General features: G+C 36.1%; 2 protein-coding genes across 3 annotated transcripts; one reads left to right on the top strand and one right to left on the bottom strand.

Annotated features, from left to right (window-relative positions):
• Window positions 1–32698: 32698 nt before the first annotated feature.
• Window positions 32699–183368, top strand: LOC145679088 (glycine receptor subunit alpha-2-like). Its single transcript, XM_081749683.1, has 9 exons — window positions 32699–32783; window positions 43923–43990; window positions 110670–110795; window positions 111922–112022; window positions 140903–140985; window positions 143361–143501; window positions 154127–154386; window positions 163399–163548; window positions 182966–183368. The coding sequence occupies exons 1-9, from the start codon at window positions 32699–32701 to the stop codon at window positions 183173–183175; spliced, it is 1224 nt and encodes a 407-aa protein (XP_081605809.1). The 3' UTR covers window positions 183176–183368.
• A 13298-nt stretch (window positions 183369–196666) lies between these two features.
• Window positions 196667–264898, bottom strand: grsm (probable aminopeptidase NPEPL1 granny smith protein). Of its 2 annotated transcripts, none has more exons than XM_081742998.1 (10): window positions 264746–264898; window positions 237804–237972; window positions 236034–236216; window positions 234675–234929; window positions 232613–232837; window positions 227993–228171; window positions 212981–213104; window positions 206639–206815; window positions 203464–203574; window positions 196667–197945 (listed from the first exon to the last, which is right to left on the bottom strand). In XM_081742998.1, the coding sequence occupies exons 2-10, from the start codon at window positions 237951–237953 to the stop codon at window positions 197796–197798; spliced, it is 1554 nt and encodes a 517-aa protein (XP_081599124.1). In that variant the 5' UTR covers window positions 237954–237972; window positions 264746–264898; the 3' UTR covers window positions 196667–197795. The 2 variants fall into 2 exon arrangements, with proteins under 2 accessions (XP_081599124.1, XP_081599122.1); XM_081742996.1 differs by lacking the exon at window positions 264746–264898 and adding an exon at window positions 248633–248779.
• Window positions 264899–274317: the final 9419 nt, after the last annotated feature.

The following is a 274317-nucleotide window of genomic DNA, read 5'->3' as shown; positions in this document are numbered from 1 at the left end:
GCCCACTCAATCCACATAAAAGATTCCGAAAACGAAAAATACTGTTAGGAACGATAAGGCTATTTGTGGTAAGTCCTGTAAGTGGGCTATTTGTGGTAAATCAGAGTTTTCTACTGGAATGCAAAATAGATTCAGAAAGTAATCTACTAACTTTGTCGTTGGTATAACAGAGTTTCTGATTAGCAATAAACCTGGCCGGAAAGGAAGCAGTTACTTCCTGGTACACACAGTGTTTTTCATGTAGCTTTACCTGACCAAACATAAAACTGGATGTACTGAAATGTATTATAGAAACCTTAAACCAAAATTCTTCTGCGCTTTGTTGGAGATGTGAAACTAATGGAAGATGGCGAGCTAGAATAGATGGGAAGAAATCATTTTTGGAAAGAAATTAGCCAGGAATAATAAATTAAATGTACAATCCCGACATTTACATCTGACCTTAAAGTACAATCGTATAAAATATTCACCAGGACGGTTCGTAGTATATTTTGAACCCGGAACTTCCATTATTACTAGGAAGCAGGGTAACCACACATCTTTGTCATTTCTGTAAAGATCCCGATTCAAACGAAACGATCCAACTGATGAGATTTTTTCTTTAACACTAACAAAAATAACAAATGACATGTTAAAAGTAGAACCTATTTTAATTGTCTTTATTAGATGAACGTCAGTGCCACTGACATAATTACAAAAAAAAAATAAAATAAAATAAAATAAAATAAAAAAATAACGGTAACAGCAATTTCCTTAACATTCAAGAAGAATAAAAATGAAAAAGCGAACTCCATTTTACTTTTAAGTTTCTAATTACTGGATTGCCCATGAATCGTTAGTAATCGTAGATATTTTTTTCTACAAACGGAACAAAGGGACTTACCCTATTGTAAAATGTAGTAAAAAATGAAATGAAATCTTTGAGTTTTACGTCCCACGGATATGCTAAAGGAGGCGGTGATGATGAGTAATGAATGAAATGGTGGAAGGAAGAAAGTGGAAGGAAACGGGAAGACCCCGAAAAAAACCCATGCACACGGTGTTTGTCCACCACAAAGTTCACTTGGCGGGGGCTGGGATCGAACCCGGGACCCCTAGCACCAGAGGTGAACGCTCTACCACTGAGCCACCACGGCCTCTTGTAAAATGTAGTAATGCGTACTTCCGTACCGAAAGGCCGGTTTCTTCTTAGTATCAATGAAGAAAGCATCTTCGTTTAAAGGCAAAGGCAATTAACGCGTTTTGTCTGTTTATCCGTGAATAAAAAGCATTTCCTTTGTGTACATACAAGTTATCTTTAATTCCATGTTATGTTATTTGATGTCCTTAGTAGTGAACTTGATGGATAAATATCTCAATCTGTAATTTTCCACAAGACATGTTTTTCTGATACATAATATTTAACCGGAAATTGTATTTAACCGACTGAAATTAAATAAAGAGTAAGGTACATACTTGATTCATATTTAAGACGTTCGTGAGTACGATGACTTAAATTATGTTTTCTGGCTGATATCAGTGATTGAGCGGATGTGGATTGAACGCACAAGATTGTGGAAGAAAGTTGGCTGAATAGACACAAGAAATGTGGAAAATTTAAACCTGGTTTATGAACGAGGGAAAACATATGTTGCAATTTTAAAACATTCAAGTCATATTTACAAATTATTCCTAATAATGTAGATTTTAAAAATCCAACGTTGGACCAAATACTTTTAAAATGTAGTTTCGTAACAAAATACTTTGCATTCACAAAGATATTTTCGTCATAAAATATAAAATAGTCTAAAGAAATACAAGATAATATTTGAAAATACATTTTATACAGTACAATCCACGTTTCTGAATATCACTGAGTTTCATTCCCTGCGAACAATTGTTCTATTATAGTTAAGATTTAGTTGATGCTTTTCGGAAAATAATAGTTAGATACTTGAAGTGGATATGATGAATATATTTTTGCACATTTGTTATTCGAAGTTGGTACGAGTACAACGGATATGTCCATTCACATTCTATTGTCTGAACTGTATGATCATGATCATGAAGCTTGCAACTTCCACCGTCATGTTAATTAGATTATTTTTTGAGTAAGATGGACATATTCAGATTAAATCATGGGCAGGTTAAATTACAGAAATGGTCTTCATTTTAGATTTTGTATTTTTTGCATCTCCGTACTGCTTTTACTAGTGTGCACCGAAGTCTGTAAAGCAAGATTTAGTGTCTCACCATATTTCAAAATGATTATTGATTGAACGTTAGAATATAATTTTCTTCATATTTAACACCTTATACTATTATTTCTCCTCCACTCAGTTTTTGATTTGTAGCCTACAATACACCATGAAGCACTTCTGCATATTCGTGCGTTGTGTACCCGAGAAAAGTACCCATTTACGCAAGCAGAGTCGATTAGACGATGATGCTGATACTTAGATACATTTTGATATTGTTTAAATATATATCCAACTATTTTATTTTTATAGTAAATTTAATTAAAATTGTAGATATTATATTAATGTGAATTTTTATCAGTGACAATTCTACTTTGTAGAGGCAGAGCAAGAGAAGTCAGCGCCTCCAAAATGACATCGTCCGCTTCCCAGACTGCTCCCTCCACCCTCCCCCTCTAGACCAGCTCCGTACCGAGGATTATTTCATTGGGAACACACATTGTTGTTGGGGGCCTACTAAAAATTATCATGATATAATTTCAGATTTTGCTTCTTGGGTTGCAATTAGTGAATCCAATTTAAAGCATCGCAAATTACAATTTTTGTATCCGTTTTCGGAAGAGAAGGATACCATTATTTATGAATTTTGCTGTTTTACGTGAACTAAAGTAACAAATATATACAATTTTTGTATGTAAAAACGTATATATTGTCATTCTACAGATTACCTAAGATGGTAGCTTGTTTAGAATGTGCTCATATGGAGTTTTATTATTATTTAATCAGTAATATCGTCAAGACACGGAGAGTTCGAAATACGTAGCCCACGACGTGAACCTTCATTTTTATGGCAACATACATACATACAAATACTACCTGGATCAATTCATTCTTCCGTTTATTAAGCGAATATTATTCTTCTTTCATCATTTCAATGAAAAACAAGACGATGTAACAATATTTCTGGGTTATGAAATAATTATGTAGATGTACAGTATCATTCATGATTTACTTACCAGAGCTTCAAACGACAGAGGAAAGACACGGACAATACTGATAAAGTTAGGCTATCTAATTTCGCTACTTATCTAATTTCCAAAACGTAAGCTGAAGTCTTGCAATTCGAAAGACCATTGAGGGGCTTTATTTTCACCATGTTATAAAATGTCGAACTGCTCATTGTTTCTTAGTTGTCAATTTTACAGCCAGTCTCAAGTAATATAGTCGTTAACCCATAATGCATTGGTATGTGTTAGTGAGAACCAAGGAGAAACCTAAAGAAAAACGTCGTATTTTCGAGAGAAGAATTACCACAATATACGTGATATAAAAAAATAAACCCCTTTACTCATGGACAAAAGGTTATGATGTGCTGTCTTAGTTGTAAAAAATTCTCACTTCGTTAGTAAAATTATGATCATAAATGCTGCGAAGCAATGCTAAGCAAGCAATGTGATTTTGCGTAGCAAACTACGAAGCGATATCACTTAGAAAATGCTGATATCTACACAGAGAAAAACCCGTTCTCCGGACAGCGGTATATTGTACATACAAATATACGGTATCCTCTTGCTTACTATAGAAATCAGTACGGAGCATACGTTATCCGTGTACTACATAGGCACTGCCCTTAGGTGTTACATCATGCCATTGCAGGATGTCTGATATCTAACAGTTTTCCGTATATCACATGCATATACTTATGTTACCTTCGTCAGCTATATGTTATATACGTCCATTTGTATGTGAGATCCTGACCGCCTACATTGTTTCATAGAAAGTACGTATAGATGGAACACTTATACAGAAAGTATTATAAAACATGCGTTTTCAGTTATACGTCTGCTGTACGTTAAGTCCAAAAACTACTGGAATTGCGCATGTAACCTATCTCTTTAAGTATGCCACCTACAATTTTTTTTCTCAGTGTAATTTGCACTACTGTTTCATTTAATCCTGCATTATTTGAATCCCTGTTTTTATATATTTTTTATTGCGCAGTTTCTCCAGAAGAGACGAGACCGATGCATCATCGACGTTTGACACTAGATACTTGGAGGAAGTGGTTCCATCATCGTATAATAAGTTGCAGTATCCTTCACAGAATGGTAAGTCATATAAAATGTAGTTACTAATTATTTTCTTCATCCGCTTCAGAAGGAAAACGAAAAACGAAAAATTTTTCGAAAAACGAAAACGAAAAAACGAAAAACGAAAAATTTTTCGAAAAAATGAAAAACGAAATTTTTTCGAAATTTCCGAAAATCGTAAAACAAATTTTTCGAAAAAGGCTCCACTCACTGTACCAATGAGATCAGATCAAGAATTGCCATAGCGAAAGAAGCATTTAGCAAGAAAAGATCACTCTTAACTAGCAGGCTCAATATTGGACTAAGAAAGAAGTTGGACAAGTAATATATATGGAACATTGGACTGTGTGGATCAGAGACCTGGACATTAAGGAAGTTACAGGAGAAATATTTGGAGAACTTCGAAATGTGGTGTTGGACTGAGATGGAGGAGACAAAATGGGCAGAGAGAGTAACAAACGAAAATGTTTTAAAATGGATATTAGAGAAAAGAACGCTTTTAACCAGCATCCCTTGTAGGAAGACCAGTTGGATAGGACACATCTTGAAAAGAAATTGTCTTCGTACCGCCATAGAAGTAGAGACGGAAGGAAAGCAAGGAATATGAAGAAAAAGAGCACAACTGATCGATGATTTAAAAAAAAAAAGAACAAAATATTGAGAGTTAAAAGAGGAAGCTGAAGATCAAAAAACATTTTAAGGCCTAAACTTAAAATTAAAAAAGAAAATAATTAGTCCCAGAACTTGCCAAAAGGCAGAATACTTGATAATGTATAGGATAGGAATCTTTATGATGGAAACTGTTTCTCCTTCACATCTTGGACACAAAAACTACTTTTTTTTTAACATTATAAACGTTATTTACATATCTGGAGGTGAATCTTTTAAGCCCTGAAAACAGCTCCAGATAGAGATCTCAAAGATGAAATATCCAAAATGACAAAACAAAATTATTCTATTATGCATTAAAACCACCAAATCTCACATTAACTTCATTAAATGACTATTTATTTACACTAGAAAAGAAAAATAATGAAAAAAGGAAAACAAACTTTCCGAAATAATCTTACAACATAATTTTTTAACATTTACAAGTAATGATATTCGCCCACCTGTCTCTAATTTGCCTCATAATTTTTGAAATTAGAGGCAATGTTTTCCAGTGCTTATGAACGCGTTTCAGGCAGAGAAGAGAAAAGGGCGGTAAGATGTATAATACCAATATTTCAAATATGTTAAGAACATGTTATTATATCATTTCGGGAAGTAAAAGAAATGAAAAAAAAATGAAATCTTTTGGTTTTGCGAGCCGTGCTTATGCCCTGTAGGCTAAAGCAAATGGATGATCAGTGAGAGTGAACTATTATGAAAGAATTGGTGGATTTTGGTTTGATTTAGTTTAACGTCCCACGTATATATCTGCTAGGCTAATGGAGGCGTGAACCTACTGATTATAGTGGAATCCGAACCATTTTGGTCGTTTAATTGTACCCCCACCTGGAATCGAACCTGGGACCACGCGAACCGAAGTCAAGCATGGTTTATGTTAAGGATGAGCAAAACGTTTTTTGTGCCCACCACTAGTTTATCTATGGTGGACGCCAAAAGATTCGTATGCTACAGATTCTTACTTCTTGCCACTAAACATTGCTACGGCTCTGTCCTGGTGTGAGTAAGAATTTCATAGTATGCTATTGGTCCTATTATTTCTCTGACAGAACGAACTTTTGCCAGGATTAGGTGGACAAGTTTCATAACCAAGTAAAACCTTTGATATAATATCCGATCTATCTAACTATAATTCACTTCTAGTTAAATGAAAATTCCATGATTTAATGCTTCGTACAGCTTATTATGTTTCCATCTTTGAGTTTTCCTCACTCCACACTTACAGAAGTCAATATGGAGTTGTGTTATTTAAAGAAAATGATCATATTGCAAATCGAGTTCGGAAGATTTTACTTGACAGAAAGTTCTATGGAACTTCGTTCCCAATGGTTAAGCACGTTTGGCATCTTGAATAGTTCATTGAACACGACAAATGAACATATCCCATGTACGCTCGCCCTATTGACTTTTTCTTTTTTCTATTGTTCAATTTTCAATGATTCCCTTATTTTTCCTGATACAAGAGTTTTGACATAGTCTACCATAGTGCCATTAAATATTTATAGGTGGAAGCACAATCTATCTTTGCATAGCTCCCAATACCGTCTACTTCGCCATTAAAAACAAGGATCATTGAAAAACTAATAATTAAAAGTGCAACACATACTATCCAAAGAAAGGGAAGATGATAGCTGGCAGCTCAATGGTAGAGGGCTCACCTTTGGTGCGAGAAGTTCTTGTTACAATCTTAGGTCATTTGAGTTAGAGGTCTGCACGGGCTCGGGCCGGACTTGGGCCTACAAAGCATAGATTACTTCGGGTTCGGACCGCGCTCTGGCCATAAATTTTTAAACATGGAAGTATATTTCTCAGGCCTTTTTCGGGAAATATATTTTTCGTTAATTATTAAGTTTCTGTAATTCGGGCTTATTTCGGGCTCATGTGATTATCACACTGGCTTGGGTCGAGCTCGGGCCAAGAGGCTAAAACATATTTCGGACTCCGGTCGGGCCTCACATTATAAATTAATGGGCTGAGCCGGGCTCGGGCTAAAAATTATGACCCGTAAAGACCTCTAATGTGAGTTTGTGGCTAGGTTTTCTCGAGGTTCCTCTGTTTCCTCCCACATTCTTATTCCACCAATCCTTTCAGAACCCATGCTTGGTCTAGTGATAGAGTTTTGCAGTCAGCTGTGCCGCATTTATTTTTCACAATCCTCTTCAATGTTCGGCAATCAAATTCACCTTGGCATGGCTTTCGTCCAATATTCCTCTTCTCTGATAATGTGTTGCCACGAGTTCTGTATGCTGTCTCTGTCATCATCCTTGTCATTTTTCTTCCCGGTAGACGTAACACGATCGTAGTCTTACTTAGATACACTTATTCCAACTAACCTCCTACGCATAATTTGCTAATGTTAACCACTACTAGCCAGTGGCGGCTAGTGTTAGTGTTGCAGCGTTGCGCAACAACCAAAGCATTTCAAGAAAAAAAATATTATTAGCATAGCAGCAAAGGACAGTAAAAATTACTTTCTAATACTCCCATATGTACTTTCAATAACATATTTTTTTTTACTTCTATAACTGTAAAATTCATTAATCCGTTTTAAAAAGTAAAAAACAATCCGTCACCGAGTCTCTAATTTATATTGCGTTGCAGCGAGCATACAACGACCAGATTTCTGCAGCGCGAGAATTGGAGCGAATGTTAAGTCTCTTCTACCCTGTCTCAAAAGTTAAAGACCCTTGTCGTTGCAATGCTTCTGCAACAACGCGGCACGGTTTGCAGTGAACGAGAAGGTTTTTCGCGCTAAATAAGATTTCTGACTTTTATTTCATTACCAAATTAACAAATGGAATTTATTTTTATGCATTCATATTTTTAAATTAGGACTATACTGAAGCAAACCACTGTAATGACAATTAAAAAAAAGTAATTGCAGAATTTCAAAATATGAAAGAAAATATGCAGTAGAGTAGCAAACAAACGAAAGTAAACACACATTTACAAGTTAATTCTTAGTTTAGTGAAGGCTTCTTGTTCAGTAATTTGTGAACCAGATATTAATAAGTCAATATATAGAATCCCTTCTCTGAGGATAGTAGCCTACTTTATTTTATAATATACACATATTTGTTTTATAAAATAAATGTATTTTATACTCTTCATAATTTTCCACATAAAACTGTATGATGGAAAATGCCACATTGAATTTGGGACTACTTAGCAATGCTCGGGGGAGCAGCCACGAGGGTGGTCCACTGGGCCCAGATCGCCCTAAAAAATTCGTAACTTGACTAACATTTGTAGGCGTTTTTAAAAGAACTCTCGTACTTATATAACAGAGAAATTATTGATCTAGTTTAAATGTTTTAATTTACGCGTCATCATACACTCTTTCTATTCTTATAAAAATAATCTATCATTTTTTCAAAAAACATAGGTGATAGTAATTAAGAATTACTAATCTTCTTTTCTGGTGTAGAATAAGACGAGGTTCGAAATTACATAGACGTATTGGACCCTTCCAGCAAACATTTCTTGGTGTAGAACTGGCAATGCTGTTTGTTTTGACGATCTTTGACTTTTGGCTTCTGTTACTGTGTTCCTCGTGCATTGCTTACAACCATCGGCGCAAATCTGTCTTCAACATTGGGGGGGGGCGGGTAAGACCGTTCCCATATTATATATATCTATATCTATATCTATATCTATATCTATATCTATATCTATATCTATATCTATATCTATATATCTATATCTATATCTATATATATATATATATATATATATATATATATATATATATATATATATATATATATATATATATATATATATATATAAGCGATGTTCAAAATATTTATGACGTTCAAAAACAATGCTGTGTGAAGGATCGGGGGAGCAAAATTGTCTTCAGTGGCGTATTTAGGAGGCTATCGGGCTCAAGCTCCCCCCGAAATAAATATGTTAGTTTTTCGCATTCCACGTACGACAATAATCCTTCTTGCTATTTCTAAGAATGTCATTGACTTTCCATTTTCTTATGCTCTTTGTTCAGAAATAATACTGTATTTGTCAAATTTCATTTCATGTAAGAACCGTGTTCTTTTGTTCTTTCTTGCGTACTTTCTACTTTTCTGTTTCTTTTTCTTGACGTTACTTTCTTTCACTTCGCCTATCATACTTTATCCACCGTTGTCAGTTGTCATTCAAGTCGGCCGTCATCAGTAACACCAAAACTAAAAGGAGTTGATAAGCGAAACTGGTGTTCCACACCAACTTGATCGGATATCAACATGACAGCACTTTACTTATTATAACAAAGGAAACATTATATCGTTTAGTTGTTTTTAAAAGAAGTAAATGTTTAAATTAAAGAAAATCAAAACGTGGGAATAATTAGCCCGTGAAATTAGGAAGGCCAAGAGGATGCTTCCTTTTTCTTGTATGAATAAAATAAAGGGTTAGATTCACTTCTAAATTTTTGTATCATATCATATAGGATTTATCGGTCTGCAGTTTTTGCCATTATAAATTCAATTTATGCATAAATTAAAATATATTTAATTCTCAAACTCAGGTGGGCAATTGCCCACTTCCTTCCTTGTGTTGAGCATAGCCCCTCGAAACAAAATCCTAAATACGCCATTGGTTGTCTTCAACATTGGGAGGTGGGTAGATTTGAGGCTTTATCTAGAGAAGGGAGATGAAACTCATAATACGGTAGATAAATCTGATTAACTGTTGTAGGGTATATTATATATTAGGCGATGTAGATGGAGTAGTAGTACATATCAGTATTACAAATCACTGCCGTGAACACACTCTGAAATCTGAATACGTGCATATTTATAATTGGTATGTTTCTAAATAGGCATCCACAAAGATTCACGTTAAAATTGTTTTATAATAATATAATAATATAAATAATAACTTCCCCAAAACTATGAAGAAAAAATATCAATTATGAATGACGCAACAATACTCTTTGAGCAAAATGATGATAATCTCAATAACATTACAGGAATCGTTACAGAAATCTGACACATGTCATATACTCTTTAGTTAACAGATGTAACCTTAAGATTATGGAGAAAAATATTCCAGTAATTGAATTCTTTTCTTTGCTTACGAAGCATCCTCTCTCAAATAAAAATTGGGACACGCGGAAATACGTAGGAACAAAACATGGTTCGAACTAGCAGAGAAGAAAAAACGCAAAATTACGTTGGCTACAAAATCCGAATAACTACACAAAATTTCGTAGACATCAGGCGGGAAACTTCCAAAACTTTTAGAACAAAGAAACGCGTTTTTTGAAAGCTAAAATTTAGGAACTTGAAGATAATAGTAAAAATAAAAACATTCGGGACATGTATAAAGGGGTCAACGAATTTAAGAAATGCCGTCAACCTCGTGGTTATATTAAAGAAAGCTGATGGAACAGCTCTCACTGATACAGATAGCATTTTAAATAGATGGAAAGATTTATTTGACGATTTGCTTAACACGCAGCAAAAACTAATGTGCGTCGGGAAAGGGAGATACACACCGCAGCACCATATATTCCAGAACACAACCGAATAGAAGTAGAAACCACTATAAAGAAATTAAAGAAACACAAATCTCCGGGTGTAAACGAAATTCCGGCTGAGTTAATTTTAGCTGGAGGCGAAAAATTGTGGAACAAGATACACAAACTCATTCTCCCTATCTACAAGGAAGAATTGCCACAAGAGTGGAAAGAATCAATCATTGTTCCTGTCCACAAGAAAGGTGACAAAACTGACTGTAATAATTATCGAGACATCTCTCTTCTGTCAACATGCTATAAAATCCTTTCAAACATTCTATTAGCAAGATTGGTTCCATACACAGCTCAAATTATTGGGGATTATCAGTGGGGATTTAGACGAAATCGATCAACTATCGACCAAATATTTACCATTTGCCAAATACTCGAAAAGAAGTGGAAATACAGTAGCTCGGCACATTAACTATTTATTGATTTTAGAAAGGCTTACGACTCGGTTAAAATATTAAAATTACGCAAATTATGAATGCCTTAAAATATTAAATAATACTTTTGTTAAAGTGTATATTTTGAAATATCTAGGATCAATATTAACAGACGAAAATCATAGTCACGAAGAAATTAAATGTCGACTAAAAACAGGGAATTCGTGTTATCAGTCAGTTCAAAATCTCTTTTCGTCGCGAATTCTGTCGAGGAATTTGAAGCTTAAAATATATAAAACGATAATCATACCTGTTGGTCTGTGTGGTTTCGAAACGTGGTCGTTTACTCTAAGGGAAGAACATAGACTGAAAATATCTGAATGTTCGGGTCCAAGAGGAACGGGAATGGGGAATGGGGAATGGCGGAAACTTCACAACGAGGAACTACGTAAATTATACAGCTTACCAAATATTGTTAGGGTCATCAAGTCTAGGAGGTTTAGGTGGGCAGGACATATAGCCAGCATGGAAGAAAGTAGGAACGTTTTCAAAGTGTTAGCGGTAAGACCAATCGGAAAACGACCATTAGGAAGACCTAGGCGCAGATGGGGAGACAATATTAAGATGGATCTCGAAAAAATAGGATCTTGGTGAGCTTTCGTGGAGAGCTTGAACCTCCGGGTTCCATAAGCTGTAGAGTTAGTTAGCTTACGAAGCATAAGTAGATGCCTAGGCTGATACTACAAATGCGCATTCACTGAAAAGATGGGTTCTACTGACATTGGATAGTCTGTATACTCTTCTTGTGCTAGGGCCTAGGGGAGAGGAGGAGTTAAGATTCTATATCAGGTTACGTCACGCACAGTCGCACGCCTTCATTTTCATTATAAAATTTAAAAACCAAGAGGAACAAATTTCATATCACTTTCCTTTGTGGCACTCGGACACAAATCATCACACTTTTCAAATCGGATTATTGGGAGAGCCTCCAGTTCCAATTTTTTTGGGGGGCATGTCTCTCCATTTCCCCGGAATTTGTGCCCGTACTTACAGCTGAGACAATTTTCCAGCATAAGGAAAGGGGAATATCCTCTTCTGGCATTTATTGCAATTTGTGCCCAAGTAGCGGAATTGGAATTAATACATATTGATGAGGATACCAAACGCACTACAGCACGAAGTTCAGTTTGAAATACTACAGAATACGATTCTTTTTAAAAAATGGAAAAGCCAAGAGAAATCAATTTCATCTCACATTCCTTTGTGGTTGTCGGACACAAATCATCACACTTATCCCAAAAAGCACTTTTTAAGTCAGATTATTGGGGGGGACAGTCCCCCCAGGTCCAAGATTGGGGGACATGTCCCCCTCGTCCCCCCGGGATTTGCGCCAGTGCTTACAACCAAGACAGATGATTTGGAATGTAGTCTTTCTTTTATGTGTGTGTGTTGGTGCCAGGCCCGTACCCACGGGGGGCCGGGCTCCCCTAAATTTTCATTGGCCCCCTTAAAATGTTTACGGCAGGCTTGCAAATGAACTATAATATGGTGATAAACTATAATATGGTTGGGGCGGGCCCCCCAAACTTCTACCGCCCCCCCCTACATTTTTGGGCTGGTTACCGGCCTAGTTGGTGTATATGTGACATTCGCGATTCATATATCTCTTTTGTATCAACTGTTTTGGGTTTTGTATCAGCTGTATCAGCCGAAACTCTGAGAGTACTCCCGCGGAGGAGACCAAAATAATATGACTATAATATAATAGTAAATAGAATAGTACCTGCAGTGCTCCCCTGGAGTATTAAGTGTGCCCCCGCGGAACATTGTTTCTGATAGAAACACTGCTCCGATCGTTCGTACTGCAACACCCGAAACCACAATCCACCGGCCGCCACTGTTACTAGTGCAGCATATGCTGCAGTACATGGGTATTTGCATTATTTCAATAACTATCTGTATATATGTATCATGCGTGGGTAGTGCGTGTGAGGATATTATAAGGTAAGAATGAAACTTCAGAACTTGTTTATGTTTATGGTTATAATTCAAAGCTTACTGAAACTTCTCCAACAAGTTTTGAGTAAAATATAAATTTATTGTTTATTTTATAAATGTTAGAATTGTTTGATTGGTTAAGACTATCGGCTGTTTGTGCTAACCTTTTGGGCAACTCAACTTCACTGCAGGCAAATAACGTGTTTGTTTGTTGTGAAGGTTTGTTAACGAGTCATAAAGAAAGAATTTGCTCTAGTAGAAAAAAGGTTTCCATAGTAACTGAACCAGCAGTGGCTGCAGAGATCTTCACAACTACGCATAGTGTAAGTGCGTGGGATAAAGCATGTTTCTCTCTTATGTTTAGAAATTGCACTGGCTAACGCTAAGTACACAATGTAAAAAAAAAAAAAAAAAAAAGGTAATTGTTTATTAACAGCTGAAGATTTAAATGTTTTCCAACTTAAGATATAAACAATGTTGAACAAAATTACTGTCTTATATCAACTCAAAAAACTTTTTCTTTTTACTATAGTGACGCAGTAAGTTCGTCCTCTAGTACAGCATAATAGTGCATTATTGTCTTCTTTGATTGGGGTTTTAACGTCTTTTCAGAGTGAAAGTGGTGGGACGGGAATTTATGTTTGAAGTTGAATTCGAGTCACTACTCGGGATTGTACACAAGGAAAGTACTCACACCGGGAGTCAAACCCGTAACCACGCGCTGAAAGCATGGCAATTTGCCACGAATGTTTACTTACAGTGCACGTTTTTAGTTACATAGTTCCGTGTTAGACTCTCACTGAGCGCAGTATTTGGAGACGGGAATTTCAAAATCACGAAGCAATCGGGAAGCTACTTGAATTAAAGAGCTCGCGAGCTCAGCTGTCGAAAACCAAGAATAATCATGTTGGAAGGCTATCAGGGAACTGTCCATGCAAACCATCATAACTTAGGGTACTAATGCCTTAATTTTCAATGGATATACCAATGAAGCAATACGTAGCCAACGAGATTTTCTCTTTTTAAGCAATTTTCCATTTACGTACCAGTTTTCAAAAAAAGTATATATATATATATATATATATATATATATATATATATATATATATATATATATATATATATATATATATATATATATATATATATATATATATATATATATATCAATTTTCTTCATGCAGACTGGTCAATTTAAGCCCTTCGTACCAGCTGGTAAAGTTTAGTTTACAAACAACAAATGGGGCCTTGTTTCCCAACCCGTTTGCAATGTGACCTCTGTTGCCTAGCCGTGCTTATAATGGGGCCCTCATTTCTCAGCTCCGCTTGTAATGGGGACCGTATTTCAGAGTCCCGCTTGTAATGAGGACCCCGTTTCACAGCCATTACACTTAGCTACTTTAATAAGACTTCAGAGTATAAGTGATACGGTATCTTGTACAGCGGGGGACACTTCTGGATGGTACAGCCATATGGAGATTTACGGCAAGAGTGCTCCACCAGTTGAGTCCAAAGTATTTGCCGGGAAGTATTGCAACCGAATTAACTTAAAAAGAAGGCGGGTGGCATAATCGCCAGGCACTGAAAATTCCCGTACACTTGGGTGAAATTCCCACTACCGTCTACAGCATCATTTTTCCAAAATGAGATGAATCTTAGACGTTTAGTTCTTATGCCAAACATACTACTTGATATTTGTCCTATTCGTGAAGATAAAGTGCAACAACAAATGAAAGCCCAATCCTGTTGCTGTTGGAATGAACTCTCTTTAAGTCGTTTGATCTGAAATTACTTTGCAGAACCTAAATAAATATTCTGTCACTTCTGTCACTTCTTACCATGCCACGCCTTTGCTCACTCATCCACGGAGCCACACAGAGTGAGAGACGGTCATACGTCAGGAAAAGCGTTCGTTACGACAAGTGATTTATTTGTAGGGGGAAGCTAGGGAAATTCTCCGTCTCTAGTTTTTCTTTCCTTGGCACTAACTTAATTATTGTTGTCCCAGCCTGAGAAGAATATTTTCCGCCTCTCTAGAAAATTTCCTAACAATTTGCATACATTTTAAGCAACACAAAACATTTATTCATCGCTGTTCTGCATAATTATACTTACACAAAGGAATTATTTCCAATTCTATGAATTCCCGTACCAAGTAAACAGAAGTACTGAGTATGAAATTCTATATCTCGCGAATAGTTTTGCAGAAAATACCTAAACTAAATTTTCTATTGGGAACAGGGAGAAGCACACACGCGGGGCTTAGGAAGCAGATTGCGCCCATAAGATTTGTTTTGGTCAGTAAGGGACATAAATTTACATTCAAATGGCAAAATCACACGTTTAATTATGCTATAATTTTACTTTTAAGAACTCCAAACGCGTAGAACGAAGGCATTCTTTTTTGTTTGGAAGAATAAAATTATGGCTGAAGGTGGAAGTGATTATGATCATGATCACTGATCATCAGACTGATTATGATCAGGAACAATGGACGCTACCAAGCAATGGCGTAGCCAGGAGGTCTCGAACGCCCGACATTTGTAGAAGTTGTTAATATAAGGCCTAGGATTGGGGTTTTATTTAAACTTTTTCCCGGGGTGAACCCCCGGACACATCCCAAATGAACATTTAGCCAGCGGTCCTCCTGAATTCAAATCCTGGCTACGCCCCTGCTACCAAGTGATATATTCTCTGTCACATAAGAAAATGCATGTTTTCCGTGGGATACTATCTTTTTCCCATTACTATTAGAATGAAATCGCTACACATTCCTTGCTACCGTATCGCGATTTAATTAAATGTTTTAAAAGTTTTTAATGCTCAATCCCTAACCAAATTGATAACTGCATGATCTATCTGTTTGCAGTTCACTTAAAACACTATAGAAATATCGTAAAACTTAATTAAAGGAAAAACAGTTCTTTCACAGCGTGAAGCTTACGATTATTGCCATATACTTATAGCGTAGATGTTTCGTGTAGCTTCTTCTGTAGCTCATTGGATCCGAGCAGAATTTCCATTCTCGCGACCCGGGTTCGGATCTTCGGCTAGTTACTTTTAATTTTTATTTTATTATTGATCAGATAGGACTCCATTATAAAGAAACATATGGTTACAGTTCAAGGTGTGATTCGATATTCTGCAAGTATTTATTTATTTTTTTTTCTTTTCAAGCGAAAAAATGAAGTAGAATTTTAGATGCGTAAAACTTCTAGATTTGATTGTTAATAAGAACTATGAATAAGATTACAGCTCAAAATAAATTGAATTCTCTTCAATTGTAGTCCATAATTAGCTATGGTCAAAGAAATGGATTTAAGCTGTTTTGTGTGTGATCAGAACATTGACTTCGATCATCCCTATTTCTGGAACTAAATATCACTAATTTTGTTTTTTTTTTTTCGTTTATATATAAAATTCTCATCCTTTAGTCCTTAACAAAACAGAGATTATTGTTCAAACTGTCACTATGGGATTACATTTCATTATATAAAGAAATGAAATTAACTATATATATATATATACTTAAAAATATCGAAAATAATATGACAAATATTATGAACAATTTTATAATAGAACTAAGCAATGTTTTATAATACACTAAATTGAATGAAATACAGGGTATTTGAAGTTAGCAAATAATATTGCCAGTAGATTCTGAAATACAAGTTTCTTGAACAGATAGGGACACTTCACCTTGAAATATACACCTTGAATTTGATTCTCGATAGAATCTGAAATATGTTAAGAACTTTAAACCTTGAATAACGGAACACAAGTTTGAATCCCGTGTTGTAATTGTGTCGTTACAAACACACTCTTTTTATATAAATCAACCAATCTAAAGCCGGATCTTTGTTCAAAAAGTATTTTCTCCTTTGCGTATATTTCAGGGAGAACATTTAACGTCAACTTTTTATTAGCAAATGTAGCAACTGATCAAATTGAATAATGCTAAAAATAGCCTACTTCGCTTGCTAGAACTTATGTTAGGTAGAAGTTCATACATCAAATCTTTTTTTTTTTTTTTTTTTTGGTGTCTTAGGTTTCTGAATACTTCGGAAGATTTTAACAGAATCCTTGTAATTATACATTTATGTTTGCTCTGTTTGATATGAAAAAAAAATATTTCTTATGAAGAAAATGGTCTGCAGAGCTCTTTGTAGAATGTCTGTTATTAGTTGTAGCAGTTGCTTTTACTTTAGCGTCCCATTCAGCAGTGAGGCTATATGAGACATGGACTTATAGCTTAACGTGGGATTCGAAACCATAGGCTTCTACTGAGAATCGAGCTCCGTTTTTAGAAAAAAAAAATCTAACCACAGTCAGTTCCTACCCGTTGGGGTTAGAACATACCCTATTATTATACTGGTATTTGGAAGCAGTGATAATTGGTTACGGATTTCGCAATCACACTCGTATCCCGGCATGACCGGAACAGACCTGAAGACGACGACACGTCGTCATACGCACGATGAATGTGTATGATACTGTTAAATATTAAAATTAATACATCATTTTTATATCAATAAATAAATAAAAAAGACAGTAACAATACTATTAACGTATATCTACATAGTATATAAATCAAAAATACGTTGTCTATCATATTAGTTGTCAATTAAAAGTGTAGCAAGTGATAGTTCTAAACTCAAGTAGAATATTCACTCTGCTTCATTTAAATAATAGACATTTTACAAAAATAATGATCTTTTGGCTGTATCGTAAATATTTTAGTAAATAAATCAATAAAACACATATTTATAATTTAATCATCGCAACTGGATAGCTGATTCTGTGGGTGAAGATAATGAATATTACTACAAACTGTTACAAAGCTGGGGGCCGCAGTGGCCCAGTGGAAGCCGGTGGGTGTAGCTAAGCAGCCTGTAGTGTTGTCAACGGCTCGAGCGGCTCGGCTCACGACTCAGTCACTTCAACATACCGAGCCGGTTCGAAATCCATAAAAGTGAGTAGATGCTAATACAATATGAAGTATATGTTCTATAAGCCTTTCCCACAATTCTACTGCTTGGGGCTGAAATCAGTCAATACTGAGGAAGTTCCGCGAAGACATCTTTAACAAATCCCATTTTTATTGAACATAGTGAAATTGATCAAAGACAAGCGCTACAATTCGACTCAACTTACAATTGTGTGTATGTGCGGCCGTTTGCCTGTTCCACAACTATCTTTTATTGTTTTGGATTCATTTTAATGAAAATTGGCTTATGGTTTCAACTAATGATCCTATTGTTTGGGATTTAACTCTATCAAGAATAAGGGGTGAAAGCTAAAACACTCACCCTTTGCACATACACATATAAAACAATTTTGTGTTATAGGCAAAACAACTTGAAGATCATTTGATTAGACAAAACATAGGCTATTTTTACTTTAGGCCATCCGCATCATTCGAATTGGTTGCGGGTGAAATTGGCAATGGATAAGCGCGTAAAAGGGACCAAGTTCCTCTGAACTTCGAAACTTGGTTATTTAAATATTATAATAAAATATGTTTAAAAATAACTTCCACCATATTGAGTCAATTTGATTCAATATGGCGTATATTTTCTTTGGGGCTTCTCGATCATCCCTATTAAACGAAGTCAATTGGGGTCAAGAGAAAAATGAAATTAACTTTTTCAGTTTTACGTCCAAAGATTATGCCCTGTAGACAAAGGGGGGCGATGATTGAGGGATGTGAATTATGATGGTAGACTTGGTAGAATGATAATGTGGGAGGAGATGGAAGTACGCCGGCTATCAAGAATTAGAGGTTGAATTACTTTACCCTGCCGTTTTAAAAAGATCCAGTATAACTTCTGTAAAAAGTATTTAATTTTTAAAGAATATGGTGCGAGTGTAATTTGGAGTTTATGAACAAGCCACACTTTTAGGGGTAAAATCAGTCAAGAATGACCAATCGCCCCCTCCCAATCATGTTCCTTTAGAAAATTCCAAATATTTTGTAGGTTTTCAATTAACTCCGCTGTTTGGAATTATAATTGGCCAATAATAAAGGAGTAAATTTCATTCCTCTTGTCATGTAAGAAGAAATATTTCGTGCAAATTAGAGTTTTGTGAAACATAATGTGTTTTGTTTGAAATTAGAGGCATAAAGTTATTGTTTTGAGTTGAAGTTGGAGGAAAAAAATGTGAATTAATTTCATTTTGTGAAACTGTTAACAACATTTTTTCTCCAAAGTTCCCAATTTTCATGAAATAGTAGGTATTTTTTCTTTCAGGCTGTAGTTGGGTCTATTGTTTATGCTGTTATGCATGAGAGTTGGGGAAATTAAGCCAATTTCAAGATTACATTTTACGATAACTTCTGTGCTTTTGTTAAACCTGATTTCATGAAGCAACATTTTTTTTTGAAAGTGTAAGAACTACTATTGTTGGTAGGGACTGAAACTGATGAAGAGAAATATAATGTAAATGTAAAAGTTGAAAAGAAATCCGCTCGCTTCTTTAACACACAGCACAAGTAGTGGTGATAAAACGTTATTTTGTAAAGAAGAAATAAAATATGTAATTCTAGCCCCAAATGTCTTTTCGGCATTAATTAGGAAAAAATAAAATTAAAACTAATTTTTCTAAAAACGAAATAAAATATTTAACTTTAGCTCCAAAGGTCTCTTGAACATTAATTGGGATGAAAATAAAATCAAAGTTGAATTTGATGAAGAAAACGTAAGACATTTAATCCAGCTTCAAATGTCTTTTAGGTTAATTGAGAACAAAAATGAAATGTATAAGTTCTTTATCATTGAACAAAAGAAGAAGAAAGAATTCTAGTATTTTATGTAGTCACCTTCTGCTTCTATAACGTCACCCAAACTATTAGGTATACTAGCTACAAGATTCGAGAATATAGTTGGATGTTGTTGGATATTATTCCAGAGTTCTATTCATGTGCCTCAAGAATTCCTTTGTTACGGTCTTGTCGACGTTCTTCCCATTCTTGAACCTTTAACGCCCAAAGATGTTCTATGGGGTTAAGGTTTGGCGATCGAGAAGGCCATTCTATACATATTAGCTCTGGATGATCTTCCAACCATGCTTGAGTTTGCCTCGAGGTATGAACACCGCTGTTGTCTTCCATAAACACGAAATCCTCTTGTTCTGGAAATTTTTCGTGTAGAGAAGGAAGCAGTGTATCCTCCAGTACTTGGATATAAGTCGCACTAGTCATTCGTCCAGGAACAGGAACGATCTCGCCCGGATCTTCAGCTGTCATATAGCCCCAAAAATGAGCTGAAACTCGTCTCGAATGTTCGGTGCGAATGACATGTTGTGGAAGTATCGTGTCCCGCGTGGCCTGTATAATATCATTCTCCCTTGCAGATCAGAGAGGAACACCTTCTCGTCAGACCAGATGACGAGATACCATTAGGCTTGTGGAAGACTCACGTTCTTCTTAGCCCATTCTGAACGCCTTTCCTTGTGGTAATCTGTCAAAATAGTTCTCATAGCTGGTTGTGCGTGATGGAGTCCAGCCGCAGTAAACCGTTGCCTTACTGTCTTGTGTGAACATCCTAGTTCAACAGCTTTGTCTCTCAACACAGACCGATGACGCAAAGGATGGTTCTGTACTTCTTCAACGAGAGCTTCATCTTGGGTCTTTGATATTGCCCGCGGTCTTCCACTTCTGGGTCTTGACTTAGTCCATTCTCTGTTTCCCTGCTCCCCATGACGATCCAGCCACTTCCTCACGGTTCTAGGATCACACCCAAAATCTTTAGCAATGAGAGACAATTTCTCACCATTAGCAGCACGGCCAATAATTTCGCCTTTTTGAGCGGCAGTTAACTCCAAAGCGTCTTTAGTTCTAGGCACTTTTGCTGACACTAGAATCACAAACGAAATACTCCACAGGATGTATGAATGTGAAGGCGTGTGTTAAGGATCAGAGTAATATTATGTGTTGATTTATTTATTGATGCATGTTCATTGTGAGTATTATTAATTTTATTTTTGTAAAGAAGCAAGTTACTACCCGCAAATATAAATATAACTCTAACTAAACTCTTTTTCTATTTTTGACAAAATAATATGAAGAGTGTGGATCTTTTTATTTGTTTTTGGGTGTGAGACTGTTGACCAGGGTGAAAAAATCATGTTTTTTTAAATATCATTTTTGTTGATGTTTGAAATTTAAATCGATTGTTTTATTTGAATCAAAACTTTCTCCTCGTATAATACAAGTCGCGAACTACAGAAAAGACATTAGAAATTAGTATTAAATGTTAATTATGTCATTTAGGTGGAAGTATTGGGATTTAATTTTGAATTAATCCCCAATCGTTTACCTATTTCAATCCCAAACAATGTGTCTCAAGCATTAAGGAAAAAACTTACAGCAACGTTTATCAATATGACACTTTTCTTTTTGCGAAAGTTACTGATGTTTGGCAGGACCATATTTTTTTAAAAAAAAAATCGAAACTAGTTAGTCGCACGAAATACATATAAAGTCCATAAATTTCGCCTAAAATTAACTAACTCTATGGCGTATGGAACCCATAGGATCAATTCCGCGTTCACAACAGCTTTCCCTGACTTCTATCCTTAGGCAACTGGATCCAGTTTCTAATTTGTATTCCTATATCTGCGAAATCCATCTAAAAGTTGTCCTCCCATCAGCGTGTAGGTCTTCCTAATGGTCGTTTTCCGATTGGTCTTCCAGTTAAGACTTTGAAAGCGTTCCTACTTTTTTCCATCCTGGCTACATGACCTGCCCACCTGAGTCTCCTAGACTTGATGACCCTAACAATGTTTGGTAAACCGTACAAATTATGTAGTTCCTCGTTATGAAGTTTCCGCCATTCCCCATTCCCGTTCCTTTTAGGTCCGAATATTCGTCTGAGGATCTTGTTCTCAAATACTTTCAGTCTATGCTCTTCCCTCATAGATAGCGACCATGTTTCGCAACCATATAGAGCAACAGGCATGATTATCGTTTTATATATTTTAAGCTTCAAATTTCTCGACAGAATTTGCGACGACAAGAGATTTTGAACTAAATAATAACACGAATTCCCTGCTTTTAGTCGACATTTAATTTCTTCGTGAATATCGTTTTCGTCTGTTAATATTGATCTTAGATATTTGAAAGTATTCACTTTATCAAAAGAATTATTATTTTTTTAACGCATCCAAAATTTGCCGTATTACGATCCCGAATAACTTAACTTCTATGTATTTAGTACATAAATTTCGCCTGAAGTTTTAAAATCTATTATTTTTTTTCGCAGAGGGGATCGAGCTTACCTAAATACGACCCTATTACCTGAAAACAAACAAATAGACGTGGGCACAAAAGAACTTTCGTCTTAAATTCTCATGATAATTTCTCCGTTGGAATAGTTTTAACGATTTAAAAACCTTATGTTACAAAGAGAAGAAAGCAGGATTCACCCGTTACCCGTTCAAAACGGGATTTTCTGTAATCATCCTCTGCATGATACTCGTTTTCATATTGTGCTTACATAATTTGAGTCTCATTGTATTTTCTTATTATCTTCCATAATCGAAATAACAGAACAGAAACGAGATTTTACTTATTTTCACTTTAAGTTAATTTATTTCGGATTTTGATTTAAACCAACGACTTTTATTCAAAAAATCAAGTGATTTAAATCTTGGTTAAATTCGTGATTTAAATCACATTGATTTAAATCAATCCACCCTGCTGTTCACCCAATGAAATTTCCTTCAGTAGTAAGCAACTACTTATTCAATGAGTCATCACTAAACGCTAGAGGCAAAGAAAGGCAAAGCAATATCGCCTGAAGGTCGTTTGAAATGCGTGTCTTGTCTTTGGTTTACCTGTGAAGTGAAGCATTTTGCTTCTTCTACTAAGTTCTGACACATTATGTCAATGAAATATTGGTCTGTTTGTGAAAACAAAGAGAGGAAAGAAAAAAAATATGAGCTATCCGCGTCAGTTTATTAGATCTTTAAGCATGTTGGAAAAATAAACCATGTCCTGTATTTAACCAAAATATGGTTAATAAACTAGTGTTATTATCATTAAAGGCCGTATGTGTCCTGGAACCTTGTATTATACCTGGAAAAGTTCGTGTCAGATTCAGAGGAAATGTAACATTTTATGATTATGCAACGATAAATGAAAAAATGGAAGTACACTCTATCTTAGTGTTCGGTGCGGAAGACCTGGGTTCGATTTCCAGTGTGAGTTTATCTGGTTTGGGATAACACGTTAGGCTGTAGGCCCATGTCTCATATAGTCTTGGTGCTGCAAGTTAAGTTAAAATTCTAACCATTCAATCCATCAGTCTTAGAGCTCATAGGATTATGAGAAAGTGATTGGTGTGATCCGTGATGCGTTGCAATTAAAAAAGCCACAATGAGAATCACAATGCTGGATATAAAAGTTCATTTCTCGCTGAAGCATCGTGACATATGATTAAATTTCAGATTTTTAGCTTCTACAAATTGGGCCTATGGGTCCCTAATATAAGCTTGGCAAAGTAGTTAATAGGGATGCGCACGAGTCGAGTCGAGACAGAATTTTCCTCAGAAAATTCGAGTCGAGACACAGCTCTTCCAATAGAAAAATATACGTTTTTCGAGTCGAGACATCACTTTTACAGCACATTTTCGAGACGAGATAGCCTCAAATCTTGTCTCGTGCGCATCTCTAGTAGTTAAATATATTCTAAAACTCATGAAATAGAATCAACAATTAATTTAAAATTATTGACTGTGTATAACTGTAAACCCAGGGTTTAAAAAGAAATATGTAAAAATAATTAGACACATAGTTGCATTCGTCTGGATTTTCAAAGCAATAGAATCAACAATTAATTTAAAATTATTGACTGAGTATAACTGTAAACCCAGGGTTTAAAAAGAAATATGTAAAAATAATTAGACACATAGTTGCATTCGTCTGGATTTTCAACTGTTCACATCAGTTTAAAAATTATCAACCAACTAATTACAATTTCCATTCTCCACACGAGAAGAATAAGTGTACGAAAATGTTATTTGGGAAATATTTAAGCCCCTTTCCTCTCCCAAAAAAACAGCGAATGATAAAAGCTGTCCCAGTCAATTCACGTGTTAACTACGTATGTTCAAAATTCATTGTAAACAGTTAAATTACTTCCTTGCTTTGACCATTTCAATAGGATCGTGTAGCAATAACCCCCGTTCCCCATCCTGTACATTCTACAAGACAAATTTTACTGGCTCGCTTGATTGAATTTTGACAATCGCTTAACATCAAATAACTTATCTTTTCTATTATTCTCAAGCGCTTATACTTTTACAGACCTTGCAGTTATCTTTCAATGCAATGGTAAGACACACACAGACGCACTCATCAAACAAGAATGGCAAATATAAATTTAGTAAGAAGAGAAAGCAGAATCGTGTTGTTATAATTCCACTTAAAACTTAAATGAACATTAATGAAAAATTAGTTTAACGTTCCACGATAAAGTCCTTTAGGCTAAAGGAGACGGATCATCAACGAAACTAATGTTTCTTGAAGTAAAGTTTTAATGATCTCCTAACGAAAATCGAATCCCAGACTAAACGAACCACAGGCGCACACGCTACCCACTTGATCAACAGAAACGGTTAGGGCTTCTTTAACTCTGTCGTAGGCACTTTCATTTCCATCGTCTCCAGGTTTGTTAGGTCATACCGGATCCAGGTAATGAAATTCTTATCTAGTTTCATTACTGTTTCCCAATAACAAATTAATTTCATTTTTCTCTTGACCCCAATTGACTTCGTTTAATAGCGATGATCGAGAAGCCCCAAAGAAAATATACGCCATATTGAATCAAATTGACTCAATATGGTGGAAGTTATTTTTAAACATATTTTATTATAATATTTAAATAACCAAGTTTCGAAGTTCAGAGGAACTTGGTCCCTTTTACGCGCTTATCCATTGCCAATTTCACCCGCAACCAATTCGAATGATGCGGATGGCCTAAAGTAGAAATAGCCTATGTTTTGTCTAATCAAATGATCTTCAATTTGTTTTGTCTATAACACAAAATTGTTTTATATGTGTATGTGCAAAGGGTGAGTGTTTTAGCTTTCACCCCTTATTCTTGATAGAGTTAAATCCCAAACAATAGGATTATTAGTTGAAACCATAAGCCAATTTTCATTAAAATGAATCCAAAACAATAAAAGATAGTTGTGGAACAGGCAAACGGCCGCACATACACACAATTGTAAGTTGAGTCGAATTGTAGCGCTTGTCTTTGATGAATTTCACTATGTTCCATAAAAATGGGATTTGTTTAAAGATGTCTTCGCGGAATAGTTTTCAGCCAGGGACGACCTCAGTATTTCTCTTCTGTCAACATCCTATAAAATCCTTTCAAATATTCTGTTAGCAAGATTGACCCCATACGCAGATGAAATTATTGGAGATTATCAGTGCGGATTTAGACGAAATCGATCAACTATCGACCAAATATTTACCATTCGCCAAATACTCGAAAAGAAGTGGGAATACAATACCCCAGTACATCAACTATTTATTGATTTTAGAAAGGCGTACGACTCGGTTAGGAGAGAAACATTATACAACGTTCTTACAGAACTTGGAATACCGAGAAAGCTAATTAGATTAATTAAGCTATGTTTAAGTGAATCCCAAAGTAAAGTCCGGGTAGAAAAATTTTTGTCCACGAGCTTCCACGTCGAAAATGGCCTGAAACAAGGAGATGCGTTGTCGCCATTATTATTTAACTTTGTGCTGGAATACGCCATAAGGAAAATCAAAGATAGCAACCAGGGCCTAGAGTTGAACGGCATTCACCAGGTTATGGCATATGCTGATGATGTAAATTTAATAGGGGATGATAGGAGAACAGTAGAAATAAATGCAGAGATCTTATTAAACGCTTGCAGGGACATGGGTTTAGAAGTAAATGCAGAGAAAACTAAATACATGGAAGTGCGTCGGGACCGTAATACGGCAAATTGTGGAGGCGTTAAAATATTAAATAATGCTTTTGATAAAGTGGATACTTTCAAATATTTAGGAACAATATTAACAGACGAAAATCATATTCACGAAGAAATTAAATGTCGACTAAAAGCAGGGAATTCGTGTTACTATTCGGTTCAAAATCTCTTGTCGTCGCGAATTCTGTCGAGGAATTTGAAGCTTAAAATATATAAAACAATAATCATGCCTGTTGTTCTGTATGGTTGCGAAACATGGTCGCTTACTCTGAGAGAAGAACATAGACTGAAAGTATTTGAGAACAGGATCCTGAGAAGAATATTCGGACCCAAGAGGAACGAGAATGGGAAATGGCGGAAGCTTCATAACGAGGAACTACATAGTTTATACGGTTTACCCAACATTGTTAGGGTTGTCAAGTCTAGGAGGCTTAGGTGGGCAGGTCATGTAGCTAGAATGGAAGAAAGTAGAAACGCTTTCAAAGTCTTGACTGGTAGACCCATAGGAAAACGACCATTAGGAAGACCTAGGCGCAGATGGAGGATAATATTAAGATGGATCTCGCAGAGATAGGAATACAAAGTAGAAACTGGATGCAATTAGCTAAGGATAGAAGTCAGTGGAGAGCTTTTGTGAACGCGGCACTGAACCTCCGGGTTCCATAGGCCATAGAGTTAGTTAGTTAGTTCAGTGTTGACTGATTTCAGCCCCAAGCAGTAGAATTGTGGGAAAGGCTTATAGAACATATACTTCATATTGTATTAGCATCTAATCACTTTTATGGATTTCGAACCGGCTCGGTATGTTGAGGTGACTGAGTCGTGAGCCGAGCCACTCTAGCCGTTGACAACACTACAGGCTGCTTAGCTACACCCACCGGCTTCCACTGGGCCACTGCGGCCCCCAGCTTTGTAACAGTTTGTAGTAATATTCATTATCTTCACCCACAGAATCAGCTATCCAGTTGCGATGATTAAATTATAAATATGTATTTTATTTATTTATTTACTAAAATATTTACGATACAGCCAAAAGATCATTATTTTTGTAAAATGTCTGTTATTTAAATGAAGCAGAGTGAATATTCTACTTGAGTTTAGAACTATCACTTGCTACACTTTTAATTGACAACTAATATAGTTTATGTTCAGTATTTCTGACAATTTTCTACAAATTACTTGCAGAGACTATTCAGAGTAAACGTTTTACTTAGTTTAGTCATATTTTATTTTAATATATTTTAAATATATTTTATTTTATTCTTTTTGTTTAATAAATATAAATATATTTTTCTTTCTTCTTCTATGGGAATTAACAATTCTCATTTTTTCTTTTTATTATGGGAATAAGGAAAAATATTCTGAACAATTTTAAAGCACTTAATGCCAAGGCATAGATAAATATGCTATTTTATTTCGTTATCTGTGTGATATATGAGAAACTATATTTTTCTTTCATATATAGGAGAATTAACGTTTCTCTTTAGTCTCCTAAGGAAATTAGAAAAATGGATGTTCATAACAGTATTGGTTTCAAACATTTAATGTCAAGGAGCAGATGGACTATTATATTTTGTTCTCCCCATGAAATAAGCATACCTTTTTCTTTCTTTCTTTCTGCATGGTGGCCCTTAAGACTTACCTAGTCGATAGCCAGAAGTTTGCCTGAAGGCACAACGTCGCGTAGCAAACAACTCGGTTCGACACGTGCCAACATACCTACCTTCTGAATAGAGTTGGAAGTCATTCTTTTTATTTTCATGATTTCATGGAAAGTTATATATATATCTTCGCTTCTGTACTACTACTACCACTACTACTTATCTCCCCAAAAGTAAGCAAATCTCCTTTTTGAGCACTTTTTTCATCATATTTTATTGAAAAAAGTGTTATGAACGATTTAAAAAAATAGAAAAATTTCCTTCGGCCGGATTTGAACTCACGCCAAAAGCAATTCTTGTTACTAGCCTACAATGCTAGCGCACACGACCACGAGGACCGAGAGCAACAAGCATATGATTTCTGTTATATACATAGATACAGGCTACGTAGCAAGATACGGATAACGCCAAACAATCAGAATCGTGTATTTAGTTACTACTACCGGGAGTACTCTCCCGAGCAAGATCTCAACAACCTAGTCCAACCTAGAGGTTAACTACGGTTCAGCCATTTTTCGCTATGATAGACAACGTATTTTTAATTTATATACTATGTAGATATACGTTAATAGCATTGTTACTGTCTTTTTTATTTAAGTTATTTATTTATATAAAAATGATGTATTAACTTTAATATTTAACAGTATCATACAAATTCATCGTGCGTATGACGACGTGTCGTCGTCTTCAGGTCTGTTCCGGTCATGCCGGGACACGAGTGTGATTGCGAAATCCGTAATCAATTATCACTGCTTCCAAATACCAGTATAATAATAGGGTATGTTCTAACCCCAACGGGTAGGAACTGACTGTGGTTAGATTTTTTTTCTAAAAACGGAGCTCGATTCTCAGTAGAAGCCTATGGTTTCGGATCCCACGTTAAACTATAAGTCCATGTCTCATATAGCCTCGCTGCTGAATGGGACGCTAAAGTAAAAGCAACTACTACAACTAATAACAGACATTCTACAAAGAGCTCTGCAGACCATTTTCTTCATAAGAAGTATTTTTTTTTTCATATCAAACAGAGCAAACATAAATGTATAATTACAAGGATTCTGTTAAAATCTTCCGAAGTATTCAGAAACCTAAGACACCAAAAAAAAAAAAAAAAAAAAAAGAAAAAAAAAGAAACAAAAAAAAGAAGATTTGATGTATGAACTTCTACCTAACATAAGTTCTAGCAAGCGAAGTAGGCTATTTTTAGCATTATTCAATTTGATCAGTTACTACATTTGCTAATAAAAAGTTGACGTTAAATGTTCTCCCTGAAATATACGCAAAGCAGAAAATACTTTTTGAACAAAGATCCGGCTTTAGATTGGTTGATTTATATAAAAAGATTGTGTTTGTAACGACACAATTACAACACGGGATTCAAACTTGTGTTCCGTTATTCAAGGTTTAAAGTTCTTAACATATTTCAGATTCTATCGAGAATCAAATTCAAGGTGTATATTTCAAGGTGAAGTGTCCCTATCTGTTCAAGAAACTTGTATTTCAGAATCTACTGGCAATATTATTTGCTAACTTCAAATACCCTGTATTTCATTCAATTTAGTGTATTATAAAACATTGCTTAGTTCTATTATAAAATTGTTCATAATATTTGTCATATTATTTTCGATATTTTTAAGTATATATATATATATTTAATTTCATTTCTTTATATAATGAAATGTAATCCCATAGTGACAGTTTGAACAATAATCTCTGTTTTGTTAAGGACTAAAGGATGAGAATTTTATATATAAACGAAAAAAAAAAAACAAAATTAGTGATATTTAGTTCCAGAAATAGGGATGATCGAAGTCAATGTTCTGATCACACACAAAACAGCTTAAATCCATTTCTTTGACCATAGCTAATTATGGACTACAATTGAAGAGAATTCAATTTATTTTGAGCTGTAATCTTATTCATAGTTCTTATTAACAATCAAATCTAGAAGTTTTACGCATCTAAAATTCTACTTCATTTTTTCGCTTGAAAAGAAAAAAAAATAAATAAATACTTGCAGAATATCGAATCACACCTTGAACTGTAACCATATGTTTCTTTATAATGGAGTCCTATCTGATCAATAATAAAATAAAAATTAAAAGTAACTAGCCGAAGATCCGAACCCGGGTCGCGAGAATGGAAATTCTGCTCGGATCCAATGAGCTACAGAAGAAGCTACACGAAACATCTACGCTATAAGTATATGGCAATAATCGTAAGCTTCACGCTGTGAAAGAACTGTTTTTCCTTTAATTAAGTTTTACGATATTTCTATAGTGTTTTAAGTGAACTGCAAACAGATAGATCATGCAGTTATCAATTTGGTTAGGGATTGAGCATTAAAAACTTTTAAAACATTTAATTAAATCGCGATACGGTAGCAAGGAATGTGTAGCGATTTCATTCTAATAGTAATGGGAAAAAGATAGTATCCCACGGAAAACATGCATTTTCTTATGTGACAGAGAATATATCACTTGGTAGCAGGGGCGTAGCCAGGATTTGAATTCAGGAGGACCGCTGGCTAAATGTTCATTTGGGATGTGTCCGGGGGTTCACCCCGGGAAAAAGTTTAAATAAAACCCCAATCCTAGGCCTTATATTAACAACTTCTACAAATGTCGGGCGTTCGAGACCTCCTGGCTACGCCATTGCTTGGTAGCGTCCATTGTTCCTGATCATAATCAGTCTGATGATCAGTGATCATGATCATAATCACTTCCACCTTCAGCCATAATTTTATTCTTCCAAACAAAAAAGAATGCCTTCGTTCTACGCGTTTGGAGTTCTTAAAAGTAAAATTATAGCATAATTAAACGTGTGATTTTGCCATTTGAATGTAAATTTATGTCCCTTACTGACCAAAACAAATCTTATGGGCGCAATCTGCTTCCTAAGCCCCGCGTGTGTGCTTCTCCCTGTTCCCAATAGAAAATTTAGTTTAGGTATTTTCTGCAAAACTATTCGCGAGATATAGAATTTCATACTCAGTACTTCTGTTTACTTGGTACGGGAATTCATAGAATTGGAAATAATTCCTTTGTGTAAGTATAATTATGCAGAACAGCGATGAATAAATGTTTTGTGTTGCTTAAAATGTATGCAAATTGTTAGGAAATTTTCTAGAGAGGCGGAAAATATTCTTCTCAGGCTGGGACAACAATAATTAAGTTAGTGCCAAGGAAAGAAAAACTAGAGACGGAGAATTTCCCTAGCTTCCCCCTACAAATAAATCACTTGTCGTAACGAACGCTTTTCCTGACGTATGACCGTCTCTCACTCTGTGTGGCTCCGTGGATGAGTGAGCAAAGGCGTGGCATGGTAATCATGTGGTTTAGGGTTCGAGTCCGGTTGAGGCCAGTTGGTATTTTTTTCCATTGTTCGTTCCCCATATCTTAAGATGTTTCTCTCCCTCCCTAATCATCTGATGCTCTCAACTGAGTTCTCCACTTGAATTCAACAACTGGTAATGGGATGCTCTCAAGTTCGGGTGAGCTTTTACATGTCTACTTACAAAATCAAAATTTTCGACAAAATATGGATGCTATCCGAACATTTTGTCTCCAATTCTGAATTTGCACATGTGAGTGTATTTCTCCTTCATCATGTTTGCATCTCCCGTTCTCCTATGTTGTCAGTTATGAGAAAAGATGGCTTGGGAGCAAGATTTCAAATCATAAAAGCGCTATACCAATGGGCTCATTCTGGCTAAGCATTTGATTAAAAGTATATGTTTTTATACTGTAGGAGGGGAGCATTCGCTCTTCCGACTCCCCCCCTCCTGAAGTGACAGAATATTTATTTAGGTTCTGCAAAGTAATTTCAGATCAAACGACTTAAAGAGAGTTCATTCCAACAGCAACAGGATTGGGCTTTCATTTGTTGTTGCACTTTATCTTCACGAATAGGACAAATATCAAGTAGTATGTTTGGCATAAGAACTAAACGTCTAAGATTCATCTCATTTTGGAAAAATGATGCTGTAGACGGTAGTGGGAATTTCACCCAAGTGTACGGGAATTTTCAGTGCCTGGCGATTATGCCACCCGCCTTCTTTTTAAGTTAATTCGGTTGCAATACTTCCCGGCAAATACTTTGGACTCAACTGGTGTAGCACTCTTGCCGTAAATCTCCATATGGCTGTACCATCCAGAAGTGTCCCCCGCTGTACTTGTATACGGATAAAACTCTAGTGCTACCCTTTCGCATACTCTTTTGAATTTGATAAGAAATTGAGTCTGGTAACAGTGTATGCTTAAGAAGAAGACATGAAACGACAAGCTGGCGAAATAATAATAAAAATATAAAGAAATTACAGCCCCATGCGGCAATACTTTTTATATCGAGAAGTTATAGATATTACTTTGTACTTAAGTATAAGAAGTAATATGCAGAAGTATTTTCATAACATTCAGAATTGCTAGTCTTGGCACTGATTTTCATAGTAATCTATAGAGTGCCAATAACGGATCACTAGGAAAGAATAGGAGCACGAATCATAATGATTTGATCCATTCGTTCTAGTCATGTTAGTCGTTCGTTTGTATATATTAACAGTATTATGTATTGTTACGTTCAGAACTGTCCAAGTGAATTTACCTTGTGTGAGTATGCAGCAGTCTGAATGCATTAGGCTATCGACACTAGTTACTACATAGCAACGAAAGGTACCAACATCTTTTCACGTTGCAATAAAAGGAAGCTATGTACATTTATAGGTCTTATAATAATTTTATTACAAACAGTTACGTTTTTCAAGGATATTTTGATGATTTCCAGCCAGAGCCGGATCTAGCCCGGGGCCGGAGGGGCCTAAGCCCCCAGTTTTTTTTTGAGTGAAAAATTATTGAAGCTATTACTTATATATTTTTGAAAGTTTATAGTAAACTCACGATATACTTATTATAGTCTGGATTCTGGTTGCACTCAACCCTCACACACAGTTTTTACCTTCTAGATTCACCACTGTTTCCTAGTGTCGTATTACACTTTGTGTAATCTTGCGTCGTATTACTATTTGTGTAATCTTCGAGGTTTGCACTCGATTTTGCGTTACTCTAGTACTCTGACTTGGAGAAAGCTCACACGATTGGTTGAGAGCGGAGTTGAGCTTCAGGTAGCATTTACCAACCCTGGATGATGTTCAGATTGTATTTATCTACATTGGATCCCTGGAAACGGTTCAAACTTTACCAAACTGAAAAGAAACAACTTGAAATTAGAAATGATGCGGCCTCCAGATATAGAAGCATGGAGTGGAGCGTTGATCATAGTTAGCGCAAAAGGAAACAGAGAAGATCTGCAAGGAGGTTTATTGGGACGAAATTAAACTACTGCTAATTTTACAGGTTTTTTTTTTTTTTTTTTTTTTTTGTAATATCTTCAAAACGGTAAGTTAAATTAACAAAATATATATTTTATGTGTAAACGTACTTAGATATTTATTAGGTCCATAGATTACCATATAGCATATATTCAACCTTCCCCTCCCCCCCAAAAAAAATATAACCGCGATATTTTGACGCTGAAAATGAAAGCTAGAAACATAAGGGGCCGCATTACCTTGAGTAGCCTAGGGCCCCATCAAACCTAAATCCGGCACTGTATTTGATTGTTGGGCAATCTGACTAGGACTCCCACGATACCTTCTGTTGATGTAGTGATGGTTTTGGTTGTTAGAGATTGTATTAACCAGGAGTCAACTAACGATGACGCCGCAGCTCTATCGAAAACAACTTGTGCTGTTGACGAGTAGTTTCTGTACTTGAATAGAATTTCTATACTTGAGTAGTTCCCAATGCTTCACATGTTCAACTTTGAGTACTTCCTTCTCTATGGATTGTTGTTGTTCCGTATATGGTGCCTTTTCAAGAATTCACCATCGTTTCTATAAACTTGTTAAACGACTGCTGCACTATTTGATTATTTAACACATCTCTACCGAACGTATGGCGTCTCTAGTTTCATTAGCAATTGCTCATAGTTTGTCCTGCTTTCACTGAGGTAAGCTAACTGTAGCAATTACAACTGGCAGCCTATAAGGAGAAATACTCACTAACACGTTATGTCTTTTTAGTATCTTGAAACGAAGATGTAGGGAGTGATGCGGTACCATCACATGGAGATCCGATATATCAAGAACAGTCTTCTCGACAACATTTCCGCTAATTTAATCTGATGCCAATAACAAGAAATATATACCGAATAATATGTATTTTTTTTTTCAAATATATACTGCTAGCTGAATCCCCACATCTTTGCAGCGGGAGAGTAGGTTGGTGGTGGTAAATGTGTGAACCCCTTCCCTTCTTACGATAAATTTTAACACAAATTAACTATAATAATTCCTAATATAGTCCCTTCCCACACCCATCTCTCGCCCTTCATGAGTTCGGCATTGCCGCCTCACGCATTCGTTGAATGTAAAGGGATGAGTGAGATGAATGACGAAGAATAGCGTGTTGGGCCTTGCCGCTAATGTCAGTTCCCATGCCAACTATTGTCGGTTCCCAACGGAAAGAGTAAGGTTTGTCAAAGTGTAACATGTTGATAATACACACATGTGGGTGACGCCACTTATGTATTATTATTATTATTATTATTATTATTATTATTATTATTATTATTATTATTATTATTATTATTATTATTATTATTGCAATTTACTAGACACCTCTCACCTATATTGAGTGGCATATCTCCAGACTTGGCGCTTAGACTCTATCTGAGTACTAACTTCTAACTCGATCGACTGAGTACTTTTTGATACAAAGAGTGCAATTATTACATTTATCATTCACTGGGAAGATTCTCTCTACAATCGAGTCAAAAATTTCATCTACATCGGCTCAGTTCCTTTTGCTGGAGCGAAGTACATAAGTTACATTCGTCATTCCTTGAAAAGATTCTCCCTGCAATGTAATCAATAATCAAACCTTTAGCATTTCTATTCTCCTTCCTGGACCAATTGGCATGCCCATACTTGCTTAAACATTATCTGGAAGGACATTTTTCATCCCTTCTCTCCTCATGCCGAAGAAAGATGAACTTCGGCTTAAACAACATGAGTGTTACTACTTGTAGTGATCCCGAAAATAACAGATTTGACAGTAATATTGTTCCTTTTCAACTATTTTTTACATGTCACCCCGTCCCAACTCTACGAATACAGATGGTGATCAGAAAAATGGAAACACCTGTAGTTGGCAATACGTCAGTTGTATGGGTTTGCAGTGGTGTCGTGGCGACCGCAGCGCCGGACCGCTGGTGGTGGTGTTTTAGGTCGGTCTCCATACTACGTCAGGCACAGTGGAACAGCAGTGTCCAGTGGCTGCAGCAGACGGAGGTAGTGTAAAATGGGACACCTCTCAGATTTTCAAAGAGGGCAAATTGTTGGTGCGCGGTTATGTGGAGTGAATGTGACGGCAGTGGCTACTGTGTTAGGTGTGTCGCGTGGGACAGTGTCGAAGGTGATGACGGCTTACACAACACACGGGAAAACCACATCGGGGAAGCGGAACAGTGGGCGGAAGAAAATCATGAGTGACAGGTCAGGCCGGGTATTAAAGCGCATTGTCACGCAGAACCGTCGTGCCACTGTGGAGCAAGTGACGGAGGAACTCAATCACCACTTCCCCCACCCTATTTAGACAATCACAGTCCGCCGCGAATTACATGACATGAACTTACGGGGTCGTGTTGCACGGGCCAAACCGCTCATTAGAGACCATAACGCTTTTCCACGCCGCAAATGGTGCCGCGACCATGGAACTTGGACCGTTGAGGGCTAGAAACGTGTGATATGGTCGGATGAGTCATCCTTCACCCTATTCTCAACCACGGGCCGTGTTTATGTGTGGAGAACGCCCAAAGAAGCTTATGATCTGCAGTGTCTCCGCCCAACTGTGAAACATGGCGGCGGTTCGGTGATGCTGTGGGCCGCCATATCATGGTTTTCATTGGGTCCTGTGGTCACACTTAGCGGACGAATCACTGCCAACGATTATGTCGCAATTTTAGGAGACCACTTGCATCCTATGGTCCGGATGTTGTTCCCGGACAATGACACCACCTTCCAGGATGATAATGAACACATTCACACAGCTGGCGTTGTTGCAGCGTAGTTTGAGGAACATTGGGATAAAGTTCAACACCTCCCCTGGCCCGCCCAATCCCCAGATGTCAACATAATTGAACATCTGTGGTCCGTCTTGGAAACACGACTCCGGGGACGATTTCCACCTCCATCCTCTCTCACAGAACTGGCCGATGCCCTGCACGAGGAATGGTGTAAATTTCCACTTGCTACCATTCACGACCTCTATGCCTCCATCCCACGTCGCATCAAGGCTGTTCTGAAGGCAAAAGGTGGCCCGACACCATATTAATCTGGTAAGTTGCAATTTCGTTCAGGTGTTTCCATTATTCTGATCACCATCTGTATCTTGTCCCCACAGTAAGACATCCGAAGTGTCGCTATTCATCTCAGTCATCCGAAAATTATGTATTCGACATTAATATCGGTTCTTTTTATTACTTTTACGTCACTCCTTCCCACTCCTCTAGGTAATTTTACTCCTAATGTATTTGTTTAAAGACTGGAAGTCAGTAGGGGAGAGGTGGGCAATGGCGATCACCCAAGAAAAATAGGTTATTAAGTAGTTTCATTTGCAAAATATATTGAAACAAATTTGTAAATACGTACTCCAATCCTTCTACAATTTATTTACAATCTATAATTTATACAAATGCAACACTTCTCCATTGTCCTGTATTAACAATAGATTCCTGACTTTGTAAAGATGGTAGAGCGAATGGTAATTTGATGTTCTTCTAAAGATGATAGAACGAATGATATTCTGATATTGTTCTATCATCCCCAGAAGCAATACTACATGAAAGTGTGCATATAGTATGAATCCTTGCAGATGATATCCCCCCGTTTCACACAACTTTCACGCAAACGAGGTTGAACTGCTGTAAACACAAGCCTTGTAAAAGATACCTCCATTAAACTGCTTTGTACAGATTATCAAAATATTAAAATAAGTCATTACCCTCCAAAAAAATTTTATATCATCAGTGACATTAAAAAGTAATTACTTCGTTGCAACCTCTGCTGACCAACATCTCGTGCCTACAATTTTTTGCAGGCGTAACTTTGCTGGACATTTGCTATCCAGTTTCAAGGCTCCTTTCCACACATGCATCCTTGAATACGAATCCAACAAGAATACAGCCGTTGTGTGGAGTAATTCAAAACAACTTCTTGACCTGCAGTATTTTGCTGGAAATACCAGTTACACAATGGTTTAGAATATGGGCATAACACCTGACATACACCAAATTATCGTTGTGCTTTCAAAGTATTCTGCATTCAATACAATCAAAACAAAAGTTGCACAACATAATGAGAACAAAATGCCCTATCGAAAACCATAAACAGTGTTGCCGTAGGTGAAGCAGTGTTGCCAACTCAGCATAAAACTATTTTGTTTGAAATAGCACCATATACAAGTGTGCACAGATTTAAAATGCACTATTACCACTAAACATAACAGTGAAGTGTAGTGGTGCAGTGTTACACACGATTGGAGCTACGTGTGCTGAAAATATACAATGGAGAAATCTGATATGTGGCAACCAGGGGCGGATCCAGGACCGACTTCTGGGGTGGTGGTGGATTGTCATACTGCCACTTTTAAGGGCTCCAAACTTTGGGATGGGTTATATATATATATATATATATACATATATATATATATATATATATATATATATATATATATATAGGGTGTTTCAGATAAAACGTCCTGTGCTTATAAATCCGAAACGGCTGAGGATAAAAAGATGAAACAAAAACTGAGATAGGAAAATGTCATAGGGCGCATCACATGGTGTTGTTGTGGTGACCCCCAGGGCTCTCCTTCAAGGGAGCCCAGGGGCCAACTTCAAATTTTCAAACAGGAACATGTATTGAATCAGACCTCATTCAATAGTACTTGAAAAACGAAACAACTTTTGTAGGAAACAATTTTCGATTTGGGCCACCGTTTTTAAATGGCCGCAAAAAGTGGGTCCTATATCAGATAAAACGTCCAGTGCTTATAAATCCGAAATGGCTGAAAATAAAAAGATGAAACAAAAACTGAGATAGGAAAATGTCATAGGGCGCATCACATGGTGTTGTCGTGGTGACCCACAGGGCCCTCCTTCAAGGGGGCCCAGGGGCCAACTTCAAATTTTCAAATGGGAACATGTATTGAATCATACCTCATTCAATAGTACTTGAAATACGAAACAACTTTTGTATGAAACAATTTTCGATTTGGGGCACCGTTTTCAAAATTTAAAAAACTAACTAACTCTATGGCCTATGGAACCCGGAGGTTCAGTGCCGCGTTCACAAAAGCTCTCCACTGACTTCTATCCTTAGCTAATTGGATCCAGTTTCTACTTTGTATTCCTATCTCTGCGAGATCCATCTTAAACCGTTTTCAAAATGGCCGCAAAAAGTCCTGTATCAGTTTGAAGTTGGCACCTGGGCCCCCTTCAAGGAGTTTCCTGAGGGTCACCACAACAACACCACTTGATATGCTTTATCATCGTTTCTATCTCAGTTTTTGTTTCATCTTTCTATTCTCAGCCGTTTTTGATATAGGCCTATAAGCACTGGACGTTTTATCTGATACAGTACCCCCTTTTTGCGGCCATTTTGAAAATGGTGGCCCAAATCGAAAATTGTTTCCTACAAAAGTTGTTTCGTTTTTCAAGTACTATTGAATGAGGTATGATTCAATACGTGTTCCCATTTGAAAATTTGGAGTTGGCCCCTGGGCCCCCTTGAAAGAGGGCCCTGGGGGTCTCCACAACAACACCATGTGATGTGCCCTATAACATTTTCCTATCTCAGTTTTTGTTTTATCTTTTTATTCTCAGTCATTTCGGATTTATAATCACTGAACGTTTTATCTGATATAGGACCCACTTTTTGCGACCATTTAAAAACGGCGGCCCAAATCGAAAATTGTTTCCTACAAAAGTTGTTTCGTTTTTCAAGTACTATTGAATGAGGTATGATTCAACACATGTTCCTATTTGAAAATTTGAAGTTGGCCCCTGGGCCCCCTTGAAGGAGGGCCCTGGGGGTCACCACAACAACACCATGTGATGCGCCCTATGACATTTTCCTATCTCAGTTTTTGTTTCATCTTTTTATTCTCAGCCGTTTCGGATTTATAAGCACTGGACGTTTTATCTGAAACACCCGGGATCTGGGTCTTATACTATGATTTAGTTCAAATGCATAACACAGATAGTATAACATAGCAAAATGTCAGCAATATCACAAAATATTGATGCATTTGAAAAACGAAATTGAATGATGCCATTTTTACGTCCTATGTCATCTCCGAATCTAAATAGGAGTGTAAAGCGGGATCCGAATCACTATGAAAGAGAAAGATTACCATGAAATGTAAGTTGACAAGGACAACAAAAACATGTCCGAGTCGGGATTGGAACCGGCGATGCCTAATATGTCGGTTGTCAAGCCTTCTAGACTACACGGCTATCGTGGCCGACTAAAAACAAAATGAGGTAGTACTTGTAAAAAAAAAAAAAAAAGAAAAAAAAAGAAAATAATTGAGGTGTCTAGTATAAACTCTGCCGTGTCGTGACAAAACGCTGTAACTTTGGCGAAGAAGTTTTGCAAAAATGAGCCTTAAAGTTTTCATCCGAAAATGTGATCTGTATCGTGTAGAACCAGTGTAACTAAGCAATAATGGTCAACCAATCAATTTTCACCAAATTTAATCACACAACATGCATTTACGTAACATTACATGTAACCACGTGTTTCCAAAGTCAAGATACACTATTTCTACACGATACAGATCACATTTTCGGATGAAAACTTTAAGGCTCATTTTCGCAAAACTTCTTCGCCAAAGTTACAGCGTTTCGTCACGACACGGCAGAACTCCGCCACATACATTTCGCTTAATTTCGATTAATCTCGCAAAACGTGCAGTAAAGCTCCATATACACGCGTACAAAGTCCCATATTTGAACTAGTTTTTTAGTATAAAATATTAAGCTTTTAATCAAAATTCTGTTTGCATGGAATTCCTTTAGATCAAACATATAACAAGCGATATATAACCCAATTTCGGTAAAAAAAAAAAAAAAAAAAATGGATTTGGCGGCTTTTGATACTAGGCGCCTCAATTATATTTCCAATGTGAATATGGTAATATTACAGTGTGCAAACATAATCATATGGTATGTAGGAGAGGAAGTAAAAGAATATATCACTTAACGTGAAAGACAAAAACCAAGAAAGTACTCTTCCAAATACTGATAAGATAATCGAGAACCAGTTTACAGAATTAGAAAACACGTCTTCCTTTCCTCGCGTGTACCATTTTGTTTTCGCGAATTGTCTGCTTATTCATCGGGGCTACAGAAGTATAATGCAAAATCCTCACTTGTTTCTAGTACATTCCCTTATTACCCTTTGTTGCCACATATCGGACTTCTTCATTGTACATTTTCAGCACATGTAGCTCCAATCGTGTGCAACACTTTACCACTACACTTCACTGTTATGTTTAGTGATAATAGTGCATTTTAAATCAGTGCACACTTGTATATGGTGCTATTTCAAACAAAATATTTTATGCTGAGTTGGCAACACTGCTTCACCTATGGCAACATTGTTTATGGCTTTCCATGGGGCATTTTGTTCTCATATTGTGCAACTTTTGTTTTGATCGCTTTAACGGTTTTCAAGATATTTACTTTAAACGTACATAATTCCATGATATAACTTTTTGGGTATTCAAATTTTGAAGCCCCCCCTAGCTCCTACCCTTCTGGTCCATAGCACCTTAAATTTTGCTCGTTTTCATTTCTCATGATGCTCTATCAGATGTGCTAGGTGGTAATCAGATTTTAGCGACAACTTGTGGGACCCTCCCGTATGAGAACAGCTCATAAATATGCATACAAACACATGTATTTTTAGGTGCAGCACTACACAAGGAACACTTCGAGAACTTTGATAAGTCTTATGAAGTTGTTATTTGATTCATACACTAACAGAATAAACTGAGATAAGGAATGTTAAGTGGAATAGCTCTTCCAGTGTTGCCACGTTAGTCTGACACTTTGCCCCTAACGTATTAATCTCAGAATATTCTATATTTATCACTATTACGAGTTCCTACAATTTTATGAGCACTTTTTTTTAAAGTAAAATGAAGTTTTGTGAAATACACGACAGTCATATATATATATTGTAATACATAACTCGCATAAATATTGTAAAGCTGCAATGATTACAAGTAATTCCTTTCTCATAAATTCTCTGGCTAACTTATCAGTGATGGATATTTCAAATCAAATAGTTATTGGCCAAGATTACTTCAGTGAAAGCTCTTACAAATTCTCTGGTACGCAATAAAATTTCTTATTGGATTTTGTTTCATTTATCAAGTCATGATATTATAGTTCGTACGTTCTCATATTTTCAGCAAATATTCGTAGTTCGGCAGAACGAATTGTAAATATTATTGTGCAGAGAAAATATTGAAAAGATTCCAGAATCATCATCTAAGAAGCTATAATAAAATCTCTGTCTTTATCTCTTTCTCTCTCTTTCCCTTAGTCGACTCTACGGGGAAAAAAGGGTACATCAGTTCAATGGGGAACCAATATATATATATTGGTTCCCCATTGAACTGATGTACCCTTGATGTATATATATATATATATATCGGTATCTTTCCTCCCACATTCTGTAGAGAATTTTACAAAAGAAATGTTCAGCAAGAAACTCTCATATCCGGAATTCAAGAAGAATACTCAGAGTTTCTGACGTAGGAAATAACGTTTCTTGTATCCTATGCAATACATGCTGTCACTGACGTACACAAAAAGATACATAACACTGGGAATACTATATAGATTGTCATGAAGTATTATATCAACATTCAGTAGTGGCTGTCAAACATACCCAAATTATATACTATATGTATATGTTCTCTTTGAAGCAATGTTACAAAGACTGTGATCCAAGATGCAGGAAATATGAAAGAAAGAGTCAACTCTATCAATTCTTCCTAACCAAAAAAATCAAACTGAATCTGCAGCTGAATACAACCGAAAGTTAAAGCTAGGGATAATTTCATGCACAGCGAGAAATAGTTGAAGTACATACATGTATAATGGGCAAAGAATGTCAAATTTGTATATGTAAGATTTTTTCTCTTATTGAATATTGATTTTTTTAAGACCTAGGGATCTTCTTAGAGACGAAAAAGTTTATGATAAAAATATATTTTGGAAAAAATGTGAGAAAAGTATTTATATAGCGTTGAATGAGCTGAATAAGCTTAAGAAATAATACGTAGAAGAAAAATAGGTTTTTTTTTTTTTAGAAAAAACGAAAGTCAATATGCTGGAAAACACCTTTGGGATATTTTTTTTGTTAATTTGTTCATGTTATGAAAAGTATGTCAAATTAGATTTCGAGGTAGAGCATCGAGAAAGTATAGATAGAAGAACTATAGTGGTTCTGTACATTAAATGTTTTCGCTCTTTAAGTATAGTTTCTTTGTGTTAATTGGTTTAAACTAGCGATTCTCAAAATCTGGTTCGCGGATAATAAGTTGTCCTCGAATTCTATCCTTGTGATCCTCTTATGGATTGAATATTAGTTACAAGAAATACAGAAAAATGAAGTTGAATTAATTTCGTATCACTCCCAATAGTTAATAATTACAAACAGAGGTTTGAAAATTATATGTACGGCAGTAAGAGTCTTTCACTTTCTCTCCCAGAACAACATTTTATTAAATTTATTAGCCTATCTATTTTATAAAATATTCTTGGCAGTCTTCACGTATCAAAAGAAACAAATTGTATTAGATTCAATATAAAATTTAGAGAATGCTACTTGTAAAATATACGTACACTGGTATTAAGATAGCCTCAAAATATCTGCAAAGAAAATTATAAATTGCTTTCAAAATAGACAAGAGTATTGCACTTCGTAGAACATTCTAACTAACTAAAGTGGTCCTCATTTGAAAAAGATTGAGAAACGCTTATTTACATGGTTTTCTTAGTCGAGAAAACAGTATATTTTCAAATAATATTCTTGAGTTTCTCCATCTCATTATGCTGATTGCAAATGATGACAGAAAGTATTCTATTTTATTGAGCAATCTTTAATTTTAGCAGTAGCCAGAAATCACAGTGGAATTTCTAAAAGCTCCGTCACGAGAAATGCCGTATGGCTGGCTTACTGTCAAGGCACATAACATTTTACATAGTCAAATTTTTCTTAGTTAAAACCGCAACTGCTTTTTTCGGTTCAGTTGCAATTAATCAGTCATTAATTGCACACTTGATCTGTCACATCAAACAAACTCTTGTGATCTGTTCACAATTGCTTTTACCATCTTTAATTTTGTATCCGACTGCCTAGTTTAGGGTTGTTGTGTACGTCTTATCGTTATCCTTGAATAGCTTCTGCCAGCCAAGAAAATTAATCTTGTTCAAGGTATCCACAATTAGCTACTACCAATAGCTTTGATGTTTCAGTAGTGGTTTTTCCGATTTCGACAAAATGAAAATGTGTTAACAATCTACTCTTTCTATGTCTATCTGTGTGGCTCTCTAATAAGTAACTAATAAATAGCTTTGAGTTCTATACACTATTAATTAAAATATTACTAATAAGATTTCTCACGTGGTAGGTACAATTGGACAGAGCAAATTTAAATTGTACGAATGAAGCCAATCCATTCTCAATAGAGAATGAAATGACCGATCAAGAACGCTGAAACAGACGATTAGCCAATCACCATGTCCGAAACAATTCTCAGATATGCTGAAAATTGCTGGTTTGTCATCATCATGTATATACCAGTAATTTCCAATAACTCTGCAACTTAATCATTGTTGGCAAAATTATGCGGGCGTTTCAGATACTAATTTGCATCACTTCACATATTAAGAAAATGTTTTTATGATGAAGCATAAGAATTGTATTGCCAAAACAAAACAAAATGGTGTGGATGGTCTCGTAGATGATAGCTGTAGAATAATTCGATTCTCAAAATATTAACGTTTAGGAATCTAGATGCAATATTTCAAAATCTGGCCATTCCGATCAATAAAATAGAAGTCTAGATAATTTTGTTCTGCTTTACACGTCTCGATCTGCAATTGTTACAAAGTTCAAATTGAGCTATCATTTCTGCTGAGTTCGATCTCTTTTACATTAATAATGTAACTTATGAGTACTTTGTGTTCATTTTAATTCTTAGTTGATACGACGAGTGTTTATTTGGCCCTCAGTTTGTCTTTTATACCTTTAAATCAAACTAAAGTGGAATCTGCATCATTTCTCAATATTCTTTTTCTCTTTTCGTTTGCAGGTGAACCAGTACACGTAAAATTGAGTCTGTCTATTGCTGCTATTACAGCCCTCAGAGAAAGCAAAATGGTAAGTGAATGCTGTTACGTACATAGATGCGTACGCAAGGAGGGTTTCGTGTTTTTACCACCCCTTGAGCAGCATATTATGAAAAAATAAGCATTATGTATACGAGGGTGTGTATATAAGTCACGCACTATGAAAGTAAATTGAGTGTTTGAACCTCTTTTGATAAAATTCTGCATGCACATTGCACAACTGTATCGTACTGTCATCTGAGCCTCGACGTCCTCTTTGAACATCTGTTCCCGAAAGATCCTAATCGAAAAATATTATATTTATTCTAGATCATTATTTCGGTCAAAGGTGCAGAACGAGGTGCTGAGAATAATGGTTCCTGTGTGGTGAGCAATCGATCATTCGTACCAATCGTATCAGAAATAACATAATTCCAAAGTAATGAAAGAAAATTCATGCATTTACCATGCCAAATCTATATTATAAAATTCAAAATGACTATGTTTGTGACTCTTAATCTCCCGAACTGCCCGACCAATCTCGATCAAATTTGTAACATGGATGAGGTTCAAGGCTGTAAGTGTTTTTATCATTTCACTTTGCCTTTAGAACATAGGGAAGGGGAGGAGGAGGGGTAAGTGTACTAAAATCTATATATGGGTGACCAAGGCAAGAGTGAACGCTGGGGCACGAGTGAAAATGCTATTGACGAAGAAGTAGGCAACGTCGGTAAACAAGCGAATGTTGAAAATTAATTTGGCATGACACATGTCAGAACGGAAAAGGAGGGGAGCCGTGTGCGTGCAGTGTGAAGAGCAGCAGAATAGAAAGTTTGTTGCAAAAGGAAAGAAGTAAAAGATTCGTAGGCAAGTGTCACAGTTTATAATGTAGTTTCAGCTGACGGTGCAGAGTTGGAAATATTTCCTGGAAAAGCTGTATAAGTTCGTATTTCTTATCAGTAGTAAGCAAAAGAAAAAAGTGCTCTGGCGGGAGATGGCAGGCAATTATTTATTATTGGCAGGCAATATGGCAGGCAGGAAATTTAAAGAATACTTCTCTCGATATACCTAAGTCTTAGAATTAATCATATCATTATATGTGCAATAAGGTCAATAATGTCCGTCAATTGTTTACCTTAGTAGAACCAACTGTTTTCTAGAAGTGTGTACTCAAACTTAAGAAGTACCACAACAAAGGAAATGAATCCCTGTACACTACATCATCAAGGTCAATCACGTGGTACATGGTATTGCTTACGTTTATCTTTGGCGAGAATAATCAAAACCAATGACGTAATTTCATTTTGACATTTTTCAAATTATCCTACAAAGTTTCAATGTACCAATGTCCTGGACTCCTAATCAGTAGGTTCCGGGCATCTTTTCGACATTCATAAATATTCATGAGTGTCGATAATTTTGACATGGTAGCAGTTCCTAATGCACGTTTGAAAAATGGATACACCTTTTTTCCGCATATTAATGATACATAATGTATGCAAGTGCGGCCGGAGGTTGTATAGAGAACATGACATATAATAAATGGTTTCCGGTGAAAAGAAATGTTAATTGGACAAACAGAATACAGAAAAGACCTTTCGGAAATAAAATATGCAGATCACACACGTAGAACAATTTAATATATTGTTGGATTCATTAATATGCAGCACATGTAACGCGACAGCTGCTGGAGAATATTCTAGAAATTTGGATCGTTGGAATGGGATATCACGTGATGGACGAAGCATATTAAATAGCCAGTGTTTTTTTTTTTTTTAGTGAAAAGGAGTTATAGATTGGTTTTAAAGCATGGATTTACCGAAACCTTTGAATTTTAGTACAAGAGGTGAAAGTGATCTCGCAGAATCATCATCTTTGACGGGGACAGAGGTTTTATCCCAACCGGTGGTGAGCCCGCACTTTCCGCCATTGGAAACAGAAGTTACCTCGGTCAACTTGGATGTATTACCGAAAACAATTTTTTTATTCCAACCGGTGGTGAGCCCGCAACCTCCGCCACTGGAAACAGAAGTTACCCCGGCCAACTTGGATGTATTACCGGGAACAGAATTTTTATCCCAACCGGTGGTGAGCCCGCAACCTCCGCCACTGGAAACAGAAGTTACCCCGGCCAACTCGGATGTATTGACGTCTTTATCGGGGACATCCCAACCGGTGGTGAGCCCGCAACCTCCGCCACTGGAAACAGAAGTTTTCCCATTACTTGATGTGGATCATGAAATAGAAGAATATCCCCCTACACCTTCACCAACTGTGAGTAATTCCCCGGTGGAGAATTGGGAGTTGGAAGAATTTTTGAATTTACCATGTGAGTGTACTGTGGAACGTACTCCCATGCGCAAAAAATATTGCGCGTATACTGTAACTCACGATTTTTCGCAATTATTCCATTTTCCTTATGTTTATGGGTAAAATTCAGTTATTAGTATGTGGAGATAATAGAAAGCAATCCATCTAAGGAGATATTTCCAAAAAATATAATAAAATAATAAAAATATAAGCAAAAAACAAAATTATGTTCGGTTTTGTGTATACTGGCAATAATGTTTTCGAGGGATTTTTTGCAGTAGCACAGCACGATTGCAGAGGGAATAACTGTAGTTGAATCAAGAAACTGGAAAGTGGACTAATATATTGCATTTATTGGCTTAAATCTAGGGTGTAAATTGTCTACCAAATATAAATTAGCTTCTGTAACCAAGATGTTATACGGAAGTATAGAAACAAAGAGAAAAACTGTTGTCTTAAGTTTGGAAGTGACATGCTCTATAGCCATGAGCATTTATTTGTTAAGAAAAAGACAGGCAACAAAAGGTAGTCTGTGGTCAAGTGGGTAGAGTGGCGGACTAGTAATTCTTATATTGTTTTGACACCAGATCGAATCCCATGCGATCCCATCCAATTTTTTTCTTTAAAAAACATTGTAGAAAGTGTATAATTTTTATGTTAATAAGAACCGAAACAATATAATAATGAAATAACTTTTTGTTTTTTTCTGATGACGTATTTATTTAGAATTAGTGTATTATTACTAATAGCGATTGTTTTCAGTTTATGCTGTTGTATAGCTTCTTTTATCATCCTCTTTTCTTGAAAAAAAATTGTCTCCAATAAAGTATGAAAAATATATATAGACAGAAACAGACATCTTAGTATCAAACGTGAGTAATCGTGATGAATTAAACAAGTTTCCCGTTGTTAAAAAAGAAAACTATAGAAAATTATTGAATTTGGTCTTTAGGTTTTTAGCATGCTATATATATTCTTTATAAGACTATACTTTATAAGGGGAGATGTGCGATCATACCCACAAATTTAGCTAGTGAGTGAAAGATGTTTTCGGCACAAATATTTTACAGGTTTAGGTGCATGAAACACCAATACGCCATGGTCTCGACCTTCGTTTATTCCACATTATTATCCGACATATGGACATTATTATCCGACACATGCTGCAGGTAAAAAGCAGCATCAATTGGCAAGAAGAACTGCAAGTTGTGGTCTGTTTTCGATGCTCCGGACTCGATCGCCTAGCACGCCCGTCTATACCATGACTCATACGTCTATCATTCAGTGCAGGCACGTACCCAGCTTTTCTTTTCGGAGGGGGCCCAACACGAATTCTCGTAAGCATGTAATTCTAATGTTTCAAAAATATCAATAATAATAATAATAATAATAATAATAATAATAATAATAATAATAATAATAATAATAATAATAATAATAATAATAATAATAATAATAATAATAATAATGCAACAGTTCTGTATTTCTCTTAAACGTTTCTTACTTTTCATTTATGAACCGGTCAAACTGCATTGTAACACAAACGAAATCAAAAAATATTTTCTAGAGACATGTAAGGAAAACTGTCTGCTACGTATATCACATAAAAAAATAGCAAATGGCTATGAGTGTATCGTTCTAATACAGTAATGTTATAAACAAAACGGAAACGAAATTATAATCCCATTTAAAAGTGTGCTTTAATTTCACCTGGTTTCAATGGCATTACGGTATATTCTTACAAGTAACACTCCGATTTTGATAAAATTTGGCAGGTAGATACTACACATAAAATAAACGAATACATGTTTCTTTTTTCTGCGGAAAAACGATTTTAGGGGGCAAAAGCCCCCACCCAAAATTTTGAAAATTGACGCCCGAAAGGCAAAAACAAGTGGACCAAAGTGAACGAAATTGTGCACAGATATGGCAGACGTAAAATGAAGGAATACGTGTTTTGTATTTTCCTGGAAAAAACGGTTAGGTGGGGCACAGACTCCTCCAAACCTTTGATCATGAAATATCAAAAGTGCTAGTAACAATATGTCAGATGTGTGTAAAGGACGAAGAATTCCAACGACACTTTGTGTATATACGATACGCAAAAACTAAACGAATACCTGTTTTTTTTTTATTTTCTGGCGAAAAAATGGCTTTTGGGGGCAAAAGTTCCCATCCAAAATTTTGAATGTTGATGCCCGAAAGGCAAGAAGAAGTGAATCTAAATGAAAGAAATTGTGCCCAAATATTGTAGACGTAAAATGAGGGAATACGGGTTTTGTATTTTCCTGGAAAAAAGAAAAGAAAAACGTTTGGGTGGGACACAGACCCCTCCAAAACTTTGATCGTGAAATATCAAAAGTGCTAATAACAGTATGTCAGAAGTGCTTAAAGGACATGAAGAATTGGAACGACACATTGTGTAGGGACAATACACCAAAAACAAACGAATACGGTTTTTTTTCTGCGAAAAAATGGTTTTAGGGGGAAGAATTCCCCACCCAAAATTTTGAAATTTGAGGCCAAAAAGGCAACAAGAAGTGCACCGAATTGGATGAAATCGTGCACACATATTCTAGACGTAAATTGAGGTAATTGTGTTTCGTATTTTCCTGAAAAAAAAACGGTTGAGTGGGGGCACGGATCTTCTTAGCTGGTTATTACGAAATATCAAAAGTGCAAATAAGTATACGTCAGAAGTTCCTAAAGAGTATGGAGAATTGCAACGAAACTTCGTATAGGGACAATTTGCAAAACAATAAATGAAATGTGTTTTAATTTGTACGGAAAAACAGTGTTGGAGCCTAGAGCCACTCCGAAAAAAAAATATTACCGTAAAAGTGCAGGAAGGAGTGGACCGAAGCAAATGAAATTGTGTGTAGATATTGTATAGACTGTATGTAAAATAAGGACTTTCGTGTTTTTAAGATGTCCCTATCAATTTTGGCACATCAACAGCAAACAGGAAATTAATCGGCACGTGTTTTTGTTTGTGCGGAAAATCATTGTAAGGGTTAAAGTCGCCTCGTGAAATACTATAAAATACGCTATACTGTTTGTGATTGTTGTTGATCTGCCAAATTTGAATAAATCTGATGGAGACACTTGTGAAACAGGAGAGGCTTTATTTATCATATCCAATATCTATAGACAATTTCATTGGCTTCGGTCCACTCCTTCCGACACTCAACACCACGGTCCACTCAACAGTATTTTTCTTTTCAGGAAAAAACGAAACACGTATTCCCTCATCTTACCTCTACAACATTTGTGAACAATTTCATTCAGTTCGGTCGATTTCTTCTTCCCTTTCGGGCGTCAAATTTCAAAATTCTGGGTAGGACCTTTTGCCCCCTAAGACCGTTTCTTTCACAGGAAATAAAAAAATCCGTATTTGTTTATTTTTTGCTTATTGTCCTAACACAAAGTTTTGTTCCAATTCTTCATGTAAATTTGGGCCCTTCTGACATACTGTTATTAGCACTTTTGTTATTTCATGATCAAAGGTTTGGAGGAGTCTGTGCCCCACCTAACCGTTTTTTCCAGGAAAATACGAAACCCATATTCCCTCATTTTTCGTCTAAAATATCTATGCACAATTTCATTCACTTCGGTTCACTTTTTCTTGCCTTTCAGGTGTCAACTTTCAAAATTTTGGGTGGGGACTTTTTCCCCTAGAACCGTTTTTCCGCAGAAAATAAACAAAAACCGTATTCATTTATTTTTGCGTATTGTTCATACACAAAATGTCGTTGCAATTCTTCATGTCCTTTACACACATCTTACATGTTACTAGCACTTTTGATATTTCATGATCAAAGGTTTGGAGGTGTCTGTGCCCCACCTAACCGTTTTTTCCAGGAAAATACAAAATACGTATTCCCTAATTTTACGTCTGCAATATCTGTGCACAATTTCGTTCACTTTGGTCCACTTGTTTTTGCCTTTCGGGCGTCAACTTTCAAAATTTTGAGTGAGGGCTTTTGCCCCCTAAAACCGTTTTTCCGCAAAAAATAAAAAACACTTATTTGTTTACTTTATGTGTAGTACCGGTATCTACCTGCCAAATTTTATCAAAATCGGAGTGTTACAGTGGGGAAGTGTTACTTGTTAGAATTATAACAACAACGCATTGTCCACAGTTTGAACACTGACTCAAAGTAATCTGATATAAAAGAACCTCAAAAGGAAAAAAAGTAGGTTTATTAAAAAGTGTTTGAGGTTTGGAAAGGGACAGCTTCCAGGACCTCACGCTGGATACGTCCCTGAGTCAATGCATTATATTTGTTTCTTGCAAAACATGATTATTAGATGAGTAATATGTAAAATTATATCATAGTTTGACTTTTAATAGGTCTTTCCTTAACACACCCATATTATCCGGCATTCTGCCTGTCTGTTTTATGTCGGATAAACGAAACTCTACTGTATTTCCAAAGATAGCATATACACAGGGGCTAGCGGTCGGCACGGGCCGGAATTTTTAGAACGGACCCTGCCCGTCCCCTTTAATTTATAATCTATAGGCATTAGCGGATTAAGGGCGGAGCCAATGGAGCCCAGGCTTCGGGACCCCAAGCTCAGGGGGCACTTTAAAATCCCTCTGTTTAACAGTAAAATATAGGAATCAAATTATATTATAGGCTCCAGACCGATGCTAATTTTTTTCCGCTCGTTACGCTCGCGGTATCGCTAGATTTAAGTCTTTCCATCAGCAGCATTTAACTGTTAATAATGAATGCAGTTATTTAATTGTTAATAATGGATTTAACTAAACTAATTATTGTAAACTTGGAGCACATTCAAATATTACAGCATAGTTCTCGGTAGTTCCATAAACCCATGAGGCTGTGGAAGGCAGCAAAGAAAATTTATGCACTGGAACTATTCTTAACATAGGGCCCCCTTCAAATAGTCGGCTCTAGGTCCCCAAAAGCCTTAATCCGCCCATGTCTATAAGCAATATTTCACGAAAAGCATGTATTTTTTAACAAATGTGTTTGTAATCAAGTTTTCATAAAGTAGTCCCTTTCTCCTTTAAGCAATTTCAGAGGCCACGGTGTTTCAGTGGTAGAGCGTTCTCCTCTTGTGCATGGAGTCCTTGGTTAGATCTATGCTCGCGCCAAGTGAACCTTGTGCTGGACACTATGTGCGTGAGTTTTCTCGGGGTTCTCCCGTTTTATCCCACTTTCTTCATTCGACCATTTTATTCATTTCTTATCATCACTGTCTCCTTTAGCCTAGCCGGCATAACGTGGGACGTAAAACTTAAAGGTTTCATTTCAAATCATTTCAATCAAAAAACAGTTGTAGGAAGTATGTAATTTCGAATAAAACAAACTACTATATACAATTCTGAGTATATTATTCTTTTATGAAATTCTCGCGAACCTTATTTCTAAATCGAAGGGTAAGAAGACTAAATTCACTCTCTTATTGTTATAGATCCATTTCAATTGAAGCAGTTGGAATAGTTGGAAAAAATTAAAAAGCCATACCCTATATTCCAGTGTGGCACAATTGGTATAACGCGGCACACTGGTGTGTCTAGCAAAGTGAACAGTGTGACGCAAACTGTTTCCTATTATTTGCAAGAATATTTGTCGAGTTTCTGTTATTTATTATTATTATTATTATTATTATTATTATTATTATTATTATTATTATTATTATTATTATTGTTATTATTATTATCAACGATTCTTCCATGGACAGCTGTCTGTATACGGTTAAGCAACCACAAGTATCACATTGAGGGATAATGCAAAAGTCTATTTGCTTGTATATTCTATCGGGAATAACTGCATCCGTCTAGAAAGCTAGGACTAACAACAAAGGGATCCGATGTTCTCACCGCACACCGCCCCAAATCGTGAGTGCTACAAGTTCTCTTCTACGCCTTAGCACAATAAGGGCTGTTGCGTTAAGGGAGAGAGAGAAACAACTTACTTCCATTGCAGTTATATGCTTATTAAATGTTAACTTATGTTTATAAATTATGTAAATGATCGTATCGTTTTCTGTTTATTATTATTATTATTATTATTATTATTATTATTATTATTATTATTATTATTATTATTATACATTTCTTAATAGGTTGATTGCCACGTGTATGGAATTCCATACACACGGCTCTCCTGTGCAGCAGAACGTGATGATTTTCCATACGCAAACAATGTAGATATTCCAAGTTTGTTGTGTTCGTTTTATAGGTGTGTATGTAATTAGATACATATGGCGTAGAAATCAAAATTTAATATCCATGCCACGTATATGCAAAACCATACACAAAGAAATTTATGAACAAAGACATTGAGTTTCAGTTTAACGTCTCGTTCAGCAACGAAGCTATATGAGACTTCGGCCTACTGATTAACGTGGACTCTAAACCACGTGAGCTCTCGCCGGGAATCGAAGCCGTGTCTTCCACGCCAAAGGCGCATACGCTAACCGCATATCCACTAAGGAGCTCATGAACAGAGACATTTATGGGCTAAAACAAAGGCGAAAACAAAGATGTGTGATGTGATTTTGAGTTTATCGTCCCTTTCAGCAGCGAGGCTATATGAGACGTGGACCTACTGATTAAAGTGGAATCTGAACCACCTGAGCTCCCGCCGGCCGAAAACAAAGAATGTTCATTTCAATGCAAACCTATGTAGGCCTACGGACTTCAATATTCGCCCTCAAACGAAAGTGAAGACTATCCATGATTCGCAGTATTAAACTCTCTCTCACCTCTGTATTCTCCTAACATGTCTCCCAGCGATTACAACATTTTTTGGCATCTCAATCACTTCTTATGTTAGTAGGATAGCTTTACCTAGAGGCCACTGATTAACCTGGCATTGTATTTTTCACTTTTTTACCTTTGGAATTGACAATCATCGTTTGGACATTTCAGTCGCACCTACCTAATATTAACAATGTTTCTACGATAATTTCGTAACATTGTATTATTTCTTTGTTGATTAGCTTGGTTAGGCTTATTTAAACACTTTTTTTCTTTGCACCGACGTGTAACATCTCTTGGACGAAAATACACTAGCTCTCACTGGAAATCAAATCCAGAACCAATGCACTTGAACCATTTGACCACAACAAGGCACATTTAACAAGAGGTTTCGATTTTGTTCGGAAAATTGTGATTAGGTGTAACATTAAAAATACATTTAAGAAAGGGTACGGAGTAAACGCACTGTACTTTCTCGCTTGAATTTCTTACACTGACTCGTGTTAGGCTGTAACTATTATTGAAACATTTATTTGGGAAATTGCGAATAAAATAATATTTTGGAAAACTTTGCTAGAAGAAACTTCAGGCCCAAAAGTAAAGTACCCATTGGTCATATTTTGGTTAGAAATAACTTGATCCATATGTTAGAATTATTAAGGATATAATTGTATGCGAACTATAAGCAAAAGCGTCTGAGTAATTTCTGAGAAAATCATGAAAAAAGTCACCCCAAGAATAAATTATCCTTTGTGGATCTTTTCAGGACAAACAAGCTATGCTATATTGTTAGTGTTTTCATAAAACATTTATTTATGAAATACGAACACAATCGCCTGAGTCGTTCTTGAGAAAATCGCAGGGTAAAACTTACTGTCAAAAGTAATATACCACTTCTAGATTTTCCGGATGAGGGAATTATACCATATAGCTAGGTTATTTATGTAACATGTATTTATAAAATATGAACAACAAACATCTCCTGAGTTGTTTTTAGGAAGGTCATCGGGAAAAGCTTACCCCCAAAAGTAAACTCTTCTATCTGTAATTTTGACAGTATATCGAATAATTTTTAAGCAAATCGTCGGGAAAAATTTCACTGTCAAAGTAAACTCTCTCTTTTGGATTTTTCTTTTCGGAACAAGCGAGTTATGCATATTGTAAGAGTGTTACGGACAATATTTTTACTGAAATTAGAACAAATTTGTCTCAGTTATTACTGAGAAAATTGTCAAAAAAAAATTCAACCCTTGAGAAAACCACTTCTTCTGTATGTTAACGAAATAAACGATTTATGCTGTATCTTAGTTTATTAATGAAACATTTCTTTACGAAATATGAACAAAATTGCCTGAGACATTAATGGGAAAACCATCGGGGGAAAGCTCACCCTAAGAGTAAACTACTCCTTCGAACGAGTTGTCATATTGTTAGGTTATTAATAATACGTTTATTTATGAAATGTGGTTGAGAAAATTGTGGAAAAAGAACGCATACCATACAGTAAATTACACCATATATATTTTCTCAGAAAAAATATTCATATACGGTGGATATTTGTTAATAAAATATATATTTATAAAAAGTAAATAAAATCGTCACAGCTTTTTTTTCTTGAGAAAATTGAATTATTTTAAATTTTAATCCTTCAGTAAATTACCCTTACTTTTAGGTGTCGAAGGATATAAAATTCGAAAGATAGTATGTTATTAAAACGTTATGTCTAGAATTCGGTCCAGATACGTTGAACAGTATGGCCTCTATTTGAGTGCATGTAAAAGCGTGACGAACCGAGAGACGAATAGATGGACAGACATCGAAAAATAATTTTTTCGATATGTAGGAGCATTGTAGCTTGAATTCATTGAAATCTGGTATTCGGTTTTTATAACTATCACCACACTTTCTTCTTTCGTCGCTCGACTGTGAAAACGAATAGGCCTATACCGACACGTAAGGTGATAATTTGTAATCCCAAAAATTTAATTTGTTATGTTTAATGTGTTGTCACGCTAGAAAAAAAAGCTTATGCATGTTACATCATTTTATTATCAGTTTTTCACGCTACTGTATAATTCGGTATGATTATAGTTAATATCAATGGCATCTTTTGGAAGCATTCGTGTTCCTCACAAATAGAGCTGTTAATTTAGTTTTGTTTAAAGAAAGCATCCTTTATTTCCTTACACAGACTTATGATTGCATTTGTTGCACTTGTGGATATGAAACAAAAGGAGAGAGAGAGAGAGTCAATACTCTAAAAAGAAACACATACACTGAAACACTAGAACAGTAATTTAACATCAGCTTTTTTTTTCTTCATGACAACGAGCTATCGCTGTGACTGTGTGTAGGCAGCAGGTCGCGCATGTTTTGTTTTCTTTACTGTTCCTGACTCACAGACACTCGCAGTGAGTTGAAGTTACTTCTGCTGACGGAGAGGGAATGATTAAGCATATCATACCATAAACTGAAAACAATCGCTATTAGTAATAATACACTAATTCTAAATAAATACGTCATCAGAAAAAACAAAAAGTTATTTCATTATTATATTGTTTCGGTTCTTATTAACATAAAAATTATACACTTTCTACAATGTTTTTTAAAGAAAAAATTGGATGGGATCGCATGGGATTCGATCTGGTGTCAAAACAATATAAGAATTACTAGTCCGCCACTCTACCCACTTGACCACACAGACTACCTTTTGTTGCCTGTCTTTTTCTTAACAAATAAATGCTCATGGCTATAGAGCATGTCACTTCCAAACTTAAGACAACAGTTTTTCTCTTTGTTTCTATACTTCCGTATAACATCTTGGTTACAGAAGCTAATTTATATTTGGTAGACAATTTACACCCTAGATTTAAGCCAATAAATGCAATATATTAGTCCACTTTCCAGTTCCTTGATTCAACTACAGTTATTCCCTCTGCAATCGTGCTGTGCTACTGCAAAAAATCCCTCGAAAACATTATTGCCAGTATACACAAAACCGAACATAATTTTGTTTTTTGCTTATATTTTTATTATTTTATTATATTTTTTGGAAATATCTCCTTAGATGGATTGCTTTCTATTATCTCCACATACTAATAACTGAATTTTACCCATAAACATAAGGAAAATGGAATAATTGCGAAAAATCGTGAGTTACAGTATACGCGCAATATTTTTTGCGCATGGGAGTACATCATTGGATTGTATAAAAGACTGTATAATATACTGGAAACCAGACGATATATGTATTTGTTTTGCTTGTGGGTTCGGAGACGGCAGTCAATGGACACATGATTGTTTGGTGTTGGATACGGAATCTCTTGAACGGAAAGCTATCGATGCTGTAACGAAATTTGAAGTTCGTGAAGAATTATTATCAATTTACAGAAAAAATCATGGACAGCCTTTTGCGATGATATGGATTTTCATTGAACGTTTCCGAGATCTTGTGTGGGATTTTGAATATAGACCCATTCTATTAAAAATTTTACTAGAAAAAGATTATGGGAAATACGTGGACATATGGTAAATTGTGTAATGTTTGATTTCCTTTATTAGTAATTATGTATTGTGATAGTGAGAATTGTGGACAAAACATTAGTGAAAGTTGTGTGTTAGAAACGATAACTGTATACTTACGCTTAAATGGAATAAGTGGTATGCAGCATAATCCTGGAACTTTTCTTGAAAAGCACTTGTTGAATGATAAGACTTTAGTAGAACTCTTTGAAATTTTTCATGAACGGCATCGTGAAATTTCAATCACAAACTTTATGTTAAAAACTGGTGAATGTTTAAAAAATACTGAATTTATTGGACAACTTATTCCACTTGTCATGGAACGTTCGTGTGAAATTTCAGTTTGCCATAAAATGTAAATATATTGTAGACATACAGGGATTTAAGATTTCCCCGAATGAATTTGTGATACGTGAATTTTGTCTTACTTCGTGTGATGATAATTAAATTTTCATTGTTTAGTAAAAGTACCATGTGAATTTAACGATTTACCAATAGGTTGCCAAAAACAAATCGATTGGCTTACAAACCACTTGCATGGCTTGTCGTGGTCTAGTAAGACTGGCTATCTCGTATCACATATTCGGAATATTATGTATGATTTGTGTGCATCAGATGCAACTTTCCTTTGTAAAGGTGGGGAAAAATCCATTTGCATAAAGAAAATCTTTGCGTTAGCAAACGTTGTGGATCTGGAAAGAAAAGGTTGTCCACCATTAGTAGAATTACAAGGTACCGTTTGTAATGAAATTTGTTCATTTCATAAGCAAGTAGGTCCTCCAGCTTGGGGGTTTGGGTAGGGCTAACAACCTCATCCTGTAAAAAAAGCACTTGTTCAGAAATATTCACAAAAGCCTCGGACAAGGACTGATAACTTGGCACGACCTCAGCAAAAGAAAATGAACATGAGATTTGGAACATGGAATATTAGGAGTCTTTATAGGGCAGGCGCGTTAAAATCCGTAACGAGTGAGTTAGAGAAATACAGGATGGACATAGTAGGAGTTCAGGAAGTTAGGTGGGAAGGAAATGGATCTGAGAATTCCGGAAATTTTACGTCCTTTTACGGAGAAGGAAATAAAAATCACCAGTTAGGAACAGGGTTTTTCGTTCATAAACGTATATTACCAGCAATTAAACGGGTTGAATTTGTTACTGACAGACTTTCTTTTATTACTCTTAATGGACGGTGGTGTGATATTATTGTTTTAAATGTACATGCCCCAACGGAAGATAAGGATGACGATATAAAAGACAGTTTTTACGAAGAAGTGGAACGGATATTTGACCAACTCCCGCGATACCATATGAAAATTCTATTAGGGGATTTCAATGCGAAGGTAGGACGAGAGGATATTTTCAAACCGGTTATAGGGAACGAAAGTCTGCATAAGGAAAGTAATGACAACGGTGTTAGACTCGTGAACTTTGCAACATCCAAAAACCTAATCGTGAAGAGTACAAAATTCCCACATCGCGACGTTCATAAATACACTTGGACATCACCAGACGGGAAAACACATAATCAAATTGATCACGTTTTAGTAGATAGAAGAAGGCAATCTAGCATAATTGATGTCCGATCGTTTAGAGGGGCTGACTGTGACACTGACCACTACCTGGAAGCAGCGATAATACGAGAGAGGTTATCGTTGAATAAAGGTAATATTCATTGTCCGAAAACAGAGAGATTCAATTTAAAGAAATTAGAAGAGAGCCAGGTGAGAGAGGAATACCAGATTGAAGTTTCGAATAGATTTTCGGCTTTAGAGGATTCGGAGTGCACTAGTGTTGAGGATACCTGGATTGAAATTAGAGATAGCATTAAAATTTCAGCAAAAGAAAATTGGAACACGCGGAAATACATAGGAACAAACCATGGTTCGACCAGAAATGCATAAAACTAGCAGAGAAGAGAAAACAGGCAAAATTACGCTGGCTACAAAATCCGAATGAAATGACTACACAAAATTTCGCAGATATCAGGCGGGAAACTTCCAAAACTTTTAGAATAAAGAAACGCGATTTTCTGAAAGCTAAAATTAAGGAACTTGAAGATAATAGTAAAAATAAAAACATCCGGGATATGTATAAGGGAATCAACGAATTTAAGAAAGGCTATCAACCTCGTGCTTATATATTAAAGAAATCTGACGGTACAGTTCTCACTGACACGGATAGCATCTTAAATAGATGGAAAGATTTCTTTGACGATTTGCTTAACACGCAACCAAAAACTAGTGTTCGTGGAGAAAAGGAGATACACACCGCAGAACCGTATATTCCAGAGCCCAACGGAATAGAAGTAGAAACCGCTATAAAGAAATTAAAGAAACACAAATCTCCGGGTGTAGATGAAATTCCGGCTGAGTTAATTTTAGCTGGAGGCGAAAAATTGTGGAACAAGATACACAAACTCATTCTCCTTATCTGGAACAAGGAAGAATTGCCACAAGAGTGGAAAGAATCAATCATTGTTCCAATCCACAAGAAAGGCGACAAAACTGACTGTAATAATTATCGAGGCATTTCTCTTCTGTCAACATCCTATAAAATCCTTTCAAATATTCTGTTAGCAAGACTGACCCCATACGCAGATGAAATTATTGGAGATTATCAGTGCGGGTTTAGATGAAATCGATCAACTATCGACCAAATATTTACCATTCGCCAAATACTCGAAAAAAAGTGGGAATACAATACCCTGGTACATCAACTATTTATTGATTTTAGAAAGGCGTACGACTCGGTTAGGAGAGAAACATTATACAACGTTCTTGCAGAACTTGGAATACCGAGAAAGCTAATTAGATTAATTAAGATATGTTTAAATGAATCCCAAAGTAAAGTCCGGGTAGGAAAATTTTTGTCCACGAGCTTTCACGTCGAAAATGGCCTGAAACAAGGAGATGCGTTGTCGCCATTATTATTTAACTTCGTTTTGAAATACGCTATAAGGAAAATCAAAGATAGCAACCAGGGCTTACAGTTGAACGGTATTCACCAGGTTATGGCATATGCTGATGATGTAAATTTAATAGGAGATGATAGGAGAACAATAGAAAGAAATGCAGAGATCTTATTAAACGCTTGCAGGGACATGGGTTTAGAAGTAAACGCAGAGAAAACTAAATACATGGAAGTACGTTGGGACCGGAATACAGCAAATTATGGATGCGTTAAAATACTAAATAATACTTTTGATAAAGTGGATACTTTCAAATATCTAGGATCAATATTAACAGAGGAAAATCATATTCACGGAGAAATTAAATGTCGACTAAAAGCAGGGAATTCGTGTTACTATTCAGTCCAAAATCTCTTGTCGTCGCGAATTCTGTCGAGGAATTTAAAACTTAAAATATACAAAACGATAATCATGCCTGTAGTTCTGTATGGCTGCGAAACATGGTCACTTACTCTGAGGGAAGAACATAGACTGAAAGTATTTGAGAACAAGATCCTGAGAAGAATATTCGGACCTAAGAGGAACGGGAATGGGGAATGGCGGAAACTTCATAACGAGGAACTACATAATTTATATGGTTTACCCAACATTGTTAAGGTCGTCAAGTCTAGGAGGCTTAGATGGGCGGGTCATGTAGCTAGAATGGAAGAAAGTAGAGACGCTCTCAAAGTCTTGACTGGAAGACCAACCGGAAAACGACCATTAGGAAGACCTAGGCGCAGATGGGAGGACAATATTAAGATGGATCTCGCAGAGATTGGAATACAGAGTAGAAACTGGATGCAGTTAGCTAAAGATAGAAGTCAGTGGAGAGCTTTTGTGAACGCGGCATTGAACCTCCGGGTTTCATAGGCCATAGAGTTAGTTAGTTAGTTAGTTCATAAGCAAGTAGAATCAAAATCGGCATGTGCATATCGAAATGCACAACAATTGAATTATTGGTGGAAAAATGAGCGATCCACAACCCTTACTAAGGGCATAGCAAGTTTAATGTTTTCATTGTAATCTTAAAATTATTGTAAGAAAGAGATATTTTATGGAGAATTAAAAATATAAAACTTTTAAAAAAATTGGTATTTATTTATTTCTAAAAATCTACAAACATCTACTTTTTTTCTTTTTCATTATTTTTTTAATTTTTTATGATTAAACATTGCAATACATTTGTCAAATGAAACACCACGTATCATATAATACAGAAAATATAATACAAAATATCCACACATGATAGAATGATTATCTTGAACTTGTACAGTATTTACAAAATAGAGTTTACAATTCCTTTGTAGATACTGTTGAATTAGTTTAGGCACACCCTGTGCCAGAGAATCAAAATAGTACCTATGTTTATTGTTATTGATATAGATCGCTACCCAATTAATAATCAGCCCTACAGGGTGTTGAACAAGTATAGGTAAACGATCAATGGGATAAATTCCAGTCACATTTACACCGGTAATACAGTCCTTTAGTAACACTTGTAATAATTGATCACTATACATGTTTATTAGTCTGTTTCATCCTTACTTCCCTCCTCTTGTTTTATTTTTGATGGAACATACGTTGCACTATTTGGATTTACGTATAAAACATAACCATAGACTTTTAAGTATTCGGCATATAATAAAGCTTCACGCACACAACACTTAAATTGTCCAAATCTATGTTTTAAATAAGCACAAGAGTAAAAATGAAATCCCAAGGAAGACGCTTTTGGGCACTGTAAATCTTCTAAATTCACAACAGTCCGTTCCAATAGTTGCTGCAGATAGTTCTGACGTGTTTTACCATAAGTATACAAGGTACATGTATTAGCACAATATTGTTTCAATATAGTAGGTAACAATGAGTAATCTACATCGCCATTGTACCAATCAATACCATAATCATGTTGTACTAGATGTTTATTCGAAAGTATGAGCGGCACACGTAATTCATGTAATGGATATGGTGGTTTAAAAATCCAGCTTTGTACAAAGGGGATATCAGGATTTACAATTGCAAGTTCCTTAATAATAATATGATCATCATTATCGTTGAACGCGGAGAAGTGAACAATAACCCTCATGGCACTCAAATAACGAAATTTTACATTGTATGATCAGTATATACATTTCTGTCTTTATCGATTTGAATGAGAGAGTTAAATTGAGCGTACACAATACATGTAATGGAATTTTGTAGAGGTTGAGAAAATGATAATTTTAAATTGACAGGGGAATCACGTATGACATCCCACGTAGAATCATCTAATGTTCCTGTTGGAGATAGAATGAACGGGTACAAAGTGTATCCATGTCGAAATTCTTCACGGGAAATTGTATGTGAATGATCTTGATAATATATACCGGTACCGGAAAACAGAGTGGAATATGTTTGAACATATAATCCATTTTCAAAATTAGGAGTGAGGGGTGTCGGTGGAAATGATTTTGAACCAACTTGTAATTGCAGTTTGTTAACGTTAAAATGTTGAAATTCAAAAGGATTTACATGTGGTTGACCATTAAATGTAGCGTTTGATACAAAACCTATAACAACACCTTTTGGTACTTTACCCAAAAATAAATTATCGAGATTATATGAACTTACTTCTGCGGGAATGGTATAGGTACGAGTTTCAACACGAGTAAGAGGTATGCTGGCCGGAATGTGTTCCATGCCAGCATTGATTTGCATAGCTAAGTCGGCAGCAATATCTAGACGCCGCACGTGAAGTGTTACGTCTTCAAGTTTGACTTTATACGCTGTATTTTCAGCAGACATTAAACAAAACGTATCTTTTGTACGATGTAATTTTACACGTAAGCTTACTTTATTAGGAAGCATATATCCCACACCGGCAATATCAGCATGGATACGGCCATACATATCGAATGATGCACTATTTCTAACATACTGGGCACGATTTGTAAATCCAGTACCTAATACATTAAATTGGTTTGCAGTATCTTTATACCATAATCCCCCAGTTAAATGGGTTTGAGCGGCATCACCACCATAATTTAATAATGTTTCGATATAAGCACGGTACGGATATGAACCAGATGATGAACTAATTAATTTATCGTTTAATAAAGCATCAACTTGACTAAATAACGAATGAAGAAAATTATTTACAGGTGCAACAATATCTGCCGCAACTAGATTTGTATTATCGTTTTTTGTAATTTTACATTTTACATAGAGATACAAGTATGCAGTGTGAATAAAATCACCAGTTTCACCAGGTACAACAAATTCAATTGGTCCTTCTGACGATAAAGTAGAAACCGGACGATATTCAACAGTGGAAGATGACTCAATAGCAGTTTGAGTCATTGGAATAGTAAACAAATCAAATTCACTTGTACAACATTCAGGACTACTTCCACTGAGTAAAGCCATGATTAACTAAATATATCACCGGAATATTTTCGATTACGTTTGACCGGAGGACCGAATTGTACAATACGAAGCAAAAAACCTGCAACATGAAATTTTAAGTTCATTGTGAAACTACGCCTAACAACATAGGCAACCAACCTAACGTCTTTGTGGCACTGATCACGCCAGGATAACCTTCGGCTTTGTCCCCCTGCACACTTCGTTTGGAGCAAGAAATGCATAGACCACGTGACTACAAACCACAAATTTCTCACAAGATGGTGTAATAGATTGAGGTTCTTCTCATTTCTTTTCTCATTTTACATCCTCAGTTTTAAAGAGAGAGAAAGAGAAAAAGGTCAACGGGATGAAAACTAAATAAAGAGGAAAATGCGAAATATAAAGGAAAAGAAAACGTGCGCATATATTGACAAATGGCACATGTACTTCAAAGGAGACCACTACAAATTTTGTTATGAACTATATATAATAACTGTGAGAATCAGCAAACCACATATACATAATTACACACAGTAAGTGTTATATAACACATATTTATTTAGACAAATAAAAATGCTAGCAGAAAGCTGAAAATTTCTTTAAAATCTCAACCATAACTGAAAGAAGAGATTACTTCTCTATTGTTTTCCTTCGTAGCATCCATCTACATGGAGAAATGAGAAAGAGAGAACATCTTAAGAGATTCGCACGTATACAACATCGGAAACTGCTAAATGGAAAAAATTACAGTCTTTGGATGGGATTCGAACGCGGAACCATAGCATTAGAAATCCCACACTCTACCGATGTAGCTAGTCTGACACTAATTCCCTATTCCTCCATCATTACCTATGAAAGATGGAATGGAGTCTGCAGAAAACTACGTCTAACATGTCCATGACAGACCACCTATAACCTATGTCTAATTGGTACTTTAACAAGCTAGCTATACACGTGCATAGAAAAGTAAAAGCAAATGAGTAGTTAGTACAGATCACTTTGTCTGTCTCACACTATCTCTGACTATAGAAATCGAGGAAGAAGAAAAAAGTATAGAGGTGAGAACACAGGAAGAACAAGCAAAAATAAAAGTTGCAGGAAACTGAATATCAAGGAGAGAGAGAGAGATAGATAGATAGACATAGAGACAGAGAGAAAAATAGAGGGAACGGAGCAAATGATTTAATATACATCCGAAAAGAAGGTTCATAACTGTGCTATACATTTAATGTATTGAATACTCTGTTTCTTCTAAATTGCTTGCTAGTTGACAAATATTAATTTGTAAAAACGTAGCAAATGCCCGCGTTGTCTTGTTTTCTTACTGTTTCACTAATAGTGAAAAATGTGGTTTATGCAAAATAATAAATTACTACTTTTCCCACAACAACCATGTAGTTGTTGTTGATGATTTTGAGTTTAACGTCCGTTCAGCAGCGAGGCTATATGAGACGTGGACCTACTTATTAACGTGGAATCCGAACCATATGAGCTGTTGCCGGGAATCGAAGCAACCATGTAGTGTTGGTAAGAAATTTCGAAGCAAAAGAAAAAACTGATCAGCAAAATACATAAAACGATAGTCGTGCAAACTATTACTTGAAGAGAATTTATTGTAAAATCAATACATCCATGTGGCGGTATATAGTCGTAAAGTGATTAGAAAACTTAATATTAAACTGTCGATCACATCGTTTTACTTATTTGAATTCAATGTCGAATAGGTTAGGTTTTAGCTCTAAATTTCAGCGTTCTCATTTCGATTCTTAACTTGTTGGAAATATGCACTAATCGAAATTATAAACGTATACGAAATTTAACTAGCTAAAAAAAAGAGAATAACATAAAAATCCGGGTTAGAGTACAGTATTACAATAAACATGTGTATTTTGTTTAGGGTTTGCCAGTCATAGCTTATAGGAATTATAGAAAAAACGTTCGTTGTGAAAACACAAGAAAAAAACAAACAGAGAATAGAAACAAACCTCCGGAGGGTTTGAACACGAGAAGGCGTAGGTAGTAGACTACTCTACTAAACCGCTCGGCTATATCTTAATTCTCTAGTACGTTTTGATAAATATTGTCTAGAGTATTTGCACTTTACTTGTTTCTGTTTTGTCATATAATGTATACGAGTGGCGAATAATAGAATAGAACTGTTTTAGAAGAGTATGAACAAATTCCCCGGATAAGCTGTAATCTTATATGTATCTAAATTGCACAAATAAATAAGATTAAATCTGTAAAGTGCTTCGGGGGTTTTGATGGAAATAAACTGTTGCTTAGTTACGAGTTTGTGTTTATGCTCACCACTCGATGGAAGTTATGTTCTTGAAAGATAGTAACTGCTACTATATTCTAATGTATTGGATTTTAAAACATTGGAAAATATTTTGTTACTAACAGTAAGTGAGTATTTTTGCGTGCAACAACAGTTGATTACATGCACATCTGCTTTTTCTACGCATGCCTTTCATAATACGACGTCATGTATAGCAATATTGTGCATTATCTTATATTCAAAGATGTTCTAGCACTTTTACTTTGGTGTGTAAGAATGGCGCAATATGATCATTCTGTACGTGAGAGTGTTATCGCTCTTATTGAACATGCGGGATTGAGTGTTCCTGAAGCAGGCGCTCGATTAGGCGTGCATCGTGCAACAGCGTTCAGGTGGTGGAAAAAATATGAGGAAACTGGAAGTCTAACTCGAAAATCTGGAACAAACACCGTGCTCGTGGGTTTTCTCGGGGTTCTCCCGTTTCCTCCCACTTTCTTCATTCCACCATTTCACTCATCTCTCATCATCACTGTCTCCTTTAGCCTAACCGGCATAACCGTGGGACGTAAAACTCAAAGATTTCATTTCATTTTTTTCGAAAATCTGGAAGTGGTCGGCCACGAGTGTCCTCAACGACACAAGACCAACGATTAGTTGATCAATGCTGTCGACAGCCTTTCATGTGCTCGACAACTGCAGCAGTCTACTGCCTTTCCAGGTGATGTAACTACAGTCCGATGGCGACTTCGGGCCGCAGACTTAACACTTCCGGGCTGATGTTAAGGAGAGATTGACAGAAGATCACAAAGTCGATAGACTGGCGTTTGCACGCAAAAATACTCACTCACTGTTAGTAACAAAATATTTTCCAATGTTTTAAAATCCAGTACATTAGAATATAGTAGCAGTTATTAATACTATCTTTCAAGAACATAACTTCCATCGAGTGGTGAGCATAAACACAAACTCGTAACTATGCAACAGTTTATTTCCATCAAAACCCCCGAAGCACTTTACAGATTTAATCTTATTTATTTGTGCAATTTAGATACATATAAGATTACGGCTTATCCGGGGAATTTGTTCATACTCTTCTAAAACAGTTCTATTCTATTATTCGCCACTCGTATACATTATATGACAAAACAGAAACAAGTAAAGTGCAAATACTCTAGACAATATTTATCAAAACGTACTAGAGAATTAAAATATAGCCGAGCGGTTTAGTAGAGTAGTCTACTACCTACGCCTTCTCGTGTTCAAACCCTCCGGAGGTTTGTTTCTATTCTCTGTTTGTTTTTTTCTTGTGTTTTCACAACGAACGTTTTTTCTATAATTCCTATAAGCTATGACTGGCAAACCCTAAACAAAATACACATGTTTATTGTAATACTGTACTCTAACCCGGATTTTTATGTTATTCTCTTTTTTTAGCTAGTTAAATTTCGTATACGTTTATAATTTCGATTAGTGCATATTTCCAACAAGTTAAGAATCGAAGTGAGAACGCTGAAATTTAGAGCTAAAACCTAACCTATTCGACATTGAATTCAAATAAGTAAAACGATGTGATCGACAGTTTAATATTAAGTTTTCTAATCACTTTACGACTATATACCGCCACATGGATGTATTGATTTTACAATAAATTCTCTTCAAGTAATAGTTTGCACGACTATCGTTTTATGTATTTTGCTGATCAGTTTTTTCTTTTGCTTCGAAATTTCTTACCAACACTACATGGTTGCTTCGATTCCCGGCAACAGCTCATATGGTTCGGATTCCACGTTAATAAGTAGGTCCACGTCTCATATAGCCTCGCTGCTGAACGGACGTTAAACTCAAAATCATCAACAACAACTACATGGTTGTTGTGGGAAAAGTAGTAATTTATTATTTTGCATAAACCACATTTTTCACTATTAGTGAAACAGTAAGAAAACAAGACAACGCGGGCATTTGCTACGTTTTTACAAATTAATATTTGTCAACTAGCAAGCAATTTAGAAGAAACAGAGTATTCAATACATTAAATGTATAGCACAGTTATGAACCTTCTTTTCGGATGTATATTAAATCATTTGCTCCGTTCCCTCTATTTTTCTCTCTGTCTCTATGTCTATCTATCTATCTCTCTCTCTCTCCTTGATATTCAGTTTCCTGCAACTTTTATTTTTGCTTGTTCTTCCTGTGTTCTCACCTCTATACTTTTTTCTTCTTCCTCGATTTCTATAGTCAGAGATAGTGTGAGACAGACAAAGTGATCTGTACTAACTACTCATTTGCTTTTACTTTTCTATGCACGTGTATAGCTAGCTTGTTAAAGTACCAATTAGACATAGGTTATAGGTGGTCTGTCATGGACATGTTAGACGTAGTTTTCTGCAGACTCCATTCCATCTTTCATAGGTAATGATGGAGGAATAGGGAATTAGTGTCAGACTAGCTACATCGGTAGAGTGTGGGATTTCTAATGCTATGGTTCCGCGTTCGAATCCCATCCAAAGACTGTAATTTTTTCCATTTAGCAGTTTCCGATGTTGTATACGTGCGAATCTCTTAAGATGTTCTCTCTTTCTCATTTCTCCATGTAGATGGATGCTACGAAGGAAAACAATAGAGAAGTAATCTCTTCTTTCAGTTATGGTTGAGATTTTAAAGAAATTTTCAGCTTTCTGCTAGCATTTTTATTTGTCTAAATAAATATGTGTTATATAACACTTACTGTGTGTAATTATGTATATGTGGTTTGCTGATTCTCACAGTTATTATATATAGTTCATAACAAAATTTGTAGTGGTCTCCTTTGAAGTACATGTGCCATTTGTCAATATATGCGCACGTTTTCTTTTCCTTTATATTTCGCATTTTCCTCTTTATTTAGTTTTCATCCCGTTGACCTTTTTCTCTTTCTCTCTCTTTAAAACTGAGGATGTAAAATGAGAAAAGAAATGAGAAGAACCTCAATCTATTACACCATCTTGTGAGAAATTTGTGGTTTGTAGTCACGTGGTCTATGCATTTCTTGCTCCAAACGAAGTGTGCAGGGGGACAAAGCCGAAGGTTATCCTGGCGTGATCAGTGCCACAAAGACGTTAGGTTGGTTGCCTATGTTGTTAGGCGTAGTTTCACAATTAACTTAAACTTTCATGTTGCAGGTTTTTTGCTTCGTATTGTACAATAGCAGGAGCCTTACGTTTTCGTGGACGTCTCTTACCACTACCGGTTAACAACTGACTAAGTTTATTTGCAGCTTTAGTTTTTAATGTTTCTCCAGCTTCTTCTACGCGAGCACGAACAGATTCTTTAAATGGACGGTCTTCTAGTACATCACCTGCAACTTGTATAAGGGTTTGTAACGCTTGCCGGCCTACAGCTTTGGCACCTTGCTTTAATAAAGGCAATGCAAAACGAAATAAACCTTTAAAGAAACTACCAATCCCATGACCCCGTTGATAAGCTGGACCTGAAAAGAAGGGAAGGCCACGTCCCCGCTGATAATACGTATGTTGCTTTTTCATTTTCCAGGAGAACGTTTAAAATGAAGTGTCACTGTCAATGTCCCGGAACGAAATGGTAAATTTCGTCCTGCGTGGTCCTTTAGTAGTATTTCAACACTGTTAAAGCAAAATTTAGAGAGTGGTATATAGTGAATATCTTGATATCGTAACGTTTGAACTTTTCCATAAGTCATATTGCCAACAGTTGCAATACGTAGTAAGGGAGCTTGCGTATCTCCCACCAATTGATATTCAATAAGATCAGCATACACAAAAATTTGAAAAGGATATCCAATATCTAAGTATGGTTGTTTAAATCCCTGTTTTTGAATAATGAGGTCATTTTTTCATGAAAACCTAGTTGTATAGCCAAAGTAGGTGAAAGTGTTATAAATTCAACATTTGGTTCAGAAGTAACATGAATAATATTGGAAGCGTTAAATCGTATAAATTCTGAAACTTTATTTAATTCTTCCAGTATGTGTTCAATGTTTGCATAATATCCAGGAGTAATTTTACTTTTCATAATTTCATGACCTTCTAATTTGTACCAAACGATATTTTCATCTTCGGTGACATTATGACACGTTAAAGGAATATGTATTTCACTTAATCCGACACACCAATCCGTATCTGTTAAACGTACAGTATTTTTCAAATTATTAATGAAATGAGTTGGACTATTTCTAGGATAAACGTCTGTACTTGCATTTAAAACCAGTGTAATGTAGAAGCTGTCTTCTATGCTTTCAGAAATCATTTTCGTTTAAAGTGAAGTGTCAAGTTCGAAGTTCCAAAACGAAATGATAAGTTTATACCGAGTTCATCTTTTAAGTTTACTTCTATCGTATCAAAATATTTCTTTTCAACTTTCACGTACTGCGGGTTATGAAATAAAATATTTTTGATTCGCCCATACCGCTCGTAAAATATACTAATTTTACGAAGTAAAGGTCCAATTTCTTCTTGTTGTTTTACAATATCCACACATACGTTAACTTCTGTTGGAATATTATAATCAAGGTTACAGGGATATTTTCCGTGAGGAGCCAGAAATTGTTCCCTATGTTGATCTTTTATATACACCACTGAATTATAAAAATTTGAATTTTCATTCATAAAACCGAGTATATGTTGTAAACCTTCTCTTATGTCTAAAATACACCGATCACGTGACCGGAAGGAATGTTGAATATACACTTGATTCTTAAAGTAATTATATTTTATTATACGTACTTTCTCGGGAATTAGATTTAAGATGGCTTTAATGGATGCATAATATCCCTCCGTTACTTTAACAGGATATCGAATATATTCACCATCAATAAATGTATCGATAGTAATTTGTTCACCCGGACCAACATTATAAAAACTCCACGGCATATTAATTTGTGTTAAGCCCACAACCCACTCTCCGTTCGTTAAATCTATGGCCCTTGCAAGTTTTACTCGAAATGAGGATGTTGTATTATCAAAAAGTGTATTACTTGAGTTGGAAGGTAACGTCACGTAAAAACCGTGTTTCAATGACGAATTCATTATGCAGACTGAATACTAGATACTCGAATCCACGAATTCATACTTTCTGGGTAGCCTAACCATTTTACAAAAACCCACCCCTTCTTACGTTGAAGAACTTTTTCATTTAAATAGGTCTTGTTTGAGCTTAGAAATATTTTTTGTAATTCTTCAGCATAAAATAGTCCTTTAATTTCATCACCATTCCAGTCTTTTAATTTATAAGTTACAGGATTTGATTTTATACATTTATCAACGAGAAATATTTCTCGAGACCAATTTGGCAAATATCCTTTTTCAAGCTTATATTTATATTTAGTAATATGAACATAATCTCCTGCTTGAAATTTACAAGTTACTTTCTTCTTATGTACAGTCTTTCCGTACAGCGTATTCCACACTTGATTGATATTTGAATCATTTACTTCTGCGGGTGCCATTTTAATAGTTGAATGATAACTATGATTATAATTGTGTACAATTTGATCCAACACATCAATGTACCGATACGTATTTTCTGCAGTAAAATAACGATATATTTTACTTTTAATGGTACGAATTACTCTTTCTACTAACGCACATTTCATTTCCGAATGTACACTATAATGATTAATCCCAAAATCTTTAAACACTTTCTTTACATGGCGATTATAAAATTCTGTCCCTAAGTCAGTTTGAACATGAACCAGTAAGGGCACTTGGTTTAAAATTGAAGTTATTGCATTAGCCATTTCAGGCCCTTTCTTTGTTTTCACAGGAATGCAATACAACTACCGTGAAAAAATGTCAATTGCACATAAAATATAGCGATATCCGTCATTATACTTTGCAATATTTTGCATGTCCGCCAAATCGCATTGTAATGTTTCATTAGGACCACTAACATAATATTGTTTCCGTGGAAATGTTTTTCGTATTGGAGCGTGCATTGTATATGCATCTTGTGACGCTAACCATTCTTTAATTTTCTTTCGGGATAATTTTGTTTTACGTTCTAATGTACTAACACTGGATAAACATGCAGGATCTGAATACTTGTAATTCATTTTTGATAATTTTGTCATTTCTTATTTTACATTTTATATTCTTTCCAATAACGAAATACGTTAGCTGCAATTGCGGGAGATACTGCAGTCGAAGAAGAATGCCGTTTTCGAATTTTACTGCCAGTCATTTTTGGGGTTGTAAAAGCAGGTGAAGACGGTCCTGGTGTACGTGAACTAATAAACTCCCGAGGAACATTAATATCATCCAATAACGTTTTAAACGACTGTAATCCTACTGGTTGTGTTGAATATTTCCGTGTACGAACGACATCATTTACTAAATCGATAATATTGGAACCGGGAATGATATTTCCATCGATAGCCACTGTACCTGTTTGATCCCACGAGATTTTCTGTGAATTAATGAGTTGTTTAAGTAATAAATCCGTTTTCCTTCGAAATGTTTTTGGTACTGATTGTAATATGTCGGGTACAAGAGTTAAAATACCACTATCTGTACGACTACTTGCATTTTCTGAGTCAACAATGGGTAAGGCAATAGGATTTTCCGGTGTGGGACCCGATTTATAATGTAAATATTGATGTAATACTTGCTGATCAAATTTCCATTTTTGTTCTCTACTCAAATCTGTACGATGTAAGATTTCGCTCATATCTTTATCTAGTCTTGATTGATGTGCTTCATGCGTCTTTAAATTATATTGTATTCTATAAAGTGCATTTTCTGGAACTAATAGCATTTTACGTAATTCCGACATGTTATCTTCCAAAAATTGTTGAGGCTAAGGCACCAATGAGTGGCCCGAGAATTAATGGAAGTAATGCACCACCTTTCTGTAGTAATAATTTATTTTTCTTTTTAAGAGAAAGTTTTGGGGAGAGAGAACGTAAGATCTTCTTATGTCTACGGAGCCTTTGCTTCTGAATTAATGATATGGGGATATTTCCTTTTATAGTATTTTTTGCTAACTTTCCGATCGGATGGCTTGCATTTCGCAAGCGTGCAGAGCGTATTATAATGATGTTTTACCTTCAACATCTTGATGCCAACTAAACATAAAACGGTGTGGCCGCGTTTTTAACAGTACTGTTCACATCCATTATTTCTCCGGGAAATATATTTATTCTCAGTCGTAGGGCATCATGTGTTTGTTGTGTAAGATCAAACAATAAATACGTGTGTGGTTTTTGTGTAATTTCCTCAAAGACATTCACGAGTTGTTTGCTTTCACGAGGCATAATTTGTCTTGCTAAATATTCAATTTGTAACTTATCACATGGATTCTTAAATACCATTATATAATGTGCATTTAAACTAATATCTCGAGCATGCCGGCTTTTTGGAAATAAATTTTGAACAATAAATATTACGGTTAATTTCTTGTGGTGAGCGTACTTGGTAAATAATTTGGCCACATCGTCATTTGTTTCTGACATTAAATCGTCTAATATGAGTAATGAATTTTCACTTATATCAAAAGTATTTATATCGATTCACAAAGTGAGTTTTACCAGCACGGGAAGGACCAGCTATGAGAATAGTGCACGGATGTTCAAAACGTAACATCTTCGTTGCAAATGACACAATGTGATAGAAACTCTGCTTTTTATTTCCCCCCCCAAAAAAAAACGAGTCTCTGGCCAATCATTTATGAGATCTATAGCCATACGGAACAGTAACACTTTTTGGAACGTCAGTCACAATGTCAGCGTCTATTAGTCTGCGTTTACTGGTTACCATTCGATGTGTCTTTAGTTCTCTTCGAAAAAAGATGCGCAAATCTGGTTTCCGAACAATTTTGGATGGCATTTCGATTACAGTTGCCTCCCGATTCCCCGTCACTAAATCATAAAAACTATCAAAATTAATTTTATCACTTGTTCTGTGATTTAATGTTATTCCACGTATTTTATATACATATTTCATTCCCCCACTAGCATTGCGTAAAGCGTAGGCGTAATTCTTTACACCTAATGCTATTACTTTACGTATTTCCCAACCTTCGGGAACTTCATTTGTTAACCCACCCAAATACGAACTTAATTTTAATGGGAGTTGCTCATCTTTTCTTTGTATAAACATGATACTGTCCGTATCGCAATAGATTACATTCTGTTCTCCAACACTTGTTAGTAGATCATAAAGCCACAGTCGTGCCCATGAGGTTATAAATGCTGCCAGCACAACATTTGAAAATGCTAATGGGATATTTTCACTCTCACAATTAAATGAGTTTCACCAACTGGTGTTACAGCTTGAATTTCATATTTAGGATCTGTTAAATTTTTTAAAAAATCCTCTGCTGTATCAACCATTGTGCACTGTGAAAGGTATGTTCTTTGTCCCCATTTCCCGTACAGCGAATTCAAAAACAGTTTCGCCGTACTGCGCAGGCCTGGATTATATTCTATGTTCTCATAATTTAACTGTATTCCCTCATGCCTGAAATATTCTTGAATGTACTTTTCCTGCTCTTCTTTTGTACTGCATTCTGCAGGAAAGCCTGAAGCTTCTTGTTTCATTAGTAAAAAGGATTTCACATATGACCCAAATAATCCTTCACAAACATTTTTTTCCGGGACTAATAAATCAAACTCCCATATTTCATGAATTACAATTAGCTCATACCCATTGTCTAATGCTTTGTGCAGTTCGGGGGTACAAAACGTACCGGTAATGATACGTTCAAGATCTATGTGCGTACATTCATTATCATTTTGTTCATCCATGCACGATTTACACAATCCAAAGATTAATCTTCCTCCCGTAACATAAGGGAGGATTGGAAAATATAAATCAGAGGGTGGAAGAACACTGCATTTTACAAGTCCATGAATGTTTCGCACATTGGGGAAATTGGGGCCATTGTGTACTTTAGGTACATTCACAGGCATGCCTCGTTTACATATTTTTGCGGGGTAAAGCGAAGTGACATCTACGTAAACTACGTATTCGTCCTCTGCACAGTCTACATATAACTTAAAATTTTCTGTTCTACCTCCTTGATAGGCAGATTTCGGAATGAGAGGATCACGAATATGTTTGCACCGTTGTTCGAGGATCTTCTGTATACGTTTATCACGTTTTACCATTGCATCCCATTCACATTCCCAAATTTCTATTAAATTATAACCTATTTTTTTCAAGTAGTTGCGACAGTGCACTGTTTGTTCGTATCTCTTTTCAAAAGTGTTGTACGCACCATTTTCTTTGCATAAAATGCTATTTCTATTATCTTTGTAGCAGCTTCTACAGGAATGCCAGTAACATCCCATGAACTGGTATATAGTGTTTGTTTTAGCGTCAAAACCATCGACTTTATATCTGCCAAACCGTTCCTCCAACGCATTATTCGAAGTAACAATAGATCTCTTTGTTACGTGTGCCATATACTTCAACCATTTTAATGCTTTAATACTCTGTTGTTGAGTAAGTTGGAACCCGTTTGGAGGAATAACTGGAATTGTGTTTTCAATCAGGTGATGACACCGGTACGTGAACATTGCTAGACTAGCGATTGTTGTGCTGGAAATAAAACATTGAATACCATTTGTTTTCTCTTCAATCATGGAGGTAAATTTAATTACTGCCTCCGCCAATATACGCACATCGTTCCGGCAGTACTCCAACAATTCTTTCTGAAAATCAAAAACATCACCATTCCGTACTCGCTCTTCATGCCACAGCATAAGTTCTGCCCGGTCTGCCGTACTACGTGAGTCTGGGTCATAATAATGCAATGCCGGCCATTCTCCAACATAATTTTGATGTTCCTCTGTATTAAAGAGGTATGGAAAATCTCCTTTTTTCAATTCAACATTCAATCCTAAGGTTTTCGGTAATTTGGATAATTTTACACCAAGATAAAGAAAAGTGTCCCGAAAATAAAAACGATTACTAATACTAATTTGAAATATCTTTTGACCATGCATAAGAACATGTGGAGTTATTTTTTGTTTCTCAATAAGTGTCCGCACACAAAATAGACCATCATATCGCGAATTATTGTGAGCAAGTGCCACAATGATCTGATACTCTGGCCTTTCCATAAGCACATGTTCAATAAACGCCTCCATGGTTGTGAAAGAAAACATATGGTTCCCGGATATTTTATCTCCGCACTTGAAACACAAACTATCTACTCCAGTATTTATGCAGTGGAAACATACATTCAAACAACAACATAAATTTACGGCATGCTCCCGTTCACCTTTCTCATTTGGTGCTAATAGCATGGTTTCCACATCGAATATAATGTACAAAAACCGTTCAGTGCGTTTTAGTTTACACTTTTGAACGAAACATCGATGGCCAACAGTTCCGTGCACTTTACAGAGACTACAATAGTAGTCGCCGCATACATAAGCTGATTTTCTTTTTCTCACATCGTAAATTACACCACATGCGTTACACAATTTCACGTAATCACATGTGGATTTCTTTACTTTATTTAGTGTTAAATGGTTATTAAAGCAAGTGCCTTCAGCAAAGTTTCTATTACATTGTGTACAATGTACCAATTTCGCGTTAGTTTCTTTACTATGAAAATGTTCACAGTACGAACATCTCATCTGACATTGGTGAGCCCTACTGTCTGATCTAAATCCTTCCAAGCACGAAAAGCTAAAATTCCTCTTACCCATAAACGAATTAATATTCTTAATGGGCTGAAAATGGCCCACAGTATCCCCTCTCTGATACAGAATAAATATCTTTTTCTCCGCATTTATTCCTGGGTAGCATACGACAGGTGTTCTGGAACCTTCCGGTAATTCATATACTGCAATTTGATAATTCTTTTTCACTAAATAATTTTGAAAAGCAACTACATCTTCCAAATCAAATCCCTGTTTCCGTTCAACGTACATTTTTGCATCATAACACAATTTTTGTGCTTTATTTTGCCAAGTTTTGCGTGTAGGCAAGGTCATAACATATAGTGCATCCTTACTTTCTTCATGTTTTGTAATCCAATATGCTATGGATTTTGGCAGACAAAGAAAATCACTAGCCTTTGTGACCACCACATGATTCTTGAAAAACATACTCATTTCTGCATACTTTCTTTCCGCTGCTCGTTTAGGTATACCCTGTCCGTGTAATCCATCAACGATGTCAACCGGAATTCTAATTGATTCCCTAAAAGAAATGATTCATTGCTATTTAGTACGTTCTCCACCGTTCTAAGAACCACATCGGTATTCAAATTTTGACGTTTTCGCCATGGAACAACCACTTCTTTATTTAGGAGATCTCGGTCGGAATTTATTCTTAACCGACAAAATCGTGGGGACGTGTATCCTTCAGAACGGTAGAGAGCGCATAATCCATCATGGACGTAATATAATCCATGGGATTTGTAATTACATGTTGTACACTTGGTTTTTCAATAATTTCCACCCCTTTCATATTAAAACGCGGGTACTCTCTCACATGTCTCCCCACAATTTCAAACATATTACACTCTCTTTCATTCCCTCCATACCCTCGCAATGGAGGATATTGAGAAGTTGTGGGTCGCATATCTTCTGAATAATGTGCATTATTCAGACGATCCACACGCGCATTTTCTTCCTCAATTTCTTGTAATTTTTGCCACAACATCTCTGTAAAGTCAGTTTCGGAATTTTGAATTTCTAATGGTTCATCCAAATTAATTTCATTTAATAGTGCCCAATCAATATGTAATGAGTCATCATCATCATTATTATGTTCTGATTGAACATTTTCACAATTTCACGTAAATGAAAAGAACGCGAATACACTTTTGTCACTCACTCGCTCTAACTGCCCCTTCTCAGTGGCCATATAATTTAAATATGACATAAATGCCGCATCATACAGTCGATCTTCACGGAAAAATCCGTGGTCAAAAAGCTCTATAATGTCCGCTGCTGAGCGAACATTATTTAATATGATATATTGATTATTTTTATAATATAGGTACAAAAGCGATAGTAGATCACTTACAATTTCAGACGATCCAATATACCCTGCTGCTTGCAGGTCCACTACCTGCTGCCACGTATGTAAAACACGTTCAGCAGTATCCAAGCCTCTCAATCTTCCCTGGAAAATGGTTTCATCAATAGCGTTAAATTCCTCGAAGTAAAACTCCATTTTTTCTGTAAAATACAAGACAAAAAAGTGCAATCAGTATATGTATACAATGACTAAAAACCTGAAAACAAACAAAATTTTGAAAATAATAATAATAATAATAATAATAATAATAATAATAATAATAATAATAATAATAATAATAATAATACTTACCGAATATTAGTTTATCCGTGTTTAAGTGATGATCCAATTGAAATCCACGTCCCTCTCTGCTTTTTCTCGTTTCTATCACTTATTTGCTTCAGCCTAAAACAGAAAAGAAAAAAATGCAATTAGTTACCGTATTACGACTTTTCAAATTACAAAATATGATATTCAACGTAGCACTAACGTTCTCAACCATATTGGCTTTGCATGTAAGAGAGCCATGGTTCGATTCGCGGTGCAGATTTTGTTAACTACCTATCCAATATAAGTTTGTTCATACACAGTAAAATATACCATTTATAACTGACAAAAGTCTACAATGCAAGCAAGCGTGCGGTTTTCCACGTAGAATAGCCCTGGTTCGATTCCCGGGGCGCATTCTGCTAACTTTCTATACAATATAATTTATATATACCTGTTATATCTTACACAATTCATAGCTACATATAAGTAACAACATCTGCTAAGCAAAATGTTTGCGTGGAAGAGCTCTGGTTCGATTTCCGGGAGCGCATTCTGCTAACTTTCTGTACAATATAATTTATATATACCTGTTATGTCATACACAATTCATAGCTACATATAAGTAATAAGTTCACACTGCAAGCATAAAATTTAGCGTACGGTTCTCCACCTGGGAGAATACTCATTCGATTCCCGGTGCAATGAAAAATGTTAATTCCCTCTACCCTCCATATTACATTATACTATATCTTAGTCACGTTATAATTCCATAAAAGTACACCGAGTCATATCATTTTCAATGCCTGAAATTCCGCAATCAATTTCCGATTAAAACAAACAGTTCCGTTCCCCTTATACTCCAAACAATTACAATATGTCCCTTTCCCATATAAAAATGAACAAGTATAATACAAGAAAACTACAACGTTAGTACTTACCAATCTTCCAATCTCTCCTAGTAGTAAAATATCTTCTTCGCAAACTTAATACTTGTTCTTGGTGGACTCTTCTTTGTAAATGTACACATCATGCAAATGCATCAGTATTTATATGCCCTTCAATCTTTCCAGAAGTTTCGAGTGTGTTCTTTCCCCTATTCCAACAATAATAAATTTAAAAAAGATCTCGAAGTTTCTAGTACTTTCTTTCACTCATTCCAACGATTCAAATTTCCAGAATATTCTCCAGCAGCTGTCGCGTTACATGTGCTGCATATTAATGAATCCAACAATATATTAAATTGTTCTACGTGTGTGATCTGCATATTTTATTTCCGAAAGGTCTTTTCTGTATTCTGCTTGTCCAATTAACATTTCTTTTAACCGGAAACCATTTATTATATGTCATGTTCTCTATACAACCTCCGGCTTGCATACATTATGTATCATTAATATGCGGAAAAAAGGTGTATCCATTTTTCAAACGTGCATTAGGAACTGCTACCATGTCAAAATTATCGACACTCATGAATATTTATGAATGTCGAAAAGATGCCCGGAACCTACTCTAATCCCATCATAGGTCAATAACTGATCACGTGTTTATACTAATATTTGACAATGATTTACCCAATGAATGAGATACCACCCAATTCTAAGAACAATTACCAATTATTGATATGACAATAAGAAATGTATCCCTCCCAAAATTTAAGATTAATATACAAATACATCTGTGTCTTATGAAAAAGTAATAAATCCTGTACTCATTCAATGATAAAGCCGGTCAATAACCTTTAAAATTTGAATATTTGGCCACAAAAGGGACACCAACTTGTTATTTGATAATTCCCAAATTTAAGGAATGGTTCTATGTACCCCAACAAAATTTAAAAAGGGAACATAAAAATATAAAGGTAATAAACCTATGTACATATTCATCCTTATCAAAGGATTCATTTACATTTTTGACAATTTTTACCCATGAAAGGAAACGAAATTTATAATAACCTATCCAACCTATATTATTACACGAAATTGGTCAATTTCCTAACTTTAGGGGTGTGCCAATGTACCTCTGCCAAATTTCAAGATGGAAACATCAATGTACCTATATCTTAAAAATAAAATAGACCCCTGAACACATTCATATATTCATATAAGATATTAAAACCGCATTCAAGGGGGATCAATAACCTCCGAAATTTGAATTTTTAACATTTTTATCCATAAAAGTGAACAAAAATGGACCACCCAAATTTATACTAATACATATTAGGGTCCTATAGTACTATGTTAAATGTTTACATTTGGCAATTTCCAAAATTTAAGGGGGCGGGCCAATGTACTCCTTCAAATTTTTCAACGGATGCACTAATGTATCTATATCTTAAGAAATAGAATAGACTCCTATACATGCCCATATAATCATATAAGGTAATAAGGCCTCATCAAAGGGGGAGGAGTCAATAACCTCCGAAATTTGATTTTTGGTAGTTCTTTACCAACGAAAGGGAACGTGATGGAACGTGATACTATAATACCAAATGCTTATATTAAACAATTTCCAAAATTTAAGGGGTGGGCCAAGGTACCCTTCCCAAATTTTAAAAAGGATGCACTAAGATACCTATGTCTTATGTAAGATAATTGACCCCTATATAATCATATAAGATAATAGGATCTCATCAAAGGGGATAACTTAGGTCAAAACCAAACACGTGGTCATACTAATTTTCAACAATCTTTTACCCATGAAAGGGAACGATGTGGACCATCCAAATTTATCATGATACATATTGAGATCCTGTATTATGATACCAAATGATTAAATTGGAAAATTTCCAAAATTTAAGGGGTGGGCCTAGGTACTCCTCCCAAAAATTTAAAGGGATGCACCAATGTACCCATGTCTTATAATAGGGAATGGAGTCCTATATATGACCATATAGCCATATAAGGTAATAGGACCTCATCAAAGGGGATAAAATGGACCAAAAACCAAACACGTGATTGTACTAAAATTTGGCAATTTTGTACCCCTAAAAGGGAACGAGGTGGACCATCCAAATTTATCATGATACATATTAGGGACCTATACTATGATACCTAATGTTTAAATTGAGCAATTTCCAAAATTTAGGGGCTGGGCCAATGTACTCTTCCCAAAAATTTAAAGGGGTGCATCAATATACCCATGTCCTATGATAGGTAATGGACCCCTATACACGACCATATAACCATATAAGGTAATAGGACGTCATCAAAGGGGATAAATTAGGTCAAAAACCAAACACGTGGTATAACGTATTGCTTACGTTTATATTTTTGGCAATTTTGTACCCCTAAAAGGAAATGAGGTGGACCACTCAAATTTATAGTGATCTATATTAGGGTCCTATACTATAATACCGAATGTTTAAATTGAGCAATTTCCAAAATTTAGAGGGTGGGCCAATGTACCCAAGGCCAATGTACCCCTCCCAAAAATTTAAAGGGGTGCACCAATATACCCATATCGTATGAAAGGTAATGGACCCCTGTATACGCCCATATAACCATATAAGGTAATAACACCTCATCAAAGGGGATAAATTAGGTCAAAAACCCCGAAATTTAACTTTTTGGCAATTTTTACCCATGAAAGGGAACGACATAGACCCCCAGTACTACTAGAGGTACATACCCTGGTCCTAGGCTACAATACCCAATTTTTAGATTTGGCAATTTCCAAAATTTAAGGGGGTGGTCCTATCTACCCCTGCCAAAATTTAGAGGGTGGGCCAAGGCACGCCTGCCAAATCTAGAGGGGGTGGTCCTATGTACCCCTCGGTCATTGACCCCGGGCCAGGGGCATTGACCTTTGACCTATGACGTCATAAAGGTCGGGGTCAAAATCCAAAGTTAGAACAGGTCACGCCCTTACTACTCATATTTAGCGTCTATTCACTTTTGTCATAAATGGACTCCGAGGAATCACCAGAAAAAGCTATAAAATTATCTTAAGATCTACAAACACAACTAAATTACAAAATGCTAATCATAAGGTGCTTAAAAATTCTACAGTACTGAATGGCTACATCATCTGGTATATTCCCATTTGATCCGCAAAAAGTTCGAGAACATGAATTTCTTTTGTCGAATAAACATGATTCGCCAGTAGCTGTAAACAATTCCTTTTCTGTGTCATCAGACTCGTCCTCAAACACATCTCAATCGAATTCAGAGTCATCAGTTAAACAGTTCATATCTTTTCCTGCTGTTGCTTCTTCCAAACCCACATCCCAAAGGTCAGGTGTTGCTAAAAGATTAAATGTCACGAATTGCAGTTTGTTTCAAACACAATCGAAGGTATGGATGGAAACAACTGTGGATTTTGTGGGAAGAATTATTATGCACCATCATCAAGCAAATACGATTCCTGGGTGTCCTGTACTGTGTGTAAGACCTTCTTTCATGAAAGATGTGTGGCGGGTGATGAGGAACTGTATTTTGTCTGTGGATGATGAGTCTGAATTATGACTAGTGCTTCACGAAACTGGCAGACGTCATTAACGCCAAAAAAAAAAAAAGTAAATGCTAGTCTCAGTGCACACATATTGTACATTTTACTAATAATCTAGTTGTTGCTAGCAAAAAATAGTAGTACAATATAGTTCTAATGGAAATAAATGTGATTCTATGTTTAATGATTAAACACTATAGTGGTAGTTACACTACTGTGTATTTAGCTTACAATTTCAACAGTAAAGAAATTAGTATTGAAATTGCTATGTTCGTAATTTGTAAGTATTTATCATGTATTTGTATTTATATTCTGTACTTATCATGTTAGAATGTTAGTGTAGCAAGGTAGTAAGCTAAAATAAACCTATCATGTATATATCTTCCTTCAAAGTTCAGTGTCCGGAATCGCCAACCTACGTCCGGATTTATCCTTCCAAATTTGTAAATCAAAGATTTTGTCAATTTTCAGAAAAATATTTTTTTTTTTATTTCTTAGCATGCCATTCCAGGAAAACTATTTCAGTTGTACATGCATAACAACATATCATTAAATAATATGACGAAGTATTGGATATTTTCGTTTAGCGGGGTAGTAATAAAATAAAGAAACTCAGAACTGTCCGAATTCACCCAAACTTACCCTACATACGTATATGTATGTTACATATGTTACATATGTCATACGTCCATTTGTGTGTGAGATCCTGACCGCCTATATACAGTTTTTTTTTATTATTTCTACGGAAAGTACGTTTATTCGGAACACTTGTACGGAAAGTACGTGTAAAATATACTTTTTTTCAGTTATATATACGTTTGCTGTATGTTAAGTTAAAAAACTACAGGATTTGCACATGTAATCGACGTTTTTACGTACACCACATCGATTTTTTCTCAGTGTATTATTGTTATTATTATTATTGATTGATAATTCTATGCTGCATCTGAAATCGGAGAAGAAATAAGACGGAAAATACGAATTGCCAAGATGGGTTGCAATGCTGGATTTTGAAGGTAAAAACTGGGGCGGGCAGCCAGAGCCCAGACTATGACAGATATATTGTGAGTTTACTATAAGCTTTCAAAAATGTATAAATAATGCCTTAAATTATTTTTGTCTCTAAAAAACTGGGAGGGCCTAGTCCCCCGGCCCCGTGCTAGATCCACCACTGATTGGATGGTTGGATTAGAGTTTAGCGTTCCTTCCAGCAGTGAGGCTATAAAAGACGTGAGTCTACAGCTTAACGTGGAATCCGAACCATCTGAGCTCCAACTTGGAATCAAAACTGGGTCTCCCACGCAGAAGACCCGTACACTGACCGTATAGCGACGGGGTAGCTTAAGTGGGATAAAGGGGTGTGAAGTATGGAGGTTTTGCGAAGGGGGCGCCAGGTAAAAAGATTGGGAACCACTGCTGTAGTATGTTCCTTCCTGTCTTGGTATAAACTGCAGGAGATTAATCTAAACAAGTTCTCTTCATCTGCTAACAGTTCTTTTGTAGGTTTAACTTTCGAAGCTCCCTGGGGTCGATAGACTCCGATCGAAAGAGAATTGGCCTCCAGTGTCTCTCACGGAGTCTGTTAATAGCCTGTGTTGTTTTCTCGCAAGATCATTTATTGTCTCGAAAGACTCTCATTAAAGGAAAGGCTATTCGTAAATTAACTGAAAATAAGAAATAAAAGACACTTTGAGCTGCGTTGTTAATCGATTGTTAGTGGCTAAAGCTGTCAATTATACCTTACAGTCAGTAATCAAAATTTCTTTTGTGATGGTTGTGTCAAAGTTGACAACCGGTGTTCGTTTATTATACATATTTTCTTACATTAAAAAAAATCCACTAACAAGGGGTCCTTCTCAATTGTAAAGTGGATTTAGAAAGTCTGAAAAGTGGATTTTATACATCCTTTGAAGGTGTAACTTGCTGTAAAGTTATGGCTACTAATACGCATAAACAACAAAATTATGACACAATATTTTTTTAAAGTGCTTTAATTCGGATAATGTTGAAATTTGTAGGTAAATTAAAGTATCTTCAAATTTATGTTATTGAGATACATTATCACACATGTCATAACTAAGACAGTATTGCCTTCTCGGTAGAAACTAAATTGTTTTCAAATGACATCACGTCAAGTTATTAGATATTCAGAGTATCTTCATAATGATGAGTAAAAGGCTTGTATATACTTAGTTGTTTACACAAAAGTATTGCAAACTTGAGTTAAACATGCGAAGTGAGATCGCTAGTTAGTTGAACATGATTGAAAAATATATTAGAAAAAATCTTAATTGAAATAAAGTAGAGTCTCAATTATCTGGCTCGTGACTATGCGTCCCCCGTCCTATCCGGAATACTCAAAAAATATATATTTTTAAAAATCTGAAATTAAATTAGAAATAATGTCCTCAACGATACTACTCGACTTGAAACGCCTTCATAAAAATGCGACGTTATCAAAAGAAAGCAGTCATCTATGAAGGACTTTTTCAAAACCTAAAAATTATAAGTTTTAAGTCTTTTAAGCTACCTTTTCATATTTGGGAAATCATTCATCAATGAGCAGTAAAACAAGTTTAAATCATTTATTTAAGAATTAGAGAAGCTTTACGTTGTTTTGTTTATTTTAAAATTGTATGAATACAGAGCACATCATTTTATGTTTCTTGCAATTAAGTTAGTCATTATAAAAATTTATCTGAAAACGTGTACAATATTTTTATTATTGGACTTCCTCTTCCTATGATATTAAAAAAAAAAAAAGTACAGTACAGTATATAACAAGTATTTATAAAGTACTGGTTTATACTACGAGGTCAGAAAATACGAATAACAGCGGGTCTTAGTATAAAAAGTGTTTTTAATGGTATGTATTGACCGAATAGTCGGAGGCTTCAAAAGTTCTGAAGTGAACTATCCTAACTTTACTTACAAAAATACATCATATGACCTGATTAAACAGTGTTAACAAATATAAATGTCTTCCAATAATTTTGCTAATAATTACTCTAAACTTATACTATTTTGGAATATTTTGCTATGATATATTTTGATATCATGAATGTGTAATATTAGCTTGAAATATTCTGTTTAGGATTCTCTTATATAAAATTATTGGGAGTTAATTTTGTATTTAGTAATACTGTTTAGTCTCACTATATATGTATTTTTGTAGATCTGGGCGTAAATTAGGAAGACCCTCTTCGATACTATTATCACCAAGATCAATAAGAAGTCAGTCATTTGGAACTGAATGCTCAGTGGTGTCACAGTTTGCTGCTTTCCTTCTCAGTAAACCACACGGAGAGCGAAAAGAGCAAGCAAGTAACCTGACGTTGACGAAAGTCATGGTGACAGTTATTGTTAGCGTAGTCGATGGTTTTGCAGGCATACTACTCATGGGTTCATAACTATACCTACGCTACCAACACTTGCATCTTACATTCTCCTACCCAATCCCTTCCCTTCCTTTCTTTCTCTCTGTGTTTCTCAGATTGTAAAAGTGCGCTCCTACGTCATACATCGACCAGTTGGAAATGAGTGTCACAAATAATGCACATTGGCAACATTGCATTAGTTATAAAATTGGTGATAATGTCTCTGATAGCCTGTGTATTATGCAGAGTGTTACCCACATTTCCTAACAATTCTTTCCCATGAATTTGAATGTATTTTATCTACAAATGTCATCGCCTGGTTTCACCAGCATAAAATCTCTATTACGACATAATTTTGTTATTTGTTGCCGTTGGGAGTTACAATTTTGGAGAAAGCTCTATAATAAAGGATATCCTGAGCCAACTTTTCATCTCGTCGAAATTCACTTTCTAGTTGGAAAGCAAACTTTCTTTGTAGGTAAACCAAAATTTTGCGAAATTTACGACCCTAAAGCTGGAAAAGGAGCTTGATTTTTATCTCTTGGTCTCCGATACTATTAGGCACTGAAGCTAGAAATGTTGATCTCTATGTATTCTGGTTGATTATAAGACTGAGGCTTACATAATCTGATCACTGGGCAGGGAAAGAAGAATGTAAATGTTTCTAGCCGTTCCCAATCTCCGAAACTATTAGATGTAGAACCCTGAAATTTTATAAGAATGTTCTTCGTGTACCACAGACTGATAGTTTTACAAAATGTGACTTAAGGGGAGAACGGAGATTTAAATTATTTTCCCTTCATCACATTTCTGAAACAAATGGAATAGAAAATTGAAATTTTATACATTTTTTTTTTCATTAAACATAGCATTTTATAAAATGCGACCCAAGAAGGGGAGAATTGCAGCAAAAATAGATTTCGTCGTTCTTCAGATCTCCGAAACTTTTAAAATAAGGAAGTTGGGAGTTTTGTAGAAATGTTCTCCTTGTTCCTCAGGCTGATAACAACGCGAAGTTTCACGAAATGCGATACCAATCGCGAAGAAAGGAGGAGCTGGAAAAGATTTTCGCCGTTTAAGGAATCTCTGAAACTGTTAACTGCAGGAACTTAAATGTTTTTAATGACTATTCTCCTTAAACCCTAAGTTAAGATTAAGATAAAATTTGAGAAATACAACATTTAAATGAGGAAGAGGAAAAGGATTGGAACACTTTTCACTGTTCACCAAATCTCCGAAACTACTACCCTAGAAACTTGAAATTTTGCTTGTAAAGAAATTGTCAATGAACTCCACGATAATGATGAGTCTCAGCTTTACAAAATGCGTCTCCTACTAGGAGACAGGAGGCGTTGAACTTTTTCTGCGATCTTTACCAGAACTCTTGAAGTCTTAAGTGTAGGAACTTGAAATGTTATATAAAGTTATCCTTCTACTCTAGGCCAAGGATAACACAGTATTATAAGGGAAGTTAGCCCTAAGAAGGGTAAGGAGTTTTGAAGGATTTACCGTCATTTAATATATATCTCCGAAACAGTTAGGATAGGAGTTTGAAATTTTGCACAAATTTTCTCATTAAACCCTAGGCTGAGGATAAAACGAAGTTTAACAAAATGCGATCTCTAAGGGAAAAAGCGGCTTGACTTTTCCCGCTGTTCACCAGACATTCGAAACAGAGGTAAATTAAATTTTGTACTAAAGATCTTCTCATACTCTTGACCATAAATAACACGAGATTTTCTGAAATTCAGTATCTAAGAGTATGGAAATACAAGTTAAATGTTTTCTTGTTCTGCAAAGTTAAAATTTTGTACGAATATCCGACTAAGAGCAAATATGTTTACGTTTGTGCAAAGTCTCTTGAATATTATCAAAATTAAAAGAATATTTAAAAAATAATGAAAAAGTACCGAAGCTTACAAAAAATTACGAAACTCAAGAAAAATGACCTACAATCGAATACTAAGTATTTTATTTACACCTCGAGGGATACGTAGATTGATCAAAAGATTTTCCCATTATTATTACCAATTTCTGTGAAGCATTCAGCATATAGCCACAAGTATGTATATCATACATTTGGCGTCAGAATATGAATATCTCATGCGAGAAATCGATTAGGATAAGTTTCAAAACTGAGAAAAGGAAATGAAGGAAAAGTTTCACAAGCGATTGTGTGAGTGTTTACGTGCCTCCTCTGAAATCAAACTTCCATAAACATATAACAGTTTTGAAACCGAAACATTTGTATATATATATTGGGTGTTCTAAAAATGGCAATCAACTTGTCAATAACTCTTCTGAAGTTTTTTTTTTTTTTTCACTTTTTTCTCTGTTGATACTATAGCTAATGCACTGAGACTATTTTGAGCTACGGTACTCCTTTAAATGCTTTCATATTCTTTAATATAGTAACACAACTTTCAGTTTCTGAAGTCAACTTCGGATTATTTGTTATGATTTTCACGAATTTTGTTGTATGCCATTCTCTTTCTTCAGACCCACCATCAATTACACAATATACTAAATGTAATCTCCATTAGTATCAAGAATGCAAACATCTGCTATCTCATATATTTGAAGAGCTCCTTCGTGGCTAAGCGGTAAGCGTAAGTGCCTTTGGCATCTGAGACCCAGATTCGATTCCCGGAGGGAGCTCGTGGTTTGGATTTCGCATTAATCAGTAGGTCCCGTCTCATATAGCCTCGCTGCTGAAAGGGACGTTGAACTCAAAATCAACTCAACTCGTATATTTGAATTGCCATGTATGCTCTTTAGTGAACTGTTAACAGTGTACAGACGAAACATGCAATGTATCAAATTATTGTGATATTGCAGAGGCACCTTTAATTAGAAACGCTTTGTCCATGTACTTTTGCATTGTTAACTCAAGACACTTCATTACTGTTCCGCCCCCTCCAAAGAAAAAACCTTTCCGGTTATAGCTGAACGTACGTTACTGCAAATCTCAATACTCGTCTTTTCTATTTACGGGCGGATCCAGGGAGCGATCGGGGCGATCACTCCCCCCCCCCCAGAAGAGGAAACTCTCTAATTTCATATATAAATAAAACCCATCCCAGAGTTTGGAGCTCTTAAAAGTAACTCTAAGTAGCTGTATTCCAACCCCCGCCGCCGCCCCCCAGAAGTCAGTCCTGGACCCGCCCATTTTTCTATTATGCATGTGTTAAAGGTGAATGTTGAAAAAAATGAATTCCAAAATTTCCTTCAGGTTCCCACAATACAGAAGGTAAGATTTTACCATTGTAGCAATATTACCAAGTAGAGCATGTTTTGATAAGCTATTCGCTTTTCTTACGAACATTTAGTTTATTTAGATAGAAAAAAACGTAGCCTAAAGGAAAATAAGAGATTATATGTATTTAAAAAAGTCTTGAAAATAAATTAAAGTTTAATTTTATTCTGCATTAAGTTAAAAATCTCTTAGGAAGGGTTTTTAAACCTTTCATTCCCCTTGGTATGACCTCGGAAAGCCGTAATTTTGTTCGTTCCATTAGTGTATTTTCATTACAAGAAATTGAGATAAAAAGAAATGTAGATAACTGGTTGAAAGAATGAGTTATATACTACTACTACTTTCTTCTATATATTTTAAGTTGCTGTCATTGTTTGATTCTGTTTAAAGCGCCACGTTACTGGAAATTAGTCAACAACAGCTGTCAAGGCAGAAGTTCATTCTTTGATTCTGTTTAAAGCGACACATTACTGGAAATAAGTCAACAATAGTGCTGTCAACACTGCTCGTGCAAATCTTGATTCGAACGTCAGGAGACAGCAGTTCCTCCCCTAAGCTGCCCGCGTTTCCCATGCGTACTACATACAGAGCAGCCTATCACGATCGCTGCTCTGTTGTAAACGTGGTGTGATGATGGAATGCATATACGCAAGGAGTAAAGCCAGCGAAGAATAGAAACGAAACGACAATATAATAATATTCTAAATATTATTAAATACTAGCAGCGTTCACCCCGCTTCGCTGCGGTCACCCCGGAACGCAATAAACTTTGTTACTTAGATAATTTTTACTTTTTCGCTTTCAAATTGCAGTAAATGTTAACATTATAGCGCCTGTCATTTATGTTAACCCGCCGAGTCACATGGTCATGCGGGTTGCATATAAATACGTTTATTTTTACCTATGATGAACTAATAACAAAGGATTTGTACGTATGGACACTTGAATGGTCAATTATCTCAAGACACTGGTAATTAAAAATTAAAGTGATATGATAAAAACCATCTAGGGTCCAAATCCTAACAACCCCCCAAAAATGAAAGAAATTGGTTCAGCCGTATTAGCGTGATGAGTTCACAAAGGATTTGTGCGTTCTCTTTTATATATATAGATCTTAAGGATCAACAAACAGCCCACGATACTTAGTGGTTCACGTGCTCTTGCGAACTGCACAAGGCGACGCCACAGTTCGTTAGGAAATTAAATTAGCACTCTTCTTGTTATCATCATTATAACTAGAGCAACCCACATTATGCTTTACTTTTCCAAATTGTATTTTATTATGCTTTATTGTTAATGTCAATTATTGTTTTACATTAATCGTGTATGATGTAAAATACTTACTATATATTAAATATTATAAATATCTTGATCTATTTATTAATATTTTACGCAACCAGTTTCTTTCATATTTAATGAACTTTCTACTTGATGCACTGTAAAGAGATGTGCTTTATTCGAGTCAGTTTTTTTTTTTTGTTTTTGTTTTTTTCACGTCTGTGCATATTGGAGTGAGGTCTTCACTTCAAAGGATTACACAGAAAAGTTTACAGAAAAAAATAAGCTTTTCAGTGTTGCATTGTTATGTTCTCAAAGATTTTGCATTCCAAATATTGGTTTTAAAAAATATTAATACAGTATGTTAATCTTGTACTTAAACCGAATTTTCCAGGAATTGTTCTAATAGAATTTTCCAAGAATTGTGCTATATATATTTCAAATTATGCTTTATGCTTTATTTTCTAAAATTATGCTTTTAAAATTAGTTTCTTCTGGACCCTTAGACAACCATAACCATGTTCAAGGTACCAACCATATGTATAAATTGCTGCTATGCTTTCTATGCTTTTGGGTTGACCTAATTATAACCTTACCAAACTTAAATAAAGCTTGATATACATGCAACACGCTTTTATTGGCATCATTAACAATACCTCAAGATAAGATACATTCAAAAGACAGGCCATGTTATATTATTTGTGCTAATGTAAGTATGATAAATGGAAGAAAACAATAGCTAAGACACTAAACAATAGTTAGTTATCAATGATACGTTAGTTAGCAATGAGTGTAATGCTTATGCCGTCAATATTTTTTTCCTGAAAAAAATAATATTCATAGAAATAAAACAAAACTACCATTTTCTGCAATACCAGCTTACTGTGAAACAAGCAAGTTACAAATGTCCCAAAGTATTCCTGAGACTTAAGAATGTAGTATCTGTTTCTCATTCAAGTGGTTAAATATCTTTAAAAAAATAATTTTATACATAAATGTCTTGTATACACTGCTAAATATTTTGGAATTTGTATCTCAAAAACGGCTATATTTATAAATATTTTTAAATGTTTGAAATTAGAAACTCTTCTTCCGTCTAATGTAGAAAGCAGACAAGATAGGAAGTTTATAGAGCACTTGTTACTTGTCACGGAGCATTTGCTGCACGAGTAGAGGAAAGATTTATTTATACCAAAACAAAGAGCAGGTGCTCGATACTCAGCTTGCTCATGAGCAAATACTCAGAAGCAAGTACTCGTTTTTATTTATACGACTATTGTCCCAATTCTCAGTAATTCTTTTGGCAGGTCATAATCCTTACAAACACTTCTTATTTCTCCATACACCCACATGAATCATCATGATTGCATTGAGAGTTTTCAAGGTAATTAGATATCCTATTTGTTTCCTTTAATAAACAAAACAATCTTTGTGGCTTGAAGAACCGAACAGTTTACTAAATTTGTGTTAGAAAACTTTAATTATTGCAATGAAATGCGAAAATTAAAATAATTAAAAACTAGCAAGCGGGCCCGTTACGGGATTGACATTAAAATTCTTTCTGAGTTGATAAATATTGTTAAGTAGTTGTAAGTCTGTGGGTGGGGAGAGAGAAGAATGAAAAACGAAACGTTATAAAGCATCCTCTGTCTAGAAAAATCAATTAATACGATAATATATAATGAGAAATACGTTATTTAAAAAAAACTTTATTTTCAAAGAAAAAGTATTTTTAGAATTAATTTAACGGCTAATAAAAAATCAAAAATGGCAAAATAGTTTCATAAAATAAGCTATATTTAAGACTATAAGCATTTCGTAGATTTGTATGGCTAAATGCCTCTCCAAATAGATAAGATTTAGCCAAAAATAGGCTAAATTGGCATCACTGTATACCATGTAGTTGCATTGAGATACCAAACTCATGTGTTACGAAGTATTGTGTTCAATGTGTATTGTGTGTGTGTTTGTGTACAGTAGGACAAGTTGCAACCTTGTGTGAGATATAAACCTAGGAGATATTGATTTCTTTTGTATTTAGAACTCGGAAACTAGAAAACGAGTTAATGGTCCTATTACTGGTAGTCCGAAAGAGCTCAGCGGTATTGTTCTGCCAACAAGAGAAGGCGTACTTCGATATTACAACTGGATTAGACGAGAAAAAGAGAATACAGGACAATATTGTAACAGCCAAGGTGGGTAATGTTGCCATTACCGTCCCTTCTCAGAAAAACTAAATCTTTGAAAATCAGGAAAGAAAGTTTTACGTTCCCTTCCATCTACTCAAACAAGTAGCCCCTCCGAGAAGAGTTTCCCGGGCCAGGTATGTGGTTTACAACGCCGCTTAACGCACGTAAAAATGTAAGCTACTGAAAGAGAATGGTATGCTAAAGTTCAACAAATAATAATAAGTCTTCAAAGGTTGCAGGAACATAACTCTACTTGATAAACAACACAAAAAGAATTCCGATAGCATTAACAAATTTTATTATTATTGTTAAAAAAAACGTAATGTTGAATCTAACAACGAATTTGTAAAGTTCGTAAAAGTTTGTCCGATTTTGAAAAATATTTTCAACTACTAGTAGATTTAAACAATTTCGATTCATGCAAAAACTACAAGAAATTTATAATTACTGAAAAATTTATCAGGCACATGTTGCATGAAGTAAAAAGTCCAAGATGGCTCCTGCCTTATCACAAGACATATTCAGCATAAACCATATTTGAAATACACATATTTATATTATAGAAATTCAATACCAATATTTGAACTGATGGTTCAATTAGAATATTTATCAATTTTCTATCTACATTTTTTATATATATATATACTCACGGAAAAACCCAGAATAACTTTAAATTCACAAAATAAAATATACTACACACAATATTACATATGGTGTAACACATACCTAGCGAAGAGAACAAGTGTCGGGCCCAATCACTTAATTTCAAAGCTCCTTCATCGGAAGGATAAACAACCAATCAAATTTAAGTATAGCAATCACATGACATTGACAAAAGACTAACCATAATACCAGATCATTTAAATTAAGAAAACACCAACTCTCTATCGCAAAAATATACTGTAGTGGAATACAGGGAGGAAAAGGAAGGTGAATAGGTTACCAAAATAATAATAATAAATAATAATAATAATAATAATAATAATAAATATAGAAGGAAACAGTATAGAAGGAAACAGCGCTGTTTCTAATCTTAAATTAAATCCCTATTGTATTAATTTTACTCTATAATACCAATGTAAAGATCACTACGGCACAACATCCCCCTCCAAAAAAAAAATTCTTCAGAATATTTTTCATTTCATACCAAAAACACATATGTATAATACAATATAGTAATGAGCATGAGATGAAATGATGATGAAAAGGGTTAGTAGCGAATGAATGATGATGAACATGAACAATAAATATACAATTCAAGAAACAACAATTTTCCTTACATGGTTCCACCACACACATTTCTGGGCTCTCTGTAGAGCTTAGCTAAGGTAGTATGTGTCACGACTATTTTATTATCGTTTGTTTTGCATTTTAATGTATTTGCCGTAGGTTTAGCAATCACAGTAACAGGACCCCACCAATTAAAGGCTAATGATTTTGTAAGCTTATCCTGTAGGGATGACTTTTGCTGAGATTTGATCAAAACACGATCACCGACAGCAAAGGTGACAGGAACAGTACGCTTATTATATATCCTTCGTCTCTCTTCCCAAGCTTTGTGCATGTTTTCTAAAGCTTGCTCCCATATAGTGGCATTATTAGGGCCATCAATATCTTCAGAGGAAATTTTCCACTTAACCATCAAGGTATCAATAGGATCTCTCCCAAGAAACAATCTAAATGGAGAAAATTTCAACTCTGAATGTTCAGCAGTATTTAGAGAAAACTGCAGTTGGTTTATAAAATATGCCCATTTCTCCTGTTTTCCATTCAAATAGGATTTCAGGCTAGTTTTTACTAATCTCACGTATTTCTCAACTGCATTTCCACCAGGAAAGTAAGGAGAGCTCCTAATATGTTTTATTCCATTTCCAAAAAGGAAATTCTTGAATTCTACGGAAGAAAAACACGGACCCCTATCGCTCGTAAGAGAACGACAAAATCCGAAACGACAAAAAATATCATTCAGGGCTTTGATAACAAGCTTGCTCGTTGCATTACGTAAAGGAACTAAATGAAGGAATCGAGACGCATTATCGAGACAAAGTAGAATGTACCGATATCCATAACTACACGGGAGAGGCCCAGCCAAATCTACGTAGTTATGGCTATTCACCTCAGAACAATATTCTGAGATCAACTGCCCTTGAGGTAGATAATTTCGAGCCTTCGAGAGTTGGCACTCATGGCACCCTCTCACATACTCTCGAACTTCGTCGTACATGTTCTTCCAAGTGAAATACTTGGAAATTTTCTTGTAACTCTTCAAAATCCCAAGGTGAGCCCCATTAGGTAACATTGAATGATAATAACTTAATAACATAGGGACAAGTAAACGGGGAACCAAAACCTTATAAGGTGAATACTTCGCCTTAGTCTTTTCATACAAGATATCCTTCACAATCTTATAATCTTGGTATTCCCCACCATGTCCAACCACCTCCCGATAGATATCTTTAGTATCAGCTTCTGTTCGTTGATGTTGTACAATATCTGTATGTGACAATAGTAAACTCCATAGACTAAACATGCAATTCTCCGCGGAATTAATGGAACAAGGATCAACATCTACATCCGTGGGATTGATTTCATAAATCCGCGTCAAAAAGTCCACTTGAAAATTCTTCGCACTTGAAATGTGCACAATTTTGAATTTAAATTCAAATAAATTCTGTACTATATTACCATAACGACCTAAATTCTTCGGATTACGTAACATGTGTACGAGAGCATTATTATCTGTAAATATAGTAAATTCGTTACTCAAGAATGAACGAAAGCGCATCACCGCATTATATATGGCAAGTAATTCCAATTGATATATTGTTCTATTAAAATCAGCGGGTTTTAAAGTCTTACTGAAAAACCAAACTGGTTTCAACAAGCCCTCGTCCGTTTTCTGAGACAAAATTGCCGCTTGAGATTTCAACGTAAAATCTACATGCAAATAAAATCTTTTATTTAAATTGGGGATGGACAAAATAATCTGTTCTTCAAAAGCTCGCTTTATTTGCTCCAAACAAGAGTCCTCTCTGGGACCCCAAACAAATTTCTCGCGTGGAGAACGCATTCTCGATAAGGGTTCGATAAGGCCCGCGAAATCATTACAGAAACGAGAATAGAAATTTAAAAAGCTCAAAATCTTCACAAGGCCAGGTCGGTTTTGAGGGGGTTTAATATCCCTAATTGCCTGTAGCCTTTCGGGTAACATCTTAATCTCACCGTCCTCGATCAAGAAGCCCAAAAATTCAGTTTTTGTCCTCAATATCTTACATTTGTCGGGAGACAGAGTGAGGCCTCTGTTCGAAAAACGAGAGAGAACTTGTTCCAACATGGAATTGTGTTCCTCAATAGAACGTCCATATACGACAATGTCGTCAGCGTAGAATTCAACTCCCTTTCCCCTCAAGTCTCCCAATATATCATTAAGAGCCCTCATTAAAGCCTGTGTCCCAATGCAGATTCCCATCGGTACACGCCCGTATTCATATAATTTGTCTTGTACAGCGAAGGCGGTGAGCTGTCTACTCTCAGGGGACAGCTGGACCTGGAAGAAAGCTCGACGGGCATCAAATATTGACATGATTTTTGCATCAGAAAGCGAACTAATACACTCGTCGAGGTTCGGACACGGGACCCCATCTCCACAAATGATATTGTTCACCCGAGCGAAATTTACTACTAGCCTGGAAGATGAATCCCTATTCTTAACAAGAAAACAAGGAGATCTAAACTCAGAGAGTGAAGGACGAATAACATTATTTTCCAATAATTGTTCAATAATATGGGATAATTCCTTCTGCTGAGTTCTCGAAAAAGGGTACTGTCTCTCACGTATCACTTCATCTGATTTTCTTTGGATATGGTATACAAAATCACTAATGCAGCCTATACGATGAGTGATCACATTATCATATTTACTCAATAACCTATCTACATAAGGCCCTAAACTCTTATCTTGTTCCAATAACTTTTTATCTATACCATCTATAATTTTCTTTCTCTCTTCTACAGTAATATCCCACTTACTCTCATCACCTGACTGTAACATACATAACAATGGATCGCCCTCTATTTCATTATTATAATTGACATTATTGACATCAAAATTCACATGTTTCTCACCGAAGTTTTCGTCATTTACTACACTACAAGTATCAGGTCGCGAAGAAGGCCCAGGCACGGGCTCATTTTCTAACATTGAAATATTATTTTTCTCAAAATTAGAGTCCGAAGTAACATTTGTTTTTCTTTTTAAATTTGATGAAGGCAAATGAAATGTCCTGGAAGAAAAATTTTCGCTGCAAGAGTACCTGTAACCATGTAGTCCCACTGTGTCGCTCCTGGTCGGCTTAGAAAGTTTACGGCTCCTTATTTGCGGTTCCCTGGTCGCATCCAAATCTTTTCTACTAGGATGTTTACTTCCGTTGTCAAAATTTCTCTTACAAGTCCAGGGCCTACGGGAATGAGGCGAAGAATCTCCTAAGAAAAGTTTGGCGGCAGCTTCGCTCACACTCCCCTCCCTGGAAGGATAAAAACCAGCAACAGACTTCTTTTTGTTATAAGTAAGAGGGGAGGGGGGAGAAGGTTTTACTAAGGGAACTTCTATTTTTGACTTGGTCCAATATAACGTGTTTTTATCAAAGTCAATACATAATCCCTCTCGACGAAAACAATCGAGTCCCAAAAGAATTGGATATTCAAGATTTTTCATCACATAAAACTTGCACTGAAACTTATATCCATCTATAACCAAGGGTAGCAACACAGAAGGACGTAACACTAATGCTTCTCTGTTAATAGTTTTCCACGAAAACAGTCTTTATAATTAACACGGACTTCATCTAAGTTCTTAACTTTATTAAAAAGGTCCAAACTAATTAAATTAGCCGTGCACCCACAATCTAAGGCAGAGACGACTGAAAAATCCCCAACTTTAAGGTTCACCAAGGCAACGCCCCCACTATCTTCTACAGAGCACACTTTCTTCTCATTATTTCCAACAAACGACATAGATGAAGACTAATTTTTATTTAAACTACAGTTCCGTTTTAAATGCGGACCGCCACAAAGAAAGCACGCAACAGTTTTTTGTTTTTGTTTATTTGTAAAGTTTTTATTCACAACTGGCAACCCTACTTGAGAGCGCACCTTAAAATCAAATTGTTTAGAATAGAGTTCATGAAAGGTGTAATCGTTAACCAGTCGGTGTAATTCACTCATAGTTTTAGGTTTCTGATTATAAAATAACCTCCCCTTAATTCGAGGCAGAACGCCACTGGTAATGAAACTTATTAATCTCTCATCACCACAATTTAATTTAAGCAAGCGATCGACTGTGACTAAACGTTTAACAAAGTTTTTCAAGTTCTCTGCCTGGCCTTGGGGCTTATACATATATTCAACAACTATGGATTGTATAGCACATTCCGATAATAAATTATGGAAAAACATAATCTCGCGTGAGCTCCCAGGTACGAAGCTGACTAGGCAATTCCAGTAATACATTTTTTAAAGGACCTGATACTTTTCCTCTTAAAGAATACAATAATGCCGGGAAAGGAAAACGGTCTACATTATAAAACTCGTCTATTTGTTTAACAAATTCATATAATACTATAGGGTTAGATCCGTCACAACTTGGTAAATTATCAAAGAAAGATCGAAGTACCAAAGCTGCGGAATTCTGTTCTAGTTTTGAAAAACAAGCATTCGAAGAAGAAGTTACATTGCTGACCTTGCACATTCTTATCAACTAGCGAGCCAGCAAAAGGTGAATGAACACTTGCTACAACAGGCACCGTGTTTGTATTACTCACAGGTGCTATAACTACCTCCTGCTTATCAAGGTCAACAGACGACTGTGGGTCAGCTGTTTTATTAGCAAGGAATCTATAGAGCAGTAATTTTGCTTCTTCTGATAACGTTTCTACGACCTGTCTTTGGTCAATTGGATTCATTGTAGCAATTTCTTTCAAAAATATTGATTCGACCTTTCTTTGCTCTACGTGTTCTACATTTTCATTTTCCTTAAAAAGTGGTATCTCATCCATAAAAAAGGAACTATCACCACCAAAAGCCATGATGAATATAAACAAGTAAGCAAGGATATTGACTAACATGTGCCAAGAATTGGGTTCAATCCCGCCTGCTTTATATTACCAATGAAGACTATAGCTGACTTTAAACTTTTAAAGCATACCATAAAAAATAAAAGACTTGTTCTCTTCTTTTGTAACAGCCAAGGTGGGTAATGTTGCCATTACCGTCCCTTCTCAGAAAAACTAAATCTTTGAAAATCAGGAAAGAAAGTTTTACGTTCCCTTCCCTCTACTCAAACAAGTAGCCCCTCCGAGAAGAGTTTCCCGGGCCAGGTATGTGGTTTACAACGCCGCTTAACGCACGTAAAAATGTAAGCTACTGAAAGAGAATGGTATGCTAAAGTTCAACAAATAATAATAAGTCTTTAAAGGTTGCAGGAACATAACTCTACTTGATAAACAACACAAAAAGAATTCCGATAGCATTAACAAATTTTATTATTGTTAAAAAAAACGTAATGTTGAATCTAACAACGAATTTGTAAAGTTCGTAAAAGTTTGTCCGATTTTGAAAAATATTTTCAACTACTAGTAGATTTAAACAATTTCGATTCATGCAAAAACTACAAGAAATTTATAATTACTGAAAAATTTATCAGGCACATGTTGCATGAAGTAAAAAGTCCAAGATGGCTCCTGCCTTATCACAAGACATATTCAGCATAAACCATATTTGAAATACACATATTTATATTATAGAAATTCAATACCAATATTTGAACTGATGGTTCAATTAGAATATTTATCAATTTTCTATCTACATTTTTTATATATATATATACTCACGGAAAAACCCAGAATAACTTTAAATTCACAAAATAAAATATACTACACACAATATTACATATGGTGTAACACATACCTAGCGAAGAGAACAAGTGTCGGGCCCAATCACTTAATTTCAAAGCTCCTTCATCGGAAGGATAAACAACCAATCAAATTTAAGTATAGCAATCACATGACATTGACAAAAGACTAACCATAATACCAGATCATTTAAATTAAGAAAACACCAACTCTCTATCGCAAAAATATACTGTAGTGGAATACAGGGAGGAAAAAGGAAGGTGAATAGGTTACCAAAATAATAATAATAAATAATAATAATAATAATAATAATAATAATAATAATAATAATAAATATAGAAGGAAACAGTATAGAAGGAAACAGCGCTGTTTCTAATCTTAAATTAAATCCCTATTGTATTAATTTTACTCTATAATACCAATGTAAAGATCACTACGGCACAATATGAGGCCGAAGTTGGGGCTATTAACGAAGAAATTGCTGCTCAGCTCGAAAGCATTTGGACTAAAGCTTAATTCATGTTCAATTACTTTGATAAAGAGAGAGCACGAGAAACTCCTGAGCCTTTTAAAGTCTTACGCCCGACGCAAGGAGACAGACAGCTTTAAAAATAAAGTTCAAGCCTTTAAAGATGAAGTGAAGTCGCTCTTTGACATTGCTGCGTGCAAGTGCAATGATTATGAACTTTGTCGTTATGAGAAATCGCGGAAAATTTCTATAAAAGAACGTCCTTTCATAACAGGCCAGAGATCAGCAAAGCTAATGGCCATTGGTTCTGTTGATCTTTGAACTACCCAACAACTCCAGATAAGATATACAAGAAAGACAAGTGATCTCGGTTTGTTAGAAGCACGAGCTGTGAAACTTCAACAATGTAAAGTCGAAACCAGTACTGAATTGTTAGAAACTTCTGGAGAAAATGTTTCATTAGAAGATGATGCAGTTGTGGAGGAACGCCCTGGCGAAGACATTCCTTCAGCAAAAATAATTGGTGCCCACTGCCGTCGACATCATTGACGTCCCAGACAAGAGTCAATCTTGCAACATTTGCTAGAACATGTGACAGATATAGAGTATCCGACAGACCTGCTGCAGCCCTTGCGTCTGCATTACTGCATGATTTAAGCAACAAAAACAAGACTTCAGACGATTAACCCATTATCGTAGATTGAAGTAAAGTTAGAAGGGAACGGACAAAATTGAGACAAAATATTCAGAAGCAAGTACTCAAAGAACAAATTACAATTCAAGGTCTTTATTTCGATGGCCGAAAAGATAAAACATTGGTTATGGAGAAGACGGAAGGAGGTAATTTTCATCGCAGATGTAAAGTAGAAGAGCACGTGTTGATTCAGGAACCTGGTGGCATGTACCTGGGACATGTTTCACTAATATCTGGTACAGCACAGAGTATCAAGAATGCTATCTGCGACTTTTTGACTGACAAAAACATTGACACGTCAAAACTTCTTGCAATTGGGTGTGACGGTACCGCTGTGAATACTGGAAACGTTGGGAGTGTTATTTCTTTACTGGAGAAGGAACTTGGAAGATCTCTGCAGTGGGTATTATGTCAGCTGCATTCTAATGAACTGCCCCTAAGGCATATTCTAGAGCATTTAGATGGCGCAACAGTGAATCCTCAAAAATTCTCAGGAACTATAGGGAAAAAATTAAGCAATTCTGAGGATTCACTAATCGTTAATTTTCAAGCGATTGAAGGAAATTTCCCGGTCATGGAAGAAAAAGACATCAGAAACCTTAGTACAGACCAAAGATATATGCGGGATATTTGCAAAGCAATCTCTGCTGCTGAGATGCTCACCTAGTCTTGCACCAAGTCCTGGAAAATTATCCCATGCAAGATGGATCACTACTGCCAACAGAGGGCTTAGAGTGTGTATTAGCACTACTGACCCATCTTCGAACTTGAAGAAACTGGTTACATTCATCATGAAAGTGTATGCTTCGATGTGCTTTTACATTAAATGTAACCCTACTATCAAGGATGCTTCTGTGAACTTACATCGTACTTAGCCTTTTCACGGTACTTAAGCAATGAGCTCAAGCTCATTGTAAATAGGACAATTCAGCGCAATGGTTTCTTCGCGCATGCGGAAAATTTACTGGTATCTATGCTCACCGATGATCGAAAGCATATTCGAGAACTAGCTATGTGTAAAACCCTTAAGCAAGGTCAAGACTCCCAAACCAAAGACCTCCTGTACGCAAGTTCAGTATTCAAGCAATACACTTTAGTGCTCAGAATTACATTGGCCTAATCAACTGGCAGGAACTGGAAGTAACCGAGCCACCCCTGACGAGACATTTGTCGGAGGAGTATCTACAGAAATGTGTAACAGAAGATTCATATGTCCTTCCAGCTGTTTTCCACTTGCTATGTCATACACAAGCAGTCGAGAGGTGCGTTAAAACTATTACCGAAGGATCGTCTGAAGTGTGTGATGTCTTCGCACGAGATGGATTTATCAGAGCAAGACTTTTGGATATGTCAATTATGCCATATTCGAAACAAAATCTGAATACAAACCAACGAGTTAAAGAGAGAATTTCCGAAAAAAAAAAAGGTGGATGTGATGGGAAGGTGGGCGGAACTCTACATGCAGCCACCTCCTTGAGGTGAGTTCTGGGTTATTCTAGGAACCAGCAAAGAGCTGCATATCAAAAAATAATTTCAATTCAAAATTGTTAAATTTTCATAATGTATCTTAATATTATTCTTATGTATTTTTATACTGTGAAACTGCATTGTAAAACTTGTTTGACGTAATGAAGATGAAGGAAAAATAGTTTTAAAAATCATCGAAATTATACTAGTTACGCAGTAGGTTTGACATCTAGTAGGATATTGTTTGACAGTTCTTGAAAATTGTAAGTGTCATGGCAGTTCTTGAAAATTTTGAGATTTGCCGTATAAATTTCAGAATTTTAAGGCCTCTGCAAGTAATAAGATAAAGCTCGAAAATTAATTTAAAACCGTAGGTGTTATGGTAGTAAACATAACTCTTTCTTAAGCTAGTGTGAAGTGATTTGGTGGATTTTAAAACTTTTATAAATTTTAAGTGAAATTACGAGATTTAACATAAAAACTGCAAAATTTCAGACCCTTGCGAGAAATGAAGATGCAAATTATTTTAAAAATCATGAATGGTGTAGTCAATCTAATCATTACGCATCTCTAGTCACCTTGTTCGATTTCATTGGGCAGATTTAAAAATATTTTAATATTTTCAAAAAATTCAAATTTTCATAAAAAAATTGCAAACATTTATGGCTCTTGCGGGGAATGAACATGAAGTACCAAAATTATGAAAAAAACACAAATGTTATACTACAGCCATTCCATTCTTACGGACGGGACATTCTGGTCTATAATTCTGCGAGACATTTAATAAAAATTGTTGATAGTTGTTAAAATGTACAGTCACAATAACTCGGAGTAATCACCAAAGACATTTTGCAGCTACAGCCATATTATTATTAATAACGAGAATATTTTACCACATTTATAATGATCAGTAATTAATCTTACGGACGGGACATTTTTATGACATACGTTTTGTTACGCAGTGATTTTAGCTTAATTTTCTGCGAGTTGTAAAATCGTAGTAGGCTAGTTTTTTTTTTTTTTTTTTTAATGATTTGTGGAGCATGTTTTCCTACATACTGGCCTACGTTTAACTGAAGAAACTACTTTTACTAAATTGTAAAAAAAGATAAACTAATCTTACGGACTGGAAAAAAAATATCTTACGGACGGGACTAAAGAATTGAATGCATAAAAAGTCTCCTTTAACGTGCTCTTTATTGCATTTATCTTAACTGTTACCCTAAAAGTAAGTAAAACTACACTTAATAATTCCAAAATTAAACTACAGAATGATATTATACAGTCGAAACGTCTTACAAAATTGCGTCACATCATTTACATGTGACATTGCATTTGCAGTAACTCTGCAACTTTTAATGTTCTAATGTCACCCTGCTTAACATGTTGTACAATTTCACCTTCTTCAGAGTCCAAATAAGCATCACTAACCCTCATCCGCTCTGTTTAAAGGTGGTCGTCAATAGAGTCTGAATCTGATTATTCTTCCTTGCTGTGCTTCCACACAGTGCACTGATGTTTTTTACAGTGAACAGTTCTCCCGGTGTCAATGTGGCCTTCAGCAGGGCGAAAGTAATGTCGAGACTGAAGTTGCGGAGTAGAATAAACATTAACCCACCTTTGTTCTAATATTTTCCGGTGTTCACCCACTGTTTCGTCACCAACAAAAAAAGAGTTGAATTCCTTGAGGTTTACAAAGTCCACTGCAACATTTGTAAAAATTTCTTGCTGTGGAAACATCCATTTCCCAGTCCTTACTACTTCCGAGACCATTCTCCTCAATGTGACATTTATCCTGCGGCCGTTCCTTTCCCGTGTGAGGTTGCAAAAACTCCATTCACCAGTTACATGTTTTGACTTTGTACTTGTTTCATTCTTGAAATAGGTTACTTGTTTCACTGAACAAGTAAACCTTCAACAATGACAATATATAAAATTAACAAATCTGTACGATCGGCTTTGAAGGTTCTTCTGTGGGAAAGTTTGAACTCTCTTGGTCAAATTTTGTAAGGGCAATTTTGATCTTTCGTAGACACAATAAAGTACATGAGAAAGATAGAGAGATTCTTCTGTCATCTATTAGTAAAAGCAACTGGTTTCAAGTCATTGTATTGCATTTGGTTTCTGAAGTTTGGAAGTGAAGGCACTAAAAGTAAAAGCCAAACCTCTTGCGGCAAATATAAATGCAATTAAACAACAATTCTATTAGTGCCGGGTAGCCGGGAAGGGACACATCAAATCTTACGGACGGGACACAATTTCAAAAGCCTTTTATTTGTTAAGAACGACCAACTAGTTGATTAAACTTCGTGTATAAATTGATATTAGGTTATTTGCTTTGTTTACGTGTTTTCAGAATGATATTATTATTTTATAATATGTAAAATGAAGTTTCTTGCTTCTTTTCTAACGAACGAGACATTAAATGCAGAGACAAGTTCGAAGTTATTTCCAAGAGAATTACAAGCCTTTATCTTGCAAACAACATTGTTTGGCAATAGAACACAGAATGACTGTTTCCCTCCAAAATTGGCCGTTTCAAGTTCAGTTACATGACTGAATAACAGTGTCGCAAACTAACGTCCCCTACATGTCTCAGAAGAAGCTCGTCTGGCTCAGTGTTGGGTAAGTTACTTGTAAAAATGTAACGCGTTAGTAACACGTTACTTGCTCCCAAAAAGTAACTGTTACTTTACTTCGAAAGTAACGCATTACTAACGCGTTACTTTTAGGTCCGAAACTTTAAAAATGTGAAAAAATTATGACTTCAAATTTCCGTACTACTATTACTACCGCTATTATTATTATTATTATTATTATTATTATTATTATTATTATTATTATTATTATTATTATTATTATTATTATTATTATTATTATTATTATTATTGCACGTTCTGAATCGCTTTACGTAAATGCAACAACAAATTCTAACTTGATATATGAACATTTCCATATAATGTAACATTGATAAAATGCCAGACTGCGTTACTCGTAAGGATGGACACGAGCGAGTTCGAGCGAGTTTTCTTTGACCCTCGATTCGACTAGAAACAGACATCTTTGAGCTCGACTCGAAAAATTTCCTCCAACTCGACTCGAATTGGGGTCGAGTTTCGAGTCGACTCGAGCCAAATCCGCTGTGTAGTTTCGGGTACATTCTTCAAGTATATTACATAGACAGTATAATTATTATCAATGACACTACTACTACTACAACTTATATTATTATTATTATTATTATTATTATTATTATTATTATTATTATTATTATTATTATTATTATTATTATTATTATTATAACAACACTGTATATAAAAAGAAAGATAGGCGGTTTGTGTTTGAATACTAAAAAAACTAGTTGATTGCCAACCTCGGTAGTGGTGAAGTCTAGGAGTCAAGAAAATTGTTCAAGAGCTTCTGAATTTGGGTTTAGAGTCTAGGTTGAGTATTCGGGCTCGAGCCAAACACTGTTAAAAGTTAGAGGGCACTGGCCAAATATCTTCAAAACTGCTTGGCCCGGGTTTAGAATTGTCAACGACTCGAGCAGCTCGGCTCACCGCTCATTCACTATCGACCCGAACTGTGAAGTGAGCCAAGCCAACAGCTCACCCAACCGACTCGGCTAGAGCCCTCAGTTCAGTTGAGCCGAACCGAGCAAATGGTTCATCCCTACCAAGCCAGCTCGAGCCGGTGGTTCACCCCAAGTGAGCCGGCTCGAGCCATCTTCTCAGTTGAACCGAGCCGAGCTGAGCTTGTTATAAAAAAATCTCTTGTGGTCTCGCTATCAAGACGAGACGAGATGCGAGCCGTGCCCCCTCTCGTGAGCAACAATAAAAGTATTCCATATTACTGTTTAGCTTACATTTCTCATGGCTTTCGTTTTCCAGTGTAATCAGGCCATGATTTCAAGACGACTTAAAACGAACGAGCCATTTACCAAACTCGACTGGACTCGAAACTTGACGCGAAAAACTGAAACGGCTCGGAACTCGACTCGAGGATATTACCCTTGACTTGACTCGAAACCCGAGTCGAGTTTTAGCTTGACTCGTGCTCATTCCTATACGTTAGAAAAAATGGTTGCTTATCATTATTCTGTTAAACTAGTTATATAATAATAACAATGTTATGTAAAATTAAAAATAAAGAATATAGAGAAACATTACACTACTCTACGAGGTATAATCAACGGGACTCTAGGATAAGCAAACTGATCTGAAAGAACTCCAATATTACATACCATCAGCAAACTATTTTCTAGTAATAAAGTAGGCCTGCTCATCAGAACACAGTTTATTCATATTAACACCTTACTGTAAATTGTTAATTATGGTCCTAGTTGTTGATAAATATTTTCCGCCGGGGCACTTCAGACACTTTACTTTTAAATTCTGTCCACCATTATTCTCAGCTCTTAAGAAAATTGTATTCTTTCAAATATTCGAACGGTAAAATATTTTCGTTCTCCATCTTTATAAAAACAACACCAATCAAAGTAAAATAGACTACCGGTATCATTGCACTCCTAGTTCACTCACTGAATGTATTGATTTGCAGCTGTCAAATTCTACGACAAAATCTTCCAGGTGTTTGCAATCAGTACACATGATTTCCCTAAGGCTGTCCTCATCTTCAAAAAACAGCAAGTGGTACTACCAACTTATCTGTTTCTCTGTGTGTCTGTGACTGTCGGTCACTGACATGCGTAGTTCATGCTCGATTGTGTTATTCTGACAAATTCACTTACAGGAAAGAAATATTTGTTTTCGAAAAAATATATACATATATTGTAGTTACTCATCCGAAATGTAACTCGAAAAAAGTAACGCAAACTAGGTACGTTACTTAAAAATTTGTAACGCGTTACCGTTACAGTTACTTTGGAAAAAACGTAACGCGTTACTAGGAAACGTTACTTAAAAAGTAACGCGTTACTTGCGTTACGTTACTTCCCAACACTGGTCAGGCTTCATGTTAAGTTAGACGGTGTAATATTCAGAAAACAAATAAAATAAGCTGATTTTTGTTCTATTTCAATAATTAGAATATTTATCGCTCTTATCAGGTACTTTTCAAATTAATACAAACAAAATTAAAATTTCACTCAAATGTTTACTTTGGCGCGGAATGGCTGACTATTCAATACACAACTTTTGATACCTAGTGTTATTTAATTGGGCAACTTTGATTTTTTCGCTCCACCCTAATATATATACGTGGTGTGATTGGAAAGTTATAAGACAGTTGGCAACACTGCTCAAGAGTAGATATAATCGCCCGTTAGCATGGAAGCGGTGGCTTGGTGTGTCCTTGAGACATGTTGAAACATGCTCCGAGATATCTTTATTCATGTGGTGTAGCAACCAGTTGAGTGCGGGCGTGTGTCTTGGCGGATTTTAAAATGCGCAAAATGGATGAAAAATTGGAACAACGCGTTTGTGTGAAATTTTATTTTAAAACTGGGAAATCTACTTCGGAGACTCACGAACTCTTAAAAACAGCTTTTGGAGACAAATGTCTGAGCCAGTCAAATGTGTTTATCTGGTTTCACAGATTCAAAGATGGCCATGAGTCAGAGACCCCCGGTCTGGCCGGCCTTAAACATCAAAAACTAACGAAAACATTGCGAAAGTTTGCGACTTAGTGCGCTCGAACCGTAGACTTACAATTAGGGAGATGGCTGAAGACCTGAATTTAAATTTATATGTGGTTCAGTCAATTTTAACTGATGATTTGAACACGCGTTGAGTGTCCGCGTAATTCATCCCAAAAGTGTTGCCACACGAGCAGAAACAACACAGACTTGAAGTGTCCCAAGAACTGTTTAATCGAGCCGAAATGGACTCGGATTTTTTGAATAGGGTAATAACAGGTGATGAATCATGGGTTTATGGGTATGACCCAGAAACAAAGGCCCAATCTTCTCAGTGGGAGAGCCCAGATTCACCAAGACCAAAGAAAGCGCGACAAAGTCGCTCGAATGTGAAGACAATGTTGGTGGGTTTTGCGATTCTAAGGGTATTGTGCATCATGAATTTGTCCCTAGGGGGCAGACAGTGAACCAGGAATACTACAAAACTGTCCTTCGGCGTCTGCGCGAAAATGTGCGGCTGAAATGGCCTGCCCTCTGGAAAGAAAACAATTGGATTTTCCATCACGACAATGCCCCAGCGCATTGTGCGTTCTCGATCCAGGAATTTTTGGGCAAATTCAACATTCCTGTGCTTCCACAATCCCCGCATTCACCAGATTTGACCCCGGCCGACTTCTACCTCTTTCCTAAATTAAAATTGTCATTGAAAGGGAAGAGATTTAACTCAATTGAGGACATTCATGCAAATACGAAGAGAGTGCTTCACGCCATCATGGAAAATAATTTTCAGGATTGCTGCCAGAAGTGAAAACACCGTTGTAATCGGTGTGTTCATTCAGTAGGGGACTACTTTGAAGGAGATCCATCACAATAGCCTGTAAGTATTGCCATTTTTAAATTACAAGCCCAGTCTTAAAACTTTCCAATCATACCTCGTATATATATATCCCAATATACGATATTCTATATCAATATAGAGATAGATATTTATTAAATTATGTTCCGTTACATTCAGCTGTTCGAAAATATTTCGGGTATGTCTAGCGAAGCGTTAATCTTCCGGATTTTGTGTCAATCAAGTCTTTAACTTTTTATCACCAACTGTCATGTCTCTAACTGTCATGTCAGGGGTTCTGAGATATGGTTATCTTATTATAATAATTGCAACTCTACAGTTTTTCTTTCTCATCTCTTTTCTTCCTTTCTAGAAAAATATAAACGATACGTTGAAGCGCCGATTTAATTATTTTAAATAAAAAAAGTCTAAATACCAAATTTCAATTCTCTAACCTTAAGGAATTTCAAGACAGCTTCCATATTATAATAATATTTCAACTCGCATTTCCTCCTTTCAACGTCGAATTTCCAAAACTTCTTCGTAAGTGGTACTTTGGGTCACAAATTCTATGTACTGTCGTAATTAAAAGTTTAAAGTTTCTAAGTTAAAGCAATTTGATCTATACGTTGATCAGTCAGTCGATATATGTACTGTACCACTGGCGCCCAGGCAGAATTGAATACGGCACAACGTATCTGGAAATTTTCTGAACAGCACGTTCTCAGGAATTAGGTCAACTTTTAAATTACGCTCGACATCAATGCGCCTCTGGATTGTGATTTATTTTGTAAAATCGACCTTTTACATAGCTTTGTAAAACATAATTGAGTGGCGGAAAATCTGGTTATTGTCGAGGCCATAGCCATTTCCAAACGATTGTGTTTCGAAAATAACTGAATTTCAGTCGTGTTGGCGCGAGAAATGAAACAAGATCTTCCCCATCCGCGTCACATAAATTCATCATTTCCAATTTCATTGACAGTGGCAAAATTGACGGAGATCTTAATGGAGTGTTTAAACTACAAATTTCTAAACAAATTGTTGTTGCTATGACTTCATCAATGATTCCCTCTTCTAGTATGCACTGACAATAAACACTTGGTGCTGTATAGAATGTTGGTTCATTTCCAACGTTTGCTATTCACATGCAACACGCATAACCGCAACGAAATAGCTTGATTAGATTGAGTGAAGTTAGACAAAATGAGAATATCAAATGCATATGTATATATGTTTAAAGATACAGGTCTAATAATAATAATAATAATAATAATAATAATAATAATAATAATAATAATAATAATAATAATAATAATAATAATAATAATAGACAAATTGTAATGTTAACAATGGTGTTCGTGCCAGTGGTGATGTTCGCGTTTTCTAAGCATGAGATTCCGAATTGGAACTACATAACTTGTCCTGTAGTACGTATTTGATTTCTTTTATGCGAGTACATTATGTTGTTAATGTCGTAATGGTACTGTAATTCCTTATCCAAAAGATAGAAAAACAACATATGGGAAAGTTTCTCAAAAATATATATTAACACTGAAAACAATTGACAGTAGATACTTATTAAAACTGAATGAGTTTAATTTGTATTTAGAAATACAAGAAATAAACTAAATATTTAACGTAAAAATGTTCATGACTTCTTTGAATTAGACTGGGATATACAATTTGGTCACTTATATCTGCTGATCTAGGGAAGGAAAAGGAAGAGAGTAAAACGATAAATATGGTAACGAAATAGATAGAATCTTCGAAATTGTATTCTAGTTTCAAGAATTAAATTTTTAAGCCGTCAAATTACCACCTTTAATTATTATTATTATTATTATTATTATTATTATTATTATTATTATTATTATTATTATTATTATTATTATTATTATTATACCCTATTATTATAGCTATTGATTTGGAAGAATTAAAAAAATACCTCAAATTATCAAGATTAAAATTTCTACAAGTCTGTTTTGTAATAGCAAACGATTTTAGACTGTCAGCAACTCTAATTCCTAACACAAGCAAGTTAATGTGTGCCACAACTTGTACTGCCTGCCTAATGTCAAGAGATGTCGCTAGTGTAGCAGAAATTTGCAGATTTAAAATTATGAAAACTCAATTGGAAATTTTAAACTCATTTGGTCTTATGCAGAGTTGTTTTGACATCTGATTAACACCATACTACGGGGTTGACTAACGGATAGTTATCAAAATTGTATTCAGAGTCTCTGATTAGGACGTAGTATTTGACGAAGTTAATCATATGTGACTAATTAATCTAGAACAGATGCTAATCTTATCCCACGATTTAGCGTGCGACACAACATTTCGTATTTCGTATTTCATGTATTTTCATTTTTATAGACTACGCATGCGCTCATCTACTTTTCCGTAGTTGCCACATTTATTTTTCTCATCTGATGTATTGGGGTTATAAAGTTAATCATACCCAAATCAACTTTTTACTTGTACTCAAAGTAGACTCTGAATACCAAAAAGTACACCTTCCTTACTGAAGTGCTAGTATGACATTAACTAGACGGTGACTAACTATTGATTAACGAATTTTCTCTGAATACCACCCATTATCTCGAGTTAATAACTTTTTCAAAATAGGATAAACTAAAGTATACAGCGGGGCGACTGCTTGTTGGCATCAACGAATAGTTTTAATAGCTCTTTACAGCACAGAAAACTACCATACTTTCTAAATACCACAAAATCTATTTTTATGTATTTTTTTTTTTTTTTTCATTCGTAGGATATGGAATTTGTAATATATCTAATCACTTCATGGAAGGATTCCCGTTTATCATTTCCAGAAACATTACAGAAGCCCTGGATTGTCCTCACCCAAAAGGAATTCTCTTCTTTATGGATACCTGATGTATGTTATTAGGATAAATGTTTTGTTATTATTATAAGGACACTGACTCAGAAATGTCATTAACTAAAACTTTCTCTTTTTTTTCTTATTTTTTAATAGCTACTTTTTGTAATGAAGGTAAGGCTGATCAACAAGTCATAATTTTGCCAGATTGAAAATATCGACAGATTTGGTAGTAGTTACATGCCTGTCCTTCAACCAAGAATGTAATAAAGTAGTTAACTACTTTAACAGACTTATAACAGAGGGCGCTCCTAATGTTACTACTGAAGATGGTTATGATTATCTTATAATTCTGAAACTAAATCAAATGCAGAAGCCAATGACACGGTCTAATTGAAAATTATTTTACAATAATAGTAAATAAAGTATCATAGAGGCAAAATTTACGGAATCGTTAAAGCCAGTAGCAATCTTAATAGTCCCAAAGTTATAAGGGAAATAAGCATTGTAGCTTATACTGTAGCATATTTAATATTGTTACTATATTCACGTACTCAATATTTATTTTTGGACTAAATTAACTTAAAGATGTTCCAACTGTTTGATTTTAATAAAATAATTGCATTTACATTCTGTAAAGAAGTTAAACCATAAGATAAGGTACTTTTCCGATCTATTTCTTTCTTACAGTGTATTCAAATATACATTGTATGAGTGTAAAAATCATGACTCATCAAAAACTCTAGCTTGTTAGATTTCTTAATAGTAAACAAAACAATAATTACTTTAGAGCTGGGTGGAACTGATTGACAATGACATCACAGAGATTAATATTAATGTGAAATGCGTAAGAGATAAACCGTCCTGAAAGCTTATTAGAAGCGGCAGTCCTGTGTGAAAACAGATCAAACTGATAGTTAGAGAAAATTTTGAAAAAAATCTTGACATTCGAGAGTTTTTCGAATGTTTCTGACTCCACACTAAACTTAACTAAAGAACTCAGAGAATATCTTGAGAAAAAATTGAGAAAAAGAAAATCGATTAAAAATACTTATTTTGAAAAACAACAACTGTAAGATAGGCTTATTATCTTTGTTACTAAGTGGAAGTTTGGCAACACTGTTTCACTATACAGTGTACACAATCTAAACGTAGAAATAACTTTCGATTTTCTCTCTTACAGCTCCATATTTGCAACTCAAAGGAAGTGGAAATCGTGAAGCATCTGAATCATGATGGCTCTGGAAGGCTTTTCAAGGATGGAACCATTCAACTTGATAACAGGTACACCAACAAGATTATGCCCCGTTCGTATTTTAACCCAAGGTAGTGAGATTCATTCCTCACTTCAGTAACCCCATTCGAATTACAAAGTACTTTCAAATAAGAATGAAATGTTGTTTGCTTCTCCCTTCTACACCTCAGATGTTGGTAGAACAATAACTCTGTCAGTCACACATTCCTCTGCAAAAGAGTATTATAAAAAGCGTCAGAAGGTATTTTTAATAGAGTTCTCAGGGAAATACGAAACGATAAGGTTTATATTACTTTTGGAGAATGAAAAAAAATGCTCTCTTATATTTCATAATTAATTTAATTTAGCAAAATTAAGTTAATTTAATTTTGATGACGGGGCAGTTTGTGGTGATTTTCACCAAATAAAGTGAATCTGTGGTACCAGGAGTAAAAGTGAGAGGAAATGCGGGAGGTTCCTCTACTTCAAGAAACTATCTATGGCATTCCTCTACTTCCTAAAAATATTACAATAGGCAAAGGTAGGTACGGGAGACGGCGTGAGGTCATGCGTTCCCCTTCCTTTTCAGATTTACATTTACTGTTGTGTGGAACAATAACCCTATCTGTCAAGGTGCAGAGCATATTTACTTATGATAGTTTTTTGAGGGGATAGGGAAAGCAAGTAAAAGAATTGATACTTCTTTGTCATCATATATAGTTATTAGGATCACACACAGTCCAGGATTTAAGACTGATAAGGCCCTAAGCTATTAAAGGCAATGGGGACCTTTGTAAGTCCTGCGGTGCAACCAGTCCATGCAGATGAGCAAACAAGTGATATTTTAGGGAGCCCACTACCAGAAGGAAGGCAACATTATTTACATCATAGGAATCCACACAACACAAATTACTGTTGCTATATGTAGGTTTTCTTTTCTTTTCTTTATCTTATATTTTGGAAGCGTACACCCAGTCTTTTTTTTTTTTTATATAAACTTTACTTTTCGGGAGCCCCCAAGAAAGCGGGGCTCTAAGCTATAGCTTGTTTAGCTTATACGTCAATGCGGCACTGATCACGTAGGTATTAGGATTATGTTGTTATACATCCGTCCATTCGTCCGTTGTTCTATACCAGCGTTTCCCAACCTTTCTTAACTTGTGGCACACTACGGGTGTAACTTGAATTCTCGCGGCACACATAGATATTGCAAGGATCCCCACATCACAACAGACGCACGTGTCAACTCAACACGTGCTATTATTTATAAACAACATAGCAGACAGCAAGCCAACACGGAAGACCGAGGAACACCGAAAGCAGACGGACCTCACGGAAGGACCCGAGGAGGACAAATAAAAGGAGGACCACCGAGGGACCCAGTATCAGTCGACCAACTGATCGCCTAACCTTTACCTTCCTATGTCGCTGTGGACTAGGAGCACCTCTTCCTTACCCTATGCTGCACTGAGCTAGGGATCCATCTTAAACTTATAATCCAAGCCTAACCAACAACCTGCCAAAGTGTTCTGGAAACTGCCTTGAGTGGAAGGGACACCCGGCAAAACATTTAGTATTCCTTCACTTGGTCATTGAGGAAGAGACATTGAAATTAGAGACACTTGAGGGGATCCTTGCAATATTATTATTTGCAAATATAAAATACCATGGTTTTTTTTTCTGTGATCACTGATCTCCTCACAGAGATGAAAGCTCGATCACTACCCACCCAACACAAGTACATACTGATCATGTGTAAAGAATGTTCCTCGAGGTACATTGGAATGTACATGATAGGTACGTGAATAGAGCAATCATGTGAAATACACATGTAAGGAATAAGGTTACTTCCGCCCAAAAGTACGTGCATGACACATACCGAGGAATGTATCTATTATGTGTATATCACGTACCGTGTATGTACTTGACACATTTACTTGGCATTGGCATGTGCCAGGAATGTACTAGGCATGTCAGTAATGTTCCTTAGGGCAGTGCTATGCAACTGGGGGTGCGAGTACTTAAATACTAAAACCTTAACGCTTCATTTTTATGTTCGAATTTAGAAGCTTGTACCTTTAAAAAAAGCCAAGCAACTAACTCTGAAAATATATGCCCTCCTCCGGCATCTGTGTGGCAATTTAACTATCTATTAAATTACTACAGTAACATTTACGAGCGTTTTTTTTTTTTTTTTTTTTTTGTTAGGGAGGAAGAGACAATATGGGTTCACTAGGAGAGTTAAATTCTATGATAATCGATTTTCATCCTCCTGCCTCTCAGAGGGTTACGCCCTCTCTTTGGCATGCGATTCTTATACACAAAATAGGCGCCAGGAAAGGTAGGTGATGGGCTAGGAGATATTCTTTATTAACTGCTGAGGTGGAACATCTATTAAAGGGGTTGTGAACTCATCATCATTTAATTTTATGTTATCGCTTTACATTTATTTTAATTTATGCTGAAATATATAATACATGGTGCAACAATAACTGTAAGATTAAATAATTATATAGTGCAAAAGGAGAAATATGAAATAAATGCAAACGAAGAAAAGAAAACAAACATGTTTAATCATCAGTGCAACAAAATCAAAAATATAGAGTAGGTGCAACATGTGGCCAATGAAATTATGAGAAGTGAAGATGATAAATGAGATGAAGTGCTAGCACGTCACAAACACAAATGTGTTAATCAGACAGATGAAGGGTTATATCTTCTGTCCCGGGGCGACTCGGGACTAATGAACACAGTGGGAAGCCCTTGTTAATGGTGAGGATCTTCGTGCAATAATGGAAAAAGATGAGGAATGTGATCGGCAATGAAATAAATGTTGTAGATTTCTCGTTCGTCCGGAGTCAAGTGTGTGCTGTTGATATATAGAGATATAAATATGTTTAATGGTGAAAGTATGAACCGGTAGGTGGAGTCTGTGAGAGCATCGCAGTGAAGAACGTCTAAAAAGAGTGGATGACCTGTGTTTATCCGAGAGGTGATATATCTAATACGGAGGTCTGCAAGATGTTCTGTAATTTTCGGAAACGATATATATTCATAGGTGAGCCATGTGGGATATGGTAGCTTAAGGCGATAAGCTAGACGAATAACATGTCTCTCCAGTATGCAGAGCTTTTCGTAATAAGAAGCAGAAGCATTACACCAGGCAGTATGCCCATAAGTTAGGATAGGGCGGAGGAACGCCTTATAGGTGTGAAGCAAGACATCCGCTTTTAAGCCCCAAGTTGTTCCAGTGAGTCGGCGTAAGAGATTCAATCGATTTTTAGCCTTAGCTGTTAGCCTCTTCAGGTGGGCGTTCCAGGTGAGCTTAGAATCGAAGACCACGCCTAAGTAGGTGACAGTGGGTGTAGGATGGATAAGATATCCATCAATAGTGACTCGGAGAAGAGTTGGGTTCCTGTGAACTCTGGAACGTCTTTTAGGTGGTAAGAACACTACTGCTTGTGTTTTTTCTTCGTTGATAGTCAGATGCCACTTCTTACACCAGGTGATGAAATTATTGAGTGTAGTTTGAAGAGCAGTATTAAGTTGATGTACAGTTTTGCCAAGAGCGAGGAATGCCGTATCATCTGCATATTGAAAAGTGAATACATTGTGCGGAGTTGAAGGTATGTCGGAAGCATAAAGTATATACAGTAAGGGGCTAAGTGCTGATCCCTGAGGAACTCCAGTAAACGGAAATACAGGCCAAGAGAGCACATTACCAACAGTGACATAAGCAATACGATTTGTAAGAAAAGAGTGAATGAGCCTCAAATAGCACATGGGAAGGTTGAACGACTGAAGTTTTTGAATTAATCCATAATGCCAAACCTTATCAAAAGCCTTTTCTAAATCCATGAGTATAAGACATGAGGGGAATGCTTTGTTATACTGGTTTGTGATGATAGTGCTAAGGCGAAGCAATTGATCATTTATTGAGAAACGTGGTCTGAAGCCTGCTTGATGAATAGGTAGTTTGTTACGTGCTTCCAGGTATGAATGAAGCCGGCACACGAGAATTTTCTCTAGTAGCTTACTGAACACTGATGTAAGTTGGATTGGTCTATAAGAGCTGACAGAATGTATAGGCTTATTTGGTTTATGAAACATGCAGACTTTTGATACTTTCCATTCCAATGGATAGAGACCAGTTTTAAGAATGAAATTGTATATTGCGACAAGGAGGACCAGCAGCGATTGTGGAGCTTCTTGAATATGACGGTAAGATACGTTATCAATTCCTGGTGCTGTATTCTTTTTCCTCTTTAGTGCCGTTTGAAGTTCAGCAGTGGTGATAGGTGCTGTAAGAGGATGCTCCGGATCAAGGACATGCTCTATGGAAGGCTGCAAAGCAGGGATGCTAGATAGGTTTATCCGTTCCGAACGTGCGGAAGCGGCAGAAGGAGTAAATACAGTCTGTAACTGATTAGCAAAGGCGTTCGCTTTATCTTGATCCGAAAAGAGAGGTGTGCCATGGTCAATGAGAGGGTAGGTAGTTTTGGTGCTCTTTCCAGCAAGTTGATTGAAACGCTTCCAATATCTAGAAGGATGTGCATCCTCAGATAAGTTATTACATGTTTTAATCCAATTCCTACGTTTATATGCATCTAGATAGTTTTTAACCGTGCGTTGCCACTGACGGTGGCGCTGAAGAGACTCACGGTTTCCTGTTCGATAATAGTCGCGAAGATGATGTCGCGCTTTCTGTGCAAGTGCAAGGTAGGTAGGAGGCAATTTCGGTTTATAAGGATGTACTTGATCTTCCGGAATGTGATGCTGAGAGCTGTGTTGTATTGCAGTAGTGATAGTATTGATACAAGAAGCGAGGTCAGTGTCATTGGTAGGTGGTGTTACACTATGAAGTGTATCCTCAATTTCTCTGCGGAATTCAGGCCAATGAGCCTTATCATATCTCAGGACAGAGCGAGGCGCAAGTACAGGACGAGTTGGAAGCCCATGTGTTAATGTTAGTTTTACTGGATGATGGTCACTACCAATAGAGTCGAGCACTTCAAGCTGGCATTTATTGATGAGATTCAGAGATGTAATAACAACATCTGGTGTAGTTTGGCTTATAGGTCTACTGTGCTTAGGAAGAACATGAATATAAAGCTGAAGATGGTCAGTTATATACTCTTGAAATTCATCTTTTTCTCTAGCACTCCTACTATGGATGTTAATATCTGCCATGATAACTATATTGGAAAAGGTAGTCGCTATATATCGGAAATATTCTAACGGTAAAGGTTGGCGTGGTCTAATATAGATTGTGCTGAAATTTATAGTTATTGATGGGAAGTATATGGAACAAAGTAGGTACTCCGGAATATTATCGAAAGCTTGTGGGGTATATGTCCTAATTGGATATTTTGGAGAATGTCCTATTGCGACTCCACCTTGGCCACGAGCCATGTGGTCGTGATAATCGTGACGTAGTAATAGATATCCAGGAATGCGAGCTAATATATTTGGTTTTAATGCGGTTTCGTTGAGAGCAAATACGGTGATATGTTCCTCGAGTAACAGAGCTTCTAACAAACGTCTGTGTTGTAAAAATGATCGTATATTAACAAAGAGGAAATTAATCTCCATAATGAAAAATATATATATCAGTTTATACTGCAGTTTCCAGTGACCCAACATGGAAATGAACATAATTATTGGAATAGGTGGCATGAAGATTTATGTGAAAAATTGATTTTGCGGCAGAAATGATATGTTGGGTAATATGGGCTCTCTGGAATGGAAAGATGTTTTGAAGTACTAAACTGGTAAAGCGGAGAAAATCTTCTACTGTGAGTGGAGGTAATATGGATTGATTAGGTTGAACTGTAGCGTCTGTCGTTTTTAATGGTACAGTTAATTCCGGACGTTCAGGTGTTGGTGCTGGTTTAGCTTTGCAACGGTAGCTGTACGTAGGATGAAGCCCACTACCACATGTGTTGCATTTAGGTGGTCCTTGTAGATTAGGACAAGTTTTGGTGTCATGGAGCCCGGAGCAATAGCCACATTTCGGTTGATTTGGACAGTTTGCTGTAGTGTGGTCATTGTATATCTGACACTTTTCGCAGCGAATCGGTAATGGTCCATTAGTTTTAGACTGTTCAACACGATGTATTCGCTTATATATAGGTGCGCCAAATCGAAGGAGGTAATCAATAGTGTCCTGTCGCTGAGATAGAACGCGTACTAGATATGTCGGACCATTATTATTTCTAATGCGAATGCATTTATCAACTGAAATTCCTTCTTGTTTAAGCTCCTCCTGAATTTCCGCATCTGTTAGATCGGGTGAAACACCTTTAATTACAACAGATAGAAAAGGTGGCTTTCTAGGTGGCGGAGATTGTTTCGGTCTTTTATCCGTTAGCTTAGTAAGTTTAGCGTTCTTACCAAAGATTTCGTAAGAAGCTTTATTGCGTATAGTTATTCCAAAGTTCGGATCTTTCGATTTTAGTATGTAGCCATTTTTGGTTTTAACTATTTGAGCTAGAGTATCTCGGACCCGAGGAACATACTTCATTATTTGAAGAAAGATCATTTTTGGATTCGTGTATTTAGCGTCGTAATCAGTGAGAAGGAAGTGATAAAGTTCGATATTAGCTTGTGATGAAACATTTGGAGACACCGTAGTAGAATTTTGTGGTGGATCGACCTCGATATCCATGGAAGAAAGTGGTGAACGGGACCGTATACGTTTCGCAGACTGAGTGGATTCGTTAGATGGATGCCGATCTTTAGATGCATTAGACAAAGGCTCGTTTCCCCATGAGAAATGGCGGGTGCGAGTGGATGGCCCGCGGTGTGCCGGTTGTGTTAGAGAAGTACTTGGATTAGAATGAATAGTTTGTGGTAAGCCAGTATGTCGTCCGAGTCTCGATTGTCCAAGTGAGTTGCCAGAGTCCGCCATAGTGATGAAATATCCTAGGGCCGAAGCCCAAATGAAGATGAAGATGAAAGAAAGTATGATAAGATGAGGTTCAAAAAGCAAGCTGCCCTCCGAAAGTGAAAACTTTCGTCAATCCTCTGAGTGCAGTACGTGTGCTTTGCTCACAAATGCGTATTGCAACACTTGATCCTCGCTCGCACATTAACTCACACAAGAGAGGTTAGGCCTCTTGATTCAGTATGATGATTTACGAGCGACCGAGCTCTAACCTATAATCTTAGCATTCAACCCTTTGATTTACGGTTATTTGTGATTTCACGTTTATAACAAAGACAAATATTTTTAAGAGAGTGTAGTTTAAATAAATTACTGAAATAAATATTTTTCACAAAGTTTATCCTTTTAAATTATTGTTCAAAGGCCTTTGCCTTTAGTAAGCCTTCTCCGAAATACATGCAAATGAATTGTGCTGCCATCTTTGGAGCTCTTTTAAAATACACATATATGTTTCTCGACAATGAGATCTCAGAAACTACAGGCTCTAGAAAGATGACGTTTTCACTGATCGATTGCAAATTTCATGTAGATTGTCCAGTTCTAATTGAATATTTAAAAAACATGGGCACTATTTCTTTAGTACATTTTTACGGGTACATTGGAAGTGTTGAACTTTCAAAAAAATAAAATAAAACATCACATCCTAATCATTACACATTCCAACACCACACTGTTGTATATAGCGGTTGTATATGTCTCCGGCATTTGTTTCATAGCCAAATAATAATGGAAAAGGAAGGATAACCATTTCTCCAGTCTAAGATGAACTTTTTTGGGGAATGTTTTTCCCAATAAGCACCATATATAACTGACAATAGATTAATTTTGTATGTAATGTATTTGCTTATTACATACTGCATGCAAGAAGAAAGAAAACACTGGTCGTACATGAATTAGAAACTCCAACCGGAAGTAGGCTCATATCTTGCAAACGGTGCGAGATATTCAGAAAAATAATCGAAAAATCCCCCTTTATGATACCCCTTGGCTATTTTTAAATCAATACGTCTTTAACTTGTGTCTGTAAAGAGACATGTACAGATGTTGTAAGGAATGATAAGGCGATATATGCTCATATGCGAATAATGCGCTGTGTAGAGAGCGCAGGTTCAGCTAGTTTCTTGCAAAAATTCTTCAATCGAAGATTTATAATCGCCACTGATTTTCAATTTTGTCGATATTATCTTCAAATTCCACAGAAGGTGAAAGAAGAAGCTAAATCAGTAAAAGATGTTTCACCGGTTTCAAGCTTATTGCCACTGAAAAGCGACATTTCCTGAAGGATGTCTATATTATCAGGCTGAATTTCTTTAAGGAGTTAGTTTATACTTAAACTTACGTCTTCCCGAAAATTTTATTTAACGTCTAGTTTTAACGTACAGGTTTTGAACTAATTCTCTGCTGTGTAACGTCACAATATAACCATCAATGCTAATTTTATGAGGACAATTCTGACAGTGGGGTTTAGAATGTTACAACCTAGAGAACGCATCAAACGTCAGAAAATTGCAAAATGACACACACAATATATTACAATGTGGCTAAACTCAGAAAGTGGCTATAGAAGTGAAAAGCATATGGCTAAAAAGCCACTATTGGCTCTTTGGAAATTATGTGACTAACGACATTCTCAAAATGGCCAGATCTCGTCACAAAGTGGCTAAATTGGCAACCCTAGTCGCAATACGAAGCAACTTACGCACAACCATGCCATGGTACATGGGGTATGTGCCATTCACATTCCTCACATTCCAGTGAAGCATGTAAAAGTACCTTTCAAGTGTCAGAAATTCCTCGAAAGGCACGTACCTAGCGACACGTGCTATGCATATGAAATATACATTTTTCAAGTACCAGGTACGTAAACGGTACATATGGAACTTAAATGGCACGTTCCTAGAATGTACCTGGTTGGGTGGGTAGTTTTCCCCATGCTAATTCATAATGCTTATTTTTTTATTCTAATTTTAAAATAGAAAAAAAAATTGCAATGAAATATAAGACTCAGATTTTTAAAAATACGCTTTCTTTTTCCAAAACATTATCTAACCTTTCACTAAGAACGAAGATCACTAAATAACGAACGAACAAACAAACAAATGTCTTGTACTTTTAACATTACTGTTTTAACCAAAACCGGTGCATATTATTGCAATCACACAGCTTGCGATGCGTCGAAGTCAAAACACGGCTGTTGAACAGTGTTGTTCTGTCATTCACGTGCGAATGAGTGTTCTACGGATGTTCGCTTGACGCGTACCGTACAAGTGCTTCCATTTCTCGGTGTTAGTATGACTCAATTGAAACGTAATATAGCAGCTAACCGTGGAAATGTGTAAGAGCCGAAATGCTGTCTGCTACACAGTAATAGATGTAGAATAATATATTACAATTACAGTAATTTTTTCCATGGTAGAAATTCATAGTACGACAAAAATATACATTTTTCCCCTGTGTCTTGCAATTTGGTTGCTATAGAATTAATAATTTTGTTTCGATATCCTCGCGGCACACCAGCGGTCCATTCGCGGCACACCGGTTGGGAAACACTGTTCTATACGATAACTCTTAAACAGAAGCGAAGGTTTTAATTGCACTTTATGCAATAGATACCTACAACAATTATCTAGGTCGAGGTCGTTAACGGAGTCAAAGGGATACCAGCAACTTTAACGGTGGCCACCTATAGCTCATATTCCATACATATAGCCTAAGCGAATTTTTGAGTTCTGTTATTCCCAATAAGTTGCTAGAACAATTATTTCAATTCAATTATTCTTGAATGGAGTTAATACTTTAACATTTCAACGATAAATGTTGACCTTAACAGTGGTTATCTATGTCATATATTCCATTCTTGTAAGCAAAATTTTGAATTTGTCTTTTTCCAATGGATAGCTAGAGGGATTATTCTGGCTCGTTAATGGAGTCAGTTCGTCAACGTCTTAACGGATATCATTGGCTATCTATACCCCATAAATGTAAGTTTTGCTTGATTTTCTTTACTGTTATGACCAGTTTATTTCAAATACATAGATTATACAAATATGTCTCTTACAATAGTGTTATTACTTAACAGTATAAAGTAGAATAATACAATGGTTAGCCTAAAGTTATCCAATATTCTGGCGCACAACATACCTGCATTTGTTATAGTAGTATTAATGAATGCAGATTATCGTTCAATGTATAAACCTTCGTAATGGACCATCTGCAACCATTTTTGTGTCAATTCATAGATTTCACGTCGATTCCACGTCTTGTCCCTACTGTTTGCACCTCCTACTAGTTGGTGAAGCATTGCGATTTCAGGAAATGCCCCATGGGGTAGTAATCCAAAGAGACAAGCTCAGAACTATATGCCGGGTGTGGGTATAGTTTCCTATCCTCAAAAACTTTTTCTTAAAAAAATTGAAAGATATAAATTAAAATCACTTAATGTTCATTTCAGAGAAATAAAATTTTCCATTGTTTTGAACCCCCTTTGTGTATAAAACTGTTTAATTTTGTGTCCGAGAGCTTATATTCTTTATCTCTTCTCAAAAGTTTCCATGTTTAGTGACATAGTCGTTCTAAATTCTCTTCCCTCATTTGAAATAAATGTTTCACTAATCATTTCGGTATTCTTTTGAATATATCGTAGTACTCTGTTCAAGATCTCACTTTCATCCTTCCATTTGCTTTACCTTCAAACAAACATTCTGAATGCCATACTACAAGTATTTTGTAGATCACTGACTTTCTTCTCTGTTCTATGTTTGTCGGAATCAATCTTCTTTTTTTATTTTATTTTTTTAAAAGGGTAAACACGCAACTTTTTCCGTCATCTCCATATCCCTAAAACTTTGAACTTTTCCTTTCCCATCTTCCAACGATCAAGCCTCTGACCCGTATATTGCAATCATCCAAATCAAGGTCTTAATAAAGCTTTCTTTTTTAACTTTTATCGAAATGCTTTTGAAAGTTAGTCGTCTTCCCTCTCATAAAATGTTTTCTTCGCTTCAGTCTCTTTGCTAAGTTCACCCTCGCTTTTTCCAAAATTTATGGCATAACAAGAGATATCTAAAAAGAAAAAAGAAAAGAAAAGAAAAAAAGAAAAAGAAAAAAGAAAGTGAGACAGATGGTATCTGTTAAATGTTATTATATGAAATAACAATTGTTTTCAACGCTTTTAATATAGTAACTACATAAATTTTGGTCACTCAGTAATTATGATAATATAAAGCGCGCACCCAAATTTCCGATCTACAGAAAATGTTTTGGCAATATTGTAAGGTTCGGTAGCCGCACACACAGTAATCATATGTCTACTACAAGCACACGGTCATAAATAAACAATAGTAAATGTCGTTAAAAGAACACGCCTCCACCCACCCAACGCAAGTACATACTGATCATGTGTAAAGAATGTTCCTCGAGGTACATTGGAATGTACATGATAGGTACGTGAATAGAGCAATCATGTGAAATACACATGTAAGGAATAAGGTTACTTCCGCCCAAAAGTACGTGCATGACACATACCGAGGAATGTATCTATTATGTGTATATCACGTACCGTGTATGTACTTGACACATTTACTTGGCATTGGCATGTGCCAGGAATGTACTAGGCATGTCAGTAATGTTCCTTAGGGCAGTGCTATGCAACTGGGGGTGCGAGTACTTAAATACTAAAACCTTAACGCTTCATTTTTACGTTCGAATTTAGAAGCTTGTACTTTTAAAAAAAGCCAAGCAACTAACTCTGAAAATATATGCCCTTCTCCAGCATCTGTGTAGCAATTTAACTATCTATTAAAATACTACAGTAACATTTACGAACGACCGAGCTCTAACCTATAATCTTAGCATTCAAACCTTTGATTTACGGTTATTTGTAATTTCACGTTTATAACAAAGACAAATATTTTTAAAAGAGTGTAGTTTAAATAAATTACTGAAATAAATATTTTTCACAAAGTTTATCCTTTTAAATTATTGTTCAAAGGCCTTTGCCTTTAGTAAGCCTTCTCCGAAATACATGCAAATGAATTGTGCTGCCATCTTTGGAGCTCTTTTAAAATACACATATATGTTTCTCGACAATGAGATCTCAGAAACTACAGGCTCTAGAAAGATGACGTTTTCACTGATCGATTGCAAATTTCATGTAGATTGTCCAGTTCTAATTGAATATTTAACAAACATGGGCACTATTTCTTTAGTACATTTTTACGGGTACATTGGAAGTGTTGAAATTTCAAAAAAATAAAATAAAACATCACATCCTAATCATTACACATTCCAACACCACACTGTTGTATATAGCGGTTGTATATGTCTCCGGCATTAGTTTCATAGCCAAATAATAATGGAAAAGGAAGGATAACCATTTCTCCAGTCTAAGATGAACTTTTTTGGGGAGTGTTTTTCCCAATAAGCACCATATATAACTGACATTATATTAATTTTGTATGTAATGTATTTGCTTATTACATACTGCATGCAAGAAGAAAGAAAACACTGGTCATACATGAATTAGAAACTCCAACCGGAAGTAGGCTCAAATCTTGCAAACGGTGCGAGATATTCAGAAAAATAATCGAAAAATCTCCCCTTTCTGATACCCCTTGGCTATTTTTTAATCAATACGTCTTTAACTTGTGTCTGTAAAGAGACGTGTACAGATGTTGTAAGGAATGATAAGGCGATTTATGCTCATATGCGAATAATGCGCTGTGTAGAAAGAACAGGTTCAGCTAGTTTCTAAAAATTCTTGAATCGAAGATTTATAATCGCCACTGATTTTCAATTTTGTCGATATTATCTTCAAATTCCACAGAAGGTGAAAGAAGAAGCTAAATCAGTAAAAGATGTTTCACCGGTTTCAGGCTTATTGCCACTGAAAAGCGACATTTCCTGAAGGATGTCTATATTATCAGGCTGAATTTCTTTAAGGAGTTAGTTTATACTTAAACTTACGTCTTCCAGAAAATTTACGAAGCAATACGAAGCAACTTACGCACAACCATGCCATGGTACATGGGGTATGTGCCATTCACATTCCTCACATTCCAGTGAAGCATGTAAAAATACCTTTCAAGTGTCAGAAATTCCTCGAAAGGCACATACCTAGCGACACATGCTATGCATATGAAATGTACATTTCTGAAGTACCAGGTACGTAAACGATACATATGGTACTTAAATGGCACGTTCCTAGAATGTACCTGGTTGGGTGGGCAGGAAGTCACGAAGAAGGATTCGGACGAATCACGAAGGCCGACTGCCCCTACGTGGACTCCCCAACAACAAGAGGCCTATAAAAAGAGATTTCAAGAGGAACAATCTATCAGTTGACAGCCGACTGACCTATCAACATCATGATCCTGGGATCGCCATGGGCTGTGGAGAAATCCTTTGAAACAATCTCCCGAGGCTGCACTGAGCAAAGGAGTTACCCTCATTGCCTCTCTAAGACCATTTCGAGCCAAAGACAATCGAACCCTTTCCGAGGCTACTTTTGTGTACCGAGGACTTTATTAAACACTGAAAAACATTTAGAGAATTACAAAAATGTTGTAAAGACTGTTATAAAACTTTATTTTTGTAATAAAAGGCGAGGATTTAAATACCGGACTTTGTTATTTACTCTACCGAACAAAACATTGCAATATTTATTAGTTTATTTAATAGTAGTTTGTAGTCACTATCTTTTTTTTATATTCTTCATTTTCTTAAAAGCTATTCACTAGAATAAAAAGTGAAGTGAGCTTGCAGTAGAGTCTCAAGTTATTTATGTTGCCAAATTCATTGCACTCCTTCCGTCTCCGTGGCAACGTCATTTTACAAGAAGAGAAGAGCTTTCTCAGCTTCTATTTTCTCCTCTTTTGAGTACACACTTCATTCTTTTATTCTTACCCTAAACATTCACTACTTTTTTTAAAAGTTTTTGTTTATTCTGATTTATCCTCTCCCCTTCAGTAGGTGTTCAAGAGGTTGAAGAAGTCCTTCACTCTTTTCTGCTAATAGAGTCATATTATTATCAAATCTTACTCTGCAGAACAATTTGCTATTCAGTTCATACCCTTCTAGTTACGTAGAAAAATAATAACTAACTGAAAGTGTTGATGAGCCGCATTTGATATTTGAACTTTTCCTTCTATTGTAAAATGACCTTGATAAAGCAGTAGGTAGCGTACAGTAATTTAGAACAAAGGATTCGGTTCTCTCCCAGAACCTTTTTATTATAAAATTCCTGTTATAAACAAATATAACACACAAGGTCACAGTAAGTGTAGTAAGAAGTCCTATATAGAAGTTATCTGTGTAGTTTGGGTAAATAGGTCTCCAAGGCCCAGATAGCAACGGAAGGATACCACAGAGCTTCAGGCAAGCTAAGTGGTAGTGGTTCACGAATTTGTAGTGAGCCAGGCAATTGAGTTCCCGCAGAACTTCGGGCAAGCAACGTGAGGAGGAAATCTCATAGCTCCAGGCAATCTAAAAGATTTAGGTTTAGATCTCTCAGATCTCCAGACAAGCTAAGAGAGAAGTTGAGTTCCCACAGAGCTCCAGCCAAGCTAAGAGAGCGGAGATGACCAGCCGAAACCGATGTCAATGGGAACCATACATAGTGTTTTATACCCCCTCTGGACAGCGGTAGTTCTAGTGTTCCTCTTCTGTCACATTACCTTGATAAAGACGTATGCTTGTCGCCTGCTTACTTGTGGTAGTCGTAGTAAGAGAATCCGTGGTTTTGTTGACAAATAAGAAGCATGCATTGGTGTTTACAAATATAGACCACGTGTAGGATATTTCACTACTGTAAAAGTATATCCGTTCGATAGGGTTGATCTAAATACGGTACACGGGAGATTGGACTTTCCCATCACATTTTTATTACAAAAGTTCCGCTTGAATACAAGTATATTACAATAAATAAAGTTTCCTCTAATATGTAGGTAAATAAATGACAGGAACCCAATGACCAGGCGTCTTAGGGTTTTGTTGTTTAGGTTACACTCAATGACCGTACGTCTTAGAGAAGGAATGAATTTGTTGATTAGGTGCCTCCCAATGACTTTAGAGGAAAAGGGAGCTCAATGACCAGGCGTCTTAGAGCGTGCAGGAAAGGTACTCTCAATTGACCAGGCGTCGCTGAGAGGGGTAAAGGTGTTTCCAATGACCAGGCGCCTTAGAGCTTTGGTAGTGAGATCAACCGGGTGAGATTGATACTTCTTGGTGTGCTCTCCTCTTTTATACCATAATGTTCCTCACTGTTGGCCCCTTTGGCGATGATGGACGATGTCGTTGCTGTCGTCTGTTACTTCATGTCTGTTTACTTCAAGCACGTGTAGTAGACACATGGTTACAGCATGGTGTGGAGACATGTGGAAACCTTACACTATTGTCTTTGGGATTCAATTGATAAAGGTCTTCTTGAAGTCTTCAGCTATTCTGCCTGCTCTAAACATTTCGTTGATAATTTGACGCTGTTGTTTCCACTTCTTCTGCCAGTGGAAGCAGCGTTATTAGTTGAAATATGTCTCCCGAACGTTAAAAAAAAGAAAGAAATAGTAGGATGCTAATATATATACGAGGAAGATTCTTAAAATCAATAATATTAAATTTATGATTGTAACCTTTGCTGGATACTAGATAAAAATAAAATTAAATCTTCAGTTTAGCTTCCTGTAGGATAAAAGAGAATGGAGAGTAAATGCAAGTGACTGAAAATGGAGGAATTTGTAAAAGAAATAAGAGCGGAGGGGAGAGGAGAATTCTGCAAAAAATGAAGAAATAACGAGTGTTGTCAATCACAAACTCACAGGACTGCAATCAAATCAAATATTATTCATACCAGCAATGAGCGTTTTACCACTGAACCACTGTGATCCCTATCTTCCACTCAGTTCCTTTCTGTTTTGTCGAATGACTTTAAGTTACAAAATTAATATCACATATCTATACGTCGATCATGTTCGTCGAAACATGAATTATTGTTTTACCGAATCCTGTTCTGCTGAAAACTACTCCCTTTTTAGCGTAAGCTCTAAACTCCGGTAAAACAATATTTGTATCCTTCCGCTTGTAACAAATACTATTGGCTAGTGATGTATCACCCCCCACTTCCCACGGGGAGGAGCAAATTATACACGTGCATTTTCACAATACTGTCTCGTGTTGTCCAGATACTTAGGGCAACAGCAGAAAAGAAAGAAAAAACTCGAAAATTTTAGAAAAATGATATAAATTTAGCTGGTAAGCAATTGTTGCTTACTATGTAAAAATTTCCTTTATTGGTGTTTCACCACAACACTCACGGAACCGGGATTCATGTGATCCATCTTCCAGACTTACAAGCAGAACACGCCTCCATAGTTGAATTGGCGCCATAATTACTGCGCATGCTTAGTGTTTATTTTTATTGTTTCATTAACGACACTCGATTGCAGTATTGTTAGATAATCCGTATTATATTTTAGTCATTTATAATAATGTAGTAGTTTTGTGTAAAGCTTCATAGTGAAAGTAATAATCAAATCATATGAACTATTTTGCGGATGAGTACAAGCGTCGGTAGGCCAACAGCAAATCAGCAAGATTTATTTTCACGTGGCTTTGTTTTTCGCAGTTTAGAGCTTAGGCCGAACAGGGTTTAGTTAAATGAGAATTTACATTCAGAAAAGTATTTCTTACATCTAAGCGTCCACTTTCTGATACTTGGTTTGTGTGTTGTTGCCAATCTACATGAAAAACCATGATTATCGTAGAAACACTCCATTTAGACGTTAATAGGAATATTTTTTAAAAAGAAATTTCTAAATTAAAGTGCTGCCCCTTGCATTGATTGTCGCCTCTCGTTAACTTTCAAACTTAAGCATATCGCTCAGTTCTTAACGTTTTCTTTTCTTTTTACCCACAAACAAATGAAGCAGAGATGTAAAGGTGGACTCGTGGAAGCAATGCTCCTATACATTATTCGGCGTAAGCTCTAAACTCCGATAAACAAAATATTTGTATCCTTCCGCTTGTCACAAATATGATTGGCTAGTGATGTATCACTCCCACTCCCCACGGGGAGGAGCAAATTATACACGTGCATTTTGACAATACTGTCTCATGTTGTCCAGATACTTACAGCAGCAGCAGAAAAAAAAAGAAACTCGAAAGATTAAAAAAAAAAAAGTATTTGAATTTCGCTCGTAAACAATTGTTGCTTAGTGAGTAAAGGCTTGCCTTGTTGGTGTTTCACCACAACACTCGCGGAACTGGGATTCATGCCAGTCATCTTTCAGACTTTAAAAGCAGAACACCCGTCCACAGTTGAGTTGGCGCCATAATTACTGCGCATGCGTAGTGTTTATTTCTATTGTTTCATTAGCCACACTCGATTGCAGTATTATTAGATAATCCGTATTATATTTTTGTCATTTATAATAATATAGCAGTTTTATATGAAGCTTCATAGTAAAAGTAATAATGCAATCACATCAACTATTTTGCGCAGGAGTACAAGCGTCGGTAGGACAACAGCAAATCAGCGAGATTTAGTTTCACGTGGCTTTGTTTATCGCAGTTTAGAGCTTACGCCGAATAATGTATAGTTCTCTTCACATTGTTTAATTATGAGTTTGGATTTAATTACAGGATTTATCTGTAAATCCAGATAACAATTAAATATAATCCTGTTCGTATAAATTTGTCATTTTGATCAAGAAGAGCTTAAGACTATCAATAAGATTTTAATAACATATTTGAAAATGTGCGGTTTCGCTGATAATTTCAACCTCTTTCAACATTTAAATGCTATACATCAAATTTCTATATTGTTTACTCAAGCTACACGTATTATATCCGTGGGTAACTGATATTCTGGCTGAAGATTTCTGCCAAAATTACAGTATTAATAGTGTTTGCTGAACATTTTATTTGTTAGAATAGTTGAAACAAACCTAAATTTATTCTATAAATGTATATGTCCACTGCGGTCATTTCATTTTGTTTTTTGGAAATATGGTAACATCTGATTTTGTCTCTCATCAGAAGAGTGATAGAATACTTTATGTAGCAAGCAAAGTGCTTATCCGTTTTATTTCAAAATATGAAGCGTGCTATACGCTTTGTTTCCGTGTAATAAACTAAAAAGCTAGCAAAATCTAAAAACTGCGAAATTACTTTCCAGTAATTTCATGAAATGTTCACTTTAATTGAGGATTCTTTCCTTTCTTTTATTTCTCTGTTCTTAAATTGTGAATTGGTGAAACATGAATATACCTTTCCACTCTCTACTATAGGAATAATAATAATAATAATAATAAAAAGTCAGTAAACTAAATTTTCTCTAAGCGTTTTAAAAATAAATTTGAGAAAAGAATAAAGTTGATAAATAGAAAACACAGGAATATGCTGTTAAAAACATTTACTAATGATGAACAAAAATTTAGTTCTTCGAACAATTTACCTGAAGTAAAAGCTTTAAATGCTGCAAATAATGTAAATTTAAGAAAGTGTGTTCATTTTGCGGCTTGTATTTGATCTGGAATTTTATGCAGTAAAAGCTATAGTTAATAAAGTAGCTGTGCTAAAGACAGGATAAAGTATCATGCCTAGAAGTTTTAATTTAGTCCGGGGTAGACATCAACCGCTGGTTAATGCTTGCTGCCATAACGATGCAGTGTATAACATCAAGCATTCTGCTATTACACATTTTTATTTCAGTAGTAGAAAGTAGGATATGGGTAGTCACCGTTACCTGTGAAGGTTTTAACGGATTAACTCCATTAGCGAACTCAGCCCAGACAATTGTGCTGGCTATTTATTGCAAAAAACAAAATTCAAAAATTCGCTTTAGTTCAAGAGTTATAGTGCAGAAGAACGGAAGACGTACTAACATTACAATCTTACAAGACTCACTAGCATCTTCCTAACAACTTACACGTAATTTCAATTTCAAATAGTACACCTGTTTATTTCACTTTTCTTATGAGAAAACGCGTGTAGAATGAATATAAAGGATAGGTTCCTTGGCTCAAATAACATTGTAAAATTATGTAATAATTATGAACAGCACACGGAGAAAAATGCATAATCCAGTCGGCATGTAAATGCTGTTTTTACCAAGTTACGCGCGTCACCACATTAAGTAATGTTGTTTCATCAGTAGTACGATCTACACCACCGCCCAGCGAAAATTTTGTATTGTGGGACCACCATTTCAAATGTAGAATTAACGCCATACCCATTCCAACGGTGGTAACTTAGGTATATAATGTTGTTACTACCTTCCTACGAGTGCCCCCTCTTGGTTCTTTCTAAATCTGTGACTCCCTACCTTACGAGAGTAATAGTATTTAACACGAAATCAATCCTGTGAATAAAATTATTGAATCACAGCGAGACTAGTTTGAGGCCGAACTCCAGACTTGGCATGGTGTTCCCACCTGCTGTACTTTTATACATGAAATTACATTAGTTAAGGAGCCCACCCGCGTAAATACGATGTATCCACACGGAAATCCTAGTTCTTTTTTTCTCAGTGCATATTTGGCATATGGCAGTTTTTGCTTGAAATTTATTTAATAGCTACCAAATACAGCCTGTATGATATTCACATTGGAACCTGCAACAATCAACAACAACAGCAACAAAGAAAGTCTCAAGATCTTATTTTTAGAAAGAGCCATCCCGGCTTTCGCCTAGTAGAAGTGAGAAAAATTTCTATAGAAATCTCAGTTAGAATGACTAGCTTTGCGATGCCAACACACAAAATACTATTGTACTTCCGTTAGGTATGAAACCCAAACAGTTGTCTTTCTTTTAGTTTGTTCGAGGATTTTTTTCTGTTTAACGTCCCACTAGGGTTGCCATTTGTCCCGGAAAATCCGGGACCGTCACGGAACCGAGATCTGCATTCCTTGCGTCCCGAAAATATTTCTCGGGACATTTAATGTCCCGGATTTCAGTGAAGAAGAAAGGAATGGAATATTAAAATTTGCCTTTTTCACAGGATTAGGTATAATTATTCTCTTACCAGAAATAAAGTACAAATTCAACGAAAGAAGTTCTTTGAAGATAAAATTCAGTAGTGATGAGCGCAAGAGTCTTGGTCTTGCAGTTTTTGCAAGAGTCTTGCATGCAAGACCAAAACCAAGACCAGGGATCCCGATACAAGACCAAGACCAAGACTCAGTGCTAGAGCGTTCACCTCTGGTGCTGGGGTCCCTAGTTCGATCCCACCTTGCACCCTGTGAGCTTTTTGGTGAATAGAGACCGTGTGCGTGGGTTTTCTCGGGGTTTTCCCGTTTCCCCCTACTTTCTTCATTCCACCATTTCATTCACTTCTCATTATCACCATCTCCCTTAGCCTCGGTGCATAATCGTGGCACGTAAAACTAGATATTATATCATTTCAAAACATATTAGTGGTGTCCATCTTCCAAAACTAAAGATAAATGTAGTATTGAACATCGGTAATTCCGTACACCATAGGTGCTGACTACATGAGTATGGCCTTGGCTCCAAGGATCAAGTATCCGTTAGAAACTTCTAATGTGTGCTCAAAAAATTAATATTGAAATAACATTTTCATGACATTGACAAAAACTTAGTGTATGTGACCGCAAGTTTGATTTCATGGACGGGTGCTTATACGTTGAATAATTGTTTATCAATATAACTTTTAGCCTCCAGGTATATGGCCAACGAGGATTGAGCGATAAAACATTATACAACAATAAATAATCCATATTCACAAGTGAGAGTGATTTTGTACAGTTATTTCAAATAACTTGGGGTTTGATACTGTATTTTTGTATTTCTAACATAGGTTAAAAGTATTTGTATAAATTGGGTTTACGCAAAAGACGTGGACAGTTGAGTCGTTTTCAGTTTTTACTCAAATTATACTAAAATATCAAGAGTTTTGATTATAATCGTTATTATTTTAACTTTACTCTCTCTGTTTTGGCCAATATTGCTAACATATCATCATAGCTATTCTGCCATTATTGGCAGGTCACTTGTTGCAACTGAGAAGCTTCGATATACGGTGGTCCTCAGCTAGTCTCTTCGTCTTGACGTAGCAATTTTCTGTTTTAATACCTTCCTCCAACTACAGGCTCTTTGTCCCCTCTCTCTCCTTCCTTCCACCATATTCTCTAGCATGACCCTCATAATAAAGTTCCCCCTCAGCCAATGTCTCAACAAGTTCCTTTTCCTCCTCTTAATTACATATAAAATTCTTCTTTTCTCCCCTACTGCTTCTATTTCTAACACCTTCTCATTCGTTTTCTGTTCAACCCAGCTAATTCTCTCCTTTTTTCGAAAGCCTCCAACATTTCTTTCTTCATCGCTTTTGTGTAATGTCCATGTTTCTGTTCCATAGAGTACATATTGGAATCAGTAAAATAAAATCTCAATATTTAATTGGAAGTTTGTTCAATACAAAGATTAGTTAATCTTGGTTGAAAATTAAAAAAAATACCTGACGCCTTTGGAGTGTAAAAAAAATATAGCAATTCATGATATTTCAGTAATCTATGCCGTCTTGATTTTCATTCATGCGTCTCCCCAATTTGTGAACCAGTGGATTATTGAATTTGTTAAAAATTATAAAAAGATTACGAAACGTTGTAATTTATCTTATAAGTAGTGAAGTGTGGGGACCCATTTAAAAAAAAAAATAAAGATTATCGCCTATGTTGTACACTATCATCATACTTACACGAAGGTAAACTATATTACATTTAGGAACATACATTGTATATACCTAGGTATTTCCCTTACTAATGGGGCATTGTAGAATTTATCCAGAGTAAAATTTACCTATGAAAGGCATAAGATTTCAAAAGCAAGACTTGCAAGACTCTTGCAGCAAGACCAAGATCAAGACCAAAGGTTCCAGTGCAAGACCAAGACCAAGACTAGTTGTGCAAGACCAAGACCACTCGGGTCTTGGTCTTGGTCTTACATTTGCTCATCACTAAAATTCAGCCAGAACATATTGCCAATGAATTAACTCTTCTTTAAAAAATGGACACAAAACGAACAGACAAAACGTGTCAAAGGAAACATCATACCTTGAATGAACTAAGACAGACTCTGAAAGCCGCAAAACGTAATAGATTCTTATAAATTAAAAAAAAATGCTTACCAGGTGAAAGGGGGTTATTCATCTGCTTACGTTTGCTTAACTAGGGAGGAGAAGGTCTACTAAAATGACTAAAAATGTGATTACGTAATACTTAAACAACTCTATCTAATGGAAGAAAGTAAATTACTATATAACACTTGTTTTCATTTTAAGCATTTCAAAGATACTCGTAATTTAGTAGCGATTTTCATTTTTGAAATATGGCAACCCTACGTCCCATGATTATGCTTCGAATTAAGGGAGTATAACCGTCGGACGAAATGCACGCATAACTATGATACTCGACGAAAGTGTGAAATGAAGAGTGTGGTGGCAAACGGGATAACTCCGAGAAAATCCACGTAAACGATGTTTGTCCACCACAAAGCTCACTTGGCGCGAACTGGGAACTAACCAGGAACTTCACGCATCAGCGGTGGGCGCTCTACCATTGAGCCACCACGACTCATTCGTTAGAGCAGTTCGCATTTTGTTTCATTGGAAACAGAAGACCATTATGAACATTAAAGTTCCTACTATACAAATACGGTGTCTGTCCTCTAATTATTTATGTAAAGTATACAATTGAAGATGAATCTGCCATCTACAGAGCAAAGAACTAGTGTTAAATCAACACAAGCTTCCTTTAGATAGTAGATGGATCTTGTGTTATCCATTTGGCTGTAATTATCAAGATATTGAATGACTGTGCAACTAAATTATGTAAGAAGAAAAGATTTTGTTGGTAGATGAACGTTGACATATGATGGCCAACCAAACAGATATAGACATTTCCACTTGAACCAATAAACGGAAACAACCAAGAAATTAATAATCAAATAGACGTAAAAGGGTTCTCGTCTCTCTTGAACTGAAATTCAAGCTTTTGGTTTCTTTAAACTACTTCTGTTACTGGAGATAAGATAATGACTATTAACAAAGCATCACAGACGTTTTGTGTTTATACGAGGACCGTCCAAAAAGTTAGTGTCTGGATGTTCTACTACCTGTTGACCACCAAACTTTAAAATTAGGGCCTATTGTACATTTAGGGTAAGGTTTCTAACGTATTGTTTCCACGGCCTTTCCTTCTCGATTTTTTGTGGCGGAGAAAAATTAGTAAAATTAAGAAAACTGGAACTTTGAATATGAAGAGCACAAGAAACCCTATTTGCAGTTGAGAGCCCGGGACTTACTCATCCGTTCGCAATGACTAACACGAAGAAGAAAAGAGATTTTATTACTCACGCGAACGTTCAACTCAAGGGAGAAGAAGCAACTCAAATTTGTGAGCTGAAGGATTCAATGAGGAAACATGATACAGGAGCGTCCCCAGCTAGGAAAGCTTTGATTCGCTTCCAGGTTAATTATGTTTTAGTTCATTTAGCCGGTATTCAGTTGAAATCAAAAGTGCAATGACAAGGGGTCAAAGCCACTATCTTCAACAACAAATACCTTATTCGCTTTTCTCCCCCCTCAATTCTTCGTAAAGTAATAAACAGAAAAACAAACATACAGAGGCGTATGTTTTCTTGGTTTGCTTTTCTTTCCTTCATATATGCATTTATAATGCAAGATGATATTACACAGCTAAATGATAAAAATGAACCACGAGAGGTGATAACGTAATTCTGTTAACGCTACAGCACATTCATGGTGATAAGGTACAGTTATTAAATGATAATGACCCTGTGGACATTCTTCCCCCAGAAATGGTGGAGCATTCTTCATGCCGTGCAGCATTCAGTTCCTTCAGTGATTAGCGAGAAGGAAATCTACATCAGACTCGCTGTTCTAAAACTGACCATAGATGATGACCCAGCACCAAGAGAAAATTGGGGGCTACTTCAATAAAAGGGTATCGAACTTCAGTGTAGAAAGTTAGAAATAATGGCGATGGGAGTTGATATGCTGGCAATACATCGTTCAGCTGAAAGCCTTATGGATGGCCCTGAACTGTAACATCAAATAATTTGCATTTAGTTTAATCGAAAGTTTCAAATCTTTCCATGCTGCGGAGAAAAATGTAAAGCGTAGTATTCACGACATTGCATTAAACTAGCCCTAATATTTCTGTAGTATGTGAAAGTATTACATTAACACAAGAGAATATATCACCGGTGTTTTTTTTTCTTTTTTCTTTCCCCTCTTTTTTCTTTTTTCTACAAATGGTACATAAATAAGCAATAAGTTCGTCAGAATAAAAAAAAATCAGTTACTAGGAAGGAATGCAATATTTTTTATTGTCATAGAATTTCGGTATTTGAGTTTTTTTTTTTTCGAAAGCTACGCGTGGGTATTTAGCCTAAACTAGCGAGTCTCAAAGAGTGCTCCGCGGAGCCCTTTGGCTCCTTGAAGTCTATGAGGGGGTACGTGAAGAATTCCTAATGATATCGTTAAATTCGACATAAAAACTACAAAAAAAAAAAAAAAAAAGAGCCTGGATTTCTTCAATTTGATTATTGAAATTATTTACACAATTTATGTGCCTTCTTTAAAGAACCTGCCAATTATGTCAAAATTTACGGATATGAAAAGAGTACAAATTAAAATAATTCGTATTCTCTTCTCTATTTTCCATTCCATCCATTATGGTCTTTGAAAAATAGAAAGAAGATGAATCTTAAATATATCTACGGAAAGTGAAAGAGAGCACAGGCCACTAGCCATTTTAAAATACAAGAATGAACCTTTGAATCAATAGAAACATTTTCAAACTTATTTTTCGATTCAGGAGGATACATAGATGCGGTATACCATTCTTTATTTAAAGATATGATCTAAACAGGGGAGAGAGGTGTTCAGATAAATGTCGCCTAACGATCGTAGCTTTTTGTTATCTATTGTTTCAGGAGGAACGCCTCTGTATGTTTGTTTGTCTGTTTATTATTTTACGAAGAATTGAGGGGGAGAAGAGTGCAATATGGTATTTGTTGTTGAAGATAGTGGTTTTAACCCCGTGCCATTGCCCTTTTTATTTCAATTGAATGCCGACTCCAACAGCTAAAACATAACTAGCCAGGAAATGAATCAAAGCTTTCCACACAACGAAGGAGAAAAACGCCTAGTTGGGGACGCTACTCCTCAATGAAACCTTCAACTCACAAATTTGAGTTGCTTCTTATCCTTTGAACTGAACGTTCGCGTAGGTAATAAAATCTCTTTCCTGCTTCGTGTTGGCCATTGCGAACGGATGAGTAGGGCCCAGGCTCTCAACTGCAAATAGGGTTTCTTGTGCTCTTCATATTCAAAGTTTCAGTTTTCTCAATTTTACTAATATTTTCTCCGCCATAAAAAAGAGAGAAGGAAACGCCGTGTGGATAAGCAATATATGCGTTGATTCAATCCTGGAGAGATTTCGCTCAGTGAGTCGCCGGGTATTGGGTTACTTGGTGGTTGGGTTTTTGTGACAAGTAAAAAATTCTAGTTTTATTACTATTATTATTTTACCAACATTTATTAACATCTTCATTACTTGTTATGCGAACATTTCGTAAATACACAAGTAAAATAACAAAATATGTTTCGGCTCCGCACGCTTTTATGGAAAAAGTTCTCCGTGGCTAAAACAGATTGAGACCCACTAACCTAAAGCATCTCCTTTTATTCAGCCCAATATCATTTATAGAGTCATACGTGACTTATCGCTCAAAAATATTATAGTTACCATATCATAGTTAAATAAATATTAAAGTTTAAAAGTTAACCATAATTTTGAGATATACTTCACTATTTTATGTACTGTTGTCTTGCTAGTATTCGAATGAGAAACTTCATAATGCTTTCATAAATGTTTCATAAAAAGCTCCAGTATCACTTTCGTCTTGATATGTTGGGTAATCATCGTATAGCAACAATTTTTACGTTTACAAACGAAAGTTTGTTCTCGACTTTCTCGAAAACTGCTCATGAGGATTTACACTCACCACATCATTTTACCCAACACATTTGATTAGTACAGGCTTCATCTTTGCACATTTTTTATTAACAGTTTAAATGCCACATGTATCGCAATAGAAACATTCCCTATGGCCAAAATGTGTTTTCTTCATTTTTGGTTTTGAGTGTCGCTCTAAGTAATAATTTGCTTATTTTAGGTAATTCTGTAGTATTGGTTCTATGTAGTACTTATACTTTCTTGTTGTAACACGTTGGTCTCATGAGGCCCCAGATAAAGTAGATAGGCGTAGTGGCCGCGTCAGATCAACATATCACCACGTAAATTTGAGCCGATTTTGTACGGATTTTCCCGGGAAAATGTGAATGAACAAGTTAGCAACGAGTTTAGTATAGAAGCAGTTTCTCCAAACTTTGTTATACTTTTACTCCAAATCATTGTTGTTTTGCCTCAGTTTTGAGTGACTTGAATAAATATTAGACCTTTGGGCACTATGATTTGTAAAATAATAGTGCAAATAAGCTACTGTGATACAATTTTTACTTTTCTTCGAAATGACGGATGCTTTTGAAGAAGAAAATCAGATATGTAAACTCTGACAGGAATTGTTATTCGATGAAGATGACAGGCAATCATTGTTCTGTGATGTATATACTTCCGACGAATATTGCCCTTCAAGTAAGGATAATGATGAAGACATACCACCAGGTAGGAAGAAATCCAAACGCACTAGTTGTACTAAGAAAATAATAATAAAAAAGAACAACCATAATACTGCTTTGACACTATCTATTCCAGTATTTCATGTAGCACAACTTCAGTGTCACTTTGGCTAGAGTCATGCGAGACCATACTGGACTCAAAATTCCACAGACTAAGGCTGTTTCTCGTACTACCAGGCCAACTACTATACACTAAAATAGATTTCAACATAAAAAGTGAGATCAGTGAGTCACCAAAGACCATGAGATAACAAGAGCTTATGTGAGACCAATCTGGCATCACGTGTCCAGAAGGAAATATTTTATGGTTTCACGCGGCACAACCTGTTAAACGTTAACAACACTAGAATTTTGCTTAAAAGCATTTCGAAAATAAAAGCGTTCACTAAACATTTGCTTGAAAGAAAATTGATCTCGAAATACCATATTGTTTATTTATTTATTGCGTTCTTAGGGGGAAAATCTAGGGGGGGGGAAGGAGACAAGAGTGGCAATGATACATTGCATGTAAAGTTCAACTGTAGGACTTTAAAAGGGAAAAAGAAGAAGAGAAAACATTTTAGTCTTCCGAATATTTATTTGATGCATTTCCGATGTTAGGAATCTCTTTCTCAAACTTAGGAATTTGCAGTTCAGAGAAAACTGTATGACCGAGTCACTCGATGTATATATTTAAAAATCTGAGTCTACTGATTGAAAGGTATGGGGGAAAAAATGAAAGGTGTGGTTATAATACTAAGGATAAAACTAGCAAGGAACGGACATGAACATGTCATCCGGACATCCGAATCCGAATCAAACCTAGTATATTCGATAAACATAACAAAGATATGTTCATACGCGAAAAATTAGGTACCATGGACAATGGAGCAAGTCTCTGGGACCCATTAACTCTGTTAGTTTAAAGAAAACCGTAGACTCACAGTGAAATAGCTATTGCATCAACACTGTTCATGGGAAAGTCATAGTTTATAGTTCATTATCTACAGCATGAAACAAGCTTTCCAGAGGTGCTATGTACTGAGGTCCATAATGTACTTGAAAGGGGAAAATTGGGAGAATGTGGGGAAAATTCCCTTTAGAAATCCCTTCCATCAACTTTGGAACTCTCTGGAGCGGCTCTGGGTAAAAACACAAATCCAAATGTATCTATAAAAATTCTACAGAGGATAAGAAACAGAGAGTATAAAAGATAAAAACATTTTAGAGAGGATAAAAAAATTCTACAGAAAGATGGTAAACAAAATGTGTTTACCAAATTTTGATACTTTTATAAAAAGGCCTTGTGTCCATCTTAAACACAAATTAAACATAAGTTTCTTACAAGGCTGTTTATATTCTTTATTATAAATTAACGAGAATTGTTACAGTTTCGGAAGTATATCACTTCCTTCTTCAGACTACTACTCCAACTGTTATTTCTGTTAAGAGTTTAAAATTGTCACAACAATGGGCATATATTTTGAATTTTAATGAAAAATGAAAAAAATGATTCTTGATTGGTAGAGATAACAAATTATGTTATGTTATCTATGATTTCAGTTGGAGTAGTAGTCTGAAGAAGGAAGTGATATACTTCCGAAACTGTAACAATTCTCGTTAATTTATAATAAAGAATATAAATAGCCTTGTAAGAAACTTATGTTTAATTTGTGGTTACCAAATTTTGTATTGATGGATAGAATAGATAAAGCGTGCATTGGTGTACAAGCTTTTGCCTCATATTTATTCCGTCTATCAATACAAAACTTGGTACACACACATTTCTTATCCCTTATAGTATTTTTCGATATACATTTGGATTGTGTGCTTTTACCCGGGGCCACTCGAGAGGGTTCCACAGTTGATGGGAGGGATTTCTGGAGGGAATTTTCCCCACATTCTCCCAATTTTCCCTGTTCAAGTGAGTTATAGGCCCCAATACATAGCACCTCTGGAAAGCTTGTTTCATGCTGAAGATAATGAACTATAAACCATGACTTTCCAATGAACAGTGTTGATGCAATAGCTATTTCACTGCGAGTCTACGATTTTCTTTATACTAACAGGGTTAATGGGCCCCAGGGACTTACTCCGTTGTCCATGGCACCTAATTTTTTGTGCATGAACATATCTTCGTTATGTCTATCGAATGAACTAGGTTTGATTCGGATATCCGGATGACACGTTCATGTTCGTTCCCTGTAAGGAAGATTCACATTTCTTTTTCTATTTTTTCACACTTAATGTCTTTACTTTCTTTGTTTCAGATATATGGTCACAGTCATATGTAATTTTTACTTCAAGAATTATCCATTTGATACTCAAACATGTAGCTTAGAGATTGAAAGCTGTAAGTATGAAATTGGCACAATTGTAGTATGTATTGAGAACATCCTACATAAATAATACTGATTTTAACTCATCTTTTGTACAGTATGTTCATGCTCAGAACAATTGTAAATAACACAAAGTGCTAATGAACTCTGTACCATAAATTGAGAAGGTAGTATTTTGTATCAAATGAAAGAAAAATTTCTAATAAACATAGATCGGAAAACGCTTCCTTTCAAAGTTATAAACACACGAAAATCTGAAATATCACATTTTAAAACGCCCTAACTTGAAAATTACCAGACCTCCCGCAAGTGTTCAAAACAGTACACAGAAACTAGTATGATCTGTATCTAAATATACATGTTCACAATCCCCCACTACTGGCTTAATCAATTGTATGAAGTAAGTTGTGGTACGGGGATACACTATTAACTACTAATTAAATAATTGTTGCATGGGTACCAGATTATGAAACAGTTATTTAGATAGAATGGATACTAGTTCCTGTGTAATTCCTTGAACAGCTTGCAAGAGGTCCGATTATTTTGAAGCCAGTGCTTTTCAAAATGTGAGGTTCTGCATTTTCGGCAGTTCATAACTCTGAAAGGAAACGTTTTTGATCTGTTTATTAGCATTTTTTTCTTTCATTTCATATAAGAAATCCTTCCTAAACTTATGACACAGAGTTCATTAACACCTTGTACATAAAAAATATCCATTAAAGGTATTCATAGTAGTACTTGTGTCTCTGCGTTTCTTCAATAACTATTTTTCCCTTATCGGTGCACATAATATAACAACATAAAATCAACTTAATACAAATCACTTAGAATTTCAGTGAAATACATATATTAGTAAGCTACCGTATTTTATTTTGGAGATCTTGGAGATACTCGTAGTTAGAAAGAAAAAAGAGCAAGAGATGAATAAATAGGTAGAAAGTGATATTTTACAGGGTCAAATGCAAGAAGTTCAATATAGTACAAATTGGTGGGTTAAAGAAAACCTAGAAGATATGAAACTTCTATGAAGTATCCAGACAGGGACAGACTAAGGGAAGTTAGGGACAGCAATCAAGAGTGATGTCTGCTAGAGAACCGTAACAAATGAAGTGCTATCCAACTATATTCTACACGTGTTCGGTAGTTTTATGTCAGACGACTGTACAGGAGGGGAACTCGTCGTTCCTGGAAGAAGGTATGCATATTTCGGAGTACACGTGGCATGGTATAGTTTTGCTTAAATATTGGGCCCGGAGTTGTCTGAGGAAGGATGTAGATCAGTGGAAGCCAAAGTAAAGGCATGCATATCGTCTGTCTAGTGAACAAGAGACATAATTCAACCGTGGGCATAGATCAGTCCCAACCATCAGTACGAGCAAGCGTTAAGCTAATACTGTGGATGGTACTGTACGGTCTATCATAGCAATGCGAACAATATCTATCATCTCATGGAGTAATCATTTTTCGTAGTCCATTGCCCGATCCTTGTTGTCATGGTGCTCTTTCTGTCTATTGCTTCTACACTCGTATCACTGCGACATACTTTCTACGCACATCAATTCGGTGGTACGAGAAGCTATCTTCGACGAAGCTCATCATACGTTCCCGTTAGGAATTATTCAATCGTCACCCTTACAACCTTGACCCTGCCCCAGGCAATTTCTTTATTTTTCTTCACCCGAAAAAGTGTCTTCCGTCGAAGCGTTTCAACGACAATAAAGTACTCAAAACATCACTTCTGGATTAGCTGCACTCTCAGACGGCAGATTTTTACACAGAAAGTATACGGAAACGTGTGTCACACTACCAGAAATGTCTGGAGGTTCATGGTGACTAAGTCGAAAAATTGCCAAGGTATATACTTGTATATCAATCACAATGAATTTCTTCATTTTCTATATGTTCTTCGTATTAACCCTAATTTAATATAACTATAGAAGGTATTAAGATGATTAACAACTTGGTCGCAATTGTCAAAATTCATCTTTTTAAAAATTAGTTTTAAAAGAAAACGGCCGCAATTGTCTCGGGTTTTCACATAATCACAAGTGTCGTAGATTTCAATTGTCAGCAGTGGCGTATTTACGATTTTGTCTCGGCGGGGCTTTGCTAACTTTCGGGGGGGCTTTGCCTGGAAATGTGAAAATCCTGCAAGATATTTCATTTACTTTACTATACTAAGTAAGATTTCGGGGGGGGCTTAAGCCCGGATTCTCCCCTAAATACGCCACTGATTGTCAGATATTCATTTGAACATATTCGCTTTATCTATCGCTTGCATTTTTGAAACAGTTTCACTGCCTAGTATAGAAATGAATCATAAACTCAAATTTATGCGTACATTTGTGATATTTCTACTAGCATCTTATGTAAGTCCATTTTGTTTCAGATATTTTACCTGTGGAGGAACTAGTTCTTACGCTGGACGATTGTGCTCTAGAGAATGACATGCCTCCATTACCACAGTTTGAAATCGCCCAATTGAAATCCGACGATTGTACAGAGCGCTGGGGTCTTACTGGAGGAAACGGTAATTTGGTTAGTTTAATATGTATTAGTGGTGTCATACATAACAAGCGATCGATTCTTTTTAAGTTGGAGCTAATAATTGTTCACCGGTTTCGATTTCAAGCATTAGGATTAATTCTTAAGCCTAGAAGCAACAAAGACCATGCTTGGCAAAAATTGTAATTTTATCTAAGTTATCTTAAAATATTTGGAATACAAAGTAGAAACTGGGTGCAGTTAGCTAAGAATAGATATCAGTGGAGAGCTTTTGTGAACGCGGTATTGAACCTCCGGGTTCCATAGGCCATAGAGTTAGTTAGTTATCTTGAAATATTTCCTAAAGTTGAAGGTAACTATGATTATTTCAAACCCCAAGTAGTTTAAATCATTGGGAAGACTCAAAGAAAATATTCCATGTTTAATAAAAATGGGATGACATTTAAGGAAATTAGAGTTAAGTATGATTTTCTTTTTAAGATGAAAGAAAAGACCCTTCTCCTAGATTGGTTTCAACCCTCATGTAATCCTAACTGGGTTAATTCATTCAAAGTGATCGAGAAAAAAGAAAAATTGCCGCTCCTAATTTTTTCATGAATGTTTTTCCTATATCAGGGTACTTCAAAAACCACAATTAATTATTTTTTACAACATCCCATGGCGACGCAACGGCTGCCGCCATTTTGCATTTCTCCGATTTTAGGCGTTTACGTTATTTTGAATATCTCAGCATGTATTTGTCCAAACAAATTGAAAATTGCTAGACGTCTCCAACTTGTGCAGAGCTAAGACTTTTATCTTTTATCTTATCATATCATAGTAAACAGTCACGCTAATAGGTATCGCTAATAGGTGGACAGCAAAAGATGTCGCTAGTGTGCAGGCAATTTGCAGATTTAAAACTATTGTGACGATTTTATTGTGATTTAGAAACAGTATATTTTTTTTTTACTTTTTTTTAAAAAAGACAAGAGTCGTGGGACTTGAGCATTAATATTTGTGATTTTCAATACTAATACAAAGATCAGTTGTAAGTCTTGTAATAGTGCATGGAGTTAGTGTCAGAAACCACCAAAATATTTCACTTCCGGCTACCAGTCTGCAATTTTATACAGTTCTTATATGTATACCAAAGGACAAGAATCCGCCGGGAGACACTTGATCTGACGTCCAGAACTCATGTGATGACGTCATCAAAATGGCGGACAGCTTGATTCAAAAAATAAGCCATATCTTCGTTATTTATGGACCGATTTTCTTCAAACTTGGCTCATTTTAAAGAAAATTAAATTTGCAAGAAAACATGTTACCAAAATATTTCCTCTAAAATTAACCGTTTCGGAGTTATTTAAGGATTTATTAAATTAATGAGTATTTATTGAAGAAAAATACAAAATAACTCCGAAACCCTTAGTTTTAGACGAAACACTTAGGTAACGTGTTATATTGTTAATTTCATTACCTTTAAAATGAGCTATTAACGAAGAAAATCGGTCCATAAATAACTGAGATATCACATATAAACGTGTTAATTACATTATTAAAATGGCGGTCACGACTTCTAACAGATAGCGACAAATTCAGCCAAAATACTTCACTTCCATATACCAGTCCCAAATTGTACACAGTATTTATATACATAATAAATAATTGTAAAATACCTGGAAGACACTTGATTTAACACGCTGAACTCCTATGTTGACGTCATCAAAATGGCCGCCGGGATTAAAAACACAGGTTTGCTTAAATACATTTAACTCCGTTACCAATCATTTGATTGAGTCTTCCAACAGTTCCATTTGAAAGAGCATGAAATAAGCTACAAAAATTTTATTCGATTTTAAATGGTTTATGGCGATGACAACGTGGAAGGGGGTAAAAAATCAATGTTTTGAAATGGTTGCTGTTGGCTTAATATATTTTGCAATGACATTTCTGTTATTACAAGAGGCGTTAACTCAAGTAAATACACATCACATCAATTGCAATGTTGCATGCATGTATAATTTTTTTATGAGTGATTCATCTTTAATTATAAATTATACCACAAAAGAGTGAACATGAAAATAAAAATAGTTATTTACATTTTTTAGTGGATCCAATACTCTCTTTTTACTGATTGGCGAAAAAGAAAAAAAAACTTTTTTTTTAGGAAGGGTAACAGACATTTACAACAATTTCTCACAATGAAAACATATACAGTCCACATGGTTTATTAACGCGGAAGGCACAACTATTGAAAACAATGTAAACTTTAAACAAAGTGACAAGTTTGTAAGATTAAACTTAATTTCTGCATTGACCCTCACAACTACAAAGTAAAGTGCAAAGTTCGTGCATTTTTACACATCGACAGTGCGTGCAAATCTATTTGCACATGCATGCTATCAACTCTTTTAGCTTTTCCATGGTGAAGTTTGGGCTTGTCGACCAGAGGGGCTCGTAGTCATCTGCGGTCTTCTTCCATCACCACTCACAAGGATCCAAGCGTTGACTGTTCCGTTGAAGACAGTTTGTCCACAAAGAACGTTGTAGGATGGCCCTCTTCAAGTGTTGCAACAGAGCATTGCTGGTTGGTGGAATATTTTCAATGGGTCTGTTTTGCTGGGTAAAGAGAATCCGCCTGGCCTCATTGACGGTCTCTGCAGAACTTGATGAATGACACATAAGAACTACAAAGCGTTGAATCAGTAAAAACGTGTCGTCATCTACAGAGATGTTGTCCAGAACTTGAGAATATGCCGAAAAAGCTTTGTCTACGTCTCGGAAAGTCATCCACGTTTTCCATGCAGTAGTTTTACCAATACTTCTAAAACTTGACACAGTATCAGCCCCCGTAAATGCATGGAAGAAAGGCAAAAGATCTGGAACTCCTCGTGGAACTTTGTTGTGCAACTCGTGGATCGGAAGGAATTGGAGGTGCTTTCCACTGCCGTGTTCCATCCAAAATTCTTTCAGTGTATTGAGTCTAGAAAAGGCATACATAACAATTACTACCACGTCACTATCAACAGTTTTCACCATGACCTTAGAACAACCCGAGTATTCCATGGCATGCCATACATGAAGTAGGATACGGTCATCGGCTTCTTCATGCAATTCGGAAGATATATCTTCAAATGTCGCCTCCATTTGCGATCCAATTACCGTGTCTCTGTAGGTGCAAATTACTTTTTTCCGGCGGGGAGATTCATTTTGACCAGATTTTCAGCTAAAAATTCAGAGTTCTTCTTTGATTTTACTGTGGGCAAGCAAGTTACTGAAAGATTTGGGGATGACATCATTAGATTTTACATTTATTCTGAGCCCAGCCTTCTCGACTGTCTTACGTCAGTTTGTAGGCTTCCTTCTAGTCAAAAATAGGTCAACTCTTTCCACAGATCTTAATGTCATTAGAATGTATGGTTTAACAATCTGGTTGCAGTACTCTTAAAATGTCCGGCTGGATTTAGGGACAAGCATGTGGATCAAGGCTGCTGCATCGATTATGAACGAAGAAACTTCGGGCACATGAATAGTGGTCACCCGAACTCCACTTGACTCGATAATACAGGACACCACGTCGGATTTTTTATTGGTTTTCTGAGCTTACCGCAGTCGGACATGGAAGGTGGACATGAGCTATTTTCATGGGCAAAGAACGTTTTGACGTTAATTCCCCTTGATTGACTAGTAACGAACAACTTGGCAAAAAAATACCGTACTGTCTTTTCTCAGGTCTGCTATTTTCTGCTTGTCTTTGGACTTAACTGTATCTTTCTTAGCACTCATCAAGGCAAGGTTGTTTCTTTTGATGACTTCATGGATGGAAACTTTTCTAAGCCGACGCACCACGTTGCAAACATTGTGTGATAGATTATTTGTTTCTTTTCTAATAATTCGGTAAGTAACAGAGGTCACCACTAGTAAAAACAAAATAAATGTTTTTGCGTTTTCTTCAAGTAGAAACTTCTGCCATCTACTAGAAGAAAATGTACGGATCTTCTTTTCATCCAGGGGGCGTGGTGGCTCAGTGGTAGAGCGTTCACCTCTGGTGCTTGGGGTCCTTGGTTCGATCCCAGCTCGCGCCTTGTGGACTTTGTGGTGGACAAACACCGTGCTCGTGGGTTTTCTCGGGGTTCTCCCGTTTCCTCCCACTCTCTTCATTCCACCATTTCATTCATTTCTCACCATTACCGTCTCCTTTAGCCTAACCGGTATAAGCGTGGGACGTAAACCTAAAAGTTTCATTTCATTTTTTTTTCTTTTCATCCACTTCCACATTGTCATCGCCATAAACCATTTAAAATCGAATAAAATTTTTGTAGCTTATTTCATGCTCTTTCAAATGGAACTGTTGGAAGACTCAATCAAATGATTGGTAATGGAGTTAAGTTTATTTAAGCAAACCTGTGTTTTTAATCCCGGCGGCCATTTTGATGACGTCAACATAGGAGATCAGCGTATTAAATCAAGTGTCTTCCAGGTATTTTACAATTATTTATTATGTATATAAATACTGTGTTCAATTTGGGACTGGTATATGGAAGTGAAGTATTTTGGCTGAATTTGTCGCTATCTGTTAGAAGTCGTGACCGCCATTTTAATAATGTAATTAACACGTTTATATGTGATATCTCAGTTATTTATGGACCGATTTTCTTCGTTAATAGCTCATTTTAAAAGTAATGAAATTAACAATATAACACGTTACCTAAGTGTTTCGTCTAAAACTAAGGGTTTCGGAGTTATTTTGTATTTTTCTTCAATAAATACTCATTAATTTAATAAATCCTTAAATAACTCCGAAACGGTTAATTTTAGAGGAAATATTTTGGTAACATGTTTTCTTGCAAATTTAATTTTCTTTAAAATGAGCCAAGTTTGAAGAAAATCGGTTCATAAATAACGAAGATATGGCTTATTTTTTGAATCAAGCTGTCCGCCATTTTGATGACGTCATCACATGAGTTCCGGACGTCAGATCAAGTGTCTCCCGGCGGATTCTTGTCCTTTGGTATACATATAAGAACTGTGTAAAATTGCAGACTGGTAGCCGGAAGTGAAATATTTTTACGCTAACTCCACGCGCTATAATGCAGAGTGTTTCAAAATGAATATCGACATTTTAAGGCTTTGTAGGATTTCTTACATTTAACGCATGCACAATTATAAATAATACAGAGCAACTCGAACAGATTTTGCTACAAGTGTTCAGTTCAATGTGAGCACCATTCGTCACATGGTACACATTGAGTCGATAGGAGAAACCCCATAAAGCTTTCCGCCGGAATATAGCACAAAACCCATTAGGGTAGTCACGTTGCAACTGTACCATCTAGTGGAGATTTGCTGACTCCCAGATGCGATCATTACGAGTGCTCACCTCGTCATTTAGGTGAAATATCGACTCATCATTGAAGACGACACGAAAATCATCGTCATACAGCAACATTTCATTTACAAAGCTGGCACGTAAACCATAGTAATTTAGGCTTTAGGGCGTGTAGCAATTGCAAACAATAAGGACGTAGCGTCTCCTTAAAATTTTCTACACACAGACGGTCGCACTGTAACTACAGATTCAGTCTTTGCAAAATATAAAGCACAAAATGCTTTCTGCTTACTAGTCGACATTATTGCTAATAGCGCTATCTAATGGTAGACAGAGAAAACAGTGCATGCACATGTGTGGACACAAAACTGTTTGAGTTACTCTTTCATTTGATGTATTAGTTATAAGTTGGTTACGGGCACATAATTTGAAGTACTCACAAACTACCTCTATAAAAATTGTTGCACAAGTACCGCAGGATACTAAAACATGGATATTTGGTTAGGGCACATACTAGTTCCTAAGTGAACTCTTGACCCGACCACGGTAGGTCCCATAGTTTTGGAGCTATGGACTTTTAAAGTTAATTTTTTTATGTTGTCGAGAGCCTATAACTCCGGAAGAAAGCATTTGTGTACCTAGGTTGGTCTATAACTTTTTGTCTCATCTTGGTGTCAGGAAAACGTTATCGGTGTTGTTTTGAAACATCCTGTATATTTACAACAGAACCCAACGTTGTAACTTAATATGCAGGGAGAAAATCCAACAGGTTGCGTTCTTATTTCCTATTTACCCATTAACCCCAACCTTGCGTTTAAGAACAGTTTGGTTTTAGCATCTTTGCTTTCGTCTGTCAACCTCGTCTCGAGCATATCGCAGTTTCGGATGATCGTGATAATACTGATGTCAGGAACAGAAACTGCCACTGTCAACTAATAAAAGCAGAACTCCAACTGTTTGTGAGTTAATTTCGCTGCTCTGCTACAATTTTGAGAACACAAAGGATGTGGGACTATAAAGATATAGATAAAAAGAAATTATTAAAATACGTACAACTAAAAGTAACAAACATTTGTATAATATACTTGGTTAGCTAGATTTAGTTTAGCGTCCTTTTCAGTGACGTTGTTATGGTGGGGCCTGGGGTGCACCGGCCCCCTAAAAGTTTAATGTATCTCCTAAATTGATTTTGATTTATTTATTTATGATTCGTTCTCTTAAGTATAATAATAATAATAATAATAATAATAATAATAATAATAATAATAAGAAGAAGAAGAAGAAGAAGAAGAAGAATATTAGCAGCGATTAGGGGTAATGGATGATTGTCCCAGTATTTTCTCTATTTCCCGGCATAAGTGGATCTAATTTGTTAATTTTGAAGGTCTTGAGTGTTTGCTGAAGAGCTTGATAGGATAAAATTTGTTACTTCAATTACAATTCATTCCCTCTAATTTGATCCCGTCCTGAACATAGGACTTCCGTCAGCAGCAAATGCAATCTACCTATCACCTGAAACGCAAAATGAATTTATATTGTGTTACAATGAAGCAGTGGTGTGGGAGACCCGAGTTCGATTCCCGGAAGGAGCTTATGAGGTTCGGATATTCGCATTATGCTATATATCTATGTCCCATATAGGCTTGCTGCTCTAATAAACGATAAACTCAACTATATCAATCCTCGTGAGCTAAATTAATGCCCGTAACACAACCAGAATGTCAGGTTGTAGTGTATGGTTTCCTCAATAGAAATATTCGACCCTTTGTTTTTCAAAGGTGAACGTAGACGAACAATCACAATCACATCTCAATATAATGTATATAGACATAATAGGGGCATTCATTTCTCGCTTCCCTTCAAACGAGTCGTTTTGGTTCCAGTAAGAGGGCGCTATATCTTACTTAGTGTGAGAGAATTTCAGCGGAAGCCGTGCGCCGACTTCTGGTAAACTGCATCATATCTAGGAACAGTGATATTTCGTGACCTCACAAGCAGATTTGTAAGTTTGTGATTGCTTTTTATGGGGATATCTTAAACTTAAGATTATACAAGACGTCTAAACACCGTTGCGTGGCTGAAAGGTAACGTGCTAAAATCAGAAACATCCCTATGCAGATTGTGGAATGTGCCATGGCAGACTGCTTATGGGGCGTTTACACTTGGTCAATTTAGTCGCACGTCTACATCTACTCGCTGCATTTGCAACTAAATCGAAGCATCTAGGCCGAATCAGATCGATGGATGTGTTCAATTCTTTCAACCGAAATTGAATGCTGCTTGTCAACTCGCTCTCCTCTGGTCGATTCGAAATCGACTGGCAATTTTAAAGATGTCCAAGCAAAAAGTAATTGGTACAATTTGCGGTGTTATAGCAGAAGAATTAAGGGACGAAATTAAATAGCAGTGACAAGAAAAAAGAAAAGAAAATGGTGTTGGATAAGGGAATTTATATTAAGAAAACAGTATTTAGAAGCATAGTATACGTGTACTTTGATGAAAGAATTTTCAGTAGAGAATCTTTGTGTAGGTTTAAGCACTTGCCATGGTTCCACAGTAATAACTCTAAACTTGTAAACATAAATATACTTTTTTATATTATAGAGAAAGACTCCGCTGGTGAAATTAATATATTACACAGTCGTCTTTCATATGGAGTCACTCATCATAAGCGCAGTATACCACTTGTTAACATAAAATACTGCTTACCTTCATTCTGCAAAAATGTTCCACCAGTGGAAATCAATATCATATTAATCTACTTTCATCTATAGCCAACTCTTTTTTTTTTTTTTTTACCATAAAATTGCCATTTTTATGACAGTTTATTGTAAACTTGCACTATACAATGTATTTTAAAAAATCATTAAATAATGAAAAAATATGATTTTTTAATTAACATTATCTCGTAAAATTGACAAGTTCTTTAGTAGGATAGTCGTTAGTAAGTGGAAACCGTTCAGTCTCTGTTTAGGTACACATACTTAGAATCATAATGTAACCATTTCTATATTATCTAAGTATCCATTATAGTGAGGAAGGCTATGTTACATAGCCGAAACTATAACAAAAACATATAATTTTAAAATATATATACTGTTTTAGTCAGTTGGAGTCTTATTAGTAATGTATCCATGTCTTTCAACGGCAGTTTTACTCTTGCAGAAAGGCGGACTTGCATTACTGGATGCAGATTTACTTTTAAAAGGCTTAGCTGTTATTGGTACAAGTATAGAGAAGTGCCATAAAAGCTAACAATAAATAGCTACAAAAAGCACTAACCAACTTGTATTAGGTAGCTACTAAAAGCGAGAATTTAGATTTAGGATTTAGATTTCTGGGCTTTCGGCATCAAAGGGTATGTTAGCCCGTCACGTTTTTGAGGGATGACGTCCCTCGGCGAGCACACTGAAAGGGTAGAAAGAAAGAATTGAGGAAGGAAGGAAGAGGCTTAGGATCTATGTTAGGTACCACCCCGGCGATTGCCTAGTGTGAATAAGGAAACCTCATTCAGGATGGTTCGCATTAAAAAGCTTTTTATAGTTTTTCGATCGAGTGCCCCCACCGGGAATCGAACCCGGGACCGCTCACACTGAAGGTAAAGCAATAATGGTATTTAAAGCGCATAGACTAGGAGCAGCAAAACCTTTGCTTAATACAAATAATAGGTTATTTTTAACAGGTCAAATCATAACACTTACCACGTTACTAACGGGTGCAGGTTTTGTTTTGTTGCATTCTATTTTGGAAGATTTACAGACAAAATTCAATACTTTGCATGAAAAAAAAAACATGTTTATAAGGAGCAAGTTTCTGCAGGAATCATAATTAAATACAAAGTAATACACCTATATTTTAGGTTTACAAGTGTAAGGTTACTAGTGTAAAATAATTACAAGTGCTTTACGATGGATAAAATAAGTGAGTGCGTATGAAAGATGGCTCTATTAGATGCTTTTTTTTTCAGTGGCATATTTCTGCACAGTGTACAGGACCTTTATTTTATGTTTACAAGTGCAGCCTTACTAATATGAAACCATAACAAGTGCTATTGAAACTCGTATCATTGCCAAAATCAACTTTTTTCCACTACCTTCGCTTGCGCGCACACCTACCATCGCTGGCGCTCCTGGTCTCTTCGGACTTCCCCCAACCGCACTACTACGCGGACCCACTAGCTTCGTCCTGTCTGACTCCGTTAAATAGTATTTTTCTTTCAATGGCCACAAAGCAAAGGTTGGTTTGCGTTTCTTAACTGTAGGTTTTATTCTACGCACCCGGAAGCCGTATTTATACGCAAATCGTAAAAGAATTGTAATTTTTCAGCAATTACTTCTTGTGGCCCCTCTGGATTTTATCTATGCGAAATGAGATATTTTCATAGTCCAGTGGAAACTTTTTAGGTTATAATAAGAAGGATTTTAGTGAAAGATTTATAGTTTTTCAACAATTCTTTCTAGTGGTGCGGCAAAAGTAGACCTGTACGTTCTAATGGAGCTTATAATTTAGCGTAAAAAGCGATCGGCTTCATGTTCCAAGCTATCTTTTGTTGAGGTATATCTTCCACGCCTGCACCGGACCTTTTCGAAGCATTTTAATATTTTTAATTTTATTACGTAGATCAGCAGTTGTGATTTTTAAATTCATTTAATGAATAAATCTAGTGCTGTTCCTCTAGTAGCAATATTTCTGTAAAGAGTATTTTTTGTATTCCATAAGCATTCATTTTTCTCATATAATTATAAAAGCAATTTAATGTAAAACAAGCATAACCGCATGCCGGACACTTTTCCTTTCCCCTGAAAATGTTTTGGAATCAGGTGTTTACACTAGGCAATCTAGTCGTATTCGCTAGGCAATCTGATCGAATCGACCACAGAAAATAGAACGTATTTCAATTCAGTTGCCAGTCGATTAGCCGCCTTCGATCAACAAGCGATTAAGTTGAAGTCCCGTTTACACGGTCGATTAAGTTGAAAGTGACGTCAATTCAACTGAATCGAACGCAAATCGACTAGGTGTAAACGCCCCATTAGATATTAATGTAGAAGTAGTGGTCACCTGCTAAACATCATTTTCAAAACATGAATGTAACTGAATATTTTATCAATAGTAATGAGTAAAGGTACAATAGACACGGCTATGAACTTTTTTTATATAACAAAACATGCTTATTATTATTCAAAAGGACCCTTTTTATTGCATATCGTAAATAAATAATGTAGACCTATTCTAGAGTGTTTTAGTATTTTTTTTAAGTGAACTGATTTATAACATTGTATGTGTATTATATTGTATAATGTTCATTTTATGTGTTAAGTTTTTTCTTCTTTAAGAATCGTACTCCTGTGTCCGGATGACCATAGATTTAAAGAGACGCTACAGCTTCTTCATGTGGCAAGTCTACGTTCCAAGCGTTTTGATTGTCACTATTTCATGGTTCGCTTTTTGGATTCGAACTGATCAACTGGCTGGAAGAGTAACTCTGGGAATCACCACATTACTCACTCTTGTCACTCAGTTCATGTATGTCCAGAGGACGTTGCCTCCAGTCTCTTATTTAAAGGCAATAGATATATGGATGTTCTCTTGCATTGTAAGTAGTACAACTCTAAATTTACTTTTGAGAAACACACATTTTAAGCTTATACAGGGTTTGTCCATAAAGCAATGAGATTGGTTGCCGCACGGCGCTCCAGTTGTTAGCAGCGCGCTCCTCGGCGGGGGATTTGTGGTGGAGGTCTAAGCTAAGCAACGCACCGAGCGGCAGTCGCATCCAAGCTCTGATGCACTGAGGCTCACTCTTGATGCAAAAGCTGTTTTTGAGTTTTTGTCACGACAGAAAATGTGAAAAATGGAGCGTTCGTTACAGTACTACGCAATTAAAGTTTCCTTTCACCTAGGCAAAAACCGTTTCCGAGACGCTTCCATCGATAAAGAAGGTTTACAAAGACAACATCCTGTCAAGGGCCGAGGTTTCCCCGATGATTCAGTGAGTTCAAGAATGGATGGGAGGTTGTTGAAGACATGGAACGATCTGGACGCCCTTCAACGAATGGTTTTGACAAAAATGTGGGAAAGTGAGAAATTTCCTGGACTCTACCGTCGTTTGAGTGTAAGATTAATTGCCGAAAACCTCAACATTGCAAAACAATAGCCTACACCGCCTTCGTTGTGACCGTCTACCTGGTCCCAGCCGCCGTAGGATTGCAACCTTGCCCCAGCCGCCGTACAGCCCCAATGTGAGATCACTATACCTTTTTTTCTGTTCCCCCCCCCCCAAAAAAAAGAAGCCTGAAATTCATTGCTTCGACAATGTTTCCGCCATCCAACAGGGCTGTCACAGAGTCTCTGAAAGAGAATACTGCAGCTGACTTTCAGGGAGTCTTGCAACCTGGAAATCGAGTTGACAGCGGTGTATCGACGCCCAAGAAGACTACGAGGGTTGTACCAAAAGTAAGGTTCCCATATTTTTTACAAATAGAAAACATTGTTTATTGTTATTAATTTATACATCGTTCGAAAGCTTACACTGTTGTCTATTTTTCAACATAGTCTCCATTTTTCTCAACACGCTTTTGAAGACGGTGCTCCAGTTTTTGTATTCCTAAGATGAAGAAGTCTCCCGCCAATCCGTTGAGGAAACGTGTGACCTTTGCTCGGACTTCATCGTCGCTCTTGAAGCGTTTGCCAGCTAAGTGTTCCTTTAGCTTGGGGAAGAGGAAAGGATAAATTCACGGACAGTGACCCTCCGATCTTTGAGTATCTCACTGTTGATCTTCTGGACAATCGCATCCGACACCGGCAGTATTCCACTTCGTTCTTCATCGTGAACTTCGGTGCGACCCTCAGCAAAAGCCCTGCACCATTTGCGGACGTGCTGCACGGACATGCACTCTTCACCATAAACCTCAGTCAGTTGCCGATGAATCTCCGCGGGCGGTAACTTCCTTGCGTGGAGAAACCAGATTACTGCTCGAATCTCGCACTTATCGGGAGCGGCGATCAACACTTCCATCTCTGACGGCTACCAAGCGAACACTGAGCGACCTGAAAAAATGGAGATTATGTTGGAAAATAGACAACAGTGTAAGCTTTCGAACGATGTATGAATCAATAATAATAAACAATGTTTTCTACTGGTAAAAAATATGGGAACCTTACTTTTGGTACAATTCTCGTCTTTTGAAAAAAATTAACACTATGTACACTCATGTCCAAAATGATTGTCGCACATCTATAACTGTCCTTTTGTAAGAATATAATTTGATCATGATTTTGGAGGGTATATTTAATACTGATACTATGTGTATAATCGGGAAATGTATATTTGTAGTAAATTTCATAGGAAAAGAATTATAAATATGAAAATTAGAATGAGTAAAACAAAATGTTGCTAAATGGACAAGAAAGTTTTATTTTCGCTTTATTCTTCTTATTTACTGCTCTGTTGACATGAAACTTGCCAAATACATGTCTTCGCCTATTATACACATACTAACATTATAAGAAATACCAGGCGAATTCGTTATCAAATTATATTCCTACAACAACATATATATAGACATGCGACAATAATTTTGGACATGAGTGTACCTATGGGATCAATAAATTATTTTTACCAGACCCAGTCTCCTCACTTTATGGACAAACTTTGTACTTCACACCATACCATTGAACTAATTACGACATGAAGTTAATTAATAAAGACAAATTGTTACAAAACAGTTTACATTTCAGATTGAAAGGTAGTCACAAGTAGATCCCCAGCAACCATATCTACAATAACCGGTCGATGATCGGAAAATGGATGATTTCTATATTGGACCGACATTGTGCTATGAAACATTTCATTACAAGTAAACCTTTTGTTACCATGACATATTACACATTTTTTTTTTTCGTTAAGAGCTTTAGTTTCACATGAACCATAATACTTTTCAATGAATGTCTCGGGTCTATGGATTTTTTAGTGTCACAACAGTTAATTGGTTTAAAGTTTACGCGCTTCTTCAGCACTGAGGCTATACGAGACGTGAACCCACAGCTTTACGTGGGATCTGAAACACGAAAGTTTCCACCGGGAATCGAACCAGGGGTCTTCATACCGAAGGCGTGTACGCAAACCATACAGCGACGAGGAGCTCGAAGTAGCAAAATAGTTCAATATAAACGGTAGACACATACACATTATTACACCTGTACTGATAGAAACTTCATGGGCATATTGGAGTCCTAATTTATTAAAATATATTAATAAACGAAAACTCCATAAGCAATCGATTAGTATAATTAATTCCAACTTTAATATGCTCTTGAATTTTCCATCGATACAACTTCATTAACGAATTTGTCGTTTACATTGAACTTCGACTTTCTTCCAATGTTCAGATCAGACCCGAGATATAAAGCTATAATGAAAAAATATTTATGACTCGTGTTAAATGCAGGCTTCTAATCCGTACTACAGGGTGTCCCATATAAAATGCAACCCAGAGTTTGGGATAGTAGAACTTTTGAACCTGAAGCAATACACGAATAATGGTTATACCAAAATGAAGATTTGTTCATGTATATATTTTTAAACTAGGAAGCAACGATTGAAGTACACTAGGAACCACACAGTGTTGTCAGATGTAACTAAAGATGTAATTTAATTTTTTTGCAAAACATGTAAATTGACTCATAACTCATACGTATGGATGTTCTATTGTTAATTTTCTGTTTGTTTAGTTGGAGTAGCTTGGAAATTATGCTTATGGAGCAGAAAAAAGAATTTTTCGTATCTACCGATAACTAATTGGATGAGGCCTCTGTAAGGGGGAACTAAGGAAATCGTAGTTTTTATAAGTTAACACTCTGAATCGGCAATCCTGCCGATGCTTCAGTGCATCAAAAGGTGTGCTAAGGATCTGTCTACATTATGCAATTTCTGAAAACAATGAAAAAGAAACTTTGAAATTATCAGGATAAAACTTTTACTTACATGCACCTGGCAACATTGCTACTATCAGAAATGAGTTATCAGCTCTACAGCAGAAGCTGAAATAGTTCCTTGTTTGATTCAAGCACTGGTTCACATGTTTCACCAGGTTGGCAGCAACTTTACGAACAGTAGAAGTGTTAATGTTCTCAATGGCACTGCCAATGTTCGTTTCCAGGTCTTGAATAGTTCCAGAATTGTTCTTGTATACCTCTTGCTTTAAGTAGCCCCATAGAAATGAATAGCAGTGTTGCCGGGTGCATGTAAGTAAAAGTTTTATCATGATAATTTCAATGTTTCTTTTTCGTTGTTTTCAGGAATTGCATAATGTAGACAGATCCTTAACACACCTTTTGGTGCACTGAAACATCAGCAGGGTTGCCAATTCATAATGTTAATTTATAAAAACTACGATTTTCCTAGTTCCCCCTTACAAATGCCTCATCCGATTAGTTATCGGTGGAAATGAAAAATTATTTTTTCTACTCCATAGATTACAAGCTACTCCAACTAAACAAACTGAAAATTAACGACAGAACATCCATACGTATGAGTTATGAGTCGATTTACATGTTTTGCAAAAAAAAAAAAAAAAAAATTGATTTACACCTTCGGTTACATCTGGCGACACTGTGTGGTTCCTAGTGTATTCCAATCAATCCTTCCTACTTTAAAAATATATGCATGAACAAAGCTTCATTTAGGTATAACCATTATTTGTGTATCGCTTCATGTTCAACAGTTCTACTACCCCAAGTTTGGGTTGTATTGTATATTGGGCAGACACCCTGTAGTTGAATCCACCTCTACGGCAGAAAATGTATATTTGAAGGGCATGGGGTAGTACAATGCCAACCAATAACTAACTCTGCTGTTCACAAAGGTCTCCATTGACTTCTGTCCTTTGCCAACTGGATTCAGTTTCTACTTCGTATTCCTATCTCTGCGAGATTCATCTTAATATTGTCCTCCCATCTGTGTCTATGTTTTCGTAAAGACCGTTTTTCGATTGGGTTTCCAGTCAAAAGTTTGAAAGCGTTCCTACTTTCTTCCATCCTGGCTACATCACCTGCCCATCTGAGCCTCCTAGACCTGATGATCCTAACAATGTTTCGTAAACTGTATAAATTATGCAGTTCCTCATTATGAAGTTTTCCCCACCCTCATTCCCGTTCCTCTTGCGTCCAAATATTCGTCTCGGGATTTTATTCTCGAACACTTCCAGTCTGCGTTCTTCCCTCAAAGTAAGCGACTATGTTTCGCAATAATACAGCACAACAGGCATTATTATCGTTTAATGTATTTTAACTTCAAATTCCTTAACAGAGTTCGAGAGGACAAAAGATTTTGAACTGAATAATACGAATTCACTGGTTTCTGTGGACATTTTAATTTCTTCGTGGATATATATGGTTTCGTGGATTCGTCGAAGATATCTGTTTTAACCTAGGCAACTAACGTTTTTAGTCAAAGAGTTTGAAGAAACTAAGGCTGTTGAAAAAAGTAGCTGCCTAGTCCTATATATATATATATATATTAGGGTGGTCCATAAATATCAATTTTCAGATCGGGCTGGTCTCACCCCCTAAAATGGTTCCATATGGGACTAAATTAAGCCAGGAGAAAAATTAGCTTCATTGAATAATATTAAATGGTGCCCTAAGCGACCTAAAATTTTGAATCCGATTACAGTACATAGTATATGGGAAAAATCTGGAATAAACTCATGTAATTTAGAAACGGCTAAAGGTAATGCAAAGATACCCTGGATAATAGAAATAGAGGAAGAAACATATCTAATTTTGTATAGTACTGCCATTGCGGCCATCTTAAAATCCGCCATCTTGGATTCAGGTCAAAATTTTTAAATAGAAAGAGGGTCATGTGACATATCGTTTTGAGGTATCGTTTTACCAGAAGCACAAATCTGGCACTATTTTAAAGATAGATTTAGTCATGTAAGAATTATTACCTGTGAAAAGATTTCTCCTTTTCAGATTAATTATTCTTACACGACTAAAAGTAAAGACATGAGTTTGGCGTGAAAAAAACGAAAGGGATATGCACTGCTTCAAACGAAAGAGGAACGCGAAAGAAAATGCACTTCTGAAAATAATTTGTTTGAACTTTATACGCCAAAAGACATGGAGCAGTTCAAGTAATGAAGAGGAAAACCCAGTTGAGAATGTTAGAGAAAATGTAAATACGAATGCGTGTGTGCCCGGACCGTCCAAGAGATGTAAAAGGGGGGGAAACTAATTTTATTACTCAAAGACTAGTGTTGCTCTTAATCGATAAAAGATCACTCATAGAGCAGCAATACATATTCTGACAGCGATAGCAGAGGCATTAGGCCATAATGTAGAGGAACTAGCAATAAATGGGTCTTCCATTCACCGATGCTAAGAGAAAACCTGTAGTGAAGTTGCACAGAACTACAAGAAACAATTTCAGAGTGCATCAAGTGTGTTAGTTGTGCATTGGAACGGAAAACTACTGCTGAATTTGACTGGCAGAGAGACTGCCGACAGGTTGTCAATAATTATTACAGGAGATGGTCATGAGAGGTTAATTGGTGTTCCCATTTTGTCGTCATCAAGAGAAGAACATATTGATTCTACTATAGTACATTCGCTTGAAGAATGGAATTTGGTAAAGTTCGTGCAGGCAGTTTATTGTGATACTACTACTTGCAATATGGATCTTGTCAACGGTGCTTGCATTCTGCTAGAGCAGTAGCTCCAAAATAACCTTCTATACCTTCCTTGTAGACACCACATTTATGAATTAGTTTTAAAATATGTATTTGAAACTGTTGTGTTTCGCTTGCATCTGAACCGGACGTTCTCCTATTGAAGTGTTTTCAGAACGAGTAGTCTAGAATAGATTGCACTAACTTTATTCCAGGAATTGATGATGATGATGTAACAAACAATATTTCCGATGTAAGAAATGAAGTGTTGAATTTTGCTATCAAACTTGTAGAAGCAGGACACTGCAGAGAAGATTACAGGGAATTTTTAGAAATGATCATCATATTCTTGGGTGGCATACCTCCTTGAGGAGTTTTCTTTCGTTTGCCTGGAGCAATTCACCATGTAAGGTGGATGGGAAAAGCAAGCTACTATTTAAAATATTTCTCTTTCGCCAACAATTTCGTTTAACGAAGCAAATAGAAACGGGTCTTCGGAGAGTATGCACTTTCTGATCCGACTATATGTTCACAGTTGGCTTAAATGTGATCAAACATCCCATTCACCATTACAAGATCTACAATTTTTGAAAGATTTGTACAGTTAAAGACAAATAGATGCTGAATTATCTGAAGTGGCTCTTTCTAAATTTTCACGCCGACTCTGGTACTTGACGGAGGAACACGTAGCACTGGGGTGTTTTGATGATGGAGTTACCATAATGGAAAAGCAAAAAATGGTTGAAAGAATTAAAACCATAAGGGGAAACCGTGAAGCAGCAAAGAGGCTTGACGCAAGAGATGATAACCATAAAAATTCTTGTGAAAAGAGAAATCTGTGATTTTGTTCAACAAACAAATTTTCCTCGAGAGATTTAAAATACCCAAAGCGTTTCTTGAGTGTGATCCGACTTCATGGCTAAATAACAATGACTATCTTCAAGGAAAGACAATAGTTTAATTCATCCACGTAACAAACGGTGTGCAGAAAGGGGAGTGTAACTAATAGAAGATTACAACAACGTTCTTACGAAAAATGAGGAGCACAAACAGTTTCTTTTGCAGATAATAAAGGCCCACAGACAATCTTTTCCTATATGCGAAAAGTGAACTATGTAGCAAATAAGATTCATAACTTACCAAAAAGATACTACATAAATAAGGGATATTTCAATTTCTTCCAAGTTATAATTTTTCTTTTTCCTCATAATGGTCTATGAATCATCTTGATGCAAAAAAAACTTATTTGTAGTTCAAAGTGAAACAAGCAGTTTGTTTCAGTTCATGTAAAATACTTCCAAAATTCTTACATATCTGTGTTCCATAACTGCAATAAAATAACATTACATAAAGCATTTTGTTTTTCATACGTAATAACTCTTACATGAATATAGGTAACTTGAAAATAATACCAGATTTGTGCATCTGGTGAAATGCTACCTTAAAAAGATATGTCACATGACCCTCTTCCTATTTAAAAATTTTAACCTGAATTCAAGATGGCGGACTTCAAGACGACCGCCATGATAACGTATACAAGATTAGGTTGGTCTCTTCCTCTAGTTCCATTATCCAAGATATCTTTTCATTCCCTTGAGCCGTTTCTAAATTACGAGAGTTTATTCCAGTTTTTCCCCATACACTATGTATTGTAAACGCATTCAAAATTTTAGGTCGTTTGAGGCACCCTTTAAAATTATTCAATGGATCTAATTTTTCTCCTGGCTTAATTTGGTTCCATATGGAAGCATTTTGGGGGTGAGTCCAAAGAAATTCCTAAATTTATTTTTCCCCATATAAATTTGGACCACCCTAATATATAAGTATATAATGTTTATGGCCCTCTTGTATGCACATGGTTCAAGGTTTGTTTTTAAAGTAAGGTCCGATTTGGAACACCTAAGTAAAGTGCGAGCGTTCGGAATTTCGCACAAGCACAGTGTCTTCCGGCATCTCTTTGATTATAAAGAAACACTATGGAATAACGTAGCAGCATGTGTTTTCTGGTAGATAATGGAAAAAATCAAGAACATCGAGAAGTCTGCGTCTGTAAGATAAGATCTGTAATTGATTACTAATTGCATGAAATGTGACACCAGCGGAAATTCATAGCCAATATGTCAGGTTATGGTCCAAATACCATGGTTGATATCAAAGTTCGTAAGTGGGTAAGATTGTTTAAGAAAGAGCAGGGGAATGTTTATGAAGAACCACGATCCTCTTCACTAACAATCTTTGCTTACGGTAGAGATCAAGATTCGTGAAAACAGATGATTCAGCATTTCCAAGTTTTCAATTTTCTGCAAGCTTCACGTTTTTTTCTCTACAAAATTATGTCGGAAATCTGGCCTCTCGGGAGGAAAACTTTTATAACATGGGTCTGCAAAAACTTGTCTCCCAATACAACAAATGTTCCAACATCTACAAAAATTGTGTTGAAACGTAGTTGAAGGTATGTAGCATCTCCACTGGCGTCTCTGGCATGTAAAATTGGGGGGGGGGAGCATCAAAGAAAGTGATTTAAATGGTACTACCTAGCCTGTTATAATTGTTTCGCAGCCTGAATATTATATTCCAAATAAATGTAATTATTATTATTTATATGTTATTCTGTCATTAGTAAATAAATTAAGTTAGAATAAAATATTGAATCTTTTGTACTTCAAAATATTGGGGAGACGTATCCCCCCGTCAGAGACGCCCGTAAGCATCTCCTAAAAATATAATTTACTCGAAATGTTTGGTAGTTTTTGTTATTATAAAATGGACCTTATAATAGTCTCTCGTAGAATTTTCTTCTGTTGCAAAGATTTAATTACTTAGGGGTACATTTCATTCTATGGTATTTTATTTTGATCTACGAAAATGTATTGTACTAATACATCCAACAGAAAATAATGTCATCAGGCTAACTCTCTGTTTTCTATTTACAGTTTACTGTATTTTTATCTCTCGTAGAACTTGTGATAGCCTACACATATATATATGGGACCAAAAGTTTTCACCCTGAGAGTAAAACAAAAAGCAAAATCTTTGCTATTCCTTGTGAAATAGCTTCCTTTCGAACAAATACGATAGTTTTGGTGAGTATATCATATTATTTATAACGTAAAGTAGTTTTGAATACGTCATTTATTTTATATGCTATTGTTCACTTTTAAACGACTCGGCTATTGGTCATCGTATTGGTCTCGGTCCAGTATCGATCAATGTATTCCTGTCTCGATCTCGTCATGGTACCGTGGAAAATTAAAACTGTGTAACTAATATCATATTACAGCATATTTCCTCTATTGCTTTTTCATTTCATTCTTGACTGTTTTAACTATTGTAGCCCTAATATTTCTTTGTAGCAAAGTTGCTGACAGTAATGCTTTCTATGCATATGTTTACGGGTTCAATCCCCATGGGCGGCGATTAGGAGGGCAAAGAGGGCCAGTTGCCCCCGCACTTTTTTGAAAAAACCCATTAATGTATATAGTTTCATTTAGAAAAGTAAAGTTTTTGTATGTATTTACTGGTTCATAGAAAAAATGGTTCCATGTGTTTGCCGTTCCGTGAGTATGTTTTGGTTGTCTTCCTGTGGAGTAAAGAAAACTACAGGAATTGTGTTTTAATTGCCACAGAAAATAACCCCAAAATTAACCTATTGGAGCACAACAATTTCAGCATACTTTCACTTCGTACAAGGGCTCAATATATTAGTCAGCCGCTTTGAAACTAATTCAGAGAGCATTTCGCGAAAGAAAAAAAGAAGTCTTTCACAAGTTATTTTTTAATTGCACAAAAATTGACAGTTCCTAAAATGTTTTTTCTTCTTTCTAAAGGAGGGGAAAAAGAGTAATAAGAAACAACTTCTATTTTTTCCATTGTTTTGTAGTGCAATATATGAGTGAAATGGTGTGTTAGTTGTATACGAGTGTATATACAAATAGGTCCGTTAACTTGGAGCTCGTCAGAAACGGATTCAAACAAAACTTATACCAAAATTTTGTGCACATTTTGTGCAGTTTTGTGCACCACATCTCGAGTTTTGTGCACCTTAAGAAACCTAAAATTTTTCATATTTAAATTTTTCAACGGTATGCCAGGCCTGAGTTCGTCCAACCGGAAAATCAGAAAAACATATATAAATTAATAGACCGAGTTTTGTGCAGTTTTGTGCACCACTTCCCGAGTTTTGTGCACCTCAAATAACAAAGATATAGCCCCTTGAAAATATTGAGTATGCCAGGAACTGGAGTTCGCCTAACACTGATTTCGGCAAAAGTTACATCAATCGTTAGCATTTATTTTGTGCAATTTTGTGCACCATCTCCCGAGTTTTGTGCACCTCAAATAACAGAGATATATCTCCTTAAAAATAGTGCGTATGCCAGGCCTGGAGCTCGTCTAACACCTATTCCGGCAAAACGTACATCAATCGTTAGCATTTATTTTGTGCAATTTTGTGCATCACTCCCCAAGTTTTGTGCACCTCAAATAACCGAGATATAGCCTCTTAAAAATAGTGCGTATGCCAGGTGTGGAGTTCGTCTAACACCGATTCCGGCAAAAGTTAAATCAATCGTTACCACTTATTTTGTGCTATTTTGTGCAGCATCTCCCGAGTTTTGTGTACCTCACATAACATAGATATAGTCTTAAAAATAGTGCGTATGCCAGGTGTGGAGTCGTCTAACACCAATACCGGCAAAAGTTACATCATTCGTTAGCATTTATCTTGTGCAATTTTGTTCACCACTTCCCGAGTTTTGTGCATTTCAAATAACAGATATATCAACACTTGAAAACAGTGCGTATGCCAGGCACTGGAATTTGCATACCACCGACACTAGTCAAAGTCATATAATTCGTTAGCATTTAGTACTTGCAATTTTCTGAAGGATCAACGGAGTTTAATACACATTAGGTAACTGGGATATAATCACTTGAAAATAGTGCGTATACCAATAGTCCCAGTCTGTACAGTGCCAACCAAACCTTTTACTATGTCAAATGTTAGTACTTCTTTTGTAAAGTTTTGTGCACCATGTCCCGAGTTTTGTGCACCTCAGATACCCGAAATATAAGCACTTGAAAATTGTGCGTATACCAATATCTCAAGTGCGTACAACGCCGACCATATCTCTTAGTATGTCATATTTTAGTACTCCTTCTGTAGAGTTATGTGCACCATGTCCCGAGTTTTGTGCACCTCAGATACCCGAAATATAGCCACTTGAAAATAGTGCGTATACCAGTAGCCCAAGTGCGTATAACGCCGACCAAATCTCTTACTATGTCATATTTTCGTACTCCTTCTGTAGAGTTTTGTGCACCATGTTTCAGGTTTGTGCAACTCAGATACCCGAAATATAACCACTTGGAAATAGTGCGTATACTAATAGCCCAAGTGCGTACCGCGCCAATCAAATCTTTTACTAAGTCAAATGTTAGTACTCCTTCTGTAGAGTTTTGTGCACCATGTCCCGAGTTTTGTGCAACTCAGATACCCGAAATGTAACGACTTGAAAATAGTGCGTATACCAATAGCCCAAGTGCGTACAGCGCCAACCAAATCTTTTACTAAGTCAAATGTTAGTACTCCTTCTGTAGTGTTTTTTGCACCATGTCACAAGTTTTGTGCACCTATGATCCCCGGAATATAGCCACTTGAAAATAGTGCGTATACCAATATCTCATGTGCGTACAGCGCCGACCAAATCTCTTGGTATATCATATTTTAGTACTCCTTCTGTAGAGTTATGTGTACCATGTCCCGAGTTATGTGCAACTCAGATACCCGAAATATAACCACTTGAATATAGTGCGTATACCATTATGTGAAGTGCGTAATTCCTGTGAAAATTTTACAGGATAAACACTACAATTTGACGTACCACTAGCTCTGGTCACCACTGTACGCACTTGGGCTATTGTTATACGCACTATTTTCAAGTGTTTATATTTCATGCATCCGAGTTGCACAAAATTCGGGATATAGTGCACAAAACTCACCCTAAGCAGTACTATCATTGGACATACTAAGAGGTTAAGTTGGCGATCTACGCACTTGTTCTATTTGTGCACGCACTATTATCAGTCATATTTCAGGTATCTCACATGCACAAAACTCGGGACATGGTGCACAAAACTCTACAGAAAAAGAATTAACATTTGATATATTAAAATATTTGGTCCGCGTTGTACGCACTTGGGATATTGGTATACGCACTATTTTCAAGAGATTATCTCTCGGGTATTTGATTCCACAAAATTCGGGAAATGGTGCACAAAACTCTACAGAACGAGTAATAAAACATAACATAGTAAGAGATTTGGTCAGCGTTATACGCATTTGGGATATTAGAATACGCACTATTTTCAAGTGGTTATATTTCGGGGATTAGAGGTGCACAAAACTCGGGACATGGTGCACAAAACTCTACAGAAGGAGTACTAACATTTGACATAGTAGAAAATTCGGTTGACGCTGTACGCATTTGAGGAATTGGTATACGCACTATTTTCAAGTGGTTATATTTCCGGTGTTTGAGTTGCACAAAACTCGGGGCATTGTGCACAAAACTCTAGAGAAGGAGTACTAACATTTGACTTACTAAGAGATTTGGTTGGCGTTGTACCCACTTGGGCTATTGGTATACACGCTATTTTCAAGTGGCTATATATTTCGGGCATCTGAGGTGCACAAAACTCGGGACATGGTGCACAAAACTCTAGAGAAGGAGTACTAACATTTGATTTAATAAGAGACTTGGTCGGCGCTGTACGCACTTCCGATATTGGTATACGCACTATTTTCCAGTGGTTATCTTTCCGGTATTTAAGGTGCACAAAACTCGAGACATGGTGCAGAAAACTCTGCAGCAAAAGTACTAACATTTGACATACTAAGATATTTGGTCGGCGCTGTACGCACTTGAGATATTGGTATAAGCACTATTTTCAAGTGGAAACATTTCGGGTATCTGAGGTGCACAAAACTCGGGACATGGTGCACAAAACTCTACTCAAGTAATACTGACATTTGACACACAAAGAGATTTTGTTGGATCTGTTTGCACCTGGGCTATTGGTATACGCACTATTTTCAAGTAGTTATATTTCTCTTATCTGAGGTGCACAAAACTCGGGACATGGTGCAAAAAATTGCACAAAATAAATGCTAACGATTAATGTAATTTTTGGCGGAATCAGTGTTATCCGAACTTCACATCTGGCATACGCACTATTTTTAAGGAGCTATATCTCTGTTATTTGAGGTGCACAAAACCCGGGAAGTGCTGCACAAAATTGCACAAAATAAATACTAACGATTGATGTAACTCTTGCCGGAATCGGTGTTAGACAAACTCCATACCTGTCATACGCACTATCTTCAAGGAGCTATATCTCTGTTATTTGAGGTGCACAAAACTCGGAGATGCTGCACAAAATTGCACAAAATAAATGATAACGACTGATGTAACTTTCGTCGGAATCGGTGTTAGACGAACTCCTCACCTGGTATACGCACTATTTTCAAGAGGCAATATCTATGTTATGTAAGTTACACAAAACTCTGGAAGTGGTGCACAAAATTGCACAAAATAAATGCTAACGATTGACATAACTTTTGGCGGAATCGCTATTATCCGAACTCCATACCTGGCATACGCACTATTTTTAAGGAGCTATATCTCTGTTATCTGAGATGCAGAAAACTCGAGAGATGGTGCACAAAATAAATGCTAACGATTGACGTAACTTTCGTCGGAATCGGTGTTAGACGAACTCCACACCTGGTATACGCAGTATTTTCAAGAGGCTATATCACTGTTATTTGAGGTTCACAACACTCGGGAAGTGGTGCACAAAATTGCACAAAATAAATGCTAACGATTGACGTAACTTTTCCGGAATCGGTGTTATCCGAACTCCACCTCTGGCATACGCACTATTTTTAAGGAGTTATATCTCTGTTATTTGAGGTGCACAAAACTCAGGAAGTGGTGCACAAAATTGCACAAAATAAATGCTAACGATTGATGTAACTTTTACCGAAATCGGTGTTAGACGAACTCCATACCTGGCATACGCACTATTTTAAAGAGGCTATATCTATGTTATGTGAAGTGCACAAAACTCGGAAAGTGGTGCACAAAATTGCACACAATAAATGCTAACGATTGATGTAACTTTTGCCGGAATCAGCGTTAGTCGAACTCCAGGCCTGGCATACGCACTATTTTTAAGGAGCTATATCTCTGTTATTTGAGGAGCACAAAACTCGGGGAGTGGTGAACAAAATTGCAGAAAATAAATGCTAACGATTGATTTAAATTTCGTCGGAATCGGTGTTAGACGAATTCCACACCTGGCATACGCACTATTTTCAAGAGGCTATATCTACGTTATGTGAGGTTCACAAAACTCGAGAAGTGGTGCACAAAATTGTACAAAATAAACGCTAACGATTGATGTAACTATTGCCGGAATCGGTATTATCGGAACTTCACACCTGATATACGCACTATTTTTGAGGAGCTATATCTCCTTTATGTGAGGTGCACAAAACTCGGGGAGTGGTGCACAATATTGCACAAAATAAATGCTAACGATTGATGTAAGATTTGCCGGAATCGGTGCTAGACGAACTCCAGGCCTGGCATACGCACTGTTTTTAAGGAGCTATATCTCTGTTATTTGAGGTGCACAAAACTCGGGAGATTGTGCACAAAATGCACGAAATGAATGCTAACGATTGATGTAACTTTTGCCGGAGTCGGTGTTATCGGAACTCCACACCTGGCATACGCACTATTTTTAAGAAGCTATGTCTTGGTTATGTGAGGTGCACAAAACTCGGGAAGTGGTACATAAAATTTTACAAAATAAATGCTAACGATTTATGCATCTTTTGCCGGAATCGGTGTTAGACGAACTCCACACCTGGCATACGCACTATTTTTAAGGAGCTATATCTCCTTTATGTGAGGTGCACAAAACTCGGGAAGTGGTGCACAAAATTGCACAAAATAAGTGCTAACGATTGATTCAACTTTTGCCGGAATCGGTGTTAGACGAACTCCACCCCTGACATACGCACTATTTTAGAGAGGCTATATCTCGGTTATGTGAGGTGCACAAAACTCGGGAGATTGTGTACAAAATGCACAAAATAAATGCTAACGATTGATGTAACTTTTGCCGGAGTCGGTGTTATCGGAACTCCACACCTGGCATACGCACTATTTTTAAGAAGCTATGTCTTGGTTATATGAGGTGCACAAAACTCGGGAAGTGGTACATAAAATTTTACAAAATAAATGCTAACGATTTATGCAACTTTTGCCGGAATCGGTGTTAGACGAACTCCACACCTGGCATACGCACTATTTTTAAGGAGCTATATCTCCTTTATGTGAGGTGCACAAAACTCGGGAAGTGGTGCACAAAATTGCACAAAATAAGTGGTAACGATTGGTTTAACTTTTGTCGGAATCGGTGTTAGACGAACTCCACACCTGGCATACGCACTATTTTTAAGAAACTATATCTCGGTTATGTGAGGTGCACAAAACTCGGAGAGTGGTGCACAAAATTGCACAAAATAAATGCTAACGATTGATGTACGTTTGGCCGGAATCGGTGTTAGACGAGCTCCAGGCCTGGCATACGCACTATTTTTAAGGAGATATATCTTTGTTATTTGAGGTGCACAAAACTCGGGAGATGGTGCACAAAATTGCACAAAACAAATGCTAACGATTGATGTAACTTTTGCCGAAATCGGTGTTAGGCGAACTCCAGTTCCTGGCATACTCAATATTTTCAAGGGGCTATATCTTTGTTATTTGAGGTGCACAAAACTCGGGAAGTGGTGCACAAAACTGCACAAAACTCGGTCTATTAATTTATATAAGTTTTTCTGATTTTCCGGTTGGACGAACTCAGGCCTGGCATACCGTTGAAAAATTTAAATATGAAAAATTTTAGGTTTCTTAAGGTGCACAAAACTCGAGACGTGGTGCACAAAACTGCACAAAATGTGCACAAAATTTTGGTATAAGTTTTGTTTGAATCGGTTTCTGACGAACTCCAAGTTAACGGACCTATTAAATTTAGTGAATTCAACATAACTCTAGGTTTTAGTATTATTTTGTATAACTGGAGTATGGAGTGATTCTAAGTATTGTTGTGTTTTGATGTGCTCCAAGAAAGTGAAAACTACACCTAATGGCAACGAACGTGTTTCGGGAAGTTGCAAAAGCAAATATTTCTTTAAATGTTGTAGCATATGCTTGTAGTATTTACTGTCTTTCATTTTCTAAGAGTAATAACATACATTTAATAGCATGTGTGGAATTAAAAATTAAGTTGTTCATTAATCCCTATTTCAATATGACTTTTGCGAAACAAGCATCATTATTTATTACTATGATTAATATTATCCTTTCTATTTATTTGTTTTGCAAATTTGTTATTCAATAATTTGATCACACAGTTTTCCAGACAGAATTTTAAGATGTTCATGAGCAAGGAATCAAATCTCTTCTTACAACTTTGTTGTTTAAGAGTACAAAGGGCTACTACCTACTGGTGTTGCTCTTGCTCTTGTCAATTTACTTAATAAAATATGAAATACTATATACGGTATTTGAACTGAAAAAGATAGTATCCTATTAGTTATACAACCTTTCATCAAACAAAGTGTTAGAAACAACCAGGAAAAATAACATGGATATACAAATATTCAGATCATGTCTTGCCCCCCCACTTTTAACGTCCAACCGCCGCCACTGTCAATCCCTATTCGGCGTATCGAGCCTTGAATGAAACCTGAATAATGATTCAGATCCCACTTTAAGCAATAGATTTTGTATAATTTATAGGGGCTTATTCTATATCGAAAAGAGACATTTAATTTTAATCAACAAACTCCATAGTTTGCATTACTTTATGGTCTTCTGGTTAGTGCACGCGCCTTCGGCGCACGGAATTCCGTGTTCTATTCCCGGTGAAAGAACATTGAAAATTTGAACGCACTACGCTGGTTCAGATTCCATTTTAAACTGTAGGTCCACGTTTCTTATAGCCGCAGTGCTGAAAGCAGTGCTAAATTCCAATTCAACCAACGTAGCAATTTATATTATTTTATATCTTGATGGCTCTAACGAATTCTCTCGTTTAGTCTGATGCTCTTTCTTTCTGCATGATCTTGCTCAGTCCTGTAGTATCCTTGTTTCTACTCTCTTCCAATCTTTAATATTTTACCCTCGGTTCCAGAACAAACTTGGTATGTAACATTACTTACACGAGCAGTTGCAGTAAAACGTATTTGCCAGGAGAATATCTACGCAATTTGAAGAAATAATATTGGTATATCGAAAGCTCATATGTGTGCTTTACAAAATTAAGCTTCGGAACACTTTGAAAACACGGTCCTTGGGTCATTTAAATGACTGCATATAGAATAAAATATATTGAATCCAGTGTTTCTTCCAGACTGGTTTCCTTGGGGGGGCACTGCCCCCGGAGCTCTGAGAGTGCCACCCGGAGGAGACTAAAATAATACGTCTTTAATATAATAATAAATAGAACAGTACCAGCAGTGCCCCACGGAATACTAAGTTTGCCCCACCCCCCTTCCCCCGGAACATTGTTTCTGAAACACTGATTGAATCCAAACTGAAAATGATGTGCTGTTTAAAACATTTTCGATATACCTACACAAAGAAAAATCCGTTCTCCGGACAGCGGTATATTGTACAAATATACGGTATCCTCTTGCTTACTATAGAAATCAGTACGGAGCATACGTTATCCGTATGCTACATAGGCACTGCCCTTAGATGTTGCATCATGCCGTTGCAGGATGTCTGACATCTAACAGTTTTCCGTATATCACATGCAGTGATGAAAATTTTCCGGAAAATTTTCCCATTCATAAAAACATACACCACTTATTCCTACATGGTTGTTTAGCTGTAATGTGAGGTGGAAAATTTTCTTCTACATTTTTCCGGAAAAATTTCCGTTCTTAAATATCAGTGATCAGGTAACAATTCTTCAGTATTCATGAAATTGATTGAATTCATGTATAAAAATGTAAAAAAAAAAAAAAAAAAAAAAAAAAAAGTGAAAGATCGTTTAAAGAATGAAAATTTTCATGGCTCAGACAATTTTCAGTACTATGTAGGAACAAGTGAAACAATTTTTCATGAATCGAAATATTTTGTGTCTTGTATGGAAAAATTGAAAAACTTTTTATATCGGAAAATTTTCATTTTGAAGCAAAAAGTAAAACAACTTTTTGTGAATCGGAAAGTTTTATTGCTCTGTAAAAACAAATGAAAGAAATATTCATGAATCGGAAAATTTTCATCACGATGTAGGAACAAATGAAAACACTTTTCATATTCCGGACAGTTTTGGATATTATGTATAGTGATGTTAGGTGGAAAATGTTCCACTATATTTAACTGCACATTGAGATACAATTCATGTAGAGAAAAATTAGACAGCAACAAATTATAATTTTCCAATTAGCTTTCGAGAACCAGAAAATTTTCTAATGAATTGTCCCGTCTTATATAGTCGTCAGTTGGTCCCGTCTTATATAGTCTCGCTGCTGAAAGGGACGTTAAACTCAAAATCAACTTAATTCAACTCCTCACTTTGCATACACACATAAACACACACACACACACACACACAGAGAGAGAGAGAGAGAGAGAGAGAGAGAGAGAGAGAGAGAGGAGTTGAATTAAGTTGATTTTGAGTTTAACGTCCCTTTTAGCAGCGAGACTATATAAGACGGGACCAAATGATTAACGTGAAATCCGAACTACATGAGCTCCCGCTGGGAATCGAAGCCAGGTCTTCCATGCCAAAGGCGCGTATGCTAACCGCTTAGCAACGAAGGAGCTCGCAGATGAAGAGAGAGAGAGAGAGACTATGTAAAACTTTACTTCCCAACTTGAAATATTAGAAAATTTTCCGGTTCCCGAAAGCTAATTGGAAAATTATAATTTGTTGCTGACTAATTTTCCTCTACAGAAATTCATTTTTGTAGCTGAATGTCCAGTTAAATATAGTGGAAAATTTTCCACCTAACATCACTATACATAATATCCAAAATTGTCCGGCTTATTAAAAGGTTTTTCCATATTTTCTGCATCGTGATGAAAATTTTCCGATCTATGAAAATTCCTTTCGCTTGTTTCTACAGAGCAATATAACTTTCAGATTCACAAAAAGTTGTTTTACTTTTTGCTTCAATATGATGAAAATTTTCCGGCTCATAAAAAGTTCTTCAATTTTTCCATATAAGACAGAAAATATTTCGACTCATGAAAAATTGTTTAACTTGTTCCTCCATAGTACTGAAAATTGTCTGAGCCATGAAAATTATCAGATTCTTTAAACGATCTTTCACTTTTAAACATTTCTGTACATGAATTCAACCAATTTTGTGATTGCTGAGGAATTGTTACTTGATTACTGATATTTTTTTTAGAACGGAAAATTTTCCGAAAAAATACAGCGGAAATTTTCCGCGGAAAATTTTCCACCTCACATCACAAATCACATGCATATACTTATGTTACCTTCGTCAGATATATTTTATATACGTCCATTTGTATGTGAGATCCTCACCGCCTACATTATTTCATACGGAAAGTACGTATAGATGGAACGCTTATACAGAAAGTATTATAAAACATGCGTCTTCAGTTATTCGTCTGCTGTACGTTAAGTCCAAAAACTACAGGAATTACGCATGTAACCTATCTTTTTAAGTATGCCACCTACATTTTTTTTCTCAGTGTAGGTATCAAGTAATCAGTAATGGCATTCGGCTCCCTTTCTCCCCTGTAAATGCCTATGACTGCAACCATTTAAAGTCAATCCTTCCACTACCTTACATATTATAACTTGTATCGAATTTTGAGTAAAAGATGTAATTTCAATAATTTCTGGTTATACTCTAGACGAGACTGGGGTTGGTTTCACATCGGCATCGTCTCCAAATGCAAGAGTCTGTCTCGGTCTCGTCTCGGCACGTTGAGTCTCTGTTTTGTTTCGATTTATAAATATCGTCTCGATCTCGGTCGAAATTTCGAGATGAGATAAGACTTAGCCTCGGTTTATTACCATCCCTACTTTTAGGGACGATAAATTGAATAAAATGCAGTCTGCAAAGTAGGTTTTCTTGTTTGTTACTCCGATTGCTACTTTTCGAGGGCGATGATAAATTGTGGTGATTTGCACCCAAGCACTTGGAGTCAGCTGAGTTGAAAATGGTTGATAGCATTGCATAAACATGAAATGCACATTTTAAAACAATCTTCATATTGTTTCTATTTACTGAATTATTTACAAGGCAAAAAGTGAGAGAACAAAAACTTAAAATTCAATTTATTTCCCTAAGCATTTGTGCCAGGAGAAGCATTAAAGTTTTATATTGTTCTACAGGGTGTCCAATATACAATGCAACCCGGAGTTTGGAATAGTAGAACTTTTGAAACGGATGCGGAACACAAATAATGGTTATACCAAAGTGAAGCTTTGTTCATGCATATATTTTTAAAGTAGGAAGCAACGATTAAAGTACACTAGGAACCACACACTATTGCTAGTTGTAACCAAAGGTGTAAATCAATTTTATTACAAGACACGTAAATTGACTCATAATTCATACGTATAGATGTTCTGTCGTTAATTTTCGGTTTGTATAACTGGAGTAGCATAGAAACTATGAAATGGAAAAAAAAATCATTTCCACCGATAACTAATCGGATGAGATCTCTGTAAGGGGTTACTAGGGAAAACATGGTTTTCATAAATTCTGAATTGGCAACAGTGCTGATGTTTCAGTGCATCAAAGGATTTGTTAAGGATCTGTCTACATTATGCAATTCCTGAAAACAATGAAAAAGAAACTTTGAAATTATCATGATAAAACTTTTACTTACATGCACCCCGCAACATTGCTATTCATTTAATTAAAACGGGGGCACTTCCAGAATCTGTCGTAGAACTGACAATTCAGAAAACTTCTCTTTTTTCCATTCATTTCATAGTTTCCAAGCTACTCCAGTTATACAAACTGAAAATTAACGACAGAACATCTATACGTATGAGTTATGAATCAATTTACGTGTCTTGTAAAAAAAATTGATTTACACCTTAGTTTACATCTGGCAACATTGTGTGGTTCCTAGTGTACTTCAATCGTTGCTTCCTAGTTTAAAAATATATGCATGAACAAGGCTGCATTTTGGTATAACCATTATTTGTGTTCCGCATCCGTTTCAAAAGTTCTACTATCCCAAACTCTGGGTTGCATTGTATATTGGACACCCTGTAGTTAGTTGTTAAAGACCAACAACGCCGTAGTTGTGGCAGTGAGGTTAGATTTACAATGAAGTTGCACCACCCGAGCGTGACGTAATGTCACGTGATATTATCACAGGGGTCAAGGTGGTACAAAACGAGCCCTGCAGAGCTTTTAACCCCTTCGCTCACTGACACTCGCTCAGCTATGTTTCGTAACGTACGTAAATCACTTTTTTTATCAGTTAAATTGTGTGTGCAAAGTAGAATAATTATCACGTGACATTATGTCACGATCCGATAGGTGTAGTTAAAAACTAGGGTGTAGTTAAATTTACATTGAAGTTGCACCATCCGGTCGTGACGTAATGTTACTTGGTATTTAGTCCACTTTGCACACACAACTTAATTGATATTTTAAAAAGAAAGTTATTTATGTACGTTACGAAACATAGATGAGCTATCAAAGGGAGTTAGAAGCCTCTCTAATTCTTCTTCTGCGGTTGCTACTTGCCTAGAAGCCTCTCAGCGCTCGTTTTATTCCACCTTTGCCCCTATGATAATACCACGTGACATTACGTCACGCTCGGATGGTGTAACTTCGATGTAAATCTAACCCTACCCGTAGTTATGGGCCTCAAGCTATTGTGGGATGCGATTCACATGTGTACACATCTCATTGTGAATTGTACCCAGGTCTCCTGCGCCGAAGTTGTTAAATGCTAACCACTCATAGCCTATTGCAAGAGAAATTTCTTTGGTATTGGTAGCTCAATTTTTATGTGGTAAAACAAGGTGATAAGGCACTTCAGCTTTGTTCATGTGAGCACTTTTTGATCTGTGTATCATCTAGTATGATCCCGTTCTATCATACGCACTTCGTAAGATGTTACTACACTTCGTTGAGGCCAAACCGTTAATCTCAAAGAAATGTCTTTCACAGAAATTTCTCCCATATTTCTAGGTTCAGCAGAAATCAGCATTGTTCATTTTACTGTATAACAAGAACCAGATGTACATTAAAAGAAATAATAATAATTCAGTGATTTAGTATTATTGTAGTTGTATTAGACCTATAAACAAAGACTGTTTTGTAATCATTCGTCTAACCATCTTAAGATTAACTAATTTCAAAGTTCCCTTTGTTGTTATTGCTTTTAGTTCATATATTATAACGAACACTACTTGCAACAAGTCACCGGAAACCCCATATCTGGTATAGCGAGAAAGTTGACGATCTATTTAATAAGATGTCGAGTCTGATTTGCCTGAATCACAGCGCGCGCTACCCAGGAAAGGCTTCCACCTCATAACAATGACGGACGGTGGCAGGGAGCATTGTCAACTTCATAGGAACATTGGCTCATTCCGGAGAACTTCACACTGTGGAAAGCATTGAATTGTGTTAAAGCGGACCCAGCCCATATCAGCAGAAAACACCTCAACCACTAGTGTTGTAAATAGGAAAAAAAAAAGTTTGTATTTTTTCAGAAATGTACGTTTTTTTTAAAAAAAAACTGCTTCTCGTTTTTTTCAAATAGTCATTTGTAATGTATCTTACGTCTATTTGTCTGAAGTATTTTTATGTAGGTGTAATTACCGCAAAATGCAACATAAATGATAGATACTGATACGGTACAAATATTTTACAATTTATAAGAGTAGCATTAATCCGGGTTTCTGTAGTGTTTTACCAATATCAACCAAGAAATAAAAGTATAAATGAAAAATTGTTTTTTTTTTTTTTTTCGTGAAAGTAGGACTTTAATAAGTACGAAAATAATATCACGAACAGTATAAAATGCAAGTAACTTGTCTAAAGGTAGAAATTAATACTAATTTGCCTCTAGTATTTTTCTAAATATCATATATAAATAATTTGTCGACTGAGATATATAATATGCATTGCCGGCTCTACAATATGTGCAACACGCGCATTTGCATGGGGCTGCAATATCTGCCATAAGTATTTTATTTAAAATAAATATTTCTTGTTGGAAACAGACTTCATGATCATGGTAATTAAATTTACTAAGCTGACCTTCTATTTGAATACTACATTCATAAATTATGTTTAGGTCACATTAGTTTAAGTCACATGGGCAGTGCTAAAGCAAATGGTAAAATAAATCCCAGCACAAATTGCTTAATTGTTGTCAAGTACAAGAACTCAATTCTCGAACACCTGTTCCATTTAGTTAGTTATCAGAGTTCTGACATGACAGCTATTCTTGTCTTAGTCGCAAATAAGATCGTTATCATTGAAGGTGGAAACAACTTAAAAAAAAAAGATGTAGAAGGAAAATCAAGAAATAAAGATAAAAGAGCTAGTTGCACTATAATTGCAAACTGATATATTGAGATTGAAGCTCGATATTGAATTCTATAAAAAGGATTACCATCTTTCCTTTGCAGGTGTGTTTACTTTATCTTTCACTAACATAATAGATTATTAATTAAAGTAAAAACAGACACGAGATTGCATTTGTAGTATTTAGGCCTTTCTGAATGCGAGTGCACTTTGCCATCCCTTCGTTGTTCATGCAAAAATAGCATACTTAAAATCGTGACTTTTAAGATTGTACTTTCTGGAGAAAGAGGGAGGCAGCAAATTACGTCATTGCACGGGGCGACAAATTGCCTAAAATTTCCTAGGGCCGGTCCTTATGATATGCATATACATACAAGACACGAATATAGGGTGACATAATTTGAAGTAATGCAGGGTATTTCAAAATGAATATTATGGTTTTGAAACGTTGTAGTATCTATTACAATTGATTTACAATTATAAATACGCGTATTATAATATTATCAAATGACAGAGCAACTCAAACAGTTTTGTATGCACGCATGCACATGCATTGTTTCCTCTGTCTGCCGTTAGAAAGAGCAAGTAGCAAAGATGGAGACTAGAGAGCAGAAAGCTTTCTGTTTTAATTTTGCACAGACTGAATCTGTAGTTACTATGCAACTGTCTGTGTGAATTGAATGTTTTGTATCATATGGCGGAAACAGGGACGTACGCAGGGGGAACCTGGGGGTCCGGACCCCTCGAAATTTCGACTTTTTAAAAAATTTAGCCTAATTTTAGGGGCAATTTTAGGAATTTTAATATAAAATACCTTCATATTTAGTTTGCCCCCCCCGCGAAATAAATTCCTGGGTACGCTACTGGGCGGAAAGTTTCAATGATGAGTCGATATTTCACCTAAGTGACGACGTGAGCACTCGTAATGATCGCATCTGGGAGTCAGCAAATCTCCACTAGATGGTACAGTTGCAACGTGACTACCCTAATGGGTTTTGTGCTATATCCCGGCGGAAAGCATTATGGGCTTTATCACCTATCGACTCGATGTGTGCCGTGTGACGAAGGAAGCTCACATCGAACACTTGTAGCAAAAACTGTTTGAGGTGTTCTTTTACTTGATGCATTGTTTATAATTGTACGTAAAATGTAATAAGTACTACGAAGACTTAAAATTCCGATGTTCATTTTGAAACACCCTGCATTTCTCAGCAACAGTATTGGAACTAAGATGTAAAAAGGAGAGAAAATTTTCCTTATAAAGTGATTGTTTACAACAACGATATTATCATTAGTCGAGACTATATACCTACTACAACAATACGAGTTACTAGTCAAAAAAATGTAATCAAATATACACTCGTAACCCTTTCGGACCCAGGTGGCCAATGTGGCACACAAGGGTATGTCACTTTTTTAATCCACTCCTGTGTGAACACTAATTAATATATCGGGATATTTTTTTTGCCAAATATGATTGGACCATAGTTTATCATATTAGTTTCTTTTTCTTCTGTGTGTCGAATTTCCTTCTCAAATTTCACACCAGTCAAAAATTCGAGAATTTTCGAATTTTCTTTATTACTTTTTTGCCCTGTAGCTTCCTTCGTTGTGCAGAGATCTCCTTAAGACTTGTCAGGTAGATACGTCAGATGGACACCTAATTGTTGGCATTAATTGGACGGCCCTATGCGCAGTGTTGCCAACTATGGAAATTAAAATTTCCTTAAATTTTGGGCAAAAAATTCGAAATTTTTGTTTGTAAATCCGTACCTATATGTCCGAGTGCAAGTCAACTTACGCCAGTCGAACATTTGTCCTTATTGAACAAACGCAAGTACATATCGTTACAGTGGGGTAATTAGGGGGCGCACGAAAAATTCGGATTTAGGTTCTAATCCTTGATTTTTCTCTACTTTTCTGTTGGTAATTGGAAGCTTTGTTCCTTAAATATCGCCATTATACTTGTAGGATATACTAATGGTGTACCAATGTTTATTTTAAGATAGTTTTCGTCTGTCTGGTTTGCCAGTTACAGAAAATTTTAATTCCAGATTTATGGGGAAAATTACCTGTTTTGTCTCTATTATTTCCTTCTTGTTGGCTACATCAGAACAAACGTACCAGTATCTGAAAGTCTTGTCTTTGCCCTTCCCAACGCACTATAGAACGTTTCAATAGCATAATTAGGGAAAGTACAGTTGAGGTTTACAGTAGATCTTATTCTGTAAGTGGAAAGATAACTGATTTTGTTAGGTAGAATGAGATGTTTTTTAATGACATGCTTACTTTATTAGATATCGTCACGATAGGTTCTACGTGTAGGATATATTAGAGGGATACCAAAGCTTATTTTAAGATGCCAGCTACAGAAAATTTTAATTCCCAATTGTAGGGGGAAATTTTCCCTCTTCCCTCTTTGTCTCTATTATTTCCCTCTTTCTGGCTACATTCGAACAAACGTACCACTGTCTGAAAGCCTCATCCCCTTTAGCCTATACAGCACACCATAAAAAGTTTCGGTAAAATAATTAGGGTAAGTACAGTTGAGGTTTATAATAAACCATGTTCTGTAAATGGTTAAAAAAAAAAAATGTGAATTTCTGTGGTAGAATGAGCATTTTTTTTTTAAATTTCATGCTTACTTTGTTAGATATCGCCTTGAAACTTGTCGGGTGTATTCTTGGGGTACCAAGGTTTACTTTCAGATAGTTTGCGTCTATCTGATGGCAGTGTTTGCAGCCAAAACAATTAATTCCCGATTTTAGGTGAAAAATTCAAAATTTCCCTTTTCTCCTCTATTATTTCCCTCTTGCTCGCTACATTAGGACAAACGTACCACTACCAAAAAGTCTTCTCTTTGGCCTACAGAACGCACCATAAAAAAAGTTTCAATAGGATAATTAGAGAAGCTGTAGTCCCGGCATATCTGTTGATTTTTGCTTCTGAGGCGTAAAGAGTGTCAAAATTTCATATGTATGGTGACAGAGAATTTTTTCTTTCTCTCTTTGAATGGAAGCCAGCGACTTCACCCCATCAGGATTCTGCCGCCTACAGTCAGACAATTTGTCAATGTCGGATTGCCGGCGCCGGCGTCTTTCAGCGTGATTTTCGACCGCGACGAATAGTTGCCTTGCCGAGAAGTCGGCAAACAGCCGTAACTCGCAGTAAATGCGCCGGCGCCGCCGACGAAAAGAGGCCGGCATAAGGAGTCGGAAGAGGGTCGGAAAGAGGCCTTTCCGACTGTTTTCGGTCGGCAACGGTCGGCAAAGGGCATTTTATTTTACGATTTCGACCGCTTGCCGCCTCGGCAAAAGGTCTGCAACTTTGAACAAGTAGAACGTCGTGCCGCCCCGGACGGGTGCCGGCTGCCTCCGGTGGCCCGCCACCGTCGACGGCGGCAATCCCTCTTTCCGACCGCGACTTCCTGATGGGGCAGGTTTTCACTGTACCTTGTTTTCACAACGAAGAATTTTTTAGATGACTTGGAATCATTTACCCATATGACAACAGTGATGCTAGATACAAAAAAAAAAAAAAAAAAATCTTGAAATTCGGTTAGGGGATTTTTTGTAAATTTTTACCCCTGCATTTCCCTCAGTAATTTCCCACCCGTTGGCAACACTGCAATGTAACTTACACCAAAAAATAACCACATTCCTTTTCTTAAAAACCAGGTCTTAACCATATCAATTGGGTAAATGATTTTTGAGCAATAAGTCACTAACTGAAAATGTAGGAAAACGCCAAAAATGACCTCTCGCATAGTACAAAGAAACAAACGATTTGTAAGTTATGAGGGCTTCGACTCAAGTTCTGTTGATTATTTCAATAATCTTCAACATAAATCAATAAATAATAGTTGCCAGAAAAAACACATTAAAAACATGAAGAACGGTTTTTTTATTGAAAAAAAACACAGAATTTTTTTTTTTTTTTTTTTTTTTTTTTTTTTTTTTTACAACACTAATCACACCACCGATTTTCACTGTTGGCCCAACGCAGTCCGATGAAAAGCGTTCGCTCAGTTGGAACTACACTTAAATTCTTCCACCGGACTGGAAATGTGTGTACCTTAATTCATTACACAATAATAGTCTTCCATTGGTCTTCTCTCCATATTTTATGGGGTTGAACAATGCTAGTCCAGTGGTCTGGTTCGAGTAATGTTAGGCTTACGTGCAACTGTTCTTCCGGAATCGGAGGGCGTGCAGTTTTGTTCTAACAATGTGAAGAGAGATAGATGTTCCCGTCACCATTTGGAATTCTGATGGAAGGCATGCCCCTGTTAACGGCATATACAGTCCATTCAATAAGTTCCTGGACTTCCTCGAAATAATGTACTTAACGATGCCAGAAAAATTTAGTATACGTTAGTTTTCTACATACACTCCTTGCGTGCCACACACTCGCAGGAACGGTTGTAGAGGCTCTGGAACGCCCTAGGAAAGTCCTCCACTGGGATGTTCAGCACACCATCATATTCGCTTGAATCGATGCAATATCCTCAGAACGCTCCCTCTTAAAGCCAGGTATGAGCTTAGGGGAGAACTTTTACCGACGCTTAGAGTCATACTCAGCCTTGTCATTAAATTAAGTGCTTCCCGGTATTCGTGTGCCGGGAAAGATCAATGCCATGCATCGGCAGGTAGGTCCAGTGATTTATTGAGCTGTAGTGTATGTCATTTGTGTTTTTTGAAATTGTTTACGTTCCTATTCTACTTTATGCTAAGCTTTATATGATTTAATATTTTGGTTAAAATGAGTACTTTTCAACACTTTTTTGCTTCTCTCTCCTTTTATTTTGAAAATATCCTGAACTGTCATATATAATTACATATTTTACTCAGAATTTTCTTTTCTAGAATGATTTTCGTCTTTCAAATGAAACAAATGACGGAGCAGCAAGCCAGACAGACATTACTGAAGGTCAGCACTCGAAGAAGCCTCGTACAGATACTAAAAATCCTCGATCAGACAATTATCGAAACAAAATTGACAACGTAGCAAAGTTTATATTTCCTCTTATATTTCTTACGTTTAATTTAACATATTGGGTCTTATACGTATCATAATACACAGTACAACGACTACTGTCAAATCAACTAATATTTTCGAAACATTCTTTATTATTATTAACTCATTTATGTGAGTGACTATATGGAACAAATAAATGATTATTGCAATTTTTGTTACATGTACATTTAATGTAAGTTATGATATTGATACTATTGTTAAACTTCAATAAACTCTGAAAATATATTGTTATATAGATCTTGGCATATACTTATTTATATATAACAATATCAAGAATACAAACCTACGCCTTCTTTCCAGTTCTCCGATCTCCATGAAATATACAGGACGTTCCAGTTATGGTAACAAATTCGATCGCTAGGTAGCAGTACACCCTCCATTCCAAAAGAAACCGAACGTTTTAAAGAAACAAAAAAGCAATGTACATTTTGGAACAAATCATTTTTATTAATCAATGTATTCCCCTTCTGCATCGATACACATATTTGCACGCTCCAACAAGTTGTCAAACGACTTCTCCATGTCCTTTATTGGAATGGTCTTTAGGACGGCGGTCGTCGCCTTCTCAATGGCATCAATCGATGCGTGCCACTTTCCTTTCATCGCCAAATGCAGTTTCGGGAACAGAGAGAAATCGCACGGAGCGAGATCTGGTGAATAGGGCGGATGATGCAACCGAATAATGTGATTTTTGACCAAAAATTCAGTTACAAGTCGCGAACGATGTGATGGTGCATTATCGTCCAAAAGAGTCCAACTGCCGATTTCGCAATATTCGGGCCGAATACGACGAATTCTTGCCAGCAAACGCTTCATGACGCCCAAGTAAAACTCTCCAGTGACTGTCTGGCCGGGCTGAACAAATTCTTTGTGGATAATTCCTTTTGAATCGTAAAAACAAATCAGCATCACCTTAACTTTTGACTTCACCAAGCGACTTTTTTTGGGTGTTCCTTCATCCGGCGCTCTCCATTCAGCACTTTGCCGCTTTGTTTCGGGCTCATATTCAAAACACCACGTCTCGTCACCAGTTACAATCGATTTCAAGAAGTTTCGATCCTGCCGAGCACTTTTAACGATGTCTTTGCAATGCGCAATTCGATCAACTTTTTGGTCTTCGGTGAGTTTGTGTGGTACAAACCGCGAATTAACCTTTTTAAGGCCCAAAACTTCGGTCAAAATGCGGTATGCGGTTGTTTGAGGAATGCCTAATTCCATTTCAATAACTTTCACCGACGATTTTTTGTTATGTTTGATGAATTCACGCACTTTTTCGATGTTTTCTTCCGATAATCCGGTTCTGGGACGGCCTGATCTTTCGTCATCATCCAGCGTCTCTCTACCCGATTTGAATCGCCTGAACCACTCGTAAACTTGCGTACGGGATAGACACTCATCACCATATGCATTTTGTAGCATTTGGTGCGTTTCACTAAAAGTTTTACCCAGTTTAACACAAAACTCAATTGCAGCTCGTTGTTTGAAACTCATTTTCCGACCGATGTACACAACACACTGACAGTTGAAACGCATTAACTTTGTTGCCGTGCATCCAAATGTCATGACATTTATACCAGTTGTCAATGAGGGACTACGCCATCTACCGGTAAAATATTACAACAGATGGCACTAGTGGTACTATTTGTTTTCAAAAGTTCGGTTTCTTTTGGAATGGAGGGTGTACTGTGTGAACGCGACAAAGAACTTATTGGCGCATAGTTCGAAAGTACTCTGTATTGACTTGCAGGTAGGGTTGCTCGATTTTTCAGAGAAAAAAGGAAAATTTTACGATTCTTAAGGAAAGAAAAAGGAAGATATGCGATATTCAGAATTTACACATAACAGACACATAGTTTTACATTGTAACGAAGAATGATTTTCACTGGAAACTGGGACTGTTTCATTAAAAATAACTACAACGTATAAACACTCTGCCATATGTACAATACGTTCATTTGCATGATAAACATTGATAGTTCGCAACACTGTTGAAAATGCCGTATTTATCAAAAATATTTAAAATGATTGTTGTTTTCTTTCTCTTTTATAGGATTATAGCAATAGCTTTTAGTAATTTTAATTACAAGTTCTCGCAATTACATGATTTACGCAGTATAGCAAATTTCAGTAATACTGCTTAAATTATGTAATTTATTATATCTCCAGAACGGTTTGAGATACCGAAGTGCTGTTAACGGCAAAATAATATGTATGTTCATTGCAAACCATACATGGAACTAGATATGATACTTATTTAAGCATTTTTTTTTCGAAATAAAGCCCTTTAAAAATTCAGATTTTCGAACCCTGGTAACTTTGTTCCTATTCATTCGAAAAAAGCCTTATCATGAACGCTAAGGTACTTTCGATGTGTATCATCCTGTCCATGTCCGTTGTGTTGTACGTGTAATAGAGGCTTCCAAACTTTGGACGTTTGTGATACTATAACATCCTTAGTTTGCAACACTGAATAATAATATGGTATTTTACGTTTTCGATTGACATGCTAATTTGAAATATGTAATAATCTGACGTAGTGCCATTTGAAAAAGAAACATACTTTATATTGGGTTGGCAACACTGTCTGTAAGATGTTTCTGTTTAATACATACCATATTCTGGAGGTCACCCATGTAAAAATTTGACACCGTAACATTTAGTATAAAGTTTTTTTTTCCTTTGCATTTTATGATAGCTAGGTACTTCAACATTCATATTATGACGGGTGCCACCCTGGCACTCGTGGGCAATTCTCGTAACTCTTTCAGATTTCCGGGATTTCATCCGGAATCTAAAAGTTATATTTAAAAATAACTACTTAAGCCTGTAAATGTCACAGTAGTATAAATTATATATCAGTTGATTTGCAATAGAAAACCCTTTCAAATGATGTAACGCACATGAGAATAATACTATAAAAGGGAAATAATAGAGTTAATTTTAGTGGGAAAATTCCCCAGAATTACCTTTTCGCGATTTTTCATTTGTTAAGTGGCAGCGGCTTCAAAGTATTAGCAGGAACAAAGAGAAGTTGGGGGAGAGGTCAGAAGAAGAGGACGAGCATTTATTCACATAATGTGCGGATATGGATCCATACAAAGCAGAAATAATAATGAAGATTAAATGGTCAGATCCCAGTCGATGGAAACATATAATAGTGTGCCGGTGCTGTGCCATCAGTTGTAGCTCAGAATACGTAATAAATAAATGCAACCAAATGGGGATGGAACTGATGCACAACACGGTACTTAACTGTAAAATTATGGTTGAATTTAATGAAATTCAAATGTTTCTAATTTTGAAAAATGACTAGTTGTGGAAACAGGTGAGAAAGAGAAAGGATGTAATTAAGAAATAGGAATGAGCACTAGCCTGATAATTCCAATGAGGCTGGCGTCGTCCTGGTCATCTGGAACGATAAAGGGTTTGCCCTGGAGGAACCTGGATGTTCTGGTAACAGCCAACAACTGGAACTCAATCCTGCTGGACTGCTAGGGGCGTCGAACTCTCTCTCTCTGATACGTCTCTGCGATAATACGTCTTTAGGCTGTCCTCTTACACCTTCATTCCACTAGTCTCAACTGACAAACTCAAAAGTGTCTGCGGCGATAAACCGACAGAATGGTATTCTTTGGACATGGAGCTGGTTGTCCTCCAATGGTGGGATCTGCTTGTCTCTGATGATCCTGCACCTTCCTCAACTTCGTGGCGAATACCCCTTGTTGTTGTGTCGCTAAAGAATGATGACTTTGGAGTTCAAAGAATCGGGAAGTATCAGGCTATGCTTGAGGGTATGCGGAAAGGCAATGAGGAAACTAGTCGTGTTTATTAACAAATATGCGTTTACAAAAGCTGTCTGAGAATGTACAATCTTGATCAAAGTTTTCTTCCGATGAATTTTCAAAAGTTCATGATTCTGTCGTTGATAATGCAATTTAATAAAATAATAAAAATTAGCGAATTAAGTTAAGAGTTTACACAATTATCTCATGGTCACTTCGCATCTAATACACAGTTACTTCACAATAGCAAGACCCGGCATGATGCTTATCCTGATGTCTTTCATTGGTTGCATTGGCCATCTTATGCAAGGAACTGGTTAGGAAGATCTGTTGCATGCAACGAACGATGGAGATGCCAATATGATGTCTGGAAAGGCATGGCCAAAAGCAATCAGAGGTCTGCGTATGGTAGTGATGGTACTTCTCGAGAACTTAATCAAAAATGGAATTGGAGACGTGAATGCTCTTTAGATGGAACTTGAGAAAATCCGACAGAACCCCAATGGTAGATTGTGGGTAGACATGCTCATTATACCCGTCATGATAATACACTTATTCTTATACGATTCCATAGAGAAGGAGAATGGTTGCTCGAAATGTACTGTCTGATAGCATATTTCTTTGCAGCAGAACACTGGAACTATGCAAGATATATCACGTGGCACGTACTAGAGATGAAAAATGCCTTACGTCGTAACGTGAAACTTTTGTAGAGAAGAGAGAGAGCATGTCTGCAGACACAGATCAGATTCCCGGAATGCTGTGCCTCTTGCCCAGTTTGAGGAGCAAACTTACATTCAGTATGGCAAAGCAAAAGGTGGTCTTGTTGGGTTGAGCCTGTCCGTTGATCAAGTAGCAGGGTGGGTCCTTTCACAACAACACATTGTCTATGTTAGTGGGTACGATGTTCGAAACTTCATCTCATGATGTGGAGTGTGGTACACATAAACAAGTCAGACAACGCGGGCAAGACTTAGATGCTAATGACCGGAAGAAAATAAAGCTAGGTCTTTTTAGTACATACACCCGCTGTTGGTTTAAAAAGAAACTGAAATAAAGATCGTCAGTGGGCAGAAAGCCGATGAAAAAGTCAATATTCATGATGCATTAGTAATTGGCCACAGAATGAACACTGCTTTTAAAAACAAACTTCCAGATGGATCCTATGACAACATCCGCAAAGAAGTAGCCACCATGGCATCAATGAAGAAAAGTTTCAGGGTCAGAAAAAATTGAGTTATCTAATGTAAAAAGCTGTATGCTCGACTATTGGTTATCTCTCAACATAGGAATATAGATCTTAATACTCTTTTTCAATCTGAACTTTCTTTCATACCGTTCTCTCTGTTTGGTAAGTATGGTAACATGCGAAAGGGTAACAAAGCAATACTGACAAATAAATCATGATTTCAACAGACTCAAGACCAAATGTGCTGCTAGTGGATGGAAATGCTTTATTATACCATGTGCAGTGACCAGTTAGGGGTAGAATGTTAGATCTTTATTCCAACGTGTTAAAGGCAATCTCCCATGACCATAATGTACGTAATCTTCAACTATAAAGTCTCATAAACGAGACAAACGTTCAGCTGGTGGCGCAGTGCAATTTGTTTTGCCTCTCTTGACACCACTACTCGCACGAAGTGCTGTTCTTAGTAATGTGCATAATAAGGTGCAACTCATTCATCTTCTGTGCTCTATTAAACATTCTAACCCTCATGTAGTGATAGAGCCATGTTTACGCATGCGTAAGCAGACATCATACTTATCAGTTACGCTTTGCAGATGATTTTCCAAAATGGAAAGAAAAGTGTGCAGCTTCTCAGTGATGATACGGATGTGTTTGTTCTAATGTTACATTTTTACTGAAAGTACAAGCCAGATGCTCTTTTCTCCATGAGAAAGTTTAATGGCAAGATAATTGACACCAATGGAAGTGCCATTCATTTGGGTGACAGATGCAAGGAAATACTAGCTTTACGCACTCTTACAAGATGTGATTCAGTCTCTTATCTATGCCATAAAGGTAAAGCTGCTGCATGGAACTGAAACACGAAAGCCTTGGGTTAGAGTCATTTGGAGAGATCAATATACATCACAAGGAGATCTTAAAGCTGGTAAGAGCTCCTCCGTGGCTAAGCGGTTAGCGTACGCGCCTTTGGCGTGGGAGACCCGGGTTCGATTCCCGGTGGGAGCTCATGTGGTTCGGATTCCACGTTAATCAGTAGGTCCACGTCTCATATAGCCTCGCTGCTGAACGGGACGTTAAACTCAAAATCAACTCAACTCAACTTAAAGCTGGTAAATTCTTCGCTAACTTGTATGGAGCAACAACTTGCGAATCTATGAATCAACTGCGACACCATATCTTTACCACTAAAAAGGATGCTTGAACCAACCTGAAGGCAGTGCCATCAACAGATGAGACCATGCAGTAACGTGTGAAGCGTGTCCGCTTACAGGTGATACGGTATATTGGAAATCCGCAGACAAACTCTTCCCTCCCCAGTTATGCCTGGATGACTACGGATGGGAAGTTGAAAATGATATTTGTCTTCCACGAACTGGAGTAACAACTGTTGGACCCCAGAAGTGATGGAGCTGATGTCATGTGGATGTGAAGTAATTGCAGTTGTAAATCGTGTAAAGTATAGTGTACAACGTATTTCAAGTGCGCAGCCACTGATATGTGCATGAATGTATACACCAAAGTGATTCTGATTAATACGATCCTTCAAGAGATGTTCATGGAAGTAGTGATAGTGATTCTAACGATGAAAACTTTGATGATTTGTCTTAAACTTACTAACTTTTGTTTCACTTGTAGAACGGTGAAAAATATATAATACTGTTACATGATGAGAGATATGGTCCCGGAAGACGTCGTTCGATTCTTGTGGATGTCACATTTATTTTTTTTTCTTCAAGAATATTTGAAATGTAGCCTCAAGCTTCTTTGAAGCAATTTGTAATACTTTTTTGGTTCATTAAACTAGATGCAATGGCAGAAGTTCTTTACCCTGCACATGTCTACACCTTATTCCTTGTCCTGCCTTTTTTCCCCTTACTTGCTACTTTTCACATTTCACATCGAGTCATATGTCAGCTATATTTTGTTTTGTCACTTTGTTGAGTCAATATTCTGATATTGACTAACATGCCAGATAATGCTCTTTTTACTGAATGAAGTGATTTATATCCGCAAACATAAACATTATTTTATTGTGGAAATACTTATTTTCTACGTTATCAGCTATATTGGTAAGTTCACGTTGGACGATGTCACCTCCTGTGAGGTTGATTGAGGGTAATGTTTGTGGTACTGAACTTTGGAGGTTTTTGTCCTAAACCTTCTGGAACTTTCGATTTTACGTCAAGACAACGTGATTGTGGGTGTTCCCGAACATTTGAAGTTTTGCTACCTTTTATGGACAGAAGAAGAAAAGGGGTTGGGTTTTGTAAAACCAGCCTTTGAATAAAACCACGAACACCGAGTTTGTCGAGGTAGTGGGAGTAAGATTTTGACGGAGAAAACATCGTTAAACGACACGTCATGGAGCTACTTCGATACTTGAAGGTATTGAATCAGCTGACATATTGAAGGAACTTTACATTTAAAACCACTGCAATTCTACAGACCTAACATTTTAGTTTACCTACCCAAATTCTGCTGCATCTTTTGAAATATGTATTTTGTGTATTTAATTTATTATTACAATATTAACCCTGTTAAAGCTACATCCAAAATTTAGTATCTTTTGAATTACATGAAAGAATTATACAATTTAATTATTCATGTTTCCAGCTTTTCATAAAAGCTGGTTGTGGAGACAACATCCCCAATCTGTTGGGCAACGATTTTTTTTTTCTGTATTAGGTTGCCTTCAGTGCATTCCGACTCTACGTACGCTGATGCAACAATACTTTATATGTGAAAGAAAGAAGATTCTAATGTACTTTATTAGTAGTGTTAGTTTTCGGTTATATTTTAAAATAAATTTTATTCCTGTTCACACTCTAAACGAATTTCTTTCAGGTTCTTTCGTATTAAATGTAATACTGTGTTTTGTGTAGATAGACTTTTATAGTAGTTCCTTAAGTTTAGCTCAATTTTATAACGTAATTTGTGTTATACAAATTTAAAAAGCGGAAAATCTTTAAAATTTATATGTCTGATTTCTGTGATATTATTGTGAAGTCATCATACCACCTATGACCACCAGAATGATCCAAATTGTGAAATGGACATCTTATTCTGAAAGTATCGGCTTAGTATCATGTACTGTTAGTGAATTAAAGAGAACTTTTCTGTGCGGATTACCATTTGTTACGTAAGTTCGGCAGGTGTATAAGTGATGTCATAAATGACGTGATACTGGAAGTTGCCCAAGAGTGCCACAGTGGCACCCGTCGGAATCTGAGAGAGGACATCCTAATCCATAATAAACAGCAAAGAAAAAACTTTATCCCTTTATCCTCTATGTTACGGTCCTTCCACCAACTCTGCCCGACTACAAAGATGTCTCCTTCCTTATAGTTGTTTCGTGTAAAGTTTCGCTTTTCTCTCTCTTTTGGTTTCTCCGTTATAGCGGATGATCAAGATAAATTGCCCACCCTCTCTCTCTCTCTCTCTCTCTCTCTCTCTATATATATATATATATATATATATATATATATATATATATAGGGTGTCCATAAAGACCTTTGCCACCCCTAAAACTCGGAAACGGTTAAATATACAGATGGTGATCAGAAAAATGGAAACACCTGAACGAAATTGCAACTTACCAGATTAATAGGGTGTCGGGCCACCTCTCGCCTTCAGAACAGCCTTGATGCGACGTGGGATGGAGGCATAGAGGTCGTGAATCGTAGCAAGTGGAATTTTACACTATTCCTCGTGCAGGGCATCGACCAGTTCTGTGAGAGAGGATGGAGGTGGAAATCGTCGCCGGAGTCGTGTTTCCAAGACGGACCACAGATGTTCAATTATGTTGAGATCTGGGGATTGGACGGGCCAGGGGAGGTGTTGAGTTTCATCTCGATGTTCCTCAAACCACGCTGCAACAACGTCAGCTGTGTGAATGGGTGCATTATCATCCTGGAAGATGGCGTCATTGTCCGGGAACAACATCAGGACCATAGGATGCAAGTGGTCTCCTAAAATTGCGACATAATCGTTGGCAGTGATTCGTCCGCTAAGTGTGACCACAGAACCCAATGAAAACCATGATATGGCGGCCCACAGCATCACCGAGTCGCCGCATTGTTTCACAGTTGGGCGGAGACACTGCAGATCATAAGCTTCTTTGAGCGTTCTCTACATATAAACACGGCCCGTGGTTGGGAATAGGGTGAAGGATGACTTATCCGACCATATCACACGTTTCCAGTCCTCAACAGTCCAAGTTGCATGGTCGCGGCACTATTTGCGGCGTGCGAAAGCGTTATGGTCCCTGATGAGCGGTTTGGCCCGTGCAACACGACCCCGTTAAGTTCATGTCATGTAATTCGCGGCGGACTGTGATTGTCGAAACAGGGTGGGGGATTTGCTGATTGAGTTCCTCCGTCACTTGCTCCGCAGTGGAACTACGGTTCTGCGTGACAATGCGCTTTAATACCCGGCGTGACTTTCTCATGATTTTCTTCCGCCTACTGTTCCGCTTCTCCGATGTGGGTTTCCCGTGTGTTGTGTAGCCCGTCATCACCTTCGACACTGTCCCACGCGACACACCTAACACAGTAGCCACTGCCGTCACACTCACTCCACATAACCGCGCACCAACAATTTGCCCTCTTTGAAAATCTGAGAGGTCCCCCTTTTTACACTACCTCCGTCTGCTGCAGCCACTGGACACTGCTGTTCCACTGCGCCTGACGTAGTATAAAGACCGACCTAACACACCACCACCAGCGGTCCGGCGCTGCGGGCGCCACGACATCACTGCCAACCCATATATCTGACGTGTTGCCAACTACAGGTGTTTCCATTTTTCTGATCACCATCTGTATGTCAAAACGAGAAAACACTATTTCATCATTTTAAAAGACCACCTATTGAAGGAAACAAATTTGATCCAGGGTCCCTCGGATGGTCCTAGACGGGGTTCAACTCAAAATTTTCAAATGGCAAGGGGGGTCAATTAGTATATCGTTTGAAAGTTATTTTTAAAAGAAAGACGATGGAATAAGTTTCGATGTTCCCTTAGTAAACCTGTACAAAATGGCGGCAGGTCAAAATCTTAATACAGTTTGCATTGAAAAGTCTTTGGCCACCCCTAGAAAACTGAAATGGCTCAACAGATATCAAAACTGAAAAACATGTATGGCATCATTTCAAAAGTACCACGTATGGAAGGAAACAGCAAGTGTGCATTTTGACTTTTCTCGCCTTCTGCTGATAGCAGTATTCTTCACCAGTGCTGCTGTGGGTGTGATAAGACAATGAGTCACAACTAGAGGAAATAAACGAGTTTCACAAGTTAGGTACTTTCACATTGAATAAAAATTAGCAAACATATTTCACTGATTAGAGTGCTGGTTCTTATGGAAGCTTTCACACTGAACCGAAGATTTTCTCATGTGGGTATCGGATTGCCACAATTCACCTTGCTGAAAGACGTGGTTTATCAGGAGGTCGGCCAAGATTCTTTTGGACTTAGCCTGTAGACTGCTTCTGGTCTCAATTATTCCCATATAACAAGACTAACCATATATAAAGTTGGTTCGAAATGATTTAAAATATCACTAATTGACCTTAAGGGGATAATAGCGATTTAAATATTCGTAAATCAGAGGAGATGTAAAAGTTAAGCGTTAAAATAAATCCGATAATTCCTAATGCAACCTAATGATAGCAATAAAACTTCTTATGTAACATTTTCAAAGCTAAGATTAACAGTTTTGTTTCTGAAGAGGGTTTATGGCAACATAGAATATTATAAATCCAATTTATCATAAGTAGTACCTCTGACAGCCCCGCATTTCACATCACCATCGCCCTTCATCCTGACAAGTGGGCAATTCACTTACCCACAATGACTTTTCAGGCATTCCAGTGACATCAATATCTCAGTTTGGGTTTGGGATCATGCTTCGGTGAACCTCGACTATCACCATCAGCAGCTATTAGAGAATCAGAACTTATTTCTGTATTAGACAATGTGGGTAACTATAGCTTTTCGTCTATAGAAGACAGAGAGCGTGCCTTAGGTGCCCGTGGTCATGGGTTCAATTCCCGGAGAGGCACTCAACAATTTCGATGTTCAGCCAGCATCGTGAGGACAATTGGGGAGTTATCTTAAGTAAGAGGTAGCGGACTGCAGTCTAGAATGCCGGCATTAGGGACTTCGGGTGTCGATGCGTTGACTACACATCCCCACTTTCAACGTAAGCCCGCTGGTAGGAACCAAAGGACTGTCGTGCCAAGAATTTAGTTTATTTTAATTATCATAAATGGCTTCTTTATTATTAAATTTTATCCAATACATATTTTCTTTTCAACTAGTTTGGGAAACTCAGAGCTAGATACTTGTTTTCTTTTTAATTCATGTTCATAGTTAGCTCAACTAATCACTAGGAAAAAACAATCTTTTCAATAAAATTCGCCTCGCGTCTTTCGTAGCTCTAAGTTTAGTTATTTTTAGTTTTCTTTTTTTTTAAGTTGAAGGGCGGTTTATCATTTTCCCCTCGCTTACCCTATTCTTTTTTCTAGTTTTACCTATGTTTCTTTGCACGGACATTGCGCCTATACGCACGTGCTTAGTGTGTTCGTTTACAAAAGCGGGCCTTTTCCTACCACTGTAGAAAGTAAGAGTGCACTGTATCAGAGAATTATTAATTGACGTATGTAAGTGAATATATCTGTGACGAAGTCATAATTACTCAGTTTTTGCATCGTACATAGTTTCCCCATCCTTATTAATCTCTTCACCCCCGCTTCCTGAATTCCAGTTCTAGTATTCTTTCTTAATGGGGGACTGATGTCTCATGTAGGCTTATTAACTATAACATCAGCAATAAAGAAAGTACGGTTTAATTTGCACTAATTTTAAAACATAACGTTAATTAAATAATAATAATAATAATACAGAGCGAGCTCAGGCTACTTGTTAGGATTCTTGCTTCGCAATTGGATAATACCGGTTCGAATTCGGAGACCAGCTATCCTGACTGAGGATTTGCCAGGGTTGTTCCTCAGTTATACTGGGCAAATGCTAGGTTAGTACCTTGATCTAAGGCTCTGGAGACCTTCCTTTCATTCCTTTTCCAATGTTTTCATCTACAGTGTAAAATGGCCTCTGAGGATGTATCTGGTAGCTTATAGTAAATAAACAATAACGACGTAATATATCTTTACGAAACGTGTGGGTTAATTTAACTACAGCCTTACAGTCCCAATAGATAGCTAAAGTTTTAATATCAATTTCCTGACTTTTATATACTATTTTCATATTGTTTCAGCTTTCAATTTTCTCATGTATGTTCCCACCGAGAATTGGACCTGAGATCACATGAACAAATGCGAATATGTTAAATATTTTTGAACACTTTAATATACAAAACACAAAACGCTTCAATGATACGATGCATGGATATGTTTTGGTTACGTCCTGCAATGTATGATAAAAGAAGCCACGAGGGTGAAGAAAAAATAACAGAAATCTCTTTTATATTTACTCCTTCAACAAACTCCCGACCTCAGAAGGGCAAGCCATAAGTTAGGTAATAAAGTCATACAACGAACACAACCTAATCGCTCTCCTGAAATTCTCGTGTGTATGTTTAAAAACCTACTGTTGTTCCATGCCAACCAGTATATATTTTTTGTTGTATATACCTTCGAAGTGAAAGATATTCATTATTACATTTGTTGGTGGTTGGACTCGTGAGTCAGAAACTACTATTAATAAAGTTTGTTTTGTCTACTATCCCTGCGATTAGAAAAGATATTTCATTTGTACATGAGAAAAGAAGAAAGTTTATTTTCTAAGAATAAAATAAATATTTTCAATGTGAAGCTAACATTACGTTTCGAAGAGGAGCTAAACAGAAGAATTTGTTATCATTTACATCAGTTTTCAGACAGTTCACTATACTCTGAAATGGGAAGAAATCAAACTGGGAAACACTTTACTAAAGAGACTTCGACAGAAAGTGCAACATATAAATATTGCAAGGTTAAAATAAAATAAAGAACAAAGGTAACACAAACGTGTTATGGAAACATTTAAAAGCACAGCAACCTACTATATCAGTGAATCCTATATATATATATATATATATATATATATATATATATTATATATATAAGATCCGGATCTGAGGTTCGGATCCGAGATCCGGATCTAGGTCCGGATCCGGAAATTTTTGGCCATCCCTAATGTAAACGCAATTGCAATGACTCTATAAAACAAATGCATCAACTAATCAGATATGTAGTACGTGTAGTTTTCTTTTGATTCTCAGCGTAGCGGTACAAATACAATTTACATCTAGTCGAAATAGAAATATATTTTCCAAAGAATTTTGATTTTATCAACTAAACTGGAGAAAAGACAACTTTTACAAGAAGATTCTTCTCTTATTGACGCTCAATTTTATTCAGAACAATTATTCTTTCTGACATTATCTGACTAAACATAACTTCTGTTTAAATAATAAATGTCAAATTTCATCTGATTCTGCTAGTAACCGCTATCGCTCACATTTTTTTTTCTATCGGATAAATAACAAATAAACAAATACTAACCTGCATAATTTCTTTATTGATAAACTTATACAATCAGGTAAAATTAACAATAAATCAATTCTAAAAATTTGTCTTAGCTTCCATAGTTTACACTACCTGACACTGGGACCAAGAAATAAATAGTATTCATCTATACGGATTGTTTTTCTTGTTTAAACAGAAATAAATTCACACAGTTTACAAAAATCAATGATTCTGAAATGAATAAAACTGAAAATTAAATTTCGTATTTTTCCCTTTATATTGTATAAAATATAAATATTCCATTTAATTTCCACAAAGATATATATGTATATATATTAAAAACCAAGGAAATATAATTTTAATTTCTTACAGCCTAAATATTATGCGACCATTTCAAAATTAAAAAGTTTCTCACGACTTCAATATTATGCAACCATTTTAAAATTAAATTGATTTTTGTAATAAAATTATATGGGAAAAAATTAGAAAATTTCGAAACATTCATGTGGCAATCTAAGACAGTATAAAGGATATTTGTACAGTCTTTTTTTCTTTTCCTTCGTTTTGCGAACGTTTAAGATTCCAGTATATATATATCATTATCCCAATATATTAGTACCACAAACTTGGCCTAACTGAATATTGAGCAAAAAGACTTTTTAATATATATAATATATATAAAAACCTATTTCTCTGTATTTTAAACCTTAAAATTATTTAAGCACACTTTTTATGCAAATAGGACTAAAATTCATTTCCTTTACTTTGGTGACCCTTAAATTCGTTTGCAGAACTGAAAGTTCTAAAGACAAATGTACTGTACACTACATTAGCCGCTTTTTCAGTATTATTCTCATAATCAACTAATATTAAGTTTTAATTCTTTCTTTATATCTACCACTGAGACTCAATTAAGACAACAGATTTTTTTTTTCGAGTTTTGGTATGAACTCTTAATATATAATATCTTTCCTCATATATTTCCCACACGGTAAATACTACAGTTTTACCTCCATATCTTTACACTAATAGGTCTTACAATTTCTTTTCTTTTACTATATACACGAAGTAAGTACAAAGTTATCAACATTCAACAGAGTAACAAACCAAACTTTTTTTTATCAGTGTACAAAAATATAATATGTACTCTAACTCGTAAAATTAATTTCGTTTAAGCTTCTTACAAGCATTTCCATCTCCTAATCCATTATGCTTTTGTAATGGACTCAGACTTTGGAGAAGATTGTCATGAGAGAAGTGCCCAAACAATGCTGCCAATAGGGACACGCCATATCCTGTCGCTCGTTCACCCTGGAATATCACAAGTTAGCTCATTAAAAAATTTATTCTGTTAAAGTGATTTTCAAGAAACGCCATTTTAAGCATATTTTAGAATACCGTATTTGGTTGAAAATAGGCTGCACTTTTTTTTTCCCCTAAATTTTGGCTTGAAAACTTATGATGCGGTCTATAATTGAGATCCTCCCCCCTCAAATCATAAATCGTCAATTTCAAAATGACATGTACACGTATCTTGAGGATTGAAATTAATGCCATTACAAGTTATGGCAGTTACTTTTGAAAAAACCATCAACGACTTAAGAAGAAAACAGCAGAAAAACTTACATTGTTCACAAAAATTGCCACCTTCATTGGGTACCGGTAACACCTTACACTGGCACAAAAAGCACTTGTACACTTAATATGTCTAATTGAAGTATCTCGTAACTTTAGTACTGCGATCTATATTCGAGGTTTACTTTTTCTATAATCTTGTGTCAAAAGTTTAAGTGCGGCCTGTATTCACACGCGGCTTACATTCGCGTAAATACGGTAAATGGCTTTTGTACTGACAACAGTACCTACTATGTGCCACATGAGATAGTAAGTTCTGGCCTAGTAAGCTAGTTCACGACCAAGAAAAGATTTTGTACCTACAATTCTACTCTTTTGGTTGCACTTCAATTTCACTGCGAAATGCGTATTAAAAGCAGTATCACCATATCAATGATCTGTAACGTCGATCTTTTAATTTTGTAAATTTTATATAGTCATTACTCACGTATGAACAAAACAAAAACTTTGTTACCTTGTATTTGCATGATTATTGACACGTCCAACACTTCAACCACTTTCTTCAGTGTGGCCGTTTTCAGGTAGTATTTTCTACTTCTAGGTAAAAACGAGTCTTCTAATTCATTATAATTTCTCTTATAGACAGAAATGGACTACCACGTTCGAAGAGAGGTAATTGTAATTTATATTCAGTGTTTCCCCGCAAATTAAATTTTAAATTTGATACACAAGGTAAAGAAGAAGGAATTATGAAGATGTAAAAGACTTAGAGTTACCTATAATTAGAAGATACTATCCTAAGGATGGCCACAATTGAGAAGGGACTGAAATATTGAGCATGTCAATAATGACCCAAATACAAGGAAACACAGCTGTATTTTATTTCATGTACTACAATTTGACTCAAATGAAATCTGTGACATTGCTTACAGTTTACTTTACGTAACGACATCAAATGGAACTTAGCTCTCCTTCTAGCCTATTTACTACCTAAATATTAATTGTAATATCACAGTATTGCGAACGGTGATGATATTTAATGAGGAAAGCAAAAAGGTTAATACTCACCGCAAAAGATATATAGTAGAGTTTTCTTCTACATGTAACAAGTTGCGCTTCATCGCTTGCTTAAAATTCAAAAAGGATTTGAAACATGAAGGAGAATTTGGAAGTGTAAAAATGGTTAACAAATGTGAAAAAACAAATCTTCTGTCTAAAACTTTAACACATGGGAATGGCACTCACTGTCACTGCACACTGCTGTTCACTGTTTTCTTTTCTTGCTTTCCAGATAGCTAATGTATGTACGGTAGTGAAACGATTACTTCAAATAATATTTATTTCTTCTCTATCCAAATTAAGAATGGATCTCTCTTTCTATATGTAATATGATTCTTTGATGTTTCGTTCCGTTGCTGTTTTTCCTTTTTTAATTAAACATGACTTCGCGATGTGATGGTTACAATCTCTAAGATGCGTTACTAGACCAGACAACTGTTGCAGGTTCCGAGACTTCGAAGGACGAATATGTTCAGTTATTCTAATGCCAATGTTCCTTTTTGTTTAACCTATATACACTTGACATTTCACATTGATATTTCACCCGATAGACGCCACTGCTTTGTAGATGGTCAGTAAAAATGCCTTAAAATTTGTTAAGTATTTGACTACGGATTTAGGAGGAACTTCTGAAATTTTGATTGTGTCTTTGCAGAATCTTCTTGATTTTTGCCGAGAAATGTGGAACCAAAGAAACACCAATCCATTTCTCAGTTGCGACATCTGTTGTAGGTTGATGGTGGGTGACGACGATCTCCTGTTGTACCTGTTTGTACCATTTTAATAATAAAGATTTTTGGAAACTATTTTCCTGTCCAATTTCTAATAAATATTGTATTCAAGATCATATTAATATTGTATTTCCTTATTGAGATCCTCAGGGAGGTCTGAAAATAAAAGAGCTCTCCTAAAAACAAAGTTTTTCCAGACATTTAATTTCTAAAGCCATGAATGTGATGATTTAAAGTTGATATATTTTGTACCAGCAAAAGGTCTGTGATATACCGAAGTAACAAACTTATTGTCATGTCTTTTAATGGTAACGTCAAAAAAGTTAAGAGCACCATTTTCTTCAAGTTCCATCGTAAATTTTATTCTAGGTTGACTCTAGTTAAACTCGTCAAATAATTTATTTAATTCCTGAGGGTCCTTGTACAAAATCAAAGTATCATCAACATATCGAAAATTTTCATCATCCTACATATTTACTCTCAAAATGGCTGTATAATAAACTTGTTTCATATGATATTCCAATTAGATACACTGTTAAACACAGTTTGGAATTAAAAACATGCTTAATTTTTTTTTTTTTTTTTAAATTTTTATGCTGCAAATTTCATCCATTTGGCATTTTTTGATGTTGTGGAGATGTATCCATCAATATCAGTAGACGGCTCTACAGGCAGTGGAACTTATTTTACTTCCCATACGAAATCCAACTAATCTCTCAACTAATAGCTTTTGCAATAAAACACAATGTTTTTCGATCTAAAGGACAATGGATTGGCTATGGGTAATACTCTCTCTTCGATACTTTCTAACCTGGTACTGAACATGTTTGAAACCAACATTCTTCCAAAATTTTCTTGTATTAGATATTTTCGATATGCTGATGATACTTTGCTTTTGTACAAGGACCCTCAGGAATTAAATAAATTGTTTGACGAGTTTAACTAGAGTCAATCTAGAATAAAATTTACGATAGAACTTGAAGAAAATGGTGCTCTTAATTTCTTGATATTACCATCAAAAGACATGACAATAAGTTTGTTACTTCGGAATATCGCAAAGCTTTTGCTGGTACAAAATATATCAACTTTAAATCATCACATTCATGGCTTTAGAAATTAAATGTCTGGAAAAACTTTTTTAGGAGAGCTCTTTTACTTTCAGACCTCCCTGAGGATCTCAATAAGGAAATACAATATTTATTACAAATTGGACATGAAAATAGTTTCCAAAAATCTTTATTATTAAAATGGTACAAACAGGTACAACAGGAGATCGTCGGCACCCACCATCAACCTACAACAGATGTCGCAACTGACAAATGGATTGGTGTTCCTTTGGTTCCACATTTCCCGGCAAAAATCAAGAAGATTCTGCAAAGACACAATCAAAATTTCAGAAGTTCCTCCTAAATCCGTAGTCAAATATCTCCTAATCCGTAACAAATTTTAAGGCATTTTTTACTGACCATCTACAAAGCAGTGGCGTCTATCGGGTGAAATGTCAAGTGTATATGGGTCAAACAAAAAGGAACATTTGCACTAGAATAACTGAACATATTCGTCCTTCGAAGTTTCGTAACCTGCAACAGTTGTCTGGTCTAGCAATGCATCTTAGAGATTGTGACCATCACATCGCGCAGTCGTTTAAATGAAAAAGGAAAAACAGCAACGGAATGAAACATCAAAGAATCATATTACATATATAAAGAGAGATCCATTCTTAATTTGGATAGAGGAGAAATAAATATTATTTGGAGTAGTCGTTTCACTACCGTACATACTTTCGTTATCAGGAAAGCAAGAAAAGAAAACAGTGAACAGCAGTGTGCAATGATAGTGAGTACCATTCCCATGTGCTTAAGTTTTTGACAGAAGATTTGTTTTTTCACATTTGTTAACCATTTTTAAACTTCCAAATTCTCCTTCATGTTTCAAATCCTTTTTGAATTTTAAGCAAGCCGATGAAGGAAGGGGTTTCTTCCGAAAACGCTACTTGTTACATGTAGAAGAAAGCTCTACTACATATCTTTTGCGATGAGTATTAGCCGTTTTGCTTTTCACATTAATTGTAACATTTTCCATTATACAAGTTTTGCCTATGATATACTATAATTAAAAATAAACTAATCTCTGAGCAAAACAAACCAATTTATTATCATAAAATTATACCTTGCGGCAAGATATTAGTTTTATAATAATACGTAAATTGGTTTGCTTTGCTCAGCGATTAGTTTATTTCCAATTAAGCGCCAACAAATTTCCTTAGGGATTCCCATCTAAATCATGTAATGTAATCATAATTTCTTATGACATATTTTCTACTGTTGCTTCATCTCTCATTCTTTCCTTATTTTTCAGCAACGAGTCCATATTTACGTAATACAAGTTCTCCACAGTGACTCGATGAATACCTTTAGAAATCATGTCTTTACAACTCCTGTAACTATAAACCGTTTAGCCCTCTCCGTTGGTCTAGTGGCTAGTACGTATGCCTTTGGTGGGCGTGATTCCGGGTTCAATTCCTGGTGGAAGAGCACAAAAAATTAATTTCACAATCATCCACTTTCATTAATCATTCGTCTGCTTGAACCTAAAGGACATAATCGTGAGGTGTTAAAACTAAAAATATTTCATTTTATAGTTTATTATTTATAGCAACACAGATTTTAATCTGAGCCCAGATACTTTTAATGACATTAAAATGACAGTAGTTACATGGAAATTGAATAATCTTCTGTTCGTATGATTCATATGAATTTATGACAGCATGTCGACCGATATTTAGGTAAGATTTTACTGACTGCAATTTCCAAACGATGACCACCGTCATCAACGCTTTATCGCGAAGTAAATAGTGCCGAGAACATGCAAAGTGTAGCACCGATCACTTTCACGATTTTCAATGGAAAGTGAGATATTCAGTATTTTAGACTGCAAGACAGTGAAAAATCATGGCCCTTTCCGCGCCTCTTTGCGGCAATATGCATTTAGCTATGTAAAATAACAAGCCTGTATGTTTTTGCAATACGTATTAATATTTTGTCAATGAAAAGAAGTAGTAGGAATAGTTGTTGTTGTTGTTGTTAATATTTATGTATTTACTATTTAGTTTATTTTACTTAGGACCCAAACGTGTTTCCATTTCCTTAACATATGTACTTCTACACTAATAGCATGAACAAGAATTTTCTAATTCATTTTTATATACTTTTCCAACCTTCGGTGGAACACGCCATTAAGCACTAAATAAAAACCCGAGGAGTGGATTATATCCCACTCTTAAAACACTAGATCCTCTCTCATATAATCTCGATACTGAAGAGGTACAGCAACAATTAATTTTTAAAGAAGTGTTTTTGTAAATTAGTACCTAGGTACATGTATTAGATTCGAGTTATTTTGTACAAGCACAATAAATTCAAGTAGACGTGTTCTATTTCAAAACTACAAACTCGGAAACTTACACAGTGAACAGGATAGGCCATATCCACATGTAACCAAACGCCAGGGAAGTCAAATCCAAGATGAGCACCAATGAAGAGGCCTGCACACGATGACTGAGCATTATTTCGATCCTGTAAGAAAAAGGCATCTCTTTCAATTCAATATTACTTTCAATAAACATATGTCCTATTTTAAACTACAGAAGTAGCACTCTCAAAAAACTATGTACACATCATCATTATTGAACAATCATTATAAAAAAAAAAAAAAAGAAAAGAAAAGAAAGAAAACTAAATCCGATCTTTGAAAAGCCTTCTACTTACAGCCGTACATAGAACATGTTACTACTTCTGATTTAAAATAAACATTAAACATTTAATTAGGATTCACACTGTCACACATAAATCTACTTTGTGTTAAGAGCATGTGACTTTTTTTTTTTTTTTTTTTTTTTTTTTAAGTATGACTATACTTAACGCAGGAATCCTCCATTACATTCGAGGGAAACATGGAAATAATGATTTATTTCCAGATGATGGATTTCTCAATAATTTTCTGATTTCAGTACTTTTCTTGACAAAATTCAATCGATAAGATAAACTAAGATAAAATTCCTAGGCGATCACAAGATTAGCGGAAAATAACATTTTTTATATATATATATATCTAATTAGAAAAAAATATACATTATCTAAATTTTTACATTCAGTTTAAAAATGCGTAAATAGCGAATAAAAGCTCGTTTAAGAAGAGATTCGTGCTTTCAAAATTATTAATATTTAGAACTTAGAATTTAGATTTCTATGCTTTCGGTATCGACGCCGACGTTAGCCTATCACGTATGAGGGATGACGTCCCTCGGCGGCGAGCACACTACCCGGGGAAAAGGAAAAAAGAAAGGATTGGGAAAGGAAGGAAGCGACCCGAAACCTATATGTTAGGTACTACCCCGGCATTTGCTTGCTGTGAATGAGGAAAATCCAGGAAAACCTTATTCAGGATGGCTGGCCTGAAAGAACTTTTTACACTTTTTCGACCGAGTGCTCCCACCGGGAATCAAACTCGTATTTAGTTCTTTAGAGACTATAACGTGCTTTATCTGTTCTTCAACTTTTTATCTGAATTTGAGTTTCAGGAAGCTCGACCACTAATTTGAAATCTATGCAAACTTATCAACCTTTTTAATGTTGTAAATCTTTTTAAAATATGAGATTTAAAGTAGCCTGTATGTAACTCTTCATAGTTATAAATCAAAATATAATTTAAAAATATAATTTGGAAGTTTAATCAATATACACAGTGGGCCAGAAGTCAGGTGACAGTCCTGTAACAGAAATGTCTGTTGGGCGAGAGGTCCACATTGGGCATAGATGATTAGTGGGGGTGGGGGAACCTAAAAATACACATGACCACCACGACTGCCATCTTGAATATCACTATTTTTTTAAACGCATATGTTTTAAGGCTGCACCATTGTTCAGTCACTAGAATCTGCTGCGATGTAACAGACCGTAATTCATTAACGGTTAGTGATATGACAAAATGCCATTGCATTCCTGATCAAAAAACATTCTTAGAACATGTGCCGCCGAATGCCTACCTTGCAATTAAAAAGAATACTGAAGTAATATTCAAGATGGCAGTCGTGGTGGTCATGTGTGTTTTTTAGGCTCCCCACTCATCATCTATGGCCAATGTGGACCTCTAGCCCAACAGACTTTTCTGTTACAGGACTGTCACCTGACTTTTGGCTTACCCTGTAGTTTCTCTCCCTAATTCGAAAATAATAAGGTCACGCTGGCTAAGGGGATAGCGTCCGATCTGGCAAATTTCAAATTTGAACTATGTTAGTTAGAAACCTTTTCCCTGGGGCCTTCTCGGTGTTAGTTTCCACCTCCTCATTCAACCAATTCTTTCAATAGGGTGACATGGGGTAATTATAGGAGGTAAACAAATGTAAACCTTAACTACTCATATCCGTAATAATATATTTTGTTTTAATTTTGACAAATGGCACAATAATCCTATGTCACTTCTATATTATTTGCATGAATTAAGAAAAAAATCTCAAACTTCTGTAAGAGACACTTGAGATTTGTTTCTTGAACTCCCAACTGCCAGAACTGCTCCAACTCTGAGGAAATTATGGCAGTTTCCTAGATTCCATTGTATTTACATTGCACTGACTTTTGGACAATCATATCATACGTCCGTTTTTGCCATTTAAAATGGTGTTTTGAAGTGTCTTGCTATTTCTAAGGAAATTATGAATAAAAACGCCAGACAGAACATTTTTTTCCTTCTACAGAAACAAATAAGAACAATATAAGTATGTATGAAAACTCACAAATAAGACTTATATCTTAATGTAATTAAAACATTTACGGTTCCTGCATATTTTGAAAAATGTAAATTGTCTACATTGAGAGATTAACTAAGGGATTTGCTGAAGGCAAAACGTAAATACGTATAGACTTCTCAGCCAAAATTTGAGTTCGGATCTATTGCGGAAAAGTGTTTTTATACTAGAAACCTATTTGTAGATTTTCTCTGCCATTTCACTGTCTTCTACTATAAATGGACCATGTCTATCCAGGGTTTAAAAAAAAAAAAAAAAAAAAAAATCACTACAACATCGGAAAGGAAGTTTTTCTGCTGTAATGTAGGTATGTATGTCACAGATGTTTAAAGTCATCCAAATTCAAGTAGATCTTAAGAGTACCAATAAGGATTTAATACATTTTCTTCTTCAAATTTTATTGTTGCTAAAAGAAATAGCTTCAAAGTTGCCCTAGTTTTTGGCCATAACTGTCCCATAGCATAATACAATAGGGCAATTATAGCACAACAGATAAATCATATCATTTATTGCAATAGCTAAAGTAAATATTTTTATAGTGTTTTGGACCACTGTAAATACACCTCATGAGCTATATGAATACCTCATTAACCATACTGTGTACATAGTGATGGAAGTAATTTTAATGATTACATGAAGTGGTAAATTTTCACATAAACTCCGTAATAAATTCACCAACAATCTCATTCTTGCCTGAAAACCTCTGGCGTCCAAGAGTACTGTTTGTTACTAAACAGACTTAAGTTACTGACATCCATTTTCTGTGTTCTTTTCATAATATAAAAAATATTATTCACGACCACTTCCATTTTGTCTAAAATAATCAAATTACTTACTGCAACTGAATTCTTCATATCAGCTACTGCTGATGCAAACTCACTAAAATGTAGCTCAGGGCAGTACGGAATGGGAAATACTAGATCTCCTGATGTTCGTCCTGCGTAGACAATTGCTTCTTCCCAGTCTTCACTGTTGGTAAGAACAGCACCATGATATTTTCCTGTGCTTACACCCTACAAAAGAAGAGCAAAGGAAGTTGTTGTTGTTGGTTGATTTCAGTGTCACTTTTAAGCATCGAGGTTATATGAGACGATTTAGCGCTTAATGTGGGATCCAAAGCACATGAGCTCCACCGGGAATTAAGCCCGGATCCCCCGCATCGAAGGCACATACGCTAACCATACAGTCACGAGGGAGCTTTAGTAAAGGAAGGATCTACCATTTTTCTTAAGTTACATAACAATAACAAACCTGCAACATGCTGTAACATCTAATAATGGAAAATTCTTTCGAGAGCATTAAATCCTCGCCCTTGAAACAATTCCACCTTTCAAATATTACAGCACATTACAAAGTTAATGTTCTAGTTAAGTTACTTCTACTTATAGTTAAGCTATTTTCCGATACATTATTTTCCGTTAAGAATAGGAAATACAATTATTCTAGGATTTTGTTATTACTCTATTACTTGAATTACAAGAATAATTGGATTTCCTTTCCATATTAACCTATAGTGTTAGCAAGTCTGAAAATAAAAGCTTTGATACATTTGGATTTCACGATAGATGTAAAAGACTCATAAAAACTGAAAAGCACTTTTTGCATTACAAAAATTATTTTGTTTGTCTGCTTGGTTGATTTGGGGTTTAGTGTCCCTTTTAGCAGTGAGGCTATTTTAAGACGTGGACCTATAGCTTAACGTAGAATCCAAACTACCCAAATTCCCGCCGGGAATCGAACCCGAGTCTCCTACGCTCAAAAACGCGTAAGCTAACTATATAGCCATGAGGAAGCTCTAAAATTTATTTTCTGAATAACACTGTAATGCTGCAAGGGGAGTAATGGGTTTACCAGGGCATTTGGCATCGTGACAGTTATTACATCGGGACGACTGAAAGGAATACAGGAACTAAGACAAAAGAACACATAAAAAACGCAAAAGTTTAGGAATCTGAGGTTTCTAGCTTATTAAATGCAAACCAAAGTAACTTAAAGGAGTCAAAATTATTTTAAAAATGCCATCACTAGTAGCAAGAAACATGTTTGATTCTTATTCCCTTAGAATACAACACCCATGAAATTTGCACGAAGACAATCTCGACAAAAACTGGGATTTAGTTATACACAGAAACGCATGTGAAATGGGCTTTCATAATGCAAGACCTCACTTTATTTATCGGGAATTAGATAATTAGCAAACACATGGGAATATTGAGGAACTCCCCTTGCAGTCCTTTCGTTGTTTCAAGCTCTGGAGTCGGGATTCATAAAGGGTCCATGACATTTGGGCGCGAGACGTTTAGGCGCGACCGTTTGGTCGCGAAACATTTGGGCGCAAGGCCATTTGGGTGCGAGACGTTTGGACGCAAAACCTTTTATACAAATAGGTTTACCTACCTACATATACTGTATTTCATAACTAGAGAACCCGGATGTTTAGGCACTAAAATATGAAAACAGGCACTGGAAATTTCGAAAAACTTAAACAATAATTTTGCAAAAACTAAAAGTAACATCTTGAACACAGCAAAGTTCCTGTACGTCATGCCACAACTTATCTCTACCAATTGGGAAAAAAAGGGAAGGAATGCAGCAGATTCTCGACTATTCGGATCGCTAATATCTGATCTCCGTACTATGCGGCTTAGCTTTGAAAGAATATTTCTTTTTAATAAATTAAGACGTATGTAATAAACACGTGTAATTTGTGTAAAAAAAAAAAATTTGTTGATGTTCAGTTATTTTAAAGATGTGACTTAAAATGTGTGCAATACTGTACATATTTTCATTTTTCCACTTCCTTTTTCTATAATAAATTATTAAAACGCATGGTACGAAACATAAGAAATGTTTATTAAGTACTGGACTGTACCAAGAGGGCAGAAAAAATTAATAAAAATAAAAATAAAAAAATGTTTTTAATACTGTGTGTGGGTAGTTCAGGAAGTGAGTATTTATTGAATGCTTTTTCGTTATTCGATATGCCGATTAGGCCGGATAGTTGAGACTCTATTGTATTAACAGAAAGTTATTTCAGATTTCATAAAAATAGGTACTAACTATACACTGAAAGAGGAAAAATGGTCCAAGTTTACTGTAGGCAGCCTGTGCTACCCAAAATAAAACTTCTGTCCTTTATAATATATCTAACATAAGGGAACGATATTGGTCGACTTGGCGGTGTATTGATGCACTTCAGAAGACACACAAAAAAAAGCAGGACTTCATGTACACTAAGGGACACTTCTGGATGGTACACTTTTTACCGTAAATTTCCATATGGGTGTACCATCCAAGTGCCCCTTACTGTACAAGGCAATGCTTCGAGAAGAAGACCCTCCCAAGGAAAACAGAAAATATATTCAGACAGATGAAAGAATTCGCACTATTGTACAGAATTTTGAAAGTGTTAATATTGTAGAATACTTGCTGGGTTTGAGCCATAATTCCGCCATGTAATGATAATGTCGTGGTAAATGTAACATAAGATTTTTTTTCTGCATTATACAAAAATTTACTAAAACTAAACTAGGCCTAAGTATTTAATGCAACAGAAACTTTCATAGACTGTTTACAATAGGGCATACTATAACGTAACGAACATTTAGTTTTTGAAGATTTTTTAAAAGAAAATTGGAGTCAAATTTCATCTTTCTGAATTTCTTAAGTTGTGCAGTTATTTTTTTATGACAGAGTTTCTGTGATATTAGTGTCTATTTTCACGGCTTTTAGTGTGAAAACATCCGGGTTCTCGTTATGAAATACATTATAACCCATTTAAGTAGATTAACCTATTTAGATATACGGCTTTGCGTCCAAAAGTCTCGCGCCGAAACGGCGTTGCGCCCAAACGTCCTGCTCCATTCATGAATGGCACATCTGCATAGTTATTTCATAACGATGGCTCGGAAATATTCTTTTACCACGTCCTCTTGTGTGTCCCTGAAAATGTTCAGTTTACATCTTTAAATAATGGAAAAACATACTTGATCCGGGCATCATATGGCTAATATGGGTTAAGAAGTCGATACTTTTGTGAAATTGAGTTTTTGTGATTTTATCATGCATACACAGGTTCACTATGTGGACTACGTAACGCCAATTCCCAGTTTCTTGACGATACTACGGACTCAGCACTTAATAAAAAGCTCGATGTGAATACATTCAAAACCACATACCATCTTACTCAACTTATAGAATAACTAAATTTGTATTTTGAAAAAGTGTCATTACATTTCTTCTATTTTGCTTTTTATTATGTGTTTATATATAAAAAATGTTTATTTTTATTATTGCATGTCCACCTAAAACAGAAGAATAAATAATTTTAATATATATATATATATATATATATATACCCTCCGTGCTTAGATACTGTTCATATCAATATCTTCAATGACACTTCTCCGCTACAAGTCATGGCAAAACATATGTTAACAGACTTGATGTAACTATTGGGTGTATAGTTAAGGAAGTTACTTTGTGGAGATTTATAAATGTTCACATAGCAGAATTTGTAAAATACGCGTACGCAACAAGAAAATTAAACATCATGTACTCAAAAGCACCAATTGAAAGAAAGAAAGAACTAGATAGTGTCTGGATCGTTGGTGGAAAAGATAACTTCAATATACCATACACTCGTAAAATGTATAAAATAAAATATCGGACGTATGAAAAACATTATTTCAGGATTCTGTAATGTGGATACCATATACGCTCGCGTAATGTCCGCACTTTTTTTTTCTTTCTTTAATATTAAAATCGCGTTGTCAAAATGCAGGTACGGACATTAAGCGGGTCGTTCAAAAACCGCGCAATTTTCAGTCACATTTTTTTTTCGAAGTAAATTTCATTTTGAACTTCCTACATAATATCGGTAAATAATTAAATGAAAAACAAATGAGGACCACTAATTGAAACAAATTTATGGCATTTAAAATCAATAAACAAATTATTTAAATTTTCTCCTCGAACATACTTTTCAACCACGACAGCACACACTTGATGTAAAGTCACAAACACAACACAATCATAAATGTAAAAATATTACAATTACTTGTAAGCAGTTTTTTCCACTCGAAAGAAACAAATGTTAATACACAAGCAGTTCCGGCGCTTTTGTTCCTTCTTTTTTTTTCACTCGTCATCTGACGAACTGTCGGTAAAGTCCGAGTCATTATCGGTATTTTCTACGTTTACTATTTTCCCAAAGGAGATCGCCTTCCGATCCATCTAGTGCGTTTGATATACCAGTTACCTTAAAACTTTTAACAATGAGATCACTGGATATGCCTTTCCACGCAGCAAGAATCCACGTACAAACTTCCGAGATTGACACCCTTCTTAGACGCCCAGTTGCCGTTGTATCTCCTCCACCAGAAGCCATCCAATCACAGTAGCTGCGCCTGAATGCAATCTTAAATGGCTTGTTGACGGAAACATCAAAGGGCTAAAGAACTGATGTATGTTAGGCCTCCTGGACTTACAACAAGATCAGTTCTTGAAGTTATAAGATGTTGCTTCACTACCTCTGTGAGATGCCCTCTGAAGCTGTGCAAAACAAAAAGAGAACGTAGCCATAACAGTGAGCCAGGTCGCTTACACCACACACCCTGTAACCAGTCCTGAATTAGTCATCCATCCACCCCTTTTCTTGAATTCGTACCACAATTCCAGGTGGCAGTTTTTCTTTCGGGACTTTTTTTTTTTTTTTTTTGAAAACTACATACGGTTTTTTTTTTTTTTTTTTTTTTTTTTTCATCTGTAGTTATGGCTAACATAATGGTAGCACGTTGCTTTTCGGATCCACACGTGCGAATTAGTACAGACTTCGCCCCGCGATCATTTATTGTGTAATTATCGGGAGCATCAAAATAAACAGCTGTCTGATCGGCACTTGCAATTTGCGAGGCTAAACATTGATTAGCTTTGCGATTACGAAGTGTTGAAAGTGCATTAACTTTGTTTCGTAATCGCTAGGCATTTTTTAACAAATTGTTGTACGCCGGCGAAAGGAAAACCCATTCCTCTTCATTATTCTTTGCATCCAGCCTTCACCTGCCTTGAATTGCGAAGTAGAAATTTCTTCTTCTCGTGCTGCACCAAGAACTTTTATTTGGCACATTTCCCGCGTCACCGAATAGCCCTGCGCACGCATATCGCGAACATATGAAACCACTTTTAGCTCGATGTTCCGAAACTTGCACTTTCCACCACGAAACGCGCGTCTATTTTTGTTTGTTGTCGTCAGTTCGTCGCGTTGCTTGCACCAGCTGCGCACGCATTTTTCGTCCTTAAGCTCTCTTGCTGCAGATCTTTTTCCGTTTTCTTGCGCAAATTCAACGACTTTTAATTTAAAAGCCGCTGTATAGCTGCTGTACTTCCCCATACCTTATTCTACGCACGCTACTTACTAGCAAGACAGTCGATCGGCACTGTTACAATGAATGAAAACAGCTTGAAATACGCGATTCATTAGGAGGCAAGAAGGGGAAAGGAATGTCGTTGCAAAGCGAGCATTTCCTCGAAATCCAAGATGCAGGTGCGCAGAAAACCTGTTTGGACTGCACTTCGTTCTTATCTTTGTATACGGTATATATTTTAATTATTATAAGAAAAAAAATCTTCCATTACTTTCCTTAGTTTAGTGTGAGTTACGCTTTATCTTGAGGTGTGTGTTGATGGTATTTTGTAAGATTATATAAATCATAAAATAGCCACAAAATTGTGTATGTGTGTGCATATATATGTATTACCATGTTGAATTACAGCCATCATTTGAACTAATGTTCACTTGCAAAGTGCGTCAAACGCGGAATTACTCCACTAAGAAACCGATTTTCAAACACAAGTGATACACTAACCTGTGGAAATCTACTAACTACATTATTCAGTAATGTTTAAAATCAAAAGATAGAACTTAATAATAATACCTTGCAAGCTTTCCTAAAATACTAACAACTAACCTCTCCCATATTTTCAATCTTTCATTCATTTTCGACAATACTGCTTTTGTCACAATACTGTAATGTCAAACTACAATTATATTGAGTGTTTTCCTTTCAAATACTTAAATGAAACTTAAAACACTAACAATGCACTTGGCGATACATTTCAGGAATATGAGAAGAATATCACTTTTTACACGTAAATGCTGAAATGAAAATTTTAATTACCTGAGCTCCCGTTAATGTAGCCATATCTAAGATAATAGTGGCCTTAAGATCTTTCTGTGCATAAGAAACACCATCTGAGAGTACTAGCCGGCCTTCTGCATCTGTATTATTGATTTCAACAGTCCTACAACACAACAGAAAAATAAAGTTACATAACTTTTCTCTATCAAAATCTTAATGAGATACAATCAAGACCTAAAGAGTGAAAACAATTTCAAATGTTTACATCATGTAAATTAAATCTGAAGTTATAAATAGGATTATAAATACATCAAAATAGGATTATTATCGTTTACATTAATATATTAATATATATACAATATATATATTAAATTTTTATTTCTTATATTTTAAAGAACGGAGGAATCTGAAAGAATATACGTATTTGCGCTTACGAGGGGCAATCAGGTTGCTCCAGCCCTAACATAGAAGGAAGTATTTTATGAACGAGTTTTTATATTGTTAGTGTTTAGTAATCCTTTGTATACTTCAACTGTGAATTGTAAGTATGAGTAATGCCACGTTCTATTTTTTACAGAGATTTAACTGAGTGAAGATGTAACAACGTGCCAGAATGGAGACTGCGTTGAGAGCGGCCATTAAATACTTTGTGAAGGAGTGGCCGGTATCCAAAATTCATGAGGATTTTAAAGATACTAGGAAATTCTTGTACATCATATCGCGTGATGGAAAGGTGGTTTAATGAGTTCAAGTGTGGTAGGGGGTCGTGTGAAGATGAACATGCAGACGGAGGACCAAAACCTGTCACGATCAACGAAAACAACAATGAAGTCCGTCATCGTGCTGCACGATCTTAAAGTCACTATCCGTATGTCGCTAAGATATGTGGCCTCTCATATGGCACTGTTCAAACCATAATTACCTAGGTCTTACAAAAGAAAGAAGAAAAAAATATGCGAGATGGGTCCCTCGAAACCAAAGATAAGAAGCGCACTTTGTGCTGCCACAGGCGATGATCAAAAAAATATGTGATTTAATCAAGAAAAAGACGCGTGGTATGTCCTTGCACCCAGACAATGCGCCTGTCAAAACCTCACGCACTGCGAGGGCCGCTTTCACATATGGCAGATACATCATTTGAACTGGTGCCCCAACCTTTTATTCCCCCAGATCTGGTCTCCAGTGAAATTATTTGTTCAAACATTTGAATAACGACTTGGGCGGAAATTTTCTGTTGATTCTGGGGTGATAGTGGGTGTAGACTCATGGTTGAAGCACCAGTCGGAAGATTTTTTTCTCAAGGCATCTAGACATTGAAGCACTGATGAGAGAAGTGTATTGGTGGTGTAGGGGAATGTGTTGACAAATAAAATAAAAACTGCCAACCTAGTGCCATTCTCTCTATGTTAGGGTCGGAGCAACCTGATCGACTCGCATGTGCCTTGTAATTAACCAAATGCTCTCTCTTTCTCTCTCCTATACGCTGCCATATATGAATAAGTTTAATCAAATATGCGGGATTCGAAACTAAAACCTACGTGATTGTTTATGAAAACGGTATAGAGATTCCTTCGGACAAATTCAGTAGCAATTCGTTCTTGCAAATAGCTAAGAAATATACATGGGACAGAGAATTTTCAGGTTGGACAACAGTGACTCCACCATATGATGCTAGTGGAGGAAATGTTTTCTGAAAAAACATCCCACAATGATTTGTTTAAATCCTATATATATATACAGTGTATTACAGATGTTCAATCTTTTATTTTCATGATCAAACCACTCTGCCTAGAGCAGCGGTGCTTAGTTAGAATAATGAAAGAAGACACTAACGTGTTGAAATCAATAAGCATGTTCCTTCAGGATTGGTCATGACAACTTCCTTATTTTTTATGGTTTTCAATTTTCTTCGCCTCCATTTCCTCCCTCCCTATCTGATGATGCCTTTATAGAAAGTGCTTGTAGTTTACACTTCCTTCTAAAAAGCCGGCTTTTGGGGGAAAAAAAACCGAGAATTTTGGAAATTTTGTATCTTCTCATTTTCACGATTTTTCTATTTAAATAGCTTTCTTATAGTATACTCTAAAATTAGATAAGATTTAATAACCTAAATGCTATATTTCGCTCTGGAATTCACCATCATGATGGATGGAACACATGTTTTATGAATTAAAGTAAACATAAAGTACCTAATATTTGAGGGCAACTGTAGAAGATATTTATTTAACTTCTGAGTTATCGGCAGTTTTTTCTTTTCTACATCATTTCTTTTTAGTCATCCGTGTTTCATTTCCTATAGATTAGTAGGCATATTCTGGCTTCTAGCACATAAGTTAAACTTTTGTTTCTCAATATATCCGTCAGAGCGTACGTTTGTCAGTATATCTGTCAAAGCGTACTTCCACATTCTTGTTATACAGTAGCTGTGCAATGATTTAGCAATAATCTTCCGGATACAAACTTGAATATCATTTTATACAAATAATCAGTAGCGGATTCAGAAAAGTATTTTGGGAGGTGATTCTCTGCTTAATGTTTGGTTTTTCTAAAATTTCCTACTTTTTATTTGGGAGTTTATGAGTACAAGCATAATTAATATTTCGTTTTGTTTGTATATTCAACAATAACCTTCCGGATACAACCTTGAAGACCATTTTATACTGATAATCAGTGGCGGATTTAGAAAAGTATTTTGGGAGAGGTTTTTCTTATTAATGTTTAGTTTTTCTAAAAATACCTAATTTTTATTTGAGAAGAGCTTGAAGTTTATGAGTAAAGGCATAACAAATATTTTGTTTTAAAACTTCTGTAATTTCGGGGTACAAGCTTCACCCGTAAAGCATCCCCACCCTAACCCCTTTTGCAAATCCGTCACTGCTGGTAATTAGTAATAACAACGATTTAAAAACGATAAGAAAGGAAGTCGGCCAGAACTCACAGTACACGCATTATCTCTACATTCACAGATACAATTAAGAAAAACTTTTGTCAAAATGGTCGAATGCGGGATTGAATCCCGGACTTCCCGATAGAAACGCAAAAGCTAACCACTTACTCATGGTTGTTGTGCAGTTGTGCTTAACTTAAATATATTTTCTCTCTTTATGGCCTATGGAATCCGAAAGTTCAATGCCGCGTTCACAAAAGCTCTCCACTGACTTCAATCCTTAGTCAACTGGATCCAGTTTTTACTTTGTATTCCTATTTCTGCGAGATCCATTTTAATATTGTCCTCCTATCTGCGTCTAAGTCTTCCTAATGGACGTTTCCCGATTTGATTTCCACTTAAAACTTTGAAATCTTTCATTCTGGCTGCGTGACCTACCCACCTGAGCCTCCTAGACTTGATGACCGTAATGATGTTCGGTAAACCGTATAAATTATGCAGTTCTTCGTTATGAAGTTTCCCTCATTCCCGTTCCTCCTAGGTCCAAATATTCGTCTCAGGATTTTATTTTCAAATACTTTCAGTCTGTGGTGTTCTTCCCTCAAGCGACCATGTTTCACAACCACAAAACACAACAGGCATGATTATCGTTTTATATATTTTACGCTTTAAATTCCTCGACAGAATTCGCGACGACAAAATACTTTGAACTGAATAATAACATGAATTTCCTCATTTCAGTCAACATTTACTTTCTTTGTGGATATGATTTTGGTCTGATGATATTGATCCCAGATATTTGAAAGTATCCACTTTGTCGAAAATATTTGATATTTTAACGCATCCATAATTTGCCGTATTACGATCCCGGTGAGCCTCCATGTATTTAGTTTTCCCTGCATTTACTTCTAAACCAATGTCCCTGCAAGCGTTTAATAAGGACTCTGCATTTCTTTCTATTGTTCTCCTATCATCCCCTATTAAATTTACATCATCAGCATACGCCGTAACTTGGTGAATACAATTAAGCTCTAGGGCCTGGTTGCTAATTTTCCTTATAGCGTACTCCGGAACAAAGCTGAACAATAATGGCGATAACGCATCTCCTTGTTTCAGGCCATTCTCGACGTGGAAACTCATGGACAAGAATTTTCCTGTTCGGACTTTACTTTGGGATTTATTTAAACACATTTTAATTAATCTAACTAGCTTTTTCGGTATTCCGAATTCTGTAAGAATGTTGTACAATGTTTCCCTCTTATCCGAGTCGTAAGCCTTTTTAAAACCAATAAACAGCTGATGTACCGGGTAATATATTCCCATTTCTTTTCGAGTATTTATCGAATAGTAAATATCTGGTCGATAGTTGATCGATTTCCCTAAATCCAACTGATAATCTCCAATAATTTCATCTGCGTATGGAATCAATCTTGTTAATAGAATGTTAAGAGAAATGCCTCGATAATTATTACATTCAGTTTTGTCGCCTTTCTTGTGAATTGGAACAGTGATTGATTCTTTCCACTCTTCTTAAATGTATTCCATAGGTTTTTTTTTTATTTTTTTATTTATTTATTTCTTTTTTTTTAAAGTTGCGTAATGATATGTTAAATTCCTGTCGTTAAAAATTCAGAAACCTTCAGGACTGGATAAACCGTGATGGTGATTACAAGTATAGGAAACCGCACGATCAGATGAAGTCTATTACGCATATGATCCATTAACAGAAAATTTGGTACTTTCCCGATTCTGAATAAGCTTAAGAAACAGTTGGTGTATTATAGAATTCGGAATTTTACCAATTTTGCAGATTCCAAGCACCTGATAGGTGGTAACATTATTACGTATGTCATCAATGAATGAAAAAATTGTTTGAAATATTCATACAATGTATATGAAAGTTAAAACTTAAAAATTTCAAGAATGTACAGAACCACCCGAAACCAAGCTCTTGATGTGCAGCTTTTAGGATTATCATATAAATGTATTTCTCTCATGTTTTATTTTTTGTTTCAAAAAGAGGGTGTTGATACAGTGAAACCTGTCAACTTGGCCACCTCTCTAAGTTGGCCGCCTGCTTATCTTGGCCTAGTTTGTCTTGAACCTGCATTTTTCCATGACATTCGTTACTTACTACTCTATAAGTTGGCCACTTGTCTATCTTGGAAGCTGGCCACACTGAAGCAATGTTTATCCTATGATGATAATGATAAATTTAGCTGCGTATCTTGGTCACGCAAAATACCATTTTGTTATTTTTCTTAACTCTTTTGTATTCCCATATGAGAGACAGATGTTCTGTATTTGTGACTGGGGAAAAGAAGCAAGGATTCCCGCGATTTGCTCTTGGAGGTCAATGGCCAGAATACTACCCCGATAAAGGGGTGGTGAAGGAAGATGTGAATAAGAAAAAGCACGTACAGGAATTCAGGAAATGGTTGTACGTTTTCTTTACCCTGTCTGTTTTGGTAAAACCATTAGCTATATCAGCTCCTCTCATCAGTGGGGAGCTTTAGTAATTCCGGAAAATTCTCAAGGTTAAAACTAACCATCTCAATTGTCAACTATTGGCACCTGTCGGCTTGTCAAATGATAGCGGAGTTTTTGAGATATCAATTCCCTCAAGATTTTCTCAAAACATCTTTTGCTCCGAGGGAAACACTTCTAGCTCATTAAAAAAAGGTAGTTAAACACAATATTAGAATGTGCATATCTGCCAAAAAGAATTAAAAAAAAAATACGTCTAGAATGAACCACCATTCAGTAACAACTGAAAAGAAGTCATATAAAAATTGCATATGAATTTCTCAATTTATAACTTAGCTTTTATTGTTTTCAATCTGAATAACTCAGTGTGCTATAATATGAATTTCAATAAACTCCGTACATACGCTTCTATTTCATGGATGTTTGTGTTATTGTGTTTTTAATCCGCATCATCCAATGTACCAGACTAGTTTTCAGGAAGAGAAAGGTATGCACATATATTAAACATACTATAGTAATATTTTCTAGTATTGTATATTTTTATGATTACTCTATATGCATTATTTATAAGTAGCTGTCATGCCACTGCTTATTAAAATTTTACAATGAAGTAATACTAGAAGTCCTTTTCTTAAAATACACAAATCACACTTATCTTCTGTAAGTTGGCCACCTGTCTAAGTTGGCCACTTTTCGATGGAACCGATGGTGGCCAACATAGACAGGTTTCATTGTATTTTGAAGTAAAAATACTATATACAATTTTTTTAAAAAGTACTTATTTTGTATATAAGAAGTTAAAAAATTATTATATATATATATATTGGTTAATCCTTTGGAATTCATACTGTAAATATAGGGTGTTTAATAAGTAATGGTCATAAATTAAACGTAGATAGTACATGCCAAAACTAACAAAAAAGTCTTACTAAACATGTGTCCGCAAATGCTTCGTAACGGAGATAGGGGCTGTCGAAAGTGTGGGAAAATGAAGTTTAGAGACGAATATCTCAAAAAGTATGAATCGGACAGAGGGCGGTCCAATGAATGACTATCGAAGTCACACATGCACTATGCAGAAATGCATGATTGATAACTCTGCAATGCGCGCAAGGGATTCCCCAAAGAAACGGAGGGATTCCTGGAAAATTGTCCAAGGAAAGGGGGCACGAGAGGAACATCGAGGGCGAGTCTATCCACCAGTAATTCATACGTCGTGGTACCAGGTCGAAAGCTCGAAAAGATACAAAATGGCGCACAATGTTTACGTGCCGTGCGTGGTTGCATAACCAACAGGAAATGAGAGAGGCAATCGAAGAAAGGTGGTGGTGCATGTTCTGAACTACTTCAGAGCACATTCCTAAGACGAATGCACATGTACAGAGTAGTCCTTTACTGTACCAATACCAAGGTAAAACAAACGATGCGCGAAAATGAATGGAATGGCCGAAAGGAACACTGGTAGAACATGCAAACCAGCTGGAAATACTGAATCGGGGTTGCAACAGACGTTGAGCTCACCTTGGGTGCATGATGTTACGGGTTCAAATCAACTGAAGTGCCCACTGAATGCAGTGGTTCTGATCTCAGATTTTCCAAATCGTAGGTCCCGTCCTTCGAAGCTCCTAAGCTCGTTTAAAACAACAATAACTCAATCAATCGAGCGCCTGTAGGTTGCTCATTATTTGGTTCATCCCTTGTACGTATACGTAAAGAAAAAAACTGTGCACGCAGTTCTGTCAATCAGCTGGTAAACCAGGAAATATGGAATGGAAGAACACTACATTGTTTCGATTACAGACGTGAATTGGAAACACGCTTGCCTTTCCACGTTTGTTTGTTATGTTGCCTGAAGGGTTCTGCTACAGGTCTACATGCTTTCGTCGTACCGGAGTAGTCGCTTGGGAGAATGATTCAAAGTGTAGAGGTTCGTTGTCTTCACTTGTCTTTCTCGCCTACAGTGAATGTAGTAGTTCTGTGTGTTGAAGAGGTGTCAAACGCGCGTGCCTTTACAGTGTTGTGGGTGTACTTACTTCATCGTATTGCGGGGAACAGTGCAATACACCGGTGAAGTTTCAGTAGTGTTGCAAAGCCACGGGGATACTATTGTGCAGTTAATTAGTGCTATTAGTGTGTTGCTAAATTATTGTTTACCTTGCCATTGATACAATGTACAATAATATTGAGTATGCTGACATGCACTTTATGTACGGCAAAGCAAACGGGAATGCGGTAGAGGCCGTTAGGTTATATCGCGAGACTTTCCCTACGAGACATCAATCAGACCGAAGAACATTCCTCAGAATACATCAGCGGCTACGAGAACATGGGAGCTTTACACATTGTTCCAGCCCGGGAAGGCCAAGGACAGTACGTACTCCTGAATTAGAAGAACGCGTACTACAGGCAGTAGACGAAAACCCAGGAACGAGCACAAGACGTGTGGGACTTGCCGAACGCGTATCCAATGCTCTCGTATGGCACATTCTCCATGAACAGCAGTAGTACCCATCACATCTGCAACGTGTCCAACCTAGTCCTCCCACAGACTTTTCGACGAAAATGCAGTTTTGTCAGTGGCTTCGCAGATAAATTACTGGCAATCCTCATTTCACTGATGACGTCCTATTTACTGATGAAGCACAATTCACCCGGAATGGCATTGTTAATTTTCACAATTCTGATGTATGGGCCCCTAAGAATCCACATGCAATAGTGGAGTTAGGACATCAGCGTAGGTTTTCCTCAAATGTGTGGGTAGGACTCTTAGGTGATCAGCTCGTAAGACCATTCTTTCTTCCTAATGCATTAACTGCAATCTCATATTTGGATTTTTCTCCAACACGGTTTGCCGCTTCTACTCGAAGATATACCTCTCGATAGGCGTCAGCGACTGTGGTTTATGCATGATGGAGCGCCAGCACATCTCTTTAATTGTGTCAGAGAACATTTACATGCCCAATTCGGACGAAAGTGGATAGGACGTGGGGTTCCTATTGCTAGGCCACCGCGCTCCCCGGACTTAAACCCTTTAGATTTCTTTCTTTGGGGCCATGTGAAATCGCAAGTTTATTTTACCCCTGTTACAACATTAGAAGACCTTCGAGAAAGGGTGGAACAATGGTGCGGACATATTTAACAGGATGCCAACTTGTTATCACGAGTACGTGGATCTTTGCGAAAACGAGTACGAGCATGCATTCGCAAGAATGGACGATACCTCCAACATTTACTTTAATGATAGAGGGACGTTAATTTCTCATGCATCTCTTCTGTGGTTACACATCTGGGTATTTACTGTTTACCTTATGATTAATACTGTACACATTACCAAAATGATTATTTCTGTTTGTTGATATGGAGAAACACGACATGTCCATCATTTTTTGCTTGTTGTAATACACTTACGCGTTCAACATGCGGAATGTTTCAGATTCGCCTCCCACATACTCAAATGTTGTCATGCTTTTCCCATTGCAATCCAGTTTGCGGATATTCGTTACGTTAACTGCTTAGCACATAATGCTTCATCAATGCCTTGCATACCGTTTGATTTACCTAAGTGCTGCCACACTTGTACGTATGCATTAGTTGTCGGAATTCTTCCTGGAGCAATTTTGAACGTACATCACCACACTTCGATTACCTCTCTCATTTCCTGTTGGTTATGCAACCACACACGGCACGTGAACATTGTCCGCCATTTTGTACCTTTTCGAGCTTTCGACCTGGTACCACGACGTATGAATTACTGGTGGATAGACTCGCCCTCGATGCTCATCTCGAGCCCCCTTTCCTTAGACAATTTTCCGGGAATCCCTCCGTTTCTTTGGGGAATCCCTTGCGCGCGCATTGCAGAGTTATCAACCATGTATTTCTGCATAGCGCATGTGTGACTTCGATAGTCATTCATTGGACCGCCCTCTGTCCGATTCATACTTTTTGAGATATTCGCCTCTAAACTTCATTTTCCCACACTTTCGAGAGCCCCTATCTCCGTTACGAAGCGTTTGCGGACACATGTTTACTAAGACTTTTTTGTTAGTTTTGGCATGTACTATCTACGGTTTAATTTATGACCATTACTTATTAAACACCCTGTATATTAAGAATTTAAAAAAAAAATCTTTTCGAAATTCATGGTTTATTTTAGAGGTTCTATATTATTATCTACATCAACCACTAATGAAATGAGTTTTTGTGCTGTGGAGAAGCGAAACAAAGTATGCTTTATCAATTTAAGCAAAATTTTGAAAAAAGCCCAAAATTTCCCAAGCAAAAAAGCGAAGCAGAAAAAACCGAGTTTTTTTTTTTTTTTAAAGCCGGTTTTTTTCCGAGCCCTTGCATCTCTAGTGATAATACTGACTAAAGTAATTCGTTACACACAAACAAACACAATGCATTTCAAAATGATTTGAACGATTTCAACTCATATATTTTTTTATTAATTGTGCAAATTACTTAAAACTTTACAAATAAGTAGTATAACTGTCCAAGTTTTAGTGGTAAAAATTGTAATACATGAACTCAGAAATGCTCAATGTTAGCTCCCCTTTGTTAGCCTGCATACATCACTTCGGTAATTCAACCCCTTCTAGATCCGTTTCACCATATTTTCATTAATTTATACTTCAGCAGTTCGTGCACATGTTGGGGAAGAATTGGTTTGTACACAATGCCTTTGAGATATCTCTATAGGAAACAAAACTGCAATGGGTTAAGTCCGATGATCTTGGTGGCCAACGTAAAATCTGTTGACCATTGTGATCAGCTCGCCGAATCCAGCGGTATGATAGTCTCTCATAAAGATAATTCCTCACATTAGTAAAGTGATAAGGAGCTCTATTCAGTTGCTAGATAAAGTTCAAGCTGTGATGTAAACCACGATTATGCATATGTAGGAAATGTTTCTTCAGTCATAGTTTCTTCGGACCGTACACTTTGGAAGATGAAATGGAGCAAATCATATTTATTTTTGGTTAATCAAGCAAAATTTCAACGATTTTATGAGGCTTTTCAGTCCCCAGATACGAGCATTTTGTTTGTTTACTCTTCCCGTCACATGGAATGCAGCCTCATCACTGAGACACAGTTTGTTCACAAAGTCACCGTAACTGCACAGCTCTTGAAGTGATTCAAAAAAATATTTGCAGGACTTGTGATCATTAGGTATTAAATGTTGTAACTACTGCACTCGATAGGCATATATCTGTAAATGCTTATGCATTAGGCGCCATAGAGTTGTTCGAGGTAATTTAAATTCTCGACTAGCTCTCGCTGTAGACTTTTGAGGGTTGCGTCGAGACACTATCTCCATATCTCCCTTAGACGTGGAAGGCCTACCAAACGACTTTCCCTTGCAAATGCATCCTGTTGTCCGGAACTGTTGATACCAAAACTCTTTACAAAATTTTGTACAAAACTCACGTTCAACACTCACAATAGACCGACTAACGTGAAACTGTAGAACGCAAAATGGAAACACCTGTAGTTGGCAACACGTCAGATGTATGGGTTGGCAGTGGTGTCGTGGCGCCCGCAGAGCCGAACCGCTGGTGGTGGTGTGTTAGGTTGGTCTCCATACTACGTCAGGCGCAGTGTCCAGTGGCTGCAGCAGACGGAGGTAGAGTAAAATGGGAGACCTCTCAGATTTTCAAAGAGGGCAAATTGTTGGTGCGCGGTTATGTGGAGTGAGTGTGACGGCAGTGGCTACTGTGTTAGGTGTGTCGCGTGGGACAGTGTCGAAGGTGATGACGGCCTACACAACACACGGGAAAACCACATCGGGGAAGCGGAACAGTGGGCGGAAGAAAATCATGAGTGACAGGTCACGCCGGGTATTAAAGCGCATTGTCACACAGAACCGTCGTGCCACTGCGGAGCAAGTGACGGAGGAACTCAATCAGCACCTCCCCCACCCTGTTTCGACAATCACAGTCCGCCGCGAATTACATGATATGAACTTACGGGGTCGTGTTGCACGGGCCAAACCGCTTATCAGGGACCATAACGCTTTCGCACGCCGCAAGTGGTGCCGCGACCATGCAACTTGGACCATTGAGGACTGGAAACATGTGATATGGTCGGATGAGTCATCCTTCACCCTATTCCCAACCACGGGCCGTGTTTATGTGTGGAGAACGCCCAAAGAAGCTTATGATCTGCAGTGTCTCCGCCCAACTGTGAAACATAGCGGCGGCTCGGTGATGCTGTGGGCTGCCATATCATGCTTTTCATTGGGTCCTGTGGTCACACTTAGCGGACGAATCACTGCCAACGATTATGTCGCAATTTTAGGAGACCACTTGCATCCTATGATCCGGATGTTGTTCCCGGACAATGACGCCATCTTCCAGGATGATAATGCACCCATTCACACAGCTGGCGTTGTTGCAGCGTGGTTTGAGGAACATCGGGATGAAGTTCAACACCTCCCCTGGCCCGCCCAATCCCCAGATCTCAACAATTGAACATCTGTGGTCCGTCTTGGAAACACGACTCCGGCGACGATTTCCACCTCCATCCTCTCTCACAGAACTGACCGATGCCCTGCACGAGGAATGGTGTAAAATTCCATTTGCTACCATTCACGACCTCTATGCCTCCATCCCACGTCGCATCAAGGCTGTTCTGAAGGCGAAAGGTGGCCCGACACCATATTAATCTGGTAAGTTGCAATTTCGTTCAGGTGTTTCCATTTTTCTGATCACCATCTATATATATATATATATATATATATATATATATATATATATATATATATATATATATATATATATATGTAAGGTTCATTTCAAAATATTCTGAGATGTGTGTTACGTAAGTTATTTTGTGTGCTGTGTACACCCACAGGTGTGTGACATGATCCCAAATGGCGAGGGGTTGTTGATTAATCACTTCCATTTTCCTCCCCCAGGCACAACATAGCGCTATGTGACTGAACAATTGAGGTGCCGCTATCGGACTTTACTATGGTAAAACAACGAGGTGTGATATGCTGAAGGTACTTAGTACTCACCCAGCGGGCATTTACTTGAGAATGCTGCTATGTCCAGTTACAAATTAATAACGAACAAGACAATGAGAAAGTGTTAGTTGTTTTGGAGTTACATCTCTTTTAGCACTGAGGCTATATAAGACGTAGACCTATGGCTTAAGAAATCACACCACATGAGCTCCCATTGTGAATCGAACCTAGGTCTTCCGCGCCGAAGACACGTGCGTTCATCACATAGCTACAAGGGAGTTCATAATGAGGACATGGTGTCGGCACTATTGTGCTGGACAGAACACATTCAAGGAAGATTTGCGTCCAAAACAGTTCACAAATCGCATTTATGATGTGGTAGTGCTTTTATTAACAATATCAAGTAAGACAACAAACAAATTTCCTTATTAGCCATGAATAAGTACAAGTGTTATACGCTAGTGTGCATAACGTTGTCAAGAATAAACTAGGTTATGGGAAGGTATACATAATGGGTTCCGAAGTGTCTGTTAAAAGAAAATGAAAAGGTGCACAATGTGACTGCCACTGAGCCATTTGATGCAATACAAGAACGAGAATGAGAATTTCATTTGTAAGATCGTTTGTGGAGATGAATCCCTATGTCCGCATTATCAACCGGAGTCAAAACAGAACAGTATGCAAAGGAAGCAGGCAGGATCACCAAAAACAAAAAAATAGGGGAACATCAGCAGCCGGCAAGGTCATGGTATGCTTCTGCTGTGGTCCCCTGTTAGTGGACTACCTTTCAAAATGGACGATTACCGCAAACAAGTATTGCCAAACATTTCTTCGTCTGAGAAGATCAATAAAGAATAATCGACGCAGCAAAGACGGCACACGCATAATTTTACTCTAAGATAATGCTTGTCTTCATTCAGCAAAACAAACATAGGACCTGTTTGGATTTTTTTGGTGGGAAGTCTCATCACCCTGCCCAAAGCAGTGACTGCACGTGATGTTCACAACATTTTCGGCCCAATGAAGAAACACTTTAAGGGACGCCGCTATGCTTCGAATGCAGATCTGCAGGCTGTTGTGACCGAATTGTTTGTTTCCCAGCCCAAGCACTACTTTTACCAACACATTTATCACCTGGTATCGAAGTGGGGTAACTGCCTCAACGGATATGGTGAATCTGTGTAGCCAACTTCTGAAATAAAGCCTTCCCATGGAAATGGGCCTTTTCATTTGATGAAATCATATATATTTCTATTTCTTTTCCTCCCTATCTAATGAAGCATTTAGTGGAAAGCTTCTACAGTATCTGTGGGTGTGACTATATCTTCACTCCTTTCTAGTAAGCAATTAATTTTCAATTCCCGTTCAGGAATTCCTTTGTTTCAACTATCTATATACACCGGCCGATCACAAAATTATCACCACTCTTCCGAATGATGGATTCGACATTGTACGTGAATTTCATGATGACACTGAGAGCATCTGTTTTAACACATAACTATGGAGTCACTCAATAGAGGGAGTTTGTACATGATGAATAAACATCAAGATTTATTAGTGCTTGACAAAAATCACATCATGGTGTTACGAAGTGCCGATGCCTCGACAGTGCAAACGGCTGCACTAGAGGTGTTCGAGAGTAGCAGCCGCAATATAAAAATTGTATCACAACTGGTGTCAACAAGGGCAAGTGACGAATCGTCAGCAAAACTGCAGAGGATGGCGCTAGGTTGTCAGGATGTGCGTCGCATTTAGTCACTGCCACGGGCTTACAGGCGCACCACAGAAAAGTAACTGACTATACAAAATAACCGTGTTCAATTTGGAAAAGCAACTTTTATGACCATACGCTGTATAATAAAGTGAATGGGTTGTTCCGGCACAGACCCGGTTTCACCTGCTCTGCAACCTGGTTCAGCAATATTAATGACTCGACAAATGCAATAAGCATGTTAAGTGGATAACAGAAGACTCTGATGAGACATGATTCTTACTTCGCTCCGTGGATGGACACGTTGTGTTTGGCGGAAACTCAATAAGGCACCTCGTGTATGGTGTCAACAGTGTAGAACGGCAGTACGTTTGGAGGTGTTTACATGGTAATAACTAAGCCCCCTGGTGGTGTGGAAGAAAACACTTCTTTCTTGTACTGCGATCTCTTGGTAGATTTGATATATCCCACCCTGTTCCATTTTTCCTGCCATGGCGATGGTATCTTGATGCATGAAAATGCTCTTACCAATTGCAGGTGCTGTGCACGAGCGATTCGCGCAACACAATGAGAACTTGTGACACTTTCCATGGTCCTCGAACAGACCTCAATCCCTCTACAGCATGGAACAACTATTCTATCGAGACATTTCCCACCCCCGTGTCGGCCCAGAAAACCGCATTACGAGCAGCTTGGTTGGCCATACCAGCGTACGGCTACCAATATTTCATTATATCCGTAATACACTGATCGCTGCTGTACGGAAGATGAAAGAGGACCTGAACGCTATTAGATTGATTATCATAATTCAATGGTCGGTCGGTGTACATGTTTGATTTTTTAATCTTCCTTAATGAAATGTGAGTAATTTATCTCTTAATTATAAAATATGAGTAATTTATGTGAGTAATTTATTTTAGAGTAATTTATCTCCTATACCTAAAAATTCATTTTCGTTCCAAATATTTTACTTGTATGGTAATAAAATTGACAACTTACCTTCCTGAGTAAAGTGTATGAATATCATCTGGTTTTGTAGCACTAGGACCAACTGCGTTTTCAGCTAAACAAAACACAGCGTGTAAGTTTTGACTAAATCCTAATTTCACAACAGTATAGAATGCTCCTAATATACCTGCTGCACCACCACAATCTCTCTTCATTCCGGGCATCGATGTCTGGAAAGGAAAAGAAGACAGTTTTGTCAAAAGATAAAACTACTTGATACTATATTCTATGAGAAAATTCAGTAATTCAAACTTTCTAGTAAACTACCCGTTTCTTTGGAATTTACCGTAAGATCCGAACAGCATAAATAAAATGCCGATTCCCCGCACTAAAAGTGAACACTTTACCATTTAATCACAAGAGACATATTTGATCCTGTCATTATTCAATATGTTAATGGAATAATAGCATTAACTGGGTTGGCATTCTAGAGCAAAAAGGAAAGAAACGATTAGCAACCGTTGAGATCTGGACCCATGAAGAGGTAATTCGTCTGAATACTCATTATAATAATCATAAACAGGGTGTTTCAAAACAACACCGACAACGTTTGGGAGGTGATTCCTGATACCAAGGTAAGACAAAAAGTATCGACCAATCTGAGTGCACAAATGCTTCCTTTTGGAATTATAGGCTACTGAAAACATGAAAAAATATACTTTAAAGATCCATAGCTCCAAAAGGATCTACCGTAGTCGGATCAAGACTTCACTTAGGAACTAGTATGTACCCTATCCAAATATCCAAGTTTCAGAATCCTGTTGTACTGCCGCAACATTTTTTTTAGACGCAGTTGGTGAGTACTTCAAATTACAATGGTCAACAGTGAAAATGCTTCGGAGATATAAGTAACCAATTTTTACTAATTTTAGGATGATGATAACTAATACGAAATTAGTTTTTGCAGATTGGTTCGGGTTTCGTTATCAAAGAATGTGCTCCGGTGGGCAAATTAAGGGTTCGTGGCAACAGGAGCTGTCTGGTTATTTCAATAAACTTCCGTTGTTTGAAGGTTAGTTTCATTGCTAGCGTCATGGACGTACGCCGAAGATGGGTCCTGCTGGTCTAGCCTCCCCGAAATTCCGACTTTTTTGTAAATTTATTCTAATTTCAGGTGCAATTTTGCAAATTGTAATATAATTTAGCCTCAAATTGTATTTGGACCGCCCGAAAGGCTTAGGACCTCTCCCGAAATAAATCCCTACGTTCGTCTTCACTTCATCGCTGACAAAGAAACATCAACCACATCACGGTTTAGTTTGTATTGAAGAGTTTGCCAGAGAAAACGTGTTGTGTAAGATTATTTTGTAGTTACAAATTTTCCACCCCGGACGGGTTCGTAGTCAGATATTGGGAGGGTGTGTGCTGTTATTATTATTATTATTATTATTATTATTATTATTATTATTATTATTATTATTTATCGTTCTATGGCTATAATGAGGAGAAACATGTCGCGTAAATGTGCTTACAGTGCAGAGTAAGTTATTGTTTTTAACGAAGATGAACGAAAAGTTTAATTTCACGCCTATCATAAAGAAAGTCTATCACTTGTACTTTGGCTGTCAAGTAGGAGATATGGATAAGAAGTGAGCATCACATATTTCTTGTAGCAGTAAGTAGTACCTGTTCTATAAACTTGCGGGACAGGCTACATAGAAAAAAAGTCATGCATGCTATTTACAGTTCCAATGATATGGAGAGAGCCAACAGATCATACTTCAAACTGCTATTTTTGCATGATTCCTCCAATTAAAGGTCTATCCAAAAAAGAAAAGTGTGGATTACTACTTACCACAATATTCCTTGAGATGTTTGTCACTGTGCCGCATTGTGAAGAACTAAAGATTCCAACAGTCCTGAACCTTACTCCAGTGTTTCAACAGATGAAGAGCAAAAGGCGGACAAAGTCGACCTAGGTTGTCAAATTCTGCTGCAGATGCATCGTCTCCCACTGATCCCGACTTAACAAAACCAACACATCATTATCAATTCAGCATTTGATACTCAACCTGAATTAAATTACCTGGGATTGTCAAAAGATGGCGCAGAACTACTGGCATCCAGACTCAAGCATTGTGGAGCATATTCTGAAGATCTAAAAGTGTCCGTGTTTTGATCACGTCAAAATCTCCTGGAACAGTATTTTCAGTGGAAAGTGACATAGTATGTGGTAACAATGTAACTGTGTACACTTAACATAGAACAATCTCGATGAATGGCGGCTATTCATAGACACATCAAACTATTCTTCAAATATATTGTGCGTAAACTCCACAATTTGTTGAAACTAAAATCAGGTATTGAATCCTTATTGGCCCACAAATTCGCTAACTCCTCAATGATCCTGAATTTTATGCAGTGTTTGAAGATAAGGAGAGGATTGCATCGGATTCTTTCCGAAGTGTGGTGAAGAATGTTTTAGGAACCAAGCGGTCTCAGAATTATAAGGAAGTAGTGGAACATCTTCTTTCAAGCAATGGAGTATAATATGTCACTAAAAATGCATATGTTGCAGTCCTACATAATTTCTTCCCAGAAAATTGTGGATTATTCATTGATGAACATAGGTAGCATTTCTACCAAGTTATATCTATGATGGAGAAACGATAGCAGAAAAACAAGCAAGTCTGTGCTTCCAGATTGTTGTTGGACAATCGCTAGAGATGTTCCAGAACCACAATACAAGAACCAGGCAAAGAGACGCTATTTGTAATATCCATGTAAATCCATGTAAGTTATATTTTATCATTTTCATGTTATATATTTTTAATTTTTTTGATGCTTTTACATTCTTTGGAACAAACGCTGTGCCAAGAAAACATATAATCAATTATCATACCCTATAATCTGTATGCCGAGTGATTTTTTGCCTCTTATGTAGAGGGTCTAACGTTATAACAAAACGCATTTTTCTCTCTTTACGTACTTTTATTTTATATATCACTTTTCCCTATATAATGTTTGGTATTGTCAATCAGAACTGAGAAATGTTTTTCCCTCAAAACTATTGTAGATAGTAATGAATCTTGGCACATGTTTTAATATAAACTACAGTGGTTTTAAAGGCATATATTACTTGGGTACCTTTAGCCTTGGCCATACCAGGGAGCTATACATTTGAAAGAAGGTATTTTTGGACGGGAAATTTCCAATTTTACTTAAATTTCCCCTCCTCCTATACATCACGTACACATGCGCATAGTACCATTTGTAAGCTTGGTTTATTAAGAAGCAAATGACTTATGAACCGCGATACTTGGATGAACAAAATTGAAGCAATAGCTACTTAAGTGAAAGGTCAAATAGAAAATTCAAGATCTAAAAATACCAACACTTCATAACACATATATCACTCGATTACACTTAAACTCGAACTAATTCAACATTTTTATTTCTATTTTCTTATTCAGCATTTTTATTTGCAAAAGAAAATTTACTTTTCTTTTCTGAGGCATGAAAAATGTTAAAATTTGTTGTTCAGTGTTATATGCCCAAAGCCAAACTTCATCTACAAAAATTGTTGCGTGAGTACCTTAGGATTCTGAAACATGTATTTGTGGATAGTGCACATACTAATTCCTAAGTCTTGACCCGACTATGGTAGGTCCCATAGTTTTAGAACTATGGATCTTTAAAGTTTTTTTTTTTTTTTTTTTTTTTTTCGGCAGCCTGTAACTCCGAAAGCAAGTATTTGTGCATCAAGATTGGTCTATACTTTTTGTCTTATCTTGTTGTCAGGGATCACCTCCCAAACGCTGTCACTGTTGTTTTGAAACATTATAAGCATTTCGATCTAGATATAATATTTTTAGAATTGAGCAATGCAACCACGTAACTAATAATAACATTAAAAACTAGTATTACCAGTGTTAAGAAACTAATTATTATTATTTTTGCAATTATAAGAAATTTAGGACACTAGCTTTTAGGGAAAAACTTAATATAATTTATATATGTTACAAAGAAAACAATCGAACATTACGATATTAAGCCCGATCAAGGCTTGTAAAGATGGCATGTATATGACATGTATATAGGTATATTTTCTTTATCACCTGTATCCAGATTTTTCAAGCATATGTACACAGAAGCAGGTGAAAATATTGGAGATTTTTTTATTTTTATATGGCCAATAAATAGATTATTTTTAACTGGATTGACTTTTCCCTCCACCTCCTGTGTATTGAAGACAAAATCTCCAGGTATTTTTTGTTTAACAGTCATTTTCCCTTTCTTTATTACTGTGGTTCCTAAAAAAGACCTTATCATTCCACCACAGGGAGATACTGAACATGACTATCGGGAAGATTTTGGATTTCATGTCTAATCACCTTGTGGAGCAAAGATGTCAGCTCAGCTATACCACACATTATTATTACTATACTAATAGTAATATAAAAGGTTTGTAAATTGTGGATCATAATTTACAAAACAAGGATAGTAGGTAGCTGTGCAAAAAATGGCGTAAATTTGTAATTCTTTCGATTCCAACTGGTTTCTAAGTTGGATATGCAGTTACAGTTAGACCAACAAAATGATAATCCCGGTAAATTAAATCACTACGCAAATTAGATAAGCAATCTCTTTGGTCTATACTACTAGACTTACCTTTGTCTTAATGCTCAATCCACCAGTGTCGTAAACAATCCCTTTTCCAACCCATGCTATTGTCTGAGAAGCACCCTGAGGAGTATGACTTAAAACTACTAGAGCCGGTGGAATATTTGCAGCCTTTCCTACACCATACAATCCTCCAAATCCCCTCCTTCGTAGCTCTTCACCTCGTATAATTGTGCTAGTAACACGCAGATCTTCAGCTACTCTTTGTATGTCCTACAAATAGAAATAAATCAACATCAGCACAACACTTAATACATGTTTCTGGACCAGACATTATTATTCTATTCGAGTTTACTATATCTTCTGTGTCAGAACTGTTCCGATTTCCGAATTGTTTCGATTAATAACTTAACGCTTTCGGGGAAAAAAATATATATTTTTTCGAGCTTTTTTGTAGAAGAAACAAACGTATTTTTTAAAGAACTTCAATTACTGCATTATTATATTTAAAAGAGAAAACTGAAAACAATTATAATCTAAATATTCAGACATTATGAAAATAATAGCTATAAATATGCTGTTGTATGCGATAACATTGCATCCATAAAGTGTAAACTCTGCTATCCATTGGCGAGAGGCACGGTGGCTCAGTGGTAGAGTGCTTACCTCTGATGCGTAAGATCCCTGGTTTGATCCCCGGCCACGTGAGCTTGTGTTGGACAACATCGTGTCCATGGGTATTCTCGGGGTACTCCAGCATCCTCCACAATCTCCTCTCAACATTTCTTTCATCATTCACTTGGCTTATTCATCCATATCTCTTACCTTGAAGGGCATAATTGTGGGACGTTAAACTGAAAGATTTCATTTTCATATCTATTGGCGGGACCGGTGGCGTGGTTGTGTACTCTAGCTCTGTTGTAAGCGAGGTAGTCTGGTGGGGGAACGGGGATTGATCTTACATGACGGTCTGTGTACCAGCCAAACGCACCGAATTCATGCAGTTGTCGTGGTTCGAAGCCCAAATCAATAATAGACTTCATACTTCCTAACTACAGTGTTGCGTCAGGAAACGAAACTCTACTCTTTTATTATTGTTGGATACTTAAGAAATGTTTAATGAACATTTTTCTTTGTTAATATCCATTCTAAATGGAACATAAGTAGTCTTTAAATGGCAAGTGCATTAAAATCCGTAACACGTGAGTTAGAGAAATACAAGATGGACCTAGTAGGAGTACAGAAAGTTAGATGGGAAGGAGAGGGAGCAGTGAAATCCGGAAAGTTTACGTTCTTTTACATGGAAGGAAATAAAAATCACCAACTAAGAACAGGGTTTTTCGTTAACGAATAATATCACCAATTAAAGGGGTTAAATTTGCTAATGACAGACTTTCTTTTATTACTGTTAAGAGTCGATGGTGTGATATTATTGTTCAAAACGTACACGTCCTAGCCGAAGATAGAGATGACACAAAAAATAGTTTTTTACGAAAAAGTAGAACGAATATTTGACCAACCTCCGCGTTATCATATGAAAATTCTATTAGGGAATTTCAATGTGAAGGTAATACAAGAGGATATTTCCAAACCGATTATACGTGATGAAAGTCTATACAAGGAAAGTAATGGCAACGGCGTTACACTTTCCAACATTCGAAAACCTACTTGTGAATATTACAAAATTTTCACATTGCAACGTTCGTAAATATACTTGGACCTTACTAAATGAAAAAACGTACACTCAAATTGATGTACTGTCGTATTCCTACTATAACAGTGAAAAACATAATGAGGGTATACTTCAGTATCAGTTTCATTTGCATATGTGGCGTGCTTATCGTACAGCATAAATTTTTAGGTTTACGAAAAAATTAAGTTTTCCCTGAAAATTAAAGATTCATGCTCACACACATCATTTTGACAGCTCAATGAGATCTAATGATTTTCCCATTAAACGCTAACACATATTCAAGCTACCAATAGCAACTAGGAAATTAATTTTTTGAATGATTCTTTGCTTTCTGTGTAGCAGTTTATTAAACATTCTTCGAAAAAGGATCTAATTACGTACAAAATAATATAGTAAGCACATTAAAGTACAACTTACTTGTATGAAGTCATCCGTATTCATTTCATTGCAAGGAGAATCTACTATACGTGCTGCTAGTCTGATCCCTGCACTGGCTGTTTCTAAACAACGAATATCTGCCTCAGACAACGAGGATTCATCATCTCCTCCGGCTAAAATGAACTCTACGGTTACTACACAAGATGAAGCTTGGCCTGTCTTTCGTGAATATAATGGATACGCTCTGGCTACAGAACATGCTGATGCAAATACATCACTTCGCTCACATACTATCTGTAAGAAAGAAAATCTATACATCATTTAACTGCATACAGTGATCCACTACACTTACATTAAGGTAGACACTCCAATCTTAATTCATACTCCGTGTAATAAAATAAATGGCATTCCACTTCAATGAAGTAGACTTTACTGATTTTATTATTAACAGTAATTAACATATATCGCACATTAACACTACAAAACAATAACTTATTTCTGCAACTTTTGTTACTACTAAAAAGAAAAATTGTGACCGTTACTACTTTTACAGATTTTTGGGGCTGCGGTGGCTCAATGGTAGAGCATTCACCTCTGGTGTATGGGGTCCTTGGGTCGATCCCAGCTCGTGCCAAGTGAGTATTGTGGTGGACAAACACCGTGTGCGTGGGTTTTCTCGGGGTTCTCCCGTTTCCTCCCACTTTCTTCATTCCACCATGTTCTTCATTTCTCATCATCACAGTCTCCTTTAGCCTAGCCGGCATAATTGTGGGACGTAAAACATACAGATTTCATTCTTTTTACAGATTTTCTTGGTTGTTATGATCTTTTAAAGTGCAATACACCAACTACATTAACAATAACATTTTATTTCCGAATCAAAGTATGAAATGTTAATTAGTTTTCACGAACTTACAAAGAGAGAATTTGTAAAGTGATTTCACTATCGTACTGAAAGGCAGACGATATCTGCTGGTGAAAGAACTTGCTTTTTTCTTTAGAGAAGATGACGAGTTTCAACTTCAAACAAGCTTGAACTACTCTGCCCTCTTTTCCTTCAAACCTTTTACCCTGATTCGTAGGGAAAATTACACGAAACAAACATGAAACTTCTTTCTCTCGTTGAGACGTTTGTTAAGAATCAAATTCTCCTTGCTACAGGAATGAGCAAAGTCCATTCATTCTTGTTTCTAGCTTTATATAACTGATATTTGCAAGGAGCCTTGAGAACAGGTGGTGATTTTTGCACACCACTATATACCAATAATAATAATAATAATAATAATAATAATAATAATAATAATAATAATAATAATAATAATAATAATAATAAAAATAAAATTTCTCACTATATTTACACAAAGGGAAAATTTCTGTATAGCTCAGTCTACAACTTACCACAACTGATTCATCTACTCCAACACTACAATTTCGTATAATCTTGGTGATAGCATGTGCGCGAGATGGTGTGTTGTGTCTACTGCACTTCACTGGTAAGGCAGCTAGCGTTGCCAGATTCAAATAGAGAGAACAAGTGTCGGTTGGTGACGGATGAAGGCTTGCCAAGGCAGCCTGATATACCTGAAAATTTTCAAAATAATACAAGTAAGCTCACGAAAGGATAAAATGGTGTTTCAGGGTGTCTACTAAAATTCCAAAATGAAATTTTGTGACCTTTTCTTTCCCAAACCATAAAATTTAGTAACATTTTCAACAGCGAATTGGGCCGAATTTTCATGCATGCGATAAAAGTGTGCTTTGCTTGAGATTTGGTAGCGTCTAAAGCCGACCATAGACATTTTTGGTGGTGAATGTTGACGTTTTATAGAACAAAATTTTCCAATCTATACTTATATTTGTACAAATAAAAAAAAAAAAAAATCGTGACCGATAGACACCCTGAGTTTTTTACTCAGAATAAAACCAATTTGAATGACTTAGTAATCACAAAGAACATACAGAACATATGGTCATTATAACTATAATCTATGAGCAAGAAGGCATTCACACTCAGAAAATATATGCAAAGACTCTTCAAATAATACAAGTTCCCTTTCTAATAATTGTTACACAGGTACCATATGATTCTGAAACATGGAAATTTGGATAGCACTCATCTGGTTCTGAATAATTTCTTGAACAGCTTTTTGCTAAGTCTCATACTTTAAAAATTGTTTTTTAAACACTTTCGGCGTCTTATGAGTGTAAAATTATGAATTTCCAGATATTTATTTCAAGGGACTTTTCAAGCTCTCTATACGATTGTATAGTTACTATATTCTCCGAGAGAGAGAGAGATAGAGAGAGAGAGAGAGAGATAGAGATAGAGAGAGAGAGAGAGAGAGAGAGAGAGAGAGAGAGATAGATAGATAGATAGATAGATAGATAGATAGATAGATAGATAGATAGATAGATAGATAGATAGATAGATAGATAGATAGATAGATAGATAGATAGATAGATAGATAGATAGATAGATAGATAGATAGATAGATAGATAGATAGATAGATAGATAGATAGATAGATAGATAGATAGATAGATAGATAGATAGATAGATAGATAGATAGATAGATAGATAGATAGATAGATAGATAGATAGATAGATAGATAGATAGATAGATAGATAGATAGATAGATAGATAGATAGATAGATAGATAGATAGATAGATAGATAGATAGATAGATAGATAGATAGATAGATAGATAGATAGATAGATATATCAGGTGTATATTTTTCGGGTCCTTATCTATAGATACGAATTGCACTCAGTGGCAACGTCGCAGATAAAGAACCATGAGTAAGTCTACCAATCCGCCAAATAGTTCGATTCTTCCCAGATGGCAGTCGACATACTCTAGCACCACTTATTAATGTAACAAGCGACATAATTGTTTGACTGATTCGTACAGCAATGCTAATGAATTGAAGTTAACATGTAACGTTGTAACATACTAAAACTTTTGATTCTCTATAGCGTCTGAAGAAGTTCCCGGAGGATTACTAGGATATAATATTTTCGCTTTATTTTGGCCTGAAGAATAGCAATCTGTTATCCGTGGACACCACTTTTAGAACACCCGAATATATATAATGCAGTATGAGAACCAAAATTTAAATAAACAAATATTTTGATTACGTACAAAAATTTGTTCCATTTAAACTTACCTCTTCATTTACTCGTGGCTCTAACTTAACTCGTATCTCATCAAACTTCAACTTGGACAAATGTTTTATTTGCCCAATGATAATCACAGGATGCTTTTGAGGATCTGTTCTTGATAAACTATTTGAAAATCGCAACTTTACTGAGGTCATTGTTATTATGCTATATATCCTAAAATAAAGAAAACAGATTCACAGATGAGAATAATTTGTAAAATGCCTAACGAACAAATTGTCAACATTGGCTAAACAACAACACTAATTGAAAAGCACAAGGATAAAAAGTAATTATTTGGTCTAGGAATTAATTCGTGCGGTTGGTACGCACACATTGAAGCTGTAGTACAAACACAAAATACATAAATACCTTAAGAAAAATATTGTCCATCGCTAGCCACCACTTTCGCCCATCTGTCAGGCAATGTACGGATTCCGTGGCGAAAGAAGTCCTCATCCTTGGAAGCGATCCAGTCAGAGACCCATGTTTCGATATCTTCTGAAGAAGTAAACCGCTGTCCAATCAAATCGTTGTTCATGCAATCGAACAAGTAGTAGTCCGAAGGAGCAACGTCTGGTGAATACGGCGGGTGGGGTAAAACTTCCCATCCGACATTTTCTAAATAGGTTTTGACCGGTTTTGCGACATGTGGGCGAGCGTTATCATGTTGAACAATAAGTTTATCATGTCTGTTCTCCCATTTTGGTCGTGTTCTGGCCAGAACTTGCTTCAAACGCATTAATTGTCGTCGATAACGTTCTCCATTCATAGTTTCACCCGGTTGCAGCAGCTCATAGTACACCACACCTTTCATATCCCACCATATGCACAGCATAACCTTTGCACAGTGAATATCTCGTTTTGGTTGTGATGGACCTGGTTCACCTGGTTTCACCCAGGCCTTTTTTCGTTTAGGGTTCTCGTAATGGATCCACTTCTCATTCCACTTCTCATCACCCGTAATAATTCGATGCAGAAACCCCTTTCTGCTCTGTCGTTGAAGCAGCAATTCGCAAATGGTTTTTCGTCTTTCAACGTCTCTGTCTTTCAATTCATGTGGAACCCAATGTGACATCTTTTGAATCATTCCCATGGCTTTCAAGCGTTTGGAGACTGTTGTTTGATCAACGCCTAATGCTGCTGCAAGTTGTTCCTGCGTTTGACACGAATCTTGCTCGAGCAATGCTGTCAATTCTTCGTCTTGAAATTTTTTTGGCTGTCCAGCTCGCTCTTGGTCTGCCAAGCCGAAATCAACACTTCTAAACCGTGCAAACCACTTCTGACACGTTCACTGAGCTAGAGCATGGTCACCATACACTTCCACCAAAATACGATGACTTTCAGTCGCACTTTTCTGCATGTTAAAGTAATGCAGCAGGACACCCCGCAAAAACACTTTATCAGGCACAAATTGCGCCATGTTCACTTAACTACAAACTGGTGTTGTTGACGCTTTAATCCACTGCCCTATACTACGAACGATACGCGATGACAGGGGTTTGCAACACATGTGTGGATACACGGAACTGTGGGACGCTCCGTTCGTTGCGCCATCTCTTGTCCACCCGCACGAATTAATTCCTAGACCAAATACATTTTTCAGTGGCTGAATGATACGATAGATTACACGTAAATTATCTACGTCTGGGAAATAATGGCTCACGATAATAAATCACAGGAATTTAAATAACTAACAGCGGGTTAATCCGGAATACAACTAACCCGGATTAATCCACTTTTATACGCAACACAGGACTAAGTATTTTCAATGTCGTAGCCTTTTCTCTTTCTAATTCAAATGCAACAACTGAACAAACATAATTAAAGATATCTGATTTTAATATACATTCGTTTTAATGCATATCCATCAAAATCTGATTGTACTAAATGAAGAACAGTTAATTAATCAGCAAACAACTTTCCGCTACTCATCACCAATCAATAATGGTGTAATAAACCATTGTTAAGCGCAGAAATCTTTCAAGCGCCTCAGCATGTATGGAAGTTATGGAAGAACCGCTTACTTGGACATATTATGGACAATAAATTATTTACGATTATGTAAAATTTCTGTATTTTGTTTATGCGGTTTGGCACTTGTTACTCACACACTCACACGGTTGGCCGGGCGAACTTCCACAACGCCTTCGTTTGGCCGAGATACCAGATAACTACTATTTCATTACTTAATGTTTTGACTTATCCAGAGACTAACGAATATTTCTTCCTCAGTTTTACTTGTTGGCCTTTAAATAACAACTGATACAAATATTTAAATGCATATCCGTCTTTACTGAAAGCCATGAACTGCTTCCAGATTCACAAGCGGCAGATATGATACGCTCTTCCTAGGTATGAAGGATAATAGATGTCGATTTTTTTCTTCTTTATAATGGTGTTTTGTGTTACAGCTATCCTGTTCACAGATAAAATGATGACGTATTTGCACGTTAATATATTGCGAGTAATACCATTGAAATCTCAAACACTGCTACATTTCATCATAGATTTAGAAGCACTTTCATGTTTTTTTCTTCTTTTTATTTTCGTAACATTTACCGTTTCCCTTCGAACAGACACACAAATTTTGTGCATAAAGATGTAGGAATGTTCTAGTATATGTGGCTATGACAACTGAATAGAAGTTGTAAGCATATTATGTGTTAGAGCATGGAAATCACAAAATGAATGAATTATTATGGTTTAATTCGTGCGTCAGCAGCGAAGCTACTTCAGCTCGCCACGGTAAGGGCAAAAGCTGACACTTACTGTATATTCAAAACAAAAACTTAATTTAAAAAGTACAGATCAAATGAAAGTACTACAAAATAGCACACTAAAGCACAAAAATTATAACAGAATTCGTAAAAAGACTAAAACAAAATAATACAACACTAACTCAAAAATTGTAATATTAGTAACACACAATACGAAAAGTATAAGAAAAACCTCAAAGCATGGTAGCTATTCCAATTTCACAAATAAAACTAAGAATAGGGCCACTAAACACTACATTATCTTCCAAAAACCTGTCAGCACTCCTAAACGTTCTGAATATTCTGGGCATTCTATAGGGTGGATTGATTTAAATCACGATTTAAATCACTTGATTTTTTAATATAAATCGTTGATTTAAATCAAATTCCGAAATAAATTTATTTAGAGTGAAAATAACTAAAATCCCGTTTCTGTTCTGTTATATCGATTATGGAAGATAGTAATCATAATACAATGAGATTCAAATGTATGTACAGCACAGTATGTAAACGAGTGTCATGCAGAGGATCATTAGGGAATATCCGTTTTGAACGGGTAACGGGAGAATCCTGCTTTCTTCTCTTCGTAACATAGGATTTTAAATCGTTAACTATTCCAACGGGGAAATTACCATGGACACATAAGACAATATATATATATAGGGGTGTATTTGAAGGAGTCCGATGTCCGATGCCTTCTCCGAAACTTTTTAAAAGATTTTATAACAAAAAAAAAAAAAAAAAAAAAAAAAAAAAAAACTCTGTAGCCTATGGAACCCAGAGGTTCAATGTCGCATTCACAAAAGCTTTCTATTGACTTCTATCCTCAGTTAACTAGATCCAGTTTTTACTTCGTATTTCTATTTCTGCAAGATTCATCTTGATATTGTCCTTCCATCTGAGTCTAGATCTTCCTAATATTCGTTTTCCAATTGGATTTTCAGTTAAGACTTTGAAAGCGTTCCTACTTTCTTCTTTCCTGGCTACATGACCTGCCTATCTGAGCCTCCTAGACTTGATGATGCTAACAATGTTTGGTAAACCGTATAAATTATGTAGTTCTTCGTTATGAAGTTTCCGCCATTTCCCATTCCCGTTTCCCTTGGGTCCGAATTTCGTCTCTGGAACTTGTTCTCAAATGCTTCCGGTCTATGTTCTTCCCTTAGAGTAAGCGACCATGTTTCGCAACAATACAGAATAACAGGCATGATTGTCGTTTTATATATAGGCCTATTTTAAGCTTCAAATTCCTCAACAGAATTCGCGACGACAAGAGATTTTGAACTAAATAATAACACAAATTCCCTGCTCTTAGTCGACATTTAATTTATTCGTGAATATGGTTTTGGTCTCTTAATATTGATCCTAGACATTTAAAAGTATCCACTCTACCAAAAGTATTATCTAATATTTTAACGCATCCATAATTTGCGGTATTATGATCCCGAAGAACTTCCATGTATTTAGTTTTCTCTACATTTACTTCTAGACCCATGTCCCTGCAAGCGTTTAGAAAGACTTCTGCATTTCTTTCCATTGTTCTCTTGTTCTCCTATCATCCCCTATTAAATTTACATCAGCATACACCATAATCTGGTGAATACCATTCAACTCTAGGCCCCGGTTGCTATCTTTGATTTTCCTTATATCGTACTACAGAACAAAATTGAATAATAATGGCAACAACGCATCTCCTTGTTTCAGAGCATTCTCGACGTGAAAGTTCGTGGACAAACATTTACCTTCCCGGACTTAACTTTGTGATTCATCTAAAGTAGATTTTATAACTTTAGGTGAAATTTATGTTTTTTATACGTATGTATTTCGTGCCGCAAGCTAGTTCCGATTTTTAAAAAAATATGCCCCTGCCAAATATCAGTAACGTATGTGAAAAAAAAAAAAAAAAGTGTCATGTTGATAAACGTTGCTGTACTTTTTCCTTAATACTTAAGAAACATTGTTTGGGACTTAAGTAAGTTAACGATTGGGGATTAATTCAAAATTCAACCCATATACTTTTTCTTAAATGGCATAAGGAACATTTAATACTAATTCCTAATGTTTTTCTTCAGTTCGCGATTTGTACTATACGAGGAGAAAGATTTGATTTAAATTTAAAAAAAAAAAAAAGATTTTAATTTAAAAAATCACTCTACAAAAATGATTTTTTAAATCATGATTTTTTTCCAGACTGGCATTCTACAAGAATGTGCCGAATACTTGGTATGACGATACAGTCTTCACAATACGAATAGTTCGTTGCAAGTACTGTAAGAATGTGTTAGATGAGATTACCTGATGCTCAAGTGAGTCAGGAGCATTTCATCTCCGCGGCTAGCACATGATGACTTCTGACAATTCCCCAAAAGAGGTTTTACTGAGTGAAGCTTATTTTCATTTGCCTGATTCCAATCTGCTTGCCAATGAGGACGCATAGTTGGGAGAAATGGCTACCGAGGTCGGAACATGGGAGAGAATGCTCCAGTGCAATTCCTGTCAGTGGAGCGTTCTTGGCTGCTATGACGGCACGCTATTTCCCCAAACGCCATGTCCCGGTACTTAGAAAACAACGACATAGACCCGTTGCTTTTTTTTAATACCCTTTACACTTCCCGCCATTGCGCTTTACTTAGCTACTTCCGGCAATTGTTACCAGGGTTTCAAAAAAACCCGAGTATTTTTGAAAAAACCCAACCCACCTGGGCCCATGTGGGTTTTTATTTCGGGTTTAATTGTTTTTTTCGAAATATTTTAATGTCTTTTGGGTAAAAATTTAAAATATGATTTACATTTCAAGATTGTCATTGTCACAACTTGCAACAATTTTCTATTCACTGCTGTTTTGAATAATGGCCGCCATTTTGAAATTTTATGACGCCAAAATATATATACAGCTAATTTAGTCTCTCGTGCTTCTACTCTGAAAATTTCAACTTGAAAGACCGAAAACTGCCCTTTTTTTGCGTGGATAACCGCTATTTTGAAGAAAAAAAAAAGCCATTTTGTAACTTTACGTTGGTTTGCCGCCAAAATCTATACAGAAAATTTGGAGTGTCTCCAGCTTGTATTCTGAAAATTTAAAAGACCGAAAGTTGTACACTGTGTGGTACAGGCAGACAAACGAACAAATGTAGATCGAGTTATCCCAGGAGCCTCAGTGACGTTCGCCAAATGTGAATACCAAATAGCTATATTAATTTAAAACAAAGACATAATACAATAAAATGTCTTATATGAAATAAATATTTATCAACGTAAAATAAATGGTTTTATTGTTGAGTTCACTTTCGATGCTTTGTGCGTTCAATTACGGGAATTTCCCGAGCACTTGTTGCAAGACGGTTCTTTTCTGAAAATTAATTTAAAACAATTAACAAAGATAGGCCTATAATTCATATTTTATAAAGTAAATGTTTCAAAATGTCATAAATGAAATTAAATACCTTCCAGCGTGAAATATATAATTTTATTGTTGAAGTATTCACTCCGATGCCTTGTGGGTTTAATTGTGGGAATTTCCCGAACACTTCTTTCACGACAGGTTTTCCCTGAAAATGCATCTTCCTTTACTGTACATCGAAACTTCCATTAATACTGAAATTTGAACTCAGCACTTAAAATAGTAAGCGTTACATAGTCTTGAAAGCTCCGAGCATTAAGCTTCTTAATTTTGACAATACTATTTACGCTATTGCTGGTGTTGATTCTACAGAATGCTTATTTGAAGGGTAGCAACAAATGACTGAACTGAACTGTTGTTAGTCCCTCTATTAATTCTAGGTTTCTACATAGAAATCAATAAACACTTTATATTTTTGATCAGTGTATATAATTTCAGTTCTTCACACTTACTAATAGAGGTTAAAAGCTGTTATTTTATTTTCATTTTTAAAAAAAGAAGTTTGCATAATACTTCAATTGTAATATTAGATTGATTTTCAATCATGTTGCAATACTGAATTGTATCCAAAATTTATCTTTCATTGAAATGAGATAAGAAAAGTAGTGTTTAGTTTAGAACACTTAAATAGTGGAAAGACGAAACAATATGATTTAGGGAGAAGTTTGCATTATGTGAAATTAAGCTGCACAAGTTATGTAAAATAAGCTGATTGCTATCAGAATCAAGGTTCACTTTGTGGATTTCATAATTTTAGTCCCTTTTTCTTGACGGTTTAACATTTCCTTTTAAAATAAAGGTCCATATAGGCACATTCAAGACCTTCCACAAGCTGAGTCAGTACAATGACCAAGTTAGTACTTTTCTCTTAATACAATTCTCATATTATTATATTATTACTGCTTCAAGCTTGTGTATGATATACAGGAATTGTTTCCTTTTTATTATTTGATATCAACACAACAGTAATGATATAGAATGGAATTGTAGATTTATGAATTAGTAGGATACTATTTTCCTTCGCCGCTGAAAATGTTTACAAACTTCTAAATTCCTAGGCAAATTCGGTACATAGCAAAAACGGAATACTTGAAAACCTGGTGCCTCGGAAGGGTCCTCTCACAAGTCGCAATCGTGCAAACAGGTCAAAATCGCACGGGAGTTAACGTCTCATGACTATGGTAGATGTCTTAACACCTTTCAATGCCACCTGGTGAACAATTGGATCACTCTATCTGCCACATAAAAACGAACTTTCGGTTTCTCCTTTAGGATGTTCTACAGTTTGATGATTAAGCGCAATTTCTACATTCATTCCTGACGTTCTAGTGACGATAAATTTGAGGAAGATCAATGCCCTACCTGCTCCTCTGTAACGGACAAACAGACGTTTACACAGGGTTTCATTCAACTAAATAATAGAATTCACAGTTTTTTTTTTTTTTTACAATCCAAATGTTTTCAATTTCACTATCGAAAACTTTATAAAAATCTTCCATCACCAAACACTGTTAAACTATTTGGAGACAGCTGGCCACAAAAAGAAGTACGACGTTTGGGTGCCACATGATCGGACTCAAAAACATTTACTCGATCGAATTTGCCAATAAAGAGTTCAAGCCACTTCTGAAGCAGTCGACACGAGTGACGAAAAGTGAATAACCTACGAAAACAATGTATGAAAAAGATCTGGTCGAAGCAACAAGAAGCCCCACACTAACGCTCAGGAAGGTTATAGATGCGTTTCGTAGGGACATCGTTAATCACGAGCTGCTACTGCCAGGCAGAACGGGACTCGAACTATACTGTCGACAATTAGCGTGAGTGCACCTAGCAATCAAAAGAAACGACAGGAAGTAGTCAAGAGAAAGAGTGTCGTACACTACACCGACAACGCTACACTTCATACATCTTTAATGATCGGTCGCAAATTGAGAGAACTAGGTTCTAGGCTGGGAGGATTTAGTATATCCACCGTATAGTCCGGACCTGGAACTGTTACATTATTATTTGTTTCGGTCTCTTCGGAACTCCAGAATGGTATTTAGTTAGCTTTAAAAGAGGCTTCTGAAAACCATTTGTTACTTAAAAAAAAAAAAAAAGAAATTAAGACGTTACGGAATTATGGTATTCTAGGAAAAATGGCAGAAGGCTATCGAACAAAATGGTGCATATGTAGTTTCATAATGTTATTTTCAAATCATAATAAGTGATTCTCAACAGGCTCAATACTTTTTAGGCAACCTATTATTAAATAATAATAATAATAATAATAATAATAATAATAATAATAATAATAATAATAATAATAATAATAATAACTTACTTCAAAGGAAAATACATTACACTATATTTGGTTATTGAGCGTATGGAACACATTATAATAGCAAGTACTAACTCTACTTTTTTTTAAAAATGTTACTTTTATGTATTTTATAACCGATATTTCAAATGCTTCCTGCGGACACTTAGCTTCACGGCTTAAGCTTAGAATTTCTTCTATACTGGACTTCACATAGTCTCCTAATTAACAGAAGTATGTAAATAAAAAATATCTATAATACCGGTACAGTGTTCTTACGTCTTCCAATCAAAGCCTGTTCAAATTCCTATATGTACAATGTTGCTAAATTAAACAGTTGTCAATTATTGTTTAAAATTAACTTCTTTTTTTCATTTTTTGGATTGCCTAAAAGATGTACAATAAAGTATTTACAATCATAAAGTTGTTTTTTTTTATTGATATAGTTGGTAATGATCGTATTCCAGTTCTTCTCAAAGTATTATTTTCAGTGTTTATTGTCCTTATATAATAAACTTCAATTATTCTAAGCCTAAGCCCTGAAGATAAGTGCACGCGGGAAGCACTTGAAATATCAGTTAGAAAATACATAAAAAGAACATTCTTTAGGTAAGTTAGTAATTATTCTTTGTATTACTCTAGCTTCATTTATTTTGGAAAAAAAATGAAATGAAATCTTTAAGTTTAACGTCCCACGGTTAGGCCGGTTAGGCTAAAGGAGACGGTGATGATGAGAGATGAGTGAAATGGTGGAATGAAGAAAATGGGAGGAAACGGGAAAACCCCGAGAAAACCCACAAGCACGGTGTTTGTCCACCACAAAGTCCACACGGCGCGAACTGGGATCGAACCAGGGACTCCAAGCACCGGAGGTGAACGCTCTACCACTGTGCCCCCACGCCCCCATTCATTTATTTTGACAATAATGTCATTGCATATTTTAATATTCTTTAATATCAAGTTATTTTTTTCTCAAGGACGTTAAACATGAACGCCCTGAGGTCTTTACAATAGCCTCTCAAACATAAAAAGTGCTAATAACGCTATAACCTACGTAACGTTGATATTATTAGTATTTGTTATATCAATTGAGCAGACAGTTCATTTCGAACATATTCATCAAATGGCATTTTATAAGTCTCAAATTAGGAAGTGTTCATATTGACAACTATGGCTCATCTCTTGAGAATATACCTATAGTTCATTCAAGGAACGTTCAGTACCTCATGTAAACAAATACACGTGGTGATTGTTTCATTTTATTGGTTAAAGAGCCTTGCCGCATTCATGCGGCAGAAGAAAATAGTCCATTGTCAAGTAAACTGTTTTTCAATGTTTTTGTTGCTTATAAGGCTCATTACCAGAAATACAATTTACTTACAGTGAAATAACAGAAAGAACACTCTATCTAAGAACTAAATTGAATTAATGCAATCAGAGAGAATACGCATGAGTAGAAATTGGGTTTGGCCCACCTTATGCACGAATCACAGTTTACAATATGGCTGCGTGCGGGGAATATGCAAAACGCCGACAGGGTACAAGCACGTGCTTCTCAAAAGAAGCGGTGACCGATAGCCAATCATCCGATGACTGGTGGAGTAATATCATTCTACAATGTTTACATCAGGATCAGAAGGTTCGTTGAACATTCTCCTTCCTCATCGTTCGTTGTACGTGGCCTCGAGTTTGATACTCGACATTATACATTTGGTTCGTGTACTTTGGTAGATTTAGTCTAATTTAGACTGGACGCTAAAAAGGATAGCATAGCAATCTTCCCTTTTTTAAATCCAATACTCAATGTTGAAATCTGTCTTTAATGAAAGAACTTTACAAGGTCTCTTGTAATTTCTAAATATAATTTTTTATTTACTGTGCCTAATATTCAATATATTGTACTGAACGTACTATTGTACTGTATGTACTAATTGTACTGTTCTGGCATTTCCTGATATCTTCCTCATCAGGGCAGGGCAGGGCAACACACGTGCAACTTGTCTCTCTTCTCAGAATTCCATCTTGCACTATTTTGTGTGCATGGTAAACAACGATGAGGTCAATAAATAAATAAAATAAAGTAACTCGTTAATTGAGGTAATGTAAATTCCTAGCACTAGAATCCTCTTCTTTTGAAAGTGTTATTTCAGAAAGAAGTTATGTGTAAGATTTTTATGAAGATTATGTAATTTTGTGCTAGTTTGTAGAATTTTGTCCACTGCTAACAGGTACTTTGTGGAGATGCTGTTATAATCTTAAATCTACGTTAAACATTAAACTTCGATGGCTACAAACTTCTTTAATTTGCCGTAGTACTGTTGAAAACATATTGTTTCCAAAAATCACGTAAGAATCTGCTGCAAATGCCCGAATTACCTTCGATTCATAGTTCATGTCATTCTCCTCAGAATGAATCAGGCTTCAACTTGCACAGACACCACACACATCATATGTCACGATCCATAAACTTGGAATTTTTTTTCAAAAGTTGGACACCCCTATCGGGGTTCCTGGTTCAGGTACCTGTAAGAAAAATACTACATGCGCTAGAGTACTTAACTGCCATGTTTCATTGAAGTACGTGTAGGAGGTACGAATATAAAGTATTTTTTGGAACCAAACACACAAAATATTGCAACTAATAAGCCTTAGAGTATGTCTTCCTTCTGTAAATGGAAGCACGTGTTACTTACAGTAAAATTCGCGCAAAGAATTGCTAATGAGCGACATTTAATGTATTAATATTATGATGAGAGGAATACACGATTAAAAGTGAATTTGTATGCCGAACGTATTCTGAAAGTATTACAGCAGATGGTTCTGTATGTAACTGAAAGCTGACTTCACATTCTGTCATCGAGTAGCTACTAATATAACTGATAGTTTCCATCAATCTTATCTGTTGCTTTGTACCTTGTGAACTTAACAAAAGAGATATATTTACATAATAAACAGCATATTATTACAAAATGCTTTGTGTCGAACGTCATTTGAAGTTAATACATGGGAAATTATCTTTGACATCAGAAGAGGACTTACTACGATCGTGGGTCTGCTGCTTTCGGAACTAAGCTTCAAGTTGTAGCAGTAATTCGCTGAAAGTAAAACACTAGTGAAGTCCCTTTAATATTAAACCTGGGCGCACAAGTTTCCTATAGCGGTATCCCATAGGTCAGCCCTGCCCACGGCGAGCAGATAGTGGAAACTCTCCTCGTGAACGCTCACGAGCATTCTACGAGCAAATACCATTGTTCGTGCTTCGTGGATCTTCGGGTTTTGTCCTTAGAGGAGCGGAAGTGTCAACCTTGACGGTAATCACTAGCTTACCAAAAAAAAAAAAAAAAGTATGTATGGTAACTGATTGCCATTTAGTGTAAAGTGTTTTTTTACAATGTGGTAACCGTTAACTATAGACAATACAAACTTGTAACAGCAATCAAATGATAAACTATGTACGTTCCTTTTCTTCTTTTTTCTTTCCTTTTGTTAAAGAGGGATGTGGGTTTGTTATATCCGAGTGTGGGTTTGTTATATTATGTTGTTTCGCTTTTTAGGAAAAGAGATAATCTGTTGATAAGAAAAAAAACTGTAGCACTTGTTTGTAATTATCTAAGTATATCTCCAGAAAATTAGCTTATGCATGTATGTGTGTACGAATAGGCTTAGCAAGGGGTTGGTTGTGGAGATTAGAAGCCACTATTACACTATCAATAGGAAGAATAGTATTTCTTACTCCACTTTTAAAGTTACTTTGATCGCAAAGAATCAAACAAAATATTAAGAGAGCCAAAGAGATTTTCCATTTTTAAGTGTGACCGTTAGTGATTGCAATTTTTTTTTTTTTTTTTAACAAGGAGTGTCTTTTTAATAAGGAAAAATGTATTGTCCCTGGCTGGTTGCTTGCCGGTGGCTTGTTAAAAGTGAAAAAGAATGTTAAATCATTTCAACGACTGAAGCTACACGCTTGTCTTTCTTCGATAGTTACTGACTGATTTTGAAAGTCACAATGTTGTAGGCCTACTGTAATAGCGTAGGCCTACTGTAATAGCGTAGGTCTACTGTAATAGCGTAAATTCGAAAGGAAACGTTCCAACTGAATGATACGAACAATTATTCCCAATGTCTTGAACATGAAACGTGGGTTGCACGGATAACGCTTAAAGTAGGCTGGACTGCACTGGAATTTCCTTCCGGCAAATTAGTGTTTGGTCGAAACTCGGTTCTTCTGTGTAATTGTCTCTTAACAACATTTGAACATTTCTTTTAGATAATAATAACTAACTAACTCTATGGTCTATGGAACCCGAAGGTTCAATGCCGCGTTTACAAAATATTTCCACTAACTTATGTCCTTAGCCAACTGGATCCAGTTTCTACTCTGTACTCTTATTTCTGCAAGATCCATCTTAATATTGTCTTCCCATCTACGCCTAGGTCTTCCTAGTGGTCTTCTTCCAATTGGGTTTTCAGTTCAAATTATGAAAGCGTTTCTAATTTCTTCCATTCTGGCTACATGGCCTGCCCACCTGAGCCTTCTACACTTCATAACCCTAATAATGTTAGGTGAGCGGTATAAACTATGCAATTCCTAGTTATGAATTTCTTCCAATCCCCATTTTCATCCCTCTTTGGTCCGAATAATAATAATAATAATAATAATAATAATAATAATAATAATAATAATAATAATAATAATAATAATAATAATAATGCGTATTATTATTATTATTATTATTTTCAACCTCCCATCGTTCTCCTATCAATCTAGCAACGAAAGGCGTTTACAACTTAGCAAACCTGAAGCGAATGACAAATTACAGACCGAGTGCTAATGTAATACAACGTCACGAATTGTGTAAGCAAGCTAAAAAGGTCTGAAACAATTCGTTTCCGATTTTTGCAGTCGTTTTTGCGTCTGTAAGATGACATGTTTAATATTAGTTTCTTTCTTTCTTTCTTTCTTGTTCATTTGTTAGTTACTTCAACGCTAACTGTAACCTCTATCATGCGTCTTCCTCAACCAAAAAACGTACCAATTTTATTTCCTGCAGTGTTTTCGCGTCACTGCTTTCGAAATGGGGAGGGGGAGAGCACACCTGCACATTTCACGCTTGCGTCTGCACAATGCTTATCATCGTGCGAATTTCTGGCCAGGCTTGGCCATAGGTTTTTCGCCATCATGTGTGGTTGGCAACACTTATCGGATGCAGTGGAAGAAGCGAAGCTAGCAGCACCTGTGCTCACCTGTTCTTATCTTCGCTCGTGCCCGCTCACGCTTTGGCTCCGGGAGCCAATTCATGGACAGGCCTGCCATAGGTATTGGCGACCAGTCATCAGCACAATTTTGCTGCTAGATGTCACCACTCTTGTTTAAACTCAATCTGAAGGAAGCTGCAGCGTTCGATGGCAGGAAGGTAATCTCAAGATGTGATCCAGCTATGCTAATACAATGGTTACGCCAAGTGTAGAGCTTACGATAAATAGCCTACTCAAGTCAATCCAAGTTGTTAAAAAATTAATTTTCAACGGTTCAATTGTGTCCTCACTTTCATCTTACGCATGCAAAATAAGAAAATATAGAAATATCCCTCCTTCAGAGGTAAAATTTTCGAAAATCGTGGGACTATCTTAACGTATTTTCAATGAGCATTTTACATACCGATTTCCATTTTCCATACCTTGAAGGGCTCGTGAGATTATATATTCGTCATAAATTTTGAATCCCTTTTCCCCTAGGACATGCATTTGGTGAAAGTGACAAGATGAAAACCCTAAGTCACGTGCTATGCTAACTATGCTCAAAAATTCAGTCCAAAAGGTTCACCATTCTCTTGTGATACTGTAGCAGATACAGTTTATGTTATTTTTATATATTGACATTAGCATAGAAATTGCCTCCCATTAAAAGCGGATTATCTAAAACGCTGGAGCACTTGGAATTTATTTGTAATAAAGGAAGTTATACATGACATTTCAACTTACTAACAAGAGCTAATGAGACACTCTATTTCTGGAATATATTTTAAAGCCCCTTCTTTCACCCCTGTAAATATGCATTTTAACTCAAATGACACGATAAAAATTTGCAAGATCTAAGTGCTAACAGTGTTCAAACATTCATTTCAACCGGTTTAGCCGTCTTCCTGTGATGATGAGACAAACATTAAATACAAGGGAAAAATTATAGAAATTTCTCCTTAGGAATGGAATTTTTGAAAACACTGAAACTAGTTGTTATTTTTAATGGGGATTTTATAAACCAAATTTCACTTTTCAAACTTGTGAGGCACAGGAGACATACTATTTTTGGCATAAAGTTCGATCTCCCTCCTTCCCCTTAGGACGCACATTTTAATCAGTTAACATAATAAAAATCCAATTTGAGGTGGGTACTAACTATTCAAAAATTAATTTCAAATGGTTCAGTCCGTCATATATATGTAAGTGTTCCAGTTACGATAGAAATGTTACATATATTACCATGATAGTACAATTCTGAACTAAAAATTGCATGTATAAATTTTGGTCATTAGCTGTAAGCTTAAATAAATATATATACTTTGTTTCTAGATCATTATTAAAATCTTACTATCATACGAATTAAGTTGTGATTTTCAGACTTACATTCAATAAGTACCCCAGAATGGTCAGAAATATCGCACTTTATTTCCGTTTTAAGTAAAATAAATTAAAAATCATTCCATTTATATCGTGATTTAAATCAATCAACCCTCGGCGTAGGACATTAACATCAATGCTACATAGAAATAACAAACTTCATTAAAATATTCGAGTACAATCATGCAAGAAAGAACTCTCGTTTTTTTAATTCATACGAAAGCGGAAAAATATTTCTAACTCTGTTCACGTGGTTTAACTCCATCGAAAGATATGCTGCTTTCACATGAGAGCTGCAAACAGACGGTTCCCCGAATGAAATCAAGCAATCTTGTTTCCGGTACTAAGCTTAGTGCTATTAGATAGAGAGGAAAAACAGCTCTTGAAAATATTTCTGACAAAAAGAGGAAAAGAAGCAAAATAATTCATAAGCTATAATCTACAACTGTCTTATTATTTGTTATGATAAATTTACATATTCTTATATGTAAATTTATGTTTTATCTCAGCAGTACCCATCTCCCCGAAGTGTTCAAGTCCTCCCCTCCCCTCCCCTCCAAAACACATAGCAGATTACTTCACTTGGTAACCTCTACCTCTTTCTTTTAAAACAAATTAGCCTAGTTTATGTCCACTTACGCCTCTAGCTACAACTTTGTCCTTTACATCTGAATAGAATGTTTTATTGCTTTAGTTTAACGTTTCACGATTATGCACCGAGGCTAAAAGAGACGGAGATGATGCTAATGAATGAAATGGAGAAATGAAGAAAGTAGGAGGGAAACCTGACCTCCCAAAAAAACAACGCGCATGGTGTTTGTTCACTACAAATCCCCGTAGGCACGAGATGAAATCAAACCAGGGACTGCACGCACCAGAAGTGAGCGCTCTACCACTAAACCACCGTGGTCGCAAAAGAAAATACAATTTTTGCTATGAAAATTAATTATTTTAAATTATTATTCATACTGAAGTTCTCCTTCATAGTCAGTGTTCTTGAAGGAATAATTATGGTAGAACTGAAGTTCAATTGTACCATTTTCAAAGAAAGATTATGTTTCCGCAAAAAAAAAAAATTCAGAGGTGCATCCAAAGCCTTAAAATTTGTCTGTAGACACCCTGTTCTATCTATAATTAAGCTTTATCAGTACAAAAGGAGTGAACAGTGACATGTTATTTTGGAAATATAACCAGACTTTCTTCCAGGAAATCTTGTTATAGTAAAAATTCAAAATGTGAAGGGGATGCAACTGGACACTATTCGTTAAAGAATGTGACCTGTACAAGAGTGACATGCAATCACATTTAATTTCCATTAACTCCTGGGAAGGAGGGGTTGACCATCTTCGGGAGGGTTGGATCCTCTCCCCCCTCCCTCCAAGAAGTGCACTTGGAAACAACACTAATTGTTGCATACAATAAAATACACATAGAAAAGACCTAGGAAATGATAAGAACAGAGTGCGGACACGCTATTAGTTTAAAAATTTAAAAAAAAAAAACTTCTTTTTTAAAATTTTGAAACGTTTACTGTTCAAAACTAATACTAGTATGAAAATACGAAGTATTCACGCGTAGATCAAGGAAAAATTTTAAACACTGCAACTGCCAAGATGGAGAAAAATATTTTATCTTCTTTGTGACAAAAGTATTACTAATTTCTTTTATATTTTATGAGAATCAAAAAGTAGATATTCCGAATCATTGGGTTTTCAAACGAGCATATTGTATGGTGTTCTCAACATAAGGACTGCATCCTCAAACACACAAAAGCTAATGTTTCCTTCTCTATCACGTTATCTTACAGATATCACACAATGAGTGACTGGGCCGAAATTTGAACACTTTTCGGCGGCTTATAATTCCGATGCGTTAACCATTACGCCACCTAGACTGCTCTCCGAATATCCACTCATTCTAAACTCGAATCGATGCTCGATTACTCAGGACCACACTGTCTGTACCAGAAGTCATATTGGACCACTTAGTATCTACATTCAGATCACCTCTGACAGTTGAATTACACATTATATGTGATAAAAGAAGGAAATAATCGATTTTTATCACACCAGTTCCTCTATAGATGCGGATTCAATAATATACCGAGTGAAAAAATGTGATCTGAGTGGTTGAGTACCGACTTCAAGAGAAGCAGAATGTATGGTTGTTCAAGAAGACAGGATAGTGAAGTAGTTAATGCATTGGCATGGCAAGCCGGAGACTCGGGGTTTAACTCCGTTCCAGTCGGGTATTTTTTAACTTTTTGTTTATCATTAAACTAGCACCTATGAACAAATTGGTGTGCATATAGAATGGGTTATTTTCCCTTAGCATGCGGTCCACCATACTGTATTACTACGAGAAAGGTGATACTATAAGTTGTCTGTGGTAGTATTTCTGAACTGTCTATCAGAAATACTACCACAGACAACATATAGTATCACTTTCTCGTAGTAATACAGTATGGTGGCACGCATGCTTAGTGAAAATGCACACCCTTTTTAAACAATAGACAAAGAACTGCAAATTATAGAGGAGAAAAAAGTGCAATCACCTGGTAATATACTAACCATAATTGTAGTATAGGAATACAATATAGTAAACGGAGCACTTTCTTTGGGGAGCTATCTTCTCCTACCATGTAGAATATAATCAAAGAAATATCTTCGCACAAAGAATACCTAGTAAACATTCGTTGTAAGAAATCGAATATTAAAGTAATGAGAGACAATTACGTCCAAAACTAAACAGCATTATATTTTTAACAATGTTATATGATGGCAGCCAGAGTACTGATCTGTACCAGTTACCAGTTTCCACCTCTGTGTTTTAGTGGCCAAGTGACTAATCCTCGTTGTCCCGGGTTCAATCCACAATTGACATTTCCTTGAGATTCTGTCTCACATACACTCGGTTCTGTTTCGAAACAAACTGTAATCGATAGATGGCGCGGGAGATTTGGGTTCGACTTCCAGCGGAAGCTCCTGTAGTTCGGATCCCACGTTAAGCTGCAGTTTCACATCTCATATATAGCATCGCTGATGCAACTCTAATCCAACTAATTTAATTGGTATTTTTTGTTCATTTGATGAGCGCATCTATCAAACCATATTACTCTACCCATGAGAGCGAGTAGTTTGGTTAAACCGGGCTTACCTGGTTTATTTAGTTTGGAAGATCTTCTACGTAATTTAACGTGCAAAATTGATTGGTGCAGGCCCCGATTACTGGAGGTGACAGCACCAAGATCAAATCGAACGCCAGACAGTTGAAATTTTTCGATTAAAATTTCGAACCTGCGCATAGACCCCTCACTAACTCTGGGCTCTAGACTCGTGTTTCAAGTAATTATTTAGTGACAGAGATCCTGAAGATATTACTAATGCACAATTAATTTAGTTAGGTTAGTTGAGCTGCACACCATGAGTTGTCAGAATATGAAAGATTAATTCACGAACTCCAGACAAGATTATTGACATGGCCAGCAAATTTTAAAGCGAAAAGATACTTTTAAAAAAGAAGAAAGGTTAACTTTCCAAAACTACACTTGAAATCCTTAGTCATACAATAATAATGGAGCTACTTTCAACCATGAGAACAATTCAAATAGTTGTATCTGGATCTGCTGAAACAAAGAATTCTTCCCTTATTTTCATATTCACCCTTGGTAACGCGTCTACTTCCTGCGGACGCACTCTCGCGTTTTTGTGTGCGCCCTCTTTCTTCGTCCTTCCCATACGCAGACTATATGCAATATTAGCTTGTAGTGACCACCCATCAACATGTTAGCAGGAGATTTTTGCACAATTACACTGAGCATTACCTAGAACGATACAACAACGAAATATATCGCAGAACACTTCTACAATAACCCTAATTTTTGTGAATGCGTACAGATACCTACTGGAGCGTGTAATAAAATTATTCCAAAAAAAGACTACAAAGTTGGATATTGAGTTATTTTAGATGGTCTCACAATTCATAATTTTGAATCGAGATTTGGAGAAGAAACAATTTTCAAGATTTTCTTTAGCTTGGAGTGTACAACGACTCACCAAAGGTAGTCGTCAACCTGGTTCGGCTAATGATATAAGTAAATCTTGAGTGGTAGTAATTGTTTACACATAAAAATATCTTCAATAATTATATACACTATTATTCTCACCTTTTCTATCGAAATTACAAGTCGATGATCGATATTAAATGGTTTATTAGTTGATACTCTTTTAACGTATTTTTACTCAAACTGTCTTGCAAACATACATGTTGATTAGGTATCTATAAACAACTACATAGCAACGAATTATATATAATAATGTACATTTCTTACATATATTAAAAACATTCTTCTTTTGTTATTTTTAAATTAACATTATATCAAGTATAGTACTTGAATATGAGCACTTTCTGCCCAAGGTACAGGTAATTATTAAACGAGGCAAAGTATCTCGTTGTATAAAAATGTCGCCCGACGATGGGACTGAATATAAAAGTTACAAGCGAGCTTAGCTTTTATATTTAAGAACCACTGGTCCGTTTACAATAATGATGTTACATTACTTATGTCCTTTACATTTTGATCGCCCCTCATATATATATATATATCTTCATTAAGCTTCATATATATAAATACATTTATAATAAATATTTTATTCCATTATCATTTATCTTTTATTACAAAAACGTCGTCGCTTAATAATATAATTACTGAAGGGTGCGCAGTTAAAATCGTAAGAGGCAAATTACCTTTTAAAAACATAAATCACAATGATTAGCAGTTTCAATCATTATTAAAACGGTTATGTTATGGAAATAATATTTGATCTCTCCAGGGCGCATTATATAATAACTACGTTAGATGACGTTTCATAATATACATTGTATCCATAAGGCATCAGAATATAGAAGAATCTTATTCGGGTAACATATAAAGTAGCGCATAAAGACAGTCGTCGGATAAATAGCTTAATAGAATGAACCTTATTCTTAACATAATCTTTGACAACAAATTCTCGACACAAATCCATATAATATAAATAACCTTTGCCTTTGATCAATTATAAATCGAATTATAATTCTTCACATTAACAAGAGAGAATTAAAAATCATTTGAAAATTATCATTGGTTAATGAGAATTAAAGAAAATTAAATTAAGTAAAAATCAAAAATTAAACGTAACCTACGTTTAGACGAACAAAAGGAAGAAAATAAATCTATTTTTACACAAACATATTCATAAGAATCAGTAGCTGATATGAGTTTAACTCTTACTTCATCAACTGCAGTCAGTTTACATTCGTACTTGCATATGTTTCTAATAAAGTACATTGTACTGCACAATCGTGATTAGTTTCCGCATTATTTTGTACATGAATTGCGTCATTATCTTGATTGTGATACAAAGTGACATCTCTTGAACTATGATTATGTCTATACATAGGATTTATAGCATTTCTAGAATTTCGCCATGAATTTCGACTGTTTTTGTGTCTACTTCGATTATATGGTCTAACATAAGGATTGCCACGGTTGATTAGGTTAGGTGGATTCCCAACATATCTTTGCCTATTTTGCTCGTTCGGATTGCTTAAATTCACTCGATTTAGGTTCTGTTCCGTATCGTTCGCATTACGGATATTTAGATTACGAACAGGTACAAAGTGATCTGAATTATTTTTAATTTTACCTACTCCCGCTTGATGATTCTGAGCGTGGTATTGAGTTTCATAACATTGTACAAGCATTAATAAATGATTAAAACTCATACACTGGGTAGAAAACAGGATCTGTTGTAGTTTAAACGGTAGCAAATTTCGAATTGATGCAATTACTCTAGATTCCGATTGCAACGGATTTACGACTTTTAATTCGTTATATGTATTTACAACAAAATCAACAACAGATTTGTGCAACCGAGGATTGAAAGGTTGATTTCTAATCGTGGCATCTCTGTTTGCAAGCAAGAAGTCATTTTCGTAATTTGCAATCAGCGCAGCTTTAAATTCATCATATGTATTGACGTGATCTCGTACTGCTTTAAACCATAAAGAACATGGTGGGAGTAATAAATGAGGGATTAGTTTCATATATTGCGATTTATCTATACACATTATATTGCACTCATCCTGAAATTTTTCTAGGAAAGAAGTAGCATTTTCGTTACATTTACCACTGAACTTACTCATAGCACGTATTTCACTCATCTTTACACTTAACTTTACCTTTCTTTCACCATTCCGTGTTCGTGTTGAGTAACAATTCCTATCTACTGCGGGATGTGTAGTTCCACCATCTCTTTTACGCCCATCTGTATTCCTTGGATGAATTCCTTCCAAAATAATGTCCTCATCGGATGGATTACTTGAAGATGATATAATGTGAGGTCCACGTTGATCTGCTACGGGTGAATGCGAGGTCATCTCCTGTGAACAAGGGAACTCCAGATGATCATTAACCATGTTGTTGTGGTATGCGTTGTCCTTAATCTGTAGCATCCTGATTTCCTCTTGTAATGCAGATATCAACTGAGTATTCGCACGTTATCCGTGACCTGAATCTTTTGTTGCCGTACAGAAGATTCTATTACTTCCAAATCCTTTTTTACACAGTTGACTTCTTGAATTGTATGGTTGTAATTATCTTGGCAATCTTCTGATGCTCTTCTTAGCTTTTCATCGAACTGTGATGTGATGTCACTCACCGCCTGGATAATAGATTGTTTCGTCTCTTCGGATGTCTTCTCCAATCGTTTATTTAATTCCTGATACTGTTTGCTGGATTCTTCGGATTTCCGCTCCATCGTCTGTTTTAATTCCTCATACTGTTTGCTAGATTCTTCGGATTTCCGCTCCATCGTCTGTTTTAATTCCTCATACTGTTTGCTAGATTCTTCGGATTTCCGATCCATTATCTGTTTTAATTCCTCATACTGTTTGCTAGAAGTCTGCTTTAATTCATTGGACATCTGAGCCAAATTTTGTTCTTGTCGCTGTAAAGCCATTAAGATTTTGTCTTCAAAGGTCAACACTTCAGGTACAACAGGAGCTGTATTTTGTTCTTCGTTACCATTGTCACCAGTTTCTTTGTCCATTGCCTCACCGATCATCATTTTTCTTGTGATTATTCTACCACTTCTAAGTACAGTAAAGTTCGTAGACATGAACCTTATTACTGAAGTAAATTCACCCCTTACTTGTACTTCAGGATATGAATTTACAAATATCCCGAGTGAGGTAAACCAAAATTTTTACAACGACTCACCAAAGGTAGTCGTCAACCTGGTTCGGCTAATGATATAAGTAAATCTTGAGTGGTAGTAATTGTTTACACATAAAAATATCTTCAATAATTATATACACTATTATTCTCACCTTTTCTATCGAAATTACAAGTCGATGATCGATATTAAATGGTTTATTAGTTGATACTCTTTTAACGTATTTTTACTCAAACTGTCTTGCAAACATACATGTTGATTAGGTATCTATAAACAACTACATAGCAACGAATTATATATAATAATGTACATTTCTTACATATATTAAAAACATTCTTCTTTTGTTATTTTTAAATTAACATTATATCAAGTATAGTACTTGAATATGAGCACTTTCTGCCCAAGGTACAGGTAATTATTAAACGAGGCAAAGTATCTCGTTGTAAGTGGTGTAATTTCTATAGACAATAGATATAAAAGAAATTACTCAAATCAAATTTTGTGTTCAGATTCGAATTCATCGCTGCTGAAAAACACTACAAAGAGAAGAGATACGCACGCAAGTCCACTGAAGTGTAATGCTACGGTTGTTTTTTTTTTTTTTTTTTTTACTTTTGACCTTAGAATTGCTATTGATGCAGTCACCTCAAGAAATCAGGACCTTCACAATCGATTCTTCAATTCAAATTACGCTTCAAGAATCTTTAAAAAAATATTTAAAAGCATGTAAAATGGTTTAACCAAAGTAGTGTTAAAATGTAGTAAAAATGTATTGGAACATTTTTAGTTTAACGTCCCACAGTAGTGTAGCTTACGAAAAGTCTGCTTTTTTCTTTTTTATTTATTTTATTTGCTTTAAGTGATTTTCTATAACGATCTAGCTTGTTATTACCCTTGCGCATGTCCGAATAATTGCTTACAGGCTGATAATATGAGTGGAAACTGAACTGTCCTGGAAATAATTACATGCTATTCTATTATATGCAATTATTTCATTACGAAAATTACTCGTACTGTCCTAGAAATTGTTTCTTAGAATAGACGTTGTATTCATAGGTGCAGATTCACTTTACAAGAACTTCCTCTTACGGGTATAGATACGAATCCAGACGTACGGCATTAAAATGACTATGCAAAAATTGCAATCCAAACTATGCTGAGGATGGCCACTAAAAACGAGAATGCTATCTAACCGAGTCAGGGCAGGAGCGCACCAGAAGAGCAGCGCGAGGTTGTCCCCATAGCGACGGGGTGTACGCGCATAAACTAGGAAAGTGCAACCAACACTTGATATCACATTCACTCATTTTAATCCTACTAAAGCCGATATAATAGTTTGACATTAGTAATATTACACTTGTGAACACAAAATACTGGTATCTTACATTGTGTAGAAATGCTCCGACAATGGTTATTACTATCCTAGATAATCCTCTTTCACATTCATTTACTCATTTAACCGTAAAACTACCATCTTAATGGAGGACTATTCCTAAAAGGTACCCCACGATTATGCACCGAGGTTAAGGGAGTTGGTGATGGTGAGATGGACGGTATTCATTTTAACCGTTTTCCATCACAACCTGGTGGGAGTTGAGATCAAAGCATGGATCCCAGCAACAAAGATAAGAGCTTTCTCTGAAAACCGTGGCTTCTATTTTCTTTAATGACTAATGATAATTTGGGAGTACTGACTCGATAGAGCTCGGTCTCAACCTTGAAAAGTGTCCATAACCCGGTCAAACTCAGAATCAAGCGTCAACTAGCTCCTTTTCCTTATAGAGTAAGGCAGTATGTTCACTCCCAGAAAGCTAATGCTAAATCACCTGACACAAAGACTGAATCCGCTAGATTCACTACAACTGGTACCACCACCAAACATGTCTTCGGCCTTTGTGTCGTCTCTATCTACTTCCAAGTTACTGCCTCTGACACCACGATCTCCGTTTGCCTTTTCAAACTGTTTGTTATTTTGGAATCAAATTGACCCCTTCTTCTAAGCCTTTGTTTTGAGAGAAACTCGGTTTGAGATTAAGGATTTTCAGGGAGAAAGCGTAGTACTGGAGCCACTTGCCAGGAAGGACTACTGCGCTACAGAACAAGTTCAGCTGTATATAATGTTAAACTTCTCCTTTCACCAACGAATTTTAAAAGCTAGTAGGGGTGTGTTAGTGTAGGGTAGAGAAGGGTAATTACGTTAGACTAATTCAGGTTCTTTTATTTCTGGACCTTTTGTGTAACTCTTGAACCCATTGTAAGTAGACGGAAACGATACAAGGGTTAAATACACGTTTGGTGGTGGAGAAGGTTTTAGAATACAGGTGCACCACATAAGTTAGAAGCTAGGTAGGTTCCTTTCTGTACCAAAGTTTAATATTTAATTCACATTGTACTGCCGAGCGAGCGTTAGCGACGAAAGACGGGTTAGAGCCCCGCAGGGTACGTTGTTTTCTGTCTTTATTACAGGAAAATGGGAAGGGGGCCTGTGTTCTAGAACCTTCCCTTGGTGGTGGGACCATCTGAATTGAATCAAGCGGATTTATTTTTGGTGCCTTAATTCTATTGGATTGAAAATGGCATCTCGCCCTATGAGGAAAAAGACTGTTCGTCCGGGCAAAAGCTAGTTGACTTTTGACCTCTAGTTCGACCGGGTAGTGGTCGGTATTTCTCGAGATCGAGACCATATGCAATCGACTCAGCACACTCGAATTATCTTTATTCATTGTATATATAAAGCTAAGGTTACTCCACTTTAACTTAAATGTGTTTTCAATTATTTTCTAAATATTAGTTATTTTTTACTTTGGGTTAACTGCCGCAGAGCGCGGCCCCGAAATACAAACTTTACGTAGAAATGAACAGAATTAGACTAAATGTGATAATGAGAGTAACAAACGATAGAAAGGTCATCACTGTAGGGTGGTTAATAAGAAGGAAAGTGAAGTTAAACTGTGGACTGTATGTGTTAATGGACTGATGCGATATGAGGTGAGCTGGCAGTAGAGCATAATCTGATAGTGTTTCAACACTGTGTTATTATAACTAACTTAGGATATGTATGCTGCTGTATTCTCATGGGATCAAGGTGGAACAAAAAGAGCCCTGCGGGGCTTCTAACCCGTTCCTACTCCTACTCCTTCTCCTCCTACTACTACTCAACTTATACTATGGATCCGTATAATAAAATTGCACGTACTTTTTTTTATCAATAAAATTGTGTGTACAAAGTGGACTAAATACAACATGACATTACGTCACGCTCGGGTGTCCTCACTTTGTAAATTTAATCTCACTCTTTGGGAAGACATGATATTTAATCGGCCGCATTGTTTTAATCATCAATGCGTAATATGTACTTTGGGCTAATGTTTAGCAGAAGGGGTCCAGCAAGTGTTTCTGAAAAATGTTACAATTTCAGTCATTTCTGTTCCCATTAGGTTAGTTTAGGTGAGTTTAGATTAGTTTAGGGTAGGCTAGATTAGTTTATGTTACATTATGTTAGTATAGGGGTCCAGCATAATTTTCAAAAAAAAAAAAAAAATGATAGAATTTCGTTTTTTCTACTAATATTAGGTTAGTTCAGGTTAGCTTAAGTTAGTTAAAGTTATTTTAGATTTGCTTATGTTATGTTAGGTTTAAGAACTTGCATTATTCATTTCTCCCGTAAATTTTATGTTTTTGGATCCCTTCTGCTAAACATAACCCGTGCTTTGCAACACTCAACAGTTCCAAGGTACTACTTTGCGCAGTAATACTATAGGTACTGATGTATATGGGTGTAGGAAAGAGCAAAAGAAGCGTGAAAATAAGAAATATTTGAAGGCCAGAAATTAAACAGAGGAAACTGTAGGTAAAATATATGAAAGTAAGAACAGGTAAGTTGTAATACAACGTTGAGAACAGATTTATGTGGGTTTTATCCGGGGCCGCCATCTGCGGCAGTTTAGCCTTTACTTTTGTTAAATACTGATAATACATTGTTTTGGAATTTTCAGTAATCCTATAATTTATGTTACCCTTTAGTCCGATTCCAACACTGATCCAGTGGGGCAGGTGACTCAGTGGTAGAGCGCTTACCTCTGGTGTGTACGGTCCCTGGTTCAATCCCCGGCCAAGTATATTTGTGGTGGACAACATCGTGTTTAGAGGTTTTCTCTGGGTACTCCCGTTTCATCTCACATTCTTATTCCACCATTCTCACTCACTTGCTGTAATCATCTGTCTACCGGGTATAAGCGTGGGAAGTCTAGAAAAAATTTCATTTCATTTCATTCTCCAATACTGATTCATTCATATTGACATTTGAAGAAATTGCTTTGAGTAACGTAAGCCGGCAACATAATGCATATCAAGTTATGTGTCACTTTAAGCGCCAAGCTTTATTGAAACATGCCTTAATATTACAGAAGATCAAAATGTCCTGTGTGAATTTCAGAAGACCATTTATAATGCTTAATTTGAGATTGATACAGATTACTATTATTCTCTCTATATCTTTCAGTATCGTGAGTTATTTGGTATCATATCTATGATTTTTTTTTAAATATTCAAGATTGGAAATAATAATAGAACATATAGTTTGATATTTTATACTATCAAAATAACCTACAAAGAACTTTGTATTAGTTTTATATATCAGATTAACAATATTTACCTTTATCTTATTCCTACACCAGACACACAACGCCTGTTTTATAATCACAGGCTATTGCCCTGGAGACCAACCATTTACTCTTTGAGTTCAAGCGAGTTTTCAAATTTAGAAACGATTCGCTCCGTACAACTTTGCGCCACTCCTTGTCGTTAACTATATTCAGAGTATGATGGAATATTTATGAATAATTTGGTTGTTTTTGGAAGTGATTATCGGAGCAAAATCTTGACAATTTAGGTCATATATATATATATAGTCTTATGCGGAGTCGTTTTGAATATGATTAGCATCATACTAAAAGACTGACTACTGCAGGAAACGTATGTAAGAAGAACTCTTTAGTATGGCACTAATAACGCGTCAGAACATACCTGCATAGGGCCTTTTATCTTCATTCTCAGCTGTATGTGCTCATTGTTGAATGCAAATCACTAAGTATAGCCATTCAAGGCGAAAGAAAAAAAAGAAAGAAAGAAAAACTATAAGTTAACTTTCGACACAAAATATACATTTTTTCCCCCTCGAACATTATTATCTAGTTCAGAAGTAGTGCTTGTTCGATTGGCTCATTTCCATTTCCTATGGCCATCTTTGCACAGACTTAGAACATGAATGCAGAATGGTAATAACTTTATTTTAACCGTTGTCTTTCCTTACGTTCTAAAAATACACTTTCATGTGTTATGTATCGTAATGATGTTTATTCAACTAATTATTTTACAATCATGGAAGCACAATGTCGCTACTTATGGAGACGATACGCCTTTGGATACAAATTATTATTATTATTATTATTATTATTATTATTATTATTATTATTATTATTATTATTATTATTATTATTATTATTATTAATGACAATAATAATAATAATAATAATAATAATAATAATAATAATAATAATAATAACTTCAAATATAGTCTAACGCCTTTCAACTTTAATTTGGTTGGCAGCTTTTTACCTGCAGTACACTGGTCGAAGTGAGGCGGTATGTGGTGGTATGCCATACCACCTCTGTTTTTTTTTTCGAGATGAAGGCATACCGCCTCTGGTTTTTCAGTGATTAAGACATACCATCACTGGAGAGTAGGTGCTAAATACCTTTAATAAATCAATTTTTATACATAGTATTTGAGAATAGCTTTCCACGTAAAAGGATTTTATTTCTTATGTAGAAATGAGGTCTAAGTTGAACGCACCGATATTTTTACCTTTTTCCTACCTTTTGTTTTTAAAATGAGGTGTCTTCAAAGTTCATATAGTTTATATTTTGATAAGTCATATTGAATTGTTTCTTTCTTATATATATATATGTGTATGTGTCTTCTTGCCTTAATGCATATAAGTGTCGTGTTTTGAGCATGGGTGGATCTTCAGGAGTTTGAAATACCCCTCAGTCGAGTGGCGGATCCTGCAGTTTTTCCGCAGGAAATCGTTAATATAAAAATTCGGTTTCTGAGCATTTTCGTGAATAATTCTCTATAATACAACATAAGGGGATATTTTTTTCAGAGAGTTGTTGACGGGGATCAAAGTCTCTCTCCATGTCATTCCCTCCCGTAACTACAAAGAACTCTCTAATTGTTTTTGGTCATTATGTAAATAGAAGAGCAATATTTTAAGCAACATACCCTTACTGTATTTCAACATTTAGATAGATGGTATGTCGAATCAAATCGAAATAAAACATACCGCCTCTGCTTTTTTTCATTCGAACACTGCTACAGTATGTTTGATTGCAGCAAGAGAATTGTTTCGAAACTCATCGAAAAATGAGAAAGACTCAGGTAGGATTGACAAATTGTAATTAAAAACAGGCGGTTAAAGCTGACGGATTAAAATAAGATCAAATTGATGCGCTTAAATAGCGAGAGTGTCTTGATTCAATGTTAATTCCAACAAAATACTGTTACTAAAATTCTGTTAGTAAAAATCTCATTTTGCGACTCCTTTTGTTCTCCCAAGGAATTTTCTTAAACTTTCTTCAAATTTGTCAATTTTCACATACGCAGTCTCTATTTTCAGTTATATCAAGATTCTCTTTTTAAAAATATTGGGCAGTATTCAGAGAGAATTCGTTAATCGAGGGTTAGTTACAGACTAGTTACTGGCATACAAGCTCTTTACTAAGGAAGGTACACTTTTTGGTATTCAGAGTCTACTTTGAGTACAACTAAAGGGTTGATTTGCGTATGAGTAACTTATATAACCCCAATGCATCGGGTGAGAAAAATAAATGTGGCAACTACGGAAAAGTAGATCAGCGCATGCGTAGTCTGTAAAATTGAAAACACCTGAAACACGAAATACGAAATGTTGTTTCTCACGCTAAACCGCGGGTAAAAGATTAGCCTCTGCTCTAGATTAATTAGTCACACGTGATTAACTTCGTCAAATACTACGTCCTAATCAGAGACTCTGAATACAATTTTGATAACCATCCGTTAGTCAACTCCGTAGTATCGCCTTAATCAGACGTTAAAACGACTCTACATATGGCCTATTATCTTCTAAAATGCCGACAAAAGTACGCAGGCTGCACACTTTGTACTCCGCAAAGGTTAGGAAATATATTATTAAAATTGGACAAAGCTGACAATTTGCCACTACTATATTCTAAATTAAATTATTTTGAAAATACATATACGTATGTTACTCGTTTATATTATATCCGCATGTCTATTTTCATTACATTGAGATAATAATGAGCATCAGAAGTGTCACTGTTCATCTCAGCGACCTCAAAACGATAGACTCGACACTAATATCGGTCATTTTTGATCATTTCTAAATGTCTTTCACTTCCTTTAAGTTACATAGTCAAAGTGATATGATAAAAATCATCTCATGTTCTAACATCATCTATGTTGAAACTTTGATCGAGATCGGTTGGGTGGTTCAAGAGTTATTAAGTTTTATTTATTTTTATATATTTCTCCCCTCCCTTACCCCTCCCCCAATGTCTACCGTCAAAATTATATGATAAAAAAACACCCCAGGTCCGAACTTCATCCATATTGAAAATTTGATTAAGATCGGTCCTGTGGTTAAAGCGTGATGAAGTCACAGAGACAGTCACTTTTATTTTTATTCTTTTTTTTTTTTTTTTTTTTTTACATATATCTCTTCCTCCCTCTCCGCTAGATTCCACCATAAAAGTGAAATAACGAAAACATCCCAGGCTTTAACCTTATCTAAGTTGAAACTTTGATCAAGATAGGTCTGGTGGCTCAAAAGTTATTAAATTTCATTTATTTTTATAGACTTCTCCCCTCCCCTTCCCTTCCTCTAAGTTCTACAGTTAAAGTGATATGATAAAAGTCACCTCATATCTGAACATCATCAACATTGAAAATTTGGTTAAGATCGGTAGGGTGGTTTAAACGTGAAGTCATAAATACAATCACTTTTATTTTTACTTTTTTGACATATATCTCCCCTCTCCCCTTCGTTGCATTCTAAAAGTGAAATGAAGAAAACACCCAGGCCCGAACCTTATCTATGTTGAAAGTTTGATCGAGATCGGTCGCGTGGTTCAAGAGTTATTAAGTTTTATTTATTTTCATATATTTCCCCTCCTCACCTCCCCCTCCCCTAAGATCTATTCTCAAAATGAAATGATAAAAAAAAAAAACTTTCCAGGTTTAAACTTCACATATGTTGAAAATTTGATCAAGTTCGATCGGATGGTTCAAAAGTAATTAATTCACGAACATAGTCATTTTTATATTTATTGATTTTTGTATATCTCCCCCTCCAACCCTTTGGTGTTCGAGTTATTTGCCTTCGAAGTTGAGGCTTGGACTTGAGTTCAAACTCCAAGTTTGATAATCACGTCAGTGCTGTAAATGTAATATCATCAATATTAAAATTCCCTCTAATAACTTTTATCCTTTAATAACCAAAACGGTTGATAAATTACGCCAACAATGAAGACTGCAGAATAGAACAGAAGAAGAAAACTTTACTGAAACATCTCCAATGTAAGACTCTAAACCTTGAGAGAAAATGAAACCATCCAAGAGAATTCACATTATAGAACTACTGAGACAGATTATAACAGAATTATCTTCGACCACTTATCAAAATAAATGTTAGATTAGAAAGACAAATGTAAGGTGATTGGAAGTAGGAGGGAAGAATATAGAAGTAGGAGGGAAGAAACTATTTTTCAATACCTGTGTAATACTATTAGTGATGATATGAAGTACGAACGTAAAATGATAGCAAGGATAGGAATGGCGAAAGAAACCTTTAGGAGGAAGAAAAGTCTATTTTGTGTGACCTAGAAAAATATTGAGGAAAAGACTAATAAATGATTTCGTGTGGAGTATTGTATTATATGGGTCAGAAACATGGACATTACACAATAGTGATTTAAAAAAAAAACGACTAGAAGTTTCGAAATATGGGTGTGGAGAAGAATGGAGAGAATTAGCTGATTCGACCGGAAAACAAATGAAAGAGTGTTACAAATGGTGGGGAAGAAAATATTTTTAGATGTTATTGAGAAGAGAAAGAGAGACTGGTTGGGACATTGGCTAAGAAGAAATTAATTTATCATGAGAAACATAATGGAGGATATGGCGGCAAGAAACAGAGGGAAGAGGCGAAGGAAGCTACAATTGATGAACGACATCAAAACAGAAAAATCATACGTGAAGACGAAGAAGTTAGATGAAGACTGTGGAGCATGGAAGCTTCTTAGTTGCGGCAAGTAACCTGCTAATACTGTCAGAAAATCTATGACGTCAATGATGATTTTTCAAAATTCATGAAACAGATAACCCATATTGTTATTGCAACGAGAATATTTGTGATATGGAGCAAATTATTTTTAAATGTAAATTAACCGAAAAATAAATCTAATTTATTAATGGTACTATAGTAATAAAAAATAAGGTCCTTTTTGGACAAAAGTATATTAGCCTTGAATACTGAGCAAATTATTCAAAATTGATTTATGGAATTTAGTTTAACAATGCTATATTATATTAAAAAAGAAAACTGGAAATAAGAAAGTAAATGTCTCTAGCGGTAATAAAACAAAACAAAATTAACAAAAAAAACGCATTAGATTTGAAGCCATTTTATTAATTTGTTTACAAACATAATTCCAGATACAGCTGAACGCTAGTTTACAATGAAATATCTAATGAATATAGGAGATAAAAACATAAGATAATAATAATAATAATAATAATAATAATAATAATAATAATAATAATAATAATAATAATAATAATAAATATCTAAGTAATAACAAGGAAGGTTGACAATAGCTGAGTTATATATAGTTTTAAAGTTAAATAAATTTACGAGTGTATGTGATATTTCATTGTATAACTTAGGAAGCCTGTAGAACAGAGAACGTTGAACTATTGACAGTCTAGGTCAGCGTACTATATGAAAAAGATATGTGTTACTTGTTTGTCTGAATGGAATTCGGAAATACAATTCTGACAGTAACGTTTCGAATCTGAACTGGCCATGTATGAGAATGTAGACATATTTGAGATCACTGATTTTATGACGAGTGTCAGATAGTTGAATATTTAGTGTTCGTAACAGTTCGTGCTTTGTCATCGCACCTGATGTATTATAATCTGAAGCATACCATTGACAGGAAAAAGTTTAGAACTGAGTTTAGCCGGAATAGGCTTGTAGGAGTTGTCATTGTCCAGATAGGTGAAAAATATTCCACTTTAGGAGAAATTATTGCCTTGTAGAACGTTGCTAAGGAAGAGAGATTCCGTATCTCGGTTAATCTGTAAGAAGTCCTAGAAGACGCATCGATTGTTTAGTGATAGCGTTCATATATTCTGTAAAAGTTAGTTTTGTGTCAAAAACAACTCCGAGATCTTTATGATTATTATGACTCTTGATGGGAGAATCATTTATATTATATGAGGTGAGTACAGTGGGTCACATAAATTCTTGAGGTACAAAATCCGTGAGTTAGCCAACCCAACTAATTACGCCTCATAGAGCAGCTAGAAAGGCAGCATGAAGTTGCCCCCACCTGTTAAAAGAACAAATCGTAAAGAGTGTTTTTGTGCAGAAGTGAGGCAAAACGCTGACTGACGAAATGACAAAAGGGAGTCTTTGCCTACTTGTACTCACAGTACCACAAAAAATATACGCACACCAGAGGCGCCGATGAGACTTAAATAATCTTATAATTAACTCAAATGAGGGATTATATAAACAAGTTAACTTACTTCAAATGATTATACATATATGCATATAAAATAATATACGGATAGATTATGCGGTATATGTATTAGTTATTTTTTTTTTTTTAAATAAACACAAAGCCTTGCTCTGAGTTTTAAAACTATTAACAACAGTCCTACCTGCAAATCAATGAAAGTATGGATTGATCATTCAGGGGAAGAACCCAAACCCCAATGAAAATTTTGGGGGTCTAACAGGGCGTGAGCTCCTAGGTTCCGGCGCTACTGATTCATACGTAATACTACTTCGAAAGAAGAAATTGTTGATTACATTATTCGTTAAATAATTTTTGAAAATGCTAACTATTGGCAAAATTCGATAACACTCAAACGAGTTGGAGAACTTACCCGTACTAAGCGTATTTCTCCTTAGGTTGCAAATATAACTGAGGGTTCGTGATTTGTTTAATATTTGTACAAATTTACACATTGAGACACAAAGAAAAAAGAGGAGAATATAGTGTCAATAAACAATTTAAAAATGCTAGAAATTAACGGTTAATATCAAATATTTTCAGTTATATTTTCAGTTATATGCTTCTTTTCCCCAACAAGATATTAATAATGCGATTGAGAAAATAAATACTGAGTTAAACAAAATCAGCCACTGGTCTAGGCTCATGGGTTAAAATTAAATGCAACAAAATCGCAGTGCATCTTAATTGGCTCCCCAAGAATTCTTTCTTCTATTAATATCTATCAGCTCCCAAATATAAAATTGACCAATACTGTTATTCCTTTCTCCACGACTGTCAAAAATTTGGGAGTCATACTAAATCAAAATCTCTCCTGGTCAGATCAAATAAATGGAGTTTGTAAGAGAGCATTTGGTGCCCTGCATACGTTAAATCGTCTAAGAAATTTCTTACCAATATATCTGAAGATTAAACTTGTCAAGGTACTGGTGTTTCCACATCTTGACTATTGCGACTCAGTCTATTCTAATCTAACAGAAAATAAATGAAAGCGCTTACAAAGAGTGCAAAATGCCTGCATTAGATTTATTTTCAATATAACTTACAGGCAACATCTCACATCTTTTTATAAAAAACTGTCATGGCTGACGTTAGTTGAAAGAAGAAATTTACATAATCTTACCCTATTGTACAAAATACTTACTACGTCAGAACCACCGTGCCAAGCCCGTATATTTTTATATTTATCAGACTTTCATACTAGAAGCACAAGATCACAAGATAATTTCTTGCTCTCCATACCCAATCACAATTCTGATTCATACTCAAAATCCTTCACAGTAAGTACTACACGCCTCTAGAACAGTTTGCCTCAATTAATACACAACGTTTTCACAGTTGCCAAATTTAAAAAAAAAATCTGTAAATTCCCTTCTCTTAAGTAAAGATAAGGATACTGGTAGCACATGAGGCATCTTCGTTTTACGAGATTATTAATAACCCACATATGAACACACAACCAATAGGTAACATATGTTAATTTGTACAGCTTATATATTCATACTTCTAGTACCGCTATATGCAATATGCAATTTAGATTTCTCCAAGTTATTCTGTTTCCTCTATTGTATATTATTTTCAATTTTTGTTTTTGAATTGTTAAACCATTTTTTAAAATTAAGTAATATATTCTTTTTCTAATGTGGTTCAATACTTTTCTTTTGTAATTGTTAATATTTTCTATATATTGGTGTTTTTTTTTTTAAAAAAAAAAAAAAGAATGTATGCACGTGGTTAAGAGCTCGGAGAAGGCTACAGAGCCTTAACTTCACCACGTAAAAGAAGTCATAAATAAATAAATAAATAAATAAATAAATATAGAACCATTAACAGAATTAACTCTGTAAATCGTTTTATCCATTCATTTTTCCTCCTTTATTTTCAGGATTACATCATCACTGAATTTCTCCACTGGAGATTATCTTTCATTTAGCATCATCCAACTGGAGCTCAATCTTGTAAATGAAAGATTTTAAAAAGTGTAAACGGCGAAGGCGAGAATCGAACACGGATTGCCGGATTACAAAACTACAACACTAACCACACATGGTTTCTGTTTCTCAATTTATTTGTGAATTTGTTTCTCAACTAATATCGATCGTTTTCGATTGTTTTTATAAACCAACCCACTACCAATTTTGCATATATTCAAAGTGCCGCTCCCCCACTCATAACAAATTCTAAAAATAATGCTATGAGACGTTCTGTTCACTTTCAATAAAGCGTTAATATACTGAATTTCAGCTCCGTAAGTTTAACGGCTTGTGAAATACTCATTTTTCAATTTCACTTTTTAGCACTCAGCATCATGGAACTAAATTACCATAAATCCCTTATTTTTGAAGTTATTGGGCTCATCTAGGTGTCTAAGGAAAGCTTAACTTTTGCTCTTTCAGTAGATTCTGAGTAACCTTGCAAAAGGTAACACTGTCAAACATTAATGGGCATACAAAGCAAATTTTAGGATTTTTACAAATTGTGCCATTCTCAAAAGTTACTACTATGAAACTTTTGAAATTTTTTGTAGATTCATCTTAACACGGACATGGTATGGTTAAAAAATAAAGAGGGTGTGTTTGTATTTTTGTAATTATTATTTTTATGTACGGAAATATACAGTTTTAAGTTTTGTTACAAATTATGTCATTGCTCGTAAGTTACAAATGTGAAACTTTTGAAACTTTTTTTTATTAGAATCATCTTGGCACAAACATGATATGGTTAAAAAATAAAAAGGGTGTTTTTGGTATTTTTGTAATTTTTTTTTTTTTGGTATTTTACATGTATGGAAATATACATTTTTAATTTTGTTACAAATTGTGTGATTGCTCGTAAGTTACAACTATTAAACTTTGCAAACTTTTAAAATATAATTATCTTATCACATAAATGATATATTTAAAAATAAAAGGATGCTTTTGTTATTTGTATATTTTTTATTTTACGTGTACGGAAATATAGTTTTAAGTTTTGTTAAGTTACAATTATGACAGTCTTGAAGCTTCTTTTTATAAAATCATTTTATCACGTACATGATATGGTTGAAGTATAAAAAGGGTGCTTTTGGTATTTTTGCAATTATTATTATTATTATTATTATTATTATTATTATTATTATTATTATTATTATTATTATTATTATTATTATTATGTTTTAAATGTACAGAGATTATGGGCGTCGGCAAGGGGGTCGACCCCCCTGGAAATCTAGTTAATATTACCTTGATCTTGAAGTAGTCAAGTATATAGTCAAGTATATTGAACTTAAAAGGAGTTTCCGGAGACAGGATCGTATGTTCCCTCCGTACCACTTCACGATAATTCCTGTTTTCAAACTCTCAAACGTTGAAGGAATCAAGT

This window comes from Thermobia domestica, chromosome 2, assembly GCF_964235325.1.
Source record: "Thermobia domestica chromosome 2, izTheDome1.hap1.1, whole genome shotgun sequence".
In the NCBI taxonomy this organism is placed as follows: Eukaryota; Metazoa; Arthropoda; class Insecta; order Zygentoma; family Lepismatidae; genus Thermobia; species Thermobia domestica.
The sequence above is the reverse complement of the archived record's forward strand: the minus strand, read 5'-3'. Positions and strand labels throughout refer to the sequence as shown.

Excerpts from the sequence above, each read along its gene's own strand:
- LOC145679088 (XM_081749683.1), top strand. The coding sequence starts at position 32,699 with ATGATGCGGCCTCCAGATATAGAAGCATGGAGTGGAGCGTTGATCATA. Across the intron at positions 32,784-43,922 it reads CAGAGAAGATCTGCAAGGAG|GTGAACCAGTACACGTAAAA; the intron begins GTTTATTGGGAC and ends TTTCGTTTGCAG. Across the intron at positions 154,387-163,398 it reads TATGGATGTTCTCTTGCATT|TTTACTGTATTTTTATCTCT; the intron begins GTAAGTAGTACA and ends TTCTATTTACAG.
- grsm (XM_081742996.1), bottom strand. Across the intron at positions 232,838-234,674 it reads ATACGGATGACTTCATACAA|GACATACAAAGAGTAGCTGA; the intron begins GTAAGTTGTACT and ends TTCTATTTGTAG. Across the intron at positions 228,172-232,612 it reads GATTGAGCATTAAGACAAAG|ACATCGATGCCCGGAATGAA; the intron begins GTAAGTCTAGTA and ends TTTCCTTTCCAG.